Raw genomic sequence first — 288,358 nt, 5'->3', positions numbered from 1 at the left:
ACTCTCATGGGAGATGTGTTTTTTCTTGACTCTAAGCTTCTCCAGCAAGTCATTTATTTATTTATTTATTTATTTATTTATTTATTTATTTATTTATTTATTTATTTTTTGAGACGGAGTCTCGCTCTGTCGCCCAGGCGGGACTGCGGACTGCAGTGGCGCAATCTCGGCTCACTGCAAGCTCCGCTTCCCGGGTTCACGCCATTCTCCTGCCTCAGCCTCCCGAGTAGCTGGGACTACAGGCGCCCGCCACCGCGCCCGGCTAATTTTTTTTGTATTTTTAGTAGAGACGGGGTTTCACCTTGTTAGCCAGGATGGTCTCGATCTCCTGACCTCATGATCCACCCGCCTCGGCCTCCCAAAGTGCTGGGATTACAGGCGTGAGCCACCGTGCCCGGCCTTTATTTTTATTTTTTTTTGAGATGGAGTTTTGCTCTGTCGCCCAGGCTGGAGTGCAGTGGCGTGATCTTGGCTCACTGCAAGTTCTGCCTCCTGGGTTCATGCCATTCTCCTGCCTCAGTCTCCCGAGTAGCTGGGACTACAGGTGCCCGCCACCATGCCTGGTTAATTTTTTGTATTTTTAGTAGAGACGGGGTTTCACAGCGTTAGCCAAGATGGTCTTGATCTCCTGACCTTGTGATCCACCCGCCTCAGCCTCCCAAAGTGCTGGGATTACAGGCGTGAGCCACCGCACCTGGCCTATTTATTTATTTATTTTTAAATTTATTTATTTTGAGACAGAGTCTCTCTCTGTCACCCAGGCTGGAGTGCAGTGGCACAATCTTGACTCACTGCAACCTCTGCCTCCTGGGTTCAAGCAATTCTCCTGCCTCAGCCTCCCAAGTAGCTGGGACTACAGGTGCACACCACCATGCCCAGCTAATTTTTGTATTTTTATTAGGGACAGGGTTTGGCTATGTTGGCCAGGCTGATCTCAAACTCCTGGCCTCAAGTGATCCAACTGCCTCGGCCTCCCAAAGTGCTGGGATTACAGGCATGAGCTACTGCGCCCGGCCTTGCAAGTCTTTTTAAAAAATAAACTTTTAATCTTGGAATAATTTTAGATGTACAGAAAAGTTGCAAAGATAATGTCAAGTTCCTGTAAACTCTTCATCCAATTCCTCCTAATGTCAACATCTTCTAGAACCATGGTACATTTGCCAAAACTAAGGAACTAACACTGGTACATAACTGTTGGCTAAACACCAGACTTTATTTTGATTTCAGCAGTTTCCCCACTAATATCCTTTTACTGTTCCAAGATTCAATCCAGGATATCACGTTAGCTGTAGTCATCTGGTCTGCCTGTTCTCCTCTGATCTGCAAGTTTTTCAGGTTTTTCTTCGCACAGGGTTTTTATTGCTGTCCTTCTTGTTCTTGTCTGGAATGTTGAGTAATCTCCTTAATAACAAGATTTATAATAAAAGCAGCGTCAACTTTTGTGCTCCATCTCTTGTGACACTCAGTGAAAGTTGATATTAAACTTTCCAGGGCATTTCAGTGAAAGATGATTTTGTAGACGGGGCCAGTAGGGTCTTTTTGGTGGTTTAACCTGAACAGTAGATAGGATCGAAGTCAGAAGTGCATGACTCTAGGCCTTCCTTCTTAAACATCACTTCTCTTAGCAAGGCTTTCTAAAAGAGGTGGGAGTAGGTAGTTCAGGGTTATATTCTCTGAAAATGGCCTGAAGGGATGGTATCTGTACTGCTGATTAAGAAAAAATCCTCACCTTATAGGAAAATGGGTGATGTATGTGGTTCATCATCACGCTGATATAAAATGTATCTTCTTTGTTAGCTTAAAAATGTACTCTACGCAGAGTCCCCCCGCCTCCCCCAACCTGCCAGTTTTCTCTCCTTTCCATTAAACTTAGGAGATGGGTGCTCTCAAAGATTTTTTCCCCCAAGCTGTTGTTACCTGAGCTTTGGGGAAAAATAAGAACTGATGCCAGATCCAGTCCCCCACAGGAAGTGGGCCGTGGGAATAATGTGGTGATGCGGCAGAATCAGGCCGCAAAAAAAGGAGCTGGGAAAGGAATGCATCATAACAGACTGGAAAATGTGGATTATTCAGGGACAAACAGACACTGTGGTCTGGTTGAAAGAACCTTTCTGGCAAAGCAGCCGAGTCCTCAGCCGGCGTAAGAATCTCTCACTGCTGATAGCAACACCTTGGCCTGTTTCACATGGTGCGTTATAGAATTTTGCAGCCTTGACAATAGGAATGAGTTCTCTTGCTCTAGATGAATAAGAGTTTCAGATATCGAACAATCAGGATGGTATTATTTGGGTAAAAATATCCATCTACAGAAATCTGAGGCCAGGTGATATTCTCTAATCTCAGATGGCTTCTGAAATGCAATATCGCCTTTCAAGGGTGAAACATTCTTTGTTATGGGAGTTGTATATTAAATGGTCGAATTTAACTCACTAAGTACTCCTGGGGCATTGGTGGGGGGATTGTAAAAAGAGTTGAATTTCAATCGGTTGGAAACTGTGACATATGTTCAATTTAACTCAACAAATAATATTTTGTGGACATGCCACGTGGCTGGTACTGTGCTAGGCTCCGGGGATACAGAAATGAGTAAGACAGAGTTTTCAGCTTTGAGGGTTTGATGGCCTAGAAGGAGACAGCATAACAGAAGTTCAACATAATGTGTTGATTCAGTTCTTCTACTAGGTCGATGTGTTTACGGGTCATTTACGTGTTCTTTACATTGCTTGAATTTTGCTTCTATTATGGTCACTTTTGTATTGTAATATCTAGAAAACCAGTGAAATGAAGAACAGGGGAACTTTGTATCAAAACCCACTGGAAACAGTGACAGCATTAGGTGAACATTAGAAGAGAGGCATTCCCAAAGTGCTACGGCAGCACAGATAACAGGTATTTCAACCAACCTGGGGGTTAAGGGACAACTTCCTGGAGGAGGTGACACCTGAGCTAAATCTCGAGATAAAAGAAACACTGGAAGTGAGATGTAGCAGCATTGACAGGAACACACAGGAATGCAGCAACGATGTTAGAACCACAAGCAGTTCTGTCCTATTCAGAGTAAAATGTGTGTTAGCGAGTGGTGGAATGAAACTAGTAAACCGTGCTCCAGAGCTTGCACTTCAACTTCGGCTGATGGAGAATCACAAATGGTTCTCATCAGGGCCTGACACTTTCGTGTTTTAGATAAATCTCACTAGTGACCACCTGAAGGATGAGTTCAATGAGAGACAGATTGGATATTGGGGATTCTGGAAAGATGTTGGTTGGAGAGCACTGTCATGACCCCCCGTCCCTTTCTCTCTGCTGGGTTCATTGACCAGTAAGACAAGTGTGTCTCCCTATTGGAGGCTAGAGAGGGATCCCAAACACATCTGGAGCTTTGAGCATGAGAGGAAGTGCAGGCAAGGGCCAGTGGAGGGTTGCATTGGTGCATCATTATTTGCAATACTGAGAGAACACCCAAGGACCTGGGAGGAAGCCAAACTTTCTGGCAAAGCCTAGGCCAGAGCCCAGTGATCCAGAGGTCACGGGCTGCTGATTCCACAGGTCTTGGTCCCCCTCAAGAGGAACCGCCGTGCTGGGTCGAACTGCTCTCTTTTCATGTGGTTGGGAGAGAACTGGTCCTCCCAAAGTCCCTGAGATACTGGGTGTCTCCTCAGGGGCTTCAGTCAAGAGACCCCTGCTTGCCAGGCCACTGGGCCCTGACTCACAGGAGAAACAGTTCCTTCCCAAGCGGCCAGCTCCATGGGGCCTGCAAGAGCTCAACATCCCAACCTGCATTAAGTCTTTGCCTACTTTCTTTGCAAACAGGAAAAGAAAGACCCTGAACCATTTAGCAGGCTCAGCGGCTTGAAGCGAAAACTAGCCAAAGCCAGGCTAGGGAGTGCTGATTCAGACTTGGGAAGAAACAAGAGATTCAAAAACATTGTGTAAACCTTACTGAAATATTAGACTATATTGCAAAGGAATTGCCAAAGAGCAAAAAAAAAAAAAACAAAAAAACAAAAAAACAAAAAGTTTCTGGAAATAAAAAAATTATTTCTAAATTTAAAAAATGAAATAGGTTAACAACAACAAAATGAAACAAACATTGATTTAGTAATTTGGACAATCAAAACGGTGACCAGATCACTGATTACTTGTGGTCCCAGCTCAGCTATTAAGTGATTCACAGGTTTTAAAAGACAACAAATGAAGTCATAGTGTTCATCTTCTCAGAGGTTGTGTATGTATTGCATTTTCACAATATCATCTTCTGCAACATTTCACTGAACAGAGTCAGTTCTTCTAGGTCCATGTATTTACATGTCATTTACATGGATTGAATTTGGCATCTATTATCATCACTTTTGTACTGTAATATCTAGAAAAGCATTGAAGTGAAGAGCAGGAGAACTGTATCAAAACCTATTGCAAACAGTGAAAGCAGCAGTTAAGGGAACATTTATAGGTTGAAATGTGTTGTAGCATTTCTCTAACTTAAAAAGGATAGATGGCTCATAAGTGGTTCACAGAAGCATCAAAATGGAGATGAAAACAATAATGTAAACACCACAACCCAAACATAGAATGTGCAAATACAGAATGTGACTCTGTGTGCTGGAAGAAGTAAAACTGCACAATTTGTCAAAAGAGGAGTGCAAATAAGAGGTATGAGAGTAAATAAATGAGAAATTGGATTTTAATGGAAGCAATCTATTTTCTACCTGGTCCCTAATAAGTTGTTTGCTATGAAACTTTGTCAGGTATAATAGGGAGACTTCAAAGTTCTTGTGTTGTTCCCAAAGCACACAAACCTCTTTAGTAAACTTCCAACTGATTAATCTTGTTGCTAATGGCAGAGACAAGACTGAAACTACAGTGACATCATTTAGAATTCCAGAGTCCTCATAGCAGAAAAAGGTATTAGTTACACTTTTGATGGGAAGCTTGTAAAACCAGCCAAAAACTGATGATAAATATACATGGAGCTAAGCAATATGAGTTATTGAGAAATTCATTTAAAAAATGGTGCTCTTGAATATCACAGGCAATGTGAAAGAGCAATTGCAATCATGCATGTTTGGAGGAAGCCCCTGATGTGTAGGTAGAATGTGAATTGGCTTGTGGCACAGGTGTGATGCATACATGAGGGAAAAGAGCTTAGAAAACTTTTGTCTTTTTTTGTCACTAAAAAATTTATGCTACAGAAAAGGTTTTTCATTTAGTTTCTGATTAGTTCATGAGCTGTGGTATAGATTAGCAAATATGTGTTGGTATAATCTCTGAGTATACTTACCTATGTGTATAGCAAGGCAGTGCATTGATCGATAAAGGTTTGCTCTGCAAGGTTTTTATTTTTTTAAGACAGTGTCTTACTCTGTTGCCCAGGCTGGAGGCAGTGGTGAGATCATGGCTCACTGCAGCCTCAACTTTCTGGGCTCAAGGGATCCTCTCACTTCAGCCTCCGGGTAGCTGGGACTACAGGCACAAGCCACCACGCCTGGCTAATTTTTGTATTTTTTTTAGGGATGGGATTTCACCATGTTGCCCAGGCCGGTCTCAAACTCCTGGGCTCAAGATTACAGGTGTGAGCCACTGTGCCCAGCCTGCGCTGCAATATTGATCCACACATGACTCTATTCCCTGAGAACAATTGGTAGCCAATGGTATTTATGCATCTTGATCTTGATTCAAGATTGATGAAAATAATGAAAATTGTGAGTCTATCCAAATTATACCCACTGGGCACCTAGTACAAGACATTTTCAACACTGAAGTACCCTGTCAAAGAGAAAGCAGTGCTCAATAACTTTTGAAATCAGGAATGAGATAGAAACATTTCTTTATGGCACTGATAATGTCATAAACTATTTCTGAGACTTCAAGTGCTTTGCTGAACTGGTGTTTTCTCAGCCACGTGTTTATTGTCTTTAGAGCCCGAACCTATTGCCTCAGGGCTTAGTGACCATGAATTTTAATACTGAGGATAAGACACTAGACTGTCCGTGGTACAAATAGGACAGTTGCAGAAAGTTTGTCTTTTCTCTAACATTTGATGATTTTCTTCTCAGGGAGAAAGAAATCAATGATGTATTATTGGGCATATTTTAAAATTACCTCCAGGGGCTGCAATGGAGCATGAAAAGCTACTTTCCAAAGAGTAGATTAGGAATCCATTCAGCACTGATGCCAAGCCCAGAGTCATCCCTCCAGCTTTTCAGTGTGATGTGCTTATTGACTTAGCATCTGACAGAGAGCTGAAAGGAGTCTTCAGTGAGTCATTCCCCACGATTTTCGTGTCCCCGTTCAACCCAAATATCTAGCACTCTCCGACAGAGCCAAACTCTTGCTGCCCTGCTCAATAACTTACAACTGGTAAGTTTAGGTAAATATAGAAGAAACCAGTCGGATGTGGAATCCTGTGACACAAACTATGTCATCCCTCCAAAGAGCGAAAGAGTTCAAACTGTCATTTTTTTCATTGATCTGAAATGAATAGTATTGATTTTATGTATTTTTATTTTTATCATAAAATTTACAATCTCTTTAGAGATGACCTAAAATTTGTGCTCCAAATGTCCATTAAGTGGTCTGTGGATGGATAGCCAAAGTTAGAGAAATCTTGGTTTAACCTAACAGATCTTGTTAAATAAATACCCTTCCCTTCCTTACCGGGTGAAGCACATTTCCTTATTCCTCTAGGAACATTTCTCTCCAGAGAGGGTCTCTATTAGGGATTTTCCAGAGAAACAAAACAGATAGGAGATATATATGTATGTATGTACACACACAGACAAACCTTGGAGACATTGCTGGTTCAGTGAATATTGCTATAAAGTGAGTCACATGAAATTTTTGTCTTCTCAGTGCATATAAAAGTTATGTCTGCACTGTATTGTAGTCTAGTAAGTGTGCAATAGCATTATGTCCAAAAAACAATGTACATACCTTAATTGAAAATACTTTACTGCCAAAAATGCTAATAATCATCTGAGCCTTCAGCAAATCATAATCTTTTTGCTGGTGGAAGGTCTTGCCTTGATGTTGATGGCTGCTGACTCATCAGGGTGGTGGTTGCTGAGGGTTGGAGTGGCTGTGTCAATTTCTAAAAGTAAGACAACAACGAAGTTTCTCACATTGATTGACTCTTCCTTTCAGGAAAGATTGTGCTGTAGCATGGGATGCTGTTTGATAGCATTTTACTCATAGTAGAATTTCTTTCAAAATTGGAGTCAATCCTCTCAAACACTACTTCTGCTTTATCAATTAAGTTTATGGTCTCAACTTTTGTGGTCATTTCAACAATGTTCATAGCATTTTCACCAGGAATAGATTCTATCTCAAGAAACTACTTTCTTTGTTCATCCGTAGGAAGCAACTCCTCATCTGTTCAAGTTTTATCATGAGGTTGCAGCAATTCAGTCACATCCTTAGGCTCCACTTCCAATTCTAGTTCTCTTGCTATTTCCACCACACCTGCAGTTCCTTCCTCCACTGAAAACTTAAACTCCTTAAAGTCATTCATGAGACTTGGAATAAATTTCTTCCAAACTCCTACTAATGTGGATATTTTGACCTTCTCTTATGAATCACAAATGTTCTTAATGGCATCTAGAGTGGTAAATCCTTTCCAGAAAGTTTTAAACTTAGTTTTCCCAGGTCCTTCAGGGGAATCATTATCTATGGTAGCTATAGCCTTATGAAATGTATTGCTTAAATAATAAGACTTGAAAATCAGAATGACTCCTTGATCCATGGACTACAGAATGGATGTTGTGTTAGCAGGCATGAAAACTTTAATCCCCTTGTACATCTCCATTAGAGTTCTTGGGTGACTTGGTATATTATCAACAAGTGGTAATACTTTGAAAGGAGTTTTTCTTTTCTGAGCAGTAGGTCTCAATAGTGGGCTTAAAATATTCAGTAAACCACATTATAAACAGATGTACTGTCCTCCTGGCTTTGTTATTTCATTTATAGAGTACAGGAAGAGTAGATTTAGCATAATTCTCAGGAGCCCTAGGATTTTCAGAATGGACAATACATTGGCTTCAATTTAAAATCACCAGCTTTATTAGCCCCTAACAAGACAGTCAACCTGTCTTCTGAAGCTTTGAAACCAGGCATTCACTTCTCTCTAGCCATGAAAATCCTAGAAGGCATCTTCTTTCAATACAAGGCTATTTTACCTACACTGAAAATCTGTTGTTTAGTGAAGCCACCTTCATCAATGATCTTAGCTAGATCTTCTGGAGAACTTGCTGCAGCTTCTACATCAGCACTTGCTGCTTCACCTTGCACTTTTATGTCGTGAAAATGCCTTTTTCCCTTAAACCTTATAAGCCAACCTCTGCTAGCTTCCAACCATTCTTCTGCTGTTTCCTCACCTCTCTTATACTTCATAGAATTGAATAGAGTTAGTGCCTTCCTCTGGATTAGGCTTTGGCTGAAGGGAATGTTGTGGCTGGTTTGATCTTCTATCTAGACAATTCAAACTTTCTCCATATCAGCAATAAGGCTGTTTCCCTTCCTTATCATCAGTGTGTTGACGGGTGGAAGGTCTGGAGTAGCTCTTTTAATTTCCTTCAAAAACTTTTTCTTTGCATTCATAGCTTGGGTAATTGTTTAGCACAAGAGGCCTAGCTCTTCACCTATCTTGACTTTAGACATGCCTTCCTCACTAAGTTTAACCTTTTCTAATTTTTTTTTTTTTTGAGATATAGTCTTGCTCTGTCACCCAGGCTGGAGTGCAGTGGCATGATCTCAGCTTGCTGCAAACTTTGCCTCCCTGGTTCAAATGATTCTCCTGCCTCAGCCTCCCGAGTAGCTGGGATTACAAGTGTACACCACCATGCCTGGCTAATTTTTGTATTTTTAGCAGAGATGGGGTTTCGCCATGTTGGCCAGGCTGGTTTTGAACTCCTGACCTCAAGTGATCTGCCCACCTTGGTCTCCCAAAGTGCCGGGATAATAGGCGTGAGCCACTGTGTCCGGCCTGTAGCTTTTAAGTGAGAGACATGCAATTCTTCCTTCTACTCGAATACTTAGAGACCATTGTAGGGCTCTTCAATGGCTTAATTTCAATAATATTGTGTCTCAGGGAATATGGAAACCCAGGGAAATAAAGAGAGATGAGGAAACGGCCGGTTGGTGGGGTAGTCAGAACACCCACATTTATTGATGAAGTTCACCATCTTCCATGGGCACGGTTTGTGGTGCACCAAAACAATTACAATAGTAACATCAAAGATCACTGATCACAGATCACCATAACAAATATAATCATAAGAATAATGTTTAAAACATTGTGAGAATTACCAAAATGTGACACAGAGACACAATGTGAGTACCCGCTGTTGGGAAAATCTTAATGATAGAATTGCTCAACATAGGGTTAACACACACCTTCAATTTGTAAAAAACACAATGTCTGCCAAGTGCAATAAAGCAAAGCTGAATGAAATGAGATATACCTGTATGTATGTGTGTGTGTGTGTGTGTGTGTGTATATCTTATATATCTTATGTATGTATGGATATAGATGAAGAGATATAAGGAATTGGCTCATGTAATTACAGAGCCTGAAAAGTCCCAAGATGTGGAACTCAAAGACTGAGAACCAGGAGAGCCAATGGTACAAGTTCCAGTCCAAGTTCCAAGGCAGGAGAAGATCAATATTCCAGTTCCAAGGCCATCAGGTAGACAGAGAGAGTAAATTCCCTCTTACTCAGCCTTTTTAAAATTCAGGCCTTCAGTTGATGGGATGAGGTCTGCCCACACTGGGGAGGGCAATCTGCTTGATTCAAATGTTAATCTCATGCAGAAACACCCTTATAGACATACCCAGAATAATATCTAACCAAATATTTGGGCACGCCATGGAGCAGTGAGGTTGACATGTAAAATTAATCATTGTAGGGTCCTCAGCCCTCCTGAATGAAGGATTACATGTGCCATTCCAACAGTATCTATGCAAGATGTGGATGAACTCCAGAAGAGAATAGAGCTTAAGTTGTTTTTCCAAGAAGCACCACAGCCCACATAATCACGTTGATATGCTTCTACTGTGACTGTACCATCAATTTTCTGGGTGTGCCTGGAACCTTGATGTTTCTGAATCACTCATCCTCAGAAAAGGACTCATATATCAGGGTCCTTAATTGCAAGTAACAGACACTGATTCTGACTGACATTAGTAGCAAAGCGATTTATTAAAAGGATGTTGGGTAGCTCACACCTACTCACTGAGAGGCCTTGGAAAACTAGACTTGAAGGCTACATAACCAGGAGCCATGATCAAAATTACTTTTATGGATTGGTTCTATTTCTGTGTGACTATCACTGCTGCCTCTGCCACTGTATGGAGATAGCAACCCAGACACTTCTGGCTCTGGATGAGCAATAGCCATTGTTGCCCTGGAGTCCATTCTTGGTACAATGCTGCCAGATAGAATGATCTGCGGTTTTCACTTCTTTGCATAACTGCCTACTGGCTCAAAGTCTGCAGCAGGTGTTTCGTTGTTGTTGTTGTTGTTGTTGAGATGGAGCCTGGCTCTGTCGCCCAAGCTGGAGTGCAGTGGCGCGATCTTGGCTGACTGCAACCTCCATCTCCCAGGTTCAAGTGATTCTCCTGCCTCAGCCTCTTGAGTAGCTGAGACTACAGACATGTGCCACCATACTTGGCTAATTTTTTTTTATTTTTAGTAGAGACAGGGTTTTGCCATGTTAGCCAGGCTAGTCTCGAACTCCTGAACTCAAGTGATCCTCCCGCCTTGACCTCCCAGAGTGCTGGGATTATAGGCATGAGCCACCGTACCTGGCCCGGGTGTTTCTTATTGGTGGAGTCTAGATCATGTGCCCATGACTGACATGCAGGAGAGCCCGGGGAAGTGAATTTCTGGAATTTTCTAATGGTTTCTAAAGTGACAGATGAGTTCTGCCTTCTACCAGAAACTGCAAGATTGGAATTCTCTGAATTTTGCCAGTACAGTGAGGACAATACAGAATTGTAGTTAAAAGTGTGAACTCTGTGTGGAGTCCAAACTCCTTGGACTCCAAAATTTGAGGTCTGCCACTTACTGTATGACTTTGTTTTTTTTTTTGTTTTGTTTTGTTTTTTTTTTTTTTTTTTTTTTTGAGACAGAGTCTAGCTCTTCACCCAGGCTGGAGAGCAGTGGTGTGATCTCGGCTCACTGCAACCTCCACCTCCCGGGTTCAAGTGATTCTCCTGCCTCAGCCTCCTGAGTAGCTGGGATTACCGTGCCCGCCACCACGCCCAGCTAAGTTTTGTATTTTTAGTAGAGACAGAGTTTCACTGTGTTGGCCAGGCTGGTCTGGAACTCCTGACCTTGTGATCCGCCCGCCTCAGGCTTCCAAAGTGCGAGATTACAAGTGTGAGCCACTGTGCCCAGCCAATATGACTTTGATTAAATTATGTAATATCCCTACGACTGAGTTTTCCTATCTGTAAAATGAAAATAGTAGTGCCTAGCTCATAGGATTTGGGTGAAGATTTTCTTAGTTAATATGGATAAAGCACTTAGAACAGTGCCTGACACACAATAAGCACTCATGTTAAATGTTAGCTCTGAAGGTGGGGCATTCGAGTGATTGTGGTCAAACAGCATGGTAACTGTTCATCAGAGACCACTAGTTTGGTTGTCCAATGCACATAATATACTCTTCTTCCCATATTTACATTTCCAAATGTAAACTGCAAAGCTCCAGGCTCACATAGTGCAGCAGAATATGACAGAAAATATATCTGCCCCTCTCCCAAAGAGGAGTGCCCCAGAGACTCTTGGTTACCACATCTAGCTCCATGATAGGTTATTTGGATAAGCTTCATTCTCATGGACCGAGTACTGATACACCCTACATAAAATGATGAGGGAAAAGGAGAGGAACAGGAAGGATAAAATTCACAAAGAGACATACATACTTACTTGACACACCAGAAAAGAAAACATGGTGAGATGCTGTAGTTCTTGTTCCTAACCTACTGTTGAAGCCGTGGTTAATAATTAGGACTTCTCTTCTAGAGCTTCCCTTCTAGAGCTTCCATTCCTTGTAGCCAAGTGTATTAGTCAGGGTTCTCTTAGAGGGACAGAACTAATAGGAGATATATATATATATACACATATATATATATGTAAATTCATATATATATGAGCTTATTAATTCATATTTATGAGTTTATTAATAGGATATATATATGAGTTTAGTAAGTATTAACTTACATAATCACAATGTCCCACAATAGGCCGTCTGCAAGCTGAGGAGCAAGGAGAACCAGTCCGAGTCCCAGAACTGAAGAACTTGGAGTCTGATGTTCAAGGGCAGGAAGCATCCAGCACGGGAGAAGGATGTAGGCTGGGAGCCTAGGCCTGTCTCTCCTTTTCATGTTTTTCTGCCTGCTTTATACTGGATGGCAGCTGATTAGATTGGGCCCACCAGATTAAGGGTGGATCTGCCTTCCTTAGCCCACTGACTCAAATGTTAATCTCTTTTGGCAACACCCACACAGACACACCCAGGATCAATACTTTGTATCCTTCAATCCAATCAAGTTGACACTCAGTATTAACCATCACTCCAGGTGAGGTGGGGCTACTAAGAAATGGATAACAAACGTTGCAGTAGTTTTTAGTAGTGTGTTCAGGGGAAAATCCTTGATCAGGTGACATTGGAGCAGGGACCTGAAGGAGATAGGGAATGAATGATGGGGTTGTCTAGGGGAAAGCCTTCCATTTTCAGATTAAGGTGGGTTAGGTTATTCTGGCAAATCCTGTTCCTGAAAATAACTAAAATGTTGGATTTTTAAAATACACTTTTTATTTTGGAATAACTTTTGGCTTATGCAAACATTGTTAGGATAGTATACAGACCCTCCGTCTACCCCTCACCCAGTTTCCCTTGTTGTTAATATCTTGCAGGACCACAGTACATTTTTCAAAACTAGGAAACCAGCATTGGTACAAACCTATTAACTCCAGCCATTATTTGAATTTCACTAGTTTTTAAATTAATGTCCCTTTTCTGTTCCAGGATTTAATCCCGGATACCACATGCCATCTACTTGTTATATCTCCTCAGTTTCTTCTGACCTCTGACAGCCTGGCTTTGTTTTTCCTGACCTTGACAGTTTTGAGTACTGGCTATTTTGTAGAATGCCTCTCAATTGGATTTTTTCTGATTTATTTCCTTCCTTCCTTCCTTCCTTCCTTCCTTCCTTCCTTCCTTCTTTCCTTCCCTCCCTCCCTCCCTCCCTCCTTTCTTTCTTTCTCTTTCTCTTTCTTTCTTTCTCTTTCTTTCTTTCTTTCTTTCTTTCTTTCTTTCTTTCTTTCTTTCTTTCTTTCTTTCTTTCTTTTTCTATTTCTCTCTTCCTCTCTTTCTTCTTTCTCTCTTTCTTTCTTTTACCAATTTTTAAAAAATGTGTTGAAATACACATAACCTAAAACTTACTGTTTTAACCATTTACATGTGTACAATTCAGTGGTATGAATACATTTATAATGTTGTGCAACCATCATCATGATCCTTCTCCAGAACTCTTTTCATCTTGTAAAAATGGTACTCTATAACCCATCAAACAATCCGCTTTTTCCCTTCCCCCACAGCCTCTGGCAACCACCATTCAACTTTCTGTTTCTGTGAATTTGTGCTTTCTAGCTGCCACCCTATTTGTGGAATCATACAATATTCATCCTTTTGTGACTGGCTTATTTCACTAAGCATAGTCCTCAAGGTTCATCATGTGGTAGCATGTGTTAGAATTCTCTTCCTTTTTGAGGCTGAGTAGTATTGCATGGTACGGCTAGACCACACTGTGTTTATTTATTTACCCATTGACGGACATTTAGGTTGTTTCCATTATTTGGCTGTTGTGAACAATGCTGCCATGAACATTGGCCTACCAAGTGTTTAATTTGAAATGTTAGATAGCTAATATATTTACATGGCTCAAAGATGAAAGAACGAATACCTAGTGGAAAGTCTTGCTCCCACCCATGCCCATGTCACTCAGTTCCCTTCTGCAACGTTTGTTATCAATTTCTTACGTGTCCTTCCAGAGGTATATGATTCCCTTTCTTTTTGGCACAGATAACACTGACTATCCTATAAACATTATTGTGCACCTGTTTTTAACAATGTTTCTTGGAGATCTAAGTTAAGAGCATTCTCGTTATACAATATACAATGAATTCTGCATAGAATATCATTGTATGGATGTACCATATTTTATTCAACCATCCCTGATTGATTGGCATTTAGGTGGTTTCCAAGCCTGTACTTTAGAAACACAGCTGCAATGAATAATCCTGTAGAACTGTCATTTTTTATGCATAAATACATTTGTTTGATACATTCCTGGAAATGGAATTAGTCAAAAGACATTGCATGAGTAATGTATATGTATAGAGTCAAATGTATATAGATAGATATCTATATATATCTCAAAATTACTCATATATACGTGAGTAATATATTTAGCCAAATTGCCCTCCATGGAAGTAGTTCCAGTTTATGCTCCCATCAGCAGTATGAGAGTGCCTGCCTACATGACCTTGCCAACAAAATGTGTTATCCAAGATTTTGACCTTTTCTAATTGGACAGGTGAAAAAGTGGTTGCTGGTATCCAAAGAAAGACTTGTCCAAGAATGTACATAATAGCCTTATAAAAGTGTATAAGAAACAATATACCAGTTAAAAAAAGAAAGAAAGAAAGGAAGAAAGAAAGAAAGAAAGAAAGAAAGAAAGAAAGAGAAAGAAAGAAAGAAAGAAAGAAAGAAACAGCTGTGCCAAGAATAGTGGTGTGTGCCTGTAACCCCAGCTACTCGGGATGCTGAGGTGGAAGAATGGCTTGAGCCCAGGAGTTTGAGGCCAGACTGGGCAACATAGTGAGACCCCACCTCTAAAAAATAAAAAAGACTGTGAAAATCATGCAACTCCAGGGGATCCTCCTCAGTGCCCATCTCAGAGGGGCTGTGGAGGACAGTGGGCAAGGCAGCACCCCCAGGGTCCAGGACAAGGGGGCAAAGAGGCCAATGGGCAGAGAAGGTCATTTCAAAGGCAGAACCAGGGGTTGCTGGCCTGGCACACTGAAGAGCTCAAGACTGCCAACCAGAGTGTCTGCTCTGTTCACTTTTGGTGGGATATGGCATGCGTGTTGTGGATGGGTGACTGCCTTGTATTTTTCTCTTTTCTGAAAAATGTTGATTCACTTATTCTATTACTTGCTTAATACTGTTGAGCAGGTGAATTAAATAATTTATTTATTTTTTAGCTTACAGGTCACTAGACCTTGAGAAGACACATTTGGACCTAAGATTCTGGACTTTGAGCTGGATGTAGCACCTGGGTCAGATATTGGGATGTTGGGGGATCTCTGGGTAGACTGTGGCAGACACTGTCGGATCCTTGGTGAACATTCATCCCACTCTCCTTTGGCCTCTTCTTCCTTGTTTACTAGTTTTGTTGGGGACAGTTAGCATTTGCCCAGCTGAAAGTCATGAGTAATTATGGCTTTATCCCAATCCAGAAGGCTTCAGGGCAATGGTTTGTTTTTCTGGTAAAAAGATCAGATGCAGCTGGTGCCAGCTTTTCTCTCATCTTCCTACCTTGATGCAGACAAGCTGCCTGGACCTGCAACAGCTATCTGGTAACAATGAGGCGACAACTAATGATGATAGGGCAGAACAGGAAAAAGGAGCCTGGGCCTTTGGCCTCACTGGGCTTCTGTACCAGCTCTGCAATTCTTATTTCCAGAGTTCTTGTTATATGATATAATTAAGTCTTTATTGCTTAAGCCACTATTAACATCAATATTCCATTGCTTAGAGCTGGGAGCATTCCTAATGTATACACACGAATGGCTAAAGTCTCATTTCTTAATATTAATGTTTTTTTTAAGTGTCATAAGCTCTGATCAGTTCAGACAACCAATCTCAGGTCCCCCTCCTAGTTTCCCTGAAGGTCGATTGCCCGAACCACCCTACTTTCTGTGTCACTTTTCAAGGACTGTGAAGGGTCTGAGATTTTATACTGCTTGCAAGCTAATAAGTCAGCTTGCCAGAGTTTCATGGATGCTGGCAGAAGACATGAGGCTCCTGGGTCAGAGACAAAGGACTCTGTTACTTATTGCAATGACTATAGCCAGAATACCATCATTTATACCGCTTCCTTGAGCCCCAGGGATGTGAAGATGTTTAGATGATAACTGCATACACAGTGGGGTTCATTTCACGAGAGGAATCCCAAGCCTAAGTAACCTGAATCTTTTATAATGAGTTTAAGCCTTCCTGACTTTTGCCCTGGAAGGAGGCATTATCTTTGTTATTCTGCACAGAGAATCAATAAGCCCTGCCTTCTGCTTCTGAGGACATACCACTGTTTTCCAAAGCTGTTCATTCTCCAAAATCCTTGGAGAGATACCCTGGAACAAAGACAGTGATAACCTCTGCTCTAAGACATGCAGAAAGGTGAGAAACCCATGGCAATTGTCTCCCAACATCAGACTGCATTCTTAGTTAAAAGTAATAGAAATGGGCCGGGCGCAGTGGCTCACACCTGTAATCCCAGCACTTTGGGAGACTGAGGCAGGTGGATCATGAGGTCAGGAGATTGAGAGCATCCTGGTTAACACGGTGAAACCCTATCTCTACTAAAAATACACAAAATTAGCCAGGCATGGTGGCAGGCACCTGTAATCCCAGCTACTTGGGAGGCTGAGGCAGGAGAATGGCGTGAACCCAGGAGGCAGAGCTTGCAGTGAGTGGAGATCGTGCCACTGCACTCCAGCCTGGGCGACAGTGCAAGACAGTCTCAAAAAAAAAAAAAAAAAAGTAATAGAAATGAACTCTGGCTCATTTAAGCAGAAGGAACTTGTTAAACTAAAATAAGATACAACCACTTTAGAGAACTAGATATATGGCATTATCTAGTAAGCCTGGGGAGGCTCATGTGGTAGGACCTATCAATTCTACTCCTAGGAATATACCCTCTAGGAACCCTGGCACACAAAGACCAAGAGCTATGTACCAGAGGGTCTACAGCAGTATTATTTATATTACCATAACATTAGAAATAACTCATATGTCTGCCCGTAAAGGAATGTACAAATTGTGATACATTCTTTCAGTGGAATTCTATTAGAGCCACAGCAGTAAAAATGAGTGAACTAATAGCCACATGTATCATCCTGGAATAATCCATAATCATAGTGTTGAGTGAGATAAAGCCAGTTTCAGAAGGATACATAGAGTATGACACCATTTGTATGAAGTTTAAGAGTATACAGGATGATTGCTGTGTAGTGCTCAGGGTTCCCTAATATAAAGTATTAAAGATGCATGAAAATGGTAATGTCAATTCCAAGCAGTCTGTTGCCTTTCTATGGGGAGGCAAGTAGGATTTAACTGATTTGTCCAAGTTTTACATTTAAGCTTTATTATTGATTAAAATTGTCTAAGAAATAATGTTGGTTAGCTCAGTAGAAGGGTAGAGACATGCAGACCTGGGCTCAGAGGCCACTGAGCCAGGACCAAGGGATATAATCCCAGCACATTCCAGTACAGAGCTGGTCTGGGGAGGACAAAACCGTTGTCATGCTGAAGACTACACCCTCGGTACCAGCACCAGGAGCCCTGGCTCTGGACACAGGTTGCCGCCCCAGCACTATACCACTCCTCCTTCAGGGGCTCAATCTCATTAAACTTCAGAATCATCTGTGGTCTTCGCTTCCTTGCCTCACTCACTCCTGTTTCAAAGCCTCAGCCATGTGATCATGCTCTAGCAGCAAGGGGACTGGGAAGGTAATCAGCTGGCATTTTTGGCCCCTGTAGTGGGAGGTAGCCTCTGCCTGTCACTAAAATTCATAAGATTGGGAGCACCCCAGATGTTGGAAGGAGGTTCAGATGCTGGGTGATCCAAAAAGTGACAATGTTCATGACAAACTTCAATCCATGTGGTCAGGTGGAGTGTGTAAAGAAATCATCCTAGGAAACAGAAATAGAAGAAATGACAACATTCAGGTGGTGTTTTTCTAGAATGTAGGAAGAAAACAGATAAAATTTCATAGGCTAAACTTTACCCAGTTATGAGGAGTACTGAAGTCTCAATTCCTCTGTCCATGGTTGTTTTCTAATGGGTTATTTTTTAAAATTAAACTGAAATGATCTCCTTTGTTAGGCTGTAAGCTCTTCAAAGTCTAGGACCATTCCTTATCTTGGAGAGATGCCATATTTTCTCTGGAAAGCCAGGGGCATTCAGGTCAGAGAGAACTGGGAATGAATCCTGGGTCTGCTGCTGCTTAGCTTAATGGCAGTGGCTCCATTAGACAGCCTTTCTCAGTCTTGGCATCTTTGAAGCCATCCCTATATACTTTATAAAATTAGTCATGGAAGAAGGAAGGGGAAGAAACGAAGATAAACCAAGCTTGCAGCACACACAGTATTAATCATGAGGGCAGCCTGCTCTCTGACCTGCTTCCTCATAGCTGTTTGGTGCCTGTTGCCTCAGAATCACGTAGACCCTGCAAGATTATAGTTCCCCTTAACTGCTCTATAGATAACAGCTTGAGTGTTATAAAGTGTTACATTTTCCATTTGAGATATTCTTTCAGGTTCTGCATACCAATGAAGCTACTGACGTCAGCTGGTCTGAAGGACCTCACAGGAACTGACTCACCAAAGAATGCAGTTTCCATATTCTGATGATTTCATCCCCTCTCCTCTAACCAATCAATGACCCCAATTTTCCAGCCCCTTTCCCCTCCATGATCCCCCTAAAAACCCCAGCCTAGAGCTCCTCAGGGTGATGGATTTGAGGGTCTCCTTCCATCTCCTTGCTTGGAGCCCTGTGATCATTAAACTCTTTCTCTGCTGCAAACTCTGCTGTCTCAGTGTAGTTGGTCTGTTACTGTGCAATGGGCATACCCACCTGTTGGTCCTGTAACACCCTCATGAGCAAAATGGAGCTTGCATCTACTTCTCTGTGTGGTAAAGATGAAATTCAACATGAATAAAATTAGAGAGTAGATGTTCAGTAAATATTTCCTCCTTTCCCTTATCTTTAGGCCCTTTCTATTTCTCTTCAGGCTGCAGCACTGGGCTTAGAAAGCCCTCGGCTGGTGTTTGCTGAATGAACTTGGCTTCATTATAACATTTGCTTCTTCCCTTCCTGTTTGTAGCTGCCATGTGTGAGTTTATCTATAGCCCTTTTGGCAGCTTGGTATAATTCTTTTTTTCATGGGCAGCCTTTAGGAAATTCTTATGTGCCAATGCAACTTCACTGTTGCTACTTTTCTTCATTCGCTAAACAATTCATTTAACAAATGGAAAAACCAGATATGTGCTTGGCTCCAGGGGTAAATGACATGGATCTCACTGCCACGAAACTGGTAGCTGCAATCAGAGGGACGGGCTTGACAATGTCTCCCCTAGAATGGTGAGCTCAGACAATGCACAGCTCTCACGGCCACCTAACCCAGCAGTTCAACATGTGCAGTTTTATTCTGCTGTTATGCCATATAATTCTCCACATTAAAAAAAGAGTTTTCAGTTGATTATGGTTTGGTTTAATTATCTTATCAGAATATTTTGAGAAAATGACATTCCTACATATGTCTCCCAACATACCCAAAGCACAACTTTTACTTTACTTTTATTTACCAAGTCTCAGTGGTCTTTTGGGTAGGAATTAGCCAGGTCCCATTTTAAATTTCCTGCTTCATGTAGTTTCGAAAAGCTCTATTTCCAGTTTTATCTCTACCTCTTCCTACTGAGAAGGATCATGACTACAACAACTGCCACTGAGAACTAATTATGAAGCGGCAGTGAAATTACTGTATCAACAGTCTCATTAATCCAATCACTTGGGATAAACCCTGGTGGAAATTAATAGTGGCTGTAACGTAGCAGGGGATTGGCCTACCGGAAGCACAGGACAGACTGCTGAGCCCATCTGGCTCCAAATTCTGACGCTCAATCCTGTGGAGGAAGGGAAGAAAGACAGGAAGGCGCAGACTTCCAGCAAGGCTGTTGAAAAGAGGTGACAGTGTAGAGTACAGTAACAGTTGAAATGAATGAATCAGGGCTAATGTATGGATAAAGTTCTAAACCACCGTGGAAAGAAAAAAAAAGCAAGTTGCAGAATGACATAAAAGGTTTCGAAATCTACACAACAACTCTTTATGGTATTTATATGTGCATACTTAAATAAAAAACTATTAAATAGGCCGGACTCAGTGGCTCACGCCTGTGATCCCAGCACTTTGGGAGGCCGAGGCAGGTGGATCACCTGAGGTCAGGAGTTCGACACCAGCCTGGCCAACGTGGGGAAACCCCGCCTCTACTAAAAATACAAAAATTAGCCGGGTGTGGTGGTACACCCCTTCTCGGCTACTCAGGAGGCTGAGGCAGGAGAATTGCTTGAACCCAGAGGCGGAGGCTGCAGTGAGCTGAGATTGTGCCATTGCACTCTAGCCTGGGTGACAAGAGCAAAAACTCCGTCTCAAAAAAAAAAAAAAAAGCTATTAAATATACATGGGCACGACAGGTTCTGAATTCAGTATAGTGGTTGTCTCTAGAGAGGGAGGAAGGAGGTGGGAGCTACCTGGGGACTCAAATGTTGCAATGCTTCAATTAAAGACAAGAAAGAGCTGAAGCAAAAGGAGGGAACATGTGTGAGGACAGGAGCTTTGCCACCTCAGATATACAGCCAAGGTGATATACCCAGGAGTAGTTGGAACTGGATGGGAGACCTCAATCCACGTATTGTTTGTGCTGTGGCTGGGTTGTGAGGACCTTGAGTGAGTTTTTGCAATCATTTCTGCACTTCCTTTTGTAGAATGGAGAAACTCATATTGGCCCTGCTTCCTCAAAGTGTTTCTGTGAAAATCCTTCCTTGATGTACATAAATACCTTGTGAAGACCTTTGGGGGAGGGATTCTTAGCAACCCATGAGAGCTTTAGAGCAGGTATGGTCAAGCTGGGAAAAGAGTGAGATGCTCCCAGCAAGGGACCTCTGTATTCATCAGCACTACAGAGCTTAGATGTGGAAAACAAAATCATTCCAAAAAATATGAGGAAATACCTGGCAATTATAGAGAAAAATGTCCCTAAGGCTATTCTACATTTCTTACCTTTAGGGATGGCTCCATGCCTGACAGTACCTGTTGAGACCTTCCAGACTGTTCTGTGTACAGGCTCACCGGGTAGAAGGAAAAGAAGGTGAATGGGAAAAAACATCTGACATTACCTACCTGTAGCAAATCAGTCTGCTCTTCCTCAAGGGCACAAATTGTGCAAGATTCATTTGCATGCATGAGCCTGGGGGCTCTCTATTCAGGGTTTTTACACAGGGGATTTTTAGCTTACTGGGGACATAGAGTGGATACAGTTATATCTTGGAGATCCTCGCCTGCAGTCTCCCCTCAAAAGATGATCCCTTCAATGGACCCTATACTTGCCACCAAAATTTTGACTAATTGTTTGGGTTATTTTATTTTATTCAACTTTTATTTTAAGTTCAGGCGTACATGTGCAGGTTTGTTATATAGGTAAGCTTGTGTCATGGGGGTTTGTCGTACAGATTATTTTGTCACCCAGGTATTAAGCCTAGTACCCATTAGTTATTTTTCCTGATCCTCTCCCTCCTCCCACCCTCCACCCTCTGACAGGGCCCAGTGTGTGTTGTTCCCTTCTATGTGCCCATGTGTTCTCAGAATTTAGCTCTTACTTATAAGTGAGAACATGGGGCATTTGGTTTTCTGTTCCTGCATTAGTTTGCTAAAAATAATGCCATCTAGCTCCATCCATGTTGCTGCAAAAGGCATGATCTTGTTCTTTTTTATGGCTGTGTAGTATTCCAGGGTGTATATGTACCACGTTTTCTTTATCTAGTCTATTATTGATGGGGATTTAGATTGATTCCATGTTTTGCTATTGTGAATAGTGCTGCAGGGAACATATATATGCGTGTGTCTTTATAATAGAATGATTTAAATTCCTTTGGGTATATACCCAGTAATGGGATTGCTGGGTCGAATGGTATTTCTGTTTTTAGGTCTTTGAGGAATCACCACAACGTCTTCCACAATGGTTGAACTAATTTGCAATCTGCTTGGATTATTTTAAGACAAACGACCTCTGCCGGAGGTTGTGTGTGTTGTCTGTTGGGTTTTGGGTATTCATTGCATTTGTCTCTGCATGTCTGTGTCCATTCTCTGTCTCTGGCTGACTTACTGTGTCTGGGTCTCTTTCCTTCCATGCTTCCTCTGTCATTCGTTCTTCTCCCCTTCTTCCTCTTCCAAGACCTTTGCTGCTGCTGTCCACACAATTTCTTCCTGTCTTGGATGACTGCTCTCTTTTCTCTCTTTTTCTTGTGTTTGATCTTTCTCTCCTTATCTGATGTTTCTTTGAATGTTTTCTGGTGCCCATTGGTTGGGGACCAATAAGAAGCCTCTCTCTGTTGAAATGGTCACTCAGACTCAAACTATGACTTCTTCCCTATTTTTCTGCAGGAACACACTTTGCCTTGAGTAGAGCTTGCCGGGAGAAAGTGAAGGGGAGTGGCCATCCATTTTCTTCTGTATGTGGTTCTCTCACTTCTACCAGACACCTAGAGGGAGATGAGGCCAGGACTATGTTGAATTGTCTTTGCCTTTGAGATGATGCTGGGCTGTGGTTGAGATAGTTGCTTTCAGGGAAGTAAATCCCAAGAAGGGGGCGCAATATGACATTGCTGTTCAGAGATGATTATCCTTTGGGATTTCAGAGGGCAGTTCAGTAGACAGAAAAATCCTCATTCAGGCAGTTATAGCTTTTCGCTGTTGCGTGTCCCTGCAGATGGTATCAAAAAGAAAAATAACAGAAAAAAATGGTTCCATTTCTCCTAAGATCTGTGTGGCCCCTTGTCTGGCCTGTGCTCACCACATTGGGATTGTGGAATGAGGACTGAATTTACTTAAGCCTGTGGAATTAATCTGCACCTCTACACTGACGAAGGTGCAGACTGAGACATCGAACAGTGAAATAGTGGGATTGTAAGGCCGTTTGAAGTGAGCAGACAGCGTGAGTTCAAGGTAGCAAGGAAGAGTTCCAGCTTCTTATCTGGGTCTCAGAAAATTTTTAATTTTTTTGGTCAGTGATGACAAGCACTGTGGACTCAGGCTCAGAAGGTTTGGCTGCTAGTTCACAACTAGATATGTTTCTTTAGTTTTTTGTTTTGTTTTGTTTTGTTTTGTTTTGCTTTTTGAGACAGAGTGTCACTCCATCACCTAGGCTGGAGTGCAGTGGCATGATCACAACTCATTGCAGCATCGACCTCCTGGGCTCAAGCGATCCTCCTGCCTCAGCCTCCCAAGTAGCTGGAACTACAGGTGTGTACCACCTCACCTGGCTGATTTTTACACTTTTTGCAGAGACAGGGGTCTTCTTTGTTGACCAGGCTGGTCTTGAACTCCTGGCCTCAAGTGATCCTCCTTGCTCCAGTTAAATGTTAAAGCCAGAGTTAATCTGGATTAAGAGTACATCTATGAGATGCACACACAAACCCTCCCACCCATGTGTGTATCATATAGATGAGAGTGTAGATGCAGCCTATCTAGAGTGTAGACAGATTGCCTCTTCCCTTTGGAGGTGACCCTGCCCCTGATGCATGTCCTACAGGCTTTGATGGGCACTTGCTTCTCACCAACAGGCCTAGCGCTTCCAAGTGCATGATTCACACCTCCTCCGGGGCTCTGTCCCACCACACTGGGAATGTATGGTACGGTCCTGTGCCCTGCCTTCCAGCCCTGGGCCACGGCTGTCTTCCTTGTTCGGGACATCAGGACATGAAGGGAGGCTGCATGGCCGAGTGGGTCAGAGCACAGGCTGCAACCTCTGTGTCTGCCTCCTCATTCCTTCAAGAGGGATAATAGTCCCTACATCGTAGAGTTCAGTGAAGATTAAATGAAAGCACTTAGAGGAGGACCTGGAAGCTCAAAGACGTAGAATTGTCAGAGAGCCAGGTCAGCCTCCTTTGTTTACCCTCTCTCCTTGGGCCTCAGGAATCTTCGGTTGGAGCCTGTGGAGAGGGAGGGTTGCTCAGCTCTCCAGATGGAAGGCCCTGCCCTGGCCCCTCCAGGCCTTGCATCTCCAAGCCCAGGGAGTCTCCTCCATTAGCTCCTTGGCCTCAGGCACCCTCTCCATGCTGGGTACCTGGGCTATTTTATTAAACTGGAAAGCACAGGTGTTCACAGAAAATGTGCCTTGTCCCATCTTAGATCTGAATGAAAGCTCCAAAGAGGTTCATCTTCCATTTAATGGCCCCAAGAAGCAGGATCCGGATGGAGAGTACAGGATTTCACCTTATCAAAAAGAAATTTCCAACAGAACCAGCCAAAGATAGAATGGCCACACCTGGGAGAGGCTAATGTCGGCAAGGGGCAAGAGTTAATTGGGAAAGTCGTTGGAAGGACTCTGGCATTAAGTAAGCAATAGGGCAAGGTGTCTTTAAGGTTGCATGCTATTCTAAGGCTCTGTGTCTGTGAAAGCCACGTGGCTCAGTGGGGCATCGTTGTTTGTTTCGTTTGCTTGTTTTTTATACCTTTAAATAAGTTGTAGTACTCTTTTCCCATCTTAGAGCACATTTGACTTTTATGGCAGCAAAGCCCAGTGAGGATTCTGATTCTTAGTCCCTCCCTCCTGCCTGATCGCCTCCTTCCTCCCTACTTTAGCCTTTCTTCTGAAGGACACATCATTCATTCACCCATCATTCATTCAGCAGATGCCAATCATCTGCTGTGAGCCAGGGCAGGGCTAGGCTCAGAGGAGGAAATAATCTGAATGAGATGTGCTTCCTGCCTTCAAGGATGTTTCATTCTGGGATAGGCAGACAGACACACAGGACAGAGAAAAGAATTTCGTCTGTAAAAGAATTCATTTTTTGTTTGGAAATTTAATTTTCTTAATTTGTAAGCATTCAAATGCTATTAAAAAAGTACATAATAAAGAAAGTAGACATCATCTGAAATCCTGGCCACTCTGAGATAACCACCTTTGTGTATATAAAAAGTAAAGTAGATGTTCCTCTTCAAAGAGACTTTCCTCCCGTCTAATTAGGAATAAATAGTAACTTCTCTTAGAAGCAAAATTTATTCAAAGACCTGTGCTAACATGCTTAGATATCTGCTAGCCGTAACAAAGAAATCAATGTACTTTGTGTTCTTAGCTCCCACAAATTAGCCTAAATATTTGCCCTGGTATGCTTATACTGGTCCAAGGAAGCATTAGGTCATAGCCTATTCCTCTTCCTTATTTGAAGGTGTTTTTACCTTTTTACCTTTCTCAGCATTCCACAAGTTACTCCCTTCTTCCTTTGTTCTCCTCTGCCTTTACCTCTTTTAAAAAGTTCTAAGTTGCTAGCCAATCAGGACAAATACAGAATGTGAGGTCCCGTTCCAGCCAGTGGAAACTGGACACAGCAGTAGGGCGGACGTGTCAGGTTATAAATAACCCCGTCTCCGTTGTTCAGTGTACTCTACTGGCAAAATTGCTCGTGAGTGTACCCTTTCTGCAGAAAGTAAAAATGGCCTTGCTGAGAAAATTAAATTTGTGTTCAAATGCTATTTCTTTGCAGCACCAGGGAACAAGCATTTCAAACATGTATCAATTATATAAACATATGACAAAATAGATATAAGCAAAATGATGGGGTGACACTGTGAGTACTGAAAACAGATTTCTATTGGATATGGAAAGAGTAGTGATAGATAAAAACACAGGGTATTGTGGGAGTCCAGAATTAGATTGGGGGTGGGACACTTTCAGAACCTGAAAACATTCTAGATCCTTTTCCGTCCCTCTTTCTGCCATCCCAGTTCTTTTTTCTTTTTTTCTTTTTTTGAGACAGGATGTCACTCTGTCACCCTGACTTGAGTGCAGTGGCATGATCTTGATGTCCTGGGCTTAGGCGACACTCCTGCCTCAGCCTCCAGACTAGCTAGGACCACAGGCACACAACACCACATCTGGCTAATTTTTAAAATTATTTGTAGAGACTGGGTCTTGTTATGTTGTCCAGGCTGCATAGTTCCCAGTTCTACAGTTTCCAGTCTAGTTCTCCTGGTTCCCTCATTGCTGTTTCTATTGTCCCTGCTTAGAAAAATGAACTTGCCTCTTCCCACTCAAATCAAAGAGCAAATTTATTGCTTGAAGCAATAAATGTTTGAAACATACAGATAAAAATAAAGAATAAAGCAATAAATGTTTGAAACATACAGATAAGAATAAAGAATAAAAACTCACATACCCATTATCCAGCTTCATCAAATTTTAATATTAAGCCATATTTGCCAGAGAATTATTTTAAAGAAATTATACATGACAGATAACAATTGAGGCCTCCTGTGTACCCTTCTTGGATCTTTTCCTCTCCCTCCCTCTCCCGCCAGAGGAGATCATTCTCACGAATTCAGCCTTCATCATTTCCATTCACATTTTTATATTTTTGCCACATAGGCTGTATATCCATAAAAATTATAAAGCATTGTTTCCTGTTTTAAAAATTTATATAAATGGTATCTTTGTTGTAAATATGTCCCACTGTATCTTGGGGTTTTTTTTGTTTTTGTTTTTTGGGCTTTTTTCTCAACATTCTTTCTGGAATTTATTCAAAGCAGATAGATGTAGCTCTCGTTCTTTCATTTTAAATGCCATATGGTGTTCCAATGTCTGAATATAACACAGTTGACTTATCCATTCTTCTGTGGTGGGCATTAGGTTATTTCCATTTGGGGGGACTTGTTTTGTTCTGTTTCTGTTATGTACAATCAACATTCTTGTACATGTCTTTTTAGGCTCATATGTAAGAATTTTTTCAGGCCATTTACAGATTTTAAACTGGAAGATCAGAGTATGCACATTTTCAGCTGAACTGGATGTTGCCAATTTGCTCTGCAAAGTCCTATGAATTTATACTCTGATGTTTAGTATGGGATTTCCTGTTTCTCTCCATCTTTCCCAATCTTTGCCTGATGAGTATTTTGATGTTTTGCCAATCTGATGGGTCTGAGTGTGTCTGGAGTTGGTTCCTTCCAGTGGGTTTGTGGTCTTGCTGATTTCAAGAATGAAGCCATGGACCTTCGTGGTGAATGTTACAGCCCTTAAAGATGGCACAGACCCAAAGAGTGAGCGGTAGCAAGGTTTATTGTGAAGAGCGAAAGAACAAAGCTTCCGCAGCATGGAAGGGGACCCGAGAGGGCTGCCGCTGCTGGTTGGGGTGGCCAGCTTTTATTCCCCTTATTTGTCCCCACCCATGTTCCATTTTTGTCCTATCAGAGTGCCCTTTTTTCAATCCTCCCTGCTATTGGCTACTTTTAGGATCCTACTGATTGGTGCATTTTACAGAGCACTGATTGGTGCATTTTACAATCCTCTTGCTAGCTACAGAGTGCTCATTGGTGTGTTTTTACAGAATGCTGATTGGTGCATTTTACAATCCTCTTGTAAGACAGAAAAGTTCTCCAAGTCCCCACTTGACCCAGGAAGTCCAGCTGGCCTCACCTCTCATGAGGACATCTCATTGTTGCTCTACTTTGTATTTTCCTCATTGCCAGAGACATTGCGTATCTTTTCATGTGTCTGTTGGCTACCTGGGGTTTCTCTCCTGGGAACTGCTCTTCCTGTTGAGACAGCCAGGTGGGAGAGGGTTCCTGGAGAAACTCTAACCAGCCCGCCCACTGGGGTAGAGACTTGGGAAGTTTGAGCCGTTTGCAGCAGGGAGGAGCCTGGCCCCTCCTCTTCCTGTGTGGAACCTGGAATTCAAGCTGCGGCAGGAAGTGCTCTAGCAGGGACTCTGGCCTGAATTTTCATGGCCATGGGACAAAGAACCCTGTTTGTTCAGGAAGCAGGATGCTGCTTCCTGACAGCATCCAATCTGGAGTATTGCCTTCCTCAAACCACCTAACACATGCCCAAACCCTTGACTAAGTCCTTCTGAACACCGTCTTACTGGGACACTCCACGCTCCCCGATGGAGTGTGTTTTCCTTGGCTACAACGCGTGATAAACCGGACTTGTCCAGCTGCAGGTGTGTTCCTGTGGTCTTTGACTGGAGGATTAGGACCTACAAGGTGGGTACCGCAGGCCCCAGGGGACAAAGAATTTAACTGGAGATTTGAGCATTACAATTAGCTTCGGCACTCACTGACCATGTTATACAATGGAGTCACCTACTTTTTGGGATCCTAGTGTTTTCATGAGTAGAATGAGAAGGTGGGGCTGGGTGATCTTTAAGGAAGCTGCGTGGTGGAGTGGAAAGACTTCTGGAGTCAGCCAGTCCTTGGTTTAATCTCTGTTCTGCCCTCACCAGCCACGTGGCTTTGGGTAAACATTCATTTTCCCAAGCCTCGTTTGCTTCAGCCTGGCCAACATAGTGAAACCTCATCTCTACTCAAAATACAAAAATTAGCCGGGCATGGTGGCGCACACCTGTAGTTCCAGCTACTCGGGAGGCTGAGGCAGGAGAATCGCTTGAACCCGGGAGGCAGAGGTTGTGGTGAGCGGAGATCTCGTCGCTGTACTCCAGAATGGGCAACAGAGCGAGACTCTGTCCTAAAAGAAAAAAAAAAACAAAACCCTACACCTCATTAACCTCCACCTGTTGGCTTCCCCTTCAGAAGTCCCCTTTCCTTCAGGTCTTCCTGGGAGTCCCCAGTGAGTGTCTTGGGGCTCTCACATGAGTGGAGAGGCTTCCCGCCCATGCTGGACTGTGGCTTCCAGTCCTGCAGCCTTGGGCTGGAGCCTGCCGCTCTGAGCCCTGCCTGGCTGGCTGTTCTGCCATCGTTCTCAGATCAAAGCAGTACTTCTCCCAGGCCTCAGTTTTACAAGCGTCGTCTGTGAAGGAAGACTAACAGGAGGGTCTCCCAGCAACACTGTTGGGATCTCAAGGGGTGACAGCAAATGCAACCACTCCTGCAGTTCACCCATACCCCTTTCTTCCAGGTGGCCACCAGCATGCCCACTTCAGCTGGACTTGAGGGAAAGTCCCACCACTCCTCTCCACCCCTTAGTTCTGTACCTGTGCCAAGTTCAGCTCATCTTGTCTAAACTTGTATTCATTAGTTTCTCCAGAGCAACAGAATGAAGTTTCTGAGGAGTCAGAGATTGATTGATTGATTAATTGATTGATGGATTGGAATTAGCTTACATGATTAGGGAAACTAAGAAGTCGCAGGATCTGTGGTCGGCAAGATAAAGACCCAGGAGAGCTGATGTTCTAGTCCAAGCCTAAGGTCTGAGAAGCAAGAGAGCTGATGGTGTAAATCCTGTAAATTTTATTCCAGTGGCTGGAGAAGATTCATGTCCCACCTCAAGCAGTCAGGCAGAGAGAGAGAAAAAGAGATTGATTGATTGATTGATTCTCTTTTTCCTACTTTTTGTTCCAATGAGATCCTCAGTGGATTGGATGATGCCACCCACACTGGGGAAGGCTGTCCACTCCACTCGGTCTCCTGACTCAAATGTTCATCTCATCCAGAAACCTCTTCACAGAAACACCCAGCGTAATATTTAACCAAATATCTGGGTGTCCTGTGGCCCAGTCAAGTTGACACATAGAATTAACCACTACACAGCTCTTCTTCAGGGACGACTTCTCTGTCTGGCCCTGAAATCTCTCTGCTCCCCCAAAAGTTGCCTTCAGTTGAGCCATTGTAGTTCTCTAGACATATTTATGTATATTTGAATCTAAATCACCAGTAACTCATTATCTTGACACTTGTCCTTGAGCACCCCTCTGTGTCATGCCTGATGCCATGTGCTGGCGATAGAATGGGGATGAAGGGAGTGAACTCTGCTGCGGCCAGGAGACCCTCATGGTGACAGGGCACCAGTGAGTGAGTACAATGATAAATAACAATAGAATCAGAGAGTGTGATTGATGCCAGGGAGGGAATAAATAGAGGTGGAAGGGGAGTGGTGGTGGGACACTCACTGTAGAGCTGTGGGCCAGGTGGGACCTTCTGGAAAGCAGGCAGCTGCAGGACAGCAGGGGTGCCCCACTTGCAGAAACTGCATTATACAGTGTCCTTGTATTCATCCATTTGGCTGCCATCACAAAGTACCACAGACTGGGCAGCTTCACTAGCAATTTACTTTCTCACTGTTCTGGAGGTTGGAAGTTCAAGATCAAGGTGCCAGCAGGGCTGGTTTCTCCTGAGGCCTCTCTCCCTGGCTTGTGGATGGCCGTCTTCTCTCCATGTCTTCACCTGGCCTTTCCTCTATGTGTGTCTGTGTCTTCGTAGCAGGACACCAGTCCTGTTGGGTAAAGATCCACCCTAACAGCCTCATTTTAACTTAATCACCTCTCAAATATCCTGTGTCCAAATGAGGTAGGTCAGATAGATTGGCCATAGACTCCCTTAAAGGAGAAAAAAACTTGCCAAATAGGAGGAGAGAACAAACCACCTGACAGTGTGCAAACTGCAGCCTGGGCTCGGTTCCCAGCAATGTTGGGATCTCAAGGGTTGACAGCTAGAACATCCTGTAGCAAGGAGGGAGAAGGGAAGAGGGGAAAATCCTCGTTATTTATTTAGGGACAGAGGCTGGCTCTGTCGCCCAGGCTGGAGTGCAATGGCGCGATCTCAGCTCACTGCAACCTCCACCTCTTGGGTTCAAATGATTCTGCCACCTCAGCCTCCCAAGTAGCTGGGATTACAGGCACCCGCCATCACGCCTGGCTAATTTTTGTATTTTGAGTAGAGATGGGGTTTCACTACGTTGGCCAAGCTGGTCTTGAACACCTGACCTCAGGTGATCCACCTGCCTTGGCCTCCCAAAGTGCTGGGATTACGGGCATGAGCCACCAAGCCCGGCTGAAAATCCCCGAATTCACGCAAGCACAGAAACCCATGCTTAGTGTCCTTGGGCTGACCTATGCTTATTATAATAGTAACAAACACGCCCCTGGGTGGAGAGTTAAGATGCTAATGAGACGTGATGTGTGTACTAGCATGTACACCAATAGCACGTGTGCATCCAGGGGACCACTTAAAACATGCTTCACAGCAATGCCTGTTCCTGCCGCTTCACGAATAACCTTGTAAGCCTCCCATGAAGGGATTTCCCCATGTCAGTCGGTGCTGTCTCGCCTTTGAGGGACCTGCTTTGATCAGCTGTCAGAGGGAATTTTCACGTTGCAAGAAACTCTCTTGCCAACTTTGACTTTGGTCTTGTTCTCAAATTGTTTTGTGCAGTGAAGTCAAGAACCTGAACCGACCCACTGGCAACACAAATACTGTCCCATCCTGAGGTCCTGGGGGTTAGGGCTTCACCATAGGAATATTCCAGAAAACACAATTCCACCTATAACAGCCCTGTAGGGCTTGGTCTAGACAGTGTTGGAGTTCATCCTAAGCATAACTGATCTGAGAAAATTGAGTTCCGTAGATTAACTGAGCTATGTGGAGTAAAGTCTAGGCTGATGTAACAAGGTGACCCAGTGACATTTAGTGGCTTTAAGAACACAGAAGTTTATTCTTTTTTTTTTTTTTTTTTTTGAGACAGGGTCTTGCCCTGTCGTCTAGGCTGGAGTATAGTGGTGCCACCATAATTCACTGCAGCCTCCACTTCCCAGGCTCAAGTAATCCTCCCACCTCAGCCTCCTGAGCACCTGGGATTACAGGTGCACACCACCAAGCCTGACTAATTTTTTTTGTATTTTGTTGTACAGACAGGGTTTCACCATATTGCCCAGGCTGGTCTCAAACTCCTGAGCTCAAGTGATCCGCTTTGGCATCTCAGTGCTAGGATTATAGGTGTGAGCCTTCGTGCCTGGCCAGAAGTTTATTCTCTCAAGTTTAGGTCCAGGCTTCTGTCTTATGACCTCACCCAGGAGCCTGGACTAGTGGGTGCCATCCTCAACAAGTGACATGAGAGTTGTACATGTCACTTTCAACTACAACCCATAGGTTAGAGCTGAGTCCCATAGACACACCTGGCTGTAGGAAAAATTAGGGGATTTTGCCTCTAGCCGTCCAATCCCACACCAAAAAAGCAGGAAGAAGAAACTGGAGGTCACCTAGCTTGGCAGAGTCTGCCCTGCATAGCTGGGATTACAGACACGTGCCAACATGCCCGGCTAATTTTTGTATTTTTAGTAGAGAGACGGGGTTTCACCATTTTGGCCAGGCTGGTCTTGAACTCCTGACCTCGTGATCTGCCCGCCTCAGCCTCCCAAAGTGCTGGGATTACAGGGGTGAGCCACTGCGCCTGGCCCCCATCTGATTCTTTTGCGATCCTAGAGAAAAATACACCTTGCTTAAGTTCCATATGATTTCCTCTGCTAATTTATTAACTTTTTCATTTGCTCCCAGGAGTCAGCTATGAAAGATAAATGTATCCGTTCTTCGAGGAGAGCCTTGGTTGGAGATTGAGGTTATTGGTGGGAGGGGACTTGCCAGGAGTTAGAGCTTCAAACCCCAGCTCTGCTACCGAGGGCTGGAAGTTAATTGAGCAGAAACATGAGTTAGTCAATTGTCATTCGAGTCAGACCACGCGGCGGCCACACTATATCATCAAAGCCAAGGCATTCTGGGAAAGACTATGATTACCCCCATTCATTATGCTGGGAGTCTTTAGACACTTCAAACACGCTAGATTACAAAGTTGCTGGGGCGGAACCTGGAAAAGATAAAGTTATAATTGAAAGCTACTTACGTGATATATTTTAAATGACTTTGACTTTCTACTTCTAGGCATGTTAAGAAATCTCAAATAATTGTTTTTGGCCAGAGCTAAATTTAGACCCTCTGAGATGGATGGCTGTGTCGTGCTCTTGCTCAAGGAATGTTAATGGTTTCTTGTTGTTTCCTAAGTGCTGTCGCTTAGAAAACACAGCGCCTACTGTATGTGTGCCTCTGACAGGCCCTTGGAATCATTTTCTTTAATCCCCGTGATACCCTTGGATAAGGTTGTCAGATTTAGCAAATAAAATACGGGATGCTCCATTGCATCTGAATTCCATATAAACAATAAATTTTTAAAGTAAAAATAATCCCAGTGCTTTGGGAGGCTGAGGCAGGAGGATCACTTGAGGCCAGGAGTTTGAGACCTGCCTAGGCATCACAGCAAGTCCCCATCTCTACAACAAAAATAAAATAAAATAAAATAAATAAAAGCCAGGCATGGTGGCAGGCACCTGTAGTCCCAGCTACTCAGGAGGCTGAGGGGGGAGGATCACATAAGCCCAGGAGGTCGAGGCTGCAGTGAGCTGTGATCATGCCACTGTACTCCAGCCTGGGCATCAGAGTGAGACTCTGTTTCTCTAAAGAAACAACAACAACACAAATTAAAAGTATGTCCTAAATATTGCATTGGACTTACTTGGGCTAAAAAAATTATTTGTCTGAAATTCAGATGCGTCTGGGTATCCTGCATTTCATCTGGCAACCCTACCTGGGAAATAGGTGGTACCATCTCCATTTTTCAGACAAGGAAATGGAGAGTCAGGGAGTCTTACTTGGGGTCATGCAGCCAGTAAGGGCGCAGCAGGGTGAAACACAGTCTTTTGGATTTAGAAGGCCGTGGTCTCGCCAGCATACTGTGCTGCCACTCAGCGGCATGTGCAGACCATACCATCGTCTCCAGCTTCGCTTCTCAACGCTCCTGACCTGGCCCTAACATACGCCCCGCCCAGTTTCCTCTTCTCTGCTCTGCTCACCTCATCCAGGACCCTTTGCTGGCAGTGAAGGGGGCGTTCTGGTTCTCAAGAAGCTCCTGACCCACACTTTGGGTCCATATGTGCTGACCCAATGTGGAAACACTATTCACCAAAACTAAGACTTGCCGAGTGCCTGCTGTATACCTACAGCTAGCTCAGCCTTTCCCACGTGATATCCGGCCACCAGTAGGTGATGCAAAAATTTTAGGTAGAACAAGGTTGAATGTTCTTAAAATAGCAGTGTGTTTGTCTTAATGAGTCATAGGAAAATCATAAGTTCCCTACTGGCTTGCACGCATCAGGATTCGTGGCTGATTGCTCAGGAGGAGTAACTGACTGAGTCTGGCAAAATCAGATGGATGGCCCACAGGTGACCCAAGCTGGTAGAAAATCCTGCATTCCTGCTCTGGAGGCCTCCAGACCTCAGCATCATCCTCTATATAATAAGGGGGCTGAACTCGTGGTAATGAGGTGCCTGGCTCATGTTTATGGAGCATTTGCGTGGCTCCAGACACTCTTACATGTGACACTCACGTACCCGTTTTGCAGCGGAGAAAACAGGATGGATGGGTGTAGCAGCAAGTCCAGCCTGCTGGATTTGGCCTTCTCTCTGTTTGATCTCACACCTCCCACTCCAAAACAGTGCCTCTCACCAGAGGGTGATCCTTGGTAATGTCTCAAGATATTTTTGGTGTTCAAAACCGGGAGGTGCTACTGGCGTCAAGTGGGTGGCAGCCAGGAATGCTGTTTAATATCCTACAATGCCTGGAATGGCCCCCACCACAGAGAATAATCCAGCCCCAGATGTTGTTAGCACAAGGGAGAGAAACCCCACTCTAAACCCGAGAGAGGAAGAGGGGCAACTGCCCCAGGACACACTGTCTTCCTCCAGCCACCCACCACCCTGCTCTCACATAGCCATGCCCTGCTCAAGAACACTCAATGGCTCCCTAGTACCCATGGTCTGACCTTATATTCAAATTCAGGGCTTTGGAGAAGGGTGTGGCTGGTGCTGTCCCACAGGCCAGAGACACTGGGCTTGAACTTCCTATTCCTATCACTTCTGACCTCCAGATCACCTTAAGAAATTAAAAATCTACTTTTCATTAAAAAAGCACAAGGTCCTGTTCAACAGAGATCAGACAGGTATACAAGTTATTATAGTTGTATATATATCAAGTTATAAGTGTGGGGAGTTGAGGAAATCATTTACTCTTCCTGCGAGGGCTGGCAATGCCTCATGGGGCAGATGACAGTCAAGCTAGGTCTAGAAAAACAAGCAGGGATCAGCAGAGAAGGAAGAGGGGTTGTTCTAGGCAGAGGGTGGGGAATGACGTGCTCCGTTGAGGAATGGTGAGCCTCTAGGGGCTCTGAAGCTGTGGCGCTCAGGCTTTTGTGAACCTGAACATCACCTGGTGAATGTGTTTTCAATTCTGTCTGGATCTGTGTGTGGGTTCGGGAGTCTACACTTAAATCAGTACACAGGGTGATTTCCTTTCTCTTTCTCCCGTCCCTTCTTCCCTTCCTTCCTTCCTTCCCTCCTTCCTTTCTTCCTTTTCCCTCCTCTCTCCCCTCTCCCCTCTCCCCTCTCCTCTTTCTCCCAAACCCCTTTTTTTTCTGAGGCAGGCCCTCATTCTGTTGCCCAGGCTGGAGTGCAGTGGCATGAACACGACTCACTGAAGCCTCGACCTTCTGGGATCAGTTGATCCTCCCGCCTTAGCCCCCTGGGTAGCTGGGACTACAGGCTCACACCATCATGCCTGGCGAATTTTTGTATTTTTGGTAGAGATGGGGTTTTGCCATGTTGCCCAGGCTGGCTTATGAACTCCTGGGCTCAAGAAGTCTTCCTGTCTTGGCCTCCCAAAGTGCTGGGATTACAGGTGTGAGCGACTGCGCCCGGCCCTCAGGTGATTCTGATGCAGGTGCTCTACCGACAGCTCTGAGAAACAGGTTTCCAGGGAACACCCAGAGAAGAAGCTGAAAGTGCAGACTAGACCAAGGGAATGATTTGTATGTTCGGTTGAGGAGTTATGATCTTATTTTAACTTAAAGACAACCTTAAACTCTCTTAAGGAAAGGTCAAGACATAGTCTCCCAAAATAAGAATAGAGGTGTTTCTGGAAGTTTAACTTTGAAAAGATTTCAAATAATGAAATTAGAGCAATTTTAGCTGGATCGCTTGAGCCCAGGAGTTTGAGACCAGCCTGGGCAGCATGGCGAGACTCCATCTATACAAAAAATACAAAAAAAAAAAAAAAAAAAAAAAAAAGCAGGGTGTGGTGGCACACACCTGTGGTCCCAGCTACTTGAGGAGCTGAGGCAGGAAGATTGCTTGAGCCCAGGCGTTCGAGGCTGCAATGAGCTATGATTGTGTCACTGCACTCCAGCCTGGGCGACAGAGCAAGACTCTGTCAAAGAGAACAAAATTAGAGTCATTTTAACAATTCAACTAGATGGGATGTGATGGGAGAATTTCATCTATAAATTTGGGACTGAGATTAAATTCCAAGGATCAGCTGGAGACAAGGAAGCTGGCCAGCTGGGCGTGTGGGTTGATGAACTTTCAGATGTTTAACTTCCATCTATCACAGAGCTGGACCAAGCGTCATTTTTCCCTCTTTGGTGGAATACTTAGCTGATAGCATCGGGAAACTGGTAAATGATTCTTTCAGGCTGAAGAAACAAGTATATTTGCCTTCATAGCACTTTGAAAGAAAGTATCCAGTGGACATAATGTCATAAATGATAATATGATTTCTGTTTTCTGAGTTACTCATGTGAAAATTTATTTTTATTGTAAAATGAGCACACATTTATTTACAAAATACAGGAAAACACGGAAGAGTAGAAGGAAAAACGTCCTTCCTATGCTTATTTTCCAAACAAAATCCATTACTTTTCTAGTTTTGAAATAGACGATTATTTGTCATTTGATGTTACTTTCAGTTTGGACTGACTTGGTATGCAAGTGACCCCAGCTTATCTCAGAAAAGGTGACTTTTTTTTTTTTTCCTGGCACAGACCTGAATGAATGACCTCATTTAAATTACACTCAACTTGACAAATATCATTGAATGCCTGCCACGTGTGTGGTGCTGAGCTAGAGCCTGTGGTGGTTACAAAGATTAATAAGACACAGCACTTGATGCAAGCAGGTTATAAACTAGCAAGAGAAGCAGACCTGTGTAGAACAAGATAGGAGGATAACCCCAAGGTTAGCAAAGACAGAAGCTCATTCCATGGGCTGTTGATATGGAGAGTGGGAGTGAGAAGCATGAAAAAAATGTTTTGAGATTGTGGGATTTGAGCTGGAACGGAAAGGGCTCCTTGGTGTTGGACCGTAGAATCTGCAGGGAAAAACAATGAAGAGGTAAAATACATGGAACTTGGCAAGGGTGGCTATTGTGGCTTGAGTATGTAATAAATGGAGAATTGATTCATCAGAATTCCAAGTAGCTGCTCTCCACAAAAGAAGAGGACTTGGAGAAGAAGAGGGGGCTTTACAAAGTAAGGAGACTCACTGCGACACAGATGACAGAGATGATAGCCGGTGATGGAAGAGGAAGTGCTGGTAGAGCAACGTGGCAGGGAGGTAGGGAATCGTGTGTGTGCATGCATGCATGTTTATGTGCATAGGCACATGTGTACGTGTGGATGCATGTATGTGTGTGGATGCATGTACATGAGTGTACGCGTGCGTGTGGATGCATGTACATGAGTGTACGTGCATGCATGTGGATGCATGTATGTGAGTGTACGTGCATGCATGTGTGTATGTGTGCATTTGTATATGTGTGAACATGTGTATATGCATGTCTGTGTGTGTGTGTGCAAGTGCATTTGTATACGCGTGATATGGTTTGGATATGGTTCCCGCAAATCTCATGTTGAAATGTAATCTCCAGTGTTGGAGGTGGGGCCTGGTGGGAGGTGATTGGATCATGGGGGTGGATTTCTCAGGAATGTCTTAGCACTATCTCCTTGGTGCCGCCTTTGTGATAGTGAGTTGTCATGAGATCTGGTTGTTTAAAAGTGTGTGGCATGCCCCCTGCCCAACCTCTTGCTCTTGGTCCGGTCATGTGAAGTGCCTGCTCCCGTTTCACCTTCCACCATGAGTAAAAGCTCTCTGAGGCCTCCCCAAAAGCTAAGCAGATGCCTGTACCATGCTTGCTGTACAACCTGCAGAACCACGAGCCAATTTAACCTCTTTTCTTTATAAATTACCCAGGCTCCGGTATTTCTGTATAGCAATGCAAGAACAGCCTAATACAATGTGTGTACATGTGCACATGTGTGTGCCTGCGTGCTCGTGCATGTGTGCATATGTGTGAAGACGGAGAAGGGGAGAGACTGACTTTCGGAAGTTGCTGTTACTGAAAAGTAATTGATAAAGAGAGAGTCCAAAGAGGATTCTAGAAAGCCTTTTGTGTGACACAACTTGTAAAATTCATAAGCCGCTCTTTCTTCCTTCAAGAATTTCCAGAAATTCCTTCAAGAATTTGCTGTTGGATTTTGCTTTTTTTTTTTTTTTTTGAGATGGAGTCTCACACTGTCACCAGGCTGGAGTGCAGTGGTGTGATCTCGGTTCACTGCAACCTCTGCCTCCTGGGTTCAAGCAATTCTGCCTCAGCCTCCTGAGTAGCTGGGATTACAGGTGCCCGCCACCATGCCCAACTAATTTTTTTGTATTTTTAGTAGAGACGGGGTTTCATGTTGGCCAGGATGGTCTCGATCTCTTGACCTCGTGATCTGCCTGCCTTGGCCTCCCAAAGTGCTGGGATTACAGGCGTGAGCCACCACGCCCGGCCGGATTTTGCTTTTTCTTGGATGAGTTGCAGAGTCAGATGGCCCAATTGTAGTCTGACTTCCTGTCTAATTTTTAATAGTGTGTCCTGCAAACTTTTCAATTAATTGAGATGTATTTTTATTTCCTTGTTCTATCACCCTGTATCAGTTATCTGTTGCTGGGTCCAAAGCACCCGGAACTCTAGCTAATCAGAACTATTTGATGGCTTATGACTCTATGGGTCAGGCATTTGGGCAGGGCTCAGTGGGTTCAGCTCTCTGCTCCAAGTGTTATCAGCAGGATCAGCTGGCTGGAGGACCTAATATGACCTCCCTCACATAGATGGAGTCTTGGTGCTGGCTGTCTGCTGCGGTGTCATGGGTCTCTTTCCTGTGGCATCTTCCTCCCCATGGTCTCTCATCCTTCAGGTCTCACTCTCCATGTGGCTCCGCCCTCCAGCAGGAGAGCCTGGACCTCTTTACGTGGTAGTTGGGTAAAAAAGGAAGAGGAAATGGAAGCTGCAGGCCTCTTAGTTCTGGAACACACACAATGCTGATTGTACCACATTCAGGAGACCACAGCGAGTATCAAGACCCGCCCAGATTAAAGAGGCAGAGAACTAGATACCTCCTCTTGGCAGGAGATGCTTGAGAATGTTGTGGCCATGATTTCTAATCCACCAAACATCCCAGTGACATTCCCGGGGTTCTTTTTGGTCCCTGGCCTTGCCCTTTCTGGGAAAGTCTCCCTGCCCTAAGACAGCCAGCCTCTCTCTGCTCCATGCCTGTGCCACAGCCAGCCTGAGTCCCCTGTGGATGGGACAGGGCACAGGGTTGGGGCCTTGCATTATCAATCTCCGTGGACCACCTCTCTCTATCTAGGGAAAAATTCAATTTCCCAGAGAATTTAGGTATCCACTGGGGCGTGGTTCAACACTAACTTCTTTCCAGTCTGAGACTGGAAATGAGAAAAGTGCTCCAAGTACAAGAAACACAGTAGGAGGAGAGATTTGAAAGCCAAAACTACAGAGGATCTCCAGGTCTCTAAACATATCAGCAGAAAATCATCCATGACTCTTCTTCTCCTTAAATGGGAAAGATCTTCACGTTTCCATTTGTAATTTGCCAGTATACATTTTTCTCATATATTTTACAAAGTTTATGTTTTCTGATTCTAGAAACAATCTGTTATTGTTTGAAAAGAACTTAGAAAATTAAGAAGCTTATATGGGAGAAGGGAATCATGCCTAAATCTTACTACCTTGAAATGGCCACTGTTACTATTGAAACTATCAGATGGAATATTAGATAATACGAAATGATATTTTTAACTACATATTGGCTATGACACATAATAAAACAAACACTTGTGAGTCTACCACCCAACTTAACAACTAGGACATTGCTACATATTATGTACTCCGTATTAGGGGTCCCCAGCCCTGGGCCACAGATGGGTATTGGTCTGTGGCCTGTTAGTTACCAGGCCACACAGCAAAAGGTGAGCAGCAAGTGTGTGAGCAAAGCTTCATCAGTATTTACAGCCACTCCCCATCGCTTGCATTATTGCCCAAGCTCTGCCTCCTGTCAGATCAGCGGTGGCGTTAGATTCTCAATAAGCACAAACCCTATTGTGAACTGTGCATGCAAGGGATCTAGCTTGCATACTCCTTCTGAGAATCTAACTAATGCCTGATGATCTGTCACTGTCTCTCATCACTCCCAGATGGGACCGTCTAGCTGCAGAAAAACAAGCTCAGGGCTCCCACTGATTCTATATTATGGTGAGTTGTATAATTATTTCATTATATATCACAATGTAATAAGAATAGAAATAAAATGCATAATAAATGTAATGTGCTTGAATCATCTGGAAACCATCACACTCCCCTGTCCATAGAAAAATCGTCTTTCTGCCGGGCATGGTGGCTCACGCCTGTAATCCCAGCACTTTGGGAGATGGAGCAGGCGGATCACCTGAGGTCAGGAGCTCGAGACCAGCCTGGCCAACATGGTGAAACCCTGCCTCTACTAAAAGTGCAAAACATTAGCCAGGCATGGTGGTGGGTGCCTGTAATCTCAGCTACTCAGGAGGCTGAGGCAGGAAAATCACTTGAACTCGGGAGGCAGAGGTTGCAGTGAGCCGAGATTGTGCCACTGCATTCCAGCCTTGGCAACAGGAGCAAAACTCCATCTCAAAAAGAAAAGAAAAGACGAGAAAAATTGTCTTCCATGAAACTGGTCACTAGTGCCAAAAAGCTTGGGGACCACTGCTCTATATTATATGTGTATAAACATATGTGATATGTATTAATAATATAGATGATACACAATATGTATGTATTATCTACAATGGATAAATAGATAATATATATTACTATGTTACCATATTCCTGTATTATATATACTATGTATATATTACATAATACATGGTACATATAGTAGATTGTCTTTTATGCATATACAGGTTTCGAGGTGGGACTAACCCAGGAAGATGCTACCAACGTAAGATGGTCAACTGTGGTGTCTCTCACTTGAGAGTCCAAGGGTATCAGCTGGCAGAAGCACACCCAATGGCATGGAAACTTCCAGCAACTTCTCACAGATTCCACCCCCTGGCCTCCCTGCAAGAGGCAGACGTCATTGTGAATTTTGTGTTTGTTACTCCCTATGTACATGTATCGTAAATACCATTTTGCTTGGTTGATATTTATATTTGCTATTTTAAGCTTCATAAATCACAGGCAGCAAGCCTGCCTGTCCATTCCAGAAGGAGACATGGTCTTCATGATACTGCACAGCATGCGCACCTGACTTGCTCTGGAAGGAGATACTCTGTCTACCACAGGTTTTCACCGTACAGACATCCTTGAAAAGATACCCCGGAAGTAAGGGCTCTTTCTCAAGATGTGCAGGACTTGAGCAGCTCATGGGTAAGTGTCTGTCAACAGGAATTCATCAGCGAGCTACACAGGCCCGACCTCTTCTGCTCTCTGCAAGCTGACATTTTAGTTGGGGAGACCGGACTTTGCATAAACAAACTCAACAGACTGTCTTTAGTGCACTGAAGGAGTTAACAAAAGCATCAATGTGAGACTTTTTCAGGAAAACATGACTAAGATGGGATGGTTGAGTGAGGCCTCTCTCATTGGAGAGGCAAGCAAAAGTTACCAGCTGGTGGAAGCAGGCCGCAGGCAGCGAGAACCGCCTGCACGGCTGTTCAGAGGCACAGGAAGCGTGGTGTGTGTGGGAGCTGAAAGGCTGGTGGGTCTGGAAAGCAGCGAGCTGGGGAAAAAAAGAGGCTTGAGGCCCTGAAGCCATGGTGAGCAGTCTGAGATTTATTGTGAATGGGTATAAAAGGGTTTTACACAGGGGAGTGATAACAATCTGATTTGCATTTTTGCTAGGCACACTTTGTTGCCCACACAGAAGGGATTGGAGGGGCTTTTGAAATCCTTGACAAGTCTCTGCTGTTTCTGATTGAATTTTTAATCTATTCATTCAACCTGACATCAGATGGGCTTTGACTTCCACATTCTCAGAATTAAAACTGACTTCTAAATGTTATCGCAGATTTGTCTGTGGCTTCTAATACAAGCACATCACTTTTACTTATCTCCCTCTGCTCTCTTCTTGGGCGCTTATGTGCACTCCTTCTGGTTGGTTCAGAGAGGTGCAAAGACCCCAGCCAATGTGGGGCTGCAGATTCCTTTAGGATGGAAAGACAAGGGAAGGAAGTGGCAGCTGAGCTATTTGGACTTCCTTATGGTATGCAGGCCTTCATGCAAGGGAATGGAAGATGGCATTCAGCTTGAAAGCTGTATTGAGCAGGTAACCTCTGGGGAAAACAGCCAACGATTTCATGCTTTGAAATCAAGCAGACTGAAGTCCATGTGCTGGATCCTACACATTTGCTTTGGGGGTTTGGTTTGGATCAGACCTCTAGGTTTTGTGGTGGATGAAGGTGAACAGGTCATGATGGGGCCACTCCCAAGCTGGGGATTTCTTGGAGGGCTCCCATTGAACTCAAAATATGTACAGATTTCCACACTTTGAGCCATAGCCCATCCATGTTTTGTTTTAATATCAGCATGCTTGTTTTGGTTTGTCTTTGTTTTTTTGTTTTTTTTGAGATGGAGTTCACTCTTGTTGCCTAGGCTGGAGTGCGATGGCACAATCTCGGCTCACTGCAACCTCCGTCTCCTGGGTTTAAGTGATTCTCCTGCCTCAGCCTCCTGAGTAGCTGTGAGTACAGGCACACACCATCACGCCTGGCTAATTTTGTATTTTTAGTAGAGATGAGGTTTCTCCATGTTGGTCAGGCTGGTCTCGAACTCCCAACCTTAGGTGATCCGCCTGCCTCTGCCTCCCAAAGTGTTGGGATTACAGGCGTGAGCCACCACACCCGGCCTATCAGCATGCTTTAAGCTGGGTGTCTGGAGTACAACTGCTCCTGTTGGCCTTTGGCTTTGTGTACATGGACTCGGAGTCGTGTATGCCCCGGCCTGAACTTCTGTCGGTTCTTGGCTTAACCTCACATCTTCCCTGAAGCCTTTGCTTCATGCCAACCCACTCCTGCCTCTCACGAGTTCCTGGGATCTCCCGCACTTCTCCTTCATAAGACAACACAGTCGTGCTGGTTTATCTTATTCTATTCTATTTTATTATTTTTTTCAGGGATTGACAGTAGATGGAAATTGTGCTGATATAATGTCTGTCTCCCTCTCTAGGAAAAGCTCCAGGGGGGTGGGAAGTTTTGTTCATCTTGATCATTCTCTGAAGGTGCCCTTTCCTAAAACAAAAGTGTTGACCTGTTTACCTTTATCTTTCTTTATTGTCTTAGGGCGTTGTCTGTCTCATTGATCTTCAGACCGCAGCATAGAGTCATCACCTCATGACCTTGTGAAAAAGGGCACAGGTGTCGTGGAAGGGGCAGGTGAGAGACTCACGTGCCTGTGCATGGGTCTCAGCTCCCCCTCTCACGAAATGGGGAACCTTGGCCAAGTCTGTTGGAGACTTAGTTTCTTTATGTGTAAAAAAGAAATATAGTCTAATGATGCTTTGGGGGATCAATGTGGGAATGAAGCAAGTTAGTAATTGTGAAGCGCGTGGTTGTTTTTGTTGTCTTGCAGCAGCCAAGGCTCACCTTCCCCCTTCTTAAGGTTTGTGGGGCTCCTCGTTTGGAGGGCATAATAGCAATATTCCTGTCCTCATCCTGCAGAGAGGCTTCACTTGCCAGAATCCAATTCCTTCTTCATCAGGGACCTCACGATCGGCCACTGTCTCTCAGCCTGTATTTTCCCCTAAGGGGTCTAATTTTCATATCCTTCAAAGATGTGAAAATTACCTCCCTACAATTTGGGGGACCCCTACATGAAGTCCTGTGTTGTCACAACCAGAGAGAACTATTTTCCCTGTGGGAGGTGTCCTAGGAGCTGCCTTGAAGACAGCACTGAGCTGGCTGGGCACGGTGGCTCATGCTTGTAATCCCAGCACTTAGGGAGGCTGAGGCAGGTGGATCCCTTGAGGTCAGGAGTTTGAGACCAGCCTGGGCAAAATGGCGAAACTGTGTCTCTACTAAAAATACAAACATTAGCTGGGCATGGTGGCGCGTGCCTGTAATCCCAGCTACTCGCAAGGCTGAGGCAGGAAAATCGCTTAACCCTGAGGGTGGAGGTTGCAGTGAGCCAAGATCATACCATTGCACTCTAGCCTGGGTGACAGAGCGAGATTCTGTCAAAAAAAAAAAAAAAAAGGAAAATCAGAAAATAGCTCTGAGCTATTAGGAGCAACTGGCTTTAGTATTCTGGCTCAGGAAGCACATGCCGGTCAATCTAGTGCTCACAGTCACCCTGTGAGCCTGGGGTCAAAATTATCTTCATTTTACAAATGAGAACACAGATTGCCCTTGTTCTTTCCAGAGGCCAGAAATCGAGAGAGCCAGGCCCTCCGCCCACAAAGCCCTGGCTCTGCACTAAACACATGGTTGATTGGAGGCGTTGGCCTGAAGCTCCCTGGGGCTCGTAAAGGTGAACTGGCCTCATTCCCAAGTTCATCTGATTGATCCACAAAAAGCATCCATGGTTTCATTCTGGACTTTTGATGCCCTGACTGATTTTTGCTGATAGCTTGCTTGGGCAGTGATTCTGCGTGGATGGCTCCTACTTCTGAAAAGCCTGGTGTTCAGGGCTGTCCCATGAACTCAGAAGGCTCCTATTGCCTTTGGGAAAGTGAGGTATGGATGGAGTGAACTGGAGTTCTCAGCCACAGTTTTCCTCACCTGTTGCAGCTTCTCTGCTGTCCAGGCCACTCTATGCACAATTGTTTCCTTCTTGGCTCAAGATGCTAGAAGATTGTATCAGTCAGGGTTCTCTAAAGAAACAACTAACAAAAGATGTACTTATCTTTCTCTCTTTTCCTCTTGCATCTATCCATCTATCATCCGTCTATTTATTCATCTATCATCTATCTCTCTACCTACCTACCTATCTACCTGCCTACATTTATTTTAAGGAACTGGCTCCCACAGTTGCGGGTGCTGGCAAGTCTGAAGCCGGCAGGGAAGATTGACAGGCTGCAATTCAGGTAAGAGTTGATGTTGCAGTCCTGAGCGTGAATTCTGCAAAACAGGCTGGCTACTCAGGTAAGGTTTCTATGCTGCAATCTTCAGGAGAACTTCTTCTTCTCTGGGAAGCCTTGGTCTTTGCACTTAAGGTCTCCAAGTGATTGAATGAGGCCCACCCACATTATGACAGGTAGTCTGCTTTACTGGAAGTTTACTGATTTAAATGTAATCACATCTAAGAAATAACGTCATGGCAACATCTAGACTGGTGTTTGGCCAAACAACTGGGCACCAGGGCCCAGCCAGGTTGACATGTCACATTAACCATCTCACAGTGAATGTGGGACTCAGCCACCCCAGTATCTGTGGCCATCGCCCATGTTGGTCCTCCTCTCCCCCTGCCGCCTGCCGAAAAATTCACTAATGTTTGGAGGACTGTTTACTTTCTCTTCTCCTTCCAGAATAATTCTGGGCACTGTCTCAGGCTTCCATGCTTTTCTTGCCACCTCTACTTGCCCACCTGTCACCTATGAGGCTCTGAGGCTGTTCTAAGTTGGACCAAGCACTCTAAGATGAATTGCTCTCTTTGCTACATCTGTTCAAACTATCTCTATGGACTTTTTTAGAAAACCTGGACCATGCAAATCATCTTCACAAAACTTGTCCAAATGCCAAGAAGGCAAGGAAAATTAGTATTCATTCAATGTTTACAATTACAGCTAATGTGTTCATAGTAGATAACATTTATGATATAGTAAAATTGTACATTCATGTGTTTATGAGTATATAATGGAACCTCTCTTTTAATTAGCATGTATAGTATACTTATGGTATATTTATGCCAATTCTTGCATATATTTTTCTTGTAAGTAATATAAGAACTGATTTATAGATGGTGATATGGTTTGGATTTGTGTCCCCACCCAAATCTCCTGTTGAATTGGAGGAGGGGCCGGGTTGTGTTACCAGATGGAAGTTCTTGACTGTGAGTTGTCCAGGTTCTTGGCGTGTTGAACAAATAATTGAACAAAATGCACAAGGCAACAAAAGAATGAAGCAAAGAAAGCACAGATTTATGAAGTGCAAGTGCACTCCACAGAGTGGGAACAGGCTGGAGCAAGCAGCTCAAGAGCCCCCGAGTTGCAGTGTTGTTTAGGGTTTGTATTAGGCTAAAAGAATTTGGTAACACTCTGAGGTGCCCTTGAAAGGCCTCCAATTGGTTACACCCTATGAAAGATTGGCCCATGAACAATCAGAGGCTGAAGTGGAAACTCCTGTCTTGTTATCATAGGAGCCAGGATGTGGCCTGTGTGCTGCCCAGTCTTGCCTGGAACTGGCTGCACCTGCTGTTCTTCCAAGTATGACTTAACCCTTGGTTACCCTAATTCTGTATTCTCCTGCCTCAGTGGGAGGTGATTGGATCATGGGAACGGATTTCCTCCTTGCTGTTCTCACGCTAGTGAGTGAGTTCTCACGAGATCCGAGCATTTAATAGTGTGTGGCTCCTCCTGCTTCGCTCTCCTGCTGCCATAGGAAGGTGTGCTTGCTACTCCTTTGCCTTCTGCCATGATTGTGAGTTTCCTGAGACCTCCTAGTCATGCTTCCTGTTCAGCCTGCAGAACTGTGAGTCAATTAAACCTCTTTTCTTTATAAATTAACCAGTCTCAGGTAGTCGTTTACAGCAGTGGGAAAATAGACTAATACAGATGGGATGTCTTTGCTTTCAGTATATTTATGATGCTGAATCAGTTTCCAGTTACAATATTATTTCCATGAGGGAACCAAAGGCTGTTTTATGACCTGCTTTTATGAAATGGTTCTCCAGAGTTCAGCCTGGCCAGTGTGAAGTTGCCTAGTGACCTTTGACCCCTGACCTTTCCCCTCCCCTCCTCCTCTTCCTGCTCAGCCGTGCCCCAGTGTTGCTGGAGGGTGGCACCCAGTTACCTCTGGTGTTAAGAGAGAAGTACAGATGTCTATTCTTAGGTCTATATCCTGAGGATCTAATTAGATCCATTAAAATGGGATGTTTGCCTTGTAAGAAGGAATTTGTGTGTGTGTATGTGTGTCTTGAGCTAATATCCCTGCTTATTTTTGAATGAAAAATAGTCTTCAAACAAATACTGTAATTTGACTTTCCAGCAAAAGCCCCAGGTCCTGGTTTACTGATTTATTTGGAAAGTTTTCCAGTGGGAAGTGCTTGCGGCAGGGTGGGAGCTGCTGAGTCCTGGGGGTGGGGGTGGGGCGGGGGACCACTTGAGGTCAATTGATTAATGAAACAGGGGCCCACAGGGTTCTGAGGCACTGAGAGTTGGGAAATGGAGGAGTTGCTGTTGTCTGGGAGGCTTTGGAGTGGAATAAAATTGGCCTTGCATAGGCAAGGTGGTTATTGAACTGAACTGGGGTCCGCTCGCCCGGTGCAGAAAGCCCAGAAATCCCCACCGAGGTCTCAGGGATAGAAAGGAAGGTGTTTATTTGCGGGGTGCCAAGCAAGGCCGACCGGGTAGCTATTGCTCAAACCCTGACCTCCCCTGGGGCTTAATTTCAGGAAAATTCAGGGTTTAATTTCAGGAAAACAAAAGCTACAGGCAAAATCGCAAATCAATACCTGGAGTTTACACGTTGGATTTGGCCTAAATGGGTGAGATATCTTAAAGTGGGGGCTTTCCGGTCATAGGTAGAGTCAAAGATTTTCTGATATGCAATTGGTTAAGAAAGAGAAGCTTTGTTTAAAAATTTGTGGTCAGATGAAAAAAATGTTAACTGGCTCCAGATGTGACTCCCTCCAAGCCCCTCAGGAAGAAATTAGAGCAAAGAATGATGGTCAGAGTTGAGTCCTCAGTTTCCCTGTATCTGAGGTCTACATGCCAGTGGGTCCATACATACATGGGGTTCCTTGGTCGGGGGATCCAGGGACATTTGTTAAGATATATCTTAGTTTGTCTAGGGAAACCAAACATCTCTGAATTCCAACTTCCCTTGGCTATCATTTTAGGCTACTGTGATCTTCTTATAAAGTTGCATGTTTGCCTCTCTGGGCTAGTGAGCTGCCTGGAGTTTCCCTTGAAGGAACTCAGAATTTTCCTTTATTTCCATGCTTGGGGCAGTGGAGGTCGGGGCATGGGCCCTTAAAAAGGGGGTCCCTGGCTGGGCGCAGTGGCTCACACCTGTAATCCCAGCACTTTGGGAGGCCGAGGCGGGTAGATCACCAGGTCAGGAGTTTGAGACCAGCCTGGCCAAGATGGTGAAACCTCGTCTCTACTAAAAATACAAAAAGTAGCCAGGCGTGGTGGTGCGTGCCTGTAATCCCAGCTACTTGGGAGGCTGAGGCAGGAGAACCATTTGAACCCAGGACTCGGAGGTTGCAGTGAGCCGAGATCGTGTCATTGCACTCCAGCCTGGGCAACAAGAGCGAAAACTCTAAGAAAAAAAAAGGTTGGGGGGTGGGCAGTCCCTGCTGGTCTCCAGCTTAGTTTGCATGGAGAGGAGTTGGGGGAGGGAGGGCTAGAGCAGAGGCTTGAAGGTGGAAATGAGTGTGGCCAAGGGGTGAGCTGGGAAGTGAGCCCTGTGAGGTGGAGGGGGGTTGTGAGAAAGGCGGGACAAGGAGCCAGAGGCTGACCATGTGGGGAGGTGATGGTCAGACGGAAAGAGTTGGACGCAATTTCATTCCAACATCAGGGAAGAGGAGTCAGAGAAGGATCTTAGATAGCAAAGAAATAGAATGAAGTTTGTGTTTGGGAAGAATGAATCTGGATGGATTTGGGGGGCAGGGATACCCTTTATTTAAATTAGAAAAATTACTTCTGTCCCTTTCATACATATTATTGATGAAAATAGTCACACTCTGTAAAATATTTGAAGAGATTTATTCTGAGCCAAATATGAGTGACCATGGCCTGTGACACAGCCTCCAACAAGAGAAATTCTTATCCTGCATGGGGTTAGCCTCGTTCCACACTAGGAGTTTCCATCTTTCCAGTCAAAGAAAAGCCAGGAAGCCTGGATTTTGGACTCTTCTACCGTTTAGCTCTGTATTTTGTCCAAATTGTTTAGGTTTCTCTCTCTGTTTACTTCTTTTTCTTCCCCCAAGACAGGGTCTGGCTCTGTTGCCCAGGCTGGAGTACAGTGGCACAATCAGAGCTCACTGCAGCCTTGACCTCCCAGGCCCAAGCTAAGCTCCCCGAGTAGCTAGGGCCAGAGGCATGTGCCACCATGCCTGGCTAATTTTATTTTTTTTGTAGAGAATGGGTCTCACTCTGTTATCCAAGCTGGTCTTGAGCTCCTGGGCTGAAGGGATCCTCCTGCCTTAGTTTCCCAATGTGCTGGGATTGCAGTTTCCCACTGTGCTGGGATTGCAGGCATGAGCCACAGTGCTCAGCCCACTCTTCCTATCTTAACTGAAGACTGGTTAAGTTGAAAATCATATGAAAATGTGAAGACATGTAAAAGTACTAGGGACTCCATGAGTGAAGATGGTATCAATTTATCTGGGGATACACAATCCTCAAGATAAGGAAGGGAAGCTAATACACACAGTGCCTTGTATGGGTCAGGCCTTCATAAACATCCTGTCATTTAATCCAGTCTCACTGCATCCTTATTTAACCCCGGGAGGAAGGAACCACCTTTAATACGTAATGAACCTAAGGTCCAGAGGCAGAAGTCATTTCCCCAAGTCACACAGCTCACAAGTGGCAGACACAGAATCGTAGCCAAGGGTGATTTGATTCCAAGGCCAGGCTACATCCATGTTAGTACGCTGTGGGACACTTTGTTGGACATAGCTTGCTAACGGTCAAACCTTTAATGGGGGATTCAAGGTTGATGAATTAGTTTGCTTGGCTGCCATCACAAAGTACCACATACTGGATGGCTTCAACAATGGATACTTATCCTTGCACAGCTCTGGAGACCGGAAGTCCAAGGTCATGAGCCATCAGGGTTGGTTTCTCCTGAGGCCTCTCTCCTTGGCTTGGAGATGTCCGTCTCCTCCCTGTGTCCTTACATGGTTGTGCATGTCTATGTCATAATCTTCCTATAAGGACACCAGTCATATTGGATTAGGGCCTACCCTAATAACTTTATTTAACCTCAGTTACCTCTTTAAGAACCCTACGTTCAAGCACAATCCCATGCTGAGGAACTAAAGGTCAGGGCTTAAACATATGAATTTCAGGGAGACACAATTCAGCCCATAACACTAGATAAATGTAATTCCTTGCTTCAGTCAATTTTAGTTGATAAAACTGCACATTGGCTATCTAAAATGGGGGACTACTTTGTAATTGCGTACTACATTGGCTTTACAATGGCTTTTCAGATTGGAAGCACCTTCCATTTTGAGCCTCATTTAACAACGCGGTGAGGCAGATGGAAGAGATGTTATTGATCTTCCAAAGAAACCAAGGCTTAGAGATTTTATATGACTCGTTGATGGACAGATTAAGTCGGGTGCACTTTTTGCTCCCCTGGCAACAAAAATTGAAACCTGGTATTTGTACATGTGGTAAAAAATATTGAAACAGTCGGCACAATGCTGTCCCAAAGACCTTAGACAAATTATAAAAGACACAGTGAAAGAATAATGGTTTTAAATTTTAGGAAACTAAGTTCTCTATAATTATACGCCAAAGAATTTTCAGTTTTGTATGCTCTTTCCCTGCTGTGCCCATATTTTTACATAGTTGCAATTATTGTATATATCCTCTTGTAGTCTATGTTTCCACTGCATTTTTTTTATTTTGAGATAATTGTGATTGACAGGCAGTTGCAAGTAATACAGAAAGATTCCATGTTCCCTTTACTTAGTTCCCCCAATGGTCACATCTTATGAAACTACAATATTACAGTGCAATATTAGAAGTGCAATATTACAACCAGAATATTGACATTGAAATAGTCCAGATACAGAACATTTCCATCACTGCAAGGATCCCTCATGTACCCCTTTTATAACCACCCCCATCCTCATTAATCTTATCTCCATTTCTACAGTTTTTATAATTTCAAGAATATTATATAAATATAACCATACAGTATGTAAACCTTTGAGTTAGCTTTTTCCACTTAGCATCATTCTCTGAAGATTTATCCAGATTGTTATTGATATCTATCAATTGTTATTAATAGTTTGTTCCTTTTCATTGCTGAGTAGAATTCCATTGTGTAGATGTACCATAGTGTGTTTAACCATTCACCTGCTGAAAGACATCTGAGTTGTTTGAAATTTTGTGCTGTTACAAATAAAGCTGCTTATAAACATTGTGTGCAAATTTTTGTGCACACATAAGTTTCATTTCCCTGGGGTAAGTGCCCAGGAATGCAGTTGTTGAGTTGTATGGTGATCGTGTGTTTAGTTTTTGAAGAAACTGCCAAGCTGTCTGCTAGAATAGCTGTTACTTTACATTCCCACCAGTAATATATGAACAATCCTATTTCTCTGCATCCTTGTTAGCATTTGGTATTGTGACTATTATTTTTTAGTGATTCTCTTAGGTATGTAGGGATATCTCATTGTGGTTTTAGTTTGCATTTCCCTAATGACTAATGTTGATGAACATCTTTTCATGTGCTTATTTGCCACATGTACGTCCTCTTCAGTGAAATGTCTTTTTATGTCTCTTACCCATTTTCTAATTGGATTGCTTGGTTTTACTGGTGAGTTTTAAGAATTCTTTATATATTCTAGTTACTAGTCCTTTGTTAGATATATGGTTTGTAAACATTTTCTCCCATCCTCTTAATGGGATCTTTTGCAGAGTGAAAGTTTTACATCTAGGTGAAGTTCAATTTACAATTTTTGTAAATGGATTGTGGTTTTGGTGTCAAGCTTAAAAACTTTGTCTAGATCCTGATGATTTTCCTATATTTTTCTAAAAGTTTAATAATTTTGTGTCTTACACTTAAGTCTTATGTTACATTTAAGTCTGTAAATTTTGTATGAAATGTGAGGCTTTGGTCAAGGTTCATTTTTTTTTTAACCTATGGCTATCCAATTGCTCCAGCGCCATTTGTTGAAAAAACTGTCCTTTCTCCATTAGATTGCTTTTGTACTTTTGTCAAAAAATAGTTGGGCATATGTAGGTTTATTTCTGAGTTCTCTATTCTGTTTCAGTCATCTGTGTGTCTATTCCTCCACCAACACCACACAGTCTTGATTACAGTTGCTAAATAATAAGCTGACTCCTTCAAATTTATTCTTTTTTCAAAATTGTTTTAGCTGTTTTAATGTCTTTGCCTTTTATATAAATTTTAGATTGTTCTCTAAGAAATTCTTACTGGGATTTTAACAGGAAGTACATTAAACCTGTATATTAATTTGGGGATAATTGATAATTTTATTATGTTGAGTCTTCCAATCCATGAACATGGTATTCTTGGATTATTGGTATGTATCTTCATTTATTTAGATCTTTGGTTTCTTTTTTCAGCATTTTGTAATTTTCAGCATGTAAGACCTGAAGGTGTTTTGTTAAATTTATACCTAAGCATTTCCTTTTTTTTTGAGTGATTGCAAATGGTATTGTAATTTAAATTTTTGTGACCTTGTGTTTATTGCTGGCCATGGGCAGAAGGAATAGAAAGAGGTAGACAGGGCAGCCAGCTGGAGAGGGCTAAGCTACAACTGTACATTGAGCATGTGGGCAGAGTGCTGGTGGTACCAATCCTGGAGGCAGGTCAGCATGGGCTCTATAGCCCCAGGACATACTTTTCCCTTGATTTCTTCAGGTGTTCCTCATCCAGGTCTTGCATGAACTCCGTGTCTATGACGTGGGCAAGGATGCTGAAGGAATGTGACTGGCCTGTCCTAGACCATGGTGGCCAGTCCTTGGTGTTCTCCATCAGCCACTGCTTGGTGGCATCTGGGACCAGCAGTTGGAGCAGCTGTCCATTCTGCTATGGTGCATTGCCAGCAGGTGGTGGGGGTGCCCTGAAGGGCCAGGCCATCTTGTTGAAGGTGCTGGGTGCAAGCGTGAACTGCAGGGGGTTTGTGGCAGGAGCCAGAACCTCCTGTGGTTTGCTCTGAACTGGCTGAGACCTGCTGAGACCCAGGCTGAGGCACTTTATGCAGGCTCAGATCATTTGCCTCCAGGAGTGAGCCAGGAAATGGAGAAGGGCACATTGAGGTCCTTGCCCCCTTGCAGCTGGAAGCCTCAAGGTGCTGACCTCTTCAGCAATGCTTTGAAGAAATCCATGATGCCAGCCCCTGCTTAGCCCACTGGGGAGCTGCTTGGCATCAGGCTCCAGGGAGCCGCATCAGGATTGGCTGCCCATGTTCTTAAATTATTTTAAATTTGCTGAAGTTTGTTTTATGGCCCACGATATGATCTATCTTGGTATATGTTCCATATGCACATGAAAAGAATGTGTATTCTATTGTTGAATATAGTGTTCTACAAATGTTAGATCCTGTATTGTCTGATATTTCTATCTCCTTCCTGATTTTCTATGTAGTTCTATCGATTTTTGAGAGAAGAGTGTAATTATGAATTTATCTATTTCAGTTTTCAGTTTTTGCTTCATACATTTTGAAGCTCTGTTTGGTGCATTCACATTCAAGGTGCTATGTCTTCTTGGTAGATTGATACTTATTATGTAATGTTTCTCTCTGTATCTAATAATTTTCTTGCTCTAAAGCCTATTTTATCTGATGTTAATACAGCAACTCCTGCTTTCTTTGATTAATGTTTGTATCATATATTGTTTTTCATCTTTTTACTTTCAACCTGCTTACATTATTATATATATAGATAGATAGATTTTGTTTGTTTGTTTTTGAGACAGAGTCTCGCGCTGTCACCCAGGCTGGAGTGCAGTGGTGCGATCTTGGCTCACTGCAACCTCTGCCTCCCGGGTTCAAGCAATTCTCCCTGCCTCAGCCTCCTGAGTAGCTGGGATTACAGGAGCCTGCCACCATGCCTGACTAATTTTTGTATTTTTAGTAGACCCAGGGTTTCACCATTACATCATTATATTTAATGTGAGTATCCTGTAGACATCATATAATTAGATCTTTTTCTAATTCACTCTGACAATCCCTGTCTTTTGATTGGTGTATCTAGATCATTTATATTTAATGTAATTATTGCACTAATTAGGGTTTACATCTTTCATTTTATTTTCTGTTTTCTGTTCTATTTTTGGTTTCTCTGTTATTTTTTCTTCCTTCATGTGGGTCACTTGAACATTTTTTAGAATTTCATTTTGATTTATCTATATCATTTGGAGTATATTTATATCATTTCTTTAGTGATTGCTTAACTATTATATTGTATATATACAACTTAACAGTCTTTTGCCATCCACATTTTACTAGTTCATGAATCGTAGAAACGATCTCCCTTTATAGTCCTTTACCCTCTCTGTTTACAATACAATTCTTTAATATTTCCTCTACATACATGTAGAACCACAGCAGATGGTGTTATTTTTGCTTCAACCCCATTGAACATAATTTAGAAAACTTAAGTAAAGTCTATTATATTTAACCCTATTTTTGTTTATCATGTTCTTTACTTCCTGATGTTCCAAAGTTTAAGTTGTTTCCTTTCTGTCTAGAGAACTTCATTTAGCTAAGAGAAATCCCTTGTAATTTGAGTTGTTTCTCATTATAAGTAAGGTGTCACATTTTTCTTGATGCTTTCAAGATTTTAAGTTCTTGGAAATTTGACTATGATATGCCTTGGTGAGGATTCTTCTGAGTTTATCCTATTTGGGGCTTTTCTTGAATCTGTAGGCCGTCTTTTGCCAAATTTGGAAAGTTTTCAGCTATTATTTCTTCAAGTAGTTTTTTAATCCAATCCTTTTTCTCTTCTCCTTCTGGGTCCCCAGTGATACAAATGGTTAGATAATTTGTTTTAGTGCCATAGGTTCCTGAGGCTCTGTTCATTTTTATTTTCAGTTGAATTTCTCTTTGTTGTTCAGACTGGGTAGCTTCTATTGCCCTATCTTCAAGTTCACAGATTCTTTCCTCTGTCCTCTCTCTTCCGTTATTGAGCCCATCCATTGAGTTTTAAATTTGGTTATTTCATTTTCAGTTCTAAAAGTTTTGTTTTTATTCTTCTTTATATCTTCTATTTTTTTGCTGAGATTTTCTATATTTTCATTTGTCTAATGTGTATTCATAATCACTGGTTGAATCATTTTCACCATGAGTGTTTCAAAATCTTTGTCAGGTAATTGTAACATCCCTGTCATCTCAGTGTTGTCATCTATTTTCTTTTTAAAGTCAGTTTGAGATCTTCATGGTTCTTGGTATGATGAATGATTTTTTAGCTGAAACCTGGACATTTTGGATATTATGTTATGAGACTCTGAATCTTTGTAAACCTTCTGTTTTAGCTGGCTTTGTCTGACACCCTTCCAGCAGGAGAAGGGAGGATACTGTGTTGCTATTGCCAGGTGAAGGTTAAGGTCCAGGTTCCTCTCTCGCCTCTGTTGATACCTCAGTGGGGAGTGGAAGGGGTTCCTTGTTACTGCTGGATAGATGTAAGAATTACTAAGCTTCCACTAATGCCAACTTAACTGGGAGGGGATTGAGTAGCCTGTTGTTGCTCCTCATGTCCAGTTACACTTTATTTTCACCACTAACACTTTATTTTCTGGGGGAGAGGAAGCTGGTCTTGTTACTGCTGGTTGGTGGTGAAAGTCTTGACTTTTCATCAGGCAACCTCTGACACCACCCCACTGGGGTGAGGAAAGGGTACCTCATGACTACCGCAGGTGGGGGTAGAAGTCCAGGCTCCCACTGTGGTCTCCACTGACACTACAGAGAGGTGGTAGTGATAAAAAATTATTATCATCTGGAAGGTGCTTAAAATCATTATCACCTGGAAGGTACTTAACATCTTGATCCGTCCTCAGCTTTCTCTGACACTGCCTGGTTTTGAGAGCATTGGGGGCACCTTGTGGTAGCTTGGTGAGGGGGGAAGTCTAAGCTCTCCACTTGGCCCTTGCTGGCATGGGTGGGGTTGGGGTCATAGTTTCTTTCTTTGGTGTTTGGCTGGAGTAGAGTGGTTGCTGTCTTCTTGGCTATCCCTTTCCTGTTGTTTGGCTAGAGAGCAGGCTTTGATTCGGGCTTTCTTGGTTGACATCCATTTGTGTTTCTGGGTTGGCAGCTTCTTCAGTCCCAAGTCAGCAACATGTGGAGCAAGAAGAAAACCAGGGAGCTCACCACCAGGTTACTTGGAAACCACATTCCCTCCCTAGTTTGTTTTCTTTTTTCCACCTCTTAGTGTCTTCTGTTTGTTTTACCTTCACTGTCCAGAGTTTAGTAGTACCTAGCAGAGGGATAAGGAGAAGTGTGTCTACTCCATCAGCACAGAAGTAGAGGTGTCTACTGAGCATTATATCACACAACAGTTTATCTTTCTATGTGTCTTCATAACCTGAACTTATCTATTCCCTAATTTTCAGTTCCCATCATACTTATTTCACTGTAATTGTTTCAATATGCTAAACTAATGCATTACATAACGTATTACAGTAGTCCCCCCTTATCTTCAGTTTTGGTCTTTGTGGTTTCAGATTCATAGTCAACTTCAGTCTGAAAGCATAAGTGGAAAATTCTAGAACTAATTCATAAGTTTTAAGTTGCACACTGTTCTGAGTAGCACGATGAAATCCATGCCATCTGCTCTACCCCTTCTTCCTCACAGAAAGAAGGGTGACTACCGTACAATAAGATAGTCTGAGAGGGGGAGAAGAGATAGAGACCACATTCATATAAATTTTATTACACTATATCATTATAATTGTCTTATTTTATTATTGTTTATCTCTTATTGTGCCTAATTTATAAATTAAACGTTATCACAGATGTGTATATATAGGAAAAAAGTAGGATATGTGAGGGTTTGGTGCTATCTGCGGTTTCAGGCACCCGCTAGAAGTCTTAGCTTGTATCACCCATGGATAAGGGGGACTGCTGTAATGAAAACTTAGTTGTAACATCATTAGGGTTCTAAAGAATCCTTTTCAACTTCAGATTTATAACAGTCTGAGGAGCTGAGACGAGTTAATTCTGTTCTGGGGACTGACCCTGGGTGTTACAAAAGCTGAAGTCTGTCCAGTGTGAATTTCCGTATGGATTTCTCTTCAAATAATTCTTTACATTTTATACATTTTTAAAGCATTTTTATATCCTATCTCGCCTCTCTTTGTGTATGCTTTCTTTAGCATGAAAGTTTCTTTCCCACAATTGGGTTAAAGTTTCTCCTGCCACCTGTCCCTGGCAGCCGCCTCTCCCTGCTGGGCTTCCGTGTGGGTCTGCACCTGTGTCCTGTTGTGCACACTGTTCCTGCTTTGTCATTTCTGTAATTCACATTTCTCCTTCTAGACTTCATGCCCCTTCAAGGTAGAGACAACTGTGCCCTATTTGTCTCCCTGTGCCCCATATATATTACTGGTTAAACATAGACATAACCTGAATTTTTTTTTTTTTTTTTGAGATGGATTCTCACTCTGCCACCTAGGCTGGAGTGCAGTGTGTGCTCTCAGCTCACTGCAACCTCTGCTCCCAGGTTCAAGCAATTCTTCTGCCTCAGCCTCCCAAGTAGCTGGGATTACAGGCACCTGCCAGCATGCCTGGCAAATTTTTGTATTTTTAGTAGAGACGGGGTTTCGCCAAGTTGGCCAGGCTGGTCTTGAACTCCTGACCTCCGGTGATCCACCTGCCTCGGCCTCCCAAAGTGCTGGGATTACAAGTGTGACCCACTGCTCCCGGCCTAACCTGACATATGAATAAATCAATTATATTATTTGACCCCCTCATATCTCATGGGTTGTGAGGTATACAGCTTTCTCTCCCAAGGGCGTGTCTACACACCCCTTATTATTTACGTATCTATTTGACTTTGGGGAAATGTGGTAGAGTTCAAGGGGCAGGGCATTAGGAGTCAGGTTTGTGTTCCAGTCCTTGCTTTGTGTCTTACTGTGACCTCGAGTCTTTAACTTCTTGGAACCTCATTTGCCCCATCTGTAAAATGGGAACAATAACACTCAACCCTCAGGATTGTTCAAAAGGTTAAGTGGTATATCATTTATTCCTTCTGCCTGTTCACTTTTAAGCCTTCACACTGAATACTTTGCCATCACTTGGAAGATTTCTCAAAGACTTTAAAAAAACTAATTCTTTATTCATTTCTTCCACTTTCCCCCAAACTCCCCAGAGAGAAGATGGTGAGATTTGGGGCTCCTAAATGGCCCCCGTGAGGTTCCTGAGCCTCCACAGATAAGGCAGTATCTTTCTGTATATTCCCAGAGGGCAGAGATAACAATAGGCTCTATTCACAATGCTACTGTCAAAATGGTATGTTGCGAAATGAATTTCCTTGTTACTCTAAGAGAAAGAACAGTGTTTCTCCTTGACTTTGTAAGTGTCCCCTTCCCTATTCCGACATCCTTGCCAAGTGTATCAACACTTTTTTTTACAGTGGAAAATAGGATTTCTTCTCTTTAGAGGATCTGATTCCCAGCTTGGTGCCAACAAGTTGCACGTCGTCCTGATAAATGGTTTACTTTTTATTTTATTAGCAAAATGCAAGTGAGATCAATTCTTTGCTCTAAGACTGTCTACTGGATTTTAAGTTGTTTGACCTTGAGCATAGCTCTGGCTGAAATAGGCTCAAGATGTAAAAATCCACACACCCGCTGCCTCTGCACTCTCAGGAGAGGAGCTGTAATTCACATCCACAGGCAGATCAATACTCCTGTGTCTATAGCCGCGGGCAATGTTTCCGCAGCATGGTACCCACAGTGCTTACACATTGGGAAGTCTGGTTATTGCCACTGTCTCTTTCGCTAGTTGAGGATTGTAAAGCTGTATGCTTTCAAAACAGCCATGGATGTATTCTGATGCTGAAGGCGTGATGACATATCAGTGTTCCGTGACTGCTGCAACAAATTGTTATAAACTTAGGGGCTTAACACTACAGAAGTTTATCCTTTCACAGTTCTGGAGGCCAGAGGTCTGAGATCCAGCAGCCTACACTCCCTGTGGGGGCTTTAGGGGAGAACCCCTTCCCTGCCTCTTCCAGCATCTCCTCCCGGCATTCCTGGGCCTGAGGCTGCATCGCTCCACTCTCTACCTCTTCTTCACATCGCCTCCTCTCCTGTGTGGCTGTCTTCTCTTCTGTCTCAAATCTCCCTCACCTGTCTCTTGCAAGGACATTTGTCACTGAATTTAGGGCAGACCTGGATAATCCTCTCAAGAACTTTAACTCAATCACATCTGCAAAAAGCCTTTTCCAAATACGGTCACATCCACAGGTTCCAGAGATCTGATGTGGATATCTTTTTTTGGGGAGGGTGCCTTTTGGTCTACTACAGAGGAATAAGAATGACTTCTAATGGGATGACTTACAGATATGTTCTCTCTAGTTCCATGCCTTGATGTTTGGAAACACAGATTTTTGTAGACTGGTACAGTAGATGGTTCTAGGGAACAATATAGAAATGGCTATGTGCCTATATGGGTGCCTATAATTCTGATTATTTAATTCCAATAGTGAAATCTCACTGATTTTAGATATTTTGCAGTGGGTGTAATTTCTAAGACTCAGATATGCAAAAACAAAACACTTAATTGTCCCCTATAATTTCTATCTCAAGCTTCATTTGCCTGAGAGTAAAAAAAAAAAATCACTTTATTTATTTATTTATTTATTTATTTTTGAGACGGAGTCTCACTCTGTTGCCCAGGCTAGAGTGCAGTGGCATGATCTTGGCTCAGTGCAACCTCCGCCTCCTGGGTTCAAGCGATTCTCCTGCCTCAGCCTCCCGAGTAGCTGGGAGTACAGGCATGCGCCACCACCAGCTAATTTTTGTATTTCTAGTAGAGATGGGGTTTGATCATATTGGCCAGGCTAGTCTCGAACTCCAGATGTCAGGTGATCCACCCGCCTCAGCCTTCCAAAATGCTGGGATTACAGGTGTGAGCCACTGTGACTGGCCTCAAATCACTTTTAAGCAGTCTTCAATAATTTGAGTCCTGGGCCAGGCACGGTGGCTCACGCCTGAAATCCCAGCGCTTTGGGAGGCTGAGGCAGGCGGATCACAAGGTCAGGAGATCGAGACCATCCTAGCTAATATGGTGAAACCCCATCTCTACTAAAAATACAAAAAATTAGCCAGGTGTGGTGGCAGGTGACTGTAATCCCAGCTACTCAGGAGGCTGAGGCAGAGGAATTGCTTGAACCTAGGAGGCAGAGATTGCAGTGAGCTGAGATCACGCCACTGCACTCCAGCCTGGGCAACAGAGTGAGACTCTGTCTCAAAAAAAAAAAAAAATGTTTTTTTTCTAAACCCTTTAGTTGTAGAGTCAGTTAGAGATTTCCCCTATGCCTTGACCTTTTCCATGGAGTTCTAAGTTCCTGGTTTAAGTGGACTGCATAGTGCAATGGTTACAAGTGAGCCCTCCACCCTACATGGCTTGCATTGAAAACCACCTCCTCTACTTTTTACTTCCTAATGGGTGATCTTAGCATTGCAGTTTGCCTTCTTGGGAAGCAGAGTATGAAATGTAGCATGTTGGCCAAGGAGTGTCCTTGGGATCAGCTCCTGCAGAAGGAGCAGGAAGGCGTCCAACTGTGATGCAGGCCCAGTGACAGCCTTTGCCCACCCCACGGGAGCTCTGGAGCTAGGATGACCCTTCGGAGTTGTCCCACGTTGGGTTGCCCTGAGAACTGATGTGATCTTGGCAAGGCAGCTCTCTGTCTTGGGGCAATCCCTTAAGGGGCTGACAGCTGGAGGCCATCTGCTAACAGCCCCTGGCAGCAGTGGATCTGGGCGGTACATCCCTGTGTTCACCACACTGTATTGTCATGCTGTTTGGATTTGCTTCTTTATCTTGTGTTCTGGGAGCAGCTACTGCAGGATGCCAGTGCCCCTGTTCTTCCTGGGGGAAATGTGGAAGAGGAGGGTTTGTGGAATGAGCTGCAGTGCTCACCTCTGCAGCTGGTCTCCTGGCTACCCAAGGACTCATCTCCCTCTTCCAATCTCCATTCAGGATCCCTTTCCGCCTCGGCTAGCACCTTTGATGGTCCTGGCGGTTAACATGTGACCTAACACAGGCTGTTACCTCTGAGGCAGTCTGAATCCTGAGCACCACTCTCTGCTCAGGCTGACACTCCTGCCATTCCTGGTCCATTTGCTGTCAAACTGGATAGGGGAGTGCTGAGAGGTGACCAAGTGGACCCGTCCTACCCCCATTTTGTCACAGCAGCCCTACCTCCTCCTGATGACCAGGGTCAATTAGCCCTGCTGGGTTAGTATCTCTCCTTGTTGCCTGCTGGTCCCTTGGCACGAGATGCTGAAGTACCCAGGAGGCAGTCACAGCTTAAACTTCAATGGAAGTTGCTGTGTCCACTGGAAGAAGAGTTCTCCATCTGGGAACTATGAGTTGCAGAGCCCAGAGTTGTGAGAACAGAAAACATAAATTCCTCACTGGCCACTGAGAGGGACGGCACACGGGACACCCCTTGACTCCAGGTCATGAATCCTTCCCTTTGGGTCTAGCACCATATCACAGTTTCCATTCAAAATGGAAATGCACTGGGGTACCCATCATCTGAAAGGATCACTGTCAAGCTTTTATGTCTAAGTTGTTATTGATCCTGGCACTATTCCCGGCCCTGTGTGATCCTGGCCTCTGTTCCCTCTAATCCTCTCAGTGGGTCTTCCCCCCAGCCCTGGATAGTTTCATCACAGGTGTGTATTGACTAGTGCGTGCTGAATACTGAAATCCAGAGTTCTCCTGCTGTACAGTTCTCTCCTTCAAACTCCAGCCTCCTTGGTCCCTCCAGAGTCTGGAATCTATCTCCCCAGCTTAAGGGGTTTACCAGGTTCCTTCTGTTGTCATGCGACTCTCTCCTGGACACCCTCCCCAGGCCTTGCCCGAGGCCATCACAGGCTGGCTCTGTTTGCTTCTCATCTCTCAGGGATCAAGTCCTTCACCACTTTACTGCCAATCTCCTGAAAACCACTTCCCATATATTTTGTCCAGTCGTTGATTCTTTCAGCATAGAGGATAAATCCCCTTGGAAGCAGCATTTGTGCTGGGGCTTTTGATACCTAAAGGTAATTTTTTGTTTTTTTTTTCCCTCCTTCAGTTTCTCCCTGACCTCTTTCCTTTTGGGGCAATGTCAGCCTGGAACTTCCTGGCCTGAAAAGCAAAGGGTCACAGGCTGAAGTAACGATAGGAAAGGCAAAACCAAAAATAAATATTCCTTAACAATGTCCCTTTCGTTCTGCCAACACTGCGAGTCAAACCATTTCTTTCACCTTGATCAAGTTTTATTGTCTTAACTGAGGAAGAGACACAGAAGGTTCTGTTGGTGTCTGAAGTTTATTTATTCTTGATTTTATTTTGTGGGGGAAATTGCCCACCTAAGCACATGAGTCCTCTGAGAAACAAAAGTGTCCCATTTCAGAAACTTTAAAAGCATATTAAGCCAATTCCAGTGTGCCCCGCAGATTTCTCCCCACGGTGGCTAAGATCCAGTTCTGCTCACTTTAATGTTGACAGGCTTTGCTTTCGCTGGTGTGTCTGGGTCTCTAAAGCCGAGCATCCATCTCTGCACTAGCGCAGGTTCTTGGCCAACATGCCTTGCTGGTTGCGGGGGTGGTGGCGGGGAGAGAAACATGGCCTCTCCCTGCAGGGTCCTCATAAATCCTGTTCTCTGTGGGTACCCTGGGGAAAGTGGAGGCGAGAACTCAGGGATTTAGACCCCTTTCAGCATCTAGCTCTGTAGTGCCTGACTTATGAAGGAAGTCTCAGCTGCTCTAAATTAACTTTGGAGGAGTGTGGGGACTTGGGTTAAGTGGCCTCCACTGAGGTATGCTGAATATTCATAGCAGTTGATCTCCAAATGGCTAAATGTTAACATTTAACATCCAGCTGAAGCTGAATTGAAGGCCAATTATCACCATCAAAGAAAAAACAGGTACAAGAATGAATCTGACATTTTATTAAGAATTAAATTTGTTGCTGTTACTTACAGTGGAAAACACACATTTACTATGTATGGCCTCCAACACAGCCATATAAAAAGTCTCGGCATCTTGGTTAGACATGTATATACTTTCTACACAATTACAATTGTGTGTAACATAATTTAGCTTTTGAGAGTACATTTAAAAAAATTCAATAAGTATGAGTAAGACTGTATAGGATTCAGCACTAATTCAGGTAAATCAGTGCCTAATTTAGGTACAATAGTAAAAATTAAAAATGAGTAATCCAGCTTGTAGTGATACTTCTATTTCATCCTTTTATACTATGATCACCCAGGGCTGCTTTTTTTGGTGGTGAAATTTTAAAGCAAGCTCACCTCAATACCCAGGTATCTCCTGATATAAAGACAATCAAATACAAAAACATGCTAAATACTATCAGTGTGATTAATAGCTTAGTTTATTAGCTGTTTTAATAAAAGACAACTTTATAGTGAAAATAATATACTGGAAGTAGCTTTTTTTTTTTTTGGAGATGGAGTCTTGCTCTGTTGCCAGGCTGGAGTGCAGTGGTGTGATCTCAGCTCACTGCAACCTCTGCCTCCTGGGTTCAAGCGATTCTCCTGCCTCAGCCTCCCAAGTAGCTGGGACCACAGGCTCACACCACCATGCCCAGAATTTTTGTATTTTTAGTAGAGACAGGGTTTCACCATGTTAGCCAGGATGGTCTCAATCTCTTGACCTTGTGATCTGCCTGCCTTGGCCTCCCAAAGTGCTGGGATTACAAGCATGAGCCACCATGCCCAGCTGGTAGTAGCTTTTAAAAAGCATTTTTAATGATATGCTTACAAAATGACAGATGTAGGTGAAAAAAAAAATCCTCAGTAATGACAATATAATGAACCAGTCTCCTGGGAGCAAAGCTGAACACTACAGAGATAGACTGGCTGCTTAAAGTCAAATTAGCTTCTTAATACCATGGAGATCCTACTTGGAAATTGTACCAAGGTGGTTTCTAAGTATCACTGGTCTTATTTTAATAATGCAAAAATTTCACCTTATCAGCTATTTTAAAGTTTCTGAGAAAAATTCCTTTGGTTCTAATGGCATTGACTCTAGTACTACCTCCCCTTTCTGATGGACCTTCCTTCTCAAGGAAAGACTTATTGTATCACCCCACGTAAAATCATACAGTTCTTTTATCCAGGAATTGTCATGGAGGAAGTTGTCATCTTCCTCACTAGTAAAAGGCTCCTTCCAGGAATTTTGGGGAAATCTTGATGTTCATTCTGAGAAACCACACTGAGGGTAAGTAAATTCAGGGGCCCACGATACCAGTATGTTTTATGTTGTTGTGGGAATTTTCTTGGTCATTTTGTCAGCTGGGGACCTCTGGCTAGCAACGCCCCTACCTGGGCCTTGCTGGGGCACGCTACCTGCTGTAGGAGACACCCCCGACTCAGCCCACCCAGGCTGGCTCTGGCTTGTGCACTGGCTCAGCCCCTGGCCGGACTGGGTGTGGTGCCCTAGGCTGCCTGTGTTATAGCTTGTATCTGCATTCAGGAGTTCCTGAGCTCTTGTCCCGCATCCAAGAAGGAGGAGAAGATACGCAGACAACTGAAGGGTGAGGAGGGTGGAGAAGAATTTTATTGAACAATGGAACAGCTCTCAGCAGAGAGGGAATGTGGGGGTGGTCCCCTATCCCCACAATCAGGTGGTTTCTTTCTCAGTGTGGCTGAGTCCGGGGCTTTTATGGGCTCAGAATAGGGGAGTGCATGCTGATTGGTTTGTGAGTATGCAAAGAAAGGCTGAAGCAAGGGCACCACTCAAAGGTGGGCACAGCAGTGTGGAAGACCAATTATGAGATGGTAGGGATTAATCAGAGGAAAGCATGCCAAATGTGAAGACTGGTTCTCAATCCGGTCCATGGATTTGACTTGTAGCTTGATTTTCAGGCTTTAAACTGTCTTTAGCTTTGGAGTTGGGGTTTCACTGGGGACCCGCCCCATCTGCCTAGGCATTTGACTACCTCCTGTCACTCCCAATGTCCCTTTAAGAATATGTAAAGTTCAGCTATAAGATGTCCAGAAATCAGATGCAAATCTAGAACAGGTAAGGATACTAGTAATGTGTAAACTAAAGATTGAATTCCCAAACACAGTAAGTTGTGTCAAAAGTGACCTGGGTCACAGTATTGATAATTTTTAGATAAGAAATTGGTTTGGGTTGCATGAACAGAGGTTGAAAGGCATAAAAGAGAGGCTGAAGAATAACTCATATTAACTATCTGAAAATGGTACAAATGGCCAGCCCTTAATCAGTAGGAATATCTACATCAATGCCATCACCTCTGAGCTATCAGTGATTGTTCCATGTGATACCTCTTAATGGAAATCAAATGTAGAACCCCAATAGGAAGACTAGCAAGCATTTTAAACCACGATTCCACATAGCTTTGTAGTTGCCAAAGGTGTTATTTTGGGAAACCTCATGAATAGCCAGAGTCATAGAGTGGTTAATGTAGCTATCAAAGGCATTTGCTCAAAATATGACCCATTTCCAGTCCAACTCTTTTACTAAATAAAACACAACCAACTGGGTTTGAACCATCGTAATTACAGTTCACATCAGGTTGGGATCAGGTTTCATTTAGGATTTTATCTCTGGGTACCTTGCCAGGATCTCCTGGCACCAATTAATATGGGCTGTGGGTATAGACCCTATAGAAGTCTTCTTTGTGACATGGTTCCCTATGAGAGTGGTGGCTCACGGCTTCCGATTAGATGTTGTTTCAATGCATCATGAGTTCTATTAAATATAAGCATGCATTTTCATATCCAATTGTACTCGAGATGTTCAATGTCCCTGTACACAGCTGAGCTGATGATGCCAAGATGGGCTTTAGTAAAAGGTGTTAGAACCGTTGCTGAAGTTCTGGATTTTGTGCAGTGGTTCCATCTTCTACTTTGACACCTACAAAACCCCTAAGGCACGGAAATTTAGGAAGTAAAGGCCAGGTCACATTCCTTTAGCTGCTGAATCAAATGTGTAATGCCATTACAGTACAAAAAACCTGTAAGTGTTCCAAAATGTGCCCCAATACAGAATTTTCCAGCCTTGGGAACAGAAAGGAGAAAGATGCCTGCTGAGTACATTTGTTTTTCTTTGTGAGTTTCATATGGGGAAAATCACTAAATTATTTTGCCTGTTCTCCCTAATGATGATAATTTCAGAAAGCCCTAAAATAAACAGAGCTTCCCATTTACTGGCTCCAGGTGATGTTTGATCCTCATGGGTGCTGGCTCAGGCTAAGTGTGGTGGCAACAGCATGGATCTTTGTGTAAAACACATTTGTGTGCTCTGATCAAGGTCTTTATACAAGCTCTACTGGGCATTTACAAACACATTTTTGGCTACATTTCATTCCAAAAAGAGATTTTGGCCAGGTGCAGGTAGCTCACACCTGTATTCCCAGCAATCTGGGAGACCAAGGTGGAAGGATGGCTTGAACTCAGGAATTCAAGACCAGCCTGAGCAACATAGTGAGACCTTGTCTCTACTAAAAAAAAAAAAAGAAAATTAGTGGGGTGTGGTGCATATTTGTAGTCCCAGCTACTCAGGAAGCTGAGGCAGGAAGATCACTTGAGCCTGAGAGATGGAGGCTGCAGTGAGCTATGGTCTTGCCGCTGCACTCCAGCCTGGGTGACAGAGTGAGACCTTGTCACAAAAACAAAAAGCAAACACCAAAAGTAACCCCAAAGAGATTTTATGTGACTGCAGCTTTAAATTATACTTAGTAGTGAAATGAACTATACTCTTGCAGCTAAATACCTGATTGAAACACCTCTTTCAATTATCTGAGTAAACTATAGAATACAAATGAAAGTTATTCCTATGAAAATACCTGGAGGGCAAAGAAAAGAAAATCAAACTATATTCCCAAATAAATATTTTAAAGGGAAATAAGTTGACCAACCTCTGAAGGTCAGACAACGTTTGCTAGCTGTAATCCTGTTCCTCACGACGCTGCAGTTGGGCCACAACATTGTTTTTGTTTCCTGCGTCAGCACTGTCAGAATGTTCCTCATGGGCTGAGGATTTTATCTTGTTCCGATGACAGAAGGATTCCCACAGAGACCCAAATGACTAGTGTGTTAATCTGCTAGGGTTACCATAACAAAGTACAGAGACTGTAACAAGCACAGAGACTTTAAACAACAGAATGTATTGTTTCACATTCTAAAGGCTAGAAGTCCAAGATCAAGGTGTCAGCAGGTTTGGTTTCTTCTGAGGCCTCTCCTTGGCTTGTAGACAGCCACCTTCTCCCTGGGTCTTCACATGATCTTCCCTCTGTGTGTCTCCCAAAACAATAGAATATACATTCTTCTTATCTGCATATGGCACATATTATAAAATCAACCACACAATTGTCCGTAAAACATTTCTCAACTAATTCAAAGAACCCGAAATCATACCAAACATACTCTCAGACCACAGCATAATAAAAGTAGAAATTAATACTAAGAAAATCATTCAAAATCATACAATTACATGGTAATCAAATAACCTGCTCCTGAATGACTTTTGGGTAAACAATGAAATTAGGGCAGAAATCAAGACGTTCTTTGAAATGAATAAGAACAAGATATAACATAACAGAATCTCTGTGACACAGCTAAAGCAGTGTTAAGAGGAAAGTTTATAGCACTAAATACCCACATCAAAAAGTTAGAAATATATCAAATTAACAACCAAACAATGTGCCTAGAGGAACTATAGAAACAAATGCAAATCAACCCCAAAACTAGATAGAAAACAAGAAATAACCAAAATCAGAGCTGAACTAAAGGAAATTGAAATGCAAAAAACCATGCAAAAGATCAACAAATCCAGGAGTTTGTTCTTTGAGAGAAAAAATAAGATGGATAGACCACTAGCTAGACTAATAAAAAGATCCAAATAAACACAATCAGAAATGACAAAGGGGACATTACCACTGACTCCCCAGAAATACAAAAAACCCTCAGAGACTACTACAAACACCTCTATGCCTGCAAACTAGAAAACCTAGAAGAAATGTACAAATTCCTGGAAACATACAATCTCCCAAGATTGAACCAGGGAGAAATTTAATCCCTGAACAGACCAATAATGACTTCTGAAATGGAATCACTAACCAAAAACCTACCAACCAGAAAAAGTCTAGGACCAGACAATTCACAGCTGAATTCTACCAGTTGTATAACAAAGAGCTGATATCATTCCTACTGAAACTATTCCAAAACATTGAGAAGGAGGGACTCCTCCCTAACTCATTCTATGAGGCCAGAATGATCCTGATACCAAAACCTGGCAGAGACAAAATTTAAAGAAGCCTTAAGGCCAATATCCTTGATGAACATAGATGCAAAAAATCCTCAGTAAAATACTAGGAAATCATATCCAGCAGTGCATCAAAAAGCTAATTCACCACAATCAAGTAGGCTTTATTCCTGGAATGCAAGGTTGGTTCAACATACTCACATCAATAATTGTGATTCACTATATAAACAGAACTAAAACAAAAAACCATATAATCATCTCAATGCAGAAAAGACTTTTGATAAAATTCAATATCTGTTCACGTTAACCCTCAACACACTAGGCATTGAAGGAACATACTTCAAAATAATAGCATCTATGACAAACCCATGGCCAACATCATACTGAATGTACAAAAACTGGAAGCATTCCCCTTGAGAACCAGAATAAGATGAGGATGCCCACTCTCACCACTCCTATTCAACATTGTATTGGAAATCCTAGCCAGACCAATCAGTCAAGAGAAAGAAATAAAAGGCATTCAAGCAGGAAGAGAAATCAAACTATCTCTCTTTGTAGATGATTTTATACCTAGAAAACCCCATAAACTCTGCCCCAAAGCTCCTAGAACTGATAAACAACTTCAGCAAAGTTTCAAGATACAAAATCATTGTACGGAAATTAGTAGCATTTCTACACACCATTAACGTCCAAGCTGAGAGTCAAATCAAGAACACAATCCCATTCACCATAGTCACAGACAAAAAATAAAATACCCAGGAATAGAGCTAACCAAGCAGGTGAAAGATCTCTACAATGACAATTACAAAACACTGCTCAAAGAAATCAAAGATGACACAAACAAATCAATAGGAAGAATCAATAGTGTTAAAATGCCCATACTGCCCAAAGCAGTCTACAGATTCAGTGCTATTACTATCAAACTATCACTGACATTTTTCACAGAATTAGAAAAAAACTATTTTAAAATACATATGGAACCAAAAAGCAGTTCAGATAGCCAAGGCAATCCTAAGCAAAAAGAACAAAGCTGGAGGCATAACGTTTACCTGACTTCAAACTATACAAGGCTACAGTAACAAAAGCAGCATGGGACTGGTACAAAAACAGGCATATAGACCAATGGAACAGAATAGAGAGCCCAGAAATAAAGCCACACACCTACAACCATCTGATCTTTGACAAAGTTGACAAAAACAAGCAATGGGGAAAGAACTTCCTATTCAATAAATGGTGCTGAGATAACTAGCTAGTCATATGCAGAAGACTGAAGCTGGATCCCTTCCTTGTACCATATCCAAAAATCAATGCAAGATGGATTAAAGACTTAAATGTAAAACCTAAAGCTATAAAAACCCTAGAAGATAACCTAGGAAATATCATTCTGGACATATGAACTGGCAAAAATTTCATGATGAAGATGCCAAAAATTGCAACAAAAGCAAAAATTGACAAATGGAACCTAATTAAACTAAAGAGCTTCTGCACAGCAAAAGAAACTATCAACAGAGTAAACAGATGACCTACAGAATGGGAGAAAATTTTTCAAACTGTGCATCTGACAAAGGCCTAATATTCAGAATCTATAAGGAACTTAAATTAACAAGCAAAAAACAACCCCATTAAAAAGTGGGCAAAGGACATGAGCAGACACTTCTCAAAAGAAGACATACACGTGACTAACAAGCATATGAAAAAAAGCTCAGTATCGCTAATCATCAGAGAAATGCAAATCAAAGCCACAATGAGATACCATCTCACACCAGTCAGAATGATTATTACTAAAAAGTCAAGAACAGATGCTGGCGAGGTTGTGGAGAAAAAGGAATGCCTATACACTGTTGGTGGGAGTGTAAATCATTCACCATTGTGGAAGACAGTGTGGCAATTTCTCAAAGACCTAAAAACAGAACTGCCATTTGACCCAGCAATCCCATCACTGGGTATATACCCAAAGGAATAGAAATCATTCTATCGTAAAGTTACATACACATGTCTGTTCATTGCTTAACTATTCACAATAGCAAAGACATGGAATCAACCTAAATGCCATCTATGGTAGACTGGATGAAGAAAATGTGGTACATACACACCATGGAACACTGTGGAGCCATTAAAAAGAATGAAATTCTATCCTTTGCAGGGACATGGGTGGGGCTGGAAGCCATAATCCCAAGCGAACTGACGAAGGAACAGAAAATCAAATACTGCAAGTTCTCACTTATAAGTGGGAGCTAAACATTGAGTACACATGGACACAAAGAAGGGAACAATAGACAACGGGGCTTACTGGAGGATAGGGGTTGGGAGAAGGGAGAGGATCAAAAAACTACACTGGGCAGGGCACGGTGGCTCACGCCTGTAATCCCAGCACTTTGGGAGGCCAAGAGGTTAGGAGTTCGAGATCAGCCTGGCCAATGTGGCGTAACCCTGTCTCTACTAAAAATACAAAAATTAGCCAGGTGTGGCGGCTCATGCCTTTCGTCCCAGCTACTTGGGAGGCTGAGGCAGGAGAATCGCTTGACCCTGGGAGGCGGAGGTTGCAGTGAGCGGAGACTGAGCCATTGCACTCTAGCCTGGGTGACAGAGCAAGACTCTGTCTCAAAAAAAAAAAAAAAAAATTACCTATTGGGTACCATGCTTATTACCTAGGTGACAAAATAATCTGTACACCAAACCCCTCTGACATGCAATTTACCCATATAACAAGCCTGCACATGTACCCCAACCCTAAAATGAAAGAACAAGAAGAAAATTTAGAACATTTTACAAGTATGACACTTTCATAAAGGAATAATATTGCCACATGCTCAGCAATTAGATTGTTCTTGCTATTGCTATATTGCACATCTGCAATATCAAATAATGCTTGCTTTTAATGGTACATTAAAGAAATAAAATTAATTCTCTGTGCAGGGCACAAAATAGTATTTTAACTAGCATGTATTTTAGATGTACCTAGGTACCGAGGCTTCAAAGCCTGGGCAGATCTGCAAGCCCTTTCAGCAGTCTCTAATTGCTGAAAATAGCATTCTACAACAAACATATCTACATGCTCTTTGTTTAAAATTTAAGCTCCTTATAGATTCAAAAGTATAAGGAATTATCTTAAAGTATTCTTAAGTCTATTGTTTTGAATCTGATTAGTAAAAACAAAATGTGTTTTGGGTATCTAATTTTTCTCTATCACATTCCTAATTTCTTATGTTTTACACGCTTTATGTCTGAATCAAAGGTGATTTATCATAAATAATTAGTACAGAATGTGTTGGACTTTTTAAATACATCAGGTCTCGCTCTGTGGCCCAGGCTATAGTGCAGAGGCACGATCATAGCTCACTGTAGCCTGAACTCCTGGGCTCAAGCCATCCTCTTGCCTCAGCCTCCCAAGAAGCTAGGACTACAGGCACACCACTGTGCCCAACGAACTTTTTATTTTTTGTTTTTATAGATGTAGCGTCTCACCATGCTGCCCAGGCTGGTCTCAAACTCCTGGCCTCAAGTGAGCCTCCCATCTCAGCCTCCCACCTCAGCATCCCAAAGTGTTGGGATTACAGGCATGAGCCACCATGCCTGGCCCAAGTATTTGGTTTTGAAGTTTGCCTTCTTAAGAAATTTTGAGAGCCCAGAATCCGAACCACATATTACAGAAATTTCTTGCAGACTCAGGTTTGGGAGTCTAAAGTTTGTTTTTACAGTCATAGGCTTTTAAGGCTAGGCCTGAATTTTTTTTCCCTGGTAGCAATACAATCCAAAATTAACGATGAGCTATTTTACATTCGTTTCATACCAAGTCTTTGAAATCTGGTGTTGATTTTACTCTTAGAGTACGTTGAGATTCAAGCTAGCCACAGTTCTGGTGCTCAATCACCACCTGAATTGGATGGCGTAGTTCTGGACATAATTCTCAAACTTGCCTTCTTTGTTTCCTTCCTCACACTCAAGGGTTTCTTTTTCAACTGAATGAGAGCTACCTTGTGAACAACATTCTAATCAGATCCTTGCTGCAGTGCTGAATCCCTCTGAGTAATTAAGAAACTGATGGATTGTTTAAACTCCTATCCCCAACTTTTATGCTCTATTTCCTTGTCTCTGTTTTCAAACCAGGCGTTTTTGTCTGTGCCCAGTTCTGTGTAATATCTGCTAAATGCTGCAAATCAAAACTGACACACACTAACAGTCTGGCTAGCCACCCATTTTCCTTAGAACTACGGGGTCATGCAGGTCTACCTTCCAAGTTACCACATGTGACAGTTTTACCTAACGATTTGCCACATGTTGGTTTGGCCAACAGAAATCTATTTTCTTGCAGCTTGCCACTGCCAAGCTATGGTCACTTTTGGGGTTTTATTATGGCAGCAACACACTTCAAAATATCAATCTCTGATTAAGGATAATCCTAGCTTCTGTAACAAAATAAACCCTCCAAATTTCCATGGTTTTCCACAATTGGAGTTTATTTTCTGCCCATCAAACAATCCAGTTGGTGGTGATCGGGTTCCTTCTGTCTCATGGATCTTGCAACCCTCTGCATCCAGCCAGTGGACAGGGAAAAAGAGTGTAAGGGAAGTTTGAGGGCTCATTAAAAAAGCATTGGCCTGAACTTGCACACATCACCTGTGCTCACATTTCATTAGTTAGATGCGGTCCTCTGGTCACACAAACCACAAGCAGGGCTGGGAAATATAATTTATATGCCCAGGAAAAAAAGGAGAGTGCGAATTTTGTTGAGCAGCACATATTCCTACCATAGTTTTTTTTTTTTTTTTTTTTTTGAGACGGAGTCTCACTCTGTCGCCCAGGCTGGAGTGCAGTGGTGGTGCGATCTTGGCTCACTGTAAGCTCTGCCTCTTGGATTCACGCCATTCTCCTGCCTCAGCTTCCTGAGTAGCTGGGACTACAGGCACCCGCCACTACGCCCGGCTAATTTTGTATTTTTTTTAGTAGAGACGGGGTTTCACCACATTAACCAGAATGGTCTTGGTCTCCTGACCTTGTGATCCACCCGTCTTGGCCTCCCAAAATGTTGGGATTACAGCTGTGAGCCACCACGCCCAGCCCCTACCATAGTTTTTATTAATATTAATATATGAGTGGGATTGGCCTGTAACTTTCCTTTTTAAAAAACATTCCTTGTCTGATGTTTGATATGAAGGTTAAACTCGGTTACGCTAGTTACAAAAAGATATAAATTTGGGAGTATTTCTCCTTTTACCTTCTTGGAAGTGTTCGGGTAAGACTGAAATTTATTCCTGAAATGATGAGTAGATTTTTCCATTAAAGTTGTATGACTGCTTCTTTGTGGAAAGATTTTTAACTGTCGATTCAGTTTGTTAAGGAGTTATGAGATGATTCAGGTTTTTTATTTCTTTTCATTTTGGTAGACTTCACTTTTTAAGGAAATTGATCCATTTCAACTAAATTTTCAAATTTAGCAAACTTGTTTATAATATAGTCCCCGTATCTTTTTTATTTCTGCATTGGCAGTTATGTTCCCTTTTTTGTTTCTAATATTATCTACCTTTCTTAGGAAGTTACTTGAGGATGTTTTCCAGCAAATCCAGAGGGTAAGTCAGGAAAGAGGAAAACATGGAAATCATAGATTTCAACTCTAGAAGGCAGGGCAGGAAAGTTCTGAGAGACAGTTGTGTGGGAGACTCTGAAAGTCCCAGCTCACAAGGCAGAAGACAACCAGAGGTAGAATGAGAGTATGATTACAAGGTTGGGAAAGAATTGATAATATAAAAACAAATAATTAAAGAAAGAAAGGAAAGGAAATTTAAGGGAAAAAACTACACAAGAAACATATAAGCCAATATAAAATGTGGCATTTTTAAAGGAGCCTTATAAGGTGGCATTTTAAGGAGCTGATGGGATGTCAAAATAGAGAATATGTTTGTCCTTGACACTAGAGATACTCTCTTTAAAGTGGTCTAATGTTGTGAAATTGAATCCATAGAGAAATAAATGTAATTCCAACACATTATGCAGCCCAGCATGGAATAATATTTGCATAGTCACAGTAATAAAATCTTTTCTATTGGTTTTAAATTTCAGAGTGATCATATGAGTGGAAAACATTTAGTTGAAGGACAGAGGCAAAATTTAATAAGCCTTGAAAATATAAAAACATGAACACACAGCCATCATCATAACATAGATCTTTATACATATAGTCAATTATTTCCTTAGAATAAATTCCTGGGGGCCGGATGGCTGCAAGTCTGGGTGCTCATTTATAATTAATATTTGGCTAAATCAGCATCCAGAAGAGTGTAGCAGGTAAAACTCTCCTGGTACGTTTCCCTGCTCCCATCTGCTTCCATTCCTCCAGGAAATCCTCAGTGTTCCTGGCCCACTTATGGTATCCTTCTTCATTTTCCATTCCTGCTACAGGTATTTCCCCCTATATTGATATTTATTGGATCACTTCAAAAGATTTTTGCACTAGAGAGGAGGTAAAACACATGCCCTCAAATGATCTTGAATCCATGACTCCCCTACCAGATTTGAAAAATATTGGCTGGGCATGGTGGCTCATACGTAACCCCAGCACTTTGGGAGGGCGAGGTGGGAAGATTGTTTGAGGCCGGGAGTTCAATACCAGCCTGGGCAACATGGCAAGACCCTGTCTCTACAAAAATAAATTGGCCTGGCGTGGTGGCGCATACCTGTAGTCCCAGCTGCCCTGGAGGCTGAGATGGGAGGATCATTTGAGCCCAGGAGGTCAAGGCTGCAGTAAGCCATGATGATGCCACTGCACTCCAGCCTGGGCAACACAGCAAGACCCTGTCTCAACAAAAAAAAGTATACACACACACACTCACACACACACGATTATTTCAAAAGAGTTTGCACTAGATGAGAAGTAAAGCATGTGATCTCAAATTATCTTGAAGCAAGGAGTCCTCCAACAGATTTAAAAAATATAAATTTTTTTCTTCCTGATGATAAAAGTAATACATGCTCATTGTAGAAACAGTGTGAAGCAAAGAGAAAATAGGTAGTGCCTGTCAGCTTTCAAAAAGGCACAGAGATGAAAATGCCAACCTGAGCAGCTTGCCCTATAGAGAGTAAGTTAGGAGCCTTTTGGAACCTCATCTGCCAGGACTGAGAAACAGAAAAGAAACAACCCCTTTCTCCTTGTTTGCCAAATACATTAAGAGACAAGGATCATCCTTATTTGCTTTGTAATGTTCCCAAATGAAGCAGCAAGGTTTTATTTGGATATTTTTGTGTTGTCATTGATGCTCTTAAATTTCACTTTAACATCTTTCTTTAGCCTCACTTTTGCTGAACAATCAGTCAATAACCCAGAACCCCCACTGGCCGTGCCTGTTCCTTCATGCAGTGAGAGCATTCAGCTGGTTAATTTAGAAGTGTTAATGACTTAAAAATCTATATGAAACGTATGCTCCATCAGTCTGTGCTACCCGATTGACCCCAGCATGGGGAAAAAAAAGGAACTCTGTAAAGCTATTTAGATCCAGGCTTGATACGTCAACACCGGATGTCACCAGGGGCACCGGCACCCCCTGGAAGTCTGGCTGAACTTAACCCAAACTCCTTTCCACCGCCTGGGACGTTAAGCTTCCTCAGTCTGGCTGCCCTGGCTTTTCTGGTCTCTCTCCCACGTTCCTACTTCCACATCAGCAGCTCTGATCCACAGGCCTCTAGTCAATTTGGTGACTAAAGATTCATGGGGAGCAATTGTCTCAGGCACTGGCTCACTTTCTGACCTGGCTGTTGTCTCTTCTACTTTCTGCCACCTTCTCCCACTCACACAAGTGATCCCCCATCTTCAGGGCTTGGAAAGGGCACCTCTTCTAGGCTCTTGCAGGATTTCTTGCCAGGAGCAAACCTTCATTATATCAGCCTGCCTATCCCAGCCTTGCCGAGATCCTGGTGGATTAAAATGTCTCCATCTTGGATTAAAGACTTAAATGTAAAACCCCAAACTATAAAAACCCTGGATGACAACCTAGACAATACCATTCCGGACATAGGAACAGGCAAAGATTTCATGACGAAGATGCCAAAAGCAATTGCAACAAAAGCAGGAATTGACAAATGCAATCTAATTAAACTAAAGAGCTTCTGCACAGCACAAGAAACTACCAACAGGGTAAACAGACAACCTACAGAATGGGAAAAAACTTTTTCAAACTATGTATCTGACAAAGGTCTCATACCCAGCATCTATAAGGAACTTAAACATTTATAAGAAAAAAACCAAACAACGTCATTAAAAAGTAGGCAAAGGACATGAACAGTTTTCAAAAGAAGATATACATGTGGCCAAAAAGGATATGAAAAAAATCTCAATATCACTGATAATTAGAGAAATGCAAATCGAAACCACAATGAGATACCATCTTGCACCAGTCAGAATGGCTATTATTAAAAAGTCGAACAGATGTTGGTGAGGTGGCAGAGAAAAAGGAAAACTTATACATTGTTGGTAGGACTGTAAATTAGTTCAACCGCTGTGGAAAACAGTGTGGCAATTCCTCAAAGACCTAAAACCAGAACTACCATTTGACCCAGCAATCCTATTACTGGGTATATACCCAAAGGAATGCAAATCGTTCTATCATAAAGACACTTGCACACATATGTTCATGGCAGCACTATTCACAATAGCAAAGTCATGGAGTCAACCTAAATGTCCATCAGTGGTAGAACAGATAAAGAAAGTGTGGTACATTTACACTATGGAATACTATGCAGCCATATAAAAGAATGTGAGGATGTCCTTTGCAGCAACATAGATGAAACTGGAGGCCATTATTTTTAGCAAACTAATGCTGGAACAGAAAATAAAATACTGCGTGTTCTCTCTTACAAGTGAGAGCTAAATGCTGAGAATATGGACACATAGAGGGGAACAACACACACTGGGGCCTGTTGGAGGGTGAAGGGTGGGAGGAGGGAGAGGATCAGGAGAGATAACTAATGGGTACTAGGCTTCATACCTGGGTGATGAAATAATCTGTACAACAAAACACACATGACCCAAGTTTACCTATATCACCTGCAAATGTACCCTTGAACTTAAAAGTTAAAGTCTCCATCCTGTTATTGTACCTTATTATTTGATTAGAAATCACCTGAGTGATGGTTTCTTTTGTATTTCAGCTTGGCAAGCTGTAGCACCCAGTTATTTGATCAGCTATGAATTTAGGTGTTGCTGGGAGGGTACTTTATAGATGTGGTTAATGCCTACAGTCAGTTGACTTTATAAGTAAAGGAAATTACTCTAGATAATGGGGGTGGGTGGGTCTTATCCAATCAGTTGAAGGCCTTAAGATCAGAAACAGGTTCCTCTGGGAAGAAGAAATTCTGCCTCAAGACTGCCTGAGCTTCCAGGCTGCTGTCTTGTTATGTGGATTGCAGATTGGCTAGCCCCACAATCAGGTTAGCCAATTCCTTAAAATAAATCTCATTATATATCTGCACATGTATATATATACACACACACACATACACTCACATGTGTATATACACATAATACACATATAAACATACAGGTATGTATCCTGCTGGTTCTGTTTATACATATCTACACAGCCTGAGTATCTCTAATCTGAAAACTGCAGTGCTTCAAAACCTGAAGCTTTCTGAGCATTAACATGCCACAAGTGGGACATTTCACACCTGACCTCACGTGGTGCATCACAGTCAAAATGCAGGGGCACAACCCACAGTCCTCAAGGGAAAAAAGGTCCTTCCAGCCCCCTTCAGCTGCACTCTATCTTTTCCTCAAATGCCCAGGCTCAATGACACAAGCACACCCACAAAGGGCAATACAGTGGCCCATGTGCAGGCTGGATGTGCACAAAATTATTTAAAATATTGTATAAAATTACCTTCAGGCTATGTGTATAAGATGTATATGAAACATAAGTGAATTTCCTGTTTAGACTTGGGTCCCACACCCAACTTATCTACTTGTTATGTATATGCAAATATTCCAAAATTCCCCAAAATATGAAATCCAAAAAACTTCTGGTCCCAAGCATTTCAGGCAAGAGGTATCCAACCTGTATATCCTATTGTCTCTCTGTGTGAGTGTGTGTGTCCGTGTGTGTGTATGTCTCTTACTGGCTCTGTTTCTCTGGAGAACCTTGACTTGCATACCCTATATATTTGTTTGAATTATACAAATAAGGCATGTATATTATAGAAAATTAGAAATTACAAACCAAAAGAAAAATCTTAAGAGCAATTTCACCACCATAAAAGAATCACTATTAACCTTTCAAGAGGTATGTGTAGGTATATATATTTCAAAAACGTACACTTAAACATTTTTGTAAGTAGATGTTCCACTTAAGGTGTTATTAATAGCTATGTCAGTGGGAATAGATCTGCATAATTTTACCCTTTTTTTTTTTTTGAGACAGGGTCTCATTCTGTTGCCCAGCCTGGAGTGCAGTGGCGTCATGATCATGGCTCACTGTAGCCTCGAATTCCTGGGCTCAAGGGATTCTCCTGCCTCAGCCTCCCAAGTAGCTGGGACTGCAGGTGCATGTCATCATGTCGGGCTGATTTTTGTATTTTTTGCAGAGATGAGTTTGGGCTCAAGCAATCCTCCTGCTTTGACCTCCCACAGTGCTGGGATTCCAGGCATGAGCCACTGTGCCTGGCCAGATCTGCATAATTTTAAATGACTACGAAACATTACATCCTTTGATTATGCCATAATTTGTATAATCCTTCCCCTACTGTTGGAAAATCACATTGTTTCTGTATTTCACGATTGTAAGCAATGCTGCAAAGAACATCCTAGCCCACATGTTTGTGCCTGTGTTGATTGTTTCATGGGGATAAGTTCTGCCTCCCTCATACACCCCCCACTCTCCTACACACAAAAGATATTTTCTACAAAATAGTAATTTCCTTGGGCTGTTAGCCTCTGTAAGTGGGGTTCGTGGATTGCTAAAGCTGGAAAGAGTAAGGTTCTAATCAAATCTCATCATTCTACACACAAATGCAGGCAGGAGGGGGGAAGTAATTTTCCCAACTTAGCCAATTGAGAGCAGATCAAGGCTGAGAACCTAGCACCCATGACTGTGCTTTCAGATGAATAGATTCCACTTTGTTCAATTGCTGATTTTATCTCAAGAAAGCATTACACCCTGCCCAGGTAATATCCTTCAGTTTGGTGAAAGTTGACGGAGTAAATGCTGGTAGCATTTTTGCCCCTCTGAATCCAGCCCAGTGATGGATGAAAGAGAACAATTTGAGCCCTCAATTTCTTTGACTTTTTGATGAGGTGAGCTATCCTGCAGGCAAGATGGCTGGTTGCTGCTGAACCAATATTTAGAGAAATTGAACTGAGAAGTTGTAATTATTCATGGCAGTAAAATGTCTCTTTTATTAGAAAAAAGGTTTTACATTATGAAAGTAATATACAGTCTTTAAAGCTGGAACATTCGAACAGTAGGAAGAGAAAGTATTCATAGTTGTATTATGCAAAGATGGCCACTGTCCATTGCTTTATTGAAAGGGAAGGATTTAAGTCACAAAAATAACAATTCTCCTTGCATCAAACTCTATTCAAGACATGATGATGCTTTGACTAGATGTCTGACAGTGGTACCCAGAGTGAATCTCAGTCTTTTTTTTTAAGTGAAGAATGTTTTTAGTTGGCTATTTCTTCATAACAAACCCAGAATCTCAGTGGTATATAACATCAAACATTACTTTTTCTCCCTCCTGGGTCTGTGAATCAGCTTGGGTAGCTGTGCTTCAGGCCTGCAGGTGTTGAACTGGGCTCTGGACTGTCAGTTGGAATCAGTTCTGCTCCATGTGTATTTTCATCTTCCTTGGACCAGTGGCTACCTGGAGTCTGTTCTTTGTTTTTTTCTTAATCTTACTTTTTCAACTTTTATTTTACATTCTGGGGTCCCTGTGCAGGATATGCAGGTTTGTTACATAGGTAAACATGTGCCGTGGTGGTTTGCTGCACAGATCAACCCATCACCTAGGTATTAAGCCCAGCATCCATTAGCTATTCTTTCTGATGCTCGACCTCCCTCTGCCCTCCCCCAGCTGGCCCCAGTGTGTGTTGTTCCCCACCGTGTGTCCGTGTGTTCTCATCATTCAGCTGTCACTTGTGAGAACAGTATTTGATTTTCTGTTCCTGTATAAGTTTGCTGAGGATAACAGCTTCAGCTCCATCCATTGTCCCAGCAAAGGACATGATCTCATTCCTTTTTATGGCTGAATAGTATTCCGTAGTGTATATGTGCCACATTTTCTTTAACCGGTCTATCATTGATGGACATTTGGGTTGATTCCATGTCTTTACTGTTGTGGATAGTGCTGCAATGAACATACATGTGCATCTATAATAGAATGATTTCTATTCCTTTGGGTATATACCCGGTAATGGGATTGCTGGGTCAAATGGTATTTCTGCCTCTAGATCTTTGAGGACTCGCCACACTGCCTTCCACAATGGTTGAACTAATTTACACTCCCACCAACAGTGTAAAAGTGTTCCTTTTTCTCTGCAACCTCTCCAACATCTGTTGTTTCTTGACTTTTTAATAATCACCATTCTGGCCGGGCACACTGGCTCACGCCTGTAATCCCAGCACTTTGGGAGGCTGAGGCGGGTGGATCACCAGGTCAGGAGATTGAGACCATCCTGGCTAACACGGTGAAACCCGGGTGTGGTGGCGGGCACCTGTAGTCCCAGCTACTCGGGAGGCTGAGGCAGGAGAATGGTGTGAACCCGGGAGGTGGAGCTTGCAGTGTGCCGAGATAGTGCCACTGCACTCCAGCCTGGGCAACAGAGCGAGACTCTGTCTCAAAAAAAAAAAATAATAAAATAATAATAATAATCATCACCATTCTGACTGGCGTGAGATGGTATCTCATTGTGGTTTTGATTTGCATTTCTTTAATCAGTGATGTCGAGCTTCTTTTCATACGTTTGTTGGCTGCATGAATGTCATCTTTTCAGAAGTGTCTGTTCATGTGTTCATGTCCTTTGCCTACTTCTTAATTTTTTTTTTCTTGTATATTTAAGTTCCTTCTCGGCTTTGGATATTAGACGTTTGTCAGATGGATAGATTGCAAACATTTTCTGTAGGTTGTTTCTTTTGCTGTGCAGAGGCTCCTAAGTTTAATTAGATCCCATTTGTCAATTTTTGCTTTTGTTGCAATAGCTTCTGGTGTTTTCATCATAAAATGTTTGCACATACCAATGTCCTGAATGGTATTGCCTAGATTTTCTTCTAGGGTTTTTATAGTTTTGGGTTTTACATTTAGGTATTTAATCCATCTTGGATTCGTTTTTGTATAAGCTGTAAGGAAGGGGTCCAGTTTCAGTCTTCTGCATATGACTGGCCAGTTCTTCCTGCACCATTTATTAAATAGGGAGTCCTTTTCCCATTGCTTATTTTTGTTAGATTTCTCAAAGATCAGATGGTTGTAGGTGTGTAGTCTTATTTCTGAGTTCTCGATTCTGTTCCATTGGTCTGTGTGTCTGCTTTTGTACCAGTACCATGCTGTTTTGGTTACTGCAGCCCTGTAGTATAGGATAGTTTGAAGTCGGATAGCATGATGCCTCCAGCTTTGTTCTTTTTGCTTAGGATCATCTTGGCTATTCAGGTTCTTTTTTGGTTCCATATGAATTTTAAAATAGTTTTTTCCAGTTCTATGAAGAATGTCAATGGTAGTTTAATGGAGATAGCATTAAATCTATAAATTACTTTGGGCAGTATGGCCATTTTCCTATTCATGAGCATGAAATGTTTTTCCATTTGTTTGTGTCCTCTCTGATTTTCCTGAGAAGTGGTTTGTAGTTCTCCTTAAAGAGGTCCTTCACTTCCCTTTTTAGCTGTATTCCTAGGTATTTTATTCTCTTTGTAGCGATTGTGAATGGGAGTTCATTCATAATTTGGCTCTCTGCTTGCCTGTTGTTTGTTTATAGGAATGCTGGCGATTTTTGCACATTGATTTTGTATCCTGAGACTGCTGAAGTTGCTTACCAGCTTAAGAAGCTTTTGAACTGAGACAGTGGGGTTTTCTAGTTACAGGATCATGTCATCTGCAAACAAAGATAATTTGACTTCCTCTCTTCCTATTTGAATATCCTTTATTTCTTTCTCTTGCCTGATTGCTCTGGCCGGAACTTCCAACACTATGTTAGGGTGTTGATTTGAGATCTTTCTAGCTTTTTCATTTGGGCACTTAGTGCTATAAATTTCCCTCTTAACACTGCTTTAGCTGCATCCCAGAGATTCTGGTACATTGTCTCTTTGTTCTCATTAGTTTCAAAGAACTTCTTGATTTCTGTGTTAATTTCATTATTTACCCAGGAGTCATTCAGGAGCAGGTTGTTCAATTTCCACGTAGTTGTGTAGCTTTGAGTGAGTTTCTTAATCTTGAGTTCTAATTTGATTATGCTGTGGTCTGAAAGACTGTTATGATTTCAGTTCTTTTGCATTTGCTGAGTGTTTTACTTCCAATTATGTGATTCAGTATTACAGTAAGTGCCATGTGGTAATGAGAAGAATGTATATTCTGTTGTTTTGGGGTGGAGTGTTCTATAGATGTCTATCAGGTCTGTTTGATCCAGAGCTGAGTTCAGGTCCTGGAATCTCAGTCTTTACTGTGAGTCTTCAAATGACATAAGAATGACAGAACTTGTAGTTAAGGACAACAGAGCAATGCAAGGCAGCAGCATAGTCCAAAATAGACGTGTCTTCTTCCCGAAGTCACTGTAGTGGGGGACATAAAATTTAAGGAACCTCTGGGTCTTACTACCTGATGTGGCCAATTGGACTAAAACCAATAACCATTAAGAAAAAATGGACTAAACCACAAGCAACTCAATTAAAAAATAGGCAAAGAACTTGAAGAGGCATTTTCCCAAAGAAGCCAACAAGCATGTGAAAAGATGCTCAACATCATTAGACATCAGGGAAATACAGATCAAAATCAAAATGAGATACCAGTTTATACTAAGGTGGCTATAATAAACATCATAATAATGAAGGACATTAACATGTATTAGTGAGGATGTGGAGAAATGGAACCCATTTCTGGTAGGAATGTAAAATAGTGCAGCCACTGTGGAAAACAGTTTGGTGGTTCCCCAGAAAGCTAAGCATAGAGTTACCAGAGAACCTAGCAATTTAACTTATAGGTACATACTTCAAAGAATTGAAAACATAGATTCTAACAGATACTTGTACAGCAATATTCATTGTGGCATTATTCACGATAGCCAAAAGGTAAAACAACTCAAGTGTCCATCAAAATATAAATGTGTAAACAATGTGGTATATTCCTAGAGGGGAATATTATTCAGCTTTAAAAAGGAATGAAGTACTGGTACATGCTACAAAGGTGGATGAGCCTCAGAAACATGCTGAGTGAAAGAAGCCAATGATAAAAGACCATATATTGTATGATTCCATTATATGAAATGTCCAGGACATTCAAGTCTATAGAGACAGAAAGTAGATTAGTGACTGCTTAGGGCTGGCAGGGATAAGGGGGTCATGGCTAAAGGGTATGGGGTTTTTGTTTGTGGAGGTGAAAAATTTTAAAACTTGTGGTGATGGTTGCACAAGCCTGTGAAGATACTGAAAACCATTGAATTGTGTGCTTTAAATGGATGAATTGTATGGTGTTTGAACTATATCCCAATAAAGCTGTTTTTTAAAAAAGACAAAATTAGTATAAATATATTTATAGCTTACATTCCAGATTCAGATGTCTAGAACAAATCCAGGATAATTATTAGTGTGGAACTCTGTATAATTTTACAAGAGTAAGTAACAACAATAAGGAAACAGAACAAAAAGTTATGTTCACAACTTGTCATCCAAAAAAAATACCACCTGGCATTACATTGCAATCATTTTGCTTATTAATATTAATATGATAATGATGAAAACTGAAAATATTTTGTTTTGCATTTTGGCTAAAGGTACATACCCTGGAGGCCTTTTTCTGATCTCTTCCTGTATACATGTGTGTCCATGAGTATGTATCTATGCGTATTATTCATATACTTTATGCCTAATAAATACCTAAGATGCATGCAAATTTGTACACACGTTTGACTGCATATTTTAGCTATTCACATGCAGAGATCTGTGCAATTTGCTGGCTAGGTCCCTGTTCATTCTCTAATGGCTGCACTTGCTCTCTTCACTTAGCCTTGGATGTGTGAGTAATCCATGCCTGACTCTGTCAAGATGTGTGGCTGCTCAGGTGATTCAAATGTGCAGCTGGAGTTGGGAGCCTCTGGTCCCGGGTGCCATCAAGACACGAGCAACCAAAGGGCCTGGCGCGGGGCCTTCTTCGGCTCAGCATCTAACTGCTTCTGGGTTTCATCTTCTGTCTCCCTGATGTCTTTTACAGTCTGGCCAATCCACTTGTTAATTCAAGCAAAAAAAACTCGTGATAAAAGTTTACATCCTGAGACTAAGCATGGAGCCTATTAGAATGGGGAAAGAACAAGGGAAAAATACAAGGAGATGACCCATTTTTTAAAAAGCACTGACTGTGCTGCATGTTGATGATTTGGTCTCAAAGGCTGAGACAGAACACATGCACATTCCAACAGGGGCAAGGACAGAGTCCAGACAGGGCCTGGTCTGCATGGGGGATGGCTTCACTGGGCCTGGGCCTGGGCCTGGGCCTGAGGGAGCCCTGTAGTCATCTATTGCTGGGATGTGCATTTGGGGTTTTGTTGGAAATACCAAGGACTGCTCAGGAACATTCATTCTTATAAACCTGGCAATTTTGCTGTTAAATTAATTGAACATGGTAAAGCAAACAGGAATCTTGATCAGCAACTCCTGCACCTGTATCAGCCCCCTCCCCTTCCCAACTCCTTTATCCACTGGGCATCTTTTTTTTTTCCCTACATGACTGTGAGTATTATCTTATTTTATTTACTTTTTTGAGACGGAGTTTTGCTCTTGTTGCCCAGGCTGGAGTGCAATGGCGTGATTTCGGCTCACCGCAATCTCTGCCTCCCAGGTTCAAGCGATTCTTCCGCCTCAGCCTTCCCGAGTAGCTGGGATTACAGGCATGCACCACCACACCTGGCTAATTTTGTATTTTTAGTAGAGACGGGGTTTCTCCATGTTGGTCCAGCTGGTCTCGAACTCCTGACCTCAGGTCATCTGCCTGCCTCGGCCTCCCAAAGTGCTGGGATTACAGGTGTAAGCCACCATGCCCAGCCTTTATTCTTTTTTTTTTCTTTTGCCTTTTCTTTTCTTTTTTTTTTTTTTTGAGACAGGATCTTGCTCTGTCAGTCAGGCTGGATTGCAGTGATGCACAGATAGGGGGGCTGGCAAGCATAAGCGGGTGATGAAAGAGAATGGGATTTCTAGCTCACCACAGCATCTGTCTACTATGCTCAAGCCATCCTCACACCTCAGCCTCCCGAGTAGCTGGGACTACAGGCACCCGCCACCACGCTCAGCTAATTTTTTGTATTTTTAGTAAAGACGGGGTTTCACCATGTTAGCCAGGATGGTCTCAATCTCTTGACCTTGTGATCCGCCTGCCTCGGCCTCCCAAAGTGCTGGGATTACAGGTGTGAGCCACTGCGCCTGGCCAATTTTTTTGATTTTTAGTAGAGATGAGGTCTCATTATGTTGCCCAGGCTGGTCCCAAACTCCTGAGCTCAAAGTGCTGGGATTACATGTGTAAAACACTGTACCCACCCTAATTTATTCCTAAAATATTTTCCCTTAAGATATTTAAAATAGATTTCATTTTTTAGAGCAGCTTTAGGTTCAAAGGCAAATTGAGCAGAAAGTACAGTGAGTTTCCATGTTTCTCCGGCCCCTACACCCCGACAGCCTTCCGCGTTATCAGCATCCCGCACCAGAGTGGTGCTTTGCTGTAATTGATGAATCTACACTGACACATTATCACCAGAGTCCATGGTTTACATTAGGGATCACACGTGGTGTTGCAGATTCTATGAGTTTAGACAAATATATAATGACCTGTGTACACCACTGCAGTATCATACAGAGGAGTTTCACTACCTTAAAAAGCCTCTGGGCCGGGTGCGGTGGCTCACGCCTGTAATCCCAGCACTTTGGGAGGCGGAGGCGGGCGGATCATGAGGTCAGGAGATAGAGACCATCCTGGCTATCACGGTGAAACCCCGTCACTACTAAAAATACAAAAAATAAGCCGGGCGTGGTGGTGGGCGCCTGTAGTCCCAGCTACTCAGGAGGCTGAGGCAGAAGAATGGCATGAACCCGGGAGGCAGAGCTTGCAGTGAGCGGAGATCGTGCCACTGCACTCCAGCCTGGGAGAAAGAGCAAGACTCCGTCTCAAAAAAAAAAAAAAAGAAAAAAGAAAAAGCCTCTGTGCTCCACCTGTTCATCCCTCTCTTCCTGATAACTTTTGGCAACCACTGATCTTTTCACTGTCTCCATACTTTTGCCTTCTCCAGAATGTCATATTGTTGGAATCATACTATGTAGCCTTTTCAGATTGGCTTCTTCTACTCAGCAATATGCATTGAAGTTTCCTCCACGTCTTCTCATGGCTTGATAGCTCATTTCTTTTTAGCACTGAATAATATTCCACTGTCAGATATACTGCAGTTTATCCATTCACCTACTGAAGGACATTTTGGTAGCTTCCAGTTTTTGGCAACAATAAAGAAAGGTGCTGTAAGTATTCATGAGCAGACTTTTGTATGGACATAAGTTTTCATCTCATTTGGGTAAATACCAAGGGTACGACTGCGGGGGAGGTATGGTCAGAGTGATGTTTGGTTTTGCATTCCCACCAGCAATGAATGGGAGTTCCTGCTGCTCCACATCCTCATCAGCATTTGGTGTTGTCAGTGTCCTGGACTTTAGCCACTCTAATAGGTAGATATCTTATGGTTGTAAATTTCCCTAAAGACATAATGTGGAGCATCTTTCCACATGCTTGCTTACCATCTATATCTCTTCTTTAATGACGTGTCTGTTTAGGTTTTTGGCCCCCTTTTATTTGAGACAGGGTCTCACTGTCACTCATGCTGGAGTGCAGTGGTGCAATCATGGCTCATTATAACCTTGACCTTCCAGGCTCAGGTGATCTTCCCACCTCAGCCTCCTGAGTAGCTGAGACTACAGGCATGTGCCATTACACCTGGCTAGATTTTTATATTTTTCTTGTAGAGATGGGGTTTCACCATATTGCCCAGGCTGGTCTCAAACTCCTGGGCTCAAATGATGCACCCACCTTGGCCTACCAAAGTACTGGGATTACAGGTGTAAGCCACCATGTGCAGCCCGGACTGGCCCATTTTTAAAATCAGGTTGTTTATTTTCTTATTGTTGAGTGTTAAGAGCTCTTCCTGTGTTTTGATTATGCATCCTTTATCAGATATGTCTTTTGCAATATTTTCTTCCAGTCTGTGACTTTTCTTCTTACTCTCTTGATAGTGTCTTTCACAGAGCTCAAGTTTATTTTTAATCAAGTTCAGTTAATCAGTGGGTTCTTTCATGGATCTTTGTCTTTGGTGTTGTATCTAAAAAGTTATTGCCATACTCAGTCATCGAAATGTTCTCCTGTGTTATCTTCTAGGAGATTTACAGTTATGTTTTACATTTAAGTCTGTGATCTATTTTGAGTTAATTTTTGTGACGGGTGTAAGGTCTGTCTCTAGTTTCAATTTCTTTTTTTTTTTATGTCAATTGCTGGACATTTTTTTTTTAGACAAAAACATTCATATGTCTTAAAGGAGTGTTGCATTTTCCCTTTGTGGGAGCCTTTTGAAGGTCACACCGTTCAAAATTATTCTTAAACAATTTTCAAAACCCATTAGAGAAAGGTTTCCTCACAGCCTCAGTCAGGGGCATGAACTTCTTATCATTTGGAAACAGTGTGGGCTTCAGCCAAGCACAGATCTGTTCTCTTGTTAATCTGATTTTCTTTTCTTTTTCACCGTGGTTAGTAGCCAGGCGAGGCAAGGCATTTATCAGTGACAGCCAGTCTCAGGTAAACAACGAGTTGGGGAAAAGGTTACTGCCAACTTCGGTTCAGCCAGCAGCCATCCTATGGGGCCATGGCCAGAGAAACAGATCCGAAATTGTCTGGAAAGGAAAACACAAAGCAGAAACTACTGAGCTGGGTAGGAGAGGGCATCGGTGATTCAGTGCTTTATGGCTCCTTCCCTGTGAGTCATCAGAGAAGCAATTTTCTCTCAGGGATGGTAAGGACGGTTAGAGATGGGGGCCTGGTAAGTCGAGCTGAGTCTAATTCTGTAAAGTGAATAAACCACGGGAAAGGTGGGCTAAGCTGCAGTCTCCTGGCCTCGGGTGGTCGGGCTTGGATGAATGGGTCCCCCAGCAGCAGGTGGCTTGGGGACTTTCCCACAGTGGGCTGTCGAGGGCTGATCAGTGCCTTGGTGGATAGGGGAGGAGAGTGCCAGGTAAGCATTGCCATTCCCTCTTCCCCATCGCTTCCACTTTTCCCTCCTGGGCTCACTCCATCTCTCCCCTCTCTACTCTCATCTCTTCCCTCTCCACCACTCACTTGGTTCCTGCCCTCGCTCTAGACCAGGGTTTTGTCTGAGCTTCCTTCAAATCGTATCATTGAGTGTCTGCTCTGAGCCCAGACCCTGGACCAGCACTGGGCCCGGGGGGGCATGAAGGGATTGGAGAGCAGAGGCACGGGGTGTGTAAGACCTTGTCCCTTTTACAAAGAGCTGGTGGGGAGGTGCAGGACACGTCAATGCTGCCATGTTGACATCAGGATAATTTTTAATATTTGTGTCTTGATCATCATAATGTCAGAAAACCCATGAGTGTACTTTCATCTTTAAAAGTATCAGGCATCTGTATTGATATGCTTGACATTCACTGGATATGTACTCTCCGAAAAGATGAGTGGCTGTCTTTGGGAGGGGCAGGGTGGCAGGGGATGGGGTATAAAGGCGACTTATTTTTCATGATATATCCTTTGTCCCTTCAGAATTTTGTCCCACGTGGATGCATATCCTAGTGAAAAATCAGAATAGATAAAAGATCAAGTGATGTGCAACACAGACCCCTCATCTATCCCCTGAGTATTTGCGGGGCTGAGGGCAGTTGAGGGATAGGGTGAGGGTTAAGGAAGTCTTTTATGGATATTTTGTGCCAATTAAACATAAAATAAAACCTAAAAGGCAATAGTGCATTTACATTTTGATATGACTGTTTGGATCCTGCCACCTTAAAACGTCTTCCATTCCAAAATAGTCCCATCAAGTCCATGTCCTATGTCAGCACATACACCCCCCCCAAAAAAAGGTACCACTCTGCCCCACTGCAGCACTAAGGAGTAGCGTTGGCAATGCTCGCAGGACCATGGTGAGCTCAGATGGCCCCGGAAGGGAGGTGGGAAGGGGGTAACTGAGTTGTGTTTTGGGGCACAGAAGAGGCATGCACTGGGCATCTTGCTGACGTCAGTGTAGCTGAGCAGAGAGAGGGAGGTGGGGACATGGGAGGATGCAGTTCATTTTGTAGGCAATGGGGACCTCCTGGGTCATCCTCTGATGCCACATCCTAGCTGTGTGTTGTTGAGCAAGCTACTTAACCTCTCTGTACCTCACGTTTTCTCATCTATAAAATAAGAGGAGGCCAGGCGTGGTGGCTCACGCTTGTAATCCCAGCACTTTGGGAGGCCAAGGCAGGTGGATCACGTGAGGTCAGGAGTTCGAGACTGGCCTGGCCAACATGGGGAAACCCCGTCTCTACAAAAAATATAAAAATTAGCCAGGCGTGGTGGCATGCTCCTATAATCCCAGCTGCTCATTAGGCTGAGGCAGGAGAATCGCTTGAACCTGGGAGGTGGAGGTTGCAGTGAGCTGAGATTGCACCACTGCACCCTAGCCTAGGCGACAGAGGAAGACTTCGTCTCAAAAAATAAAAAATAAAAAAAATAAAAGTAACACGATGAGATTGATGGGAGTTTTGAATGTATGTCTACAGGTAGAGATCTTAGAACAGTGCCTGGCTCGTACTAAGTGTTTGATAAATGCTAGCTGTTGTTGCTTTTATGATTGTTACAGGAAGATTAATCTGACAAGTCGGATTAAAGGAGGGAGAAAATAGAGGCAGACAGATCAGTTAGGAGGAGCAGGGAGAGATTTGTTAAAGCATACAGAATCCAGCTAGATAGGAGGAGTGTCATAGTGTTCTGTAGCACTGTGGGATGACTTAGTTAACTATAATATATAGTTTCAAGTAGCTAGATAGTCAATGCTCCCAACACAAAGAAATGATAGATGTTTGGGATGATGGATATGCTAATTACCCTAATCTGATCACTTACATTGTACGTAAGGAAACATCACTATGTACCTCTAAATATTAGGACTATTGTGCGTCACAGTGATCAAGGCAGTGAAAACTCAGATGAATATTAGAGAAAAATTGAGGAAAGAGTTTAGTAATTAGCTACATATGCAGGGTGAGGAAGGGAGCAAAGTCCAGAGTGACTAAAAGCTTGGAGTTTGGGTGGTTGGGAGGATGCTGAAGCCATTAACAGAGGTCCAAGTCAAGAAGGGCAGTGGTTTTGTGGGGATGGAGGGAGCGGAGTTTAATTTTAGATGACTTTGAGGCAACAGTGGGACATGACAGCAGAAATGTCAACAGCGCAAGTGGAAATGGGTGACTGGTGCCCATGCAGAGGGGATACGGTTGTCACGAATAGATTCACAACTCAGAGTGGATTGTGTCCATGTGGGAAGCGGGGAGGAGGAGGGAGGCTGGACTGCGTAATGTTATACAAGCGGAAGGGAGGGAGGCGCCGTCACAGCCCTGGGCAAAGGGGCCCAGGAGAATTAGCACTGGGAACAAGACCTGGAGGGTGAAGCAGGAGGTCGATGTTGACATTTTAAAGCACAGAAAACTTTCTAGTTATGACATTTCAAGTAAAATATTAAAAGCAAGTTAGACAATATGAAGCTGCTTTGCTTACTTTTGTGTTGGGCAGGATAAATCATAAAGAGAAACAACACACAAGAAAACAACAGGCCAGGCGTGGCGGCTCACGCCTGTAATCCCGGCACTTTGGGAGGCCGAGGCGGGCGGATCACGAGGTCAGAAGTTCAAGACCAGTCTGGCCAACATAGTGAAACCCCATCTCTACTAAAAATACAAAAAATTAGCCAGGTGTGGTGGTGTGCGCCTGTAATCCCAGCTACTCAGGAGGCTGAGGCAGGAGAATCACATGAACCCAGGAGGCAGAAGTGGAGGTTGCAGTGAGCCGAGATTGCGCCATTGCACTCCAGCCCAGGTGACAGTGCAAGACTCTGTCTCAAAAAAAAGAAAAAGAAAAAGAAAAAGAAAAAGAAAACAACATCAGCTGGACCACAGTATGTGCTGAGTCAATGTCTCTCAGCTTCATTCCAATAGTTCCCCCATCTTAGACATTTTCTTCCCATCCTTCCCGTCTTGTCATTCTTCCAGCAAAGATTTATGGAACACCTTCTGGGTGCCAGGCTCTGGGAACACAAGAACAGCTGAGGTCCCCAGGCCTGGGGCAGTTCACAGGAGGAGAGTCCCAGGACCCTACCACTTTATGCCACTGTGTCACTGTGGGATACTATCTTTGTTTAAAGGATGCTGCGTTTGTTGCTGTTCCCCACTCCCCCACCCTTCCAGTCCACTTGCTGCTATAGTTTGAATCCCAGTACTGAGTTCTCAGATGTTCTCTTGCCTTCACTCTTTTTTTTTTTCCGAGATAGGGTCTTGCTCTGTTGCCCAGGCTGGGGTGCAGTGGTGCAATCACAGCTCACTGCTGCCTCAACCTCCAGGGCTCAAATGATCCTCCTGCCTCAGCCTCCCAAGTAGCTGGGACTGAAGGCATGCACCACCACACCCAGCTAATTTAAAAAATTTTTGTAGACACAGGGTCTTGCTATGTTGGCCAGGCTGATCTGGAATTCCTGGGCTCAAGCAATCCTCCTGTGTCAGCCTGCTAAAGTTCTGCGATTACAGGCATGAGTCACCGTGCCTGGCCTGCCTTCACTCTTATTTAGCCTATTTCTTTCTAGAACTGGTCTTTCCAACCTCATGTTGAGACAACTTCCCAGGCTGGGTCCTCCCCGCTACTCAGCCTGGAATTCTCTTTCCATGTCTGCTCCCCTGCTCCACTCCCACTCATCCCTCACAGCCCTTCCCCTAGGAGGCTTCCTGGATTCTCCTGACTGAGTGGGCTCCACTAGTGTTCTGTAGATTTCCCTGCTATTGTGGATTCTTGGTGATAAATGAATAGAGTCAATGAACCAGCTCACACAGTTATAGAATGTGGCTGAACTTGCTGTGCAACTTTTAGAGCCCATGAGTGACAAGAGGATTAAGTGAGATTTCAGGATGTGCCATGTGTGATTCGCTGCCCTTCTCCATGCCTGGTGTGAGTGAAGCATGCATCTTCCAAATCAGTCCTATTTTCACCTCGGTTAAGATTTTTTTGAGGTTGGTTGCGGTGGTTCACGCCTGTAATCCCAGCACTTTGGAAGGCTGAGGTGGGAGGATCATTTGAGGCCAACAGTTTGAGACCAGCCTGGGCAACATAGTGAGACCCTGTCTCTATAATATATTATATATATATAAAAAATATATATAATATATTATATATATATAAATATATATATTATATATATTAAAAATATATAATATATTATATATAAAAATATATATAATATATTATATATATAAAAATATATGTTATATATAAAAAATATATATTATATATATAAAAATATATGTTATATATAAAAATATATAATATATATAAAAGCTTTTAAAAATAAAATTTTCTTAAATGATTTAAAACCACATTAATAAATTTATATAAATTCAATATCTTTATTTTCTTTTTATGTACTTTAAGTGCCTGACTGGGCAATTTATGACTTCAGCAAGCAAAAACCCTTCCAAGTAATATATATATATTTTTTTTTCCTGAGACAGGGTCTCATTCTGTCATCTAGGCTGGAGTGCAGTGGTGTGATCATGGCTCACAGCAGCCTCAACCTCCTGCTGGGCTCAAGCGACCCTCCCGCCTCAGCTTCCTGAGTAGCTGGGACCACAGGTGCATGCCACCACACCCAGCTAAATTTTGTATTTTTTGTAGAGATAGGGTTTCACCATGTTGCCCAGGCTGGTCTTGAACTCCTAAACTCAAGTGATCTGCCCTCCTTGATCTCCTAAAGTGCTGGGATTACAGGTGTCAGCTACGGTGCCCAGCCCCAAGTAACTTTTCAAAAGTCTTATAAATCTAATAACACATTAAAAATTTAAATATAGCAAATCTCAAGATTTCTTACATATTCCAGCATTGTTTACAAATTTATTCAAATTCTGGCACATCTTTCCATTTAAAATCCTAAGTCTAAAAATCAATGCCTGTTTTAAATTGGAATCACAGCTGATCTGTCAAATAATCTGAAATGTCAAATTCTCTGAAAAGTGACACTTTAAACTCCAAATACAGAAAGGATCTCTAATCTTAACCCCAAAGTACTGACACTATGGGTTTCATTTCACTATAAACTCTCCTGTGGCTGAAAGTGGCCTCACCCTGTAAAAAATCCCAGGCAAAAAATTCAAGGCTAAATCCTCTAGTTCCAGAGAAAGGTCAAACTCCACCTGTGGCGCCGACATCTTGGTACAGAAGAAAAAGTGTCTCTTTTCAAAGGGGGTAATAACTTATTAAAACAAAAGTGATAGTTAATTTTTTTTTTCAATTTAAAATGGAAATCCAGTGTTGTCCATGTGCCTGCTAGTTGAACAGACTGAGCTGGGAACACAATCAGAATGTTGCTGTTATTTGAACAAGCCCAGCTGATGGGAGGTTCTCAAAGGTCAACTATTATTTTGTTTCCCCAGCCCTGGGATGAAAACCTCAGCCTCCCCTGACCTTTATGATTTGTCTTAGGTAACAGGTGTCCTTCCTTCTCTCTGAGCCTCTCAACACGATCTCAGTTCAACAATGAGAACGGCCTATGCCATATGACATCCACGTTTCCAGGGTGGGACTTCCATTCTTCCAGGGAGGACCTGCCACAGGGGCGCCAGCACTTCCTCCCCATTTCCTGGAGGAGGAAGGGCTGGGGTGCTGGGGACAGAGGTGAAATAAGGGAGGCAGGGGCCTTATAAGCCTACACTGGCTCTGTGTCCTCTGGGTCCCCACAGGGTTGAGTGCGGAAAGAGGCTGCTCCCATCTGTAGTCTTGGCCACTTACTCCTCTGCGGCCCTAGGGATGTGGGGTGAGAGGGGACTTTCAGTTTCTCTGTACTGGGACCTCTTGGCTGGGACCTCTCTGCCCCTCTATGAAGCCCTTTTGGACAAACCCTAGACAGCCCATTCTGGCTTCCTCTCCTGCGTGGCTCACTTGTCTCTTTTTCCATATCTGTAAGCATCAGGCAAACTTAGTCTTTTTTTTTTTTTTTTTTTTTGTGACAGGTCTCACTTTATCACCCAGGTTGGAATGCAGCAGCTCAGTCATAGCTCACTGTAGCCTCAAACTTCTGGGCTCCAGTGGTCCCCCTGCCTCAACCTCTCCCAAATCACTGGGACTACAGGTGTGTGCCATCAGGGTTCACACCTGGCTGATTTTTAAAAATTTTTTGTAGAGATAGGGTCTTGCTATGTTGCCCAGGCTGGTCTCAAACTCCTGGGCTCAAGCAATTCTCCCACTCTGGCTTCCCCAAGTGTGGGGAGTCACCGTGAGTCACTGTGCTAGGCCCTCATCTCTCTTTAACATTAGTTAAAAGGGAGGATGGAATGCACACATCTAGCTCCAGGTGGAAGCAATACTAGATGTGCGTGTTCCATCCTCCATTTTAACCCAGAAACTTCCATTTTTTTCTGTAACAGTCACTCCCAGAGTTACTTAGTTCCAGTTTTCTATTTAAGCAGATTGATTTCTTGCTACTAGTTCATTCTTTCCATATTGTCCCTATTCACCAGTTTTTTATTTGGATGTATCTGTTGTCTGTGTATTTTAATTAAGAGGTCTTTCAAGAGCCCATTGGCAGTTGTTGTGCCAAGAAGTGGCTTGGAGCAGGTGATGGGGGCAAACAATGTCTGCCAGGCCACGTAGCTTCAAGATAAACCCTTCTCCAACCCAACTGCCAGCCAGAAACTTTGTTTTAGAAATTCTAGAGGAACCACTGCTCGTAAGTATGAATCTTTGCAAGTTTGCAAATGTCAATTTGTTTTGTGTGTGTGTGTTTTGAGACAGGGTCTTCCTCTCACCCAGGCTGGAGTACAGTGGCACAATCATGGCTCACTGCAGCCTCCAACTCCTGGGCTCAAGCGATCCTCCTGCCTCAGCCTCTGTAGTAGGTAGAAATGTAGGTGTGTACGACTACACCTGGCTAATTTTTTATAGAGAATGGGTATCATTATGTTGCCCAGGCTGGTCTCGAACTCTTGAGCTCCAGGGATTTTCCCACCTCAGCCTCTCAAAGTTCTGGGATTACAGGCGTGGGCCACTGTATTGGGCCAGTTTGTTGTCTTCACACTCATTTCTCTGACTAGCTCTGTGGCCTTGGTTAATTTACTGAGCTGTTTTCAGCCCGAGTTTCTCATTTGTAAAATGAGGACCTTAATTCCTCCCTCCGAGGACCATCATGGGGCAATACCAGGCATGACTGCTCAGCGCATTACTTCCCTTTCTTCCTCTTGCCAAAATGTTCCTGTACTTTCCTTCCTTCAGTAGATGCAGGTGATCCTTTGCTTGCTGCCTCAGCACCCTAGACATGTGGTGACCCATTCCCTGTCCCTGCAGAGCTGGACAGAGGCAGAAGCAAGACTGGTCCCCAGGCATCTGGACGATCCGCCATTCTTTCTTGGGCAGTCCAAGCACTGAGAGCCCCTCTGCTGCCTGCCCTGATGTTGACAGCAGGTACCATCAAGTCTCCCTGGTGGTCACATTTTCTAGCCTTGCAGACAAGATGACGAGTGTCTGCAGCTGGTGCAGGGATCTGACTTGGCGCAGTCCCTTACATCAGGGGAAAAAAGATAAGGTACAGTCACCTCTCACCTCAGTAAAGGGTGTCATGCACCAGTGCCTTCCAGTGAGCAGGCATCTTGACATTTTGTGTGATGGGACTTGTTCATGATTTGAATGTGCTGCTGCCCTCTGGATAAGAAAGGGCATGCACTAGCCAGGGAGGCCTTCCCCAGTATGAGTGAAGGACTGAAAGGCTTGGTGGCGGGACAACCAAAGAGGCGGGGGGCGGGGGGAACAAAGGGGACCGGCCATGAATGAGTGATTGTAGAAAAGAAATTAAAGAAGTACATCTTGGTATTGAGCCAACAGATTTGTGCTTCACATCTGATTCTAGGTATTGTGATGATGAGAGTGTGAGATTAGAAAGGCCTGCTGAAATCCCCCCGTGCACTTACAGACAGGGGACCACTAGGTAGTCACTGCAAAGGATGGAGTAGCTTGAGCCAGGGGTTCGAGACCAGCATGGGCAACACAGGGAGACCTCAGCTCTACAAAAAAATAAATTAGCTGGGCGTGATGGTGCGTACCTCTAGTTCCAGCTACTTGGGAGGCTGAGGCAGGAGGATCATATGAGCCCAAAAGTTGGAGGCTGCAGTGAGCCAAGATAGTACCACTGCACGCCAGCCTGGGAGACAGTGAGACTGTGTCTCAAAAGCAAAAAAAAACAAAAACAAAAACAAAAAACAAACAAAAAAACCATCAAGTAAATCCATATTGAAATGGAAAGATGCTTACTTTACATCTTGTAGAGTAAAAAAGAAGCAACGTGTACAATATGACTCTTCTATGTAAAGCTGATTGTGTGTCTGTGTGTGTGTGTGTGTGTGTGTGTGTGTGTATAGAGAGAGGTGGCTGGAAGGACATTCATCACAATGTTAACCACGGCTGGCACTGACGGTGGGATTTCAGGTTATTTTGTGCTTTTCTGTCTCATTTCCATTTGTTATAATGAGCATATATAATTTTCAGAGCCCCCAAGCGCTATTTTCATTTAAATGAAAAGAGCAGGCTCTTTCTGTACTTTGCATTCTCTCTTGAGGAAATCATCCACTTCCTCTCCCACCACTTGTAACTGCTGGGATGCTGATAATAGGGCTTCTCTCACAGGCTGCCATGAGGGTGAAATCCACATCTGAAGGCACAGGCCCGGTCTGTTAGCATCTAACATAAGCTGACTGGAAACGCTTTCCTCTAGAAGAGGAAGAGTGGGGCCGGGTGGGGTGGGAAGGGCTGAATCACTGACTCGGTCTCGAAGCTTGCGTCTTAGCATTTAATGACTGAGACCAGGGCCACTGCACTGGGCCACTCCGGGGTCCTATTCAGACTATAGTATACGCAATCCCCAGACATTTGGGGAATGGCACTGTGACTGCACCTGGGTGCCGCAGTGGCTTCCTGTGATGCCAGGCTCAGAGGTGAAGACACCAGCCTGCCTTCTTCACTTAAGTAATGGAGGCAAGGTCAGACGCGGTGGCTCACGCCTGTAATCCCAGCACTTTGGGAGGCTGAGGCGGCAGGATCGCTTGAGTCCAGGAGTTCAAGACCAGCCTGGGCAACACAACGAGACCCCTCCCGCCTCTATAAAAAAGTCAAAAAATTAGCTGAGTGTAGCGGTGCATGCCTGTAGTCCCAGCTACTCGGGAGACTGAGGTGGGAGGAGTGCTTGAGCCTGGGAGTTTGCACGGCTACAGTGGGCCATGACTGCGCCACTGCACTCCAGCCTGGACAACAGAGTGAGATCCTGTTTCAAAAAAAAAAAAAAAGAGTAGTGGAGACTATTCACCTTACCTTATTGACCTTGAGGACGGCGGGGGCTGCGGGGATATCCCAAGATGAGGAAGGTGAAGGACCTGAGGCAGAGTCCAGGGCCTGGTGGAGGCTCAACAAATAGTCGTTTGTTCCCCTGAATGATGAGACATTTTCCAGGTGGACAAGAGGGGAATTAGGTGTGTAGAGACAAAGGAGATAAAGCTGCACATCTGGGTGACGGTAGTGAAGGCAGGATAGAGAAAAGCAGCCTAGTGGCAACTTTTTCACAGGCATGGATTTGTCTACATTAAAATCAGTTTCTTGAAACATCATTTTTGGAAATGCCTTCACAGAATGAAACACAAGTGTATTACTGGTGTACACAACTCCAACATATAGAAAGGTGTCCCCTCCCCATGCCAACCCCTGCCACAAATGGCTGCCAGACTCCCTAGGCGGACACAGCCACCAGCTCACACTGGGATCGGCAATGCGTGCTGCTGCTGGACAACTTTCCAGGAAGCCACTCCAGTGACAGCGGTATTTCAAAATGCTTTTTGCTGTTGCAGTCTCAGCTAGGATCTTGGCCCTCAAGGAATGGATTTGACAATGTGCAACCCTAGACTTGTGGAATAAAATAGACCAGAGGAGGAGGAGAATAGGGTCTTGGAGCATCAGAGATACTATTCTTCTGACATGGGCTTCTAGAAAAACTTAAGATTGTAGCAAAGAATCAGAAATTCTATTGTCAGCAGAGAAGCTCCCTCATTGAAAAAAAAAAATGGGCTGACGATTGCACTTGCTAGATATTAGTAATCAAAGCTAGTGCGTCTATAATATGCTTCCTGTTCTAAGAACCCTGCATACATGGGCTTCTGTAGTCCTCACTCCCATCTTACAGATGAAGAAACTTTGCAGGGTTGACTTGCCCAAGGTCACACATCAGCAGTGAAGCCACTTCAGTGGGGGCAGCAACAACTATTGGTATATGTCCTGGTTTATGCAATGTCTCTCAAATGCCACATCTGATTCCTATGCTTGCCCCGAGAGACACGTGTTTACAAATAGGGAAATGGTAGCTCAAAACGGGGAGGGGCCTTGCTCAAAGCTTCATGGTTAATGAGGAAACCAGGTTTTCAGATTCCAGATCTTGTGCTTTTTTTTTTTTTGGTAAACTCAGGGGTCTGTGAGTTCTTTAGGAGCAGGATTTTCTGTTTTCAATGTGATAATCTTGAAAACAAAAAAGCCAAAACCCCATTGGCAATGAAAATTTGCAATCTGAAAGACGTTTTAGGGGAACAGGCGTTGGTTTTTGAGTTGTCTTTGCAGTACTTTAGGGCCTGCAGAGATGGAAAATGGATAAGCGGTTTGCTTGTTCCCAAATGGGAGGAACAATGAGTTTTACCAGGCCCTTTCATTCGGTGATAATGTATTTTAAAAATCTCATTTTCTCTTCAAATTTATTTCAGTCTGTTTTTGATATGACTTGAATTAAAAAAAGAAAAAAAAAAAAAAACTTCAGGTGATGTAGCCAGAAGTTGAGCTAAAAGCAGAGCTTTCTAGATTGGAGGTGGTTGCTAAGGAGTCCTTCCATTCAGATGGGATCAGCCTGCAGCTGTGATGGTTTCACACTGAGGCCAGCAGAATTGTGCCCAACTGAGCTTTCTTATGAGGTGGCCCCACAGGCCTCGGAGCAGACAGACCAGCCGGACAGTGGAGGTGCCAAGCACCATCCGTGCCGGAACGAGCCCTGGCAGTCACAAGAGAAGCGGAAGCTTCTGGTGGCAGAGGGAGGCGGGAGCTCTGCCACCCGGGGGAAGCTCCCCAACTGCTGCCGTTTTGCACAGGCCACAAGATACGGCAAGGAAGGCCAGGGATGAGCTAGAAAGAGGGATTCTCGTGAATCCTGAGATAAAACCAGGATTCAATAATAGCTGACAGCCATCAGAAAGGTGCAAGTTCCTGTCATTTTGTTTCAAATTCCCTAAATTGTCATCTTTTGAAGTGAACTTTCCACGTGCAGGCCTTTTTACCATTTCACAAAAGCCCTTTTATGTGTGTGGATCCATTTGGGCACCTAGGACAGATGAGAAGGTCGAGGCCCAGAGACTTTGTGCTCCAGGGCTGCGCAGCTGGTTCTGTCTCCAGCAACACAGCTCTGACAACCAGCGGGAGTAGGCTTTATTGTTTTATTTTTATAGGGTAAAAAAGCATAATTGAGAAGTAGCTAAGTCCCTAAACGACACTCATGGAAAGCTGTGGTGGTTCCACAGCCAGCCCATAACAAAGCCACTGCCATTTGCCTCATAGCAGTTTAATGAAATGGCAAACAGCACCCGGGAGGAAATGAACAGTGCCATAGGTTGGAAACTGAAACCTGCACATTTGTGGCAAATGTCACTGCATTTACAGGGAGAGAAAGAAAACCACATGACTCTTCTTTGTATGTTAAAGACTTTTTATTTTCAGGCCCTTTCAGAGGAATCAATTCCTTTAAACCTTTGTAAAATGCCACAGGAGCCAAGGTTAAGCGATGCTTTTAACTTAGGAACTGACCCTCTCCAGGCAGAGTCTCCAAAGTAGATTACCTCGAAATTTCAAAGAGGCAGTTCTACAAGAGGAGCCTTTGAAGAAGCCAATCCTGTTTTCCATTGTTTTGCTTTCACACACGGGTTGAACTTGAACTCTTACCTTTCTCCATTTATAACAACCAAAATCCACCTTAAAAAATCAAAGGCTGGGAGCGGTGGCTCATGCCTGTAATCCCGGCATTTAGGGAGGCCAAGGTGGGTTGATCACCTGAGGTCAGGAGTTCGAGACCAGCCTGACCAATATGGTGAAACCCCCATCTCTACTAAAAATACAAAAATTAGCAGCGGCGGGTGCCTGTAATCCCAGCTACTCAGGAGGCTGAGGCGGGAGAATCGCTTGAACCCGGGAGGCGGAGGATGCAGTGAGATTGCGCCACTGCACTCCAGCCTGGGTGACACAGCGAGACTTTCTCAGAAAAAAAAAAAAAATTGCAAGTAATGGCTTCTGTGGAAGCAAATCTTGATTTAGGGGCACACAACCTGAGACTCCACCCGCTCAGGATAGACAGACAGGAAAGCCAAACGCTCTCTGGGGACCACACTTGGGGCTGCCCACACTGCTCTGTAGTTGCCAAGAGGGTGGGAAGTAGAGATAACAAAGAATGTGGAATGAAGCTCTTTGTCATCGCCGTCTCGGATGGTAGACTCCCGCCTGGGAGAGGCTGCTGGCTGGCTGCTGCCAGGCTCACACCCCCACAACTGCAATTCCTCTTTCCCAGTCACACTGCTATTTATTTCTAAACATCAGCACTGTAATCAGAATGATTTCCATGAAAACAAAAGCTCATTTTCCTAACTTGCGCTCCAATGCGTATGTCGTTAAAGGGCTGAGATTAGAGTCTGGTGGTTTTCCTGTTTCAACCTGACTTTCTGTCCCCAGGGTATATAAATAAACTACTCTTAAGTTTGCTCCTCGAATGACAATCAGTTTTATTGCATGAGTTATGGTGTCCAAATGAGTTAATTTGCTTTTTTCACCGTCTGAGTCAAAATAGGCCACCTGCAGGCCTCATGCAAAATGTAGAAACTGGATAGATGATTTAAGCCTCAAAAACGCAAGTGATTTTTTGGGGTGCACGCAGGAGAGGGCGGATCTGGGGTGTGGTCAGCAGATGACCAGCCGTGGCCTTGAAGGCAGTTTCCAGTCTCTGCAGCTGCGGGATGAGGGTGAAGCCCCCCATTTGCTCTGCTCAGCCTCTCTGTTGAGTATTTAAGAAATCCTGATTCTCCGTGTTCTGCCAGGGAGGATACTGCAGAAGAGTGGACTGGTGTGGCCATTATTTCAGCATCTTCACCATGTACGGGCCTTGTAATCTGTAGCCGATCTTTCTATAATAATTCCTGGTGCCGACCCCTGCAGAAAAATCGAAGTTAAAAAAGGAGCATTCACTTTAGCAATTCTCAAAAGTCGGCATGTGCTTCCCTCAGCCTTACACTCTCTCCCACCCAGAGACCAAATTCTCTCCCACATAAAATCTCAGCTTAATAAGTTTGGAACATTATTACTTTGAATTCAGGCTGCATTAAAATATAGAAACTGCTAAGTGGAGAGAAGAAGACTCTTTCCCTGATTTTTAACTCAAGCTCAGGGTATGTGACACACACACTCACAGGCAACAGCAAACGTGTGCACCCGTGTGTTGGAGCCTGCGTATTCACTACCCTACTGGCAACACCAGGCACCACCTTAGGTGCTACAGGTGAAGGAGAAGAGGTGGATTTACTGTCTGAGCTGCCTATGCTCCAGATGAGGCCAAACGATAGACGGTTTCCCAGAAGTTTTAAAGAGAGAAGAGTGGGGGAAAAAATGGGATCTCCACTCAGCCCCAGTAGCGAAGGTACACTTGTGGCTACTGTCAGAAGTGTTGGAAGTATACAAGGCTTAACAGGAAAAAGTGTTTTCCTCATCAGTTGGTGTCAAAGAAGCAGCTTTGCTGGGATGGCCCTGGCTCATGAAGTGTGGTTTGTGAAGAGAAGTGTAGGTTTTCCATACCAAGCAACTGTCCAGTTCTCTGTTGACACCAACTGGGTGTTCTATAATTTAACTCAATTTGGACCCTACCTACTCTGATGAGCGCAAGGCCCCCCAGTTCTGAGCTCAGTCCAGAGACTGCCCCCAACTTCAGACACCAATTGCAAGCAGAGGGGCTGCAGGTTGCCTACAACTGCTGTCCAAGTTGGCTACAAATGGAGGGTTCCTACAAGCCCCTCCTCAGATTTGATAATTTGTCATAATGGCTCACAGAGCTCAGGGAAACATTTACTTACGTTTACCAGTTTATTACAGGATATGATAAAAGATACAAGTGAACAGCCAGGTGAAAAGGCACACTGGGTGAGGTCTGGGAGGGTCCCGAGCACAGAAGTGTTTGTCCCCACCGCGTTGGGGTGCACCATGCTCCCAGCAAGTGGATGTGTTTGCCAAAATGAAAAGTTCTCTGAACCCCATCTTTTAGGGATTTTTATGGAGTTTCATTGTGTAGGTATGATCAATTACTAACTCCATTTCCAGCCCCCTTCCCTCCCCGGAGGAGGGAGGGTGGGGCTGAAGGTTCAACCCTCTCCTCATGGCTTCATTTTTCTGGTGACAGGTCCCCACCCAGGAGCCCACCAAGAGTCACCAGATTAGAACAAAAGATGCCCCTTGAACCCCTGCAGCTCAGAAAATTACAAGGGTTTTAGGAGCTCTATGTCAGGAACCAGGAACAGAGACCAAATTATATTTTTTATGATGTCTCAACATTCAAGGAACATGAACTAGTTGAAGTTGGTACTAAAGGTCCATTACCCCTGCATATTGGACGCATTCCTCAAACAGCCCGGCTGTCTGTGCCTGGGAGTGAGACAGCTGAGGCTGGGCGGGGAGAGCGATCAGCAGCACCTGCCACAGGCACTCCCTCCGTCCTTCCCTCCCTCTCTGCACGTCCCTGCACTGGGCTTTGGAGAAGTGCATCTCCTGATTCTCCTCTAGCTCGCTGGCTGCCCTTCCTTAGTCTCCTTTGCTGCTTCCTCCTCGTATCCCTAACTGAAATCACTGCAATATGCAGCTCTTCTGTGCACGCGCTTCCTGTGACACTGAGCGTAAACCTATGTATACACTGGCAACCCCTAAATCTGTCACTCAGAGCTCTCCTTGAGCCTCAGATTCGTCCACAGGTGCTGCATGACCCACCTGAATGTCTAAATTGCATGGAAGGTGTAGCAGGTCAAAAACCCAACTCCTGGTAACCTGCCCCGCAAGCTCCCTCCGCAGGAAGCTCCCTCTCTGTAAATGGCCACTCCACTGCCAGTTGTTCAGGGCAACTCATTCCCATCTTTCTGTCAAATTCCAAATCAAGAGACTTGAATAAAATGAAAGAGAAAGGCCTGAGGCTACATGGGGGGGACAGGATTCTAGGGAGCAGGAAAAACAAATGTGAAAGTCCTGAGACGGGCGTGCACTCAACTTACTCAAGGAACAAGGAGGCACCATCATGCAGGTCTCCTAAGGAATCTGGCTTTTATTCTGAGTGAGATGGAAGAATGAGAGGATGCTGGTCAAAGGAGGGACATGATCTGACTGCTGTTTTGAGAACAGAATGAAGGCTCCAGGAGGGCAGGGATTTTGTTTTATTCACTGTAGAGCTGCCAGTACCCAGAGTGATGCCTGTCACATGTGAGGTACACGGTAAATATTTGCTCACTGAATGGATATGTGACCAAGGGCAGAAATAGGGAGATCAGGTAGGAAGCGATGACAATAATCCAGGTGGGAGATGGTGGTGGCTCGGGCTGAGTCACAGTGGTGAAAAGTACCCAGAGCCTGGGCATATGTGGAAGGCAGAGTGAAAAGAATCTGCCAACGGATGTGGGGTGTGACGGGAGCCAAGGCGACTCCAGGGTATTTAGCCTGAGTAAAGGAAGAGTCTGGAGAAACAGGAGCCACCACTGCCTGGGAGTGAGGAGATGGTGGGAAGAGCTTGCAAGAGGAATCAGGAGTGGGGCTCCAGTCAGGCTGCATGTGGAATGGCTGCTAGACATTCATGCCAAGATGCTGAAGACTCTGATTTTGGAAGCTTTTGTTGTTCTTAAAGAGACACAGGGAGTGCTATGGGTTAGGTATTTGTCTCCTCTGAAACTCATGTTGAAACTTAATCCCTATTACTGAGAGGTGGGGCTATGAAGAGGTGACTAGAGTGTGAGGGCTCTGCCCTCATGAAAGGATTAATCTATTCATGGACTAACAGGATAATGAGTTCTAGTGGTTTTACAAGAAGAGGAACAGGGTCCTGAGCTGGCACATGCAGCCCTACCACTGTGTGATGCCATGTGCTATCCTGTGCCACCGCAGGACTCCACAGAAAGTCCCCACCTGCAAGAAGGCCCTCACTAGATCCAGCCCTTTGACCTTGGACTTTTCAGCCTCCAAAACTGTAATAAATAAATTCCCTTTCAGGTATCCTGTTATAAGCAATCGAAAATGGACTTAGGGACGGTCTCTTTTCTTGGATGTTGCTTTGCAAGGTAATTTCGGACGGGGGCAGTTGTCTTCCAAGGGGCTGAAGTGGTGATGAAGAGTGAGAAGGCAGAGCCACCTGGCTCCTTTTTGAAATTGCCGAACCCTGAATTAATCAGTCCCAAAGCTTCTCTATATATTTCTTATGAAATATTTTCCATTTGGTTTAAGCCATTTTGAGGATATTTTTGCTTTTAAGTATACAGCTCGGTGTTGCTAAATACATTCACACTGTGGTACAACTATCACCACCATCCATCTCCAGAACTCTTTATCTTGTAAAGCTGAAACTCTGTACCCACTAAACACCAACCCTACTTGCTCCCCCTCTCCCAGCCCCTGACAACCCCCGTTCTACTTTCTGTCTCCATGAATTTGACTCCTGTAGATACCACATGTAAGTGGAATCATGTAATATTTGTCCTTTTATAACTGGCTTATTTCACTTAGCACAATGTCTTCAAGGTTCATCCATGTTGGGTATAAGTCACTGAGCTGAGTTTTCTGTTACTTGTTAACTAAAAGTATCATAACTGACAAGGAAGCTTGAGGACAGGAAGAGAAAAACAAATGAGGTCAAGCCACTATTTAAAATCAGAATTCGGAGTAATTCTGAACACACTGCTCTCCTGCTTAGAATCACTAATGATGTGTCCCAAGATAAAGTTCAAATTCCTTAGCCTGATCCACAAAGTCTTTCCTGCCCAGACCCTTCAACTTTAGTTCCTGGCACAGTTGACTAGGTCCAGGATCAGCAAACCAGCCCAGCATCACCACGCGGGCTCAGCCACTGCCTCTGGGCGCTTCCCTCAGCAGCCGCCCATTCTGTCTGCTAAGGCCCTCCCAGCCACCCTCCCACTCATCCCCCACCAGGAGACCTGTGCAGATACTTCCCCTATCTACAAAGAAGCCAGAATTCACAGCACTCTCTCTCCAGGCTGGCTGTGTGCCTTAATTAGAGTTCCACTGTTTTAGTAATCACACTGCGCAGGTCTGTCTCCCTCCCTAGGATGTCAGCTCTTTAAAGTCAATGGCTTCTATCATCAGTGTCTGGCATATAATCAAGATGCAATAAATGTTTGCAGATCTCTCATATGCTGTTCAGCTATTCTTATGTTGTGTATATACAAAGAAATGTGTTCCTGGAGGATGTATTTGAAAAAAAAATTGGCTCTATGTTGGGTGTTGGGTAATGGAATGATTCAATGTACAAGAGCTGAAGGGCAGGATGACTTCTTAACCTAGGTACAAATTTCCTACCTTGTTAGCTGAGAGATTAAGAGGCAGCTTCCTGACTTATATTATTATCTCTATCTAACAAAAACTGCCCCAAATCTTTCAGAAATACTTCTGGCTTTTTATGTTTCTATTTTACTTTTACAAAACAGATACTGTTTTCCATGGACTTAAAACAATGTATCTTGGAGAATGTCAAACACACAAAAGTGCAGAAGACAGTGCACTGAACCTCCCTGCACCCATCACTCAGCTTTAGCAGGGACAATTCACCCAGGAGATCTCTCTCTTTTTTTTTTTTTTGAGATGGAGTTTTGCTCTTGTCACCCAGGCTGGAGTGCAATGGCATGGTCTTGGCTCACTGCAACCTCCGCCTTCCACCCAGGAGACTTCTGAGTTTCGAGCTTTCTACTCACGTGAACTTAGAAAACATCTCTAACATTTCCTTTTGGTTCTGCTCAGCTCAGTTCCTGGAGACATGTTTAGTTTTGCTCTTTTATATGTCCTCTGTCAAATGAAAATGATGGCCTAATTTTAAGATGGAAGATGTGTAATTGTTGGTCAAAGTGCTTTACTTCCAAAAATATGCATCAACCTATATTTGTCTACCATAAATGGCTGCAGAGGTGAGAGAGAAGAGTTCCTTACATCTAACACAGGACTGGACAGTCCTTGGATAACCAGAAAGTTCAACAATCAAGAGTGCCCTGATTTCTTAAGCATGCTGGTTAAAAGAGCTGCTTTACTGGGGTACATCTAAGCATTTCTCATCATGATTCCCACGGAGCTACAGGCTCCTTGGGCCTTCTACTTTTTCCTTTCTACAGGGGGTGTGCCCTAGAAACGATTACCACCTTGGGCAGGGGCACTCAGGCCTCACGATGGGCCTTTTGGAGGAAAGCTGTATATTGAAGTTCTTGTCCTTATTTTCAATAAGACGCAGCAGGCCTGAGATGGCGAGCTCAGCCCTGAGATGGAACACTGTCTCCAGGTCCTCTGAGAAGTGCTGGCATCCAGGGAAGGGAACTTCACCTCTAGTCAGTCTGGACTCTAACCTCTGCTCACCTAAAGAGCTAAATTTCTTTCTGCCTCTTGTTTTTTGAAAGAAAAATTTCCTCCTGTTTCTACAACCTGCAGAACAGGTTGGGAAAGGCATTACCCCTGCACTTAGCCACCAAGGCTGGGTGAGGGCCTTGCTCTGCTCTGATCCCCTCTCCATGCTCAGCAGGGCTCCCAGAAAGTCCTCTGTCATAGTAACTTTCCTTTTGTTAGCCAGCCAAGAAAAAGCAATCATCCTTCAGAGCTGACGTCAGCCACCCTCCTGGACTGACATGCAGGCTGCCTGGACCGTCTCCGAGCCCTCAGCCTAACTGCTCTGCCTCCGCCAGAGGAGAGGCGCCCACAGGCTGTACAAGGAACCAAGTGCTCCACCCGATGGCCTGCGTGGGGTTCTGCCAAATCCCTGGGATGGGGAATGTGCAGGAACTCACTCCATGCAGCGGCCTCAGGGTGCCCTGCTACAGAGCCAGCATTAAGAACGGCAGGAGTGGGGAGAGTCCAAACGCAGGCTTTGTTTTGTAGCACTTTGGGAGGCTGAGGAGGGTAGATCACCTGAGCTCAGGAGTTCGAGACCAGCCTGGGCAACATGGCAAAACCCTGTCTCTACTAAAAATGCAAAAAGTTAGCTGGGTGTGGTGGTGAGTGCCTGTAATCCCAGCTACTCGTGAGGCTGAGGGGTGAGAATTGCTTGAACCCAGGAGGCAGAGGTTGCAGTGAGCTGAGATCGTGCCACTGCACTCCAGCCTGGGGGACACAGCGAGACTCTCTCAAGAAAGAATGGCAGGAGTTGGGGGAGTCCAAACACTGGCTTTGTTTTATCCTCCCAAGTTCACTCATCTACACCCTGAGCTTTCCTACATGACCTTTTCCCTACTCTGTAGGCAGGATAAATATTTTATCTTCCCCATTCAACCAGCAATGATGATGAGTTAGGTGAAAAAAGAATACCTTGCAAAGTGCCTAGAGTGAACAGCTTCTGTGGTGGCCTCCCCTCTGCCTCTGCCCCAGGACATCCACCCCTTTGGGGAGAAGAAAACAAGCCTGTTTATTTGTACACGAGCTTTACTATATGTAAGTTATTAAAATGACTTCCACTGCACACACTTTAGATCAATTATAGATAGACCCATGGAAAGGGGTTACATTAAAGGCAGAGGACACTGCTTGCTCTGGGATGGGCCGAGAGGAGTAGAGTTATTCAGCACTCAGTGGGAAAGCCCCCTTCCCAAGGATGACCTCTGGCTACTGCTCCAAGGCTGGCTGCCAAGAGCCCCTGGCCTCCCTGTGAATCTCCAACCCGGAGGAGACCCAGGGGTACAGCATCTCTCTGATCCTTTTCTGAACCAAATGTCCTCAAGCCCCTCATGATGAGAAAGAAATCCTCTGCTTTGATTCCATGTCCCTCTCCAAAAGATACGCACCACGTGGCTTAATCTGCTAACTCAAAGGATTCGGGAAAGGGGGAAAATCACAGGCAATGCATATGCCGGAGCCTGGGCCTCTGGCTGCAGGAGCACGCTCATCCTGGGCTGCTCAATGCTCTTTAGTAAAAATGGGAAATCAAATCACACAACCTTAGACTAACCAAAGGCCAAAAAAAAGGGGGGGTGGGTGGAGAACAAACCCAGATGTGGTTTTTTTGTTTGTTTTTGAGACGAAGTCTCTCTCTTGTCACCCAGGCTGGAGTGCAATGGCGTGATCTCGGCTCACTGCAACCTCTGCCGCCCAGCTTCAAACGATTCTCCTGCCTCAGCCTCCAGAGTACCTGGGATTACAGGTGCATGCCACCACACCCAGCTAATTTTTTGTATTTTTAGTGGAGACAGGGTTTCAACATGTTGGCCAGGCTGGTCTCGAACTCCTGACCTCAGGCAATCCATGTGCCTCAGCCTCCCAACGTGCTGGGATTACAGGTGTAGCCACTGTGCCCGGCCGCAAACCTAGATGTTTACTTAAATTCTGCTGTGATTCTATTTTAGAGAGAAATTGTAGGGGAAAGAGTGGGGAGATAGAGTAAGCCAGTCTGTGTGGTACCTGAGTTCACTGAAAACCAACTCTTTGTTCCTCCAAGTTACTGCAGCCTTCTGTTCTAAGGGGATAAATGCAATACCAGAGTAAAGCCTTTGGACACTAAAAATAAGTATACCTTTCCTCTAAAAGGGAAAATAAATCACAAATCAAGAGCAGGAAATGAACCTAAGTGCTACCTAGCTTGTGATTCTAACTCCATCTCAAAACAAACAAACAAACAAAGAAAACCACTTGATAGCTAAGTGACTATAAAGTTAGAGGGAGATTTAAATACCTGCCAGGCACTGGATTGCTAAAGCCTCTCCATGCACTAATTTATTTAAAATGTAACAAGATTGCAATTATTGTCCTAGGAGAAAGATGAGTTTCAGAATGGGTCATAACTCAAGGCCACACTATAGGGAAGCAGAACAGTAACTGAGACCCAGCCTGCCTGACCCCATGGCCCAGAGCGTTTCTAATGCGCCTGGCACCTATGTGATGGGGTAGGCCCACTCAACTCCCCTGACTCTGGTCTTGCACCTCTAGTCTTCGTGGGAAAGCACATCCCTTCTTTTCTGGTAAAGAAAGAACTTGCCATTTGTCTTGATCACCTCACCTCCTGTATCTGTGTCCAGTTTTTCAATGTCCTTTGATAACTCATTAGATGAAACAAACATGGTGGCTATTTCCATTGTTAACAATATGGCTTAGTAAGAAACTGAAGAATAAATCACAGAAAAGGGTCTGATAACAGGCAATAATAAACTTTGTAAACAGATTCAGCTTACAAATGTGAGAATGGGAAGGGGGATACTTTTCAGTAACAACTTGATAAATTGCAGTCACCATTTCTAAAATGACAAGCACTACAATACAGAGTTTGGAGGAAAACAACAAAGAAGGTTCAATGATGGAAGCTAGAGGCAGGGCAGAAGAGTCGTGAGTATTTAAGCTTAGTGAACAGATGACTTCAGGCTTGATTATGGCAGACAAAATTAAGAATAACGCTCCAGCCAAAGACAATGAAAATATTAGACAAAATTGAAAATGTTTCTGCTAGGAAAGTATCAGAGACTGTTAAGAGCTCTTAGTTGTCAGGCCAATAATAAGGAGAAAATGTGAGCTTCCAGAGGGGAGTAGAAGTGTTTGATCTAGGAAGGGCACGTGAGATACTGGGGGCGTGGGGGCAGTGTCTTGCGGCCACCAGAAGCAGAGAAGCAGTCATAACACTCCCCCAGTGCCCTGCTGTTTAGGAGGTGTGGAAGCAACTGAGAGGCAGAGTTGCTTCCGTACCTTGAGGAGGCTCAAGGAGATGCAACATGGGTCTGAATTCAGAGCCTGGCACAGACAGGGACCCAAGCATAGCACCCCCTCTTCTGGATTGTATTCTGAAAGGCTCTGAATTGGGAGGAGGGATTGGTGTGGTGGGGATAGGAATCTTCTAGATAAACCACAGCCTTGGTCCTAGACAACTACGACTCTGAGATGCCTGGCTAAAGGAAACAGGTCTTCCTTGGAGGAAGCTAGCATCACCTAGGTCTTGAAGTATTCCTGAAAGCAAATTCTCATATAAAATGCTCAGCAAATGATAAAAAATGATGAGGTACACTTTAAGACAGGACATGACAAGAAACAGCAGAGACTCCAGATGTGACATCACGTGACACAGACTGCAAACAGGTATGCTTACTATGTTCAATGTCTGAAAACAACTGGAAACATTAAAAGATGACATTACAGAATGGAAAAAGATACCAGAAATTTAGGAAATGTTAAAGTGTGGGACCAATGCATCAATGGATGGGTCTAGCAGATCAGACACAGCTAAATTAGTAACCTGAAAGATTAAGTCAGAAGAAATTATGGACAACAAAGCAACGTTGGTGGGGAAGAGGGTATTAGACACAGTGGATACAATAAATATGTCTAAAATATGTTTAACTGGAGTCACAGGAAGAGAGGTGAGGGAGAATGGGATAGAGTCAATATGCATGTGTTAGAGGCTGCAAATCACACAGAACTGATTTTAAAAACCAGTTCACTGATTAAAGAAGCCCAAGGAAGCCCAAACGGGAAATCCATACCTAGAACCTAGAAATATCCTAGTAAAACTAGAGAAAAACCAAGACAGTCTGAAAGAATAAAAATAATATATTTTCTAAAAAACCACAGAAGTAGCCTGAGGGAATATCCTCAAAGACAGACAGCTGATTTCTTACCTGCAACATTAAAAGCCAGGAAATAAGGGGAAGATAGATACAATGTACTGAAAGAAAATACCTGCAAACCCAGAATACTATACCTAGTGAAGACAAGACAAGGGTCCCCAACCCCCAGGCCACACAGCATTTACAGCCACTCCCCATTGCTCACATTACTGCCTGAGGAGCAGTAACCACCTCCTGTCAGGTCAGCAGTGGCATTAGATTCTCAAAGGAGCACAAATCCTATTGTGAACTACGCATGCAAGGGACCTAGGTTGTGTGCTCCTTATAAGAATCTAATGCCTGATGATCTGTCACTGCCTCCCATCATCCCCAGATGGGACTGCTGAGTTGCAGGAAAATAAGCTTGGAGCTCCCACTGATTCATATAATTATTTCATTATATATTACAATGTAATAATAGGAATAAAGTGCACAATAAATGTAACGCACTTGAATCCTGAAACCATCACCCCAACCCCCTTACTATCTGTGGAAAAATTGTCTTCCACAAAACCAGTCCCTGGTGCCAAAAAGGTTGGGGACCACTGCTTTAATAATAATGCAAAGTAAAGACATTTGTATACAACCAAAACTGGAACAACTTGCTACCAACTAAAGGTATAAAGAAAACAATGTGTGCAAACTACCGAAATATCCATCAACAGTAAAACAGATAAACTGTAGTACATCATGGAGTCCTACATGTCAATGAAAATGAAGAAAATACTTTGAAGATATAGCAAAGATAGAAGAGCAAAGAAGTGGTAAATATACAGTTGCCCTTGTTATATGTGGGGGGCTGGTTCCAGGACCACCCTTATATACCAAAATCTGCACACACTCAAGTGTTGCAGTTGGCCCTGCAGAAGCTGCGTCTATGAAAAGTCAGCCTTCTGTATACGCAGGTTTCACAACCCACAAACACTGTTTTCAATCTGTGTGTGGTTGAAAGAAATCCGAGTATAAGTGGACCTGTGTTGTTTAAGGGTCAATTTTATCAGTAAATCTAAATGAATACTAACTGTACATAATAATGATATCTTGTGGATTTTAGAAAAACTCACACACACATGTGCACACAGCAACTTCAGAAAGAGGATCTCCAAATGGCCAGTAAACACATGAAAAGGTAGTCAAAATCATCAGTTATCAGGGAACGCAAATTAAAACCACAAAGAAATGCCACTCATATTCATCAGAATGGAACAACTAAAACTCATACATTTCCTGTAGTAGTGAAAAATTGTAGAAGCACTTTAGAAAGCCACTTGGCAGAATCCTCAGCTAAATCTATGTACTCTCTACAACCCAGCAATTGCACTCTTAGGTGTACATTCTACAGAAATATGTCCTTATGTGTCCCAAAATACATACACAAGAATATTCATAACTCTAACCTGGAAACCCAGCAAGAGTTAAGACGGATAAATCGTGAACTATCAGCATAATGGAATCCCATATATCAATGAAAAGGAATGAAATACAGCTACTACAACGTTGACTCAATCTTACAGCAATGTTGAGCAAAAGTAACCAGAACAAAAATATGCAACAACAAAACTAGACCATGTAGTTAAGGGATACATACTTACGAAGAAAATACCAAAAAAGTTAGGATACTGGGAAGGAAGAGGGAAGGGCCAACAGAGGCACTTCTTGGATGCTGGTTATTGACATAAGTGGGGGTTAGAGAGTGCGATGGTCCGAATGTGTATCCCCCACAAAATTCGTATGTTGAAACTTAATCCCCAATGCAATAGTATTAAGAGGTAAGGTCTTTGGGTGACAATTAGGTCACGAGGCCTCTAGAACTATGAGAAATTTCTCATTTATAAATTACCCAGTTTTGTTATAGCAGCCTGAGTGAGCTAAGACATACAGGTGTTATTTAACATTTTATAAACTCTGCTATTTGTTACAGCTTCCAGTAAACTTTTAAAATGAAAAAGAAGGCAAGATTAAATAATCTCAACTATGTGACTGCTTAAATGGGGAATGAAATCAATTCTTCACATCTATGGAAAAACAAGTGAGCCAGGGTTGTGATTCCAACTGGATAAAGAATGAACGTGGAATTATTAATGTGATGTAACAGAGGAAGAAATAAGTTTAATTGATCAAGTATTTGCTCAGTATGTACTAGGAGCCTGGAAATTGAAGAGTTTTATCTCTTGGAATTCCTTAAGAAAAACCTTGGCTTAATAATTTAAATGTTTTCATGTCTGAAGCAGGAAAATGAATTAGCTATTACAGGTGCATTCTTGTTCTTTGATGCTTACTTGTTAGGACATAGGCCACCCTTCACTGCTAGTAATGTGTTCTTAGACAGAATTAAAATTGAGCCCACATCACATTCTCACAGCCAAACTTGTAAATCTATCCTTTAAAGCTCAAATTTCTGTTTTGATTAGATGCAAAACATTCAGATGATTTATGATTGTTTAATTAAAAGAAATCAGTGAAATAAAAACAAATTAAACTGTTTTAATTGCTTTTGGGTTCAATTAATCAACTATTGCCTACTTGATGTATCTACCAACATTAACACAAGGAAATATATTCATTAGTTTCATTCACTTGCTATTGAAATGAGACTTTATTATTTCTCATTGATCTCCTGCCAGGATGGCGATATTTTACTCTTCAACAATGTACACTGATATCAAAGTTGGGAAAAGGTTTCTATCCTGAATGTTTGAAAATGAACCAATTAACTACACGACCCTAAACCTTTCAGAATTTTTTCCCCATTCTATTAAAAAAAAAATCATACAAAGGTTACCCATGTATAATCTTAGTTCTTCAAACTGGTTATTGCAACTAACACAGTATACATTATTCTCCATCACTGTGGAAATACAGAGTACCTCAAGAGAGTCTCCTACCCAGCAGCCTAAAGGTTCTTCTACACATTTTGAAAAGGCTACCAAGATAAGAACAAAGAATAAAATTAGGTAATTTACAAAGGAGGTATACAGAATCTAAATAGATACTACCATGGTAACTTACAGTTGGGTGATGCTGGTGGGTTATCTTACAGCTCTTAGAGAGTTTTTTTCTTTCAGGGAGTCTGGCCTATGATGTGACATAGGATGGCCCACAATCAACTGATTCAAAAATAGAGGGTCTCTGTTTCTATCAGTGCAGGATGTTTGCTATGTCACACATCATTCTCACTTCTTTACTCATGTCAAAAATCATTAGTGTGTCTCTGCAGAAGTTAGACTGTACCATCTTATAACCTGGTAGGAAGAGGGACCCCTTCTATTTATAGTCTCTTTAAATACAGACTTCAAGAGGGAAAATGGCAAGGTAGGAATTTTCAGAGATTCATCCTTCTGCTAAAACGACGATTACGCTGGAAAAAAAATAATTGCAACCAACTATTTTGGAATGCTGGAACTTGGTAAGATACTTACAGTGACTAGGGGAGTGTCTGATGAGGGAGAGGCTGTAAAACTTCACTCAGGGAACAGCATGCTTAAGCCACCAACCATCCCCCATTCCTTAGCTCCACCGTAGCCACAGGAATGGTAACTTATTTTCCTGGAGCAGCTGGCTGGAACTGGAGTGGGCAATAAGGACCTAGTCCTCCAAAAATATAGGGCTGTGTATTATGTTCACTTTGGAGGTTCCTGGAAGGACCAGTGCAGACACTTGTCTTTGTTTTGACCCCATCTCACTTCCTTCGTGGAGTGTATCAAAAGATTTGAAGAGATACACATCCTTTTTTCTTTTTTTGAACCAGACATTTAAGAAAAATCCCTCTCAGGTCACAGGCTGATCATAGAGATAAGAACAGAAATTTCAGTGACTACACACACAATGAAGAACACTCAGACTTTGCAAAAATAGTTTGGAAAAGTCACTAGACAGGGCCGGGTGCAGTGGCTCATGCCTGTAATCCTAGCACTTTGGGAGGCCAAGGCAGGTGGATCACTTGAGGTCAGGAGTTCGAGACTAGCTTGGCCAACAAGGTGAAACCCCGTCTCTAATAAAAATACAAAAAAATTAGCCAGGCCTGGTGGCACATGCCTGTAATCCCAGCTACTAGGGAGGCTGAGGCAGGAGAATAGCTTGAAACCGCGAGGCGGAGGTTGCAGTGAGCCGAGATCATGCCACTGTACTCCAGCTTGGGTAACAGAGCAAGACTGACTCCCCAAAAAAAAAAAAAAAAAAAAAGTCACTAGACAAATGCATGATTACAGACCTCAAAAGCAACTCCTCAGAAAGAGAAGAATGATTTCCAGAGTTACCACATTATACTAATTGTGTAGTTCTCAGTAGTTCAATATAAAATTGTAAAGCATACAAAGAACAGGGAAGAATGGCTCATTCACAGGAAAAAAGAATTCAACAGAAATTATTCCTGAGGAAATCCAGACACTGGGATTACTACTCAAAGACATTAAATCAACTGTATTAAATATGCCTAAGGAGTTACAAGAAACCATGGACAAAGAAAGGATATCAAGGGGATACTATCAAAAAGGAATGTCAATAGACAGGAATTATATTAAAAAATAGAAATTCTGGCACAGAGATGTATGATAGTAAAAATAAAAAATTCACTAGAGGTGTTCAATGGCAGTTAAGAGGAGGCAGCAGACAGAATCAGTGGACTTTAAGATAATGCAACTGAATTTATCTAGTCTGAGGAGCAGAAAGAAAAAATGTAGAAAAATAAAAGACGTGGGGGATACCATCAAGCATACCAATATATGCATTGCTGGAGTTTCAGAGGGAGATGAGAGACATAAAGGGTAGAAAAAAATGTTTAAAGAAATGGCTGAATACTTCCCAAATTTGTTGAAAGACATGAATCTATACATTCAAGAAGCTCAGCAAATTCCAAGCAGGATAGCCTCAAAGAGATCCACAATGATCACAATATGAGTCAAACTGTTGAAAACCTGAGAGAATCTTGAAAGCAGCAAGAGGCAAAATGAGTCATCACATAGAAGGAATCCTCAATTAGACTAACAACTGATATTAGAAACTATGGAGGTCAGAAGGCAATGGGATGGCACATTTAAAGTGCTGGCTGAAAGAAAAAAGTAAATCTGCCAATCAAGAATTCTATATCCAACAAAACTATCCTTCAAGGATAAAAGAGAAATTAGGACATTTCCAGATTAAGAAAAGCTAAAGAAGCTTATTACTACTAAACCTGCCCTATAAGAAATGCTAAAGGAAGTCATTCAACCTGAATTGAAAGAATAGGCAGTAACTTGGAACCATATGAAGAAATAAAGAATATTAATAAAGATAATTACATAAGTAAACATAAAAGCTAGTATTATTGCACTTTTGGTTTGTAACTCCTCTTTTCTTCCTATATTATTTAAAAGGCAAATTCATTAAACAATAATTTTAAGTCTAGGTTAATGGATACACAGGTAAAAAGATGTAATCTGTGACAATAACAATACAGAGGGGGAGGGACAGAGATGTATAGGAGCAGAGTGTTTGCATACTATTAAAACTCACTTGGTATTATTCAAACTGACTGGAGGCTTAAAATGTTAATTATGATCCCCAAGGTAACCACTAAGAAAACAACTAATAACCAAAAGAGTCATAGAGTGATTATATTATCAGACAAAACAAATTTTAAGTCAAAACAGGTTACAAGAGACAGAAGACCATTATATGGTGATAAATGTTCAATGATCAGGAAGATTTATACAATTATCAACATATATGCACCTAACAACAGAGCCCCAAAATATATGAAGCAAAACTTGACAGGACTTAAGGGAGAAATAAATAGTTCTACATTAAGACTTGGATACTTCAATATCCACTTTCAACAATTAATAAAAAAATTAAGACAAAAGATCAATAAGGAAAGGGAGAACTAGAACAACACTTTAAACCACTTAAATCTAACAGACATATATAGAACATGCTACCACTAATAGCAGAATGTACATTTTCCATAAGTGCACACAGAACATTTTCCGGGATAGATCATATGTCAGGTCAGGAAAACATGTCTTAATAAATTTAAAAAGACTGAAATTATATAAAATGCCTTTTCTGATCACAAAGAAATGAAACTAGAATAACAGATGGAAACTGGAAAACTCATAAGTATGCAGAAATTAACACATTCTTAAACAACCAATGGGCTAAAGAAGAAATCACAAGGAAAATTGGAAAACACCTTCAGCAAATGAAAGACAAAATGCAACATTCCAAACTTATAGGATGCAGCAAAAACAGTGCTCAGAGGGAAACTTATAGCTGTAAATGCTCACATGAAAAAAGCAGATACATATGATCACATTTGGGATTTTAAAAGCAGATATATCTGAAATCAATAACCTACTCTACACCTTAAGGAACTAGAAAAAAAAAGAGCAAACAAAACCCAAAGCTAGCAGAAGGAAGAAAATAATAGATTAGAGTGAAGATAGAGAATTAAAAAAAAAAATCAAAATCAAAAGTTCATTCTTTGAAAAGATCAACTAGCAATGTTTACCTTAGATTGGGTTAAAAAAGAGAAGACTCAAATCACAAAAACAGAAATAAAAGAGGGGGCATAACTACTTACTGTACAGAAATAAGAATTCTATAAGAAAATACTATGAACAACTGTACGCCAACATGTTAGATAACCTAGATGAAACAAATTTCTAGAAACATAAAAACTGACTCATAAACAAAGTCTACATAAATACATAACAAGAAACTGAATCAGTAATAAAAAATGTCCCAATAAGAAAAAGCCCAAAATCAGACGACTTTACTAGTAAATTCTACCAAACAATTGAAGAATTAATACCAATCCTTCTCAAATACTTGCAAAAAACTGAAGAGGATGGACACTTTATAATTCATTTAATAAAGCCAGCATTACTCTGTTATCAAAGCCAGATAAAGACACTACAAAGAAAACTATAGACCATCATCCCCTTAAGAATACAGACGCCAAACTCCTCAACAAAATACCAGCAAACTGAATTTACCAGCATATTAAAAGGATTATATACCACAACCAAGTGGGATTTATCCCTGGAATGCAAGGATAGTTCAACACACAAAAATCAATGTAATAAACCAAAACAGAATTAAGTGGGAAAAAAAATCATACAATCAGCTCAAATGCAGAAAAAGCATTTGACAAAACTCACAACCCATTCATGATAAAAACACCCAATACATTAGCATAGAAGGGAACTTCCTTAACATTGTAAAGGCCATATGTGAAAAACTCACAGATAATAATATCATGCTCAATTGTGAAAAACAGAAACCTCTCCCCCTAAGATCAGAAGCCAGATAAGGTTGCCCATTTTCACCACAGTACTTAAAGGTTCTAGCCAGAGGAATTAGGCAAGAATAAGAAATGAAAGGCACCCAAATTGGATAGGAATAAGTAAAACTATCTCTATTCAAGATGACATGACCTTATATGTAGGCAATGCTAAAGAATCCACACACATACAATATTATTGGAGCTAATAAACAAATCTAGCAAAGTTGCATAATACAAAATCAATATGGAAGAAAAATCAGTTTTATTTCTATATGCTTACAATGAACAATTCAAAAACAAAATTTTAAAAATCTCACAATAGCATCAAAAGAATAAAATATCTCGGAATAAATTTAAGCAAAGAGGTGCAAGACTGGCACACTGAAAACTACAAAACTTTGCTAAAAGAAATTAAAGAAGACTAAATAAATGGAAGGATATCCTGTGTTCATGGCCTGGAAGACTTAACATTGTTAAGATGATGATACCACCCAAAGCCATATAAAGATTCAATGCAATCCCTATCAAAATCCCAATAGTGGCTTTTGCTGAAATAAAAACAGCCATGTGAAAAATCATATGGAATTTGAAGGAACCCGGGATCGCCAAAAACAATCTTGAAAAAGAAGCACAAAGTTGGAGACTCATACTTCCCAATTACTACAAAGCTACAGTGATTAAAACAGCATAGTACTGATGTAAAGATGGACATATAGGCCAGCAAAATAGAACTGAGAGCCCAGAAATAAACTTTCACTTTTCTTTTCGACTGATTTCTGACAAGGGTGTCAAGAGCATTCAATGGGAAAAGAAAAGTCTCTCTCACAAGTGGTGCTAGAAAAACTGGATATCCACATGCAAAATAATTAAATTAGACTCTTACCTTATATCATATACAAAAATGAACTCAAAATAGGTCAAAGATCTAAATTTGAGAGCTATAACTTTATATAAAGCCCTTAGAAGAAAACAGAGAGGAAAATCTTTATGTCCTTCACCTTGGCAATGGTTTCTTAAATATAATACCAAAGACACAAATAACAAAAGACAGATAAACTGGACTTCATTAAAATTACAAACTTTTGTGCATCAAAGGAAAGTATCAAGAAAGTGAAAAGGCAACCCACAGAATGGAAGAAAACATTTGCAAATATTTTATGGTCTAATATTCAGAAAATATGAAGAACTCCTACAACTCAACAACAAAAAGACAAACAATCCAGTTAAGAAATGGGCAACAGACCCAAATAGACATCTCTCTAAAGAAGATAAAAATGACAAAGACATTCAACATCATTAATCATTACAGAAATATTAGTCAAACCTCCCACAGAATGCCATTTTATACCACTAGGATGGCTATAAAAAAAAAAAAAGAAAAATCTCAAGTGTTGGCAAAGATGTAGAGAAATTGAAATCCTTGTGCACTGTGGGTGGGAATGAAAAACAGTGCAGTTACTGTGGAAAATAGTTTGGTGGTTCCTCAAAAAGTTAAACATAGAGTTACAATTTGACTCAGCAATTACACTTCTGGGTATATATGCAAAAGAAATGAAAGCAGAACTCAAACAGGTATTTGTACACCCTGCAATATTATTGACAATAGCCAAAAGGTGGAAACAACCGAAATGTCTATCAGACTGATGGATGATAAGCAAAATGTGGTATATACATGTAATGGAATATTATTGTGCCATAACAAGGAAGCAAATTCTGAGACATGCTACAGCATGGATGAGCACTGAAGACATTATGGTAAGTGAAATAACCCAGACATAAAAGAACAGATACTCTATGATTCCACTTCACAGAGACAGAAAATAGATTAGAGGACTGTGCGGGGAACTGGGAGTTACTGCTTAATGGGTTCACAGTTTGTTTAGGGTGTTAAAAATTTTAGAAATAATGGTGATGGTCGTACAACACTGTAAATGTAAATAATGCCACTGATTTATACACTTAAAAATGGTTAAAATGGCAAATTCTACTTTACCTATGATTTATCAACTCCCCAAATGAAAAAAATTTTCTTACAATGCATAAAATTTCTCCATGTGTTTGTAGGGGGAAAATAAGTATTTAAGGGTAGGAAAGCTCCAGAGGGAAACCATGTATCCTCAGCCCAAAACCAGGCTTCTATGTTCCATTACCTAGAAGAAAAAGATAAATGGCCAGCACGCGCACCTAAAGCATCAGGTATAAAATAGGGTTGCAAAGGGAAACAGAGAGGCATGTCCTCACGGAAGAGAGATGGCACACAAAGGGTCAGGTGCAGGCTGAGTATTGTTGGACCTGCCAAGCTCTACCTAGGAAAGTGTGAGGTGTGATTGTGTTGCCATGCTTGACTATATGAAAATCTGGTTGGGACAAGAATTCTTGAATTTAGGTCTGCCCAAAGGGTCTATCTTTGGAGAAGGCATTAGAGGTACTGAATGCCTACTAATCACAAAGCAATGGAGAAGTATTCCACCACTACGGCTGACAGCATCCAAAGATGGCTGCCTTCTCCCTTACAGAGATGGAATTTACTTCCTTTTCCCTTAAATCTGGCCTGGCCCAGTGACTCTGACCAACAGAACAAGGCAGAAGATACATTGTGGTAGGCAGTCTCTAAAATGACCCCCAAAGTTCACCACCTAGGGTATTCACAGACTTGTCTAATCCCTTCCCCCTGAGGGTGAGGTGGACTCATTAACACTCTTCTGAGATTAGGTTATAAAAATACTATGGCTGCCATCTTGAATGAGCTCTCTCTCTCTGATCACTCCCACTGAGAGAGCAAGCTGTCACATCATGTGACAAGCAGCCCTATAAATGGGCCCACGAGGGATGGCGAGGAACCACAGCCCCAAGACCAACAGCTTGTGAGGAACCGATGCCTGCCAAAAAGTGCACAGTGAACTTGGGAGGGGATCCTTCAGCTCCAATGGACTCTTGAGATGATTATGGCCCCAGCTGACACCTTGACTACAGCCTTGTTAGAGATGTTGAGCCAAAGGCACCCAGCTCAGTCACTCTCATATTCCTGATCTACAGAAACCATGAGATAAAAAATGCTTGTTGTTTCAGCCATTAAGTTTTTGGGTAATTTATTACACAATGACAGATAACTAATATAGACATTCTAGGACTTCTAAGACCAGGCCTTTGCTCCTCCCTCTTAGAACCCCAGCTATTGTGCTATTAAAAAGCCCAAGCCACATGGAGCAGACAGGTGGACAAGAACCAAGCTGCTCATATGGACAGCCCCAGTCAGAACTGAAACTTCAGACACACCATCCCAGCCAACTGGCTGCCATTTAAGCCACCCCAGCTGAGGCCCTTGACATCACAGAACAGACAGGAACCATCCCCTCTATGCCCTGCTGAATTTCTGACCCACAGAATCATTAAGGAAATAAGAGGGTTGTTGTTTTAAGTCACTAAACTTTGGGGTGGTATGTTATAATAAATAACCAGAACAAACACTAATTATTAGGATTTGCAGTGAGGCAACAGATCACGCAGGTAGAGATCTGGGGCATGTGGACTGCTTTACTGAACCCCAGCAATTTATTCATGAATGGTGGACAAGTGGACAGTGGTCTGCTTAGGGACTAGAGGATGGGGTGCATAAGGAAATGATCCCATGGCCACAAACTACAATTCTATGTCTAACAGGCACTGTCTTAGAAATGTGAGTTGTTGGTCAGAGACAACAGCTTAAGCCAGGCCAACTAAAGAATAAGAAATTCCTTGCATGTGTTCTGTTGGAATTAGAAATCTCTAAACTAAAAGGCTCCACAAAACTAGTATCTTGGTTGCTGCTAAGGAAGGCAGCACCAATATTTTCCAGCATTATTCAGTAATACCTGTTCACCCAAAGAATAACCTGCCAAATCTCTGCCTCTAACAGATCTAAAATAGAAAAGCTTTATCAAATTGAATGAATTAAGGCAATGTCAAATATTTAGAGAAAAGAACAGTACTATTCATATTCAAGTTACATTGATAAGGAGTCAACATTGCAACAAACTATTAAAACAGACTTTCTGATAGACAGCTGGTAGTGAGTAGCATAGGTTGGGCCACTTTTGGAGAGGGCTTGCTTCCTCAGAAAAAAGCCTGTGAAGTGTCTAATTTTAAATAAAGGTAGTCATTCATCTCAAAGCTTCCAGACCTTTCAGGAATGTTATTAGGAATCACATGATATAACCCTATTCCTCCTAAGCAAAAGCATAAGACCATGATTCCCTATATCCATAAACTAAGAGGAACAAGAATGGGGACAAAAAGTCTACAAATGTGCTGTTGTGTCTACACTGGCAAGGCTGGACTTCAAGATCTCAACATGCACACTCTGAAATGTAAGAGGCTGGACTGCATGGACCTGGGATTAGCAACAGCATTTGCCAAATGCTGTACTTCAAATGCCAATCAGCCACTCCAAATCAGTATCACTAGCTTCTGGCTGGGAAACATCACAAAAAATTCAGTTGCCTCCAAGATCCAAACAGTAGAAACTCATTAGTGGCCTATTCAATAATATTCAAAACATGTGTACTAATTAACATAGTCTGTGATGCCAAGTTAGAGATGGTCTAATGCACTTGATGTGCGGTGTACTACAAACTGGTACCTGATTCACCTTCAAATGAGTAAATGTCAAGTCATGGAATACAGATTCCTGGGAGGAGCTACAAAACAATGCTGCCACAGTGCAGCTACAACAGACACCAATAAGCAAACACCTAGCTAATACATTATCTAGCAAAGTAGTATTCCATATCATCAATTCCAGTCTGATTAATAATGATGTTGAAATTGAATTCCTGTAGTAAAGAAATACTTTATATTGTATCCATTGTCTTTAAGAAGATATTAATAATGATTTTAAAAATACTACTGGAACATGCACCAAAAAAGAAACATATATGATCTTTATTAGAATACCAAAATGGAACAGAGGAATATACAGAACCCAGAAAATGTACATTTAATTAGGGGACATTTAGGGGATAATTTGTCACAAAGATAGTACAAAAGGACAAACACTCTTTCCCTTCCTTTCTGAGAAGCCATAGACTAACACTCGTGTAGGTGCCACAAACTGGTCTGCATTTGGCAGGCTTCCTGTGTCCATTAGCAAATAGATATGCTACAATGAAGAAATGCTTTTCCAGGCATTTTGGTAAGGATTATGAGTCCATTTTCAGACAAACGTAGTTATGAATGTACCCTTCTTTTCAACTAGAGTACAATGCAAGGAATAAAACTATCTTCTCCTGAAACTGAGGGAGATGTGTAGTAGCCTGAGAGACAGGTGAAGGTCGAATAAGTAAATCTCAGCCATTTGTAGTTTAAATGCTTCAACAAAACAACTGCTATTTTCTGCCCACATATGATTTTATTAATCAGTGGTTCTGGCAAACAAGACCATTAACTGCAGTCCTAGAAAGCCATATTGGATTGTATAAGGCGCAGGTACACTTATTTTCTGACCAGGAGGCACTGTGATGTAGTTTTAGGGTCATATAACTAAGACCATCATGATTAAGGATGATTTCATCTCCATAGTGACTCATTTAATCACCCTATATTTAAATTCTTCTCTCCTCTCCCCTTCTCTGGCTTTTTAATAGATTTAAACAAAATGGCTATCAGTCTCTGACTTCAGTGATTTCTGTCATTGACCATTCAGACATTTTCCTTATTCTTCACCATCACTGTGTGATCCATCGGCCTTGTACGATTCTTGGCCAATGGCCATATTAATTTTCTACTTGAAAGGACACAAATAGAATACTGCTTATGATGAAGGTAGTCAGACGAGCTTGGGGAATAGCTGGTCATCTTGCTGCATAGCAATTAGCTTGGCAAACTGAAACAGTCACACGATTGGATCTGATACCTAGCCAAAACTGCCAGAAGAAAAAAACTCATTCTGTTGGGGGTGTTAAATGGCTTTTTAAATAGTGACTATCACAGTTCTATTTGCCCTTTTGGAAATGGTACAGGCAGTGTGACATCAGAGATCTCCGTTTCCACGGTGATTATTAGTGATGGCATTTCAGACGTTGTGGTTAGCTTCTCCAGTATAATTCCTTGCACTTTACATTATAAGAGAGGAGACAGAAAAACTGCTCATGTTAACATTTTTAAAGGAAAGAATGCTGATCACCCAAGTAGATAAACATCGTGGTTTTTAAGTAAACACAATTTGTTAACCTTGAACAGACGTGTGTTGATAGAAGCTATATGGATTAAGCTGGCAAATGATACCACTTGGAATTAATAGGGACTAATTAATTGCTTAGATATTTAGCAGCAATTAGCTGTTATTTCTTGCCTACACATTATTTTATAAACTGGTGGTTCTCATAACACTGATTTGTCCATTTTTATATGTAAAAAAATAATATTTTCTTACTGTGAAGTAATTAATCTTGAGTTATGAACTAATCTGGAGTCTAAGTAGGGAGAAAACTTATCTTCCTCTGCAGTCAAAGACAATCAACGAGGGGAAGGTGGGTGAGTTTCCTATAGCCCAACACGAACGTTCACGCAGGGCAGGGTGACATTTCACACATCTTCTTTTTTCATATGTCTCTTCATTTCATACGTGAGCCCTCAATACACGGTGACTTTGATGCTGATGAAACTGAACATTTCATTTTTAGTTTAATTTTCACATTTAGAGTTGATGGTTCACTTTAAAACACAGTTCACTAAGAAAAAAACAGAATAAACCTAAAGGCCTCTTTTTCAAGAAATTGCTTCATTTGATTTTGATAAATGAGAAAGTTTTCAATTTTCTCATGTAGCCATAAAGGTAGTCATCTTTTTAAAAAGATAATCTGCTATAAAATACACAGTATATACCTATAAACAAAGTCTACTGAAGTAGCACAGATAAAAAACCAATTTGTTTTTAAATACAGAAAAAAGAATACCCAGAGTCTTTCTATAGTGACTCAAATCAGATCTACTGTGTAGTTCATAATATTGTCTAGAGGCTGAATCCAAGATCATAAACCCAAGTTACAGAGAAAATCTGGCAAGATGAAGGGAAGTCATAATGAATCAAAATGCAATTAAAAAATTCTACCTAAATGCATTACTCTTACACAACAGTAACCAAAATGATAAATGATTCTATCTTTCCCTTACTCAAGCTTACTAGTTATGCCAGGACAGAGTATCTAGGCCACCACTGTGTACAACTTATACAAAAGCCTACAGACCTGGAACAAGGATGGATTTACAAACTGAGGACAAGGTCGGAAGAAAAGTAAACACTTAGGTCAAACAGTATCACCAGTTGTGACCTAAGTTAACAGGCATTCACAAAGCATAGGATTAACTACCTATGGGAAACTATCGCCATTTTCATCAGCAAACACCCAACCTACAACGAGACCGAGATCTATTATTGATGAAATTAAAGAGTCTCTTAATATGGCACAGAAAAGGTCCCACCTACAATTTAATTAGGAAAACATAATTGGTCATGCTGAGAACTAAAGAAGATACTAAGGGGTAGAATTCTAGAGTCAGAACTGTAAAAGATAACCACATCCACTTTTTTAAAATACGGAAATAAAGGCCCATGGAGAGTAAGTAAAATTATCCTAGATCACAAGAAGAGCTACTGGCAAAGCAGGAATGGAATCCTGGCCACCCGTCCTCCCCACCCCACTCCCATCCAAATCAGTGCCTCTTCTCAGCTAATCCAATGAGGTAACGCTGACAAAATGCAGCCCACAGACACCAGCACGGTCATAAAGAGATTTTCATTCTAAGGATTAATTTATGGAGAATAACTGCCTATTTACAAAAAACTAAAACACACGCACACACATCACTGTACTCACATCAGAGAAACCAAAGTCAAAATGCAAAAACCGGAAAAACACAACATTAAAAACACCATATAATAATAAGCTCTTCACATCTGCCCTCCTTGAAGTTCTTAATAATGGACTAACTTCTCCGGCATCTGATTCAGAAACTTACACAGAACAGTAATAGATTACTAAATTGGAGAAATAAAAATGCATCATCCAGACAGCAAATGTTCTTGTTCTTTCATTTGAAGGGTGACCAGAGCTTAAGTCAAACAGAAAGTCCAGGCGTACGTAGTTTCCCCTATAGAGAGCAATGGTGGGGCTTCCAGGCAGGGTGACAGGAAGTAATGCTTACGGCATCCTCCCTTCTGAACTCACTAGAGTCCCAAGAAGGCATTCCAGGGCTGTTCCCAGAGAAACCCACTGCCAAAAGAAACCCCTTGTATAGAAATGAAGTAGACCTATCATACCAGCTGACAAGAGAAAGGTTCTTCCCTGTTAATTTGAGCAAGTCTCTTCTTGTTATTTGAGAAACTCTACATGCAGATGATCTGAAATTGAGCTATTATTTAGATTATGATAAAAAGCTAGGGAGATAGATATGGCAGAAAGAGGGCAGATGCTGATTTCCACTTAGAAAATGGAAATCACCCCGCTCATAAAAAGCAGAAACTGAGGCTCTTATGAGCAATTGGATATGACCTCAGGCAAGCCAGGGGTCCTCTCTGCATGCAACAGTGTAAAAAGACACAGATGTCATAAAGGCAGACGAAATGATGTAGAGCAGTGATGGAATATGCATGCTCTTCCATTTTAAATTTGATTAGGTTCCCACAGACACCAGAAAGTCACTTGACTATTATCAGACTCTGGGAGTGTAGCACTGCAAGGATCACAGAGCGTTGTCGTTATCTCAGTGACTGAAAAGAGAATACACTTGGAAGAGAATACTAAAGCCTTCCTTGTGTACAAAGTGTGGTCTGAAGACAGCATGGTATCACCTGGGAGCACAGGCCCCACCCAGGCCCACTGAGACAGAGCCTGCATTTTAACAAGATCTCCAGGTGATTTGTAAGCACACTGAAGTTTCACAAGCACTTTACTAGAACGCTAACAGTGCTCTGACAAAAGGGGCCATGGAAATTTCAGGTGTTATCAACTCTACACAGACACATGTGCAGAGGGCTTCTAAGTCAGTCTGGCCCTTGCCTGGTACTTCTGATCAACCACAGGTTAAACAGTTGAGAAGTAAACCTTTTTTAATTACAGGTAACAGTACCAATCAAGTGAGCCTTATTTAGTTACCTCTTTGTGCGATGAAAGATAACAGAAAAAAAAATAAATAAATAAAGCTAGACATGTGAAAAAAAAAAAAAAAGCTTTAGGAATCTGTCTGGATAATGCCAAAAACCTCAACCACACTAAATGATTATAAGTGAGCCTGAGTCATTACATTTTCATAATTATAATCATTAAAACCCAAGCATGGGTATTGATTTACTGATTGGCAACAACTTATTTTTTTTTAAAAAACCTCATTTCAACTTTCATTTTCAGAAGAGATGATTTTCTCAGAAGGCGTATTTTAGCTTTAGGAATGTAGTAGTCTAATGGGAAAACAAACATGCTGGATGAAAAATAACCTACATTTTGATCATGGCTCTCACCCTGTTAGCTTCTTATGGGAACAGCGATTTCTGTAAGGATACACTATGGAACAGCAGATGTGAAAGGGGTCTACGTCATTTTTTGCTCCACTCACACATGCTGTACTGAATTTTCCTTTTCATGCCCACTTCCCCAGTGACCTGCTGTCCTAGATAAGGAATGGGGAAGCTCCTGATGGGGTTCAGAACACACTACCGCAAAAGACGGTGTCTTGGCATACTGAGTATCTTAAGGTGAAGGAATCAGAAAATGGCAGATGCAGGAAGGACCCTTAGACCTTCCCCTTCCTTCTCCCCTGACGCAGGTCATGAGATGTTCATGAGGAAGGTGTCCTCACACCACCTGGAGCAAACAAACATCTTCATCTCTGAAGGCAGAGGGGCACCTTGAGGGATCTAAATGAACAGGCCTTGCTAAACATTCCCGTTTATCACCCTTAGCTCTTACTCCTGTGTCCTGTCTTATTTTTTCATGACTTTGCACTCGTATAAAAACACTCAGGTTCAGCCATTTCTTTGGGTCTTTATTTCCTTATAAAGGCTTTCCTGTTCCATAAAATTTATATGCAATAAATGTGTATGCTTTTCCCCTGTTAATCTGCCTTTGTCAGTTTAATTTTCGGACCCAGCCAGGGACCCTAAGAGGGCTGGGGAAAACTTTTTTACTCCCAAACAGGGGAAAGCTGTTCCCCAGGATTGAAGTTACTGAGAACAAAATTGAAAGAGCAAGAATTTGGCCTTTAAACAGCTCGTACTGGCAACTGAGGTTCTATTTTAATTTCTGAACAATAGTGATAATCTCCACAACAGTGAGAAACACTCATGTTTTTCTCCTGTCCATATCATCAAATTCCATTTCCTCAGATACAGTAACTGGGCACAGCACAAAGAGGAGGCGACCATGCTGACCAGTGTGACAGAGAGTGCAGAAGAGGGCATATGGGTCACAGGTCCTGACTCTCAGAGGGCTCGGAAATCTCTATTCCACTAAACTGCTTTTGTGAATTTTGTTTGAGCACAAGTCCTTCGCCAGTCAGCTCAGCTCAATTTTGAACGTAATAACCATCAACAGGGGCAAGAGGGTACCAACATAGTTTTCACTGTGGTGCCAAGTTCAAAATGGGAAGGAATCATGAACTTCGCCCTCCCCCAGTTACCTGATATCACAGCGATTTTCCCAGACCCATGTTCTTCTCTAGCTATTCTTTCTGCTTCCTCCATCAGCAGCATGCCAAATCCCTGCACGGAGCAACAATGGGGAGTGGGAATTAAAAAGGAAGGAAGTTCATTAAGAGGGGTCCATAAAACAAGAAGGCTATATACTTTAGTAGTTGCTAAAATCTGTTAAGAGTGAAAAAGCCCACTTATGGGAGTAAGGAAAAAGAAACCATTCAATCCTACCAAAGGTACACTGTAGCAGACAACTGAAAAAGGTGTAACTTTTGAACAAGAACTACCAAAAGGTATGTTGTGGATGATGTAATCTATTCACAGGAAGACAGTAATTCCCTCTCAAATTCAGTCTCTTTTTAGGTGGGTTCTAGGCAATCTCTAAATGATGGAAGTCTGGGGCAGTATGTCTTTAATTTCTTAGTCACCTCTCTACTTTTTTTTTTTTTTTTTTTCTCTTGAGACGGAATCTCCCTCTGTTGTCCAGGCTGGATGGAGTGCAGTGGCTCACTGCATTGGGCGAGATCACTCTGGCTCAATCTCGGCTCACTGCAACCTCCGCCTCCCAGGCTCAAGTGATTCTCCTATCTCAGCCTCCTGAGTAGCTGTGACTACAGGCACGTGCCGCCACGCCCAGCTAATTTTTGTACTTTTAGTAGAGACAGGGTTTCACCAGGTTGGCCAGGCTGGTCTTGAACTCCTGACCTCAGGTGATCCCCCTGCCTCAGCCTCCCAAAGGGCTGGAATTACAGGCGTGAGCCACCACTCCCGGCCACCTCTCTACTTTCTAAGAGTTGAGAAACCAGGCAAAATTCTTAAATAATCAATTTTGGCTCGTATATCATATCCGCCATTAGGTTTTAACACATTTTCTGGAAATTTTTAAAAGTGAGCTATTAAGGTAGGTTGTCTGGGGTTAGAATAGGGTTCCCCTATGTATAATATGGCTTAACCTTAGGAAGTGTTTCATAAGTGCTTTCCCATTACTGTCTAACCTGACTCCACAATAAGTTGACCCATATGAGATTGCCAGTATTAGACGATTTCTTACTTTCAAAAATACTAACTGCAGGCCAGGCACAGTAGCTCATGCCTGTAATCTCAGCACTTTGGGAGGCCAAGGTGGGTGGATCATCTGAGGTCAGGAGTTCGAGACTAGCCTGGCCAACATGGTGAAACCCCATCTCTACTAAAAATACAAAAATTAGTCAGGCATGGTGGTGCACACCTGTAATCCCAGCTACTAGGGAGGCTGAGGCAGGAGAATCACTTGAACCAGGGAGGCGGAGGTTGCAGTGAGCCAAGATCACGCCACTGCACTCTGGCCTGGGTGACAAAGTGAGGCTCTGTCTCAAAAAAAACCAATTCCATGTGGTTCAATCTGTTATGTTCCAACTGACTGAATCTCAGTTTATCCTTTCCTCCCAAAAGGATACAATTTGGAGAGAAAACATCTCTGAACAACTAAAACACTGGCTCCTCTGTTTCTATGCTTCTCTTTCCCCTCTCCTGCTCCTCTGCCTCTTCCTCTTCTCTTCACCCCATTCCTTTTCTCTTTTCCTACTTAGGCAGTTTCTTAGAAGTCAAATAGAAATGGAATACAGGATACCTGATGCTGAAATTTAGTAGGATCCCGGCTGCTCACAGGGACCACACTCCCATACACATGCAGCTCTCGTACTATGGAGACACCTCCACCCAATTCGAAACGGAAAGTTTCTTCTGAACACTTGCGTAATCGTAGGAGGCCAATCAAAATGTCTTGATCTGGGTCTTCGTATGACAAGAATGTTTCCCAGCCACCATTTGCAACATAATCTCTCCTTACCAATTCAACCTATTTAGTAAAAAGCCACAAAAAATATTATTCAAAATTAAAGAACCAAATTCATTTTTGTAATTGTATGTATTTATTTAGGTTAATATCTAGTTAGGGATAAGGAATGAATAATCACTAATTATGTTTCTTTTTACTTGTCTACTCTCAAATAGCACCAAGATTAAAGTTCACACCTTGTTCATGGACTATTATAAAAGGAAAATAACTGTATAATTTCACAAATACTTGAACTTCATTAACCTTGAGACTCTTACAGAGATCCAGCTCAGTAAAGGCTTCCATGCATTTGACTCCCCATGAAGAGTCTCTTAATGTAAAATTTCAAAATCACGTCTCATGCGTAGCTCTCAGGAGCACCCCTTTGTCTCAAAACTGTCAGGTGTTCAATGGTTTGGGTTTCATCTTCTAGTCCTTATCGCCTCCACTGAAACCTATCTTTGGGGAAGAAAAATGTGATGCTGGTCACCTGCACCTTGACGAAATTTCAAGGAAGTGTGGCCTCCCACAGGGCACTTAAATATTATGCATAATTATGGGATAAAAATGTTAGAGAAAGTTCAGTCATGGAGGGTAGCTTCTGGGGGGAAGCTTTGTGGTAGCAGTCTGCACAGGCTTTTGGCTCTTCAGCTCATTGTACAAATGGCTCTTGTACTTTTCTTAAATAGAAGCCATATGTAACAATATTGCACGCACAGAGAAAAGTATACATATGGACATGGCCACACGCAGAAACACTCGGTAGATGGGGAGATGGTACCCAGAGCAAGGTGAACAATTCAGACTAACACATATTCCTTCTCAACAATGTTTGCTAAATAACTGAACAGCACAAGAATCTGGCAAATTGTGTTGGGTCTACTTTTTCTCTCAAAAGGTCCTAAATGTGAAAAATGTCAATTAACTGATTCATGCTGAGAACAGAAATATCAATGCAGAGATCATCTATTCCAGCCTTTCTCAAATGGGGTTCCACAAGAGAATCAAATCCTACAGAAAATCTGGCATACAGCTAGACATTATAAGAGTATAAGAGAAAAGTTAATTCATTACATACCATGAATGCCTTAAGGCATTATGCTTAATTTTTGTGGAGCCTGTGGGTAAGGGCTGATCTATTCATTTGCTTATCACCATTGGGCCAACAGCTGAATAGTTACACATAAAGAGAGAAGCAGATCATACTATGCTCTTCCCAAATGTAGCTCGTAGTCACAGGGGACTATTTACAATTGAATTTATTTTAAATTAAAAATTTAGTTCCTCATTTGTACAAGCCATATTGCAAGTGCTCAACAGTCACCACCATATTGGATATTGGATAGCTCAGATCACAGAACATTTCCAACACTGCAGAAAGTTCCACTGGACAGTGCTAATCTAGAATGAGGTTCAGACTTCGTTTTCCTAACCTGGCTCTTCTAGAATTCTTGTATTTGGCTTTCACGGTTTGACACCGGTATCTAATCCTCGATTAGTCTCTGCTCTTAGTTATTCACTCCTGGGGCTCTGTCCTTGGTTAAGAATATGTGGGCCCAGGGTTGGCAAAGATCTAAGGACAGTACCTAGGCCCTCTATGACATGAAGAGACTAACCTGGTATGGCCGTACTTTGTGATGAATTTCTTGGATTCCAACTTCTCTGGTTCTCACATCTCGACACTGTCAAAAAAAAATGGCGTGAGCGGGGTTGGGGGGTGGGAGGGGTACAAATATAAAACTGGTAACCAATTCAATCTTTATTTTTATTTAAACCTCTCCACCAAACCCTGGGCTCAAAATTAAGTTTGCATATAACTTGCAGTGAGATAAAAGAGCTGAATTTCAAAATAAAACCACCTTTAATGAATCTGAGGATGGGGAAACCAGAGTAGGAATGTATGAAGTAGTACAGTAGTGCTTTTAAAATAAATTTAGAATTCGAAAAAGATCAATATATAATATAATCTTAGCAGTAAAGAATGTAAGTCATAAAAGTAAGAAACAGGTTTGCCTAGGGGATATAACTATCTGAAAGTACAATCCAGAAGTATGTATATAAAGAGTAAAAAGTAAATTCCTAAATGTTTAAAACCTCCATTTTACGGCAGTTAACATTTTTAGCATCCCCATATTTGTATCATTTTAGGAATATCCAAAAATTACATGTTGAAGATGGCTTTTTTTTTTTTTTTTTTTTGCAAGAAGGGCACTGTGGAAGAAAGGAAAGGAGGAAGGAAGGAAGGAAGGAAAGAAGGAAGGAAGGAAGAGAGGGAGGGAGGGAGGAGGAACCTAGAGCTATGTATTACATACTTTGAAGCACAATCACAAATGGCTCTTGAATATCTGAGAAGGCATGGAGCTGCCTGCAGACAATGCCAATGCAATGTCTGGTCTGCATGGCCAAGCATCTGTGATGTGGCTCTCACTTCTATTCCACAACCCACAGTGCATGCTATGCTACCAGACATTTACAATTACACAATCCTTTTCATTATTATAAATCATTGTAATTATTCAATTATATATCTTATGGTATATTTCCCCCCCATAGAACAAACCATAAACATTTTCTTCCAGTAAGAAAAGATCACTGTGGGAAATTTGATGATGTCACATAAGCTTTTCTAGTAATAGTATTTTTATGAAGGACTGCTATATATGTACAGAATTCCAAGAGAAAAATAAGAGCTCATTATTCAGTTGTAGAAAACTAAAGCTACTTCCACACCCCAGGAACTAGCTCAAGACAATGCTTTGCTGATGTAGAGTCCATGAATTCCAGTAAACAAAAACTGTACAGCAGACGAAGATGATCAATCTCTGTAATTATTAATCTACTTAATGTAGCTGCTGTCCTTTCACTACAATAGTTCTATATAGTAGCTAGCATGGGAATGTATTACTGTTCCATGTTCTTAATGAACATCTGCATGCTGTTTCTGTTTTTTTTTTTTTTTTGGCATGCTTTTTTTAAAGGCAGAGATTGGTGTGTGCTTATTTTCTGCTCAAGATGTTGCCTATAGGAACTAGATATATTTTGGCTATGACTGAATTCCAGCCTTTGGACTCAATCCCAGCTTACTTTAATAGAGGCTAACAAGGCTTATGAGGGGTGAGGGTTAAAGAAGATGGATGGATAACGAGATTGTTGGGATAACCAGGCCAGGTCAGTCACCTTGGCCTTCTTGAAGGTCAGTGGCCTTCTTGGAGGCGAGAGGAGATGGAGAACACAAACAGCTGGAGCCTTGGAGGCAAAGCAGGCACACAATCTTGTTTGGTGTCCTTTGCTATTTTTCTGGAACATAAAATTGTTCACTTTTTTTTTGGTAGAATATGCCAATAATATTCACAAACTCTCCCCTGAACAATCTTCTGAAACATTTTCTCCCTAATAATTTGAGTGAGAGAATAAAATGTCTTAGGTTAAGTCCACAAACACCATATGCAATCCTTGGAACCATGTCTTTCAAAGTGTGGCCCAAATCTGAATTGTGCATGAGAACCATGTACCTAGTGCTGGATAACAAACAGATAGGTCCCATCCCAATCTACTGATCCAGAATCTATGAAGGCAGAGCCCAGGAGTCGGCCCTTGGTCTCAACACCACTCCTGGTTTATCCCTTTAGCAGCTCTAAGAAGTTCCTGAGCACTGGAGTTTTAAACCTTCCTATGACTTAAGAATTTCCCACAGAGACTGTTAAGTTGCAGGTTCTTGGGCTCTTTGTATATCCTGGGCCAGCACAGAGGAGATGTTTAGTAAATATCTGTGAGCGAAGAAGGGACTTCAATGGCCAGAGGGATAGGAGACTGGTATATGTGGGGCAATAGCAGTTTTGGCAATTATTTCATGCACATAATACTTGTCTTTTCAAATGATTATACTTTCCTTTCAGGATTCACGTCTCCTTTTCCTTCAGTCAATAACTGAATACCTAATACTTCAAAAGAAAAACTGTTTTTAAAAACTGGAGTGGGGCACACAGTTGGCAATCTGAGCAGGCAGAAGAAAGCAGAAGGGAATGAAGGAAAAGGAGGCAGCCCCTGCACCACTGGCTTCAGCTCCGACACAGTTCAGTGACTATGCTTTCAACATCTGGGAGCTTTCTGACCTGACCCGCAAGTCTGGTTTTAGGGGTGGTAGTGGCAAAGTCTTTCGTGTTTCAGATTTCTCTTTTTCTCAACAGTTGTGGCCTGACCGCCATATTTGCTCTTACCTGTATTCCGAGGTCTTTCATTCTTGCAAGTGCCAGCTCTCTCAGGTTACCATGCTCTACTCCTGAGCTAACTAAAGGCATTGGAATATCCCTGTACACAGGAGAAAAACATAAGCTGTTGCAAAATAGAAATCATTCTCCACAGCAGTAAGGCAAGGATATTAAAAAAGTTAAAAAGAACAAAAATAAAAAAGCAAAAAACCTATGAAGCTGACCAGGAAATCAGAGGCAAAGCCTCCTAACAAGGAGCTTCTCTATGCCTCAGCTTTCTCATCAAGGAAATTATGATTTCCCCTGACCTTCAGGGTTTCTGTGAAAGGCACCTGATGGAAATCACTTTATAAAATTACAGAGTGCTAAGCAAATGACTGAATGCCCAATAACCATTTGTAAAGATTTTTTGAGTAAAGAGACATTTGTACCAAATAAATCAAGAAATAAATTTTTTCCTTTACAAAATCTGTTCAACAATGTAGCTTACATTTTCCCACACAGCTGCTGAATGACAAGTAACTGGGATGCTCAAACGCCTGCCTTAGCCAACAACTGGTCTCAAAGATTAAATCTTTTTTCCTTGTTTCTCAAAAATCTAAGTTAAAAGTGACTGTGCATTAGAGGAATAACAGCTTGCCTAAAGACAGGAGGAAATAAAATTTATTTCCTGGCATTAATACAGCATAAAGTGCCAGGCATCAAGGAAACTTCCATCAAGAGCTGAAGTTATGAGTTCCATTTTAGTTGCTCCAACACTCTCCTCTAGACAAAAATCAGTATCTAAAGATAAAATAGTTAACAAAATCTGAAGTAAAAATATGCTCGGCACATCTGCTTCCTGTTCAAAGACAAGTCTCTAATTTGTTTTGTCTCCTATGTGGTTGATCAGAGGAAAGATGTGGAGAATATGCCAATTATCTTTTCTTCTCATTTTGCTTTTGAATCAACTTGAGTCTTTTCCTCCTCTTTTCACTTATCCCTTCAAATGTTAAATACAATTAGCTACTTCATCCATTTGATTTTAATAAGATATTCCTCCAGCAAAAGTATCAAAAGCCAATCGATTAGCTTTAAAAGCTATACAAGTAAGTCTGTTAGGCTCTGGAAGCCAGGAGAGTTGCCATACAAACTCTATAAATCAAAGATAAGTCAAAATTCTTTAAGGCAAAGACACATTGGAGCTTTCAAACTGAGAGTGACATAAAATGTATATATTAGAGTGACCAGAGTTAGCATATATGGCTTACTTAACAGTTATCAGTAAAATAAATTTCTATCTTTGGAACTATAATTTTCTTAAAATCAAATACATTTTAAAATTAGTAATCAGATGACGCTAAATGAAGGCTACTAAAGTAAAAAATATGGTTAATTTTGGCAAGGAACATATGTATATTTTTAAAATTTTACTGTTTCAGATTGTACAAGCCAAAGTCTTCTAAATGCCCTTTTTTACCCTGAAATAATTTATAAAGAACTCACAAATATATAAATTATTAAATATGTGGCTATACATCATATAGATTAAATATATGGCTATACATCTCATATATACACATATAAGAAATATATAAAACTTAAAATTTAAAACATCATACACAGCACAAAATTAATCTGATAAAGTCAGTGGCAACCAGTGTTAGCGCCCATTACATGACAAATACATTTAATTCTTGTTATTCATGATAGTTGTGCTGTTGTGAATACTGAATTAGTGAATACTAAAGCATTGTCCACAGGGGATATACAGGGTTAGGTTCCTGTGAGCCCCTAAAACATCTTCAACTGATCAATGCATAACCTTGTTTGATGCATGTTTCTGTTTAAAGGCACCTTATTTAACATATAGCTGATTCATTAACATTGAACTCATGGCCACAGCACTATAACTCATGGACAGCACTATAACTCAAGGACAGCGCTATAACTCAAAGCAGCTTACCTAACACATGTAATTTCTCTAAGGCACACAACAGCCTTCTTGCATTTAGGAACATGAGATAGCATCTCAGGACTACACTTGGGGCAGTGCTCCTCTCTGTATCCTTAGTTAATTAAGAAGAAAATGAATGAAGAGGTGCGGAATACCATGGATGGCTGGACATAGGAAGAGAGCAGAGGCCTAAAGGTAGGGCCTCTGTGGGTTGAAGGATGACTGTATGTAGGAAACTGGTCACTGAGAAGTTAATTACCCAATGCACCAAAAACCAATTAAAAAATCTCAAACCCTTAAAAGAGGCATCAATTAAACTCTCATCAGCTCTGTTACCATAGGTAGAAAACACGGTTTTTAAGAGTCTCCTTTGTAGAATGGACTCAGAGGAGATAATCCAGGACAACGATGTGTAAGAGACTCGCCCACGGAGCCTACCCAGCCCACAGAAGGGGCTGCAGAACCCATCTCTCAACCAACAGGACAACTTCCCTCCATTAGCTCCCCAGTCATAAATGATGCTCTGTTGTCCTGCTCTTATCCTATTGCCCCTTCCCTACATCCAAATTAAACTTCCTCCCTACCTATGACGAAACTGATTTACTTATTAATTCATATGCACAACTTCATGCTTGCTCTTTTCACTGGCACACAGAATTCAAAGAACTGTTCTAATTTCTAAACAGCATACTTTGAAACTTGATAGGGACAAATGTGGACAGGTATTAAACACATGGAATTCACTAATCTGATAAGTGGCAAAGGTAAAACATTAACTAAAAATTCATCTAGACAGACTGATAATTTACAATCATAAAAAGCTGAGGCACTTTGGAGCCTTAATTTGACATTAGGGAAGAATATTAGGCCCTTCTTTGGTACTTTAAGTTCTCTGCTGGCAAATGACAATTTGGCTAGGCAGACCCTGAGTCTGCCTCATTATGGAAACTACTAAAGCTTGCAAATGACATGTAAACCCCACAAGGATTTTCTAGGATATGACATCTGGTAAAACACCATAGTCAGAGCTACCTGGATGTTCAGTAATGGTTTCAAAGGTAGGATGTAGGACCTACACATTAAAAATCATTTATGGTACCAAGACAATTCTATGAGAAAATAATAGTCTTTTCAACAAATAGGCAAAAGAATGAAACTGGACCCCTACCTCATACCATATACGAAATTTACTCAAAATGGATCATAGACCTAAATGCAGTAAGAGCTAAAACTACACAACTGTTAGAATAAAACACAGAAGTAAACTTCATGCTGCTGAGCACATTTATTTTTTTGTTTTGAGATGGAGTCTCGCTCTGTCACCCAGGCTGGAGTGCAGTGGCATGATCTCAGCTCACTGCAACCTTCGCCTCCCAGGTTCAAGCGATTCTCCTGCCTCAGCCTCCTGAGTAGCTGGGATTACAGGTGCCTGCCACCACACCCGGCTAATTTTTGTATTTTTAGTAGAGATAGGGTTTTGCCATGTTGGCCAGGCTGGTCTTGAACTCCTGACCTCAGGTGATCCACCTGCCTCGGCCTCCCAAAGTGCTGGGATTACAGGCATGAGCCACTGTGCCCAGCCACTGCCGAGCTTCTTATACATGACGCCAAAGCACAAGTGACAAAGGAAAAAGACTACATCAAAATTAAAGACGTCTGTGCTGCAAATCATACCAATAAAAAAGTGAAAAAAATAACTCACAGAATGAGAGAAAATATATGTAAATCATGTATCTGATAAGGGACTTATATCTAGCATATATAATGAACTCTTACAACTCAACAACAAAAAGACAACCCAAGTGAAAAACAGGCAGAGAAGGGACTTCCAGTTTCTGGTTCTGCATTTAAGGAGCTTGTAAGTTGCTACTCTACTTGAACAAATAGAAGGTCAACACTCTGAAAAGTCACAACTCTTCTGGACCTATAAGAGGGGAAGACACAAGGTAAACTACTGCCCCGGGGCTGGAGAGACAGAGAGGCAAATAGAGGGAGTTGTGGCTTCCCAGAACAGAGACCAGAGACTCCTAGTGGAAGTCGTGGCTTAACAGAGCAGAGACTCCTGAGTGGAAACTGCTGTGAGAAACCAACACTAAGGTAAGAAAACCTGAATTCTAACCGATGAACTGCTGGAGGCTCAGACAAGTCTGAGAGTTAAACACTCCGGATGGGCCAACTCCTACAATATTGTGAGATTTACCTCCAGTAACCTGGCCAGATCCTCACATTAAATATCAGAGAAATAAACCCTTCTGCTTCTGGCTGGGAGAGGGGAAAAGAAACCATTTTGAAACATGACCTAGCACTGCTTTTCTTAATTAAGGCCTTCCTGCAGGAGAAACTAGTTAACCAGAGCCTAACTGACCTGGGGGAAGGAAATATCCAACTCCTGCCCACTCTAGTCATCCTGTCCCATCTAAGGGCGTAGGAAAAACTGAGAAACCCTTGTGATGTTCACAGTCCAGGGGCATAGGCTCACTGAAAGACTAAGACCTAATCACAGGACTAGCGAACACTTCTCCCCCATCATCTTACCATCGGGTTACTATAAGCCTATTTACAGCAATTCCTTTTACCTAGAACATTATATGTCCGACTATGAAGAAAAAATTAGAAGGCATACCAAAAGGCAAAAGATACAACTTGAAGAGACAGAGCAAGAATAAGGAACAGACATGGCAGGGATGTTGGAATCATCAGACCAGGAAGTTAAAACAACTATAATTAACACGCTGAAGGCTCTGACGGAAAAGGTAGCTAGAATTTAAGGACAGAGGGGAATGTAAGCAGAAAGATGGAAATCTGAAGAAACACTAAAAAGAAATGCTAGAGATCAAAAAATCACCGAAACAGAAATAAAGAATGCCTGTGATGGGCTTATTAGTAGACAGACATGGCTGAGAAAAGAATCTCTAGGCTTGAGATATTATCAAGAGAAACTCTGAAAATGGAAAAGCAAAGACAACAAAGACTGAAAGAAATAGAACAGAATTTCCAAGAACTGTGGGACAATTACAAAATGTGTCACACAGGCCGAGTACGGTGGCTCACACCTATAATCTCAGCACTCTGGAAGGCCGAGGCAGGAAGATCACTTGAGCCCAGAAGTTTGAGACCAGCCTAGACAACATAATGAGACCACATCCCCACAAAAAACGGAGGCACATGCCTGTAGTCCCGATTATTTGGGAGGCTGAGGTGGGAGAATGGCTTGGGTAAGAGTGAGACCCTGTCTCTAAAATAAATAAAAGGTGTAACATGTGTAATAAGAACACCAGAAAGAGAAGAAACAAAATAATATAAGAAATATTTGAAACAAGTGACTGAGAAATTCCCAGAATTAATATCAGACACCAAACCACAGATCCAGGAAGCTCAGAGAATACCAAACAGGATAAATGCCCCCAAAACCTACATGTAGGCATTTCATTTTCAAACTACAGAAAATAAAAAGATAAAGAACATTCCTGAAAGAAGCTGGGGAGGGGGGGAAACACCTTACGTATAGAGAAAAATAAAAATTATATCCAACTTCCCCTAAGAAACCATGCAAGCAAGAAGAGAGTACAGTGAAGTATTTAAAGTGCTGATAGGAAAAAAAACACCCGCCACCAACCTAGAATTCTGAATCCTATGAAAGTATTCTTTCAAAGGATAATAAAGGAGAGAAAAAGGCTTTCTCAGACAAAAATTCAGGGAATTTGTTGCTAATAGATCTGCCTTGCAAGAAACGTTAAAAGAAATTCTTTAGAGAGAAGGAAAATGATATGGGTCAGAAACTCAGACCTACATAAAGAGAAATGTTGAACAAAAACAAGGGTAAAATAAAACCTTTCCTTTTTCTTATTTTAAAATGATCTAACAGAGTTTGTTCAATAGCAACAATGTATTCAATTATGTATGCTGCTATAGATAGCTTATGTGTGTGTATATACATACATATATACAAATGCTTACTTATGCATGTATTTAAGTGAAATGAATGACAGCAATGACACACAGGACAGGAGGGAGGAATTAGGATTATTTTGTTATTATAAAGGTATCACATTACCTGTGAAGTGAAGTGGTATAGTGTTATTTGAAAGTGAATTCAGATTAGTAGTAAATGCACATTGCAAATTCTAGGGCAACCACTGGAAAGAAAAAGTAAAAAAAGAAGAATAACTGATATGCTAAGAAAGGAGAGAAAATGGAATAATACATAATGCTTAATTAAAACCACAAAGGGCAGAAAAAGAATGGAAGACAAAAATAGAAACAAAGAACGAGGGCAGCAAAAGCAGTGCTTAGAGGAAAATTTATAGCACTGAATGCCTATATTAGAAGAATAATCTAAAATAAAAAATCTAAATTTCCATCTTAGGAAACTATGAGTAAATTAAATCCAAAGTAAGCAGGAGAACATAAATAATAAGAATTAGAGTGGAAATTGAAATTGAAACAGGAAATCAACGGAGAAACAAATCAATGAAACCAAAAACTGGTTCTTTGAAGAGACCAATCAAAAGCTGATTAGCCTCTAGCCAAGCTAACAAAAAGGAGAGGATGGAAACGCTTAGTATCAGAAGTGAAAGAGGAGACATCACTACGGAGCCCACGAACATTAAAAGGATAACAATGGAAAACTATGAACAACTCTATGCCCACAAATTTGATAACCTAGATGAAATGGACAAAGTCCCTGAAAGATACAATCTGCCAAAACTCACAAGAAGAAATACTCAATCTGAATAAGACTCTATCACTGGTGAATTCTACCAAACATTTAAGCAAGACTATGCCAATTCTCTACAATCTCTTTCAGAGGACAGAAGCAGAGGGAATACTTCTTAGTAGTTCTTAACTCATTCTGTGAGGCCAGCATCCTTAATACCAAAACCAGACAAAGAACTTACAAGAAAACTACTGTCTGAGTCTGTTCGAGCTGCTCTAACAAAATACCATGAACTGTTTAGATTATGAACAACAGGAATTTATTTCTTCCAGTTCTGGTGGCCAAGATTAAGGTACTTGCATATTCAGTGCCTGGTGAGGGCCCACTTTCTCACAGATGGTGCCTTCTTGCTGTGTCTCATATGATGGAAGGAATGAGGCAGTTCTCTGGGGCCTCTTATATTGAGTAACTAACCCCATTCATGAGGGCTCTGCCTTATTAACCTAATCACATCCCAAAAGGTCCCACCTCCTGATGGTATGGATTTCAACACATGAATTTTTATTTTTTTGTGGGTGAGGAACATTCAGATCACAGCAACTACAGACCAACATCTCTCATGAACATAGATGCAAAAATCCTCAACAAAATATTAGCAAATGAAATCCAATGTATCAAATGCATAAAAAGAATATGTTGAAACCAAGTGCGATTTATCATAATTTATCAAAACAATGAGCTAAAGTAGAAAATCTCACAATATTAGTCGATACAGAAAGTGCATTTGACAAAATCCAACACCCATTCATGATAAAAGCTCTCAGTAAACTAGGAATAAAGGGGAACTTCCTCAACTTGATAAAGAGTATCTAAAAATGCCTATCGCTAACACCATACTTAATGGTATCCAGTTAGAAAGTCTTTATTCTCACTGGATGTGTCTAGTGTTTCCTCATGACCAGAGGCCATGAATTCTTGGCAGGAATACCACAGAAATGATGCCCTGTCTCAGTGAATAATATAGGCATGCTATATTGACCTGTTTCATCACAGGATGCCCTGGTCAAGACTGCGTCTGCCGGCTATCTACACCATGGTCACCATTTCCCCCTTTACATCTGAGTAATATTTTATGGGAAGAAATGTCAATATCATGACAACACCCTGTTCCTCATCAAACCTACAACTACTAGTCTCATATTGACTGATGACTCCTGTGTCTATCACCTAATGCTATTGTAGTATTACACCAATGTAGTGTAGTACTGTAGTATTACACCAATGTAAATGCTATTAGTAGTAGCATTTACTACTAATCTAATGGTTGCCAAATAGTTACTATTTCTACCATCCCTTCTATATTTACTAGTTGACCTTGTATGTAAGGAAGACTTTTCCCTTCTTTCCTATTTATCTATTCATTTATGTATATCAGTACAAACTTATGGATTCCTATTTTATACAAGTTTTTAACTAATATTAACATTATTTATTTTGTTGCTGACATTAGATTTTTGCCAGTGGGTATGCATTCAGGCTGGTTTCTGGGTCCTTCTGACATGACCTGTCATTCTTTGATTATTTACTTACTCTCTGGAAAGACAAGATGTTCTGTGTTCATCCTGTATGTTTGCTGCCCAGCCCTGGAAATGGCCATTTTTCTAAGCACTGATTTCTTTTAGTGGAGAGTGGCTTTAGAAACTATAATCTTGGAACTCACTGTGTTTATTACTGCTGGGTGTCATTGCCTCTAGAACCTCTCAGTACATACTACTAAGAAATATATGCATGCATACACACATACACACACAGAGAGAGACATATATTTATATATATAAACATACACGCTATAACTATTTCTATATATAAATTTTTAAACCCGTAAGTTCATACTGATAATTCCAATACTAACATGGTACGTTGGTGTTCTTTTCAGCTTTCACCTTTTAAATGTTTGTAAATCCCTTCAGGGAGTGAGAAAACTGGCTCTCCTTATCTTTAGGACATCTACTCATTTGCTAAATCAAATAACTTCTTTGCTCAATGTAACTAATCTCCCAACAACTGCAGTTGCCATCTCTGCACTCCCTCTCCTTACCTCTGCATCAGTCAGGTGCCAGGCACGCTGCTGGCCACGCTTCAGGTGCACTGTCTCCACAGGCAGTGGGAAGAGGGGATGGGAAGGTAAGGGGAGATGATCTCTACAAATATTTTTAATAACAAACTGGTACTTTCAAAAGACATTAAAATTTCAATAGACGTAAACTCTCTAGGGAAGGTTTTACATACAGTGTTGGTAAGCAGAACTGTATGATAAAAAGACCCAGGAGGCTGCTACAGAATCTGTGGGGCCCGGTGCAAAATGAGAACATGAGTCCTTGTGAAAAAAATTATTAATAATTTCAAGACGGTGACAGCAGAATATTAAGCCAAGTGCAAGACCCTATGAGACTGCATGGGTCACATATCCTTGAAGCTGGCCCTGATTACCAGAGAGCACAAGTCAGTGAGGACCTGGTAACAGAGGCATTCACATTGATGCTGACAATTCACAAATGTCCTCAAATTTACGTCTGCCACTATGAGAATGCAACATGGATTCAATGGTCTTTGGTAGTATCGTGCTGCGAGTATACCAGATGGAAGTTTTTCCTCATTAAGGAACAGAAATGTGGTAATTGCCAGTTTCAGTGACAAAGTCTTTTTCACTGAAAATGAAAAGAGATAATTCTATGTATGCTGAACATGTTCAATGGACAGAGTACTGCAGTAAGCAATCTGGACTATATAAGCAGGCATTGTTACAGTCTTCTAGGAGTTGAAAACCTAGATGAGATTACTGACTATCTGAGCTTGCTGCATTCATCTAGGTAGGAGTTAAAATTATTTTTACGTTTCTCCATTTGATTCAATCTAGTTCCACTTTCTTGGCCTGAAGATCGATTACATACAAGAACATTCACTGTTCTATTTCAACAGGTAACATTTCAAGCTTAGAGGTGCTGATATTTGCAATTTGCTCATCAGAAACCTTTCAAGTGATGTCTAGGCCTTTTTTTGTCTGCAGTTGCTCATACTTCAGAAACATGCTTGGGTTGTGAATTGGTATTCCTATTCTAATGTTTCATGATGATTTAAATATCACATCAGCAGACAGCTGTCAAATAGCCTGAGGGCAGCAACAGTTTAATATGGCTCCATCATGTGTCTGGACAGAATTTTACATTTAATCATTGACTGCACCCTTCAGGGCTGGAACACAGAATCTTCTATTAGGATGCTGCTTCATAAAAACACCCTGGAAGATGTTCCTAACTCAACTGTCATAAAACTAAAAAGTATAAATAGTCTTTTTAAAAAAAAGGTAATGGGTAGGGCAGGGTGGGGAAAATAACCAATTAAAAACATCAAGTAATCTATCAGTAAAATACAGTAAAATTTTAAAAGTGTGAAACATTGTGTTCTCACTCAAATTATCTTCCTTTCCTCCATTCTCCCTTCTGATACCTGCCTAAGTTTCTTCTTGGCCGGGCATGGTGGCTCACGCCTGTAATCCCAGCACTTTGGGTGGCCGAGGCAGGTGGATCACCTGAGGTCAGGAGTTCGAAACCAGCCTGGCCGACATGGCGAAACCCCGTCTCTACTAAAAGTATAAAAATTAGCTGGGCGCGGTGATGGGAGCCTGTAATCCCAGCTACTCAGGAGGATGAGGCAGGAGAATTGCTTGAACCTGTGAGGCGGAGGTTGCAGTGAGCTGAGATTGTGCCACTGCACTCCAGCCTAGGTGACAAGGGTTAGACTTCGTCTCAAAACAACAACAAAAAAAAGGTCCTTCTCCACATAAACCTTGTAAGTTCAGCTTCACCAGTCAACAGTGTGTTGCCTATAATTGGTGGAAGCTGCCACTAGGTGAACCTCCATGGAGGCTATGCAGATTTTCTAAAGGCACTGAACAGAAAGACACAAATGATTTTCCTTTACAATGATTTCAAACAAAAATAAATAAACTATAATTATTAAAAATCATCTGGACTAAATATCCTGGAAGGAGACTTTTCTCCTTTGCCAGTGGTTTCTTCCTAGCAAGACATAACTAATATCAAATTAAACAGAGTCAGGGTGCTTAACTGTAGTCTTAAGACTAACAGCAATTTTCTACAGTCTCAGAATTGCTCTAAAACTTTAAGGCTGAAGCTAGAAAAAAACATTGCTGAGTAAAATCCCCATGAGTCTCTCTTCCCAAATCAGAAAGCTTCTCAGCCACTTGATGCTGTATAAACACTCAGCCTTCTCATACACATTTGACTATAATGTTTAAGTTAGCAATTAACATTTTTCTGAGCACTTTTATTTCAAAATTTTACTATCTAGCTTTTGATACAGGTTTCTTTTTTATTTTATTTTTTTTTGAGATGGAGTCTCACTCTGTCACCAGGCTGAGTGCAGTGGCACGATCTCAGCTCACTGCAACCTCTGCCTCCCAGGTTCAAGCAATTCTACTGCCTCAGCCTCCCAAGTAGCTGGGATTATAGGTGCCCACCACCACACTCAGCTAATTTTTTTTGTATTTTTAGTAGAGACAGGGTTTTGCCATGTTGGCCAGGCTGGTCTTGAACTCCTGACCTCAGGTGATCTGCCCGCCTTGGCCTTCCAAACTGCTGGGAAAACAGGCGTGAGCCACCACGCCCAGCCTGATACAAGTTTCTTTCTAAAAGTCTAGACATTTTAGATAATGTCTGAATTCCAAAATTCTAGTTACCAAATTCTAGTTCTATCTGAATATAAATTTTGAAACACTTTGAAATGGAATTTCAGGGTTTTTGTTTTTGGAGACAGGGTCTTACTCTGTTGCCTAGGCTGGAGTGCAGTGGAGCAATTACATCTTATTGCAGCCTCAACCTCCCAGGCTCAAGTGATTCTCCCACCTCAGACTCCTGAGCAGCTGGGACTACAGGCATGTGCCACCTCATCTGGCTAATTTTTAAAATGTTTTTATTTATTGGTAGAGATGAGGTTTCACCGTGTTTCCCAGGCTGGTCTTGAACTCCTAGGCTCAAGCGATCTACCTGCCACGGCCTCCCGAAGTGCTGGGATTACACACGAGAGCCACTGTGCCTGGCCGAATTTAAGGTTTTTAAATAGAGATATGAAGCTGTTTTACTAGAAAACAGCTATCAGATTGTTATTATGTGCTAAGTGTCCTATACGAACATGAATGTGGCCTCTTGGTTCCCTAGTCTCCTATTCGTTTGGGTGAGAGGAAAGAATTCAAAATGAGGCAACATTTATGAACTTTTTCTGAGCTTTCTCAATAAAAAGACAATATTTATAATCCAAATTTCATGACTGGCAAATTAAATATAAACATACAACTGATGTAAGAAGAAACACAAATAATAATCAGTTACAAGGGAAACTAGGGAAATGCAAATTAATACCCTTAATTAAATAAAATAAAAATACTATAAAGCACCCAATTCTATAGAGGTTGTGATAAAACCAGTAAATGTTTACTTTAAACTGGTATAATCCCTTTGGAAAGCCATATCAATATTCATAGCAAAAACTGTAACATTTATTTATTTTCCCCTTGTTCCAGAAAGGATTTAAGAAGTATAATAATAATGAAAAGATGCTTAGACCCTTTACCATGCGTAATCCTTCTCCCAGATTATACTACTCTAAGAGATTACTTCAACAGCAGTAGAAAGTTCTATGAAGTTTAGCTGTAGTGGAGGCCAGGATAATTACATTTAAAAAAGGAAGAAGAAAGCAAAGAAACCTGGAAGCGACCTAAATTTCTAACAAGGCGAACAGTTTACTAAAAAAGACAAATTAAAATTGCAGAGTACTATGCTGCCATTAAGTTTATAACCATGAAGATTATTCTAAATCCTTAGGAAATGGAACATGAAAGTGCTAACAGCAAATTTGCTAGTGTATAAAATATACTGATACGTAAAGATGCACTCCAACTTTGTAAGGAAATTTTTGGAAAAATAATGTTAACTTGTTATTAATACATATATTGAAAGTGGTTTAGTAGTTTTACAGAGAAAACATTATTTTGCTCATGTAAATAGAATATTTTATGGCTAGAAATCAGGAAGAAACATAAGTTCTGGATAATTAGTAATATTCTACAGACTGTTGGGGGGGAGTATAAAATCACATGATCAAAAAAGAAGTGTATGAGATCATGGGAGTGGTGCTACACAGCAGAAACACAAGATGTAATACATTGACTAGAACGTGAAATCTCATAAGCTACCTCAGCACTGCATATGCCTAGTCTAAAATTTCAGTGATTTCAGTGGCTGTTAAGAATAAAAAGCAAGTTCCAATATAAAATAAATCTGAATCATTTTTCAATGTGGTATATACAAAGAAATGAGTAAAAAGGAAGTAGCAAAATATAATAAATATGAATGAGTTCTTACGCAGGCAGTCAGAGTAATAGTTTAGTAACACTCAATGCAAAACATAAAGTAACATAATGCATCTCAAGGAATTCTCCTCATGCTTACAAAAAAGTAAATGCTTTACTGAACCTCAGTCCACAGTAAGGTACGTTAAAAAAAAAATGAATTCTAACAGAAACGTGTGTGACAACAAATATCATAGTTAAAAGCACCAAAACTACATAAAAAATAAGAAAACAAAATGGAAAATACTATGAACATATTAGTCTTTGTACTAAAAAATCTAGCAAATGATCATATTCACAGTTAACTACATTATCAATCCTAAAGCATAAAAACCTGACATCACAGCTAGACTCTGGATGACTCTCTTCACCAATGGCCTTACTGTGTTAGGAACTGAGTCATCACTATCTTCAAAAAATAAACTGTCCTCAGACTCATCGAGGACATTACTAATTCCACATTTTGAAAGAGATTGCACCACTGCCTCTTGTTTTACAGTATTCCATTACATTTTAATCCACCCACCTATGTGTGAAGTAAGAGTGTCACTTCGAAATCTTAAGCCTACATCCACCTGTACCACTCCTCACTCACAAGCTCCATAAGTGATGTATTGATAGAGAAACATATGTGACAGTTGGGCCTCCTGAAATTAGAGCTTGTGGACTCTCCTATGGGCCAATTCTCCATAGGATAAGTGTAACGGGGTCATATCAGAAGAACTGAGAACAGCCAGGTTTCCTTAACAGGCCTCATATGTTGCTTATTAATAATGTCATGCCTTTCTTATCATATGACCTTTCGGTTGTATCATATAAGTGTTCTCCACTCTTCCTGTCATCACTCCTTTACATTTTTCCTATAGAGACTATTTCTGCTGCCCTTGTTTTCTTCAAGTCCTTATTTTCTCAGTTGTTGGTAGGCCAGGATAATGTCGCATAGTGGTATTTAAAAGTCTATAAAATTAAGCATTTAATAGTATAGCAATGTCTCTGCTGCTTTTGACTCACTGGTTACAGCAGAAAGAAATTTAAGCCGAAAACGAAGGGAGAAAATGCAAATTCTTCATCTGATTGCCTGTGGGATCCATGCCTTGTTACTTTCGGTATTTCTGGATGTGAAATTGCTAACTATTTTGTGCTATCTGTTGCCATGCTCTGCGGCTGAGAAGCTGCATCTTTACTGCTTTCTGGTTGCTTGAGTCAGTTATACATGCAAATCGTCTTTTTCTTTTGTCTCTGTGAATGCTATTTACTGCAGCTTTGTTGTCTAGTGTATTAGTTTAGATTTTGAAACAATCACAAAGTTACATAAAAAGTCCCAAGTGCAGTACAAATAATTATTTTCCTGAACTATTTGAAAGTTAATTTGCAAATAAGATGTCCCAACGCCCTGAGAATACTTTAAATATTTCCTACGAGGATATTCTCTTACATAACCACAAAAGAACCATCAAAATGAGGAAGTTAACATGGATGCTTCACTAGTGTCTAATCCTAGACCCCATTTGAGTTTCACCAGTGTCCCATTAAAGTCCTTTACAGCCAAAGGACCCAGTTCAGAACATTGTATTTAATTGTCATGTCTGTGTAGTCTCCTTCAAGTTAGAACTCTTTTCTTCATCCTGATACTTTTGAAGATTACGGGCCAGTTATGTTTTAGAATGTTTCTCAATTTTGTTTTGTCTAACGTCTCCTGACTATTGGATTCAGATCGTGAAGTTCTGGCTGAGTAACAGAGAAGTGATGCTACGTTCTCATACCCTCTATCAGGCAGCCTAGAATTGTGATTTGTCCTATTACTGATAATGTTCACTTTGATCAGCTGCCAGGTTTTCCCACTATTAGGTTATTCTCTTTCACTCTGCAATTGCTAAGTATGGTGGGGGAGATACTCTGCAACTATGTACAGTCGGTAGTTGGTTCTAGTTCTGTTAGCAGGCAATAAGTAGTTAACATTCTACACCGAGTGTCACCAACACACTTACACTGTATACTGAGTAATTGCTCTTAGGGAAAATACAAGGTTAGGTTCCCGTGAGGCCCTGGTCACAATATTTTTGTCGACTGTTTAATACATAACCTTGTTTTATGTGTGTTTCTGTTTAAACACACCTTATCTGATATATATTGTTGATTCATGAACACTGAACTCATGGCCAATGGCACATCACTCATGCCTGAACAAAGCTTACATAACATGTATTCTCTCCAGAAGGCACGTCACAGCCTTCCTGCACTCAGGAGCAATAGCCAGCACTTCAGTACTATGCTTGGGGGCCATACTAAATGGCGAATCCTCAAAAAACTGCACAAAACTTTGAAAAACATGGCATGAAACAGACTGCAAGAAGGACATTGGCTCCCAGTGTGAGCGCTGAAATGAGAAGGCAGAGCACCACCTGTTTGACCTCAGCTGGTGACAATGCTGGGCAACTCAAATTTTTCACTGCTAAGCATGCCCAAGAATGACTGTGAAAATGCCAGTATTGGATTTGAGTCACAAACGAATTTTAGTGAGTAGGAAAATTTGCAAATAAGGAATCTGAGAATGATGAAGACTGACTGCAAATATTATGTTTCTGAATCACACTTACAATTTATTAATTAGGAATATTGGTATAAACTAGTGGATTCCTATTTTATTCAGCTGGTTATAATCTGTTAATATCAATATTTATTTTGATGCTCAAATTGTCCCAGATTTGGCCAATGGGAGCCCTTTAAGCCAGATTCCCTTTTCTTCTTTGAATACTTCCTTACTTTCTGGCACAAGAGGTTCCTTTTAGTAATGGAGAGCATTTAGAGACCAAGATCTAGAAACCAGCTGTGCTCACTGGAAACTAAGTACACTGATTGCTATAAAACACACACACACACACACACACACACACACACACACACACAAAATATGTACAGTTGTCCCTCGGTATCCAAAGGGGATTGGTTCTAGGACTCCCAAAGACACCAAAATCCATGGATGCTCAAGTCCCTCATATAAAATGGTGTAGTATTTGCATATAACCTATGCACATCCTCCTGTATACTTTAAATCACCTCTAGATTACTTTTTTTTGAGATGGAGTTTCACTTTTGTCACCCAGGTTGGAATGCAATGGCATGATCTCTGCTCACTGCAACCTCCGCCTCCCAGGTTCAAGTGATTCTCCTGCCTCAGCCTCCTGAGTAGCTGGGATTACAGGCACCTGCCACCACGTCTGGCCATTTTTTGTATTTTTAGTAGAGACAGGGTTTCACCATGTTGGCCAGGCTGGTCTCGAACTCCTGACCTCAGGTAATCCGCCCACTTCGGCCTCCCAAAATGCTGGGATTGCAGGCGTGAGCCACCACGCCTGGCCTCTAGATTATTTATTGATATCTAATACACTGTAAGTACTATAACTAGTTGTTATACTGTATTGTTTAGGGAGTAATGACAAGAAAAAAAAATCTATACATGTTCAGTACAGATGCAATAACCACCCACTGTTTTTTCTGAATATTTTCCATCTGCAGTTGGTTGAATTTGTAGAATGCAGAATCCGAAGATATGAAGGGCCACCTGTGTTGTTATTCATTACATTTACACTTATTTCTACATGTACCTATATGTTGGAAACCATGAGTTCACACCACTATCTCCTGTTCCAAAACACCACAGTGCTCACACTAATTTTCTCCTTTTTCAACTTTTGTAATTGACTTCTAAGATAACAAAAAAAACCTAGCACCCAGTATCCTTAATATATCTGCTGATTAGATCAACTCCCTGTAAGTAACTGGTCTTTTCTTGCTGTCTCCTCTTCTGCATATACCCCCAACCCACCCCTAGAGGACGTACAGCTCTGACATCCTGTACCAGATCTGCCCTTGGTGGGAATGAATGCCCTTTTCGCCACATTCTGACTTCATCAGCCTGCACCACGCCTCTGCCTCCTGCATGTGAATGAGTGACCTTCTCACCCTGCTCTGGACCCTGTGGCTCCCTGCCTCCTGCATGTGGATACCTACACTGCTCCGCACCACCTAATGTCCTTTGGACTGAATTGCTTCAGAAGGGTTGAACAACAAGGGGAAGGGCCACACAAGCAATTTCAACAGTTGATTTTTCTATTAAAATCTCCTTAGTATTCTTAGGTGTATTTTTAAAAATAGAGACCATATAGGCAATTCAGATCCTGCAGTTTGGCCAATGATTTTAAAACTGAGAAATCAGTATGCAGCAGAAGTATCATGTAAATGTCCTTTGACCTTCAAGCAAGTCAGTTACTTTATATCCTTCATAATTCTCCTTAAGTAGTTAATTCGGCTTGTTTTCAGTGTTCATTGCTTTACATGATCAGTCACACAGTTTCTGTGCTCAGTGGAGTCCTGCTCTAGCAGCTGATTGTAATGCATTTGCAGTCTCCTTCTGGCCTTGCATTTGTAATATTGGAACCTGGGTAGTTTTTGGCAGGGTGGTGGGAATGTGTGTGTGGGAATTGGCTTTGTTAGGATTGTAGGTATACGGGTAACTTTATGGCTTCTAAAATTTTTCTGTGATGTTATGTTTCCAGTATATATGTATGTATGTATGTAAGTATAAATAGGTAGATAAGGTTCCTGATTGTAAATGAGATCTTACTTTCTCTTTTCTAGGAAGAAAGCAGTTCAGATTATTTTGTTTTCTTCAAGCCATCAGAAATATGTCACCTTTCCTCCACATTTACATTAATATCTGTAAAGAGTGATTGTTGCTACTTTTTCTTTCAGAGGCTCTAGAACAGAGATTGCACACACGGCCACACTTCTTATGCTCATACCCATTACTGCATCTAGATGGAAGCAGACCTGGAAGAGGAAACACTGAACTAGACCATAAGCTGCTCGGAAGCAAGCACCATGCCTATTGACCGTCATGGCTCTGTCTCCAGGCTCATGAATGAATGGGTAGATAAATAAATACGTTATTGGCAAAGTGGCTTAGACATGCTATGATTTCCATCCCTCCCTATTTACAGATAGCATTCCAGTTATCTTATTTCCATTAAGAAAAATCCAAAACCCTCAATATGAAATCAGACTATTTCCATGAGAAATAGTAAACAGACTAGTCACCAACTATTTTAGGAATAAAAGATAACACACTACCTCTGTACTCGGTACACTCGAGTCCATGGAGGCACGAGGGCTAGGATCCGAGCCACCAATTCAACCAGGTCACTAGGAGAGTAACTCTTATATCTTCCTGATTTCCAAAGCTCATAAAGCCCGGTCCCACGAATCACCAGGGTAGGATAGAGTTTCAGCCCATCGGGACGAAAAGCAGGGTTCTCAAAAAACTCCTGTGAATAGAGAACAGAAAATGACTTCTCCATTAGTTATGCAGAGATCACCGAGGGTGAAATCTCAACCCCTGACAGCTTCTCTGGCACACCCAGTAGGCCCTGGGGCAGCCTTTGCTTCTGACCAGGTAGGGCGTACAGACAGAACAGAAACTCCTTGTTTCTGTAGTCTCACTGGGGCAAAGCAAGTGTGTGCTGGACTGCACTAGGCCCTCACCATTCCAGCTTGTCTCCTGCACAATCTCATCTCATGCCACCCCTCACCATCTGGCCTTTCCACTCCTGCAAAGGCAATTTCCTTTGCCTGGAAAGTTCATCAATTTTTCTTTATCTAGCTAATCTTCAGGTTTCAGTTTGAATGCCACTTCTTCAGAGAGGCCCCTCTGACTTTCAAATACTAGCTGTCCCACTTAAAAAAAATCCCACTGAACCCAGTATTACCTCTTTCTTATCATCACATGACAATCTATTCAATGTCTGCCTTCACCTCTAGAGTATACCTTTCTTTAATAATGGAATATACTTAATTGCTTACATTTCAAAAGTTGTGACAGAGATCATCTAGCTTACAAAATTTAAAATGTTTACTATAGGGCCCTTTAGAGGAAAAGTTTGCTGATCCCTGGATATGACTACTCTGTCCCTAAACCAACTGGCACCATTCCTATCCTGGGCTACACCTTGTCCATTTGTTATCTGGACACTGAGCAATAGATCTAACTCAACTACTTTTGGCAAGTCATTTCTTATACTACATCACCCCAGCTGGCTGCTTTCTTTCTTTATTTTGGGATGTAGCAATGAGACACCAGGCATTCTCCTTTCCATGACTTTGCACTGATAATTTGCTCTAATCTTGTTTTGCATAATATATTTTGGAGAAATGAAAGTGGACTCACAGTCCCCTCTCACTCCCACCTTGGTGGGAGTATCTACTCAGCTGGCAGGGCTCTATCTTGTAAACTGGAAAAATACTTTTTATCTTTGCCACATTAGTCTTCCAAAGCTCTTCATTGTTTAACTTGCTTTACAAAGAAATATAACAATAGACTTTTCCATCTCTCATTGACATCTGTCACGTTCTTAAATGCTGTATTCTTTATGTACTATTTAGTTTCAGAGATCTTCTTCTGTAATTGTGTGATTTTCCTGTAACATTTATATTTTAAAGAATCATCAGGTCTTTAATAAATATTCTGCAGCCATCCCACAAAGAGCACGTATGGAAGCCATTGTTCACCCAGTCTGAATCTACATTTGAACATGGGATTTAGAAAAGTATTTCTGGTGCTTGTATAATAAGTTTCGGAGACATACAGGCTGATACATTCCTTTGGAAAGAATGAAAATTGATTGGTTCTCAATTTTCAGTTACACTAGAGAATTTAAAAAAGTGTTTATTTTCTTTCCCTCCAAAACCACACTAAAGTAACAGGGGCCAGGCGCAGTGGCTCACACCTGTAATCCCAGCACGTTGGGAGGCCAAGGCAGGTGGATCACCTGAGGTCAGGAGTTCAAGACCAGCCTGGCTAACATGGTGAAACCCCATCTCTACTAAAAATACAAAAATTAGCTGGACGTGGTGGTGCGCGTCTGTAATCCCAGCTATTGAGGAGGCTGAGGCACGAGAATTGCTTGAACCCAGGAGGCGGAGGTTGCAGTGAGCCAAGATCGTGCCACTGCACTCCAGCCTGGGTGACAGAGCGAGACTCCATCTCAAGAAAAAAAAAAAAAAAAGGAACAGGAAAGAATTTTTTAAAAAGTATAAACCCAGAAGAACAAAGAGAACAAGAAAGGAGGCAAGAATGAGACCCAAGATGGCAACAAATTCTTCAAAGACAGAAACTAGGAAGGCTTGTGAATGACTTTGCAAGTAAAGAAAATAGCAAAAGGAGACAGTAACGAAAGGCCTGCTCAATCACACTGCAGAGTTCCAGAAAGGCTCACGGATCAGAGGTACCAAGAACTGGGCAGGATGGAGGAGAGACATGGAAATAAAAACAGGGGTACTGGATCAAGTGTGTACATAGAGGGAATTATCCGTTAACCCTTAGCCTTTCCCGAACAGGCAGATGAGAACATTTAGTCCCTGGAGAAACTGGAAAGCCTCTGCGCTCTGAGATTCCAGGTACAAAGGAAGGTCTAGATGAAGACCAAGGCTGAAAACAGGGAAAAGCCAGCACATAGACTGGTGGACTCTCCGCCCTACTCTCTGGATGTCAGCAACCAACTTCCTGAGATATACTCAGGCCACTCAGCCCAAAGCAGGAAGTTGGAGAGTTCATCTCTGGATGAATCAAATGGCTCTACGTAAGAGTTCACGATACTGACATTTAGGAATCCCATAAAGAAAGAAGCGCTTATTGCTAAAAGAACATTCTTCAGTGAAGCACGCCTGCAAGCTAGGCACACAGGCCTTGCCATCCGGCTTTTCAAACCCCTACTCTTAAAAGCATAAGGAATCGCTTTAGGCCAGGCGCAGTGGCTCACGCCTGTAATCCCAGCACTTTGGGAGGCAGAGGCGGGCGGATCACGAGGTCAGAAGTTCGAGACCAGCCTGGTCAACATGGTGAAACCCCGTCTCTACTAAAAATACAAAAAATTAGCCAGGTGTGGTGGTGGGCACCTGTAATCCCAGCTACTCAGAAGGCTGAGGCAGGAGAATTGCTTGAACCCGGGAGGCAGAGGTTGCAGTGAGCCAAGATCGTGCCATTGCACTCCAGCCTGAATGACAGTGCGAGACTCCGTCTCAAGGAAAAAAAAAAAAAGGCATAAGAAACTGGTTGAAGATCATCATAAACTTGGGGAAAGCCAAGTACATTAAGGGGCCAACCAAAACAAAAAGAAAACAAAAGGCACTTGGAGGAAACAGAGGCAATGCATACAGAAAAATAAAATGTATAAAAAAAATCTGTAATAAATTTCTTCAGAGAGATAAGAAAAGATAAATTATATCCACAATACAAGACCAAGGTGCTGTAGAAAACTGAGACCAAATGTAGTTTTAAATTTCGCTTTTTTGAAGATTAATTACTTTGAGAACTTTTTGATAGGTTTATTGGCTATTTGAATATTCTCTTTTGTGAAATGCTTGTTCAAGTTTTTTGCCCATTTTCCTACTGAGCTGTTTGCCTCTTATCAATTTCTAAAACTTATTTATTTTAAAACAATTTAATTTGTAGAGAATTCTTCTCTAGAAAGAACTCAGATTTTTCATTTTAGCTCCCTTCTGTTACTCTTTACTAGGATGCAGTTAGAAAAGAAATATGATCCACTCATATTCCCTGTGAGTTTCCCTGCAAAGACTACAAACAAGCAAATAAATCTGTTTACAAGAAAGGTTGTCCTTGCAATGTTATTACTGAACTATTCCTTATGTTGAAGACACCAAGGAAAATATGTACTGAGACTCAGCTATTTGCTATGGCTTCCTACAGTATGAAACATACTATATTTTTCAGGAGCACTTAAACTTTATGAGTTCTGGCTATCCTACTGGTCTCCCTAGGAGCTGTGCTAAAGAACAGTGTGTTTCACACTGGGACACAGGGTGGGGAACATCATACCCCGGGGCCTGTCGTGGGGTGGGGGGCAGGCGGAGGGACAGCATTAGGAGAAATACCTAATGTAAATGACAAGTTCATGGGTGCAGCCAACCAACGTGGCACATGTATACCTATGTAACAAACCTGCACGTTGTGCACACATACCCTAGAACTTAAAGTATAATAATAATAATAATAATCATGATAATAAAAAGTGTGTTTCAGGTGCCTTTTTGGCCTGGTGTCTGAGCACCTGGCTATTAGTTACTGAGGGGAGGATACTAGACTCACAGTCTATTACATATCCATTGTGGGGGAATTACGAAGAGGGATATCTGTGAATTAATGTTATCTCATAAACAGGTCCTCAGGTGCAGTTCACCAGCTTAAAAAATAATAAAAGTAAACTTCTTGAGAGGAAAGAATTATTAACTTCACAAATAAGACATGGTAAACTGCATTTTTCTAAACAGAGCAAATTAAAAGTACTTTTATAGATGAAATAACTTGATAAATATCGTCATCATCTTAAAACACACTTGCCCTATCGGAGAATCTGAAGAAAAACAAAAGGCCTGACCAATCTCATTTCCCACAACAAAGTTAACATGGATCAAGAAACTGTGAGAGTTAAAATAACAACAATAAAACAACCCAGAGTTAAAATTCAAAGAACAGAAAGGCAGTTCTAAGCTTAGAGGCATTTGAAGAAAAAAAAAAAAAAGGAAAAAAAAGATCGACTTAATGGAAGCACAAGTAAAAGGTCAACAATAGGTTAAGGAAAATATTTAAAACAAATATAAAAACCAATGAGTCCATAATCTCCTTACCTAAAAAATTCATATAAACTAATACTAAAAATATTCTTATCTCAATAGAATAATGAGTCAGAGGATAAAAACACACAATTCCAAAAAGATGAAAGAAATGTAATTAGTAAATACAAACTTGAAAAATGTATTATTACAATTTCAAAATGCAAGTTAAAATGGCACTTTTATTGATCAAACTAGCAAACAGTAAAATATATGTACATATGTGCATATGCATCTATAAGCATATATAGAAAATAAACAGGAGAGAATTATTTGGGAAGAAAAACTCTGCTGAAATGAGTATAAATTGTTATAACTCTCTGCAAAGCAACTTATTAATACAGTGAGATTCTTAAAATGTTTCTACCTTTACCTGATAATTCTACTCCATGGAATTTATCATAAACAGATAAACCTAAATACTAAAAAAAATTATACACATAAAGTCATTTACCTGCAGTGTTTTTTAAATAATATTAAAAAACCAGTATATCTTAAATTCTGAAAAACTTGCAAGGGTTTAAGCAAGGTATGACATATTAAATTAAAAAGACATTTAAATATGTTAACATGTTAACAGAGACCAGGCTACAACATGGATAAATGCTTGTTAAAATGTTAAGTGAAAAAACTATTACAATAATTTCCTATGTCATATATATTTGTATGTCTGTGTTATATTTGCATAAACAACCTCACCCCCCAAAAAACCTATGCATAGAAAAATCTTGGAAAGAATTCATTAAAATGTTAAGAGTTTTGTCTGATGGGGCTATGGGTGATGTCTCTTACCCTACTGTGTTTCTAATATTCTATAATAAGGATGCATTTCTTTAACACTGGAAAACATCAACAGTGAACAAGCAACAAGACCAGATGGGATAAGAAACATGCAGAGCCATTCTGAATGCGCCTGGCTGAAGTCACACTTACTGTGAACTGTTCAATGTCTCTTTCTAGTCCCACGTTTGGCAGGTCAGGCATCATATGGGCCACCACTTTAAAACCGGAATCTTTGGCCAGGTGAAATGACTCACACACTGCCTTCACAGTGTGGCCCCTAAGGAAAGAAAATCACTACCTGTGAAAATCACTACCTATTTGTGTAACATCTGTTACACAAATAAATGGGTGACAAAGTTAACACAAGGAACAAGGGGAAAACAATCTCTGAGACAGGTAACAGAAGTTCCATAACCAAAATCATATGGCTGGGGGAAAAGACATCTCAGAAAGTCATTTTTTACATCCCCACCTCTCAGGAGGCCTGGAAGTAAATAACTTTATTTCTGAGATATTTCTCAGAAATTCTCTTACACATCTACTTAAAGTCTTGAAAGTAAAGCATTGGGATGGCAAAAGTTAATGTGTATTAAAATTATTTGGTTTAGCATCACCAGTCAAAATAAGCTTATGAATGTAAATACCTGTATTAAAAATTAAAATGAGCTCAAAACCATGCAGAAGCAGCAAGCTGCTATGTTCTTTCCTTTAAAGATCTTGTGAAATTATTTGTAGACAGGGAGGAAGAGTGAAACCTATGATACAAAATAGATTTCACTGGTGGGTTTGGAGGATCCTTAAATAACAGTAGAAAGAGAGAATGACTTAGTGAGAAGGCAGAGTCATTTGGGGTCACGTGGATAAATCATCTTAACTTGGCATTCTAGAGCCAATCCAGCAGGAAACAAGTCCTAACAATAGTTTTGGGCAACTAAACTGAAGTCTTGTGGCTATCCTTCTGCCACGAAGGTGTTCCCATTCACGGCAGAAGGATCCTAGAAACCACAGACTCCATCTCACTCTCTCAGAATGCTCCCAACCATTTCCATGGCTTCAATTTCTAATGTCTTTTTGCTGATGACTTCCCAATTCCTAGGACAAGGCCAGGCCTCTCTCATGAATTCCAAACCCAAATAACCAATACTTTAAAGCAGCACTATTTAAAATGACAGCCACTAGGCACATGTGGTTATTAAAATTTATATTTAGAAGAATTAAAATGGAAAACTCAGTTGCAGGCACAGAACATTTTGATCACTGCTGAACTGTCTATTGCCTAGCCCTGCTCTAAAGCAAACCTTCACTTGGCTATTCTACAGGTATCTGAAACTTAGTGTAGCCAAATGAAACCCACATTCTCTCCAAGCCTCCTTGACTTCCCATTCTCTCTTATCCTCACTTCCAATCAGTCACCAATCACCACCATTCACTTCTTTCCAGGACATCAGTATTTCCTGCTTAATTTCTGTAACAGCCTCGTACCTGATCTCCCTTCCAACTTGCTCTTCTCTGACTGCCCCTTACACTGTAAGCGATCTTTCTAAGCTGCAGATATGCTCCATCACATTGTAGCTTTATGCGTGCTGGTGGCTTGCTCCATTAGATTCATGTCCAGCCTCCCTGGGCTGACTCCTCAGGCCCCTAATAATCAGCCCCTCTGCCTGCTTTTCAGCCTCACCTCTTATCACTCTCCTATTTCACATTCTAATCAAACTAAGCCACTCCAAATTCCTCAAATGTGCTATGGCACTCCCATCTCTAGGAGTTCATTATTTTCTTTCTGCCTCAATCTTCCTCTTCTGCACCTGACCAACTCAGACTCTTCCATGAAGTCCCAACTCAGATGTCGTATTCTTCAGAAAGCTCCCCCTTCCCCTCCATCTGCACAACTGTCTCTCTAGCACAGCCCTTGAAGGCTACAGCACTCCACAGTTTCCCTGGTTGAAGCCTTTTCCCACATAAGAGCATCCTATTCGGTTACTCTTTCTTAATTAAACATGATATCCATGAGATTCTTCCCCATGCTAAAAAATATTCAACAGATCTCTATTCCTTAAGGGAAAATTCCATCCTCCTCGGCCTGGCATTCCTCTTGGTTGTTTCTAAGATGCTGATCAGTGCTTGTTTCCCTAGTTCCCCTTTGCTTCCTTCTCCTGGCACAACACCAATCACACCTACCCAAATCCTACAGAATAAAGGGGCCTTTAACATCCAACTCAACACATCCTTCCTCCAAAGCCCACCGTTAGAATTCTCGGTCAATCATCTCAGCTGCCTAATAAACTCTCAATTGTCTCCCCTACTCCACTAATTTAGCAATTAACTGTGAAGTTCCTTATACAGTTAACCTTTCGCGGGTATTTTCTTTTCAACTAAAAGATATACTTCTAGAGGGAACATAATAAAGCTCTAACAACTCTTACTTCCTTCTTTTCTTGCACTCCCAAATTTCTCAAAGTTTACAACCATGGCATCACCAAACTTTTTGCTAGTTGGTATTTGCTCCACAAAAATGAATCTCTTAAACATTACCCTGATGTCCTTTTTATTCAAACTCTTTTCTTTGTTCTTGGCCTTCTCTCCTGCTTTAAACTACTAACCCCGAGTCCTCTCCCCTGCTCTCTATATGGACAAGGCTGCTTAGGACAAGAAGAGGGAGAGAGATGAGTGTGTTTACAGGCTGCTGGAAAAGACCCACTAGAGAAAGACTGAAAATGAGGGAAAGAGGGGATGGAATTAAGAACACAGACAGAAGAAAGAACTCTGAAAAGGAGGAATACCCATACTTCTTTCCCTAAGAGTGGTCAGAAGGAAGAAAGGCTGGGTATGAATGTAGAGAAAATGGTGAACTTGGAGGAAGACTTGTGCAAGATCACCTGCCACCATCTTACCTGTTGGTGTCTCTAGCCACATCTTCATAAACACTCTGCACCCCAATCTCCAGCCTTGTGCAGCCATAGGTCAACATGTCACTTAAATGTCGCTTCATGCAGTAATCTGGTCTGGTTTCAATAGTAATTCCAATACACTTTGTGAGGCTTCTCTCAGAATACCTGTAGAGCAAATCTAAAATAATTAACCTGTTGCAGGTTTTAAGACATTACTCTGTCTCAAAAAACTGCCTTCTCTCTGTCCTCCTAGTATGAGATAGTGGTAAAGAGTGTAGGCTCTGGAGCCAGGCTGCCTGAGTTCAAATCCTGGCTCTGCTACTTCCTAACTATGCACATGGGGATGCTATTAACCTCTGTGCTTCGGTTCCTTTAACTGCAAAATGAGGATAATACACTATCTACACCTCATAAGATTGACGTGACTGAGCTAGCATAGTAATGTTATTATCATCATTATCATTATTATTCTCCTGCAGTAAGCTGCAACCATAATCTCCTTGAAAGCAGTGATTTCAACTGTGAAAACCTATTTTTCAATTCCTAGCAACCATTTTTCACATAAGTGAAAACCATCTACATTATTTATTTCCCACTCTATATTTTAAATGAAAGAAAAAAAAGGGGGGAGGGCATATGTAATGATTATAGGAATATTTTAGATGAAATGTCTTCTATATACACAAAAGCCTTTTCACCTAGTCTATTAATCTTAGCAATGATTTACAAAATTACCAATCATTTTTGTCTTTTACTAAAATCATGTATCAGAGTAGCGAGCACCACTTTAGATTCATGCTGTCTCAGTTAGTGGCCTTAATGCTGGCCAAAGAGGCAGAGAAGTAAGTCTCTTGCTAGCAGGGCTAGTGAAGTGAGGCGACAGGAGCTCACATTTACAGAGGCTGTTGTGGGCCAAGCTCTGTGCCACACACTCTAGTACTGAATCCTCCCACTAGCTCTATGAAGTGTGTCCTATTACCTCCATTTCACAAGTGATGAAACTGAAGCTGAAAGGGAGTAAACAGCATGTTCAAGGGCACAGAGCTAATAAAATCGGAGTCAGGATCTGAAGTTGGGTCCACCTGACTTCAAAGTCCTTGCTCTGTATTCCAGTTACCACACTGCTTAGACAACTCAGCGTGGACCCACCCCAGACTTCTCTGCTTTTCAACATCTCTCAATTTTTTTTTTGATTCGGAGTTTCACTGTGTTGCCCAGGCTGTAGTACAGTGGCGCGATCTTGGCTCACTGCAACCTCTACCTCCTGGGTTCAAGCATTTCTTGTGCTTCAGCCTCCCGAGTAGCTAGGATTACAGGTGCGTGCCACCACACCCAGCTAATTTTTTTGTATTTTTAGTAGAGACGGGGTTTCACTTTGTTGGCCAGGCTGGTCTCGAACTCCTGACCTCAAATGATCCACCTGCTTCGGCCCCCCAAAGTGCTGGGATTACGGGCATGAGCCACTGCGCCCGGCCAACATCTCTCAATTCTTAGAACCCCATCATTCTTCTTAGTGCACCCTTCTACAATGTTCTCAATTTTGGGGGGAGGATGAGAGAAGCCTTTAAAAAAAATTTCCCATTTATTTTCCTTCTTTCTGAAGAAGTTCATTGTTCTTTACTGAAAAGTAAAAATCATAAAATTTCTGTAATTTTTGTAACTAATTCCATGAGGTTCACTCTTTCACTCTTAATTGTCAATAAAAACGGACTTATTTATTGCCAATAATAATTAAGAAAGCTAAGAATCACCAATCTAGAGAACAAATTCTCAAATCTTTCATTCTGGACATTTGAACTCTTTTGCATTGTTTATTTCTGTATTCCGCGAGGTTTTAGGTAGGATTACCACAGGCAACAGGACTAAAGGTAAACAACTAGTTCAAAGTCACTAAAAGATGAACTATGAGACAGAAAAAGGGCTCAGATCTTATCAAATCTTGCCTAAGACAGGATCCAAACTAATTTGGCTTCTCTGAAACAATAGAATCATCAGGTCCTGTGCCTCTTAAACAGGTGGGTACTAAGGCACGCAGTAACAGTACATGATGCCACAGGAGAGACGTAACACACCTTCCTCCAGCATCAATTATTGGGTTTGAGGGAAAACATTTTTCAAATAAAAATAAATATTCATATATTATGGAGAAAGCACACCATACAAAGGTTGAAAAAAAAGTACCAAAAAACCCCAGAAAGCAAAAAGCTCTAAATGACGTTTTTAAAAGTAAATGAGAATATCCTAGAATGAGGCATTCCAACTGGTATTTTTAAAAAACCTGCAGTATTTCTTAAAAGTGATACCATTAAGTTAGCAAGCGTGGTGGCATAATAGTAGCTTACATCACTGGGAAAAACTAGAGGGGAGGCAATTGCACAAATGGGAATTTGTGTAGAGGAAAGAGAAAATTTATTAGCTAGTCTTCCTATTGCAGAGTGTCAAAGGCCCCACCAAGGACATACAGAGGACACTGCTGCACAAGGTCTCTTTATAAGTCATCAGAATATAGTACAGGCCACAGAAGGAAACCTTATTCTCAAATAATAATTTAACTCCATTTCAAAAATGTTTTTCCTCAGGCGGGAAATGTCATTACCTTTTGCAGCAACAGAAATGGTGGAAGAAAAAAACAACTCAAGTTTTGAAAAAATATTTTATATTTATAAAAAGGCTTTCACTATATTTCCTCTTTCCAGAATTGTATTTGCATCTGAAAAGCAATTAAACAGAAATTTGTATCAAATTTGAATGACAAAACAATGAATTTTTCCCATAGGCTTACTGTATTCTCATGAAAATTTTTTGATACTATATCTAATCCTACATCTCACCAAATCTGATTCTTCATTTAACAGAGATGTAAATATATCAACATAACTGTTCTTTAATATGCAAATATGCGCATACAGGCTTTCAACCAATCTGTGCTGACACTTTATGGCCTGGTATTAATATGATCCCCCTGTATCATTTAGGTAGCTATCCAACAGTATGTGCCACTTAGACAGCCATCCAAAAGCATGGCTCTCCTTCAGTACCTAGTTCAACTCCCATACCTCTTTGGGGGCTACAAGTTCTTCGGCATGCAGCAACTCTGTCAACTTCTCGAGAGACAAGGCCAAGACTCAAAAGGGATCCTCTGATTCCAATTCCACTGCTCTTTTTGTGGTATTACAGGTTCATTTTAAGCCTGTACAGCTCAACACTGTGGGGTTATGTTGAATCCTACGCTTTTCTGTATGCCATAGGAGTGGCACCAGCTATAAAAGATGCTATGTTCTCTGTGAAGCATAGCTTAAGTCAAAACCTTACGTTGACAGAATTTTTAAAAATTGTGGAGCAGGGGTGAAGAGAAATGGGACAATAACCCAGGAATTTAAAAGCAAACAAAAACCAAAGGCTACCAGCCTTCAAAACAGAGCTCCAATACATTTCTCCCCTAATGACATCTTCCCAGAACCCCTCCACCCTCAGTGAGATCTCAGTGCTCCCATTCCCAAGCACCCTGCCCACACTACAAGTAGTCAGCCTTGTTATTTGTGGTTATGTCTGTCTCTCCATCTGGACAGGAAGCCCCTGAAAGCCAGCAGGCTCAAACATGTCTAGAGGCTAAAAGGCTTCAACACTAAAAATTCTCCGTTGATTAAAAAAAAATTACAAATTTGAAGAAGGAATAAATGAATTAGGCATAACTGGGAACATAGGAGGTCTCTCTTCACTCCAACAGCAGCCTCCAGATACATCTACCGCTTATCTTTCCTCTTGCAAAAAGTTAACCTTAGAAGGTGCCTAGCAGTAGGCCAGGTATTCTTCAGAAAGTAAAAATATAATAGTTCCTGTCCCAGACATGCTTAACAATCTAGCTGGGGGGATAAGACATACAGAAAAAAAAAAAAAAAAAAAAAAAGAGAAATGACTACAGAACAAAAAGCTAGAAGTGGCAGAAATATAAATAGATTTAGATTATTTCTTGGGAAGCATGTTTCTATTTCTGGAAAGAAGAAAGCGACCTTTTGACAGAAGCACTATCTATTATTACTGTCTCCTTGCACTAAGGGCCCAACCAGGGGGACACTGATGGAAGGAAGATAGCACACTGATTTTAAAGTCTCTTTATTATCTTCTGGAAACTATCTTTTGTTTCACTCCAAGAAGCTGTGGTATCAAAGAGGTGGGCACCTCTCATTACAAATAATTCGTGGCAGCTCCTCTTTCAAAACCTCTGTCCTTACTGCAACTGGATGTGCCTGAGTCTAGTCCTGCTTAAACTCTCACAAGAACTCAAGGCTCAAGTTGCTGAATGGCTTACAGAACATTCCCTGTGTGGACATGCTGCAACCTCATACTCAACCTGTTCAAACCAAATTGCACAGTAAAAAATGGTACAGAGATGAAATATTCATTTTCGTTAGTCACAACATACAATCTCTTCTCCATCTACGGTCCCAAAACAAGTCAGTGGAGTTTACTCACTTCTTTGAACAGCCAGATTTGTTTGAATTGTTGATAACACCTTGAGTTATTGGTGTAACTCCTTGGCAGCAGCACCATGAACAAATTCCTCTTCTTAACTATTACCCTATCTTGAAAATACCTCAATAAAATTTGAAGTTCTGCCCAATGCTCTGCTAGTGATGCTCTAGACTTAACTGAGTTGGATGTTTGATGTGCTTGAGGATTTAAAAATAACTATTACCCCCAATCTTTTTTTGAGATGGTAGTCAAGTCTGCTTCCTCGATATTGGTGGTTATATCATGAGGTTCTATAAATTAACCACGCCCAACACAAAATGAAGTAACGACAGAATTTTGATTTAAAAATGAGTACTACCTATGAAAAACCAACCTGGTGGCACTGCAGCTTACAGACTAATCAAAGACCCTTGTGCCCTATCACATTAGCTGGCAGGGCTTAAGATATATAAAAACAGCTTATAACATTTTGTTTGAGGTTTGATTTTTTTCATGGCTGACAAAAACTATCATTTTGTAGTCCCCTCGTGTAGCTAAAGAACCAGCAGCAACACATTATTAATAGAAAAGAAAAAAAGAATCACAGATATTGCATTCTTTTAATATTATATCCACATTGAAATTTAAGGGTTATATACATAAAAACATTATAGAAAATGATTGTCAGAAAGTGGTTGCTAAATGAAGAATAACTTGTGAACATATCTTTTAGATAAAAATTCTCTTCATTAGAAAGCTTCAAATCATAGATGACAGAAAGGTATAATTTTAGAGATAATATAGTCCTAAACCTCCTCATTTTTATAGATGAGGAAACTAAATCACACACACAAAATAAGTGGATTAAACCAGGTAATAATGCAAAATAATAATATAAATAAGTCTGGAGACTATGTCTCCTGATTCTTAAGGGACAGTTCTTTCCACCGCATTCACTTAGCATTTATTAAGTACCAGAATTCTATGCTTAAGGCATTGTACTAGATATAAGGAGTCCTCTACCTTTCTCTTAAGAAGATATTCCCTATTAAAGGATATAGAAAAAATACATTATAAAGAATTAGACCATAATAGTATTCATTACAACTATTATTCTTGGCTACTGAAAACCAAAGTGAGGAGATGATTAAACTGGCAGATATAAATCAAACCATCAGCTTAAACTGATGTATCAATAATTACATCAAATGTTAACAGACTAAACACTCCAATTAAAAGGCACACACGAGCAAAATGGATAAAAAAAAAAAGAGCCAATTACTGTAGACTTCTGTCTAAAGAAATGCATTTTCAAGATAAAGAAACATGGGTGGAAAGCAAATGTATGGAAAAGGATAATACACAGGGCAAACAGTAAGCACATGACGGCTAAATTAACACCAAGTAAACTGCAAGACCAGGGATGCGGAAGGACATCTCATGATGATAAAGAGGTAATTTCACAATGGTGAAAAGCTCATACATCAGGAAAACACAGCAATCATAGATGTGTATGTACCTAATAACAGATTTACAAAATACATTCAGTAAAAATCAATATAAATGAAGAGAGATGTACAGAGTTCCTCAATCATACTTGGAGATTTCAATCTCTTAGCAATTGATAGAACTACAAAAGAATAAAAAACAAAATTTACCTGAACACTACTACCAACCATCTTGGTTTAACTGATATTTATAGAACATGACACCCAGCAACTGAGAACACACATTCTTTACAAACACACATGGCATGTTCACCAAGAGAGACCACATATGCTGGGCCACAAAACAAGTCTCAATAAATTTTAAAACACCAAAATTATACAGAGTAGGTTCTCTGGCCAAAATGAAAATAAATTAGAAATTAATAAGATATCAAGAAAAACCTCATTGTCTGGAAATTTGGAAATTAAACACCCCATTCCTATACATTCCATGGATCAAATACATATATATAAAGGGTATGAAAAAATATTTTGAATTGAATAATAATTAAAATACACCATATCAAAATGTGTGGGATTCAGCTAAAGCAGTGCTTTGAGGAAAATGTCTAAAATGATGGCCAAGCTTTTTTTCTCTTTTTTTGAGAAGGAGTCTCACTCTGTTATCCAGCCTGGAGGGCAGTGGCGTGATCTTGGCTCACTGCAACCTCTGCCTCCCAGGTTCAAGCGATTCTCCTGCCTCAGCTTCCCCAGTAGCTGGGATTACAGGTGCGTGCCACCACACATGGCTAACTTTTGTATTTTTAGTAGAGACGGGGTTTTGCCATGTTGGCCAGGCTGGTCTCGAACTCCTGACCTCAGGTGATCCGCCCACCTCACCTCCCAAAGTGCTGGGATTACAGGCGTGAGCCATTGCGCCTGGCCAAGCTTTTATACCTTATTAAATCACTAGAAAAAGAAGAGCAATTAAACGGAAAGAAAGTAGAATAAAAATAAAAGCAGAAGTCTACAGAGTAGAGGAAATAAAACCAAAAGCTACTTCTTTGAAAAGAACAACAAAATTGATAAACCCCTAACTCGGGTAAACAAGAAAAAAAGAGAAAACACAGATGATGAGTATCAGGGTTGAAACAGGGGTGATCACTAAGATTCCACAGATGTTAAAAGCCTAATAAGGCAACATAATACCAAAATGTTTGACAAAATGAATGAAACAGACAAATTCCTTGAAAAACGTAACTTTTTAAAATGGACACAGATGAAACAGAAAATATGAATAGCTCTATATCTATTAAATGAACTGAATTATGATCTAAAACCCTCCCATAAAGAAAATTCCAGCCCTAGATAGTTTCACTGGTGAGTTCTAGCAAACGTTTATGGAAGAAATCATATTCATGTTACATGAACACTTTCAGAAAACAGGGGAGGGAACAACACATCCTTACTTGTTTTGTGAAGCCTGCGTTACACTAATACCAACAACGAATACCTGACAACAAAATTATAAAAAAGAAAATTACAGACCACCACCCTGTATGAACACAGACACAAAAATCCTCTACAAAGTATTAGCAAGTTGAATCCAACAATATGTAAAGATGATGATATAATAGGGTTTATCCTAGGCATGTGAGGTTTAATGTTAAAAAAAAATCAAAATGATCCATATTACCAAATAAAGGAGGAAAATCATATGACCATTTAAATAGATGCAGAGAAAGCATCAGACAAATGAGTTAATGATAAACCCTTTCAATAAACTTATTCAATCTAATACATGTAACTATAAAAAACCCACAGGCAACACTGGACTTAATACTGAAATAAAAATGTTTTCCCTGTATCACTGGGAACAAGACAGAGACGCCCACTCTTACCACTTCTGTTTAACACTGTAAGAAAAGGTCCTAGGCAGTGCAGTAAGGCAAGAGAAAGAAAAGCATACAAATCCAAAAGGGAAAAGTAAAATGCACTGTACTTGCAGATGACATGATTGTTTAGGAAGTAAATATTAAAGGATTTACAAAAATAGCTTTTAGAATTAAGTAGTGAATTTAGTAAGGTCTTATGACATAACATTAATATATAAAAATCAACCGTATGTATATATATTAGCAGCAAAAATTTGAAAAAATGAAATTTATGGCCGGGCGTGGTGGCTCACACCTGTAATCCCAGCACTTTGGGAGGCCGAAGTGGGCGGATCACCTGAGGCCGGGAGTTTGAGACCAGCCTGGCCAACATGGTGAAACCCCATCTCTACTAAAAATACAAAAATTAGCCAGGCATGGTGGTGGATGCCTGTAATCCCAGCTACTCGGGAGGCTGAGGCAGGAGAATGTCTTGAGCCCAGAAGGTACAGGTTGCAGTGAGCTGAGATCACGTCACTGCATTCCAGCCTGGGCGACAGAGCAAGACTCCGATTCAAAAAAAAAAAAATAATAATAATAATAATAAAATTTAAAAATGAAATTTACATTTCATTTACTGTAGCACCAAAACACATACAAATATTTTGAAAGAATTTGTTTACAAAAGGCTTATACAATCTCAACAATGAAGATTGCTAAGAGAATTTAAAAACCTAAGTATACAAGGAGATAGACTATGTTCATGAATTGCAAGAAGCAATAAATTGTCAATTCTTTCCATTTGTTCTATAGTTTTAACACAATTCTAAATCCATTATACTTTTTAATAGAGCATTGGCCAGCTGATTCTAAATTTTACATAGAAATGCAAAGGACCTAGAATTTCTAAAGCAATTTTGAAAAACAATTACAAAGTTAGAAGACTCATATTACTTGACTTCAAGATACACTAAAAAGCCACAGTAATCAAAACAGTGTAGCACTGGCATAAGGATTGAAAAACAGATCGATGAAACAGAAAAGAGCCCAGCCCACATTTACTGAGTCCTTCGATTTTTAACAAAGGTGTGATATAATCCGAATAGGGAAGGAAAATCTTTAAAGAAGTGATGTTAAAGCAACTAGCTGTCTATATGGGGAAAAAGGAACCTTGATCCCCACCTCATATTACACATAAGAATTAATTCAAGATGGAACATAAACCTGTAAGTGAAAGCTCAAACCTGTAATTAGAAGAAAACACAGGAGAATATCTTTGTGCCTTGGGAACGTGCAATGGTTTATTAGAGACAATACAGAAAAGCAATAACCATGAAAGAAAACAACTGCTAAATTCTACTTTATCAAAATTAAAAACTTTGGCTAAACGATATCATTAACATAACAAACAGCCAAACTACAGACTGGGTTTTCATGTTTGCAAAATATAGAGCTGACAAAGGACTGGCAGCTAGGATATACAACCACCTAATCAAAAATGGGCAAAAGATTTTAATAGATACTTCACAAAGGAAATATACTCAAATAGCATAAGCACATACTAAAAAAGTGTTCAACATCATTAGTCATCAGGCAAAAGCAAACTAAAACCACGAGATACCATTATACGCCCACTAGAATGGCTAAAATTAAAAAGAGTGACTACACCATATGTTGGTGAAGATGTGGTACAACCAAATGTTCATACATTATTGGTGGGAGTACAAATAGTAGAGCCATTTTGGGAAAATGACTGGCGGTTTCTTGTAAAACTAAACTTACATAGCAATTCTATGTCTATTTATTCCCCCAAGAGAAATAAATACATATAGCCACAAAAAGACTTACACAAGAACGTACGCTGAAGTTTTATTCATAATGGCCACAAACAAAACAGCTCAGGCGTCTATCAATAGAAGGATGGTAAACAAACTGTGATCTCTGCATACAATGGAATACTACTCAGCACTAAATAGGTAACAACTAATGAATCACCCAACACATGGATAAATCTCAAAATACTATGCTCAGTGAGAGAGGCCTACAAGTGTATGCTATATGGTTCCATTTATATGAAGTTCTAGAAGAGACAAAACTAATTTGTGATGGGGAAAAAAATCAGAAGAACGGCTGCCTCTGGGAGGCGCAGGGGAGGATTTACTGGCAAGTGGGATGTGGGAACTTTCTGGGATGACGGTGACATTCTGTATCTTAATAGGACTTTGTAGCACAGGTATATGCATTTGTCAAAAATAATCAAATGGTATACTTAATATATGTGTTCATATATATATATATATATATATATATATATATATATATATATATATATATATATATAAAACGCCACAAGTTGTTTTGTACTGTATGTAAATTTACTTCAAAAGAAAAACACTGCAGACAGTGAACACTAGTCAGTGATATGCATGATGAAGTATCCCGGGAGAAGTGTACTGAAGCATACAACTTACTATGAAATTCATCAAAAAAGACAGCGCAAGCACACGCGAGAGACACTGATGAATGGATAGTGGAACTGACAGATATGTGATAAAGCAAGTATCGTAGAATCTAGGTGATGGGTATGTGGATGCTCACTAAAAACTGTTTAATTTTTGTTTCAAATAAAATGCTGAAAGAAAAACCATATCAACTCTCTTAAAGTGACTAAGATTGTATCCTATGTTCTCTGGCCAATGTTAAGGATCCTGGTCACCATGTATGGAAATCTGGGTGACCAAAAGAGAAAGTAAAATGGTCAATAGAAAAAGTGAGAGATAAGCAGTGTCAGCGTCAAAGCCCAGAAATGCAGAAGGTCCTGAGGCCTGCCAGAAATGACGCCCAGGGCAGCAGGGCCACAGTCACTCACTCTCAGGTCTCTGTAGGTTCCTTTTGCTTCCGTTGCAGCTGTGCAAGTCTACGAAATTGTCTTCTGGGCCTGGTACCTAGCATTACCTAGCACTTCAGCTTTTCTCAGACAGGTAAGAACATAGTTGGAGGATCTAAAGTCATTAATGGGGCGTGGGGGGCGGGGCGGGGGAAGAGGAAGGAACGGGAAATGAATTTAAAATTCCACAGGGAGAAAGTATGACTCACTCACTTTTTAATGGGTAACTACCCTTTAAATTGCATCTTGTGAAAACAGCCAAGGAGCATTAAAGATTGAATGTAAAACTGCTTCTGGGCAAAGCTGATTAAAAAGGAATAAAACTATTTTAAAAGGTTGTTGGAGTTATTTGGCAACATTTGCATTCTAGTGAATGGGTGACTCAGATCCCACTACCGGTCTTTTTCATCTCCAGAGCCTGATTGTTACACGATGACAGTCACCAGTAATTGTTGCTCTCTGGAGACTACTGAAGAATCTCAGTCCAGCTGATAGTACTGAGTGATTAGCACTTTGCTTGATTTAATGAGCCTTCACAAAAGCCATACCTGTTTTGTCCTTGAACTCTCTGTTCACTCAACTTTCCAATTTATCCATCCACGAGAATATATATAACACACTGCTTGCTACTAGCTTGCCATAAATAATAACCAGGCTCTGCTTGCTGGGGCTTTTCTTTACCTTAACTCCTATTCTTTTAAGAAGCAAAACTTTAATCAGGTTCAACATATGAAAACATAGCAGGGACACCTGAGCCAACACAGCAGTAAAACTTGACCCTAACGTGAACAGACTATTAACCTTAAATGCTGCTTGCTGACTCATAGGTCACAATACATCATTTTTAACCTAATTTAAAATTAATCTTTAAAAAACCCTGCTAAGCTAATGAAAGTCAGTTTACATCTATGTAGTCAGCAAGCAAAAACAAAAGTAAAATAAACATGAAGTTCATCACCTTACATCTAAGAGCAGTGGGCTACGCTGTGCAAACCAACCAGTTTTCACTCATAGACTCTGGGCAGGATGAGAGAGAAGGGCAAGGTCAAATCCAAACATTTCCGAGGGCCACATTATGTCAAAACCACAACTTCTCTGGGCTGCTTTTTATTTCACAATTATGCCAACACTTGAAAATACTTTCTGTCTCTAGTTCTATAGCACAAACTAGACTATTATTTCCTCAAATACAAAGTTTCCCTCAAAACAAATACAAACTCTATTATGAGGGGTTTGTAGTAAAACTTTACCTTAACAAAGCAACAACACGCCACAAATCAGGTCTTTTTTTTTTCCAGATGATCTCATAAAAATATAGAGACTGAGAGAAAAGAGCAAAACATTTAAAGTGTGTGTTGGCAGAATTCAGTGTAATTTATGGATGGTTTTATGGCTCCCAGATTGTACTTTCATTACTTCTCAAGAGGCATTCATGAGATGTGTTGCAATGAAGACCCAAATCATATATAAATTTTTATCTGAAAATAAAGTGTTCGTTGCCCTCTTGAGGTAAATTCAAGAACAGAAACAAAACAACACTGGCACTGCCTAGAATATTACTGAAAGAGGATTTCTCTTCCACAGGGCTTTTTCTACAAACACATCATGATCTGCACTGAGCTCGCTGGACTAGACAACCCTATTTTCAACCCAATGATGGAAAACTTACATTCAAGCACCATTAGCACTAGAACATTTCTGCAAAAATAAAATGTTACACCAAGAATAAAACAAAATTTTTACTTTCAATTGATGAAAATGTCAAACTAGATACATACTAAAAGTTCACTATGCAGATCTTAGTTGGCCTGCTTCATATACCTCAGGGGACCCAAACTGTAGGAGATGAAAAGCTTAGTGGCAAATTTTTATGGGGGAGAGAGGCAAGTCTAAGATATTTACAGCTCAATTCCACTTAATATGTAAGGTCTTCAAGATAAGAAGACCTTACATATTAAGGTCCAAGAAATGAGTACAGAAGTATATAAGCTTGCAGAGAAAAACTTATCTTCATAGATGTCCCTGCCAGGGAATTTTCAGAGCTGAATGAACTGTGGTCAGCAACCCTCTGAGAGAACCTTCTGCTGCCATCCCCGTCGCCTGGCTTTGAACTAATAAAGGTTGTTTTTCCTCAATCACATTTTATCTAAGGTATAGTTTGATTTTTCAGTATTATTAAGAGTAATTAGCTGGATGATATCATTACTCCTCTAAAGTTTGAAGACTTCAGCATTTACTAAGTATGACTCATATTAATGATCAGTTTTTTTTGTTGTTGTTTGTTTTTTGAGACACAGTCTCACTCTGTCGCCCAGGCTGGAGTGCAGTAGTGCAATCTTGGCTCACTGCAACCTCTGCCTCCTGGGTTCAAGTGTTTCTGTGCCTCGGCCTCCCAAGTAGCTGGGACTAGAGGCACCAGCCTCCATGCCCAGCTAATTTTTACATTTTTAGTAGAGAAGAAGTTTCACCATGTTGGTCAGGCTGGTCTCAAACTCCTGGCCTCAAGCTATCTGCCCGCCTTGGCCTCCCAAAGGGCTGGGATTACAGGCGTGAGCCACTACGCCCGGCCTCTTGATCAGTTTTGAACGAGCAGTAACAATGCAGTCGCCATCTCCTCTATTACTAAAGCCCCTGTAAGACGAAGAAATCACAATGCTACAGGTCCAGATTCACGGACACAGAATTCACCTGTTGCATTCCCTAGAGTCAATCAAACAGAAGTGGGCTGCTGTCCACACAAACTCTCCCAGCTGCCAAACCTTTCAGATGGGCTCTTTGAGCTACCCTTGGTATTAAATTTTATGAAAAAGCTCCTCTCTTCTTTTCACTTTTACAAACCCAAGGAGAACAAAGGAAGTTAAGGGGGTAGGGGGAGTAGCGAGGGCACAAAAAGATGTGGCTGCCCCCAATTCCAAGAGGCAACCCTACCCAGGTCATTAGCTAACTGTTCATTCAAAATTCATTCACGCATTTACTTGTGCTTACTATGTGCCAAGAACTGCTTTACTTACAGGGTAATAAAAACCACTCTTAGGTCTATCCAAAATTTTGTCCTACACAAAAAATCTTAAGAGGTGGCACTATTTGAACAACCTTATAATTAGCTATATGAAACCCTCACCCCATATAAAAGAGAAGCCAGAGAAAAGCCTGAGGGTGGTAGGGAAGGAGGGCAAGGAAAAACAGGCCATATTCCTTCCAAGATCTTCAAGCTCTGATGATGTGCACACACATGTGCACATACATACAGACACACTCACATTCTGACACCTAGCACAGCTTGCAAAGTTAGGCTCTGAAAGCAAAGCTACCTGGGATTTATATCCCATTCTACCACCAACCACCTCTGCAACTTTGGGCAAATTGCTTATCTCTCTGTGCCTCAGCTTCCTCACCCATAAAACAGAGATAATCTGAACACTTAACTCAAAGGCTAACTATGAGTACTAAATAAGTGAATATTAAACACCCATGACAACACCTGGCCCACTGTATACAGAGCAAATGTAAATATCCTCCTTTGCTGCCATTTCCCATGTCCTTTCCTCCTCAGCTCTAAGGTCTATGATGACCATTATTCTGCCACCTTTTCTATGCATTTATATACAGATATGTGTGTGTGTATGTGCATGAACACACAAATAATGGGATCGTACTATAAGAATTGCTCTAAAAATTGCTTTTCACTTAGTATACCTTGGAGATCCACAACTCTCCCATGAGGTGGTCTCCTCCACTTACATGGTTGTCAATGTTACCTATGAGCTGATAATCCCCAGTTTCGTACCGTCAGCTCAGACTTCTCTTGCATTCAGAGCCCACCGACATCTCCACTTGAATGTATCACAGGCTCTTCAGACTTCACACATCCAAAACAGAACTCTTGATTTTCTCCCTCTGAGATTTTCTCTGCTCTTCCCGCTATCTTTCCCACCTCAGTATACAGCCCTACCCTACCTTCCTACCATTTCTGACAGCCAAAACCTTAGTGTCAGGCTTGATCCCTTCTTTTCTCTTACCCCCATCTCAATCTCCTCTCCATCACCACTGCTGCCGCCCCCATCTGAGCAGGGATGGATGTAATCAGATGGCCTCCTATCTGGTTTCCCACTTTCACCCTGGTACTCCTCTAATCCATTAGCCAGACAGTAGCCGGAATGACCCTACCTGTTAACCAGAACTTGCCACTTCCCCTTCATCTGCTCCCTACTGCATTTCAAATAAAATTTCAACTCCTTAAAAGCATGTATCTTGGCCCTTACCTAACACTTCAACCCCGTCTCATGACGTTCTTTCTCTTGTTCACTGGGATCTGACATGGTTTGGGTGTTTGTCCCCTCCACATCTTATGTTGAAATGTGATCCCCAATATTGGAGGTGTGGCCTGGTGGGAGGTGTTTGGGTCCTGGGGCTGGATTCCTCATAAATAAATGGCTTACCACCATCTCCTTGGTGATAAGTGAGTTCTCGCTCAGTTGTTTCACGTGAGATTTGTTGTTTAAAAGAGTGTGGCACCTCCCTGCACCCGTCATGTGATGTACTGGCTCCCCTTCACCTTCCACCATGATTGGAAGCTTCCTGAGGCCTCACCAGAAGCAAATGCCAGCACTATGCTTCATGTGAAGCCTGTAGAACTGGAACCAATTAAACCTCTTTTCTTTATAACTTACCTAGTCTTAGGTGTTCCTTTATAGGGACACAAATGGATTAACACAGGATCTAACCATGCTGGCTTCCTCTCTGTCCCTAGAACACCCCAGGCTGCTTCCCATTTCAGAGCCTTTATTTTATCTTTCTTGCTGTTGGCCTAACTCCTCCTTGTACTTCCGGTCTCAGCCTAAATATCACCACTTTCCAGTATCTAAAACAGCACATAGTATCTAGTGGGCCCTCAAGAAGGATTTGTTAAATAAGGAAAATAGTAACTATCCAGGTGTTCCTGCAACTCCTGAGAACAAAAACTATTTTAAGACTTTCACTTCTTAAATCACTGAACTACATACTAACCTGTAGTATTCTTCTTGCTAAAAACAAGGTGTCAAAATGATGCATAATTTTGTCAACTAGAATTCAAAATGACTAAATTAACTTGTGGTTTGAATAACACATGATTTGACAGACATGAGTTTGTCCCCTCTAAAACTCATGTTGAAATTGTCATTGTAACAGTATTAACAGGTGGGACCTCTGAGAGGCGATCTGACCTTGTGGGTAAGATTAATGCCATTATAAAAGGGTGAATTGGTCCGCTTTTTGTTTCTCTTGTCTTTTGCCGTGTGATGACGTAGTAAGAAGGCTCTTGCCAGATGCCAGCACCTTGACATTGGACTTCCCAACCTCCAAAGCTGTGAGCCAATACATTTCTGTGCATTATAAATTACCTAGTCTCAGATATTTTGTTACAGCAGCACAACACAGACTAAGATCCCAATCATAAACAGTTACTATTTAATAATTATGAAATATTTACTATAAATTAGGTTTTTAAATAACAGTACCTTGTTTTGCTGATTTTACAGCAGCTAAAATACTCCCAGCCCCCTTCTTGGGTGGGCTGAAAAGACATTCATGGACCATATTTGGCGAATCTCTCTATTTGAGAATACTACTATGTCAACAAACTGTATTCATTTTTTCTTTAAAAGGATTATTTCAGTGAAAGGATTATTTTCACTGGAAAAGATTATTTCAGCGAAAGCATTATTTTCACTGAAATAATCCTTTCCCATGAAACAAGAAAGATTATGAGAAGTAAGAATGTGGATGCAGGGCAGAAGGCATTCTCGTAGACTACTGCTAGGAGCATAAACTGACAACCACTCTGGAGACTATGATAAAATAAGAATTTCTTACTTGACTGCCTCGTAAATATTGTTGGAAGTATGTCCTGATAAGGCATCATGTAAATTTCGAATAAAATAATCTCTGTATTCTTCTGGAAGGGCCATAAACGTTCCACCCATCACAATAAACTCCACTTTATCCACACTATGACCAAGTTGTTTTAACTGAAAGACAAATTCATCAGCATTAGAATGATATAAGCATAAGGAACTACTCTAAGAAGGCATTGCAAATCTCTTATTTTGCAGTGTTTTCATCAGTACAGTTTAAAAATCAGAAGTAATGAAACACACTTAGCTAATTCTGTGGATAAAAAATAGGCCCAAGTCTGAAAGAAAAAAGTGAGTACAACTCAAATAAGGAGGGAGAATGAGAATATAAAATAACAAATAAGAGGCTTGACTTGAATACCTACAAAGCGGAAATTTAAAAACACGAAGAATATAAACTAGAAAGCAGTAAAGACAAATATAATACAATTTGCAAAACAGTAAGTATTTATTGATCATGTATTTTATGTCAGACTTGGTGGTAAGCCTAGAGGACAAAAAGGTGGCATTTATGGTCAACAATGATACATGAATGATTATGTAACATAATAAGGATTTGATGTAATGGAAGAAAAAAAGAATAGATTGGAAAGAAAAATCAAGACAGCAGTCTAAAATTGATGGATGATTCCAGGCACAGGAGGCACTTCAAGTCTGCTTTCTAAAAAAAAGTGAAAGTCTGATTAAAAATGAAATATTCAGGCCAGGTGCGGTGGCTGATGCCTGTAATCCCAGCACTTAGGAGGACCAGGCTGGCAGATCACCTGAGGTCAGGAGTTCGAGACCAGCCTGGCCAACATGGTGAAACCCCGTCTCTACTAAAAATATAAAAATTAGCCAGACATGCCGTAATCCCAGCTACTCTGGAGGCTGAGGCAAGAGAATCGCTTGAACCAGGAGGCGGAGGTTGCAGTGACCCAAGATTGTGCCACTGCACTCCAGCCTGGGCAACAAGAGTGACACTCTGTTTAAAAAAAAAAAAATAATAATAATAAAATTAGGTCTCCTCTACTAGTGGAGAGAATGATACAAATCTTTCATTTTGTTGACTACAATAAGCCAAGATTCTAATTTTTAAAAATAGGTATTGAAATTAACACTAATTTCTGAAAATGGCAAAAAACGTATACAGAAAAACTATATATATGCATGTGTGTACATATATATCAACACTAAAAGAATACTCTATTTCTGTATCTATGGTTCTTTACAAGAGATACTCATCAAAATTACCCTGGTAGTTTTTAAAAATATCTTGCTAGGACCTTAAAGCAGACTTAATCAGAACCTCCCGAGGTGAAGATGTGACACGTTTTGGAGAAGTTACTCAGGTAATTCTAGTGCATTTAAGAAAAGAATCACTGCTCTATGTTCATTTCTAAATCTTGTAAACTATGCTCCTTTTTTTGGTAAACATAAGCATTTCATGCTCAATAGTTTTACATTTTAAATAAATTAACTATCATAGCCCAAAAAGAAATTGAAGCAAAGGTCAGTTTAGAACCCACTGTTTGGAAAAATGTGGGCTCCCCCAGATGGAGTCCTCTCCTGTCACCGACAATCCTGTTCCTCATACGCTTGGGTGACAGCAAAGTGGATATTAAAACTGAACAGTATTCACCAATAAGCCAATAAACAAACCCAGAGACAACTTATCCACTATGGTTATGTACCATTATCTACTTTAGACTTGGATGTGCCTACTATACATTACTATTACAACTATGGACAGTGCTTTACATTTTTTAAATTGGACAAGTTTAAAATAAACTTGTAAATAAAGGAAATCTGTATTAATGTTCAGATTTCTTGAACACTGCAAGGTCATGTACATAGTACTTGTTTTTAGTCAACCATACTGAGGTATAATTTAAATACGATAAAATCCACTAACTTTAAGTGTACAATGGATGAGAGCTGATAGATATTTAGAGTTATGTAACCACCACCATGACCATGATAGAGAACAATGCCATACCCCGACTAGTTCTTTGTACTCCTTTGTAGGAAATTTCCTATTTCCACCCAACAAATCTGTCACAATACTTCTTTTTGAGACAGGTTCTTGCTGTGTCACCCAGGCTGAAGTGCAGTGGTATGATCACAGCTCACTGCAGCCTTGACCTTCCAGGCTCAAGGGATCCTTCCACCTCAGCCTTCCAAGTAGCTAAGACTTCAGGTGCACACCACAATGCCATGCTAATTTTTGTATTTTTTGTAGATGGGGTTTTGCTATGTTGCCCAGGCTGGTCTCGAACTCTTAGGCTCAAGTGACCTGCTGTCACAGCCTTCCAAAGGGTTGGGATTACAGGCATGAGCCATTGCGCATGGCCAGTCAAAATACTTCTTAATCTGACTTTTGGAAATTAAAAGTCAACACACCCACCCATTGTCTAAGAACTTTCATACATCTTTATTCCACAAATTTCATACTACAAATGACTTTCTACAAATTCAAAAAAACTTAGAGAATATAAAACCCTTAAACAATAAATACAGTCTTTAAAGAAAGTAGTGTTTTTGACCTTGCTAGGCATGGCAAATTCTCCCTCCCTCAAATGGATATTGAAAACTTACAAAGAGGAAAAACACCTTTTTCATTCTTATTTCAGGTTCAATTTGAATCAAGCAACAATGGCTTCTTACTAAGTATAAACACCTAATTTTTAAGAAACATGTTTTTTAAAAATGTACCTGTTCTATTCGGTGTCTTGTCTGTAGGAAAGGGTCATATCTGGCACGGATAGCTCTCATGGAGGTTGGCTAGAAGAGAAAAATATTGTTATGCCCACATTGAATTAAAACTAAAAAGTAGTTTCAAAAGGACTGTATTTTAAAAAAAACTCTCCATGGTTCCGAACACTGAAAACGTGGCTTGTACCCGCATTAATTTTTCTCAGTCTTGTCAGGGTTCAAAATAATGTCCTGAATCGCATCTGGCAGGTGTCCACTCACGCTGTCATAAACACCTCAACAGCAGGGTGTCTCCTTGGATCACATCTGTCTTTTGTATAAACACTTCTGGAATCCCAGGGTCACCAAAGTGTTCTGCTCACAGACATAGATGTGCATACATATACCAGAATCATATAATAAAGTAACTTTTAAGTAAGCTTCTAAAATACCACACAGTTTGTAATGGCTACCACCATACAGTGGAATACTCTACAGCCACGAAACAATGTACTGACATAAAATGTTCACTAAGATATTGTAAAATAAAAGGCAAAGTGAAAGAGGACTCTGATATGCTACCTTATATGGAATCAGTCAAATAAAGAATACGTCCAGGTTGAGCATCCCTAATCCAAAAATCAAAAATGCTCCAAACCTCATAATTTTTTGAGTGCCAACATGATGCCATAACTGGAAAATTCCACACATAGTACTTAACACAAACTTTGTTTCACGCACAAAATTATTAAAAATATTGTATAAAATTAATTCAGCCTAGGTGTATCAGGTGTACATAAACCCAAAATGAATCTCATGTTCAGATTCGGGTTCCACTCTCAAGATTTCTCACTATGTATATGCAAATATTCCAAAATCCAGAAAAATCCAAAATCCGAAACACTTCTGGTCCCAGGCATTTCACATAAGGGATAGGCAACCTGTGTATGCTGTGTTCCCTAAAATATCCCTGAAGGATGGGGAGGAAATAACAAACAACACTAACTGGTAGGGGGAAGAGTGAAAAAGAGTGGCTAGGGGATAGGAATGAGAGGAAGCCTTTTCACGAAATCATTCCTCTTGTATTTTAAAAAATTTGAACCCTAGAAAACAAGAAAAAAAATGAAAACAGATATGAGAAAAAAGTCACAAGCTTTCCTGGCTTCTGAGGTGTTCTGAGGAGGGTGACTCCTTCAAAAGCACCTCACTGGCCTTCTGCCTTCTTTCTGGTCTCCACTCTAACCCTTTCTCTACATGGCCATCAAAATGATCTTTCAAAAAACCTAAATTGGATTGTATCATTCCCCTGCCTTAAATCCTAATAGCTTCTCATGACTCCTACGCTAAAATGGAAACTCCTTACCTTTGCTTACAAACCCCAGCTCATTTGCACTCCCAGCCTCATGCTTCCCTCACCCCCTGCACTGCACAACACCCCCATGTCTTTCCTTCCTTGGGCCTCATTCTAGTGACTTCTCTGCTAGGAATGCCCCTTTCACATATTCTTAGGACTAGGTCCTTCTTGTCATTCAGACTCAACTTCAATCTCACTTCACAGAATCCCTTCCTAACGACCACAGCTAAACCATCTCAGCTGCCATCACCTTACTTGATTTTACATCTCTGCTTAGCATTTTTTGAGTGCCTGATACTTTTTCTTGTTTCTTTACTGTCTACCTTCCATTATTAAAATATAAATTCCAGGCTGGGTACAGTGGCTAACGCCTGTAATCCCAACATTTTGGGAAGCCAAGGCAGGCGGATCACTTAAGGTCAGCAGTTCGAGACCAGGCTGGCCAACATGATGAAACCTTGTCTCTACTAAAAATACAAAAATTAGCTGGGCGTGGTGGTGCTTGCCTGTAGTCCCAGCTACTCGGGAGGCTGAGGCAGGAGAATCACTTGAACCCAGGAGGTGGAGGTTGCAGTGAAGGAGATCGTGCCACTGCACTCTAGCCTGGGTAACAGAGTGAGACTCCATCTCAAAAAAAAAAAAAAAAAAGAAAAAAAAATGTAAATTCCAGAAGACAATGGGACCCTGTCCATTTTCCACTGCTAAAGTGACAGTACAATGTAGTGGTAAGCAGCACAGACTTCGAAACCTGGTTGTCACTTACTAATAGTGTGTCTTTGGGCCAGCTGTTTAAGCCTGCTATGCCCTAGTTTCCTGATTGGCAAACTGGGATCATGATAGTGTCTATCTTCAAAACACTGCAATAAGGTTTACAGTTGTAAAGCACTTAGAACAGCATTTGGGATAAGAAGTAAGTATTATTTATGCTTATGTAAGTATTTCTCTAGTGGCTAGAATAATATAGGGCACTAGTAGACACTGGCAAATATTTGGTGAATGAACAGCTTTTAAAATCAGAAAAAAACAAAAACAAAAACAAAAAATTGTCAGAAAGCCAGTACTGGTAAAACCATACTACAGGTAAAGCATGATGCAACATTTCATCAGGACAGCCTCAAAGTTACTGTACCTCATAGCCAGTGTAAGACTGGGTGGAATACTCAAAATCAGAATCAGGTCCACCAGGGCAGTATCTGCCAGTACAACAAAAGAACAAGAATGTCAGATGCAAAACTGAGTTCAATCAGCTAGTTCCAAGCATCTACCATCTCCAAAGAATCCTGATAACAAATGAGCTTCCTTTTCAAATCCTAACAGAAGAATCTACCTTTGCAGTATCTGTAAATAATGTATTTTCTACCAAGAAGTAAATAAGATAAATATGTAAAGGGACATTATTACACCCATTTTCAAAATAACTGCAGTTGTGTTTATTTCAGAGGTTTAAGCTTTTAGGGGCAAATAACAGAAATGAAGTTTTCCTAAGTTTGAATCAATACTCAGTGTTCTCTTGGGAACCACACTCAAGAAAATCTTTCCCCCCTTTTATCTTCCTACCCAGAATCATGCAAACTCTTCCGCTAATTCTTTCAAATAGGTGAGTTTGAGAAATCTAAAGGTTACGTATAAGGATAATTTTTTATTTTGATATGTTTCTGATCCAAATTCATTTTAAATTTCTGACGTGGAATTTAGGCAGCTCATATTCCCATGTTTCATTTATGAGTTTAACAGAATGTGCTGTTTTGAGTTGCATATCCCAATGTCTACTGTTGTGAGTTCCATAACCTACATTTTTAGAATTGTATATTGCAATAAATTAAAATATTCATATGTTCTAATTTTATTTATTTATTTTGATATGGAGTCTCACTCTGTTGCCCAGGCTGGAGTGCAGTGGCGTGATCTCGGCTCACTGCAACCTCCACCTCCCAGGTTTAAACGATTCTCCTGCCTCAGCCTCCTAAGTAGCTGGGACTAGAAGCGCATGCCACCACGCTCGGCTAATTTTTGTATTTTTAGTAGAGACGGAGTCTCACAGTGCTGGCCAGGCTCGTCTTAACTCCTGACCTCAGGTGATCCACCTGCCTCAGCCTCCCAAAATGCTGGGATTATAGGCGTAAGCCACTTTGCCCGGCCTTATATATTCCAATTTTAAAGCACTAAAATATCTACCAATGGTTGCTTGTTTGAAAGGAGTAATCTATAAATCTATTAAGCTGAAGTTTTAAACATTACCAGGATGTACTGACTAAGGGCTAGAGGGGGCATATTTAGCTTAATTAAAACATACATACAATTTAATAAAATCACCATACTTACACACATATATTTCCTGTAAAACTGATGTGTGGACATCTGTGGGGTTTGCACATCACAGCCACGACAGCAATCTATAAAAGAAAGATGAATAAAAAAGCTATTATAGGATAATTAATATAAAACTCCACAGAGTGCTTATCCCTCGGAAGGAAGGAGAGGAATGCAACCAGAGAGTGGCAAAAAGGGGCTTCAAAGGTATTGACGAGGCTGTATTTCTTTTTTTTTTTTTTTTTTTTTTTTTTTTGAGACGGAGTCTCGCTCTGTCGCCCAGGCTGGAGTGCAGTGGCGGGATCTCGGCTCACTGCAAGCTCCGCCTCCCGGGTTCACGCCATTCTCCTGCCTCAGCCTCCCAGGTAGCTGGGACTACAGGCGCCCGCCACTACGCCCGGCTAATTTTTTGTATTTTTAGTAGAGACGGGGTTTCACCGTTTTAGCCGGGATGGTCTCGATCTCCTGACCTCGTGATCCGCCCGCCTCGGCCTCCCAAAGTGCTGGGATTACAGGCGTGAGCCACCGCGCCCGGCCGAGGCTGTATTTCTTAAGCTGGGCAATGGGTACAAGAGTGATCTCTGTTCAATATTAATCATCTTTAAATTGTCCGTATGTAATATATATGTGAAGTTATATTCCATTTTACAATAAATTAAGTACAAAATAACAAATTAACTGTTAAAGCCAAAGTGATTCTTAGTCTTTCTCTCTCTGATTGTCTTAGTAAACAGCCTGTAAGAAAAAAATTTCTTTAAGCAATTCTATGAAATTATATATAAACCTAACCTTTGTGACTCAAACGCCTCATGAACACACTGGATCTCAATATTTGCAGCAGGTACTATTAAACTAGCAGCTTCATGTTTCAGGGTCTGGGTGTAAATAACCTCAGAGGGGTCTGACAGAGCCTCAGTGAGGTGACGACAGGAGGCAGTGGCAGAGACGCAAGATTGGTTACATCCAGGGCACTTGGTCAAATCTGGCCATTTACAAAAGTGAAAGCAAGCCAGGCTTCTTACTATCAGAGAAGTAGCTATAAACATGGAAAGAGAGAGAAGCAGAATGAACTCTGTGGGCTGGGTGGAATTAAAGGTATTGTGGCCAATCAGAGTGTTCAACATATGGTAGACTGATAAATAAATACAAATGGAAATGTGTTACATGTATGTGTGCATGTTATGTATGCAGCTATACATATATATGTCCTCGCTTGGTCCACTGAGAGAGTCTGGCAGCAGCAACACCCTAACAGCAGTAAGCACACCTAGGACCCAGGTCTTAGTATCTAAATATCCTTCTCCAACTAAAAGAAACCAGGGCTCCTTGGGGAAATGGCTGATTCCAGGGCTGGAGCAAAGAAAGTCTAAGATAAGCCTGGAACATTTTCCTTTTTTTTCCTTTTTGAGACGGAGTCTCACTGTGTTGCCCAGGCTGGAGTGCAATGGCGTGATCTTGGCTCACTGCAACCTCCACCTCCTGGGTTCAAGCAATTCTCCTGCCTCAGCCTCCCAAGTAGCTGGGATTACAGGCATGTGCCACCATGCCTGGCTAATTTTTTGTATTTTTTTTTTTTAGTAGAGACAGGGTTTTGCCATGTTGGCCAGGCTGATCTCAAACTCCTGACCTCAGGTGATCCACCCACCTCGTCCTTCCAAAGTGCTGGGATTACAGGCGTGAGCCACCATGTCTGGCCAAGCCTGGAACATTTTATTGTGCTAGAAAGCTAGAAACTGCTCAAAGAATGATGAGGACATTTTAAAAAGACATAGAAATCAGCTTGAAAAGGCTCCCACTGGTCAAGTCCACAATAATTTGTGCATCAAAATAAATAGTAACAGATGATAACCCACCAAATAGGAAACCATTAATTCCTTCACACAAATAAAGGAGTGAACTGGGTACGTGATGAGAAACAGGATATCCACCTAGTTTCTCAGTATTTCTCCATACAACACTTCTTAATACAAAGTGGAAAAAAATAACTTGACAGAGGGTAAGTCTGGTGGACAGCACCTTGATCAAAATGAGGAACATCAGTGATAGGAAAACCAAACCTGCGCACCACTGGATGGGAGATGACGAGAAGAACGTAGTGCTGCTTCTATGAGGCACGGGCCAAAGACGCGTAACCTGAATCTCATGATGAGAAAACAGCTGATGAACCCACACTGAGGGACGTGCTACAAAATAACTTGCCAGAAATCTTCAAAAGCGTTAAGATAACGGAGTCCAAAAAAGACAAAGGAAATGTCCAGACTAAAGATATATGACAATTAAATGCAACAGGTGATTCTGAACTAGGTTCTGTGGGATGTTATTGAAACGGCTGGTGAAACTTAAGTGAGGTCTGAGGCTTAGATGACAGTAATGTATCCAAGTTAACAACCATGGTGTTTCAAGAACACAAACACGAACTCAAATACAAACTCAGAATGGGTTATGGACCTAATTGTCTATATTTAAAAGTTGTGCTCTGAGAAAGACAATGAAAAGACAAGCCACAGACTAGGAGAAAATATCTGCATAATTGGTACCTGATAAACCACTTCCAGCTAAGATATACAAAGAACTCTTAAAACCTAGTAAGAAAACACCCAATTAAGAACAGGGCAAAAGATGTGACTAGATATCTCAATAAAGAAGATATACAGTGGCAAATAAGTATACGGAAAGATGCTCAACATCATGTCATTAGGGAATTACAAACTAAACAACAAGGAGATACCACTGTTCAACTATGAGAATGGCTAAAATCCAAAACACTGGCTGGGCACCATAGCTCACGCCTATAATCACAGCACTTTGGGAGACCAAGCTGGGAGGATCCCTTGAGCCTAGGAGCTCAAGACCATCCTAGGTAACATGGTGAAACCCTGTCTCTACAAAAAACACAAAAATTAGCTGGTGTGGTGGTGCATGCCTGTTGTCCCAGTTACTTGGGAGGCTGAGGTGGGAGGATAGCTTGAACCTGGGAGGTTGCTGCAGTGAGCTGTGATCATGCCACCACACTCTAGCCTCAGTGACAGGACAAAACCCTGTCTTAAAATAAATAAATTAATTAAATAAAATCCAAAACACCGACATCTCCAAGTGTTAGCAAGGATGTGGAACATCAGAGTGCTCACTCACTGCTGGTGGGAATGCAAAATGGTGCAGCCATGCTGGAAGAGTTTGCAGTTTTTTACAAAGTGAAACATAGTCTTACTATATGATCTACCAGTTGCACTTGTTGACAGTTACTCAAGTAAGCTGAAAATGTAGGTGGACACAATAACCTTCACAGAGCTTTGTTTAAAACTGCCAAAAATTGGAAGCAACCAAGATGTCCTTCAATAGGTGAATGAATAAGCAAATAGTGGTACATCCGTACAATGGATTATCATTCAGTAATTAAAAAAAAAGAATGAGCTACCAAGTCACAAAAAGACATGGCAGACTTCAATGCATATTGCTAAGTGGAAAGGCTGTATGATTCCAATTACTGTACATGACACTCTGGAAAAAGCAAACTTTATTAAAGACAATAAAACAATCAGTGGAAGTCAGGTTACGTCTAGAACATGCAGAGGGAAAGGGACAAATAGGAGCTGTTTTTGTTTGTTTGTTTGTTTGTTTGTTTTTTTGAGACAGAATCTCGCTCTGTCACCCAGGCTGGAGTGCAATGGCATTATCTCGGCTCAACGCAACCTCTGCCTCCTGGGTTCAAACTATTCTCCTGCCTCAGCCTCCCAAGTAGCTGGGATTACAGGCGCCCGCCACCATGCCCGGCTAATTTTTGTATTTTTAGTAGAGACAGGGTTTCACCATGTTGGCCAGGCTGGTCTCAAACTCCTGGCTTCAGCTGATCTGCCTGCCTCAGCCTCCCAAAGTGCTAGGATTACAGGCATAAGCCACTGCGCCCGGCCACAAATAGGAGATTTTAGGGTAGTGAAACTATTTCATATGACACAGTAATAGTGGATACATGACATTATGCATTGGCAAAACCTACAGAATGTAGAACACAGAGTGTATTCTAATGTATGTACAGGCTTTGGTTAATAATAATGCAACAATATTGGTTCATCAATTCTAACAAATGTACCAAACAATGCAAGATATTAATAATAGGGAAACTGGGGTAGGGGTGAAGGTGCTAGAGGAAGTGTATAAATTTTTTTTCTCTATAAACCTAAAACTACTGTATAAAATAAACAAAGCACCATCAGAAAAACAGCAAGAATAAAAGCATGGAGGTGAGAATGGCAGTAGATAGGGAATGGCCACCAGCTGTGTGTTTCTGATACTTTCAATAGATCACTCTTGTGACACTGTTAAAGATGCATTTCATGTAGGTAGGACAAAATAGATGCGTAAGGAAATGACTGAAATAATCTAAACAAGAAATAATAAAGGCCAAAGCATTCTTACCAGTGGCAGTAGGAACGGAAAATGCATTTCACATTTTTTGGAAACTGAGTGCACGGTGGTACCATGAACTAACATGGACAGGAAAGGTGAATAAGCAAGTCTGGTATTAGTTTTGGTTATGCTATACTTCAGGAGGTTCTCAGGCAGTCAAAGGACAGATGCCTAACTGACAATCTGACAGGAGTCTGAAGCTCAGGGAATGGTTCATGCTGGGAGTCAGCATACATCAATACTAAAATCATCAAATGGATGAGGTTACCAAAGAAAGCATGTAAAATACCAAACACAATGAGCCCAGGACAACAGAAAACATCAACTTTTAGAGGTAAGCACAATAAGGTAGCCAAGATAGGACAGAAATGATCAGAGACAGAGGAAGAAACAGAGAGGGTGGTATCACAGAAGCCTCGGTTTGCCAGTCAGGCTGAAAGGTTGCTAAGTTTCTGTCTTCTTTAATGGCAAGCCCACACATAATGCTTAACTCTAAAAAGTCGGCCAGGCACAGTGGCTCACGTCTGTAATCCCAGCACTTTGGGAGGCTGAGGCGGGCAGATCACCTCAGGTCAAGAGTTCGAGACCAGCCTGGCCAACATAGTGAAACCCTGTCTCTACTGAAAATACAAAAATTAGCTGGGCATTGTGGCACATGCCTGTAATCCCAGCTCCTTGGGAGGCTGAGGCACAAGAATCGCTTGAACCTGGGAGGCAGAAGTTGCAGTGAGCCAAGATCGTACCACTGTACTCCTGCCTGGGCAACAGAACAAGACTGTCTCAGGTAAAAAAAAAAAAAAAGAAAGTCAAGACTTATCTATTATGTAAAGAATGTTATTTTATTTATGGATATGGAAGTTAATGCTAAAGAAATTGGCTAAGAGTTAAAAATGGTTGCCCTAGGGTAGAAAAAGGGAGGTGAGGGGCATGGACTATTAGTTTTTCTTAACAAGTTTTTTTGTTTTTTGTTTTGAGATGGAGTCTCGCTTTTTCGCCCAGGCTGGAGTGCAGTGGCATGATCTCAGCTCACTGCAAGCTCCACCTCCCGGGTTCACACCATTCTCCTGCCTCAGCCTCTGGAGTAGCTGGGACTACAGGCCCCCGCCACAACGCCCGGCTAATTTTTTTTTTTTGTATTTTTAGTAGAGATGGGCTTTCGTCGTGTTAGCCAGGATGGTCTTGACCTGACCTTGTGATCGGCCCACCTCGGCCTCCCAAAGTGCTGGGATTACAGGCGTGAGCCACCGTGCCTGGCTAACAAGCTTTTTACACTAGATACAAACAAACAAAACAAAACAAAAACACTTAAGTACAAAGAAGAGGATATGAGGTTTGGTGGTACATTGTATGTAAAAATTTTAGGGTTTAATTAGCCACAAACGTAAGGTGATCCAGGAGATATGGTCACCAAGTCAACACAAGCTGCCTGGAATATAATATCCCAATTCAAATAACAGAATGAACTTGTGGGATCACATTAGGAACAGAATTTGGTGCTGGGGACCATATGGTAGGAGGGTCTTAATTCTATCAATTTCTGTGCATGTATCTCACACTCATCTTTTTTCATCCTAGAGTCTCCATCCTAACTCAAGTCCTTAACACTGCATACTGACATCATACCAAGAGCATCTAAGCTAGTCTTTTTGTCTCCAAACTACCCTGCATGTTGTATCCAAATTAATTTTCTGAAAATCTACTTTGTTCATATTACTACCTTTTTCAAAACTTTTGTTTCCTATTATCTAGCTGCTTTGCCAGACACTTAAGATTTTTACAAGCTGATCCCAAACTACCTGTTCAACGCACAGTCCTACTCTCCTGAACTGTTAACACCCTTCAGTCTGGCGTACTCGCTATTTCCTGCGTGCACCACGCCCTTCCTGTCATTTCTACCTCTGTGCCTTAGCCCCTGTGTCCTTGCTCCCATGACACTTAGAGCCTGCTCTTCTTGGCTTATGGGTCAAGCAAGCTGTGTGCTTTCTACTGGGCCTTCCCCAGCCCCTTTTGCTGCAGGGACATCGCTGTTGTCTGGACTTCCACAGTGCTCATAATCACCATATACAGAACTACTTTGCACCATTAACTACCTTTCAAAAGTACCTTTCATAAGCATCAATTATATTGAAAGCTACCAGCTTAAGATGGCCAACATTTATCCTGTTATGATTGTCACCAAGCCTAAATCTATATTTTTAAAGAGGTCAAAACATCATCTACTCCTTTAATCACAATTATATTTTTTTCTCTCTCTGCTCTCCTTGCATTCAGCACAGGTCTCCACTCCAGCACATATCCTAATACAGGGACTTCATTAGTTCAGAATCCCCAACCTCTACCTCACTACACGGGCGTCACATGGAGCAGGGACTTCTGCCAGAACAGATACCCAGTGTGTCGATACCTCATGAGTCGAATCACTCACCCCACTAGCAGTTCTGATGGGTTTCGCCTTTAACTTGGGCATCAAGACCTTGCGATACTGAGGAGGGACGGCAGCAATGATATCCACCAGGCGGGGCTGGGCAGAAAGGCCATATTTGGCAGCTGTCTTGGTTTTCACCCTGAAAGTAAAGCATCTCACATTATCAAGATTACGGTTATTTAAGGACAAGCTACCAAGAGGATGATCTATAAACAACATCATTAACAACTGTCACTCTCCAATCCCTTCACCACGTGACAAGGATAGTTTTAAGATCTGTGACTATCAGGGAAATAGAAGAATAAAATTCACGAGTGAATGACTACTTCCCACCCTTGAGTACCAGAAAGAAAACCAGAGGACTATGGAGGGAGAAGGGTCCCTGGACGATGACACAATATAGATCTAGTTCAGAATAGTGCTGCAGCTTCAAAGGACTATTCTGACTCCACCTTTCTCAACCTCAGCACTACTGATGTTTGGGACCACACAGTTCTTTGCTGTGGCAGGTGGCCAGCGAATTGAGGGATGTTTAGCAGCATCCTTGGTCTCTATGTACTACCAGCCTTCTTCTTGTCTTCCTGTTGTAACACTCAAAAATGTCCCTAGACATTGCCAAATGTCCTGAGGAGGAAATCACCCCTGGTTGACAACTACTGTCTTAGACAAAACAACAACAACAATTAAAAAAAAAATCAAGGATGGCTATGCAGAACCAAATAGGAAATAAAGTACATATTTTTGAAAGTTTAAAAAAAACTTTTACCAGCTTTTCTTTGTGCCTCCTAGCCAAACTCTTAACAGTCACCCTGTCTTCTAACTTTAATCCATCTAGAAATATCTGTGAAGTGCTCACATATTTGTCAACAAATATTAACTGAGGACCTAACACGTACAAGAGGCTGCCTGAATACCTGCTATGTTCAAATGTGCAAGGCACAGTCCTTTCATGTTCTATGTTTACATGTTTGCAGACAGGCGTACCAAGAAAATTAATGTATAAATGATTAAAACATATGTCATAAAACACACACACATACCAACAATGAATGCTTCCAGAGTTCAGGGAGGAATCTGATGTGTGCTGGGGAGATATTCATGGAAATGAGCACAGAAGAAAGAGTAGGTCTCAGTCACTAAAGACACAAAGATGACATGGAGGGCAGACAGGCTGATTTATGTGCAGATGCAAAAACAGGAATGCATATATTTTAAGAAATACAAGCAGACCAACTTGACAGAAAGCAGAAGATTTTCAATGTAAAGGTACAGAGGTTTAAAAACTTGGAAAAGCAGGTTGAAGCCAGACTGAGAGACCTTCCAGTAATAGGCTGGTGACATCTGAGGAGGGGCGAGTTTTAAGGACGATGGCAGCTTTAGCTTTAGATGTGCTAAATTAAAGAGAACAACAAATATATATAAGATGTAGAAATGTTCACTAGAAATTAAAGATTTGTATAATCAGGGGTATAACCAACAAAAAAAGAAAGAAAAACTTCTAAAGACACGGTAGAAAAATCAGTAAAATACAATAACTTTATAGTCAAAAGAGGATATTTACTTATTCCTGTAGCAAATATTTACTAAGCATGAGGATTCAAGGAAGGGGTAAAATATTGCAGCATCTCAAGTATCAGAGAAGAGAGTCTAAGAAAAGGTCATTCCTGTATGTGATGATTAGACGACCTGGGGTTGGGGAGAGAACCCTTTCATTAGGGAAGATCTACATAGAGTGAATATATATTATAGTTTGAAAAAAAAAATAGATGCAGAGATGAAAGACAACTCTTATTTGAGACTGTAGGAAAGTCCAAGCTGAAAATGATTATGGAGAGGAAGTGGATGAATGTGTCAAAGAGGTTCTACAGCAGGGGAGGGTTGGATTAGATCAGGGGCCCCAAAGGGAGGGTTTTCCTGACAGAAAGCTGCTGCTTCAGCTGAGACAGTAGGGAAGGAAAGTAGGATGTGCAGCGATGCAGCACAGAAGAACATGGGCTCTGGAGACGGCTGACCTAATTCCAAATCCCAGCTCTGCCAATTACTAGTTACTTACCCCTGGACAAATTATTTAACTGCTCTCTGACTCAGATTACCCACCTGTCAAGTGTGGCTGGTATCAGTACCTATCTCACAGAATTTTGAGGGGATTAACTGAGCTAATACATACAATGCATTAGCAACAGTGTCTGGAATACAGTAAGTGCCCAATAAATGTTAGAAGCTATTAGTATTCTTAAGCTGAGACAATTTTGCCATCAAGAAATGAATGACGGCCGGGTGCGGTGACTCACGCCTGTAATCCCAGCACTTTGGGAGGCCGAGGTGGGCAGATCACGAGGTCAGGAGATCGAGACCGTCCTGGCTAACACGGTGAAACCCCGTCTCTACTAAAAATACAAAAAATTAGCCAGGCGTGGTGGCGGGCGCCTGTAGTCCCAGCTACTCAGGAGGCTGAGGCAGGAGAATGGCGTTAACCCCAGAGGCGGAACTTGCAAAAAAAAAAAAAGAAATGAATGACAAGGCAAGGCAGAAAGCTAAAATTCTCAACTAAAATAAAACTTGAGCTGGAAAACAAGTAGTACTAGATAATTTCATAAAAGAGATCTGCTACCTAAGAACAAGCTTGCTCTCTCTTTATATCCACTTACTTATTTAGATCGATGTCTTTCCCCTGCTCGTGGGCTTCAATCAGTTGTTTAATAACATCTCCTATAGTCAGCATCATCAGCTCAGCAGGGCTGAGATCTCCTGGAAAGTTAATATTCAACAATGTCAAAAATCGTATCATTCAATCAAGATTTTAAAATCTGATTTAGTAGCAGTTTTCCATCCGAAACCATACAAATATGCCAAATGAATAGCTCAAGTTCAGAAGATGCTAAATCTCTACTGTTTACAATTTGATCATATCTTTTGTATCTTTAAAACAAACGTGGCTTTACATATATATGGGAAAAGCTCCCTTTAGAAGCACATACTCTATGAGATTATTAAAAATAAATACAGGAAAGGATACAGGAGTAGAAACAATGTGAGGAGAAAGAACTTAATCACACAGGAAAGGACCAAAGTAATTCTCTTCCCTTTATCTCCAGAGGTGTAATTACTAATATGTGCATAATACTTTAGAGTTCATAAAGAACATTTAGATGCATGAATTCAGGTAATTCTCAGAACAGAGGTAGACAGAACAAGAATATGTGCCTGTTACATGAAGATGCTATCAAGGAGTAAAGTTGAAACTCAAACCCAGGTATCTGCCTAAGAATCTTAATGCATTTCTAAAATATTGTCTGTCCACCATCATGAACTTCTGGCAACTGGGGCTCTCGGTCTCATCCAAAGGCAACAGCAGAAGCTGACAGGTTCTTGTATGACGCCATCCACTCAAGCACAGTTCAAGGATTGGTTCAAGGATGGGCATATCTCTAAGCCAGGCCAATCTGAGCTCTTTTCTTCAAGGTAAAAAATGCCAGTCTTTTTCCAGGGACAAAAGCTGTGGGATATCAGCTTGGAAGCTGTCAGCAAGCAAGCTTCTCACCTGTAGAGCAGTGGTTCCCAACCTTTTTGATAAAAGGAACTGGTTTTATGGAAGATGATTTTTCCACAGACCAGGGGAGCAGGGTGGTTTTAGGATGATTCAAGTGCATTACATTTATTGTGCACTTTATTTTTATTACTGCATTGTTATATGTAATGAAATAATTATACAATTCACCATAACGAATTCTGTTCCCATAGAATCAGTGGGAACCCTGAGCTTGTTTTCCTGCAACTAGACACTCCCATCTGGGGGTGATGGGAGACAGTGACAGATCATCAGGCATTAGATTCTCATAAGGAGCACACAACCTAGACCCACCACATGCACGGTTCACAACAGGGTTCAGACTCCTTTGAGAATCTAATGCCACTGCTGATGTGACAGGAGGCAGAGCTTAGGCAGTAACATGAGTGATGGGAAGTGGCTGCAAATACTGATGAAGCTTCACTTGCTCGCCTGCTGCTCACCTTCTTCTGTCTGGCTCAGCTCCTAACAGGCCATGAACCGGTACTGGTCCGTGGCCCAGGGGGCTGAGGACTCACACTGCAGAGAAAGCTAAAACATAATGAAAGCGTGGATGGAAGGCCCTGGCAATTATGGAGCCCACACATTTACTTTATCTCATTTGAACCCTTACAGTAACACGGAGGGTAGGTACTGTTATCCCATTTTATAGATGTGAAAAATGAGGCTAAGGCAAGTTAACAAGCTATCGTAAACAGCAGAGCCAAGACTCAAATCCAGCTCTTTTCACCACAACTTCCATGCTTTTTTCACTGTAACACACTGCATCTAATTTAATGAGGCAAGGCTAACATATACACAACAATTTTTGAGAGAAATAAAGTCCATCTATACTCAAAGGCTAAATGCTTTCCAAACCATGTAACTCAGCACTTCCAGAGTTCTACAAAGGTGCCTCAGGGGCCATGCAACAGAGGTAGGACTGGTGGTGGTCATGGCAGAGGAAGGGAGAAGGGAAGAGGAAAATAAGGCATGGAGGAAAAAAAGGAGGAGGTCTCTTTATTTCCACCACAGCAGCTCTGCTTTCAGCTGTTTATATATTGAGGTTCTGTGTAAGAATTTATTTGGAGGGTAAAAGGGGATCGGCTGATAAGAACAGATAAGATTTGGAAACCACTTGTATAGCTCTTGAGTGTATCAAGAACTGGAAGAGTAAATGAGTAGGAAAAGACTTCATGAAGGAAATGGCACAGGGATCTTTAAAGATAGGGCAAGATTTGGACATGCAAAACAGAAGGCAATCCAGAAGAAATAATGTCAGGCATAGGAATTACCTATCTTTGTGTGAAACAGCACAGCCTAACTAAAATCCAGCTTTCTAACAGGGTGTAATAAAGAACAGATTACAGGGGACCCTGGCCACTAGGCAAAGGCATTGAAATGGAATGCAACAGACAGTGAAGAATTGCATATTCTCAACTTTGGAAATAAAAAGTTGAAAGTAACGTTTAAGGAAGGTAAGAATATTATCGGTACAAAGAATGATTCAGAAAGTGAAAAAGAATACATATAATATGGATACTACTCAAATGGCTCTTGAAAGGCAACATTGTTTTAAAAAACCCACAAAATCTAAGACAGGATCCAGTCCCAATGCCTACTGGCTGTGTGGTAACGGAAAAGATCGACAATTTTTTTTCTTTTTCTTTTTCTTTTTGAGACAGAGTCTTGCTCGGTCACCCAGGCTGGAGTGCAGTGGTGCGATCTCGGCTCACTGCAACCTCCACCTCCCAGGTTCAAGTGATTCTCCCGCCTCTGCCTCAGCCTCAGCCTCAGCCTCCCAAGTAGCTGGGATTAGATTACAGGCACCTGCCACCACGCCCGGCTAATTTTTGTGTTTTTAGTAGAGACAGGGTTTCACCACGTTGGTCAGGCTGGTCTCCAATTCCTGACCTCAAGTGATCCACCCGCCTTGGCCTCCCAAAGTGCTGGGATTACCGGCATGAGCCACCGCGCCTGGCCAAGATCAACAACTTTTGAGTGCCCATTTCCTTGTCTGTAAAATTGGGGTAATACATCCAAATTTCACAAAACCATTCTAAGACTCAAATAAATAATGTATATGAAAGCTGAAATACCATTCAAATATTAGTTAGTGATGAAGGTGGGTTAGGAGGTTGGCGGCCAGAATGAAGAGGAATAAACTATATCAAGAAGTAATTTCTAAGTAAGAATCAACATGACTTGGTGACAGAAGAAACTAAAAGAATCCTGGTAGATTGAGAAGGAGCAAGTTAGAGTGAGATAACAAATTAATTTAGGGCATGCAAATATGACAAGACTTAATCTAAGGTAACTTGGACACTTAGAATTGTTGCTTGGAAGAAAGAAAAATAACAGTTAATGTCAAGAAGCATAGGGATTAACGATGTATTTATTTTTCATTTTATGTTTTTTGAGGTCACAGATACAGCCTGACCAGCCAGCTCCATATCTAAGTATAATTTTGGTCTGGGAAAGTTACTTAACTCTTTGAATCTCAGCTTCTTCATCTGTAAAATGGAAATGATACCGACTTCAAAATACAAGCTCAATAAATGGTAGCTATTATTCTGACAACAATTACCATGATTAGACCAGCTGGTCAAATGAAATAGGAACAGAACCTGTGAGATACAGAAATAGGAACAGAACCTGTGAGAGAATATTTCAAATTTGAATCCGTCCTGTTGAAAAACCAAAGGTGGAATTGTTCATTGCTAACTCATGATGTAATAAAAATGGGAATAATTGCATGCACAACTCTTACACTGAATCCAAGGATAATTAAGGTTTTTTTAATATCTTAAAATAAGGCTTTAAAAGAAACTCTCTAACACGTCAAATGTGTCGTGAAACAAATCTTAACAAATGAAAAGTCCTACAACCCGTTAAATCGACGTTAACTCCTCGGAGGGCATATATTGGAATAATGGTTTCCCTGCCATTCAAACAAGACACCACGTGACTGCCAAAGAGGAAGAGAGGAAGGGTAGGGTGCTTCAAAAAGCAAAACAGGAAAAACGAGAAGGCTCGGGGACCAGAATGGACACACTGACCCTAGGTGGCGGGGCGACTGGACTGGGTAGCGGATTCTCGCGGTAAAAGTTCGGTTCAGCATTTGATTGCCTGGGCGTTCGCCCCTTTCGGACCACCCCTTTCCCCCATCTCCTTCCCCTTTCGCACCTTTCCGCTTCTGCCTCATTTCTGCGCCGCCGTAGCAGAGCCACCAGAGATAAAAATGCAGCCACAAACTCAGACCACGGGGAAAGCTGACAGCCACAAAACAATCCCGCCTGTCGTAAAATGTCGGTCAATGTATCGTAAAGCTCTTCCCGGAAGCCGACGTGCACAAAGCCACGCCCCGCCCCGTGTTGCAACTAACAGGGTAGCAGGCGGCCCGTGAGGCCCCTAGGCTGCGATCCTGCCCCGGGTCTCAGGGATGGAGGATGGGAACGTCTGAACGGAGTGGCATCTTGGGGTTAGAAAGCTCGACCTGGGCAGTACAGCTATGGGACAGAGTTCCTGGATAGAGGCTGCGCCAGGAAGCCTAAGTGAAAGGGTGGAAGTGGATGGTCTCTCATGGGGGGGAGTGGGAGCCCAGGGTCGTCACATCCGGGGAGGGTGGGTGGGAACGCGAATGGGCGAGACCACGGAGGAGGAACCCTCCCATGTTGTGGAAACTAACTGAGGGCCTGGAAGAGACCAGGCGGGAATCGAGTAAGAATCCGAGGTGCAGGCTTTGGGACCAGGTGGTCACCTTGGTCTTAGATGAATGGCACATATGATCGGTAACCATCGTGAAAGCTGTGGATGTCTCTTGTGGAAGGAAAATAACATCTCGGGACCCTAAACTCTGCCAAAGAAAAAAGTTAAGCTTAGGGCCGGGCGCAGTGGCTCACACATGTAATACTAGCACTATGCCCATCTCAGGAGGCCAAGGCCAGCAGATCATCTGAGGTCTGGCATTCAAGACCACCCTGGTCAACATGGTGAAACCCTGTCTCTACTAAAAATACAAAAATTAGCCAGGCGTGGTGGTGCACGCCTGTAATCCCAGCTACTTGGGAGGCTAAGGCAGGAGAATCTCTTGAACCCGGAAGTGGAGGTTGCAGTGAGTGGAGATCATTCTCTGTTGTCCAGCCTAGACGACAGAGCGAGACCCTGTCTCAACAACAACAACAACAACAAAAAGTTAAGCTTGTGAACTGAGTCACGCAAAAACTGCCTTCCTTCTGTTCCTAAACAGCTGCAAAGACAGAAGCCCACATATCTCCCTAGGTGGCCTCCCAGAGGAGTTGCTCACAGGGAAATTCCTTGTGAGTGGCAGAGTCTTTACCTTACAACACTTCTGTTGAATTCCACCCTGACCATGCAAATTTACAGTAGGTAGGGGACAAGGACAAGACTAGAAATCACCCTTCAGTCCACCCCAAGAAAAATGCATATTTGACTCCTTCCTCTATGTTTACTTTGTCTTCTGTAAAAGGCAGATTTACTGAGTGTGAAATGAATGCATAGTTGTTCCTCTTTCCCCTTCTGTCTGCTCTTTCCCTTTAAATATTGAAGTCCTCAAAACCCTCTTTGGAAAAACCACAGGCCACAGATTCCATGATAACTTATGTCTCTTTTTCCTGGGTGTGTCCTCAACCTTGGCAGAATAAACCTCCAGACTGAGACCTGTCTCAGACACTGTTTGGTTTACGTTCTCCAGAAAAATACACAGGCACAAAATTTTGCAAAATTTGGAGGCAGGACTTGGGATGTTTTCCTGAAACCCATCTATGATCTCCTTTGTCCATGGGCTGGAGATTAAGAACCTCTCCCATTAATAAAGACAGGAATATGTACCCTACTAGAATTGAGGCAACAACGAGGCTTTGACCCCACTATGACACTGAAACTGGCCTTGCTAAGCTTTGTAACTTCCCAGCCTGCCAAGTTCAGTGGTATTTGTCTGACCTCATTGTCATCCTATACCAATGAACATAAGTTCTCCTCTGTAAACCGAAAATAATTCTCAGCCCAGGGCATTCCAAAGTTAAACTGAAAAACTAGCTCAGGCCATGATGGGAAGTGGGGTTGGACATGCCTCCTTATTCCCTCCTCCTTTTTAGAATTCAGGAGCTGCTAACCAGTGTTAACATCAACACAGAGACCTTAAGGCTGATAGAGCACAGAACCGACTCTTAAAGTCTGATAAGAAACATTTACGGCCGGGCGCGGTGGCTCATGCCTGTAATCCCAGCACTTTGGGAGGCCGAGGTGGGCGGATCACAAGGTCAGGAGATCAAGACCATCCTGGCTAACATGATGAAACCCCGTCTCCACTAAAAATACAAAAAATTAGCCGGGCGTGGTGGTGGGCCCCTGTAGTCCCAGCTACTTGGGAGGCTGAGGCAGGAGAATGGCGTGAACCCGGGAGGCAGAGCTTGCAGTGAGCCGAGATTGCACCACTGCACTCCAGCCTGGGCGACACAGTGAGACTCCGGCTCAAAAAAAAAAAAAAAAAAAAGGAAACATTTACAATCTATTCTCTCTGAAGCCTGCTACCTGGAGGCTTCCTCTGCATGATAAAACCTTAGTCTCCACAACTCTGTGTCTTAACCCAGACATTCCTTTCTGTTCATTTCAGGTCTATAGATAATAACTCTTTCAACCAATTGCCAGTCAGAGAAAACTGAATCTGCCTGTGACCTGAAAGTGTTGCCCCCTGACCCCACATCAATGCTTTGAGTTGTCCCACCTTTCTGGTTGTTCTCTGTGGGATATGCGTGAGGGGAGAAGAAAAGACACATACACAATACCTTTAAGGGTAAACGACCTTTATCCCATGTAAATGGCAATGCAGATATAATAAGCAAATTGCAATGGGAAGGGTAGAAGGGAAAGTATATGTGTATACACACACACACACACACACACACACACACACACCCACCCATCAGACTATGGAGGATTTATCACAAGACCAAGAAGCAACAGCCTGGGTTCCAGACTTGGACACTACACTCACCAGACTATGGAGGATTCACCACCAGACCGGGAAGCAACATCCTGGGCTCCAGAGTTGGGCACTACACTCACCAGACTATGGAGGATTCACCACCAGACCAGGAAGCAACAGCCTGGGCTCCAGAGTTGGCCACTCCTCCTTGCACAGATGAGGATAGGTCTCCTGAAGCTTCGGCTGGGCCTGGGACCCTAGCTCTTTTTGTAACAAGTTGTTTGGCATGAGGCCCAGTCACAAGGGCCCTTCACAACCAGGCTCAAGGAACACAAAAAGGTCAACTTGTTTTTGCTATTGTCTATTGTTTTTCAATAACTAATGTATAGGAATAGATTGAAATAGAGATTTCTCTGAAACAGCGCTGGATGAAAGCCTCAAGGGACTCACAAAACTTGTTCCAGGACTTGGTGACTATTGTTTGTGTCCAGGTTCAATTGAATTCAGATTTAATATTTAACTTTTCCTCCATGCTGGACCAAACCAATATACATCTTACATGTAGTAATGTCTTATAACTCCCTAAAATGTATAAAATCAAGCTGTAACCTGACCACCTTGGACACATGTTCTCAGGATCCCCTGGGGCTCTGTCACAGACCATGTGAGGTAGGAAGTGGGACTCTGTTCTGGAGGCAGAGTTTGGACACTGGATCAAGTTGAGGACTAGCTGAAACAGGGCAGGGGTGGAAGCAACTTTCCATAAGATGCCCACCAGTATGCCATGTCAGTTTACTATTGCCGTGGCAACACCTGAACATTACCCTCCCCTTTCCATGGCAATGACCTGATGACCTGGAAGTTACCATCCTCATTCTTGACATTTCTGCGTAAATTGCCCCTTAATTTGAATACAGTTAAAAGTGGGTATAAATATGACTGCAGAACTGCCTCTGAGCTGCTCTTCTGGGCACTGCCTGTGAGTAGCCCTGCTCGGCAAGGAGCAGTCCCTCTGCTGCAGCTGTGCACTGCTGCTTCAATGCAAGTTGCTATTTAACACCATCAGCTCACCCTTGAATTGTTTCCTGGGCAAAGCCAAGAACCCTCCCAGGCAAAGCCCCAATTTTGGAGCTTGCCTGTCTTGCCTCAGTTGGTCAATCATGGCTCAGAATAAATCTCTTCAAGTATTTTACAGAGTTTGACTCTTTTTGTCAACTCTTCCATGAACATCTTTTATGACAGGGCCCTCCAACTCTCTTGGTTTCTCTTCTCTTTCTTTTGTGAACTCTGTCTCTGCCTCACCTCAGAATACTAGTGTTCCATGGGGGTCACTCAGCCTTGTCTCTCCAAGGTGATCCCCAGAGCACCACGTGTTTGCTCCCAGGTTTCCAGTCCAACCCCAACTTTTCCCCTATTTGATATCTTGTTAGATTTGGGTGTCTAATAGGCATCTCAAACTTAACATGTCCCAAACAGAACTCTATTATTACTCCAGATCTGCTCTTCCTTATCTAATGGCACCATCCTCTACCTCTTCCCTGTTTTATCTCAGAGAGGGGAGGGAGATAGGTGGTTAAAGGTATAATTTTAAATAGGGGTTACAGTAGGCCTTATTGACAATGTGATATTTGAGCTAATACTTGATGTGTAGATATGTGGGAAAGAGTATTTCTGGCTAAGATAATGGTTAGTGCAAAGGTCCTAGGTGAAGGTCAGGCGCAGTGGCTCACGCCTGTAATCCCAGCACTTTGGGAGGCTGAGGCAGGCAGATCACAAGGTCAAGAGATCAAGACCATCCTGGCCAACATGGTGAAACCCTGTCTCTACTGAAAATACAAAAATTAGCTGGGCATGGTGGCACGCGCCTGCACTCCCAGCTACGCGGGAGGCTGAGGCAGGAGAATTGGGAGGTGGCAGTTGCAGTGAGCCTAGATCTCACACCACTGCACTCTAGCCTGGTGACAGAGCGAGACTCCATCTCAAAAAAGAAAAAAAGTCCTAGGTGAGAGGATGTCTGGGGTGTTCAAGGAGACTGAGGAGGCTGACATCACGGGAGCAGTGGGTGAGGCAATGTGAAAGAGAGGTCAGAGGAGTGGCGCATGGGACAGGGGGCAGTGCAGCTCATGTAACACCTTGTGGGCCATTGAAAAGCCTTTGGCTTTTACCCTAATTGAGATGGGGAGCCACTGGTGTTTTTAGCAGAGAATTGAATGGATCTGATCTGTAATTTAAAAGCATGTCTATTTGCTGCATTGAGAATAGACTGTGGGAGGGGGTTGGTGTGGAAGTGGGGAGATCAGGTGGGTGGCGGTTACCATAGCCAGGCCAATGATTCCCAAACTTTGCTGCAATTGGAATCACCTGGAGAGCAGTGAAAAATTCCCAGTGCCCAGATTACATCCCACACCTATTAAATCAGAATATCAAGGGGTGGGAGTCAGGCATTAGCATGTTTAAAAGATCCTGGGTTATTCCAACGTGCAGCAAAACTTAGGAACCACTGAATGAGGCCAGAGATTATTGAGACTCAAATCGGGGTAGTCAGCAGTGAAGGTGGTGAGAAGTGTTCAGATTCTGAATATAATTTGAAGATTTCAACAAGACTTTTTGACAGATCAGATGTGGAATATGAAAGGCAGACAGCAACATCAAATGTGACACCAAAGCTTTTTGACCAAGGGACTGGAAAAATGTAGTTATCATTAGATGAAATGGAGAAAATTAGGTGGAGAGGTGTTTCAAGGGACTGGCGGGGATTGGTTTGAACTTGTATTTTCGGATGACTAGTGAACAGGAAGACACGAAAGAGGTTGACACTGGATATCAGTCGAGAGCCATCGGTATGTGAACGAAATTGAAAGCTACGAAACAGGGTGGCTGTGGAAAGGAAAGAGACCGAAGATGAAGCCTTGGGGTATTTTATTATTAACAGGTTGAGAAGCGAGGGAATAACCAGTGAAGGAGACTGAGGAGCACTTCCAGGGAGATGGGATGAAAACTAGGGGAGTGGTTATCTGAAAGCCAAGTGTAGGAGGTTTGTCAAACAGGAGGGAATGATCAACCAGGTCAAATGCTCCTGATGGCTCAAGAAAGATAAAGGTTGAAAATTGACCAGGATCATTGTGGACTTTGACAAGAACAGCTTTAATGGGATGGGAAGGGTGAAGGCTTGACTGGAATAGGTTTATATTAGCTTGAGAGGAAAGGAATTTGAGACAGTAAGTAGAGACAACTCTTTTGAGGAGTTGTGGGGTTTTGTTTGTTTTTTTGGAGACAGGGTCTTGCTCTGTCACCCAGGCTGGAGTGCAGTGGTACAATCACAGCTCACTGCAGCCTCGACCTCCCAGGCTCAAGTGATCCTTCCATCTCAGCCCCTCAAGTAGCTGGGACTATAGGCATGCACCACCATGCCTGGCTAATTTTTATTTTTATTTTTTGTAGAAACAGGGGTTTCCTTATGTTGCCCAGACTGGTCTTGAACTCCTGGGTTCAAGTGATCCTCCTGCCTCAGCCTCCCAAAGTGCTGACACCATGCCCAGCCTAGGAGTTTTGTCATAAAGAAGTGCAGAGAAATATACTAATACCTGGCAGGGAAATGGAGGTCCAGGGAGTGTTTGTTAAGGTGGAATGAATGACATCAAATCTGTTCACAGATGGGAATAATCCAGTGGAGAGTGAAAGTTTGGTGAATTAGAGAAGAGGAGGAAGTACTCTACATGGTTCTTCAGTTAGAGAGAGGGATGGAATCTGGTGCACAGAGAAGGGATTGGCCTTTAATGGGTGCATGGATAGTTCATCTAGCAACAGGCTGGAGGGCAGAGCACCGGATAGGTGGTTGGGGGTGATGATGAGGCTCTGTGGACGGTCTCATTGCTTCAGTGTTTTCAGTGAGCTCAATGGAAATTCAGCCTGAGAGAATGGAGAAACATCTAACAGGCCTAGCATTCAGGCGTCCAATAGCAGGTGCCAAGGACTACCATAAAGAACCCCAGAGGCTGGACCCAGTGGCTTACACCTGTAATCCCAACACTTTGGGAGGCCAAGATGGGAGGATCGCTTGAGCTCAGGAGTTTGAGTTCAGCCTGGGTAACATAAGGAGACCTCATCTCTACTAAAGTTTTGTTTTGTTTTTGTTTTTCTTTTTTTGTTTTTTGTTTTTTTAAGCTAAGTGTGGTGGCACATGCCTGTAGTCCCAGCTGCTTGGGAGGCTGAGGTGGGAGGATCACTTGAGCCCAGGAGGTTGAGGTTGCAGTGAGCCGTGATAACGCCACTACACTTCAGCCTGGGTGACAGAGTGAGACCCTGTCTAAAACAAACAAACAAAAACAAGCAAACAAATAAAGGAACTCAGGAAGCTTTATTTTTTTATTTTTTGAGATGGAGTCTCCCTTTGTCGCCCAGGCTGGAGTGCAGTGGCCTGATCTTGGCTCACTGCAACCTCTGCCTCCCATGTTCAAGCAATTCTCCTGCCTCAGCCTCCTGAGTAGCTGGGACTACAGGCACACACTGCCATGACCGGCTAGATTTTGTATTTTTAGTAGAGACAGGGTTTCACCATGTTGGCTAGGCTGGTCTCAAGCTCCTGACTTCAGGTGATCTGTCCACCTCGGCCTCCCAAAATGCAGGGATCACAGGTGTGAGCCACTGGGCCTTGCCCCAGGAAGCTTTAAAAATGCTCAAAATTAATTTTAATAATTAAGTAATTTAGTAGCATTTGTGGTTAACTGTTGAAGCTAAGAAATAGCCAGTAGAGGGAGAGCTGAGCACACGTGACATGAATGTAAGCGTAAGGTGTGATTTTGCCTAGAGAGATCAGTATAAGACTCAGCATCCAGGATGGCATTTGTGCTGACTTTCTTTGTTCTGAACTTTAGCCTGGTGTTTCTGTGGTTTTCTTATGGAGGAGGGACGTCATCTTGCCAAAAGTTCAAAGCAGTTTTTAAGACCACAGTCTAAACATTTATCTTCAATTCTTTCCCTGTTCTGACCTCTTTACCTTCTGAATCCCCTCTTCAGACTAAATACATACCTAGAGTACTGAGGGTTGTCTTGGTAATGACTGAGTTGGCCTTTAAAGGTAACATACACCCTTGGCCCAGCACAGTAGCTCATACCTGTAATCCCAGCACTTTGGGAGGCCAAGGTGGGCGGATCATATGAGATCAGGAGTTCGAGACCAGCCTGGCAAACATGGTGAAACCCTGTCTCTACTAAAATTAAAAAAAAAAAAAGTCAGGCATGGTGACGCACCCCTGTAGTCCCAGCTACTCAGGAGGCTGAGGCAGGAAAATCTCTTGAACCCGGAAGACGGAGGTTGCAGTGAGCTGAGACGGCGCCACTGCACTCTAGCCTGGGTGACAGAGCAAGACTGTGTCTCACAAAAAAAAAAAAAAGGTAACACACACCCTGAAGCTGAGGGTTCAAGGGACAACTTTTTCCCTGTATGTGATGTGATGGTTTGGGTTGCCAGACACAGCAAAGTGGAGTGGGTTTTATTTTCTTCTCTCCTGGACAGCACTTTCAAATTTTTGTTTTCTGGGTTTATTAAAAATATGAATTTAAAATTAGATGGGCGTGATGGAGCATGACCATGGTCCCAGCTACCCAGGAGGCTGAGGTGGGAGGATGGCTTGAGCCTGGGAGGTCGAGGCTGCTGTGAGCTATGATCACGCCACTGCACTCCAGGCTGGGTGACAGAGCAAGACCTTGTCTCTAACTAAATAAAGACATAAAAATATACGGATTTAAAATTTAAGTTCCAGAAAGAGGTGTAAAGCGGTATATCACTCATTTCTACACTCAAACAATCCAATGTTGTTTTATTTTTGGCAAATGTTATTTTTGGTGAATTTTAAGACTTTGGGTCAAGAATAACTTTATATTTATTATCTCATATCCTCCATCTCTCCCAGTCATGTCTTATAGTTGGGTGTCGGGGAGCCAGTGCTTTGTCTGTCTTGGAACTGGGGCATTTTTCCTGTCTGCTCCAGTGAACCAGTCATCTGAATATTGTTCACCCTCAGAGAAAAGATGCTGTGGAAGGATGCAGTGATGCACTTGGAAAGGAAAAAAGACATCTGTCTACTTGTAGGAACATGGCAGAGAAGGGTGCAAGATCCCCGTTTCATGTACCATTTAGATTTTTTTTTTTTTCGAGATGTAGTCTTGCTCCATCATCCAGGTTGGAGTGCAGTGGCGCGATCTTGGCTCACTGCAACCTCCACCTCCCAGGCTCAAGTGATTCTCTTGCTTCAGCCTCCTGAGTAGCTGGGACTACAGGGTTCTGCCACCACGCCTGGCTGATTTTTTTTTTTTTTTTGTATTTTTAGTAGAGTCAAGGTTTCACCATGTTGGCCAGGCTGCTGTTGTACTCCTGACCTCAAGTGATCTGCCTGCCTCAGCCTCCCAAAGTGCTGGGATTACAGGAGTGAGCCACCGTGCCTGGTGAATTTAGATTTAAGTGAAAGAAGACAGAATAAATCAGTATCTGTGGGAGGAGACCATGGTAAATAGCTCCCTGATGGCAAGTTGGTTTCACTTCTGCTGTGTAAACGTGGCTTTGTGATTGTGGCCCAAAGGGCTACGTACCCCAGCTGGTTCCAAATACCTGAACCAAGGAGAAGCTGCCACCATCTCCTCTGTGGACTCCTGTAACCAAACCAGAACTTTTTTTTTTTTTTTCTGTTCAGTGACATCTGGTAAGTTGTTTCTTTTATGTAATTTGTACTGTAACTTGTGGTTGATTTTTTAAAAATGGACCTTAATTTTTAGAACAGTTTTGAGTTTACAGGAATATTGAGAAGATAGTTTAGAGCATTCCCATGTAATTCCCACCCAACTTCCCCATTATCTTGTATTAGTGTGGTACATTTGTTACAACTGATGAACCGATACTGATACGTTATTCTTAAACTAAAGTCTGTGCTTGATTCAGATTCTTGGTTTTTATCTAACGTCTGCTTTCTACTGTGGCATCCTATCAGGATAGCACATTATATTTAGTTATGTTCCCTTAGGCTCCTCTTAGCTGTAGCGTTGTTTCTCAGACTTTCCTTGTTTTTGATGAATATGGCAGTTTTGAGGAGTACTGGTTGGGTATTTTGTAGGCTTCTCCTATTGGCATTTGTCTGATGTTTTTCTCATTATTAGACTGGAGTTATGGGTTTTGGGGAAGGAGTCCCAGAGTTAAAGTGCTGTTCTCATCACATCATATCAAGGGATAATATTGTCAACATGATTTAGGACTGTTGGTGTTGACCTTGACCACCTGGTAGAGGCAGCGCTTGTCTGGTTTCTCTGCTATAAGGTGATCCTTTCCCTGCTCCAATCTCCGCCGTGTTCTCTTTGGAAAGAAGCTGCTATGCACAGCACACACTTAAGGAGCAGGGAGTTTTATTCTACCTCCTTGAGGATGGAGTAGCTACGTAAATTATTTGGAATTCTTCTGTATATGGGACATTTGTCTCTTCTCTCTCCTTTGATTTTCTTAAAGCAAGTTATTTCTTGAGGGAAAGTGAATTTTACTTTTCTGTTTGCTTAAGTGAATTTTGGGGGTTTGGTTTGTTTGTTTTTGAGGCTTCGGTCTGTTACCCAGGCTGGAGTGCAGTGGTATGAACATGGCTCACTGTAATCTTCACCTTCTGGGCTCAAGTAATCCTCCTGCCTCAGCCTCCTGAATAACTGGGACTACAGATACATGCTGCCATGCCCAGCTAATTAAAAAAAAAATTGTAGAGATGAGGGTCTCACTTTGTTGCCAAGGCTGGTCTCAAGCTCCTGGGCCCAAGGGATCCCCTCTCCTCTCAGCCTCCCAAAGTGCTGGGATTACAGGCATGAGCCACCATGCTCAGGCTGTTTAAGTGAATTTTAAGGCTATGTAAAAAGGCCAGTGGGCTAGAAATGGGGAGAATCAGGTTTTAGTTTGAATTTTACAGAACAGTGTGATCTTAGGCAAGTCATTAATCATTCCTCCCAAAAGAAAACAGCTATTGCAGAAATTGCTGGCAGGTGTATGAATTCCTGATAAGGAGGGAAGTGTCATCTTATGCCTCATTAGCTTTAACAAGCTTGGGAGAGCAATATGAGAAGATTCAAATTCGTTTCGCTAGAATCTGCTAAAGTACGTTATGAAAATATCTGCTTATTTTGCTTACCTCTTTACCTAGGGAAGAAAGATGGAGAAAAACATGTCATCCTAAAGCCTCCCTTCTACTACGACTGCTTCTGGTGGCCACATTTCTAATTCTGAACACATTAGCCGATGTGTTAATGCTGAAAACATACCTCTTTTCCTTTAGAGATTTGGAGGCCCTTGTTTCACTTTTGCTTCTGAGCTAATGTGTTTAAATTGCTGCCTTGGGACATCCCTAGTTTGGAAGAGCAGTGCAGTGGCCAACGAGGTGGTTAGGAAATGTTGCCAACACCAAAGTTACTTAAACCTAAACCCAAACTCAAAGAGAAAGGAAATAAATTCTAAATTTCATCAACATTCTATCATTTCATTAACAGTCTCCTCCTCTTCCTTCTTTCATTCTTCAGCTCACCTTCTTGTGAGAGCAAGAAAAAACTTGACCAAAGATTGTTTTTTTTTTTTTTGAGATGGAGTCTCACTCTGTTGCCCAGGCTGGAGTGCAGTGGCATGATCTCAGCTCACTGCAACCTCCGCCTCCCGGGTTCAAGCGATTCCTCTGCCTTAGCCTCCTGAGTAGCTGGGACTACAGGCATGTGCCACAACGGCTGGCTAATTTTTTGTATTTTTAGTAGAGACAGAGTTTCACCGAGTTAGCCAGGATGGTCTCAAACTCCTGACCTCATGATCTGCCCGGCTCAGCCTCCCAAAATGTTGGGATTACAGGTGTGATCCACTGCACCCAGCTGATCGAAGATTCTTTAAGGAAGATGGTAGAGCATCCTCAATGTGTTTGATCAATAGGGACAAGAACGGGAGTCAGAATCTCAGCTAAGGTGGCATCTGTTCCCCAAAGACTAACAGACGTGGCCTGGATGACACTAGTACTGATTTCTAGTTTAACTACCTTCATAAAATATTCAAAAAATAACATTTGTACAGATGCATAAGTGCCTGCAGAGCAATTTTGCATTCATTATCACATTTAATTCTCACAACGAACTCTTTTTTATTTTTTATTTTTTTGACGTGGAGTCTCGCTCTGTTGCCCAGGCTGGAGTGCAGTGGTGCGATCTCAACTCACTGCAACCTCTGTTTCCTGGCTTCAAGTGACTCTCCTGCCTCAGTCTCCCAAGCAGCTGGAATTACAGGCATGCTGCACCATGCCCAGGTAATTTTTGTATTTTTAGTAGAGACAGGGTTTCACCATGTTGACCAGGCTGGTCTCGAACTCCTGACCTCAAGTGATCGGCCCACCTTGGCCTCCCAAGGTGCTAGAATTACAGGCATGAGCCACCATGCCTGGCCAATGAATTCTTGATACAGGTATTTTTTTTAAAACCAATTCTATCCTATATGTGGAGAAATAGAGGCTCAGAGAGATCAGGTGATTTGCTCTGTGTTGCATTGAAGATTGGGAGCAGGAGCAAAAATCCAGGCATTCTGACTCCAAATCCCTAATAATTTTTGCTCCACCATTCACATCTGGAATATGGAAGCCCTTTGTTTGCAGATACTGTGACCACATTGTTTCCTGCTGTACCCCCAGTATCTAGAACAGTGCCTGGTGCATCATAGGCACTCACAAATATTTGTTGAATGAATGGATGGATAAATAAAATAGTAAATATAATTTCTGCTATTCTTGATCTTACCATCTAAGATATATATCTATATCTAGATCTAGATAGATCTATCTAGATATAGATACAAAAAATTATATCTATCATCATTCATTCAACAAATTATTTAGTGCTTGCTGTGTACCAAGTACTTCCCATATTTATTAAAAGTAGAGAGTAAACCAATGTTAATGACCAAAATGCCCCTTTGAGAAACTTTGCTAATTTAAGCATTTAAATTTAAGTAAGTAAATAGTGTTGGCAAGGGTTAATGATGCGAGGCAAGGTAGGGTGAAATGAGATTCTGCCTAAGGAGAATAACTAGGGGAAAAGAAAAGGACATTTGTCATTTGTAATAAACACATTGAATTTTGCATTGAACACAGAAAAAATGCAGTGAAAATGTATTCCTCTGATAGTCTCTCTCTCTCTCTCTGGCTTGTTTTACTTCTGAGGGTGTCTTCAAGTTTGCAGGCAGTAAGGTTGGGCATGGTGGCTCATGCCTGTAATCCCAGCACTTTGGGAGGCCAAGGTAGGCAGATCACCTGAGGTCAGGGGTTCGAGACCAGCCTGGCCAACATAGTGAAACCTTGTCTCTACTAGAGATACAAAAATTAGCCGGGCATGGTGGCAGGTGCCTGTAATCCCAGCTACTCGGGAGGCTGAGGCAGGAGAATCGCTTGAACCTGGGAGGCGGAGGTTGCAGTGAGCTGAGATCATGTGCCACTGCACTCCAGCCTGGGCGATAGAGCAAAAACTCCATCTCAAAACAAACAAACAAACAAACAAAAAAACAAAGAACAACAAAAACAAAAACAAAAAAGCAGTTTGCAGGCAGTAGCTTCAGCTTCAGTTCCTGCATACAATTCTATCAAGTTGCTACTCTCTCTCCCCACTCAACAGCCTTCCTTCTCATGAAATGCCTTTGCCATGCATTTGAGGGAACCCTCCTTTGCGGGCACTACTCCTTCCATTGCCCTATGCCTGAGCTCCAGGGGGCTTGTTTAAATAGTGCCTATTAGAGGCTGCTGAATGTGATGAAAAGAACATTGAACTTGGAGTCAGGAAAACTGAGTTTCAGCCCTCATTGCCATAATCTTACTATGTGACCTTGGACAAGTTTCTTCCCCTTCCTGGTCCTCAGGGTCTGGATCTGTAGAAGAAGGGGCCCTAGCATTCTTTTTTTTAAGACGAAATCTCGCTTTGTTGCCCAGGCTGGCAGTGGCGTGATCTCGGCTCACTGCAACCTCCACTTCCTGGGTTCAAGCAATTCTCCTGCATCAGCCTCCTGAGTAGCTGGGATTACAGGCGCGTGCCACCACACCGGGCTAATTTTTGTATTTTTAGTAGAGATGGGGTTTCACCATGCTGGTCAGGCTGGTCTCAAACTCCTGACCTTGTGATCCACCTGCTTCAGCCTCCCAAAGTGCTGGGATTACAGGCGAGAGCCACCGCACCCGGCCCGCATTCTTTATTCAATGCCATGATATGCAGCTGTTCTAGTACAGGAATGACCTGCGTTTGTGTTGCCTCTGTGATTTTCCTGTAAGAAAAAAAACAATAAGCAAACACAAACAGAAGAAAAGGAGGGGGAGAGAAGCAAGAATAACTGTGAAAAGTTACAATTATTTATCAGGAAATCAGTTCTGTGCAGCCTTCCTATATCTAGCTGAATGTGCACAGTCTTATTTAAAAGATGCTATTCTTAGGTTCAGTGCACATGAATGTAAATAAGCACTAAAAGCAAAACTTCAGTGCTAACCACATAGCTGAAATACAAGCAAAATAAACCACACAGGCAGAACCTTGCTTATCTGAGCAATAAATTTGGACTGTTATCAATTGCTTCTCCACAGAAACCAAATTTTCACAATGAACACCACCATTCCTTCCCTTTGGGGGGAAATAGACTGCAGGATGATTTGAAGAAGGACTATACTCCTGTAGCTCATTTTCTCCTTAATACAATGCACTTGAAATCACAGTGCTCTTGGTGTACTGCTCTTGGCCACACGGAAGCCCTAATCATTGGTACGGTCTCAGTTTCAATGACAGGTGACATTTTCAAAATGAGAATTTGTGTCTTTTTAGCACCCATCTAAATCAGAGAACACTCACACTTTAAGGACTAGTTCAGTCTTTGCCTTACACATGGGAAACCTGAGGCCAGGGTGATAAAACGACTTGTCTTAAGTCCTCCAGCTTTATTGATGGGTGGTAAAGCTGGAGCTGGAAGCTTCCACACCAGATTTCCAGCCTAATGTTCTTCCCACCTCATCATTTAGTTCAACCCAATGACTATATACTGAATGTCTGTACCAAACTACCCCCATTTGTTTATCGCTTTTCCTTTTTATGTACTTGGTGTTTATTTTCTTCTGTCCTCTTAGCCTTTTTGCAAATGATCCCTTTCCATTTGCTAGTGTTTTTGTTTGGTCATCAAATGATCCCTTCCTGCCAGTCTTTGAACATTGGCCAAAGGAATTTGAAGCCCAATCCACCACAACCAAACCACATAATTTCCAATGATTCCAAATTTCAGTTAGAGTTCACAAATTACTTGTATACAGAAACCATAGATGCTGCTACGGAGGAAGTTGTGTGGTTTTCTGTCTTCATTGCATGCAGCTAAACCCAAACCAACCCCAGCTAGTTACATGCTAACGGCCCTTGCTGGACACTGTGTACTGTTGATTTAGTAAATGAAGTCAAATGAACTAAAGTTCTTGTGATTCTGAAAGAAGCCAAAACTACTACCCGTATTCCAGAATTCAGTGACCACAGCTGCTTCTGCTCTAAACTCAAGGCCCTTTGATTTTGTGCCCTTTAATCCACAGCTCTCTCAATTGAAGGTCCCTAATCTTAGTGTCTGTATGACCACGACTCTTATCAACTTGGTCTATCAGTTCTTTTGTACTTTATCCGGCTCCACTGTTTCCTCCTAGAATTTGAATTCCAGCACACCAGCTGTCCTGGAGGTCGACCATGGATTTGTTCACTGGTTGTATCATACATTTTGTTTTGCTTCCAGTGCTCACTGTGATAATATGATGCCTAGCATTTCATACGAGTTACTCCTTAAGCTGCTCTCTTCAGAAAACAACAGATCTTTTTCCTAGGGGTAATCCTAGTTCTGTATCTAATTTTTTTTTTTCTTTGAGACAGGGTCTTGCTGTCACCCAGGCTGGAGTGCAGTGGTGCAATCATAGCTCACTGCAACCTTGAACTCCAGGGTTCAAGGGATCCTCCCATCTTAGCCTCCCAAATAGTGGGTACTACAGGTGTGTGTCACCACAACCGGCTACTTTCTTTCTTTTTTTTTTTTTTTGGTAGTGTCAAGGTCTCACTTGATTGCCCAGGCTGGTCTCAAACTCCAGGGCTCAATGAATCCTCCCTCCTCAGCCTCCCAAAGTGCTGGGATTATAGATATGAGCCATCACACCCTGCCTAAAATTATTGACATGCATTATGGTATATTTACTCATGTTATAGCCCATCTACCTTTTTTTTTCTTGTAGCTCACCTAGGTTTTGATGTGTGTCAGCATTTCTGACTCAGTATTCCAAACCAGAAATTGCTTGTGCCTCTTGTGAAATTTGGTGACCTCATAGGGCACTTCTACTACCAGCTTTCTTGGTGAAAATTTCAAGTAAGAACATAGAATCTTGGGATTTGAAGAAGGCTTAAAATTTATCTATCTCAATGTCGTTATTAGGTGGTCATATCAATATAGGTTCAGACACCTCTAGAGGCAGAAAACTCACGGTTTCCTAAGGGAGCTCATTCCATTTTGGACAACTCTGATTAGTTGAGAATGTTAAACCAAAATGCTTTCTTGTACCTGCCACCTAGTGGATCTATTTCTACCCTCTGGGAACCCTAGAAAATATGCAGGATGTCTCTTTTATTTGCAGCTGTAAGGTAATGCATTTGAAGACCACCATGAAGGCCCCTGCCCCCATCTTCTGCCTTTACCTGTGTCTTCCCTACCTCACATCAAATATTCCTCATCCCCGTGGAGCAGTCCTCACTGTGAGTGCCGCTTCATTTGCATACTTGACTATTTATTTCTACTCTTTGCTTTACTCTTCAATCAAGGACTCTAACATACCAAAAATGAATTCAGGGCCAGGCATGGTGGCTCACACCTGTAACCCCAGCCCTTTGGGAGGCTGAAGTGGGTGGATCACTTGAGTCCAGGAGTTCAAGACCAGCCTGGCCAACATGGTGAAACCCCATCTCTACTAAAATTGTAATTAGCCAGGCATGATGGTGCAATGCCTGTAATCCCAGCTACTCTGGAGGCTGAGGCAGGAAAATCGCTTGAACCCAGGAGGTGGAGGTTGTAGTAAACTGAGATTGTGCCGCTGCATTCCAGCCTGGGCAACAGAGCAAGACTCTGTCACAAGCAAACAAACCACCAGACCAAAACAACAAATTTAGCTTTTAAACATCCTTTGGTGTGGAATCTCATCAAAAGCTTCCCATCCATTATGTTATCCATTCATTCAGCTAACGTTTAGTTAGTCATTGCCCTTCTTGATAGAAATGCACCACTGAAAAAAATGCAGTCCTCTGACCTCGAGTGGTTCAACCAGGAGGAACAGACGTAAGCACAGCACAGTCAGTGTTATAACACAGGTGTGTATGGAGCCGGGGACACACGGGGGGAATGAGTGGGAATCAGACACCGTTTCACAGAGGAAACACTAGAACAGGATTTTGAAGCAAGAGCAGGAATTCACCTGCGAGAAGAAGGGAAGGGCACCCCACATGTGCTAAAATGCTCAGCAGTTCAATAGGATACCCTGCTTTGGAGAACTGTAAGGAGTGTGGGATGATCTGAAAATGGGCTGCAGAGGGGAGGAAGGGAGAGGGAAAGAGCTCTACCTAAGACTCAGAATCTTGCACTTAATAGGGGTTCTCACCCCATTCACCCAACACCCACCAAATACAGAAGCCGTTTAGTCAGTTAATATCTGCAAACCAAACTAAGAGTAACTGATGAATGGTGATTTTAATTTGGGGTTAATGTGTAAATGAGACATAGTTTCCCTAAATAACAGCCTGTGGGTCTAGTAGGACAGATCAAAGGTGATTTTGCATATTTCAGAAGGGCTGGTGACTCTGCTTTTGAAATACACGGCTGAGTGATCCAAACAGAAACATCAGGTAACGGCAAGTAAGCACCTTGGGTGTTCCCCACTCGTGTTCCTCAAATTCTTCTCTATGGGTGGAGATGAAGCAGCTCCAGGCTAGCAGATTCTACCCTGTCTGGGCAGTGCCCTCTGTTCTGAGCCTCCACGGGTCCAGTTCTCCCTCTATGTCCAAGCCCTATCTGCTGGTGGACTGGAGACCAACTGGATCTGCCCCTTCTTCTTTTGGATGTGCCTCTCCTCTCCCTCCTGCAGATGCTCCATGCTGCAAGCTGCAAGGAGAGCCCAGGAGGGGTGTCCTCCTGGTGGAAGTTGCGCTTGGTGAGGAAGGTCCAGGGAACCAAGTCACTGCATCTCCTTCCCCAGTCAGCAGCCCCCCAAAGCAACTCCAGGGAACTCTAGGAATATCTAATGTTCCACCTCCCAGATTCCTGCTGAGACTTTCTGGAACTAAATAGCACTGGCTCAGGGTTCAAGCCTTGCCCCAGTGGAGCACTGATGCCACCCAAAGCAGCGAAGCTATATAAATTCACCTTCACAGCTCTGGTCACCAGAGGCTTATTCTCATTTCAGCGTGAGTTACCCTAAAGCTCTCAGGTAATACTGGTTTAGACTCTTTTTTTTTCTCAAGACAGAGTCTCGCTTTGTCATCCAGGCTGGAGTGCAGTGGTTCCATCTCGGCTCACTACAAGCCCCGCCTCCCAGGTTCAAGAGATTCTCCTGCCTCAGCCTCCCCAGTAGCTGGGATTATGGGCACCCACCACCACGCCTGGCTAATTTTTGTATTTTTGGTAGAGACGGCATTTCACCATGTTGGTCAGGCTGGTCTTGAACTCCTGACCTCAAGTGATCCTCCCGCCTTGGCCTCCCAAAGAGCTGGGATTACAGGCATGAGCCACTGCGCCTGGCCTAAGTATTATTGGAAACCAGTGTTCAAACACTAATCTTTGTTATATTTCCATCAAGTAGTGTACTAGGTGTTGTGAGGGATTCAGAGATACGTTGGAATGGGCAGAAATACCGCACAAGCAGACTGACACATCCTTAGGGTTTGCTTTCTGTATTTTCAAATTCCGCTGCCCCACCTGTCTTTGTACTTTGTCTTCACAGGCTGGTTCTCCTGAACTGAGAAGAGCAGGAGTTCACGTAACAAGGAATGGCAGAAACGAAGGATGTTTTTGGCCAGGAACCGCATCCAGGTAACATCTTTGCAGTATCTTCTGATGGAGGATATAGGAACTGATTACTGATATAGGATAAAAGGCAAATAGGTTGGGACTATATTTCACTGTTGTCATTGTTCCTTACTCTTTATTCAGAAGGTGCTTTCTCGTGACAAGTTTAAATAGTGAATGAAGATCAGATATTTCAACAGTAACTGAAATAACCTGTTCATAATGAAGTGAACTGTTTGGCCAGCAGTTAAATAAGTGCGGCTTTTTCCTTAAAAAAAAAAAAAAAAGTTCCAGGCTGGGCATGGTGGCTCACACCTGTAATCCCAGCAATTTGGGAGGCTGAGGCGGGTGGATCACATGACGTCAGGAGTTCGTGACCAGCCTGACCAACATGGTGAAATCCCATCTCTACTAAAAATACAAAAATTAGCCGGGTGTGGTGGTGTGTGCCTGTAGTCCCAGATACTTGGGAGGCTGAGGCAGGAGAATCACTTGAACCCAGGAGGCGGAGGTCACAGTGAGCCAAGATTGTGCCACTGCTCTCCAGCCTGGGCGACAGAGTGAGACTCCATCTCAATAATAATAATGTTCCAGAAAGTCAGCTTGGACTCTCTGTCCAAGTCAGGTAGCCTGTCTTACAAGACCCCTGGAATGACGTTAGGCGGCTTTCCGTAGAAGGAGAGATGTAGGTGCCTTGGAGCGGCTCCTGGAAGGGTGACTCACATTGGAGTCAGTGCGGGTGGCTTCCCTCCCTCAGAAGGCTGGTATTGCGCCCCTGGAGCCAATAAGGGAGGCTTCCCTATAGGACGATGACAGGGATATAACCCCCAGTTGCAGAAAACAGTGGCGTATCATATCCTTTGTGTTTTGAGAACTGAAGAGGGAATGTTTCCTCACTCCGAGGGGATGGATTTCCTTAGGGGCAAAGTGCAGCAGTGTTTCTGGGTTAGTGGGGGTGATGCTAGCATCTGAAGCAAGCCTGAGCAGGCATATAGGAAGAGCTGCCACTTTGGGGTCACCTCAGTTGAGCTTAGCCTAGAGGAATGGGATCGTTTTGCTTGGAAGATTTCTGGCAGTTTCTGGCAATGGTCTGAATCATGTCTGTAATCCCAGGACTTTGGGAGGCCAAGGCAGGAGGATCTCTTGAGCCCAGGAGTTCAAGACCAGCCTAAGCAACACAGCAAGACCTCATCACTGGAAAAAAAAAAAAAAAGAAAAAAAAATTAGCCAGGCGTGGTGGTGAGTGCCTGTAGTTCCAGCTACTTGGGAGCTGAGGTCGGAGGATTGCTTGAGCCACGGAGGTTGAGGCTGCAGTGAGCCGTGACCCAGCCATTGCACTCCAGCCTGGGCGAGAGTGGAGACCTCGTCTCAAAAAAAAAAAAAAAATTTCAACAGTCAACAATGAAACCGCATCTCAGCTCAGGCTGTTGGGGGATCAGTTTTCAAAACTGACACCTTGTGGCAGCAAGAAGGAACAGCAGCAGTATACTACGCTTTTTGGACTGCCGCTATCCACCCCAACAGCTGGTTTCTCGGTGGAGAATGCTGGAAAGGGCAAGGAAGGGCTTGAGCGATGGACAAGAATAATAAGATCTGTGATCTAAATTCGGACAAGTTTATTTTGGTTACAATCTAATATAAAAATACTACCCTCGTATGGTATAAATCCAAGATGGAATACTTTCTCCTTTCCAGATAGTTTTGCATTTTAGAAATTGAAGAAAAAGTTTTAAACCCTGCTGTATTGGACTTCCTAGCATTTGCTTTAGTTGAGAAATAAGCTTCCAAACTCTTATCAGATTCGTTGCCAGTCCTTACAATGTTGAAATAAGGGCCCTGGATGTGTGGACTTGGCCCTTGTTTTATACACATGGCTAAGAGATTAGGCAAACATTGTTTACCCAAAAGAGTTCCTGAGTTACAAAGTCTACATCCCTTTCCACTCTTTCCACAGACAGGTTGTGGACACATCCTGGAGTTCTGAGATGCTTTTTCGAGCACAGATTAAAGTGTTCTTCAGCCGGTAGCTGGCCTAGGGGCCTGACCAGCAGACTTCTTTCTTTGCCTCTTCCTCTCCAGCTCCAGCCACCAAGCCAGCAACCACTTGGTATTTAGTTCTAAGGCAGTCCTCAAACCGAGCCAGGGCGAATTCTTGAATTTGAGCTCAATCATCAGTTAGAATGTCTGAGAGGGAAGGGTCGAAGTATAACCTCTCTCAACTCTCAGTTGTGGCTTGAGCGTGGAGCATGAGGTGGCAGAGATTCAGGCCTTGGCAAATAGCATGGCTTGCACTAGAATATTCTACGGGGTGTGCGTTGGCTTCCATTTCTACTGGAAGATGCAAGGTTGAACAGAGAGGGAGGGCTGCCTGAATTGTCTGGGAGATCTGTGTCTGGAGCCCTCAGGCAGAGACTGGGCCTTCTGTGTGGGCTGCCGTTCTTGGATGCCACGTGACATTTCTTCTCTGTGATTCTGCAGGGAATGACCTCAGAATGTCACACTCAGTTTTGGAGCCTCATGGCCTCCCTGTGATTCTTGGGGATCTACTCTTTTGGTTCACCTCATGGCCATTTTCTAAGGTGCAGGCCAGCCCCAGGAGCCCTGGGTTAGAACCATTTTCAACAACCTTCACCCCAAAGATCCACCTCTTGCCCCTTTCTAGCCAGGTAAACATGACCAGGGGGTGTTTTCTAAAATCCATCTAAAACACAACATTTTGGTTATACCCCTTCTTTAGGATGATGGGCCCAACAAGCCCTTCACTTCATAACCAAGGGAAACTGCTTAAGTGAATGAATCTCCGCAGAGCTACAAAGATCTGCTTCTAGGTGATTTCTGTTCTTGCTTATTATGCAAGGAAGCAACTGCTGATGTCTCCAAGTGAAGAAGGGAAAAAATTTCCCCAAATTTTGAAGGATCTCTGAAGGGCATCCATCCAAACTCTTGTAATGCATGTGTATTTTTTTTGTCAGTTCTCTCATTTTCCAGATGAATAAATTGAGGCTCAAGAAGATGTGATTTTTTCTGGTCACCTGGCCCCTGTTTTCCTTTGCATTCTGCTTCTAGTCGCTTTCTTTCCTAGTCTGGAAAGACCTCCCAGAGGCCTTTCCTCACTGCACACTTAACCCCGTCTTCAGCTTTTCTCTACACAGTTGGTTGATTTCCTAAGACTTGGCATTTGGTGAAGAATGTCCAGCCACTTTGGCTTCTGAGGAGTTGCAAATAGAAACTATTTATCTGGGGAGATAGATTGAACTCTACATTTTGGAACTAAATGCAGACAGTCTTGTGACTCTGAGAAGTAGGAACCAAACTGGAATGATCCAACAGTGTTTTTTCCCAAATGAGTTTATGGGCAGACAGAGCTGGAAGCAGTTCCTATTTTTTTATTTTTTTATTTTTTGAGACAGGGTCTTGTATGACCCAGGTTGGAGTGCAGTGGCAAAATCATAGCCCACTGCAGCCTACAACTCCTGGGCTCAAGTGACCCTCCCACTTCAGCCTCCTGAGTAGCTAGGACTACAGGTGCACACCACCACACCTGGCTAATCAAAAAATATATATATATATATTTTTGGTAAGTTCGAGACCAGCCTGGGCAACATACAGAAACACTGTCTCTACAAAAATTTGCCAGGTGTGATGGTGTGTGCCTGTAGTCCCAGGTACTCTAGAGGCTGAGGTGGGAGGATCACATGAGCCTGGGAGGTTGAGGTTGCAGTGAGTCGTGATCATGCCGCAGCACTCTGGCCTGCTGGGCAACACAGTAAGACCCCTGTCTCTACCAAAAAAAAAAATTTTTTTTTGAGACAAGGGTCTTGCTGTGTTGCCCAGGCATGTCTCGAACTCCTGACCTCAAGCAATCCTCCCACCTTGGCCTCCCAGGCATGTAATCCCTCATGCTTCAGATTACAGACATGAGCCACTGCACCCAGCCAGTCTGTTAGACCCTTTGAGTTTCTATGCTGATAGAGGTGAGGCAAGAATACCATACCCCAACACCTATAATCTTATATATCCTCTGTTTATCTCTAGTTGAAGATGATTTATATAAAGAACGAACGAGAAAAAGAAGGAAATCAGATCGAGACCAGCGGTTCCGAGCATTTCCCTCCATGGAGCAGAGTGCTCTTAAGGAATGTGAGTGTCTTGGAACTGTTGTTTTAACATGGTTCGGTTCTGTTCCAAGTATGTTAAAATGGTCAAAGGAAGAGGAGGTTAAATTCTGAAGCTGGATGAAACATCAAATAAACCTGTTTTGGAAAGAGAGGGCTCAAAGTCTCTGTAGCGGTATGCAGTTAGGCAATTTGTCTCCAGGCATCTGTGGGCAGGAGGGTTGTTATCAAAATAACTTCTTCCAGATTAGAACAAAGCCTGTGAAAATGATGAGGTTGGTGCTTCCGTGGGTGTCAGCATGGTGTCCTTGCATTTTTTCTTTCTTTTTATGACCACAGGAGGGAAAAATCTAGAAGGGGCTGAAGCCCGTGGCCAAGCATACCATAACTTCTGTTACCAGAGTTTCAGAGCAGCCTGGCTCTTTGGAGATTTTCAGAACCAATGATTGCTATCTCCAGTGAGCCGCCATCCCTCGTGTGAGATAACCTGCTATCTTGTTTAATCGGCTTTTCATTTCATTTTTTTTTTCCCTTCTCTGCGATGTTCAACAGACACCTCCTTTGGAGACCTAGTACTTTATCCCTGCCAGGTACCTGCAGGTGACATCTCTCTGTTAATTCCAGATGAAAAATTGGAATCACGGACCAGAAGGGTTTTGAGCAACACTTATCAGAAACTTATTCAGTCTGTCTTCCTGGATGACAGCATCCCTAATGGAGTCAAGTATCTCATGTGAGTCTGAAATCTGCAACCCTGAAATTTTATGTCAGTGTCTTTCCTTAGGCGATTATAGGTGCTTTCCCCCAACAAGGAAAGGGACTATTTAATTAGAAACTAAGAAAAGAGGGACACAAATTTCTGTAGCTATGGGATAGTTGCCATTCATTGAGCTGTCACTGTTAGGTAATCTGCTAAGTGCTTTATATATGTCAAATATCATTTAACCCATCCAACACTCCTATAAAGTAGGAGCTATTATGATCACTTCCATTTTACTGAAATTGAGGCTCAGAGAGGCCCAGATGTGAACAAACTCACACCAGTAGTCAGTGAGAGGGTCCAGAATTCACCCCAGGCTGTGTGACTCTGAGCTCATGTCCCCAATTATTTGTCCTCTGCTGACTTGAAGGACTCGAGTGGTGCTGAGGCTACAATTTCTCCTGCTCAGTAAGACTCTGTGTTGCTCCTAACACTATTAATACTTCATGTCTGTATACATTGTATTTCTAGGATCAAGAATATACAATTTCTGTCCAGGTGTAGTGGCTGACACCTATAATCTCAGCACTTTGGGAGGCCGAGGCGGGTGGACCACTTGAGAGCAGCCTGAGCAATATGGCAAAACTCTGTCTCTATACAAAATACAAAAAAATTAGCCAGGCGTCATGGAGCACGCCTGTAGTTCCAGCTACTTCAGAGGCTGAGGCAAGGGAGTCGCTTGAGCCTAGGAGGTTAAGGCTGCAGTGAGCCATAATTGCACCACTGCACTCCAGCCTGGGTGACAAAGTGAGATCCTGTCTCAGACACATAAACAAACAAAAAAAAGAATATGCAATTTCCAGTGAATACAAATAAAGACACCTCACATCTATATAGACATTACAGGGATTGTGTGGAATTATCATTACCAAATATTTTTACATAATCTCATTTGATCCCCAGGCCAACTCTGTGTGGTCAACAGGGATTGATATTCTCCTTTGACAGAGGAGAGAACAGAGACTCAGGTTGTAGTGACGTGCCCGGGATTAGAATTCAGTTCCTTTGCATTCTGTTTCAATGCTCTTCACTCTAAACTTTGATGATCATGGCAATGTGCATTTTAAAATTCATCCAGAAATAGGCTTCTTGCCTTGATTGAAAAGCCGACAGTGGACCCAATCTACATTGCATTATTTGGAAGCACTGGGGCTGGGAAGAGCTCCCTGATCAATGCCATCATCCAGCAAGCAATGTTTCTACCAGTGTCTGGAGAAAGCATATGTACTTCCTGCATTGTACAAGTGAGCTCTGGCTGCTGTGTGCAGTATGAGGCCAAAATCCACCTTCTGTCTGACCAGGTAAGTGTTCCCTTCCTCCCTCCTTCCTTCCCTTCCTTCCTTTTTCCTTCCTTTCTTCCTTTTTCGTTCCCTCCTTCCTTTCTTTCTTCCTTCCTTCCTCTTCCCTCCCTCTCTCCCTTCTTTCCTTCTTCCTTCTCTTCCTTTTTTTCTTCCTTTTCTTTCTTTCCTTCTCACTGTCTCTCAGAGATAACATTATATTCCTTGCAAATACAGCTCATGCCTTTGTTGAATGAAAAGAGCCCATCCCAGGAGAAAGTTCATCAAGTGAGCTGGGGAGGGGGTCTAGCCTGGTCCTTGCATTTTTATGAGACTTTGGGCAAGCCATTCCCCTCTTCGAGACCCCAGATAGATGACCTAGATTTTCTGAATATGCAGCCCCCTGGCCCTCCACAGGGGGCAATGGGCCCCTCTGTTTGTCGGTGTTCTCTGTGTCTGTGTCAAGAGGGGCTTGGCCCTACTCTGCCTTGGCAGGAGTGGAGGGAGGAGCTGAAGAACCTGACCAAACTCCTGCATAGGACGGAGGAGCTGAGCAGAGAAGAGGCAGATGCGTGGAACAGGGATGAGGCAGTGGAGGAAGCCACCTGGAAGCTACAAATGATTTATGGAAATGGGGCAGAGAGTAAGAACTATGAGGAGTTACTGAGGGCGAAGCCCAAAAGGAAGATCCCCACCTCCAGAGTCATCACCCTCAAGGCGGAAGAGGTAGCGTCAAGTTCGTTTTTTCCTTGATTTCATCCTGGGTCTCAAGTCTAACAGTTGAACCTGTTTCAGGGGATGGGCTTGTGGTACAGTGTTTGTGTGAAATAAGAAATAAGTTGCTACCCAAATTAGAAGTATCCGTAGCCCAAGTTATCCTCATTATTTATGGCTATCAAATGGAAATTTTTGGTATGTGAATGGAGGAGCTCTTATGCCCAGAAAAAGACTATTTACAGTTGCTTGAGAATAATTAGGGATAGTTTGGGCTGCCAAAGATTTTTTAAGAAGACTTATAGTGGCTTAAACAAACAGGGATTTATTCCTTTTCTCATGTAAGAGGTTTGGGGGCAGTAGGGGTGGGGTTGGTTTAGTGGATCAGCAATGCCAACATCAGCATCTCTGGCTCCCTTTGCCTTCCGTCGCCCCCATTGTCATGAGATGGCTCCCGGAGTGCTAGACTTCATGCTAGCCTCCTGGAAGGAAGAAGTGGAGAAAAGGTTGGCATCAGCCACATCTCCCCTTTCATCAGAAAGTAAAAACTTTCCCAGAAATACCTCTGACAAATTTCTGTGTAGATTTCAGAGTTCAGAACTGAGCCACACAGCCCTTCCTGGCTGAAAGGGAGTCCAGAGAAAGTGAAAAGCAGACTTGTCATGATTTGCTTAGACCAGTTTCACTCCACTGCCTCCCCAGTCAGACAGAAAATCAGGATTCTGCTGGCATAAAAGAGGGACAGGATGGACATTCGATAGGCAACTAGTAGAATGATATTCTTGCTTTTATAAACAATGTTTATTTTAAGTTAAAATTCAATTTCTGAATTAAAACAAAATATTTGTGGAATCAACATTCAATTTAGGAAAGCTATACATTTAAAAACCTAGTTTTTCTTGTATCTCTCACCTTTAAATACACCTTTAAAATATTGCTATTCTATTTATAAATCTAGTGATTATTGGTAAAATGGGTACAATTTTTATACATGTCCTAAAGTTAAATGTTCAATGATCTCCTGATTAACAAAGCAAATCTTCCTTAAATATTAATGATACTTACATAATTAATCACATTTCCTTAGGCTTTTTGCATTACAGTTAAAGTTCAATATACTTGAGCCTCTTAAAATGTTTAAATGCTTGACTAGGCACACTTAAAAATCAAATGAATGAAACCTTTTCAAAGCATGTTACTATCTCTTGCATACCTGGAAAATCAAACAAATACAGTGCCCATTTCTTACAGTTTTAAGACGAATATTACTATTAAAATGATTACACTTCTAATATCTAAAACATAGACTGAGCATGTCTAAGAAACACAATGATTACAAAACTAGTTGCTTTATCTGAATACACGCAACTTACACAAGGGTATCAACGTCTTTGCCAACTCTATATTTAGAAATACTCCTTCCCAGCGTCATAAATTTACGCACGGAAACAAGGTGAACAGAATTACCATCTCGATGAGTGGGCTTACAAATTCAGGGTTTCCACTGGAGATCCTAGAATCAAGGCCTTCTACAACGATGTTTGCCCGGAACCAGTTTATTGGGCTGAGCCCTCTTGTAGGAAGGGGCTTTTCAAGCCCCTGCCTTTTCCTGGGCTTCTCTCTTACGGTATCTGCTCTATTTTAAAATTACAATGTCTTAAAGAGCTTTTATTATCTCCTCCGTCGTGGTTTATCATTTGGTTGAAATTGATGAAATCTCTTACTCCTTCCCCAGATTGCAACAAATCCAGCGATTTAATTTAAACTCTCTTAAGAACTGACATTCTTATCTTTCTTTCAGGACTATTTTATAGAAATTTATTTAACAGTGACCACCATACATCCCAAATCCCCTGTCCTCTGAAGTACCCCAGTTGCGATTTACTGTCATAGTTGCTGGCATGGATGTGTCATTGTCCCGAGACATGTTTAAGTAGGAACCGTGGTCTAAGAACTATTCCCTCTCTCACCCACCATCATTAAAATATTCTAGAAATGCCTACATATCAAGGTATTTTTTGTAATCAGAAGATAAATTTTAAAAACTCTTTTTAAGATCCAATTTCGGCCAGGCGCGGTGGCTCACGCCTGTAATCCCAGCACTTTGGGAGGCTGAGGAGGGCGGATCACAACGTCAGGAGATCGACCCCATCCTGGCTAACATGGTGAAACCCTGTCTCTACTAAAAATACAACAAAAATTAGCCGGGCGTGGTTGCGGGTGCCTGTAGTCCCAGCTCCTGGGGAGTCAGGCAGGAGAATGGCGTGAACCCGGGAGGCGGAGCTTGTAGTGAGCCGAGATCGCACCACTGCACTCCAGTCTGGGCAACAGAGCAAGACTCTGTCTCAAAAAAAAAAAAAAAAAAAAAAAAAAGATCCAATTTCAGATCAATTTTCAGTTTGGAAAATATGGTTACCATATCACTGTTAATTTTCTATAGTCATTGCTAGCTTTCTGGTAATGAAAATATCAATTACATAGTATGTTAATTTTAGAACTGAATGCAGTTTAGAAGATAAACTTATTATTCAGCAATACTATAACTTCCCTAAAGTCCCATTTTAGCTGACATTGGTTTTGTTTCATCTGTAAGGTAAGGATCTTGAACTTGCTCCTCTCCAGGGTCCTTCCTGGCTCTCAGGTTCTAGGTCCTACAGACCTGATTGCAGGCCTCCTGTTGGACGCACTTCTTACCCTTACTCAGCATACTTACCATGAACCTGCATCACAGCCAACCGGGGTGAACAGAGCTGGGTGCATGGCTGGTGTGTGTGACTCTGTCCTCCTTCTTCAGGCAGAAGAGCTGTCCATCAAGCTGGACCCCTACATCCGCACACAGAGGAGAGATTGGGATGGAGAGGCCGCTGAGATGCGCATCTGGCCCTTGATCAAACATGTGGAAGTGACACTTCCCAAATCCGACCTGATCCCAGAAGGGGTCGTGCTGGTGGACATCCCAGGCACAGGCGACTTCAACAGCAAGAGGGACGAGATGTGGAAAAAGGTGACTGTCTTTCGTAGGTTTAGTTCTCTCTTCCCTAAACTCCTCTACCCTTTCTCAAGCAACAAAGAATGCTCTGGTTTCAGCTTCAGGGATTTTGAGTTCATTGGAATTAAATTCTTTTAATTTCTATGTTCTAAGTCTCAAGGCCCTGGCAGGGTGTGGGTAGCCAGAGAAAGTGGGGAGGGAGGAATCACAGGATGTGACTATTGGAGCTGGGACAAGTGTGTGTGATGTATGAGAAAGACCAGCAATAGAGTGGCTTAAGAGGAAACAGAGTGACCAAGGACAGAAGGGAACTGGGAGGCCAAGTGTTGGGGACAAAGCAGAGAAGCTGCAGCCAGTCACCAAGAACCAAGAGGCTGCAACTGTGTTGGCTGTAAGCAGCATCAGCATAGAGCTGGAGGTCTGAGGAAGCTGGCGTGGTGGGGGCAGGGTGAATCTTCCTGGGTGAATGGGAGAAGGAGCATGGGGTCCGTGGAGGAGGGAGACTATGGAAGACATGCCTGGAAAAGTTCTGGGGTCTTTAGTACTACTGCTCCAGAGTTTGGCTTCCTGGGAAAACTTGCAGGAAGAGAGGGACTGGGGCATGTGATTGAGAAAGGGCGCGGTAAACAGAGGCGCTCTGGAGCACAGGGTGGGAGGAACACAGGAGCCCAGGAGCTGGAAGGGGACTGGGAGAGGGGGACCAGCATCAGTGAGTTGTGAGCAGCACAGCAGCTGCCAAAGAATCCAGTTCTTTAAACTCCACAGGTTTGTTTAGATGAATGATTGTGCCAGGGGAGCTTGGTAACCACGACTTCCAGTCACAATCTAGAGCAAGCTCTAGCCTCTGCCCTGATTGTACAGATGAAGACATGAAGGCTCAGAGAGGGAAAGTCACTTGTCCAGGACCACACAGCCTTGGAGAGCAGGTTTCCTAACTTCCCTGCTGGGGCTCTATCTACCCCACCTCCCCCAGGGCACGCTCTATATTATCCACCTCCTGCAGGAGGAAGGCAGTCTCTGTGTCCTTCCCCTTGGTCGGTGGCTCAGGCCTGGCCTTGTGAGCCTTAGTTTCTGCAAGACCTCGGATCCTGGGGTGGAAATCGCGAATCTTGGCTAGTTCCAGGCCCGGCCGAGAGAGCGACAGCCCAGGAAGGCTGCCAGGGCCTCTCGCTGGATGGAGCCGCGGCTGCAGCCAGTTCAGATACACTGGGCAGCTTATCAAAGACGGCAGATCTGGCTCAGAAAATGTGCTCTGAGGAGGTCAGGCTGAAGCGAGGGATGGTTCCCACCGTGCTCTGCCTGGCCCAGCTCCCCTGCATTCTTGTGGGTTTTCTTGACCTCCTCTCACAAGAAGTTACTCAAGACCCCCCTCTGCAGGGAGAACGACACAGTTGCCCTCCCTATGTCTCTCAGGCTGCCAGTCTTGCCTTCCCTAAAACCCGTTATGAATTCAGATGTCCCTGAATCTGATCTGCCACTTAGAAGTCACGTGACTTGAGGCATGTCTCTGAACTCCTCTAAGTCCCATTCTCATAGCGGGGGCCTGGGGAGATGCAGGTTGGGGGTGGTGGGGTGCCACCTCATCTACTCCTAAGTCTGGCAGTTCAGGTTTTATCGAAATGCTTTTTTGTATCTTCTGCGACACTAACTTTACCAAACCCTGGCAGTGGGAGCTTTGTGTGGGGTCGGTCTGAAATTTAACCACTGCACCCTTTATGGTTGCTGTCCTTTTCTCATGTTAGTAAACACTAAGCACCTGTGGCTTACCAGGACCATGGGGAATATGAAGGTGACGGGGGCCCTGCCCTTAAGGAGCACCCAGCCTGGCATCCTTATGGCCTTCCGCTGGCTGGACCATTCTCTGCCCACTGTTGACACTACAGAGCTGGAAGCTGCTTCTACTTTTGTTTTGTTTTGTTTGCTACAGCATCTTGCTCTGTTGCCTGGACTGGAGTACAGTGGCATAATCATGGCTGACTGCAACCTCGACCTCCTGGGCTTGAGCAATCCTGCTGTCCCAGCCTCCCGAGTAGCTGGGGCTACAGGTGCACACAACCACACTTGGCTAATTTTTTTTTTTTTTTGTAGAGATGAGATTTTACCATATTGCCCAGGCTGGTGAACTCCTGAGCTCAAGTGATCTGCCTGCTTTAGCCTCCCAAAATGTTGGGATTACAGGCGTGAGCCACCACATCTGGCCCAGAGCCCAAAGCTTTTCTAAGTTGATTATAGTTTGGGCAGCAGAAGGGCTGTAATGGTTTTTATTTTCTTGCCTAAATCAAAGTCCATTCACTTATAGAGGAGAGACAGGATCCATCGTCGTGTGGCCCTACTTGAGTCTCTTTACCGCTTGGGCTTCATTACTTCCCTATAATCCAAGGGGTTTCTCTAACTTGAGAAGCAGATGCTTTTTAAGCAGTGATGTATGGAGCCAAAAGGTTCCTGGACAGAGGGTAGAGGGCATTGAGCCGATGGTGGTTCTGGGTCCTGCACTCCCAATTCAACCAGAGCAGTTCTGCTTTTTAAAAATCAAGTTTATATGTTGGAATTCTAACTAAGATTTCATTTGAAAAAGCCTCCCATGCTAAAAGCAAGCTGAAACCCACTGCCCTGGATCAGGGTTTCTCAAACTCTTGACATTTTGGGCTGTCAGATAATTATTTGTGGGATGGGAGCTGGGGTTGGGCTGTCCTGGGCATTGAAGAATGTTTAGCTGCATCCTCGGCCTTTACCTTCAAGTACCCCCCCAAGGTTGTCACAATTAAAAATGTCTCCAGACATTTTTTGCCAAATACAGATGCTCATTGATGTACCATAGAATTGCATCCTGATAAGCCCACTGTAAGCTGGAATCATAACCATCATTAGCCCCGATTGTACTGGACTTACCAATTGTTCAGTAAACCCATTGTAAAGTCGAAAAGAAAAATTGTAAGCTGAATCATCACAAATTGGAGACTGTTTATATTTTCTGGGGCACAAAACCTCTACTAGTTAAAAACTACTGGTATAAAGCAAAATGATGATTTAATTTTCAAGTCACAAACTTGTCATCCCTTTGTATGCAAAGCACTGAGGAACCACAAATAAACTCAATCCCTGAGTTGAACCAGATTTTCATTTATGTGGAGGTAAGACAAGAGTAACAATACAATTAGAGAAATGTCACAAGGCTACACATGATCGTCATGTGAAAGTTGCATATTTAATAAAGCAACATTCATGCCATTATGTTGTTTCATGTTCATTGGCCTTTGCAACTTGTCATATGGTTTCTGGCTCCATGCTGCCATCTGGTGGCATTGAACTAAACGTGCAGGGGCAGTCAAACATCAAAATGCTGCCGTCAGGTGACAGCTTGAGGGTAGGTGCACCACCAAACCTAGTTCTGGAAAAACAAGAATTTTCCCCAGGGGACAACTGAGATAAAGCAAGCCAGTGATGGATCTGGGACTGGGACTGGAGGACTGATTTAGGGAATTCTGTCAATCTCTAATGCCACAAACTTCTGTGAAGCCTCTCCTGTGTGCCAAGCACTGGGCTTGAGGTGAGGTGGATCCCAAGAGGAAAGGTGCAGACAGTCGCTTCCCATCAAGGGGCAGAGAGCAGACCTGGTGCAGTCACTGTGTCTCAGAGGCGCTGCTTGAGGTAAGTCCAGGTGTTACAGGATGCAGAGGCCAGCCCAATGCCCGAGAGGTCCTCCACAGTCTTGAGGAACAAATGGGGGCTAGGCAGAGGCTGTGGCCAGGGAATTAACAGAACAAGGCACATATGAGAAATGACTCATAGCTCAGTCCAGCTAGTGCACAGAGTGCGGTGGGGAGCGGTGAGGGGTGGGACTGGAGGGAGAGGCTTAAGGGATACATTAGGGAACCGGTCCTCAGGAACTGTGACTCCATTCCTGTGCTGACACATGCCGTGGTCATGTTTTGCAGACCATTGACAAGTGCTCAGTGATCTGGGTGATCAGCGACATAGAGCGAGTTTCTGGGGGGCAAGCCCACGAAGACCTTCTGAATGAGAGCATCAAAGCCTGCCAGCGGGGCTTCTGTAGGGACGTGGCCCTGGTGGTCACCAAGATGGACAAACTCCACTTGCCAGAATACCTAAGGTATTGTGCTGGGCTTGCAAGGATGTGGGCTCCAGTCAGGGGCTTTCCTCTGTGGGTCCTGACTACAGTAGCATGGAGCTTGACTTTGTAACGTGGTTAGAGGGCTTCAGGAAGTGATTGTTGGGGAGGAAAGAAAAGGCTGGGTGACTTCCTGGGACATCAGGACCCTTGGTTGGGTTGTCTTAGGAATCTGAACCTTCCAGGGTAGCTGCTTAGTGCCAAGCTGGTGTCCCCTACACAGCTCTGGGGGTGCCACTCACATGTACCAGATGCAGATGGTGTACCTCCTGCACTGTGTGATGTGATGATCCCACCTGCTCCACAGATGTAGAAAGTGTAGATGCCCCCATAACTAGGGGGTACAGCCTATAATCCTATCTGGTAGGGTACAGCTTTTTTTTTTTTGGCACAGAGTCTTGCTGTGCCGCCCAGGCTGGAGTGCAATGGCACGATCTCAGCTCACTGCAACCTCCGTCTCCTGGGTTCAAGCAATTCTCCTGCCTCAGCCTCCCGAGTGGCTGGGATTACAGGCGCCGGCCGGTCCACCCAGCTAATTTTTGTATTTTAGTAGAGATGGGGTTTCGCCATGTTGGCCGGGGTGGTCTTGAACTCCGGACCTCAGGTGATCTGCCCGCCTTGGCCTCCCAAAGTGCTGGGATTACAGGTGTGAGCCACTGCACCCAGCCCAGGGTACAGCTTTGATGTTTCAGGTTTTTGTACTCCTGAGCTTTTTAAAAATCATTAAATTTTTATTTTTATTTTAAGTTCCAGGGTACATGTGCAGGATGTGCAGGTTTGTTACACAGGTAAACATGTGCCATGGTGGTTAGATGCACAGATCAACCCATCACCTAGGTATCAAGCCCAGCATCCCCAGCCAGAGACTCCTGAACTTTTTAACTCACTTGGAACAGGTCCTCAAAAGTTTTAGAACTTCGGGAGAAGGTAGATGCATTCTCTAAGAGTTGTATTATAACAAATTACAATGAAAGGTATGCATTTTTGGGCTTAATAGATGTTGATTTCTATGGAGAGCTCTGTTGTCCCTATAGTTAGGAAGACTATAACTAACCTTCTATATTGGGACAATTTTGAGAGTGAGAGGGGGTATGATTAGTCCTTAGAGGGGATCAGCGGGTATAAACTGGGCTTTCCTGGATCCATGGGGTGTGTGCTCACGGGATGTGATGTCACGGATGCGTCTCACCTCCAACAAGAGCTCCTTTACAGCCCCTCCACCATTTCCTCCACACCCACTGAAGCTTAGGTCTGACTGCTGTCTCCAGGAATTCCCTTGCTGTCATGGTCTGGGTTGGAATTGCAGCTTCATTTTTTTCCTCCTGCATTTCTCCCCATCTCACCCCAGCAGAGAATATCTCCAGCCCTCCCTTTCCAATGCCAACACTAAAATTAACACAATTAGGCTGAGTGTGGTGGCTCACACCTGTAATCCCAGCACTTTGGGAGGCTGAGGCGGGCAGATCACAAGGTCAGGAGATTGAGACCATCCTGGCCAACATGGTGAAACCCATCTGTACTAAAAAATACAAAATAAATTGGCCGGGCGTGGTGATGCACACCTGTAGTCCCAGCTACTCAGGAGGCTGAGGCAGGGGAATCGCTTGGACCTGGAATGTGGAGGTTGCAGTGAGCTGAGATCGTACCACTGCACTCCAGCCTGGGCAACAGAGTGAGACTCCGTCTCAAAAAAAAAAAAAATTAACATAATTAAATCTAATTTATTAATGATAAGCATTTATTGAACATAGGTAGGGGCTGTGGATTCAGAGGCACATTGCCCAGTCTTTGAGCTCACCATCTAAAAGAGGGTTAAAAGTTATACATGAAGGGACAAGCCAGGTGCTATGGGAACCCAGGGTGAGAGGGCTGCATTTTTGACTGGGACAGGGAGTGAGGTCACAGAAAATGTTCACAGCTGACAAAACGCTGGCTGGCCGTTGAGAAATGAAGGCACTTTTTTCAAGTGGATGCTGGAGATGGGTCAGAAGAGAGAGCATTGGGTCAAAGAAAGAACTTATGAAAAGGCACAGACACAGGGAGTGTGTGCTGCTTTTGGGGAAAGTCGAAAGACTGCAGTGACACATAGTAAAAATTAAGTAATTGTTACATTTTTCTAATTTCATTTCAGGGAAAGAAAGGCAGGAAATGTAAGTATGAACTAGTTTTTTTTATTTTTATTTTTAAATTATTATCTATTTATTTTTTATTTTTTTGAGACAGAGTCTCGCTCTGTCACCCAGGCTGGAGTGCATTGGCGCGATCTCGGCTCACGGCAACCTCTGCCTCCCAGGTTCAAGCAATTCTCCTAATTCAGCCTCCAGAGTAGCTGGGATTACAGGTACCCACCATCATGCCTGGCTAATTTTTGTATTTTTAGTAGAGATGGGGTTTCACCACGTTGGCCAGGCTGGTTTTGAACCCCTGACCTCAGGTGATCCACCGGCTTCAGCCTCCCAAAGTGCTGGGATTACAGGCGTGAGCCACCGCGCCCGGCCTGAACTAATTCTTTTTAAATAATACTTTTTATGACTGATATTACAGTTGGCTCTTGAACAATGTAGAGATTAGTGTGCCAACTCCCTGCTCAATTGAAAATCCACACATAATTTTTGATTCCCCAAAAACTTAACTACTAATAGCCACTGTTGATTGGCAGTCTTACCGATAGCATAAACAGTCGATTAATACATATTTTGTGTATGTATTATGTTCTGTATTCTTAAAATAAGTAAGCTAGAGAAAAGAAAATGTCATTAAGAAAATCATGGCAGGACTTGGTGACTCATGCCTGTAATCCCAGCACTTTGGAAGGCTGAGGTGGGCGGATCACGAGGTCAGGAGTTAAGACCAGCCCAACCAACATGGTGAAACCCCGTTTCTACTAAAAACGCAAAAATTAGCTGGGCCTGGTGGAATGGACCTGTAATCCCAGCTACTCAGTAGGCTGAAGCAGGACAGTCACTTGAACCTGGGAGGCGGAGGTTGCACTGAGCCGAGATCGCGCCACTGCACTCCAGCCTGAGCAACAGTGAGACTCCATCTCAAACAACAACAACAAAAAAAAAAAAAAAAAAGGAAAGAAAATCATAAGGAAGAGAAAATACATTTACAATACGGCACCGTATTTATCAATAGCATAAGTTTACTTCATCTGTTTACAAGATGAATCGTACATCTGAAATGACAGGCAACAGCAGCTGCAGACCTCAATCTACGGCACATATGAAGCGATTCAACTTTTTCTTGTAATGTCATGACTTTTCTCTGCTACTTGGGAGCCCCTCCAGGATCACTGGACTTCACATGGGTCCGATGGTGTTATTCAAGATTTAGGGTATTGCTCTAAACAGGCTGAAAAATACATGAGAACTGCAAGAGCTCACTTTTTATTGCCATACGCAATTTACTGGAGCAGTTGTTCACATGGAGATCATTAGTATCACATGGTGTTTGGCGCTTTAAGTGGATATTTGCAACACTTGAGCTCACCACACCAGCAACAGGAGGTGGCTCTGAAGTTATTACAGTAGTATAGTATGTACTACAGTTAATTTTATGCAGTTATGATTTAATACTGCATCTTAATGTTTGTTTACATTCCTCTTGACTGCCAATGGTGCCATGTAGTCTATAGATGTTTACAGAAGTTTTGATAAATTTTAACTTTTCATGATAGAATCGTGTGCATTTCGTGGTAGTACATTATCAAATATAAACTGGGATCTACATCTATTTTATGTATTCATGACACCTTTTTGTTAATTTTTTGATACTTCTAGGCTACAGGGTTTGTCTGTGAGTTTTTTCAGATTGTTGCAAATCTTCAAATCTTTTTCAATTATTGAAAAAGAATCCACGTATAAGTGGACCTACGCAGTTCAAACCCATGTAGTCCAAGGGTCAACTGTGTATTTTTTTTTTTTTTTTGAGATACAGTCTCACTCTGTCGCCCAGGCTGGAGTGCAGTGGCGCGATCTCGACTCACTGCAAGCTCTGCTTCCTGTGTTCAAGCAATTCTCCTGCCTCAGCCTCCCGAGTAGCTGGGACTACAGGCACGTGCCGCCACGCCTAGCTAATTTTTTGTATTCTTAGTAGAGATGGGGTTTCACTGGATTAGCCAGGATGGTCTCGATCTCTTGAGCTTGTGATCTGCCTACCTTGGCCTCCCAACGGGCTAGGATTACAGGCATGAGCCACCGTGCCCGGCAACTGTGTATAATTCTAATACAGTGCATGCATATTTGACTGTTTGGACCAAATGAAAATCTGCCAAAAAAATGTGCATCTTGCCACCTCATCACTGTTGATAACGCTACTCTCTGCATGCTTCTATTTCCTTTCACAACCTAGCAAGCTATTCAGAGTCAGCGAGAGGCTGTTTTAGAAAGAAATGAAATGATAAAACTACAAAGGACTAGAATTCTCAAGGAAAAACTGAAGGTGAGTTAATAGGTTTCTCTATGTGTTTTTCTGTATCCCAGCAACTAGATTTTGGGAGACAAATGTATGCCTGGTATTGTGTAGTTGCAAGGGCCAAAGTTTTGGAATAGACAGTTAGTTTCTTTTGTTTTGAGACGCGGGTCTCACTCTGTTGGCCAGGCTGAAGTGCAGCGGTGTGATCTTGACTCACTGCAACCTCTGCCTCCCAGGCTCAAGAGATCCTCCCACCTCAGCCTCTCAAGTAGCTGGGACTATAGGCATGCACCGCCATGTCTGGCTAATTTTTGTATTTTTTGTAGAGATGGGATTGCACCATGTTGTCCAGACTGTTCTCAAACTCCTGGGCTCAAGTGATCCACCTGCCTTGACCTCCCAAAGTGCTGGGATTACTGACCTATAGGAGACAGTTTGGATTTAACTCAGTCCTACTGCTTCAGTTACCTCTCTGAGGCACCATTTTCTCATCTTTAAAGCAGGGAGATAATGATATCTATCTCCCGTGATTGTTGAGAGGGTCGAATGAGCATGTGGTCCACAGAGGAGTAGGCCCAGGTGAGTCTGGGCTCTCCATACAGTGGAGGAATTGTTGAGTGCTATGGGACACGGAGGAAAGATGCCAGGTCACACTGGTGGCAGGAGAGGTGGGACTGGGGAGGTGTTCAAGGAAAACTCAGCCTCTGAGCAGAATTTTATTTTATTATTATTATTTTTTGAGACTTAGTCTCACTTTGTCACCCAGGCTGGAGTGCAGTGGGACAAACTCGGCTCACTGCAACCTCCGTCTCCTGGGTTCAAGTGATTATCCTGCCTCAGCCTCCTGAGTAGCTGGGATTACAGGTGCATGCCACCATGCCTGGTTAATTTTTGTATTTTTAGTAGAGAGAGGGTTTTACCATGTTGACCAGGCTGGTCACCATGCCTGGTTAATTTTTGTATTTTTAGTAGAGACAGGGTTTTACCATGTTGACTAGGCTGGTCTTGAACTCCTGACCTCAGGTGATCTGCCTGCCTTGGCCTCCCAAAATGCTGGGATTACAGGCATGAGCCACTGCACCTGGCCAATTTTATTATTATTATTTTTAAAGATGGGGTTTCCACTATGTTGCCCAGGCTGGTCTCAAACTCTTGGGCTGAAGTGATCCTCCTGCCTCAGCCTCCCACGTAGCTGGGACTACAGCTCGGCAAGCACCACAGTGCTCTGCAGAGCAGAATTTTAAAGAAGCTGTAGTCTTTAGTAAGGTGAAAAAGTCGAGAAGGCACTTTTGAGGCAGAAGCAAGAACACCGTTCACACAGGCTGCTGTGTTTGGCGAATGACAGGCAAGTAGCTTGGAAAGGCTCAGAGGGAGAGTGTGAGAGGGAGTGGACAGGGATAAGGCCTGAGCTGCACTTAGTGTTCTCCTATTTTTACTATTTTATCACTAAAGTAGGTACAAACATACAACTTATTATTATTATAGTCTTTTTTTTTAACTTTTTTATTTTGAGACAGAGTTGCGCTCCGTTGCCCAGGCTGGAGTGCAGTGGTGCAATCTCGGCTCACTGCAACCTCTGACCCCTGGGTTCAAACGATTTTCCTGCCTCAGCCTCCCAAGTAGCTGGGATTACAAGTGCCTGCCACTATGCCCAGCTAATTTTTGTATTTTTAGTGGAGATGAGGTTTCACCATGTTAGCCAGGCTGGTCTCGAACTCCTGACCTCTGGTGATCTACCCACCTCGGCCTCCCAAAGTGCTGGGATTACCAACGTGAGCCACCACGTCTGGCCTATAATAGTCTTGTACAACTATAAAACTAAAACCAAGTTTAAGATAAAATATAAACAACACAACATAAGGGATATATCAGAGTAAGTACCATGTGACAGATGATATGTTTGGCTGAAACAAAATCTTCGGTATTGGATTCAATAGTAAAAACATTTGGCCGATGACCAGCTCTATATTCAATTTCTTTCTGTATTTTGCCTTCAATAATATTGATACAGAAAATGTCTGTTGTGCAACGTGGAATTGAAAATTTCAAAGCTTTTGTTTCTAGCGCAATATCATTAGGCCTCATACTTAAGCCAAAATATTCTATCAGGCAATTCTTGAATGCCAGTTTTAACGAGGCAAAACTTAGTACAGCTGGTCTTGGTCTGTTGAATTGTTCTTGTTGGTATTAAATAAATATGCATTGTATGAGTGCCTGATCATATTATCCCTGGAAATGGAAACGTAGAATACTTCAATACACAATTTACAACTATGCCAGTAAACATGCCGAATTGGTTTGTATGAGTTAGGGCCTGGGCAGCAATACATCAGTTTGCAGGGTGACTATAGCTGTCACCGCTATGGTGCAAGTTCTTCTGAGGCCTAAAACCCACACCTCTGATGGCAAGGTGATGCCTTCATTCTCCAACCACTTTATTTCAGTTTGAATTATTGTGAAACCTTTACTTGTACTACATGCCGTTGTTTGGAACTTTTTTTTTTTCCCAGATGGGTCTCACTCTGTTAGCCAGGCTGGAGTGTAGTGGCACAATGATAACTCACTGCAACGTTGAATTCCTGGGCTCAAGCTATCTTCCTGCCCGCACTCCGCACCCCCTGACCACCACCAGCCTCCCAAGGAGCTAGGACTACCGGTATACCGGTATGCACCACCACATCCAGCTAATTTTTAAATTTTTTGTAGAGACAGGGTATGTTGCCCAGGCTGGTCTCTAATTCCTGGGCTCAAGCAATTCTCCTGCTTGGGCCTCCCAAAGCACTGGGATTACAGGTGTGAGCCACAATGCCTAGCCTTGGAGCAAATTTAGTTTTAATCACAGAAAACATGAGACAGAAGTTCTTTATAAGGCATTCTTTGAGTTTCCATCACTTTTTTTTTTGGCTGGGTGTGGGATAGGCAGTCACTTTGCATACACCTCAGTATCAAAACACAACCCACCTTCATCTACATGTGGATGTCTCCCTTTCCTAGGTCCCATGAAGCACTTAGGTGTTGCTTTGCAAAAAAATCTGGAATTACTGTCTACACCAACCATACTTCCACTAACATCAAGTATATGCCCCACGTTTCCATTTCCAGGCCTTTCGATGTAACGGCCTGGAAAATGCTGACCTTTCAATGCTGAATCATAACATAATCTTTTAAAAGACATATTAAATGGCAGTTAAGTAATGCACACAACTCATTAGAAGGAAGGGCAATGTGAACAGCTGTGACCAAGTTCACCCATGTGCAGTGTATGAACCTCCTAAGCACCACAGCTGGGTAGCTTGGAACGACAGAAAATTATTATCTCCCAGTTCTGGAGGCTGGAAGTCCAAAATCAAGGTATTAGCAGCGCCATGCTCCCTCTGAAACTGCAGGAAGGATCTGGTACAGTTCTGTCTGCTTGCTTCTGGTAATTCCTGGCTTGTGGCAGCACAACTCCAGTCTTCATATGCCATTCTCCTCATGTGTGTGTCTCTGTATCCAAATTTCCCCTTTTTTTAAAGACACCAGTCATTGGATTAGGGGCCCACCCTACTCCATTATGACTTCATCTTAATACATTTCATCCTCAATGACCCAATTTCCATATAAGGTCACATTTTTAGGTAGTGGAGATTAGGACCTCAACATGTGAATTTTGGAGGGGGATACATTTCAGCCCATAACACACAGGCAGTGACAACCACCTTGTGACTGCCACCTGGCCTGCAGCAGTTGCAAGATGCACCTCAATTTCAAAAATATTAAACGGGGAAACAATGTGCCTCTTAGTATTGATAAGCTGTAGTCACATATCAGCTGAAGTTAAGTGGTTGAAGATTGGGGATCACAATGTAGTTATGGATTTGAGTTACTAGTTTGAGATTCAAGGCTGAGACACAGGCACATAGATCCTTCCAAGATGCCTGATTTGGGCCCCATCCTATAGTAACGAGGCTTTCTAGCTCCACATCTTTTCTTACTACCTGGTATGTTATGGTTCACTTGACCTTCCCTTAAATTTTGCCTTGACCCAGTTTGGTTTTTTTTGTTTGTTTTTGTTTTTGTTTTGTTTTGTTTTGTTTTGTTTCGCTCCTGTTGCCCAGGCTGGAGTGCAATGGCGCTATCTTGGCTCACCGCAACCTCCGCCTCCTGGGTTCAAGCAATTCTCCTGCCTCAGCCTCCCAAGTAGCTGGGATTACAGGCATGGGCCACCAGGCCCAGCTAATTTTGTACTTTTAGTAGAGACGGGGTTTCTCCATGCTGGTCAGGCTGGTCTCAAACTCCCGACCTCAGGTGATCTGCCCTCAGCCTCTCAAAGTGCTGGGATTACAGGCATGAGCCAATGCACCTGGCCGCCTTGGCTCAGTTTTTACTATAAACTGTCACACGACTTTTTATTTTAACCTAATTCACAAAGTTTTACTGCCTGATTTGACCTGACAGGATTTTTGTGCCCCTACTAAGACTGTTAATATTCTTTTATATGTTAGGTAAACTTTTAGGACTTGCCCAAGTGGAATTTACAGACTGAATTTTGACAGTCTCAGGCATATATTGTTTGAGGTGGTTAATGCCTTTACTTTAACATACCTTATTTTATTTACTCAGTTTTAGGATCATAATGAGCTCATAGCTTTTCACAGAACTATTGTGTTCATTCTGATGCTCAATGTGTCACTTTTTGGCCAGTGGGAACCCTTTAAGCTGACTCCCTTTAGCATTACTCCCTTTAGCATTTAAAAAACATTCTTGCTGTCTAGCTACAACAAGATATTCAGGTTCACTTTATTTTTCCCTGCCCCAAGATATGGAACAACTACTCCCCAGGAATCTGGGGTTTCTTTTAGCGAGAATAACATTAAAAATAATAATTGGGCCAGGAGCAGTGGCTCACACCTGTAATCTCAGCACTTTGGGAGGCCGAGGTGGGAGGATCGTATGAGGCCAGGAGTTCAAGACCAGCTAGGGCAACATAGCAAGACCCCCATCTCTAACAACAGCAAAAAAAGAGTGCTAGGGGCTCAGATCAAATTATTTCATACAAGTAAGACAGTGGCAGAGTGACATCACTGCAACATAATTTTCATGACAAAGCTAGAAAAGGTGGATTTAAAAAATGAGTCATGATTTATGTCACTGATTTCAGGTAGATTTTTAAAAATCAGGTCATGATTTTTTTTTTTTTTTGAGACGGAGCCTGGCTCTGTTGCCCAGGCTAGAATGCAGTGGCACAATGTTGGCTCACTGCAACCTCTGCCTCCTGGGTTCAAGTGATTCTCCTGCCTCAGTCTCCCAGGTAGCTGGGATTACAGGCATGCGCCACCACAACTGGCTAATTTTTGTAGTTTTAGTGAAGACAGGGTTTCACCATATTGGCCAGGCTGGTCTCGAACTCCTGACCTCAGGTGACCCACCTGTCTCAGCCTCCCAAAGTACTAGGATTACAGGCATGAGCCACCTCACCCAGCTGGGTCATGATTGATATTACTGGTTTCAGTGTAACTCCAACTTTACTATATCCTTTCTGATTCTGCTTCCATTGAATAACCCTTCTGTTTTCTTTCTTCCTTTCCTTTCCTTTCCTTTCTTTTCCTTTCCTTTTTTCTTTTTTTTTAACAGAGTTTTGTTCTTGTTGCCCAGGCTGGAATGTAATGGCACGATCTTGGCTTACCACAATATCTGCCTCCCTGGTTCAAGCGATTCTCCTGCCTCAGCCTCCCGAGTAGCTGGGATTACAGGCACTCACCACCATGCCTGGCTAATTTTGTATTTTTAGTAGAGACGGGGTTTCTCCATGTTGATCAGGCTGGTCTCAAACTCCAGACCTCCGGTGATTTGCCCGCCTCGGCCTCCCGAAGTGCTGGGATTACAGGCATGAGCCACCGTGCCCGGCCTTTTATTTAATTTTTTTAAGATAGTGTCTTCCTTTGTTGTCCTGGCTGGAGTTCAATGGCGTGATCATGGCTCACTGCAGCCTCTGCTTCCCAGGCTCAAGGAATTCTCCTGCTTCAGCCTCCCGAGTAGTTGGGACTACAGGCGTGTGCCTCCATGCCCGACTAATTTTTTGTATTTTTAGTAGAGACGGGGTTTCACCATGTTGGCTAGGCTGGTCCTGAATTCCTGAGCTTAGGCAATCCACCTGCCTCGGCTTCCCAAAGTGCTGGGATTACAGGTGTGAGCCACCACACCTAGCCTCCCTTCTGGTTTGAGCTTCCACGTTTTCTCCTCTCTCACATACAACATCTTTTTACAAACTTTAATATATTGTGTTACGTTTTATTATGACAAGCCATGTGTTTAAATTAGAACAGTGTGTAATGTTTCTGTTGCATAATTTAATGAATATCTACTAACATCTTGGATCCTACCTCTAGCTGTAGCTGTTTCTACTTCTCTTTTACAATAATATGAACCCTTTATACTAGAGTCACTTCACTGACACTATAAAAACATTTCTTTTTACTACAATAAAAAGCATAAATGTTAACTAATCTTCAGTAATTTTTAGAAAAGTTATACAAGATTTAGGTCCAGATTTTAAATAATGCAAACATCTGGACACAGCTAAGCACATGCCTTTCTTGGAACTGTTTTAAAACTCTACTTAAACTTAATTCTACATTAATTTCATCTCCCAGTAGAAAATAGTTTCAGCTTTCCCTAAACTTTTTCCTAGAGTGAAAACTCAATCAAAGCAAAATCTCAGCAGATAGATTCTTTTTGCAACTTCAGCTCACTCTATAAGGGGGTTGGTGGGGGTGGGCTTCTGGCAGTCTGCACAGATATCCGTATTCCAGCCTTAACTACACGTGCTTATAGCTTGCCAGGGACACGGCTTCTCACCAGTCCCAGTGGACTGCAAGGCGTCTACTCACTCAGCTCTTTATATCTTTGCATCAGAAAGAGATTGACAACTCTTCACTGCTTTCTACCTCCCTCAAATACCCACACACGCACATGCACATTCTATAGGTGAATGTTTTTCTCTTTTTTTTTAAGTAAGAAGAATGAAAGAATATGTAATGCTATTTCTATATGATTCTAGTATGACTTCTCCACGACACTGTTTTTCTAAGCACAAAAAAAGACTCCCTCAAATAATTCTTAATTGCTTGACTTTTTTTTTTTTTTTTTTTTGAGATGGAATCTCTCTGTCACCCAGGCTGGAGTGCAGTGGCATGATCTTGGCTCATTGCAACCTCTACCTCCCGGGTTCAAACAATTCTCTTGTCTCAGCCTCCCGAGTAGCTGCGACTACAAGTGCGCACCACCATGCCTGGCTAATTTTTGTATTTTTTAGTAGAGATGGGGTTTCACCATATTGGCCAGGCTGGTCTCGAACTCCTGACCTTGTGATCCGCCTGCCTTGGCCTCCCAAAGTGCTAGGATTACAGGTGTGAACCACCGCACCCAGACTAATGTTTCAACATTAGTCTGCATTAAAATGTGTATGATTACTCACTAACTACTTAAGAAACTGTCACTTTTCTAGGACCTTAGCCAGGTTTGTGTTGCGTTGCGCTTGTAAATGTTTAACAACTAGCTCTTTGTTTAAAAACAAAAAAATCCCCCAAAACAAACAAACAAACAAAAAACCCAAAAGGCTGATGTGTACCATTTGCCAATTCCTGTGGTGTAAATAGGAGTTAGTGGGGATTGGGACCTCAACATTTGAATTTTGGAGGGGGATACATTTCAGCCCATAACACGCAGGCAGTGACAACCACCTTGTGATTGTCACCTGGTCTATAGCAGTTGCAAGATGCATCTCAATTTCAGAAATCTTAAACAGGGAAATGATGTGCCTCTTAGTATTGATAAGCTGTGGTCACATGTCAGCTGGAATTATTTGGTTGAAGATTAGGGATCACAATGTGGTTATGGATTTGGGTTATCAGTTTGAGATTCAGGACTGAAACAGTCCCAACATTGTCAATTTCAAGCTACCAGTGTGACGTCACTGAATGCAGAGTAGGAAAGTGATGTGTGCTGTTGGCTTTCAGGAGCTGGTACGAGCTGGCTGCAGCACATCACTGCCTATTCCAGACATGTGTTTCTTTTTTGAGAAAGGATCCTGGTATTATTCCCCCTCTGAACATTTAAATACAACTTTGAATTATTTTCTCTACACATTTTCTTCTAGAATTGATATTAACTCCCAAGAGAATAGTTTCTATGCAGCAGTTTCCTCATAACTTCTGACCTTGTTAGGAGTGGACAGATGGCAACACCAGACATTGAGAACATTGTCTGTTCCCAGAGAGGGTCATGGAGAACTGAAAATGAGTGAGCTGAAATTGGCTGAAGGCTCTTGTGGGTCCTGTGCATGATTGCCTTTGCTATGGTTTGAGTTATTCTGTTTTCTGTGTGACTCTCTCACTTCAGAGAAAACTGCCAGCTGACTTCAAGGTTCTGGAAGCCTCAGATCTGGTGTATACAGTCAGCGCCCAGGAGTACTGGCAGCAGGCTCTCCTCACCGAGGAGGAAACGGGTAATTTATGTTTTTTAAATCTCCATCACTAAAATTCTCAAGATCAAGCTTGGCACTTCGAATTTCCTGCTCTAGAACTTTTTGTGCCACACAAACAATTTTTTTCCAGCTTGCCATGGTTTCAATACCAATTGCAAATAAGGATATTTTCCTCTCTGCATTGTTGTGGTGCCAGAGACCACAGTTCCTCTTGCCTCCAAATCTTACCATGGGTTGGTAAAGGTCAAATAATTGGGTTGCTGGGCGCAGTGGCTCACACCTGTAATTCCAGCACTTTGGGAGGCCAAAGTGGGTAGATCACCTGAGGTCAGGAGTATGAGAACAGCCTGACAAACATGGTGAAACCCCATCTCTACTAAAAATACAAAATTTGCCAGGCGTGGTGGTGCATGCCTATAATCTCAGCTACTTGGGAGGCTGAGGCAGGAGAATTGCTTGAACCCGGGAGGCAGAGGTTGCAGTGAGCCAAGATTGCGCCATTGCACTACAGCCTGGACAACAAGAGTGAAACTCTGTCTCAAAACACAACAACAAAAAAAGCCAGGCATGTTGGTTCATGCCTGTAATCCCAGCACTTTGGGAGGTCGAGGTGGGTTGATCCCCTAAGGTCAGGAGTTCAAGACCAACCTGACCAATATGGTGAAACCCCATTTCTACTAAAAAATACAAAAATTAGCCGGACGTGGTGGTGCCAGCTACTCGGGAGGCTAAGGCAGGAGAATTGCTTGAATCTGGGAGGTGGAGGTTGCAGTGAGCCGAGATCGCACCATTGAACTCCAGTCTGGGTGACAACAGTGGAACTTCGTCTCAAAAAAAAAAAAAAAAATTGGGTTATCATTTCCTTAGTCCCCTCCCACCCAGCTTCAGGCATTAGAATTGTTTCCTGAGTGACTATTGTATATTTTGTCTGTGAGGCAGTGAAAGCATAAGGCATGGCTCTTTCTTCACAGAACTTGAAATCTGGATGAGGAGCTAATACTAACCCAAATGCAAAAACTGAAGTAAAAATAAGGTTTAGTTGTTGCTGACCATGAGTGCAATAGAAGCCCGGGGAACCTAGAGCTCTGCGTGCGCTAGATACTCAGTGGAAAGTGGGTGGGCAGGCAGGGTCAGGACTGCATTCTCATCTGAACTTGATATGGCTTGCAACGTGCATGCATTTGACTAGACGTGTAGGTATGTGAATGGAGGTTAAGGAGCAGAAGGTGTGAAATGTTCCCAGAGATGGGGGAACTGCTTGATTAAGGGTATAAAAGACAAAATTAGCATGGTATATGGAAGGAATAATATAGAGAAATTGACACATATGGGAATAATGGGGAAAAGGGTAGAGTGGCATCTATTATCTTCTGACAGACAATGGGTTAGGATGTGACAGGAATCCTGTCACATCTAGAATCCTGCATGTCAGAGGTTCTTGTTCCTTTCTACAGCAAGCATGGGCTATTCTGGTGTTAAGGGTTAGTTGATATAGGTAGAAAAGTCTAGGGGGACTGAAGGGCTGGGACTCTAGAATTCCGAGCACTTTGGTTTACCTCTGCAGGTGATAGCTGTTCAAAGGAAAGAGCCCATGTTTTCAACTAGCCTGTACTTTTCCATGTAGTTTTTTTAATACGGCTAAATAAAATGAATATGCAGTATTGCTGATCTACCATTCATCACTGTCATTGATCCTAGACATGGGAAAAGTGCTTTTCAGAAAGGTTGGTTCTGTAGGCATCCAGCCCACTTGGGATCTCAACTCTACTTCATTCATATCGCCACCTTGGTCTTTCAACTTTTATGAATTCTATTGACCACAAACTTCTGGCCTTTAACAATTATTTGTGCTGCCTGTGAATTCCAGAAATCCCTAAGTTAAGAGAATACATCAGGAAGAGCCTCTTGGACAAGAAGAAGAGGACAGTGACCAAGTATGTGACTGAAGCCTTTGGCCTGTTGCTCCTCACAGATAGTTTCAACTCCACGCAAAACCTGCCGGTATGGAAGACACTGGGTTTTCATATTCTCCCCCTTCCTGGGCAGGACATTTCCTTTTACCAAGTTAGAAAATTAACTTATGATATTTTTTCTTTTCATATTAAAGGAAGATATGAAGTTCAGTGAGTCTAAAAGGACAAAAAGATAATTAGAGGGTTAAAATCATAACATTTGGGTAAAAGAGAAAGGAGTAATATTTTACCTGGGACAGATGGGCTGAGAGAAAAATGTCAAAATAGTAGCTATTTTCCAACTCTCCTGAGACTCGAACAAGGTGGAATGTGTTTAAGCGATGGCAGGCGTGATTTGGCTTGCTTCTAGTGGAATATAGACACTTCTTGGTTACCCTGGAGAGGCGTGTTTATGTATACAGTCCAAAAATATTTCATCTGTCTCTGGTGCTGTCAGAATCTCAAGCTCAGAAGAGCACAGGAAAATAATGTGAGAGGATGGAAGCTTGGAGGGAATTTCAGTAGAGTTTCAATAGTTATCTTCACTGGCAAGAATGCAGGCCTTCTGAAAAAGTAGTTAAAATTACTTTTCTCATAGTAATTGACATATTTATCTCTTTCATGGATGGTTTCTTTTTAACCCTAAAATAAGAGGGATAAGCTGCTAGATTAGAGACTTGGGGGGTTTTGGAGAAAAACCTCTTACTGTCGTCAGTCACCAGCTGTGTTGTCTCCTTATGAGAGATAGAATATGCAAAGACAATTGCTGGACCGTGTGTAAAAATAGATCTCTGACCACAACCTGCAGCCACCTGCCCAGAAACCAACCTCTTATCTACAATAAACAGCCCAGGAAGCCTTCTGTCTGTAAGTCAGACTTCAGGAAGTCAAACTGCTATCTCTAATAACAACCCAGGAGGCTAAAGAATAACTCTGTAACAATCAGCACCAGATGGCCGGGACTTGATGAATAACTTCCCTAATCTCTGTTCCTGCTTCCAACTTACTACCAACCGGGAAAACCAAATGTCTATGCCTAACCAACCACATTGGCTGCTCTGCTTTTAGCTAGCCCGTCTTTAGTGTCCCCAGGCCAACAGCCTCCAATCAGGGCACCCCGAAGCCTTTCCTTTTGTCCACCATGAAGCTTTTCCACTCCCCTGCCTGCTTTTGAGTCTCTGCTGAACTCAAATGATGGTGGCTGACTCTGTTGCTGTAGTGAGCTGTGAATAAACAGCCTCTGCTTGTCCTCATTTGGTTGGTTTTCACTTATTTGCACACTTGCCTTCACCCGTCAGATGTGCACAGTCAAGATGTTTGTCTTCTTGTTATGCCGGAACAGGGAAGGGGTAGAGGAAGTACATGAATAGGGCTTTGTGAGTGGTCGAGGAGCTGGTCCTCACGATGGGGAAGGTGGGCCAATGATGACCCTGTGGGGTGGCAAGGGGAGGCAGACACTCGAGACCTGACTTCCATGTGGGAGTAAGCAGTGCCACCTGGAGCCTTTGGTTGTGTATAAATGCTTGTAAAAAGTCTTTAGTGGTGTGGGGTCTTTCTTCTGCATAAAAGGGGCATATAGAGCAAAATTCAATCTTTTTTAAATCTATTTCTTATGACTTGTTTTGGTCTAGTTGTACAAGACAAAAACAAAACAAAACTCTTGGAATCTGAGATTTTCTTATTTGACTTTGTCCGCTGAAATCGTTGGGGAAGGGTTTGACCTTCCAATTTCCCAAAACAGTTCTTCAGGGTGAAATTTGTCTCTTTGCCCAGCACAAGATTGCTTTTGGAAGTGCTGATGGAAAATGAATCCGATGTGGGCTGTGTGAGGTTGGTGTATTTTACAAACATTAGGACAAGGCATTTTGCCATCAAGGCCAGAAGTGCCCACCCCACGTGTTTTCTTTGCTAATATGGAAGTGCAGAGCTCAGAGGGGCTCAGATTCACCCTTGCAGCCAGACTCCAAGCAGTGGAAAACATAGAGGAGAAGGGGGCTGACTGGCAATTCTGCAATAGCTATGTTAGGGAGTTGCTGGCAACTTTGCTCAAAATTCCTTGGCCTTAGGTATTGGTCTTACTCTTAGCTCTTTGATAGAAAGTTGGAAGGCAAGAATTTGTCAGTTCCTTTGAATTCTGAAAAATCAAATCTAAATATGTGTGTGATTGATTTTTTTTCAAAGATGATCACTGAAACCAAAAATTTGGAGTTTGAGTAGTGATTTTAAATGAGCAATCATTATTTTTAAGAATCCATAGGAAGTTGAGGACCACATCTCAATGTCAAATGAAGTCTGCGTTTATTCATACTAAGTGCCAGCTTCTTTGTTTCTTATTGTTCTTTTATTCTCCGCTCTTCCCTTTCTTATCATTCTTTTGTTTATCCAACAAGGATTTATCGAGAGTGAGGCATTGTGAGAATCATGCCCATAGCTTTTCTTTCCATGACTTCTTTCTTCTTTCATTTTCATCACTGGTGACACCACAAATTCAAAAGAATCTAAAGGATGTCCTGGGAAAAATGCTTTGTAGAATTCTTAATGGTGAAAATGAGGGAAATTCCCGGGGTGCACCGAATGCTAAACAGTCTCCATAAACTCTAAAACGTATTTACTCCAAGATTCACAGCATTTTAGAGTGTGAGGTTGTTTTCAAGATCATTCAACCCAATTCACTTAAAGATGATACCGTTGAGAATCAGAGAAGTTAAATCACCTGTATCAGGTCACACATCGATTCGAGAGCTATTTCTGTCTATTTGAAATAGAATTTAAAAGCCCAAATTATCTCGCAGTTTCTCTGGGCCACTCGTTCAATCCACAAATGTCTATGGGTTTTGCTCTCTGTGCTGTGCCCTGGAATAAAAGAGCATGACTAAGAGCCTGCTCCTTTGGCAAGTTCCTATCCAGGGAAGAAGACACAGGGAACGAGAGAGATGTCATACGGCAGGAGGCAGGAGACGTGCTGTGGTGCAGGACTGTGGGAAGTGCAGTGGGAGCACAGGACAGAGAGCCCCACCTCTACCTGGGGACTCAGGGAAGGTGCCTCATGGGAAGGACCTTTGAGCTTTGTCTCCGAAGTAACAAAGATGAAATCAGCAAGGCCCAGAGGGCACAAGATTGACAGCATGTTTGGGGAATAGCAGCAAGTCCAGGGGTAGCTACTTGGCAGGATGTGTCAGGCAAACAGAGATGGTGGTGCTAGAGAGGTGGAGTGAGTTCTGGCTATGAGGTGCCTTAAAGGCCAAGCTGGGGAGTGTGGCTCTGACTGCTGCAGGCACTGTGGGGCCCACCAAGGTTCCCATGTGGGGAACAACACTATGAGTTCCCAGTCTGGAACTGTATTAGTCCATTTTCATGCTGCTGATAAAGACATACCCGAGACTGGGTAATTTATAGAGAAAATGAGGTTTAATGGACTCACAGTTCCATGTGCCTGGGGAGGCCTCACAATCATTGTGGGCAAAAGGCATGTCTTACATGGTGGCATGTTTTATAAGGTTTTATAAGGTTTCTCCTTATAAAACCATCAGATCTCATGAGACTCATTCACTACCATGAGAACAGTATGGGGAAAGCCAATCCCATGATTCAATTATCTCCCACCAGGTCCCCCCCACAACACGTGGAATTATGGGAGCTACAATTCAAAATGATATTTGGGTGGGTACACAGCAAACCATATCAGGCACCTAGGGGTCAAGGCTTTCTCTGGTGGTCACTTCCTTGTATTATTTGAATATATGTTTTCTCCCTGATTAGACTGTATTCTTTGAAGAAGGAAGCATGGATTTATTTTTGTGGTCCTGTAGCTTTGCTATGCAAAGTGTGGTCCATAGCTCGGAAGACCAGCATTACTTGAGGACTGGCTAGAAATGCAGAATCCCAGGACCTTGGATTTCAGATTTTAAGATCTCCTGTTGATTTGTATGCATGTTAAAATTTAAGAAGCATTATCCTTAAAAACTCCTTCGTGCAGAGTCCAAGCCCGTGAAATGTTTGTTGAATCAGATGTCATTGGAAAAATCTGTTTTAATAACAATTGGATTTCTATGTGGATAGCTACTTCCCCAAATAACCTGATGGATTACACAGCTGAAATAAGTTGCTGAATAAGCAGAGACTGTGATTTTTAAGAAATGAAATAAGTTGCACCAGGCAGGTATTTGTTCTATTCTCTAACCCCACAAAGCCTAAAGGGGTCTGTGCACTGAGTGAGGTCTTATGGGGACAATAAAGAGAAGTCAGCTCTGAGTGATAAGCTGAATCTTGAGCTGGTGACAAGCTTAAAGAAAGCAAAGCTTCAGGAGAAGGTGCCCTTAGGGAGGGGGTGGCCTGATTCTTTTATGGTCCTTGTCCCTAGAATGAACACTTGCACATGAGTGTCCTGCGGAGATTTGCGGAAGAGAAGGTTGAGCTGCTGGAGAAGGCCATCGCACAGTGCTTCGCCTGCATGGAGCAGCCTCTGCAAGAAGGGGTCAGGACCGCCAGGACTTCTTACCGCTGCATCCTCAGAGCATGCTTGGTGGTGAGTGACCCTTCCAGGGAAAACTCAGATATTCCAGGAGGCCTGCCCGATCCCCAAGCTTCTTTTGCATCATCCCATTCCCTTCAAAAGAGGTAAAGAGTTAGCGGGCCGGGCATGGCGGCTCATGCCTGTAATCCCAGCACTTTGGGAGGCCGAGGTGGGCGGATCACAAGGTCAGGAGATCAAGACCATCCTGGCCAACATGGTGAAACCCCGTCTCTACTAAAAATACAAAAATTAGCCAGGTGTGGTGGCGTGTGCCTGTCATCCCAGCTGCTCAGGAGGCTGAGGCAGGAGAATTGCTTGAACCAGGGAGGCGGAGATTGCAGTGAGCCGAGACTGCACTACTGCACTCCAGCCTGGCGAGAGAGTGAGACTCCATCTCAAAAAAAAAAACAAGAACAAAAAACAAAAAACAAAAAAAAAGAGCCAGAGGAGGTTAGGAGAGAGTGAAAATTGCACATAACAGTTGTTCATCTGTGTCTTGAAAGGACCAAGGAAGGTACACAGTTCAGCAAAGACAGAGTGGGAATCTGGGATCTGAGGGTCTTGGTTGGAGTACCAGCTCCACCAAACATCCACCTTGTAGCCCCGGGCAAAGCCCTAGACCCATTTTTTAAAAATTTATTGGTTTTCTACTATAAAATGAGGATGCTCAATGCTTGCCCTACCTATCTGGTAGTGTTGATATCAGTATCAATGAGCTTACACAATGAGGAAACATCTTGTAACCTCTCAATTGGCATACAAGTTGTGGTTTTATTTCTTAATTAGTTGTATAGAGTTTCTGAAGGATGAAAATGTAAGTGTAAGGCAGTATTTATCTAAGACTAAGGGGTGAAAAAAGAGGCCTATTGTATTAGTCTGCTTGGGCTGCCATAACAAAATCCTATAGACTGGGTGGCCTGAACCACAGACATCGATTTTCCCATAGTTCTGAAGGCTGAAAGTCCAAGATCAAGGTGTCAGCAGGGTGAGTTCTGAGGCCTCTCTCCTCTTCTGGAGAAGGTAGATGGCCACATTTTTGCTGCATCCTCACGTGGCCTCTTCACTGAGCACGCACACTCCTGGGATCTCTTTCTCTTCCCAGAAGGACACCACACCTGTCAGATCAGGGCCCCACCCTTATGACCCCATTTAACCTTAATTACCTCCTTACCAGCTGTGTCTCCAAACACAGTCACCCTGGTGGTTAGGGCTTCGCATGTGAACCTCAAGGGTCACACTTTAGTCCATAGCACCCATTAAGGGGAAGATGTGATGGACAACACTGTATGACTTGGTGTCCCCCCGTGCTGGGAGAAGTGCATGGATGGTCTGTGGTTGTAGTTTTTAGTGGGCCTTGGAAAGTTGGAATGTGAGCAGTGGAAAATGTGTGAAAAGGTGAGTGTGATGGGGTGGTTGGCTTCCTGGAGGCTTTTCTATGTGCACCGATGATACCGGCTTTCTAGCACCTGGCCTCTTCTGGGTGTTGTTATCTGTGTGCTTTGTGTAAAAGCTTGTTTAAATGTCTAGATGAGCCTGAGTGTGGTGGCTTGTGCCTGTATTCCCAGCACTTTGGGAGGCTGAGGTGGATGGATCACCTGAGGTCAGGAGTTTGAGACCAGCCTGGCCAACATGGTGAAACCCAGTCTCTACTAAAAATACAAAAACTAGTCGGGTGTGGTGGTGACACCTGTAATCGCAGCTACTGGGGAAGCTGAGACAGGAGAATCACTTGAACCTGAGAGGCAGAGCTTGCAGTGAGCTGAGATGGTGCCATTGCAGTCCAGCTGAGGTGACAGAGTGAGACTCCATCTCAAAAAAAAAAAAAAAATCTAGATAAGTAGATGCATGTGCTGCAATTTGGATGAAAGGAAAGGAGGAGATTCTCTAGCATAAGACAAAGAATAAATGCCGAAAGAACCAAGAGTAAAGGAGGAGATAAGTTGGGGTGATTCTGGGGTCACTGGGGAAAGTGTCAGTGTGTGGACACAGGAGGATGACAGCTGGAGTGTCTTCCATGCGGTTGGGCGTGGGTAGCCAAGTATCCATGTGTGTAGTATGTACGCATGCGTGCATTCAGTCAGCAAATGTGAGCAAAATGCTGACTGTGGAATCAGATACTGCACGTTACCTTATCCCATCCTCACAGCCATTCTGTGAGGCAAACACCCTTATTATTATTTTAATTTTACAGCCTTAGAGAGACTAAATACCTTTTCCATGGCCATGCATGGACTCCACATCTAACCCAGGCCGGCCTAACTTCATAATTTGACACCCAACTCCTGCTGCACTCACCTGTTGCGTCTCCTAAACTACTCAGCAAACGATTGCAGCAACTTGTATTTGCCAACCAGTTATATAGTTTAACATCTATAAATCCCCATAAAAGTAAATTTTGCTGCATTCATTCATTCATTCATTTCTGCATGTAACAAGGACTTTGGAATACAAGGCATGGTTGCCAAGAGGCTTCGTATCCCACATGGGCTCTGGTTCGTACCTCAGTTTCCCCATCTGCCAGCTATGTGACCGGGACAAGTTACTCAAACTCTCTGTGCCTCAGGTTCCTCTGTATAAATTGAGGACCACGGTACCTATGTTATAGGGTTGCCGTAAAGATAAGTTGAAAGAATGAACGTAAAGTGATAATGCTGGGTTGACCAACGCACTCAGCATAAAGAGAGTGTATAACAAATCAACTGTTTTTCTTATTAGTTTTCAGGGATAGAAAGATACATCCCTGCTCAGAAGAGTTAAGAGAGCATTTGGGGAACTATAATAAAAGGTAGCATGCTGGTGAGGACCACAAGACAGTCAGAAAGTTCTCCAAATGTTTAGAGAAGGGAGAGCATTCTGGTGGGGGCTGTGGCAGGCTGGAATCTTTTGGCTGCAAATCAGAGTCCCTAACTGAAGCCATTCTTAGCCATGAGGAAGTGTATTGGCCCACGTGCCCGAGAGCCAAGGGAAGAGAGGGCCTGGGGGATGAGCTGAATCCAGTGCCTCCATGGGCCCCATTCTCAGGCTGCTTCTCTCATGATGGCAAAATGGCTGCAGCTGTTCTTGCACTCACATCTGAACACCATGAGCTCTGGAGCAGGGTTTGTTAACCTCAGCATGATTGATATCTGGGACCGGATCATGCTTTGTTGTGAGGGGCTGTCCTGTGAATTGCAGGTTGTTTCATCCCTAGACTCTACCCCCTAGGTGCTGGTAGCAGCCCCCACTCTTCAGTTGTGACAAAATCACTCCCGGTTGAGAATCACTGGTCTAGAGGAACAGGGGGATAGCCATTTCCGGGCCTGCTTTCCGAAGAGTGAACTTTTTTTAGAAACCTCAGCAAAGCTCTCATGGTGTTTCTTTGGCTCTAAGTGGGTCACATGCCTATTTCTAAACCAATCCCTGAGAAAAGAGAATGCCTTGTGCTGAATAGCTCAGGCCTGTGTGTGTGTCCCATCCTGGAGGCAGGAGTAGAGTTCATTTTCTCCAGAAGAGAAGGACTAGGGAGGCAACAGTGAAGCAGGAGGGATGGATATTGGAAAAGAAATCGCAGGCCAGGTTAGAGGACAGTCCAATAAACCTTCTAGAGAGGAGGTTGTTGGAGCCTGGCCCTGGAGGCTGGTGGTGTGTCTTTGGGCAGAGGAGTGGAGGGGCAGGGAAGGCATTTCAGGGGAGGAAGGCCAGAGCTCATGTGGGAGCCAGAAGCTGCCATCTAACTGCAGTGCAAGTACACAGGGCAGAGTTTTGGGGGAATAGGCTGACAGTCAGCTTGCTGCAGACTTTAGACCAGGTTGAAGAGTTGGAACATAGTGAAGTTTTGAGCAGAATAGCTTCATCAGAACTAATGCTTTGGGAAGTGTAATGCTTGGGGAAAAACTGGACGCAGAGAGCCTGGTTAGGAGGTGTCAGGGTCTAACTGAGGTCTGAGGGGAGTTGGTGAGCGAGTGGCGGGTAGCTGGATAAACGAGGAATCGTAGACAGTTTTGACATGGCTTTACTCTTTCTCTGGGCATGAGCGAGCTGTATGTACAGCGTTAGCAGGGTAATTATACCGTCTGTAGACAATAGTGGTTCTGAGCCAAGCACAAGCTCATGTGGGTGATCCTCTAATGCACCTCATGTGGCGTGGTTACATAATGTGCAGGGTTGTGCACCTGTACTCCAAACCCGCTGAGTCATGATGCTCCAGAAGACCGCCTCGGCCTACTCCTGACTAAAGCGCAGCCATTTCCCTTACAGTAGGTGCTTTGTTAAGATGAGACATGGCAAGATCTCAACAAAGGTTGTGGCAGACAGAATAGGAAGGAAGAGGTGGCTAGAAGAGCAAATCTGAAGGACATCTCAATGAGGATTATCAATAGTTCAGACATGGGGAGATGTGGGAAAGCAAGGTGGCAACATTTTTGGGGAAGATTCGCATCCAAGAGAAAGCAAATTGCTTCAATTTAAAGAAGATCTAAGAAGATTTGGGAGGGAGGAGCTTATCCTTTGGTTGGGGAAGCAATATGTTCACAACTGAAGATTATGTATTTACTGTTTCATGGAGGTGGAATATCTAATACAGTGTTGGAAATATGGAACTGAAGCCTGGAGAGAGGTGGGGCTGGAGGATGTAGCTGTCACTTGCATGGAATTGATGCACATATACCAGTGAATGGGATTGAGGAGGAGTGGAGAGAAGGACAGTGATAGGATATCTCTTCATACAAAGGCCACATTAAGGAAGCAAAAGAATAAAGAGGGGCAGGGGAGGGGCAGAGAAGGAAAAGCCTGAGAGGTAGCAGAAGAAGGAAATCGTGTAATGCCTATTTTCTTATTTTTATGCTTATTTTTAGTGTAATGCTTAATTTCTTATTTTCCAACCAGAAAACTGAAGTAATAAAGTTTGTTAAGGCTGAGTGCAGTGGCTCATGCCTGTAATCCCAGCACTTTGGGAGGCTGAGGCAGAAGGATTGCTTGAGGCCAGGAGTTCAAGACCAACCAGGCAACATAGCAAGAACCTGTCTCTTAAAAAAAAAAGTTGGGCATGGTGGCATACCCCTGTAGTCCCAGCTTCTCAGGAAGCTGAGGCAGGAGGATCACCTGAGCCCAGGTGTTGGAGGCTGCAGTGAGCTATGGTCGTGCCACTGCACTCCAGCCTGGGTGACAGAGAGAGACCCTGTCTCTTAAAAAAGAAAAATAAAGTTCGTTAAGACGAATATCACATGCTCCTGAGAAGTAAAAAACAAACAAACAAACAAAAGCAAACCAGAGCCATTGGATTTGGCCATTGAGGGTTTCATTGGTGACTGTGCTAGGCAGCCACCACAGTGGCCCCAAGGGTCCTCACCTCTGGGTATTTATGCCCTCATGGAGTCTCCCCCACGTTGAATCAGGGCTGATTTCTGAGCAAGAGAATGCTGCAGAGGTGACAGTGTGTGGCTTCTGAGGCTAGGCCATCAAGGGCCATGGAAGTTTCCATGGTGGCTCTTGGGTCACTTTCTCAGGGGGACGCCTTTGTGTACTGAAATTGAGCCACTGTGTGCAGAGGTCACATGGAGAGCAGCTAAGGCCCCCGCCTGAGGCCAGGAGCCAGCACCAGCGAGCAGCCGGGTATCTTTGGAAGCAGATCCTCCAGCCTCACTCAGATGACTATGCCCCCAGCCACACCTGACCAAACCTCAGGAGAATCCTGAGCCAGAGTGGCCAGCCCAGCCATCCCAGTCCTGACCCACAGATCCCTGAGAGATGACAGGCGTTTACTGTTTGTTTTTAAGCCACTGCACCGCTATGTTCGGGGTAATTTGTTTCATAGCAATAGATAAAGAAGTGACCTTAGATAGAGCTGTTTCTATCCCATGATTGAAAAACCCAGATCACAGAAAGTGAATGAGTGAGTGGGGGCTGAGAGGACGAAGGCATGAGGCAGAGATCACCCTGTTGAGAGTTTGCTGTGAGCAGAAGAAGCAACTACAGACATTTTCGAGCGTCTCCAGGACTTTACCCCATCAACTGTCCCATCTCATCAGCCCTTTAATGACTTCTTCCTCTGTGACTACAAACATGCCCAAGGTGCTCCTATCAAATAAACAATGTATCTTTGAGATCAGAAATTTGGGAAGACAATTACATACTAACATCGTATCATTATTTAACATAGGAAAATAACCGAAATGTCTAAGAACAAGAGAGAGGTAAAATGAATTATTTTTCATCCATATGATACTATATTAAATGGTTATTAGTACAATTTTTGGACCTTTTTTTTTGAGTTGGAGTTTCGCTCTTGTTGCCCAGGCTGGAGTGCAGTGCTGCGATCTCGGCTCACTGCAACCTCTGCCTCCCAGGTTCAAGCAATTCTCCTGCCACAGCCTCCTGAGTAGCTGGGATTACAGGCATGTGCCACCATGCCTGGCTAATTTTTGTATTTTTAGTAGAGATGGGGGTTTCACCATGTTGGCCAGGATGGTCTTGAACTCCTGACCTCAGATGATCCACCTGCCTTGGCCTCCCGAAGTGCTGAGATTACCAGTATGAGCCACTGCATCTGGCCTGGAACATATTTACAATGATTTGGGGATATTCTCATGTTGTAATACTAAGTAAAAAGAGCAGAGAAAAAAGAGAGAATTATACCAATTGTACAATGCTATGTGGCCATTCCCTTAAAACGTATATCATTGATTAAAAAATCACAGAGCTCTCTACTGAAATTTTAGCAAACACATTTTTACTCTCTTTACTAATGATTACCATCTGGCCGAAATTGATTAATGTCTCTCATAGGTCTAGCTTTATATTTTTCTTTCCTCTCATTTATGTATTTATTTCCCTGGGAAAAAAACATCGCCAAGACATTACAAATCAAATTGTATTTCATTAAAAGTTTAACAAAAAGTTTATGAAATCTGGACTATCCTTAGAAAATTCAAGACATATACTTATTGTCCGGTCATAGCACGTTGTCATTCATTCATTTATTTAGTCGTTCAATAATTGCTCATTTAGCAAATATTTCTCAAACACTACTTAAGTTATTCCCAGATGTTGAGGACATAAAGATGGATGAGACACTGTGCCTGATTTCAATGAGCTAATGGCTGAGTACAGGAGCCGGACAAATGAGTAAACTAACACAGAATCACTTCAGAAGGGTTGTGATCCAAGTGAGCACAGGGACTTTAGGAAGCCCATGGCAGGGGCACCCAGACGACCTAGAGGCGTGACCACTGTCCTCCCTCTTTTAGTTTAATCATATATTTAAAGAGCATGTTGTCTCTACACTTTCCTGTGATTCTTGGTAGTGATCTTTGGCCAGGGCAATGCAATTCTAATCCAGTGACCTTCCAGTTAATGCCTAACTCTGCTAATTTATTGTTGATTGTCTAGAGGAGTAAAGGAAACCAAGGTTTTCATCAGACCCTGAAAGCTGTTTGCCTGAAAAATGGCATCTATGCCTCCAGGACTCTGGCGAGAATTGATCTAAATGAAGCCCTCACTCAGCCCGTCTATGACCAGATCGACCCTGTTTTTGGAAGCATTTTTAGGTAAAGGATCTCTCATCTTGCACCTTCGGGAACAAACATCGGAAGAATGTGGAGCCAGTCTTTAAGAATTTAGACTTTGGATCTGTAAGTGTAAAGAGTAGCTTGTAACTGGAGAAGGAAACCTTAGTCCTTGGCAAAACACAAAAGCCTTCTTGGTTTGGTTTACTTAAAAATTTCCCATGATGACCTGGACACAGACTGAGATGCTGCTTTCAGACTAATGTTATGATTCCCATTATTTTTCAAATATCTCATACATGCAGCAGGGGATACATTTTCTTAGGGATCTGAGCCCAGGACAGGGTATTTTGATTGGAGAGAGTAGAATTAAGCAAACACATGGCCTTTAGAACTTTCTTTCTTCCTTTTTTTTAAAAAATGAGACAGGGTCTTGCTCTGTTGCCTAGGCTGGAGTGCAGTGGCACAATCCTAGCTCACTGCAGCCTCAAACTCCTGGACTCAGGCAATCCTCCCATCTCAGCCTCCCAAGTAGCTGAGACCACAGGCATATGCCACCATGCCTGGCTAACTTTTAAAAAATATTTTTTGTAGAGACAGTGCTGTGTTGACCAGTTTGGTCTTGAAATCCTGACCTTAAATGATCCTCCCCCATCGTCCTCCCAAAGTGCTGGGATTACTGGTGTGAGCCACCACACCCAGCCTCAGAGCTTTCCCTGAATGCACTGAAGATGCTGTGTCTGTTTCTGACACACTCTGCCTGCTCACATACATGATGTGGGTTTGGGGACTGTACCTCCTTGGTGCTCCCTCCTTCCCTCCTTCCTTGACCTCTAATTCTTTTTTTTTTTTTTTTTTCTTGAGATGGAGTCTCGCTCTGTCGCCCAGGCTGGAGTGGTGCAGTGGCGCGATCTCAGCTCATTGGAAGCTCTGCCTCCTGGGTTCACACCATTCTCCTGCCTCAGCCTCCCGAGTAGCTGGGACTATAGGCACCTGCCACCATGCCTGGCTAATTTTTTGTATTTTTTAGTAGAGATGGGGTTTCACCATGTTAGCCAGGATGGTCTTGATCTCCTGACCTTGTGATCTGCCCGCCTCGGCCTCCCAAAGTGCTGGGATTACAGGCATGAGCCACCGCGCCCGGCTGACCTCTAATTCTTTACTCCATCAGCAGAAACAGAATCTCCCAGTCCCCAAGTACAGCCACCCATAGTCTCTGTCCTTCCCGCTGGCATTTCACGTGGTTGCCCATTGGTGGCTGCTTGAACCATTCTCCAGCCTTTGCTTGTGTCTTACTCAGAGCCCCCATCCCTGCCCCACCTTTCTTTAAGCACGTCTTGGATTATGCCATTCCATCGATTGCACCCCCGCCCTGTTTACAATTCTGTGGGCTAAACTTCAAATCCCTTAGAACGCGTTCAAGACATTCCACCTGCCTCCAGCTTGCCTTTCCAACCTCTGCCTGCACCGCTGCCTGGTTGCAGCCTTGTGCTGTAGCCCACCCAGCAGGTGGCAAAGAGAGAGCAGCTACCTGTCCTGGCCACCAGTGCTAAGCACTTGGCAGGCATTAGCTCATCGGATGTTCCCAGTGACTCTAAGGAGTGGCTTCTGTCTTTTTACATCTGAACAAACTGAGATTCAGAAAATTGTGCATCTTTCCCAATGGCACCCAACTCATGAGCAGAGAGCTAGGATTTAAAGCTTGTGCTCTCTCCTCTGCAACCTCTCACTTCCTATTTCTGGGATATTCTGAAACGACTGTGCTTACCATGTTGTCCCATGGGGAATAATTTCTTCTTTCCACTTCTTCAGATCTTACCCAACTTTTAGGTATAGTTCAAGTTCCACCCTTTCAAGTGGACACACATTGGCAGTGGAAAGACTGTGAGTCCTGTAGTTAAAGCAGTGTTCCAAGCATGGCTCTGCCTCTTGCTAGCTGTGTGACCTTGGACACACCAGCAATCCTCTCTGAACCTCAATTTTCTCACTTGTTAAGTGAGCATTATCTCACGAACTTCATAGGTTTTTATGTCAAAGGTCTGGCACAGCACAGTGCCTGGCACATTATAGGGATTTGATAACTGTTAGATTTCATCTTCCTTCTCTTAAATGAATAAAAGGACACCAGCTAGTTTCGTGTTTGTTTCAGCCTCACAGCAGCCACCATTCTCTTAAACTTTTTTGTCACTTTCTTCCGTAGGACGGGGAAGCCCACTGGTTCAGCTCTGATGCCTCACATAGATGCTTTTAAGCAGTCCCTGCAGGAGAAAATGACAGAAATTGGGATAAGAAGTGGCTGGAAATATGATAGCTGCAAAAAAAATTTCCTGATCCAGGAGGTACGTTCCTTATAAAGTGAGGAGAGCAGTGAGGTTGGGCATGGCTTTCTTCCCAGGCCAGTTTTGTAGGTTGCCTGTCTGTTCCCTTGTTCCCTGGAGTATCCAGGGTCTGGGAGTACCTCCTAGGAGGCGCTGTGAAATACAGAACCCAGTGGGATGTGGGGACGGCAGTGGGCCTGACTGCCTTGGAGGAGGTGTGGGACATTTTGTTCCACTGTGAAGCAACTGAGAGTGCACGACAAGGTTGCAAAGTTGACTCAGTTTCCAGGAAGAATCTTTAAAGAAGCCTTAATTGTATGAAAATTTGCATCAACTGGAACCATTTTCACTAACCTATCATTTTTGCCAATGTTACAAAGTAGCATCCGATGCAGTGAAACTTAAAGAAGTCAATCCTTTTTGTTATTGTTGTTCAATTTTAGGTCAATTTTTAGTTTTGAGGCCTCAAGACTCTTGTCTGTGACCCACTTTCTTCCAGTGCCACCTCAAATTACATGGCAATGCTAGGGAAAGAGCTTGTATCTCCTCTGCCCCCCAGAGAGGGCCCATTCCAGGACGTTGCCTGTGCCTGAGTTCAACTCAGCAAATATTTATTGAGTAGTTTGTAGGTGCCAGGCACCATGGGAAGCACTTGGGGTATAAAGATGCTTAGAACAGAGTTCCTGCCTATGAGAAGCTCACAGCCTAGTTGTGGAGATGACAGACAAACAACTGGGCATCATATAAGGTGGAGGTGGAGGGAATGGTGGCCATGCACTGGGACACCTGACCTGCTTCCATTGAAGGAATTGTCACCAACGGCCTCTTTTGCCACATCTTCCCAGATAAGTGCCATCCTCGGGGGCCTGGAGGACCACATCCTCAGAAGGAAGAGGAGGATCTACGAGTCCCTCACTGCCTCTGTCCAGAGTGACCTGAAGCTCTGTTACGAAGGTGGGGGCTGCGGAGGACAGCATTTCTGCCTGCTCTGGGACTTTCTGTCAGCATCTTTCGCATCCTTTTCTGCGGCTCCCTCAAAGGCCCTGTTCTCTTGCACCCTAAGACTTTGCAGCACTCTCAGTCCACACATTGCAACCACATGACTGCAGGGTGTGAGGACCCTTCTCTGTGTGTTTTCCAGCTCTTTCTGTCTACCCTTGGTCCAGACACCCTGCTTTTTTGCATACAACATCCCAGCTGATTTAGCTGTAGAATCCAGTGTCCAGGTTCTCATTTTTGTTTCCAAGTATTCACAAATACTTGAACTCACTCACTTGTGAACTCATTTTCAGGCTCTTTCCTGTTTTGGTGGCTCTGTCGTTTGAGGGGTAGGGAGTGATTTTGCAAGTTTCAGCTTAATTCAGTCATTAGGTTTTCTGAATGCTGGTTATTATCTAAACATATAAAGTGTTATTTTTATATAAGTATATATATATTTGTTGTTGTTGTTTGTTTGTTTGCTTGGCTTGCTTTTCTTTCTAAGGCCAAAGGTTTCTTTTTTTGTTTGTTTTTTTGAGATGGAGTCTTGCTTTGTCACCCAGGCTGGAGTGCAGTGGCAGCGATCTCAGCTCACTCCAACCTCCGCCTCCTGGGTTGAAGCGATTCTCGTGCCTGAGCCTTCTAAGTAGGTGGGATTACAGGCGTGCACACGGTGCCCAGCTAATTTTTGTATTTTTAGTAGAGATGGGGGTTTCACCATGTTGGGCAGGCTGGTCTTGAACTCCTGACCTCAGCTGATCTGCCCACTTCAGCCTCCCAAAGCGCTGGGATTACAGGTGTGAGCCACCATGCCCGGCCATGGTGCCAAAGATTTCTAAGCAGGTCCTTGTCTTGGTGTGACTGTGGCTATCATTTTTGCCAGAGGCAGCTCAGATCACGGGCAAAAAAGCGTGTGAGCGGATGAAAGATGCCATCAGAAGAGGAGTGGACCGGCAGGTGGCTGAGGGCATGTTTGAAAGGGCCCAGGAAAGGATGCAGCACCAGTTTCAGCAGCTGAAGGTACTCTATGCCCACATCCTGGATCCTAGACCCCGAGAGGCTCCGGGGGAGGAGAGGAAGCGAGTGCAGAAGGTGGAAGGCATAGTAGGCATTTGGGTCCAAATGGAACAGATGCTTTCTGGGGCTTCGACTTGAGAGCTGCAGTCTTCCAACACTCTCTTGTGCCTCTCCTCTTTCCTGAGTCACCAGTAGCACAGAGACTGTAATAGCTAGACATGTGCTCAGCTATTTACATTAGCTCATTTAATCCCCAGCAAGTCTGTGAGGTAGGTACTATCATTGTTCCCATTTTATAGAGAAGAAACTTCTGGCAGCGGGAGATGTATCAACCAGCCACACAGCCAGGGAGATGCACAGCTGGGATTTGGGATTGGGAAGCCTGTCTCCAGCATGTCCAACAATAGCACGATCTCAAAACAGATTGTTTAGATAGGGAGATGTCTTGTCTACATAAAATGTCAGTAAGTAAATATCAATACACTACTCAAGGCCAGTCAGTTATGGTAACCAGCACACATTCAGCTTTAATTTTATCTACCCCCGAAGACAGTTCCTGATGGTTTCCTTGGGCCTAAATGCTTCTGCCAAGCCTACCTGGACCATCTTGCCTCTGCTCTGGGCCTCATGGCTTGCCACCCCCTTTCCCCCAAGTAGTAGAGATCCTTGAAGTCCATGCCACTGTGGGCTTCCTCCCTGGCCATGTGAGGCTCCACATTTTCTGCCTCAACCCAGGCTGGCTGATCCTGTCTCCCAAGCCCTCAGGGAAGCTGGCCTATTGCTATCTCAGTCCACCTCAGAACCAGCCTTCTTGAAACATCTCCAACCTGTTTCTGCCCAATCTCCTCTCCTCCACCGGGACTGCAGTTTTGGAAAATATCCTTCTTTACAATTCAAAGCATGTAATTCCCCTTGGAGTAGGCTAAGAGGCATCTTGTTCACTAGCAGCAGTTTAGTTTCAATCCTTTAACATGTTATCACCGTCTAAAAATTCATGGACAAGAAACTGGCCGAACTCCATAAAGCCAGTTCCCATTTCCCCATTGTGTACATAGACACTGGATCTTAAGACACCCAGGAAACTATGTCGCTTAAAAAATGTGTACGTTGACCATGTACAAATGTATCTGAAATGACAGAAACATAGGAAGTTAAAACTGGGCAAGACCATAGAGTGTTCCCATTCTGTGATTTTTTTTTTTTTTTTTAAAGAACGCCAGTTAACTTTTAGTTTTTTAAAATATTTTAGTTCTACACAATGGGTGAAATTTCTTTTTATACATAATGTTTGAAGATTTACTTTTTTTAAATTACCTCTTCGCAATAGTCCTGTAAATTAAAGAATGGAATAGTATTTTGTTGAATATACAGATTAGTCTCTGATATATTGATCGATAATGTGGCTTGCTGCTTCGTTTTCACTCTAGCGTGAGGTGACTCCTTCTTGTGGTTTAGGAGCTGTGAATCTCTCGTTCCCTGATCTTAAAGATGAGGAAGCTGGAACCTAGAGGCCTTGAGTTACAGGTTCCAGGTCCATGGCTAGAGCTGAGATGTATGCTTAGGGCTCTTGATCTAGAATCTAGAACGTTAAAGAAAAAGCGTAGGAGATCCAGCTTCAAAACTAGACTCTGCCAGGCTAGAGGAAGGAGCCTGACATTTTTTTCAAAGGGAGGCAGAAACAGAAGAGGGAAGAAAGGGGTTTTAGTTGATAAAAGGACTAAGAGTAGCAAGAAGACACTTCTCAGGCAGTTGGGAAGAATCAGACATGTACAGTAAGGTGAGTGGCACAAAGCAAGTGTGCAGCAAACATCTCCCCAGTGAGCAGATGCATGGACGAGAGGATGGTGGGAAAGTGACCAGCTCTTTCCCTCTTTTTCCATCTCTGTGATTGCCATTCTCTCCGCCATGCCTTCATGCTTCCCCATTAGCTCCTGATTTGATCAGCTGGCACCAGAGCTGCAGCCCCCCACGAGCCTGTAGGTGGGGAGGGAGATGCTGTACAGATGGGAGCCCACAGAAATGTTGTCTTGCTGCCTCCTGGGCCATTTGGTGTCCTTGAAAATGTTTCACCGTTTTGCAACTGGGTTGCAAAGCCTGACTTTGGCAACCCCAGTCTGTACCTTCCGTGGCTGGGGGACTGGGTGGGGTCCCTTTTATAAGATCCACTTTTCCTTGGGCTGCACCATCCTAACAGACTGAATGTCCTTGTTGCATAGACTGGAATCGTGGAGAAGGTGAAGGGCAGCATCACCACTATGCTGGCCCTTGCTTCGTCCCAGGGGGATGGCCTCTACAAGGAGCTTGCAGGTAAATACGCCAAAGCTTTGTATACAGGGTGATTGTGCAGACAGCCCTGGCTGTGGTTACTCCTTCCTGAATTTAAAGGTATTAAACTTTAAATTTTAGGAATTTAAGTTAGGAAGTTAGGAAGAATTAGCAGGGCAAGGAATGGAGATGATGACGATGATGATGGTGATGATGATGATGATGATGATGATGATGATGAAAACAACAGCCCTACCCTTTGCCCAGCACCCAACTGACAGCAAGCATTATACTCAGGCTTTGTGCTCATGGTTTCACTGAATTCTCACATTACCTCCCAGGGATAGATGTTGTTGCTCCATTTTGCAGATGCAGAAATAGAGACTTATATTAGGAAATGTGCCCAAGGTCCCATAGCTGGAAAGCGGCTAATTTAAATCCACAGCTCTGCCCTGCTCTCTCCATAAAGTCTTTCTTTTAAGTTGATGCCTCCTTAAGAAAAATTTCATGGTCTGGTGATGGTGGAGAAAGGCTTCTCTTAATCCACCTATAGCCTGGGGATGCGGCCCCAGCTGTGGACCTTGGTGTAGGCAACCATGTCCCTTTCAGGCCATGGGCTCCATCAGGCCCCCGGTATAAACTGGAGAGGGTAACCTGGTACAAACAGCAATTAAGTAATTTCTAGCCAAATTTAAAATGCACATATCATTTGGCGCAGCAACCCTACAGATATCCTTATATGGGGGGAGGGTGGCATATAGACAAGGTTATTCAGGGTAACATTCTAAAGTCAGAAATGGGGACAACTCAAATATCTGTAAGTAAAGCACTGCTCAAATTAAATTAGATACACAAGGAGTGGAGGACTGTGTAACTGTTAGAAAAAATAAAGCAGCTTTATAGGTAGTGGCATGAAATGATCTCCAAAATATATTACAAAGTGGAAAACAGCAAAGTGAGTAAATGTATATGGTATGTTGCCATTTGTGAGAGGGGAAAAAAGGAAATACATATGTATATGTTTGTATGTGCATAAAAATCTCCATGGGCTACATAGAACACTGGCAGTACTCGTTGCCTCTAAGGAGGGGAACTGGAAGGCTGGAGGGTAGGAGAGGGTGGGAGCCTTGCTCTGCACCCTGTATATTTTGTGCCTTTTATATTTTATACCACATCCATAGTTGCCTGCTGCAATGAACAGATCTGATGCCATTTGAGTTTGCCAGGGTGAAAGTAGACAGAGCTGTTCCCAAAGTCAAAGCCACAATGGCTGCTTCTAACAATCCGTTCTGCACTTCTCCATCTCTCTGGGAATCTTTATGACCCATTTATGGCTGGTTAGATGGACCTCTAACCTGATCTAACGGACTCCAGGGAAGGAGATACAACACCCTCACACTATAATGTACTGGACTCTCATGACCTTCTGTCCAGGCCTTTATAGGAATCTAAGTTTTAAGATGATAGTCATTCCAATGTGCCTGCTTTAAAGAACTCCCGCTTGCCAGAGATCTTGACCAGCTTCAGTGAAGCTTCCCCGCATCCCAGCCCTGAATAACCACTCTGTCTCTGAACTTCAAGAATTATAGCAGGTGCACTTGACAGATGGTGCTCCCCTCAGTTTGATGTCAAGTGCAACTGCTATAATTTAAGCCTATTTCCTTCTCTTCACCATCGACAGCAAATATACATCATGTCAGGGGGTCATACTTTATAAAGAAATCTAAAAGGCAGTCCCTGTTGTCAGGGCCTTACCTGGTTGGTAAGACAAGATGTGTAAGAATGTGCGTTGTAAGACTGGGGAGTTTACATTCACTCAGCAAGCGATTCTGATCACGTCCTGGGTGCCAGGCAGTGTTCTGGGTGCTGAGGACACAGTGGTGGCCAATACAGGCAAGAGTCCCCACCTTCATGGAGCTCACAGCCCAGTGGGTGGAAGGCAGGCAGTCAGCAAACTAATAAGTGAAATATGTGGCAGGGAAGCGAAACACAGAAAGGGAAGAAGGGATGCTGAGGTACGGGACAGGGTGGTGGGACAGGGTGGTAAAGGAAGGTCTCCCTGGGAATGTGACACTTAAGCAAAGCCCTGAGGGAGGGAACCCACTCAGACTTCAGATCGTTATTCTTGAAGTTCAGAGACAGAGTGGTTATTCAGGGCTGGGACGCGGGGAAGCGTCACTGAAGCTGGGTCCTGGGGGAAGCCTCAAAGGTTAGGTTGATTTCAGAGGCAGTGGGGAGAAGGGAGGCCTTCCAGATATGGGACAGAACAAAAAGACTCCGGGTCCTAACTCCCCTCTGCTCATGAGTCCCATCCCTGGCCAGGCTCAGGGCCAACTAACCTGAGTCACCCTCGGGCACAGAAAGCCAAGGGGGATTAGAAAGGCATTCAGGGCTCAGTCTGAAGTGTCCCTTCAAAGGGGACTGCAATTAGTCAGCGTCCTCCAGATAAACAGAACCAGTAGGATGTGTGGATAGATAGAGGAAGAGATTTATTTTAAGAAGTTGGCCCACACGATGGTGGAGGCTTGGTGAGCCCAAAATCTGATGCAGGGAGGCCCACAGGACAGAGACTCCAGAAAGAGAGGCAGTTCGAGTCCAGAGGCCATCCCTGCAGAACCAGGCAGAGTCGATGTTGCAGACAAAGGCCCAACCAAGGCTTGGCCGGGCACGGTGGCTCATGCCTGTAATCCCAACACTTTGGGAGGCCGAGGCGGGTGTATCAACTGAGGTCAAGAGTTCGAGACCAGCCTGGCCAACGTGGTGAAACCCTGTCTCTACTAAAAATACAAAAAAAAAAAAAAAAAAAAAGAAAGAATTTAGCTAGGCGAGGTGGTGGGTGCCTGTAATCCCAGCTAGTTGGGTGTCTGAGGCAGAAGCACTTGAGCCTGGGAGGCAGAGGTTGCAGTGAGTCAAGATCATGCCATTGTACTGCAGACTTGGTGACAAGAGCAAAACTCCATGTCAAAGGCCCAAGGCTGTCACTGGAGCATCCCTGTTAAATGTGAATCTCATCCAAAAACACCCTCCCAGAGGCATCCAGACTCACGTTTAATCCGGTTTCTGGGCCCTGTGACCTAAACAAGTTGACACATAAAACTAACCATTGTGAGAACATGGTTTGATTACAGATCATGGGATTAAAACCTGAGATGCCAGAAAGAGAACATTCACTGAGAATGGGTTGTGCTGGGAGGATAGGGATTGGGGTGGGGGGAAGAGGGGGAGCCGCCTGGAGAGGAATTAGAGGAGGTGTTATTGTGCAACATGCTTTGTATATCACACACCTGTGAAGCCTTAATACAGACCCAGTGACTTCTCAGGGTTTTTCTTATGGGTAGGTTTGGGTTTCTTTTGAGGGTGACCCCATGCTGAGAAAGCTTTCTGGTAAGAGGAGGAACACCTGCTTTGATGTCTGATCTGTAAGCACCACTCCAGATCTCATATTCTGGGACAAGTGACAGGATTGTTGGGGGATTTGCTTTCTGGAGACGTTTCTGCAACGGACACCAAGTCCTGATGTGAGCTTTCTGCTCTCCTGTAGATGTCGGGAGTGAATACAAGGAGATGGAGAAGCTGCACAGAAGCCTGAGGGAGGTCGCGGAGAATGCACGGCTGAGGAAGGGCATGCAAGAATTCCTCCTAAGGGCATCCCCCAGCAAGGCTGGCCCCCCCGGGACATCACTGTAACTCCTGGGGCTTAGTCCCAATGGATGAAAAATCAGCCCAGAGCCAGAGAATTAGAATTACTTTTTTTGTTCTTAAGAGACAAGATCTATCTACCTCTGTTGCCCAGGCTGGAGTGCAGTGGCACCATCACAGCTCACTGCAGCCTCGAACTCCTAGGCTCAAGCGATCCTCCAGCCTCAGCCTCCAGAGCAGCTGGGGCTACAGGTACAGGCCACCACACCTGGGTAATTTTTTTTTTTTTTTTTTTGAGACAGAGTCTCGCTGTGTCACCCAGGCTGGAATGCAGTGGTGCAATCTCGGCTCACTGCAACCTCCACCTCCTGGGTTCAAGAAATTCTCTGCCTCAGCCTCCCAAGTAGCTGGGATTATAGGCGACTGCCACCACACCCGGTTAATTTTTATATTTTTAGTAGAGACGGGGTTTCATCATCTTGGCCAGGCTGGTCCTGAACTCCTGACCTCGTGATCCACCCATCTCTGCCTCCCAAAGTGCTGGGATTACGGGCATGAGCCACCGTGCCCGGCCCATACCTGGGTAATTTTTTAATTTTTTGTGGAGATGGCATCTTGCTCTGTTGCCCAGGGTGGTCTCAAACTCCTGGCCTCAAGTGATTCTCTCCCACCTCAGTCTCTTGTGCTAGGATTGCAGGCATGAGCCATTGTGCCTGGCTCAGAATTCTTTCTGTTTTGTGAAATCTAATAGAGGACATTTCTCAACTATTTGGACTTTGCATGCAATATAAAACTAGTATGTTTACTGCATTTTATTTTATAGCCCCAAAGAGTCATCTTCAATACCTAATGGAGTTCTAAAGCTTTAGGGCAAGAAACTTTTGCTTCCGCAAAAACATCTAAACATCGCTGGGCATGGTGGCTCACTCCCGTAATCCCAGCACTTTGGGAGGCTGAGGCGGGCGGATCATGAGGTCAGGAGATTGAGACCATCCTGGCTAACACAGTGAAACCCCATCTCTACTAAAAATACAAAAAATTAGCCAGGCGTGGTAGCATGTGCCTATAGTCCCAGCTACTTGGGAGGCTGAGGCAGGAGAATCGCTTGAACCCAGGAGGCATAGGTTGCAGTGAGCCAAGGTCGCGCCACTGCACTCCAGCCTGGACGACGGAGTGAGACTATGTCTCAAAAAAAAAAAAAAAAAAAGAAAAAGAAAAAAATATATATATATACACACACACACCCATACATAAAAAAACTTAAACATTATAGAAAAAACATTGCACGATATAAAACAAGCCATAAAAAGAAATTCATCCTTCAATAAAGAAAAATATCTAAACGTTGAAAAACTTAAGTATTATGGAAAACATTGCAAAATAAAGCTTTTAGGAATCCAATTCTGTTTTTTATTTTAGTACTGATGAGACTTTGGGTAAGGAGGCAACATCGTATCCTGGAAACAAAATGGGTTTGGGAGCCAGATGAACATAGACCCGGCTTCATCACTTCTCAGATGTGTTATCTAAGGCCAGCACTTCCTAAACATTTTGATCTCAGGACTCTTCACTTTTAAAGGACGCTGAGGAGCCTTTGTTTATGTGGGTTATGTCTGATGATATTGACTATTCGAAATTAAATAGGAGAAAATGTAAGTAATTATTTACTAACTTTTTTAGAAGTAACAATAATAAACCCATTACGTGTTAACAAAAATAACCCATTGTTATGTAAAAAGCTATTTAAAAAAAAGGTACTGAGAAGAGTAACATTGTTTTACACTTTTGCAAATCTCTTTATTCCCTGGCTTAATAGAACACAGCTGGATTCTCATATCAGTTTCTTCATCTACTCTGTTGCAATATATTGTTTTGGTTGATGTATATGAAAAAAATTCAGTCTCACACAGATATACAGTTGGAATACAAGGAAGTATTTTAATAGCTTTTTCAGGTAATTTTGGGATATATTTTGATTCTACAAAGGCAGATGGCAGTTTCTTAAAAGTTAATTGTGGTGTGGATCTGAAAGCATTATCAGTGAACATTTTTCAAATGCTATTACATTAAAGTGCACTGGTTGATTTTGTACTTTGAATGATTTTTTTTACTAATGCATGATTTTGTGATATCAGGCATTGCTCATCTTGAAAATATTTATTCGCTGAGTTAAGCAAATATTCCAAGTGTTGATGCATTTTATTGTATACTACCATGAAATCATTTTGTTAGTGTCTTCACCAATCTCATCAGGAAAGTATTGCAGTATTGGGAAGCTGTCAAGCTCACAGTGAAAAATATGTTTTACAAAATTCCATCTCCCCCCCAAAAGCTCATCTTATCATTGATGACAAATGTTGTCAGTTGCTTTCTTTGAAGTGATAGATTCACTTTCCTCATTTTTAGGAAAGTGTTTACTATATAACTGTATATGATGAACTATAGTTTGTCAGTCATTATTTCAAATAAAAATGATGTTCCAAGAAAAAAGTGTCAAGTTCAGCCTGAAACTCAGACACTCAAGGAAATGCTTTTCTTTGCAGAAGTGCTTTAAGTGTATTTCCCATTTTGTCCCACAGAATAATAAAATGACATCTACATAGATGTCCATAATTAATACAATTAATAACATACTGTTTCATTTAGAACATTTTAAAGTCCAACTGGCTTTTTAAAAGCCCTGAAAGTTCATGACGGTGAAAAATACAAGAGTTTTGAATGTAGTTTGGTGCCACTGCTTTGGTTCATGCCAAGGTGCAAGTTGTTTTACCCATCTTTGCTTTTACACCTTTAGTACAAGTGTGAACATGGTAGAAAAGGAAAATAACATCTTAGTATTATTATAAAAACAGTTTAACCCAGCAGACCCCACAGAAGAGTTTCAGGGACCATATTTGAGAACAGCTGTCTTAGACAAATCATTTAAACCCCCTGAGCTTCAGGTAATTTATCTGTAAAATGGTGACAATGGTAGTACCTACCCTGATACTGCTAGGGTTGTCAGGAAGTTTAGGATAATGCTTACAAAATATGGACACATTGTACTTAATAGTACTTGATAAATGGTCACTATTGTTTATGGGCAGAATGGAAATAACATGGTTCAGTGGCTTGTCTGTTGGGAAACTTGGGTTCTGATCCCAGCTCTGACCAATACTAATATGACAATTCCTTAACACCTCTGAGATTTTATTTCCTCATATACAAAAGGAAAGAGAGGAACTGGATGATTAAAACATCTTTTGCTCCTTTGAAATTCTAGGATTTTAAATTCTTTTCTTTTTGTTATAATACCTTTTGCCTAAGTAGGAGAAAAAGGGATTTAGCCATGTGGTTATGTCTCAGTGGTTCATTTTCACATTAAACTTCTAAACACATAGCGTTCTATTGCAGTTTGTATAGTTCACTTTTCATATTTCACGAGAGGGATGTAGAGGACTTCCACCTCCAGCCATGGTGGAGTAACAGGACCAGATTTACCCTCTGGTTAAACAACAACAACAACAACAAACAAACAAAAATTATGAAACAGCAATTTTTAGATATGGGAAAATAGTGCAACACAGTCACCCCTGAAAGAAGGGAGGGAGATAAGGTGAGGCCTACAATGCTTTATCTTATGACTTGGTTGAGTTTCCAGACCACAGCACAGGAAAGGGAAGCCCCAAAGGAACTGAGTGTTCTCCCTGAGTTGAGGGGACAGAGATCAGAGTTTGAAGAGTCCAAGGTGATTAGAATTCACAGGGAAGATTACCATGGAGAAGAGAGCAGGACAGAGAGCTCCAGAGATGTGAAGTGGGTCTCCTTTGATTCTTTATCTGAGTACTGATAAGCATATGCCTGTGAGGAAACTACCAAAAATGAGGAAAGAACCCCTGGAATGAAGCCAGCAGAAAAGTCCGCAAAGCTCAGTTCAAGCTAGGTTAGCCATAGTGGAAGACCTTACACCTGAAGCATCGAGTAGACTGATCAGAAGAATATTGCCTTAGTAGTGGGGTCAAAATAGTCCTCAGTGAAAGGCTGTTAGGCATCCACCTAATAAAGGTTTTAAAAAAACTTCAGAAGAATCATACTGTTTCCAAGTAACTTAACTGCATCCCAGAAGAAAACATGAAAACATTTAGGCATAAAAAATTCCAGCGCTCAACAATGGAAAATTGACAATGTATGGCATCAAAACAAAAACTTCCAGGCATATGAAGAAGCAGGAAAATATGAACAATAATGAGAAAAATCAATAGAAATAGACCCAGAAATAACTCAGGTGATAGAGTTAGTAGACAAGGTTATTAAAATTGCTATAAGAAATTTACTCCAGATGCTCAAGAAGATAGAATAAAGCATAAACACAATGAGAAGAGACATGGAAGAAATTCAAGACTCAAATAGAACTTGGAGAGATTTAAAAAGTCTCAGTGTCTATATGGGATTAACAGCAGACTAGGTAGGGTAGAAGAAAGGATAAGTAAACTCAAAGACAGAGCAATAGAACTTACCCAAAATGAAACACAAGGAGGAAAAAAATGAACAGTGCATCAATAAAACATCGAGCACCCTAAAATATACATTACTAGAACCACAGAAGAACAGTAAAGATGTGGGGATATAGGAAAAAATATTTAAGAGAATAATGTCTGAGGTTTTTCCAAACTTGATAAAAATTATAAACCCACAGATCCAAAATGCTCAATGACTCTGAAGCAAAAGAAAAATAAGAAAAAATACACCAAAACACATCATAATCAAATTGCTGAAAACCAGTGATGAAAAGAAAATCTTAAAACCAGCTGGGTGTGTTAGGGGTGAAGGGGAGGCTGCAAAGGCAGTGGTGGATAATACATCCAAAGGAATAAAAACAATGACAGCAGACTTGTAAGCAGATGACAAGTGGATAATACATCCAAACGAATAAAAACAATGACAGCAGAAACGATGTAAGCCAAAAGTCCGTGGAGCAACCTTTTTAAAAATTGAAGGAAAAAAATGTTCATCTAGCAAAAAACATTTTCCAAAAATGAAGTGAAATAGACTTTTCAGACATACCAAAGCAAGTACCAAAATTAGTAAATATGTGGGCAAATATAAAATACTTTTTCTTATTTTTCTCAAATCTATTTAAAAGGTAGTTTAAAACAAAACCAATAACAATACATTGTGGAGTTTATAGCATGTAGAATTTAAATGTATGACAAAAGCACAAAGGGCAGGAAGGGAGAAATGGAAGCATGTTGTTGCAAGATTTTTATACAATATACACAGTTATATAATGTATAAGGTAAACTGTGGTAAGCTAAAGATATACACTAGAAACCCTAGAGCAACCACTAGAAAAACAAGAGAGTTATATCTAGCAAACAACTTAAAGAGATAAAATGTATATTTAAAATGCTCAAATAATCCAAGAAAGGAAAGAATAGGAAATAAACAAACGATAGAAGGTACAAACAGAAAACAAATAGCCAGATAGTAGATTTAAATCCAATCATATAAACACATTAAATGTAAATGGTGTAAAACACTAATTAAATAAGGCAGAGGTTACCAAGTTAGATTTTTTAAAAAGAAGCCCTCAGTATATGTTGTCTGGTAGAAACCCACTTTAAATATAAAGACATAAATATGTTAAAAGTAAAAGGATGGAAGATAGATATTTGTAAATACTAATCTAAAGACAGAGTTTCTATATCAATATTAGACAAAGTAAATTTCAGAGCAAGGAATATTACTAATGATAAGGAGGATCATCACTGCATAGTGATAAAGTGGTTAATTCATCAAGAGGACATAATAATCCTAGTTATGCACCTAATAAGTTTCAAAATGCACAAAGCAAAAGCTAATAAAACTCAAAGGAGAAATAGCCAAATCCATAATTATAGTTGGAAATCTCAATACCCGCTCTTGATAACTGATAGAACAAGTAGAAAAACTCAGTAAGGATATTAAAGAATTGAACAGTGTATCAACTAACTTTACCTAATTGAGACTTATAGAATACTCTGTAATCAACATCAGAGTGCACATTAATTTCTAGTGTACATGGAACATTTACCAAGATAGACCATATCCTGAGTCATAAAATAAGTCTCAATAAATTTTAAAATATGGAACTCATACAGAGTATGTTCTCTGACCACAGTGGAATTAAATTAGAAGTCAATAACAAAAAGAAATCTGGAAAAGTCTTCAAATATTTGGAAACCAAACAACACACTTCTAAATAACCCGTGAGACAAGTGAGGGCTGTGGACTAAGATCGTGTTAGATTTATATCTCTCTGCTCCAAATCTTAGTTTTCACCAAATAAAATTACCTCCTTGGTATCGGAAGCCAAGGAGTTAACTCCAGCCAGAGCTTAGAAAGTCAGAGCTGGCACTGGCAGTGGGGCTGTGTGTTAACTGCCTGAAGAATGCAACGCAGAGCTGTCAGTCAGGAAGGCTGCACTGGCAGAGTGGAGCAAAAGGGGAAGAACCTGGGGCAACATCTTGAGTCCTGGTGAGAGGCTTCAGGCTGATACTGACATAAATCCAGGACAGAAATTCAGACCAATGCAATAAAAGAAGAAAAACCTCAAAAGCCAAGGGTAGAATCAAGAGGATTCAGGAACCAGAAGCAGGAGATTCAGGATAAAGGGCTGCTGGATCAATAGGTTAAAATTGCGAGCAAAAGTCTTTTGTTGTGATCCTTAATGTGCCCCAAGGGCTCCGTGGTGAGTTTGAAGTCCTAGCAGGTTCATCTTCCCAGGAAAGAGGGGTGGACTGGCTAGAGTGAGAGAAGGTTGGGAGGTGGGCAGGATTGTGCCAGGGAAAACAATGTTTTTTTGAAACACAGCTCTAAATGACTACACAGTATTTTCCTATATACACGTGTTATTTATTTATCCTTTGTGCTATTTTTGGACACTTAAATCATGCTGTTTTTCTCCATTGTAAATAACATCATAGAGAATATGCTTAGATATAAATCTCTGTCCCTAGCTCTGATTTTTTTTTCTTTTGGATAAGTTTTTAAGAATTCTATTACAAGGTCTGAGTCTAAAAGCATTTTAAAGTCTCAAGTTGTTTTTCAGAAACACTGTCCATTTACGAGCAGGGACGAGAGTTCCTGTGTCACTGATTCCTCACCAAAAGTGGTTGTTATCCTTTTCTGCAGTAGGTTAATGGGATGAGATTTTAAAAAGTACCACCTTGCACTACTTGGTTTGTTAGTGGTGTTGAACATTTTTCCTATTATTTGAATTGCTTCTATTTACTTCTTTTTTTTTTTTTTTTAACTCCTCTAGTTTCTATATGAATTGCTTCTATTTAAAGGGTCCTTCCATGATCTTTTCTTTTGGAGTTCCCCATCACTTTCTTTTGATATTTTTCTTTTTTCTTCAAAAGAATTTCAAACTTACAGAAAAGTTGCAATAATAGTACAAAGAACTCCTACAGACACTGTATCAACTTGTTGACATTTTGCTACATTTGCTTTGCTGTATCATTCTTTGCCTGTCCGTGTGTGTCTATTTGTGCATACTTTTTGTGCATACTTTTTCTGAATGATTTCAAAGTAGGTTGCATATGTCATGTTCCTTTATCCCTTAATGTTTTTGGGTATTCCCCAAAAACAAGTACACTTTCTCACATAACCCTAGTATGATGATCAAATTCAGAAAATTCAACATTGATTATGGGTAAGATACTATCATTTTATCTATAATCTGCATTCAAATATCATCGGTTGCCCTAGTTATAGCCGGTATTGCCAACATTTTCCAGTAGAGTATCCAGCCCAGGATGCTGTGTTACATGTATTTATCACGTCTCTTTGATTCCTTTAATCTAGAACATTTCCTCAGCCTTTCCTTACCTTTCATAACATGGACATTTTTGAGAGGTACAGGCCAGCTGTTTTATAATATGTGGGTTTGTCTGATGTCTCTTCGTGATTGGGTTTAGACTATGCATCTTTGGCTAAAACAACCTCATCAGTGCCCCCTGTCCCTTTTTCATAAGAATAATAATAAAAAAACACTGACAGCTTGACAATGAGGGAGGAAACTAGAAACTAAAGACCCACACGGTCTATCGTGGGTGCAGAGAAGAGTCCCTCACTTTCTGCCCTGAGGGGTGATCTTTTGTAGCCCAGGAGGTGAGTATGCAGGGCAGGGAGGTTGAGGACAATCAGTGACAAGTCTCTCAGCCATTTGGCCTGGAATATCGCCTGTTTATGGCTTCCAGGGGTCAGGGTGGCACGACCAAAGATATTTTTTAAGTGTGGGTGGAGGAGGGGAGAAATGGGGTTGACGCTTAACTGCATTTCAGCCTGTGGCAATCAGGAAGCAAATACCTTCCCATCTCAAGCTTCTCTGTCTCCCTAGTCTGGCTGAACCACCGAAGGGCCAGGTGGCTGTTTCCCTGCACAGCAGGGGAGGACAAGAGCCTGGGCCCTTGTGGCTAAGGAGAGGAATCTCCCAGGCTGAGACCTTCCAAGGCTATCTTTCTCCTGACCGCTCACTGTCTCTGCTCCTAACAGCCCCTCTGCAGGTCTCCTGCCCGGGATCCCCACGCCCCTTGCTTTGGGAACTCTACCCTTCTCCATCTGTCAGTGGAAAACTCCAGAGCTCAGGCTTTGGCCAAAAATCAGTGGAGACCCTCCTCTGTCCAGGTTTGTCAACTCTGACATGGGAGAAATGGACTCTAATCCCATGGCTTCAGCATCTCCAGCAAGAACTGTGGCTTTGTAGGTTATCTGTGGGCAAGCACATCTCTCCAAAGCAATTATTATTATCATTTAGGACACAACACTGCCTCGTCCTGTATGAGGAGGGCTTACTCTTGGACCCTGTTTCTCGGCATGATCCTGCTAAGGGGCCTCTTCTCCACCCTGTTCCGGGCTGATATCACTAAAGCCACCACTTAAACAGAGATGGGCCCTGTCTTATCCATCTCCACGGGGTGGTGCAGCTTAGATAAATAACAGCTTAGAGTAGCTCCTTTCTGATCCCCGGTCTCTCCCTTGGGAGATGCCACTTTCATCCTGCACAAGTACCTTACAATCATCATAAATGGTGACTCTTGCTCATTTCCAATGTTAAATTATAACCAATAAGCTCTGCTTAAGAAAGGAGAGGAATGATCCTTGTTGAGGACACATCATCCAAAGTGTAATAATAAAAAGCACCAGATGACATGAAGGAATGTGTTGTCTGTGGAGCATGGCTGTAAGGCTGGTTAATTGAAGTGTTATTATATTATTAAAATACAACATCAGCATCTCCATGCCAAGGAGAGCATTGAAAAGAGCGCCATGTTATCATTTGCTCTGAAGGCATCATACCATGTGCAGGCAGCGTTAGCAGCTGACCTTGGGTTCTTCCTTCATTCCTTTTCCCTTTCTTTCCATTCCAATTGAACTGCCCAGAATAAGATGAGTTTGTGTCTTTTTCTTCTGTCTGAGTACCACCCCATAACTCAATACACCCCACTTATCTCAACCACATACTGTGATCTGATTAGGGACAAAGAGAAAATTGATATTGATCTCTGAAATCTGGATGGGACGGCATTCTAGATACCCTCTATGATCAAAACCATGTTAAGTCTATATTTTCAAATCTTGCTGCATTGTGTCTGCATTCTAGATACCCTCTATGATCAAAACCATGTTAAGTCTATATTTTCAAATCTTGCTGCATTGTGTCTATAAAAGTTCTTTCTTTTATTTTTCCCTCTGGAAGAAACGTGGATTCTTGATGCTGGAAAGAGGACAGACAAGTTGACGGGTTATATGGCCATGAGCTTTTGTTATGGCACCACTGGGGAGGAAAGGCAGATGTTGCCTCAAGCTAGAAGACAAGAAAAGGCCCTGTTTAGCTGGTAGGGAGGAAGCTGTCACTGCTGCCTGAGACTCAGGGCCCAAGGCAACTGCTTCCTCTCTCTCACTGTCTCTCTCTCCTTGCCCCTTCCCCCCTCCCATTTTTTCCTTCCTTCTCATTCTCCCTCCCCCTCTCTCTTCCCCATGTCTCCCTTTCTCTCTCCCTCTCCCTCTTTTCCCTCTTTGCCCTCTCTCTTCCCCCTCTCTCCCTCCCTGTCTCTCTCTTTCCTTCTGTCCTTGCTCCCTCTCTTCCTCCTCTTTCCCTCATTTCTCTTTCTCCCTCTCCTTCCCCATCTCTCCCTCTCCCTCTCTCTTCCCTCTTTGCCCTCTCTCTTCCCCCTCTCTCCCTCCCTGTCTGTCTCTTTCCCTCTGTCCATGCTCCCTCTCTTCCCTCTCTTTCCCCCCTTCTTTCTCTATCTTTCTCCCTCTCTCTTCCCCATCTCTCCCTTTCTCTCTCCCTCTCTCTTCCCTCTTTGCCCTCTCTCTTGCCCTTTTCTCCCTCCTTCTTTCTCTTTTCTTCCTTCTCTCTCTCCCCCCATCCTTTCTCTTTCTCTCCCTCTCTCTCCTGTCTCTCTCTTTGCCCTCTCTCTTCCCTTCCCCTCTTTCTCTTTTCCTTCTCCATCCCTCCCTCCCTCTCTCACTTTCTCTCTCTCTCTGTCTCAGAGAAATCAAAACCTGTGGTAAAAGAAAGAAGTTTATAAAAACCTGGTAGAATTGTTGAAAACTCTGGAACTACTAGTGTCTTAGAAAGAGTTCAAGATGAGTTAAAGATTCCTACTCAAGCCCAGTTGGGTGGAGCCAACATCAGAAAGCAGGGATTGATGACAATGGAGGATTGTGCTTAGCCACACATTTCTTTACACCTCACTGAGACTGCTCCATTCTTATAATTTTGATAATGGCATTTATTTGCTGTATTTGTGTGTATCTTAGGGCATAGTTCTCAACCTCGGTTGCACTTTTAAAGCAGTTGGGAAGCTTTTTGAAATCCTCATGCCCAAGTGGATCCCACTCCAGACACCAATATCAGAATCTCTGGGAGTAGAGCTCAGACTTAGAGTATTTTTTTTTTAATCACTGCTTTATTGTAACATAAATTCAAGTTCTAGAACCCCATGTGTTCTATGCTTTGGAGACCTTATAATTCAGAACCCTAAAACTTGAGAAGTTCTCCTATAAGCAGCAGACTGTGTATGTGGATCAGGGATGTGCAGTTACGTTTTTAACAGCCCACTGAGAACAGAGAGACACTGAGCACTTCCATCCTTATGGGCAACCTTTCAGGCCATGAGAGAAGAGAGAGCAGTCGGTGCCCAGGCAGGGTGGGGCATAAAAGCAGAGAGAATGGAGAGGTGGGAAGAAGGAAAATGGGACAAAAGAGAAACACCCAGCTGGAGAATTTCCCTCAAGCCACCTTAACCCAGCACTCACCTTTCACTGGTTCTGAAACTGCCTTTGCAAAATTATAACTGAGGGAATTATGACAGTGAAAGAAATCAGACCTAACCAACTCTTTCTTGCTTCTAACTGTTAAGCTGTCCTTGTTCATTCCTGGGCATAGGCTGAACTAACTTTGGGAAGGAATTTAGTTCATGGTTTGACTGTGAAACAAAACTGCTAACAGCCCTTTCCTGAAAAGACCCTCTTCTTGCCTGGGGTCCAGTCTGCCTTTGCAGGACTAACACATTAGCTACAAGATTAGAAATTACCATGTGGGGGTCATGCAGCCTCTGGCTCCAAGAGTCTGAACCTCCCCAAATTGCTCCTGGGGATAACAACACTATTGTAAAAACCTAAGATCAGTGCCTGAGATATTTTGCAAACCCTGCACTCGATGGATCAGTTGACACCACCCAGACCAGTAATCTGGTCCAAACCAGTTCTGCCATCGCACCCAGGAACAGAAGACATTAAGAAAACCTCACTTTCACTCCCTATGATTCCATTTCCAACCTGACCAATCAGCACTCCCCACTTCCCAAGCCCTTACCCACTAAATTATCTTTAAAAACTCTGACCCCTGAATGCTCAGGGAGACTGATTTGAGCAATAATCAAACTTTGGTCTACCACACAGCTGGCTCTGTGTGGATTACTCTTTCTTTATTGCAGTTCCCCTGTCTTGATAAACTGGTTCTGTCTAGGCAGTGGGCAAGGTAAACCCATTGGGTGGTTACAGTTCAAAATCTCTCCTCAAAGGTTAACCCTGAAGCAGTTTCCAGTGATGGAGGCTGAGGCTAGGCTTGGCTCAGGCTTTCTTAGAGATTGAAGTGGAAGCAGAGAGAGGGGACACGGCGGCCTTTGCTCTGCCCCACAGACCTTCAGAGAAGTGGGGCACCCCTGGTGCCCCTGCCCATCCCTCCTCCATCACTAGCTACTGGCAAGAGGCCTCCTCTTTTCCCTTCCTCTTACCTAGTTACCAACTTCATACCTAGTCAGCAAACCTTTAATTTAAATTCTCTCTGTTAAAATAACTGGTGAGATTTATGTCTCCCCGGTGACACTGACTGATTCCTTGGGTAACTGGGGCAGGCAGGAGATTTGGCATAGGAGGGAGGTTGATGGGTGTGGCCCCACCCCCATGGCCTGATGGGAAGACACCCTGTAACCACCTGATGGGTTCTTCCTGCCTGCTGCGCAAACAAAGACCACAGCATTGCAGTAGAAAAAGAGTTAATTGACACGAGGCTGGGCATGCCACATGGGAGATGGCGTTATTCCTCAAATGAATCTCATCTCATGGAAGGCTTGTAGTTTAGGAGTTTTTAAGGACTGTTTGAGTGTAGGAGTGGGGGTGGCTAGGCAATGGGTGCTTGCTGCTGATTGGTTGGGACAGAGATGAAATCATAGGGGGTCAAAGCTGTCCTCTTGAGCTGAATTGCTCCTGGGTGGGGTCACAGGAGCCATTGGTTGGTGGGTCCAAGTAGAACCATGGGTGTCAGACATGTAAAAAACCTGAAAAGATATCTCAAAAGGCCAGTCTACAGGAGTGACACTATCTGTAGCACCTCTGGAATAATGGTTGAGAATCATTTATGTCTACACCTTGGCAGAATTCAGGCTCATCTCTTTGCCCTAGCTTGGTGGTCTCTCATTAGCTTTTCAAAGGCTGTCGAGTTTGGGAGGAGGGCTATTATTTAGGGCTATTATTTAAACTATAACCTAAATGTCTTCCAAAGTTAGCTTGGCCTAAGCCTAGGAGTAATTAAGGCAGCTTGAAAGCTAAAGGCAAGAGAGTGGGGGTTGGCTAGATCAGATTTCCCTCACTGCTATAATTTTCTCACTGACATAATTTTGCAAAGGCAATTTTAATCCTGCTTACCCATGTGTGTGGGTGAGGGTTCTACCCCTTGGTGACTGATGAAGGCTGAGGCTCAGTCTAAGCCTGCCCAATTTGGGGACACTGGGAGGAGAAGAGGTGAAACTTAGAACCTCAGATGTGGAAAGAAACTAAAGGTAACCCCCCATTTCCTTAGAATCACACCTGATCTCTAAAAGAGATAGTTAGGCAGGGGCCATGAATGTGCTTACCACCAGCTACAGGGGAGCAGGGGCAGATTGCCCAGGACAGGGACAGGCCATCCCTTGACTAACATGGATCACGATTAAAAAACAAAAACAAAACTAGGGAGGGGCATGCAGAGAAATAAAAAGGAGCCATAAAACAGAGTAATAACTTGGTAATACAAACAAGACCCTTACGGTTAAGCGTAGCCATGCGTGCAGTGATTATAGGCACCGTGACTGCCATTTTGTTTGTTTGTTTGTTTTTTGTTTGTTTGTTTGTTTGCTTTTGGTGAAAAGTGCTGTTCTCCTGGGCATAGAGCTTTAGAAATATTGGCAGTGGGCTGATGGGCAACAGACCAAATCAGACCCTAGACTAGGTTCTCTAGCTGTAAAGGAAATCTAATTATGCCTGAGAGAAGGAGTTTACAATACTCTTGATTGAAAAATATGCTAATAAAGAGCTCAACACATGGACACAGGGAGGGGAACATCACATACCAGGGCATGCCAGGGGGCGGGGCACAAGGGGAGGGAGAGCATTAGGATAAATACCTAATGGATGTGGGGCTTAAAACGTAGATGATGGGTTGATATGTGCAGCAAACCACCATGACACATGTACACCTATGTAACAAACCTGCACGTTCTGCACATGTATCCCAGAACTTAAAGTAAAATTAAAAAAACAAGAAGACTTCAATCATAAGACAACTGGATGCATTGCAGATTCTTTTCCAGTGGGGAAAAAACTACTTAGGTTTTGTGCACAAACTCCTACATCCTTCTATCACTTGTTTATAATAAATCAAAAGAAGAAGTCTTTCCATCCAGTTCCTCACAGGAATGGATAACAATGGGTAACTCCCAGAGAAGGAGCTGCTGTGAAGTCGGAATTGGGTTCATCATGCATGCTCATGGGTGCGTTAGTCAGCTCGGCTGCTGTGACCAAGTGCCACAGGCTGGGAGGCTTCAGTAACAGAAATTGGTTTTCTCACAGTTCTGGAGGCTGGAAGTATGAGGTCAAAGTGTCGGCAGGGTTCGTTTCTCCTGTGGCCTCTGTCCTTGGTTTGTGGACAGCTGCCTTCTCCCTGTCCTCACATGGTCATCACTCCACATGTATGTGTGTGTGTGTGTGTGTGTGTGTGTGCGTGTGTGCCCCTGGTGAGCTTGTGTGTGTCCTAATCTCTTGTTATGAAGACACCAATCCTATTGATTAAGGTCTACCCAAATGGCTTCAGTTTACCCTAATTACCTCTTCAAAGGCACTGTTTCCAAATACAGTCACAGTCTGAGGAACTGGGGGGAACTTCAACATATGACTTTTGGGGGTAGAAAATTCAGCCCCCAACAACTGCTTGCTGTTCCTAGAACCAAGGGAGGCCCAGGGCAGAGGTGGACAAGGCCCTACTGCTGGCCCCTGGGAAGAAGCAGCAGCCTGCACTCTAGCAGGGATGAGGAAATGACATCTGTCAGCCAAAGCCAAACCAAGAGCAGCATGAAGAGCAAAGGGGCGTCTGTGGGGAGAGGGTCTGGTTGCCCGGGAGCTGAGCCTCTTCCTGCAGAACCATGCCTCTGGGAGGCAGGGAGGGAGTTCAGCTGTTGGCTCTGCGGGGTTCAAGTTCAAGGCCTCTTCAAGACTCTTCTGACTCTTCTGAGGTCTCCCCTCTCTGCAAAGGGTCGTATTCTTGACGTCAAGAGGGTGAGGAGTGAAGAGGCTGTGTTTGTGTCAGTCAAGTGTCCAAACAAACAATTGCATAAGTCAGAGAGGGGACTACAGAGTCACGTTTTCCCAGGCTTTCGTGAGCCCGTCCCACAGACGTTCCTTCTGAGCCCGTCCACCTGGAGGGCAGCGTTCTCCATATGAGCAGCTTTGCAAAATGAACACACCTTAGTCCTCCCTCTCCTCCCCATACATCATATGTCCTTTTCCTTCCAGAATGCAGGGAATGCGGGTTATTTTAGAAACAAGAGTGTGTTTAGAGGGCTGTATCCTTTCTTCCTGGGTGTGGTTAAGGATCAGTCCTTCTAGAACTTTTACATGCAAGTCACCAGGGTGTCTTGATCAAAGGCTGGTTCTGATTCAGCAGGTCTGGGGCTGGAGCTGGAGAAGCTGTGTTTCCAGCAGGCTCCCAGGTCTGCAGCCACACACAGGGTAGTGCTGCAGAAGAGGAAGTCAGGAGTGCCGGATCTGGGCCCTGCCTCCGCCTAGGATGCACAGACAAGTTATCTCTTCAGGCCACAGCCTCCCTATCTCCAAAGTGGAGGAATGGATGCCATAAACCCAATGGTCCCTCTGGCTCTCACATTCTAAGAGACTAACTTGAAATTTGCCAAAAGCGTAGGGCACAGAGTCCCAAATGACCACGGGACTGGATGAAGAAATGGGAAGGAAAGAGCAGGTAGAAAACTGCGCAGCCGTAGGGGGAGCAGTTCGCAGCAAACACAGTGTGAGTGGTGTCCCCTGGATTTGTGTGATGGAGCGTCCCTGGGTTACCAGGCAAATCTTCTTAACTCTGTTCATTCCTTTAGCTCTTGACTTCCTGTAAAAGCTCATTTCCATGTAGAATACATTGACAACTCTTAGGAAAACTGCTGTGTACTTGAAGGATTCACTATTCCTCCAACATCCTGCTAATGACAGGTCCCCTGACTCCCTGAGAAGTGCTCTATCTGCTTCATCAAGAAGCGTGAGGCATAAAGAAGGCCTGGTGCCTGGAAGGGGAAGCTTGGGAGCCCCCATGGAGTCTTTGCTTGTGTGCCAAGCTATTTTAGTAACATGAGACTGCAGGCTTGGGTGTGCTGGTCTGAATGCTGGAACATTAGCTCCAAAGAGGCCTGGGAAGCCTGCAGGGCTCAGGGAGGCCAAGGGTGTGGGCTTGGCGTGTTGGCACCTGGATGCTTGGGTTCAACCGTCAGCAGCAGGCCTGTGGTCTCCCAAGATTCTGCCGTCAGCCTGCAGATCAACTGTGCCCTGGAATGGACTCTGTGCATGCCCAATTTTAGGAGATGTGGTGGGGAGAAGTCCCCTCAGAGAAGAAAACAGGAAAACAGGCCTTGCTTCCAGGGAGGATGGTTTCCAAAGGAGGGGTCCATCCATCAACCTGCAGGTGGGGACACGTAAGAGTTGGAAGGGACCGGATAGTTTTTCTTACTGGCTTTTACTGATTCAGAATGCGCATGCTGGGATCACAGCACGTGTGGAGGGCTGTGGAGGGAGAGGAGCCTGGAGGGGCTTTCTCTTTCCATCTGCTGTGGCAGTGGATGGCCACCCAAGGAAGGGGACCAACTGGAGATTCAGCAATGCTCCCATGCTCATGGCACCTGCTGGCTGCATTGGTGACACATGGGGACGTGGGGACACTAGGGTGGAAGGGCCATTGTTACTCAGGTGCAGTTTTCGGGACTCAGCCCCTACCTCCAGCTGAGATCTGGTTGCTGGGTCCCTGGCAGCTGCCCTGTACTCATTCAAGGAACTGGCAGTTTCCAGGGGGAGACAATGAGATTCATGAGCCTGCTCCTGACACGTGCTAAAATCCTGGTGCATGCAGCTGCCCTGTCAGGCACGTGTTGGCATGTGTGTGGCAGACAGCCAGTGCCTGCTGAGGAGGCAGCCAAATGTACCCACCCAGAGCGAGAGAAATATGACCTACAGCACAGGATGGTCACTCACTCTTGCCAGCGGCCCCTTTTAGCTTATCTCCATGGTTCGTAGGAAACAGACACTTAATTCCAGCAGTTCTTCATTCTAACTCAGTCTTGAACTCTGATTTGAGGTTTTCATGCATAAGAAGTTGCAATAGGAATTAGGAGACTAGGGAAACTATTGCTCTAGGAACGGATCTACCCTGAGAAGTATACACACATGCACACACTTCCCAAGGAACATACCGAGGAATACAGGGATGTAATACTTTAATGTTGACCATCCCCTCTGTGCTGAACTTCTACTGCCTCCCCAGGGGAATCTCCAGTGCTCATGAACAGAAAGGGCTTATAGGAGTTGCCTGTGGAAATAGTAGCCACGCTTTTTCTTTTCTTTCCTTTTTTTTTTTTTTTTTTTGAGACAGGTCTCACTCTGTCACCCAGGCTGGAGTATAGAGGTGCAATCACGGCTCATTGCAGCTTCAACCTCCTGAGCTCAAGTGATCCTCCCACCTCAGCCTCCCCAGTAGCTGAAACCATAGGTTTGTGCCACCACGCCTGGATAATTTATTTTTATATTTTGTCTATGTTGCCCAGGCTGATCTCCAACTCCTGGGCTCAAGCAACCCTTTCACTTCAGCCTCCCAATGTTCTGAGGTTACAGGTGTGAGTCACTATGCCTGGCCATGGCCAGATTATTCTGACACTTTCTTCTCTTCTTCTTTTGGGTGAGTGTCATGAACAGTGAGGCAGGACTTCTCTGAGAGTCTCACAGGCCCGCCTTGAATCAACATTAGCTGAAGGATAAATACGCTGTGTTTGTGTTTTAACCATGCCTTTTATCTTATGGGTTTTCCTGCCTTGACATCTAGGGCCTTGCTAACCCTGAAAGAACTGCCCCTGATAGGGCTAACCAGTTCCTAGAGATAGTAACTTTCTCTCAAGCCAAAAAAAAAAAAAAAAAAAAAGCATGCTTTTCAAATGCAAATTACCTTTCCAGCTAGAGTAGGCTCAGGGAGACCACAGCATAGCCACGTGGTGGAAGAAGATTTATGGAGAGAAAGATAAAAGTGATGTACAGAAAATGGGAGTAAGGTTCAGAAACAGCCAGTTTGGTTATAGCTCGGTGTTTGCCTTATTTGAACATGGTTTGAGCAGTTCGCCCCCTTTGATTGGCCAAAACTCAGTGATTGGCACAAGAGTAGGTTGCAGTCTGTTTACATCTCCATTTAGGTTATAGTCTGCGTTGTATAGAGAAAGCTTTAGGCTGAACTTAAAACATGTAAGGAGGCAGCATTAGGCTGAACTTCATTTAATACCAGCCAACTCCAAAGCTGCTCACCCTGCCTCATCCATTCTTTCTGGCTCTTGACTGTAGCTCCCCCATCTCCCTCTGCCTCCTGACCACCTCTGGTGCTTTCCTGTGTGGTCCCCTGTGGTATGACATGCTCCCTTCTCTAGGGAACTGTGAGTAACAAACTACCTTTTCAATAGAAGTTGTCTCCTGATCTATTGGCTTTACTATAGCTCACATTTTCTATTAATACAGTATGTTCTGAAACAATTTCCATACACACAGAGAAGCAAAAAGATTCATGCCATTCCTGTGGTCATGATGAAGAAATATAGGCTGAATGCCAAGTAGCTACAAGTGGGATTATAAGAGCTGGGCACAGTGCCCAGGGAATCAGCATCCAGCTGGGGAGAGGGGGCTGGTGGGGTTGCCTAGATCTTTAGTCCTGAGCTTTACAGAGTATCGCCAGTGGTTTTGTTGTAGCAGATTGCAGGCTGATACGAGTTGTAAATGACACAAAGCTGAGATTAGCTAATACTAAGAAAGCACAATCAGAATTCAAATGATATCAACAGGCTGGAGTCATGAATGGAAGCTGTACTAGTGTGTTTTCATACTGCTATGAAGAACTGCCTGAGATTGGGTAATTTATAAAGGAAAGAGGTTTAATTGACTCCTAGCTCAGCATGACTGAAGAGGCCTCAGGAAACTTACAATTATGGTGGAAGGTGAAGAGGAAGCAAGGCAACTTCTTCACAAGGCGGCAGGAAGAAGTGCCGAGCAAAGGGGGAAGAGCCCCTTATAAAACCATCACATCTCGTGAGAACCCACTCGCTATCATGAGACCAGCATGGGGGAAACTGCCCCCGTGATTCAATTACCTCCACCTGGTCTCTCCCTTGATACGTGGGGATTATGGGGATTATAATTCAAGATAAGATTTGGGTGGGGATACAAAGCCTAACTGTATCGGAAGCTAACAAGATGAAATGTAACTGAGGATAAATGTAGAATATTCCATTCAGGGTCCACAAGCTACCTGCACAAGAGCAAGATTGGAATAACAACAACAAAAATCCACTTGGTTTACTAGTAGCCTGTGGGTAAAGGTGGCTTGGGTAATGGGCTCAGTATAAGTCAACAGTGTGGAGTTGCAGTTAAGCAATGCCATTTGGCCTCAGGCTGTGACAGCAAAGAATTTCCTCCAGAACAAGGGGGTAATTACTTCACAGTGCCATATATCCCTGGACCTGGGTTCAATGTCAAGTGGTCCATTTTAACAAGTTTTTTGAAAGAGAATAAGGTGTCCAGAAAAGGGTGGCCAGCCTGGTGAAGGGTCTAGATACAGCCATATATAGAATGATATAAAAATTAATTAAAAACAATCATGGATGACACAATCACAGTAACGAATTAGTGTAAAATTATATGACTGAAACATTTTTAAAATTAAAGAAGTAAATGGAACTTTGGGTTAAATATGAAAGTCAAATACAACCAGTTATCTCTTCTGCCTTTAGAATCCCACTAAAACAACTGTAAACTTGGTCAAAGAGAATGGTTGAGACAAGGCAACAAAATTCTTGAAGCTGAAAAGCAGAAAAACAAGTGCTAACTGACTTGGCAGACTCAAGAAAAATTGAATCCTAATTTGGGAGTTGGCAAAGTGGAGAGACTGGAGAACAATCTAATTTGAAAACTAATCTGACCGTTGTAAAACATAGCCCCCAAATTCTTTGACACCCCCCCACCCCCAGTAATAG

At 42.6% G+C, this 288,358-nt stretch overlaps 2 protein-coding genes, 1 long non-coding RNA gene and 2 pseudogenes across 14 annotated transcripts, besides 10 other annotated features; 2 read left to right on the top strand and 3 right to left on the bottom strand.

Moving 5' to 3' along the window:
• Positions 17,778-18,977: an enhancer, noted in NCBI's record as "BRD4-independent group 4 enhancer chr8:28130200-28131399 (GRCh37/hg19 assembly coordinates)". NCBI's record gives its function as "activates an origin of replication core promoter dependent on BRD2, P300/CBP, MED14 and CDK7 cofactors, and independent of BRD4, by STARR-seq in HCT116 cells {active_cell/tissue: HCT116}" and the evidence as "EXISTENCE:reporter gene assay evidence [ECO:0000049][PMID:35650434]".
• LOC100130891 (PDZ and LIM domain 7 (enigma) pseudogene) lies at positions 52,596-53,115 on the bottom strand (annotated as a pseudogene).
• Positions 65,032-65,774, bottom strand: LOC100131127 (delta 4-desaturase, sphingolipid 1 pseudogene; annotated as a pseudogene).
• Positions 99,304-100,056: an enhancer, noted in NCBI's record as "H3K27ac-H3K4me1 hESC enhancer chr8:28049121-28049873 (GRCh37/hg19 assembly coordinates)". NCBI's record gives its function as "activates a minimal SCP1, AML or CMV promoter by ChIP-STARR-seq in naive H9 embryonic stem cells {active_cell/tissue: H9 hESC(naive)}" and the evidence as "EXISTENCE:reporter gene assay evidence [ECO:0000049][PMID:30033119]".
• Positions 100,507-201,428, bottom strand: ELP3 (elongator acetyltransferase complex subunit 3). Of its 7 annotated transcripts, none has more exons than XM_024447184.2 (15): positions 201,257-201,428; positions 194,342-194,441; positions 191,694-191,832; positions 184,877-184,947; positions 183,684-183,747; positions 181,222-181,290; positions 178,487-178,641; positions 161,997-162,158; positions 159,256-159,382; positions 153,769-153,962; positions 135,628-135,718; positions 133,027-133,092; positions 131,204-131,431; positions 129,582-129,663; positions 100,507-102,011 (listed from the first exon to the last, which is right to left on the bottom strand). In XM_024447184.2, exons 2-15 carry the CDS (start codon positions 194,416-194,418, stop codon positions 101,935-101,937), a joined length of 1,602 nt encoding a protein of 533 aa, XP_024302952.1. In that variant the 5' UTR covers positions 194,419-194,441; positions 201,257-201,428; the 3' UTR covers positions 100,507-101,934. The 7 variants fall into 7 exon arrangements, with proteins under 7 accessions (XP_024302952.1, NP_001271151.1, NP_060561.3 ...); NM_001284222.2 differs by having other exon boundaries at positions 201,328-201,428; NM_018091.6 differs by lacking the exon at positions 201,257-201,428 and adding an exon at positions 198,427-198,521.
• Positions 105,922-106,424: an enhancer, noted in NCBI's record as "H3K4me1 hESC enhancer chr8:28042753-28043255 (GRCh37/hg19 assembly coordinates)". NCBI's record gives its function as "activates a minimal SCP1, AML or CMV promoter by ChIP-STARR-seq in naive H9 embryonic stem cells {active_cell/tissue: H9 hESC(naive)}" and the evidence as "EXISTENCE:reporter gene assay evidence [ECO:0000049][PMID:30033119]".
• Positions 109,127-118,391, top strand: LOC105379343 (uncharacterized). The gene is made up of 2 exons (XR_949614.3): positions 109,127-109,224; positions 113,589-118,391. It is a non-coding gene; the product is annotated as an uncharacterized LOC105379343 (long non-coding RNA).
• Positions 171,282-171,482: a silencer, noted in NCBI's record as "peak6972 fragment used in MPRA reporter construct". NCBI's record gives its function as "represses an SCP1 promoter by STARR-seq MPRAs in K562 erythroleukemia cells {active_cell/tissue: K562}" and the evidence as "EXISTENCE:reporter gene assay evidence [ECO:0000049][PMID:32103011]".
• Positions 198,387-198,940: an enhancer, noted in NCBI's record as "H3K27ac hESC enhancer chr8:27950237-27950790 (GRCh37/hg19 assembly coordinates)". NCBI's record gives its function as "activates a minimal SCP1, AML or CMV promoter by ChIP-STARR-seq in naive H9 embryonic stem cells {active_cell/tissue: H9 hESC(naive)}" and the evidence as "EXISTENCE:reporter gene assay evidence [ECO:0000049][PMID:30033119]".
• Positions 198,846-198,895: an enhancer, noted in NCBI's record as "active region_27161". NCBI's record gives its function as "activates an Ori minimal core promoter by ATAC-STARR-seq in GM12878 lymphoblastoid cells {active_cell/tissue: GM12878}" and the evidence as "EXISTENCE:reporter gene assay evidence [ECO:0000049][PMID:35858748]".
• A 6,295-nt stretch (positions 201,429-207,723) lies between the features above and the next one.
• On the top strand, positions 207,724-269,696 carry NUGGC (nuclear GTPase, germinal center associated). Of its 6 annotated transcripts, none has more exons than NM_001010906.2 (19): positions 207,724-207,885; positions 217,204-217,292; positions 221,304-221,408; positions 222,008-222,116; positions 223,222-223,444; positions 223,916-224,146; positions 226,929-227,138; positions 231,059-231,234; positions 233,384-233,402; positions 235,606-235,695; positions 244,048-244,153; positions 246,000-246,133; positions 250,445-250,609; positions 257,963-258,120; positions 260,279-260,417; positions 261,242-261,350; positions 262,258-262,394; positions 264,608-264,698; positions 268,198-269,696. In NM_001010906.2, the coding sequence occupies exons 2-19, from the start codon at positions 217,250-217,252 to the stop codon at positions 268,341-268,343; spliced, it is 2,391 nt and encodes a 796-aa protein (NP_001010906.1). In that variant the 5' UTR covers positions 207,724-207,885; positions 217,204-217,249; the 3' UTR covers positions 268,344-269,696. The 6 variants fall into 6 exon arrangements, with proteins under 6 accessions (NP_001010906.1, XP_011542825.1, XP_016868892.1 ...); XM_011544523.3 differs by having other exon boundaries at positions 221,936-222,116; XM_011544524.4 differs by lacking the exon at positions 207,724-207,885 and adding an exon at positions 214,310-216,109 and having other exon boundaries at positions 221,936-222,116.
• Positions 212,437-212,566: an enhancer, noted in NCBI's record as "active region_27160". NCBI's record gives its function as "activates an Ori minimal core promoter by ATAC-STARR-seq in GM12878 lymphoblastoid cells {active_cell/tissue: GM12878}" and the evidence as "EXISTENCE:reporter gene assay evidence [ECO:0000049][PMID:35858748]".
• Positions 215,949-216,008: an enhancer, noted in NCBI's record as "active region_27159". NCBI's record gives its function as "activates an Ori minimal core promoter by ATAC-STARR-seq in GM12878 lymphoblastoid cells {active_cell/tissue: GM12878}" and the evidence as "EXISTENCE:reporter gene assay evidence [ECO:0000049][PMID:35858748]".
• Positions 227,799-228,298: an enhancer, noted in NCBI's record as "H3K4me1 hESC enhancer chr8:27920879-27921378 (GRCh37/hg19 assembly coordinates)". NCBI's record gives its function as "activates a minimal SCP1, AML or CMV promoter by ChIP-STARR-seq in naive H9 embryonic stem cells {active_cell/tissue: H9 hESC(naive)}" and the evidence as "EXISTENCE:reporter gene assay evidence [ECO:0000049][PMID:30033119]".
• Positions 230,974-231,139: a silencer, noted in NCBI's record as "fragment chr8:27918038-27918203 (GRCh37/hg19 assembly coordinates)". NCBI's record gives its function as "represses an EF-1alpha promoter that drives an FKBP-Casp9 reporter gene in an ReSE screen in phorbol 12-myristate 13-acetate-treated (for megakaryocytic differentiation) K562 erythroleukemia cells {active_cell/tissue: K562(+PMA)}" and the evidence as "EXISTENCE:reporter gene assay evidence [ECO:0000049][PMID:32094911]".
• Positions 269,697-288,358: the final 18,662 nt, after the last annotated feature.

Source organism: Homo sapiens, chromosome 8 (assembly GCF_000001405.40).
Source record: "Homo sapiens chromosome 8, GRCh38.p14 Primary Assembly".
Classification (NCBI taxonomy): domain Eukaryota; kingdom Metazoa; phylum Chordata; class Mammalia; order Primates; family Hominidae; genus Homo; species Homo sapiens.
This window is presented reverse-complemented; position numbering and strand designations above follow the sequence as displayed.

Coding starts and splice junctions, on each gene's coding strand:
- NUGGC (XM_011544523.3), top strand. CDS start 217,250: ATGGCAGAAACGAAGGATGTTTTTGGCCAGGAACCGCATCCAG. Junction 221,409..221,935: donor GCAGAGTGCTCTTAAGGAAT/GTGAGTGTCTTG, acceptor GATGTTCAACAG/ACACCTCCTTTGGAGACCTA. Junction 261,351..262,257: donor CCTGAAGCTCTGTTACGAAG/GTGGGGGCTGCG, acceptor CATTTTTGCCAG/AGGCAGCTCAGATCACGGGC.
- ELP3 (NM_018091.6), bottom strand. Junction 162,159..178,486: donor AATATTTACGAGGCAGTCAA/GTAAGAAATTCT, acceptor TTTGCTCTACAG/GTATTCTGAGAGAAGCCTCA. Junction 153,963..159,255: donor GAGACATTGAACAGTTCACA/GTAAGTGTGACT, acceptor CTCTATTCACAG/GAGTTTTTTGAGAACCCTGC.